The sequence below is a fragment of the Rhinoderma darwinii genome, chromosome 1 (genome assembly GCF_050947455.1).
Source record: "Rhinoderma darwinii isolate aRhiDar2 chromosome 1, aRhiDar2.hap1, whole genome shotgun sequence".
Classification (NCBI taxonomy): Eukaryota; Metazoa; Chordata; class Amphibia; order Anura; family Rhinodermatidae; genus Rhinoderma; species Rhinoderma darwinii.
The window spans coordinates 322,449,349-322,657,659 of record NC_134687.1 but is presented as its reverse complement, the minus strand read 5'-3'; the positions used below and the strand labels follow the sequence as shown (position 1 = coordinate 322,657,659).

Here is a 208,311-nt window from a genome sequence, read left to right as displayed (position 1 = left end):
TCTGTGTTTGTGCCATTCCCGTGTATTCCACCCTGGAAAACTTGAGAATGGTCCAAGATGGGGGGCTGAACAGTTGCACTGTTAGGTATGAATAAAGTATCACTTGTTCACTTTAATCACATGGAGTCCTACCTATTTCTTTAAGAGTTGTTTATTGAAAAGGGTTGCATGGGGGGCGTGGCCTGGACGTGCATGGAGGAAGTCGCACAGTAGCTGAGCTCCCGGTTTGAGAGCCAAAGTCGACTTACCTAAACCCTGTACCTGCTCCCCTTCAAGTGGATCGGATCTCCTGACTGCTCCGGACGGACAGGGTTCCGGTTAGTGCTTATTCCGGGACGTTTGGGGTATGCAGCACTTACCTCATGGCTGGCTGCGTCGGTGCCGGACATCCTCCTGCTGCTCTGCCGGACATCCTCCTGCTCCTCTCGGTCAGCCGAACCCTGGGCTCGGGGAGTGGGAGGTGAGGTCCTGGTGCCTCCTGTGGCTGGCAGCTTCTTGTGGCGTGGTGACCTAGGTGAGGCAAGCGGCTCACAACTTCTGGCGCCATCGCAAACCTCCCTCATCCGGCGGCCATCTTGTGAAGGGGAGCGTTTGTCCAGAGGAGTGCAGCACTGTATACAGCAGCATTAACGGAGCATAGACAACTACAGGACCAGCATTTGAAATTATCCTTGCTAGTGGCCATAGGGGTGGAACGGAGCAGCTATTTTAAAGGTACATGCATATACCTTATCTTTCTCTGTGGAGACCTTACTAACTTTCTTCCATATTGTCAAACTGTGTATCCCCTCTTGCCAAAATGGGAGGTACATCTAAAAGAAATACTAAGTCCAAGCCGGCTAAACTTACTGAGTTTTTCACTAATTCCTCATCTCAACAATCGGTGGTGAACCGACGCATTTCCCTCCCTCCTTCCTCACCCTCTCCGTCTTCCACTACTTCATCTGTGGAAAATGACATGCAGGATGATATGGACTCTCAACCTGTTCCTGAAACCACGATTAAGAGACTTTTTTAAATTCGCTGAGGGATTCGATTCAAGCGGATATACGACAAGTAATAGGTGATTTACAGTCAGATATTCAAGCTATCGCCTCGAGAATTGATCACATGGAACATAAGCTGGAAGAATTTGTAAAATCTCACAACTCGCTCATTGATGCGAACTCAACGTTGGAGGAAGTGGTAACGAAACTTTCGAATAAAGTTTTGTATCTAGAGGATAGATCCCGCAGAAATAATGTCCGCATCAGAGGAATACCGGAGTCGGTCACTCCGGATCTTTTATCTCAATATCTTACGGACTTGATGGCTATTGTTCTTCCGGCTGAAATCTGCCTTGGACCTCACAATTGATAGGATTCACCGAATCCCTAAGCCTAAACCTATTGCGCATCTGCCTAGAGATACGATTGCTCGCATCCAGTTCTTTCATGTGAAAGACGAATTTCTACGAGGATTGAAAACTTCCTCCGATTTACAGATGTTGCTTTGTATCAGGAACTTTCTGCGGCGACCATGCTACGACGTAAGGAATTTGCGGTGCTGACGAAAATTCTACGGGATAAATGCATTTTATACAAGTGGGATTTTCCGGTAAAGCTCATCATCACTAAAAATGACAGTCAGCATGTATGCCTCTCACCAGACTCCGCAAAAGATCTTCTGCACTCTTGGGGTCTCCTAGCATCCCCTCCTCAGAGTCCCCATCGTAGGAATCCTACCCGGCCGGAATTGGTTTCACCTTTGTGGTCAGACACAGTTAATAGACCCAAACGGAGACTTCCTGACTAATTATGGTGCTTCCGCTGTACGATTTATACGTCAAGGCTTTCTCAAGTTTTACCTGGATGCTACTCTTTTTTTGTCTCTGCACTCTTTTCCCTGAAAGAGGGAAGTTGCTGACTGGTAACTATGCTGTATTGCATATCAGTATTAGTTGTTTTTTTTATGTTGTTTTTGTATTATGCTGGTTATATTTTGCTGTGCCACAATCTTAATTATTTTTTTCCTTATGTCATAATGGGTCTCAAACTACTTTCTTTTAATGCTCATGGCTTGAACTCTCCTTTCAAGAGATCTCTGCTTTGGAAAGAAGCTCTCAAGTCTACTTGTGATATCTTATATGTTCAGCAGTCACATTTATCTTCACGAGACTGTATTCTATTTAAACATAAGACATTTCCTCATGTTTATTATACATCTAAAGACGTAAAAAGGCGGGTGTAATTATCGCTGTGAAGGAGACGATTTGCTTTTAAATGTCTGTCTTCTTTTTCTGATCCTCAGGGTAGATTATTTTAGTCTGTGAAATAGATAACCTCACATACACTATAGTTTCTTTATATGCCCCTAATACTAGACAAATTCCCTTTATTAAAAAAGTACTGTCGAAAGCCAAATCTTTTCAGAAAGTGGGTTTAATACTGTGTGGAGACTTTAACGTAGTGGTTAATAAAGATATGGACCGTTCTGTTGGGGGCAATAGATTGTCTCCGGACTTGAACTCATTGGTAGTGGAGGAAGAGTTGCATGACGTTTGGCGATATCAACATTCCTCCGAAAAGGATTACACGTTTTATTCTTCCCGCATAAGATGTATTCGAGGATTGACGACTTTTTGGTGGATAGGGAGGTGTTATTAAATTCTGTTTTCTCTAAAATAGGTTTAATAACCTGGTCAGATCATGCACCAATTGAACGTACGCTATCTGATCAATACATTGCCCCACGTAACTCCTCTTGGAGATTAAATACTTTCCTTTTAAGTTCCCCAGCACTCCAAGCCTCTATAGGACAGGCTTTGAAGGAATTTTTTTTAGCTTAATGGCCCAACGGCCTCCTCTCCTGAACTCCTCTGGTGTACGCATAAAGCTTTTGTTAGAGGTTTGTTTATTCAAGCAGCCGCTAGGGCGAAAGGGATAGGAACAAAGAGTTTGATTTTCTTATTGGTAATATTCAATCCTTGGGAGTCCCAAATAAAAATAAATCCTGCATCTTCTCTGAGAAAAGAATTACGGAATTTTCAGGATAAATTGCGTAAACATCAGCTCTTCTTATATGAGAAGACTTTTAAAAAAAAAAAACTAAAATGGAACTTTTACGTCCAAGGGGACAGACCAAGTAAAATACTGGCTAAAAGAGTAAAGCAACATAAAGCAAAGTCCAAAATTTCCTGGTTGCAAACTTCAGAAGGCTCAAGGGTGTATGACCCTCAGGAGATTACTGATACGTTTGCGATGTATTATAGCTCCCTATATAATCTTAGAGGATAAACAGCTTTCCTGAAGTGTCTAAATCCACGGTAAATTATTTTTTGAAGCGGGTGCATCTTCCAGTTTTATCCGATTTACAACTCGCTCAATTAAATGCCCCTTTTACTGTTGAGGAAATCAAATTGGTGATTCTCAGGTCTAAACAAAATAAATCCCCTGGACCTGACGGTTTACCGAACGAGTATTACAGAACTTTCTTAGACTTACTGCTTCCATGTATGCAAGGTACGTTTATGGGAATTGCGTCTAATCCCACCCCTCCTCCTGAAATGTTACAGGCCGCCATAGTTACACTTCCTAAACTGGGTAAAACCCCAGATTCCCAAGCCAATTTTCGCCCGATATCCCTTTTTAAATTGTGACATAAAATTTTACGCTAAACTTTTAGCGACTAGATTGAACGACTGCTTGCCTTCCTTAATAGTGCTAGACCAAGTAAGGTTTCTCAAAGGTCGTCAAGCCAGCGATGGTACTCGCAGAATTTTAGATCTCATCCAGATAGCTGGAGAATCTAAGAATGCCTCCCTTTTCATTTCCCTAGATGCCGAAAAGGCATTTGACAGGGTTAATTGGGAATACTTGGAGGGTATGCTGGATAAACTTGGTTTTCATTCCTTTATAAAGAAGGCCATACTCTCACTTTATTCCTCTCCGTAGGCAAGGGTTCTTTCTTCTGGTATTCTGTCTAGGCCTATTGCTATTACTAATGGGACTAGACAGGGTTGCCCTTTATTCCCATTAATATTTACTTTGTGTATGGGACCATTTGCGGAAATGATCCGTAGTTCTAATAGCATTTCGGGTATTCAGGTAGGCAGGACAGAACGTAAAATAGGACTATATGCGGATGATCTTATCTTGACCTTCACATAATTAAAATGTTATTACTTCCCAAATACTTGTACTTTTGCAGAACTATTCCTTTGCTGGTACCTATTTCTATTACATCACAAATTCAGAAACTATTCCTCAATTTTATTTGGAACAATAAAGGAGTGAGAGTAGCTAAAACCTTATTATTTCACAAGATTAGCGAGGGAGGTTTGGGAGTCCCAGATGTGATTGACTACAACATAGCAGCCATAATGGATCAGCTGTGTTCATTATGGAACTCTCCATCTACATCTTTATGGTCCCAGTTAGAAAATGATATGTTCCCTCGCTCTTCTTTAAAAATCCTTATGTCTGCGACTTATGTGGGGGCGAGGTTGCCTATAGTGTCATTGCAAACCACTTCTGATTCCTTGAAGAGTTGGAAGCTATATGTTTGTACATTTAGATGGGTTCACCTATCACTTGAACAAATACCGATAAAAGCTTTTCAATCCTTTGTGCCGCACGTAGATTTGTTCACATGTGAGGCGTTCGGCATAACAGTCCTTTCTGACTTGTATGACGGAGGGAATATGCGGTCTTTTAAGAATTAAGTTCAGGGGTATGGCATTCCTCGTAGCATGTTTTATCAATATCTCCAGCTTCGACATTTGCTTCAATCGATATCTGTCTCTGTTAAACCCACTACTCTCTCCTCCTTTCATAAATTTTTATTTAAATGGCAAGGTTACAGTAGGGGAATCCTGACCACTTCTGTAGCGTCTGTGTGAGACTACAGCACAGCAAGATCTCGCTGTAAATGACAGCTTACAGCGTAATCTCGCGAGACTACGCCTGCTATGCTGTAAATCACAGAGAAGTCAGGATTCTGAATACACATCACGTCCTGGCTGGAGGTAATGTATATTCATTGTCAGGACACTGCAGTAATGTTTGTGTATGTGGCTGCACATAGCGATATAGCTATGTGCAGAGTAAATGAATGGGGAGAAGTGTATGACGCTGATTGGTCAGCGTCATACACTTCTCTCCACAACGCCCACTTGGCCAAAAAGTAAAACACAACCAGTTGGTCATTAAGAAACTCATTAGCATAAAGCTAAAATAGGTCATAACTCCGTCAAAAATGATCGTTTTTCTAAATAAAAAACACTGCTGTAATCTACATTACAGCGCCGATCACATCATGTACAATATAGGGCACTTATAATGTGGTGACAGAGCCTCTTTAACATGCATGGTAAAAGTTAAATTGACCTTTGACAAAGACAACTAACTCCTTGTCTGTCTCTTCTCCCAATGTACCTGCAATCGGTCCAGGCTTATAACAATTGTAACAAATTATGTTTTCGGAGTCCCCTGCCCTGTCCCCCTTAATTCTGATTCTGGGGGTAGTAGGGAGCCACTCCTGCTACAGGATTTTTCTTTCTCTGTTGTTTCTAACTTTGTTCTAATCCCTGTGCCACTTTCATGAGGTCTCTTGGGTCTAGGCTCCTCCAATCAGGGCGGGCTACTCCTACAGCTTCTTTTATGGGTTTCTTTAACCCTTCCATAAAGGATAAATCCCTTTTTCTCTTTAACTTACTCATTCCTTTCTTTGTTCCTGTCATCATCCCCATCTCTTACCATCATAACATTCATAATATAACACTCCTCCACATTCGATTACCCCCGCCCTTGCTCTCTGTACTTCCTTGGACACTTTTTTTTCCGAGGCATTCTCTTGCTCCGTAAACTTTTTATCTTTCAACCATCCTCTATGGGTTTTACATACCTCACCCCTTTTATAAATCTCCTCAGGTTTTTGACTGCATCTCTCCCTTCCCTTCGTTTTGCTATATCCACCGGAGAAACTCCGGGTTTCTTCTTCTGGGGTGTCAGTCTCACTAAATTCCCCATCTTGGTCACGCTACGTTCCCAGCATCACTCTGTCTACTGGAATAGGGCAGACTGATAGATACTCACTTACTATCTATTTTCTACAGTCACCCACAAACTACTCTCGCCAGAACTTTAAATTGCGGACCGGGGTCTCTGACGCTCACCCACACCCAGACCAATACAATATAGTAACAAAACTCAAAAAAATACAATCAAAAACAACAATCCTAGCATGAGTGAGGCATGATCAAAAACTCATTCTTTACCTAAAACACATTCACACAACCGTTACAGAAATCAGGCACTTTTCCTGAGGGAGCAAGGCTTCATGGACCGACCAGCATTTAAGTCCCACTTACCTTATGTCTCTCCCTTGTCCCCAAACTTTATAGAAAAACAGCTCCAAATACGGCCGTAAAAAACGCGAGTTCGATTAAAAAATGGCTGAAAATCAGGAGCTGGTTTCCCCTTGTTTAGTAAGCGTGTGAACATACCCTTAGCCTTTTGGTGTGCCCTATAACTTCTGCCAGCTGCAGAATCACACCCAAAATGGCTGCAGGACACTGCTTAGCAATTTGAAGACACCTTTTCCTGGCTTGTAGGAGGGGGGGGTGATATTCCCTCCCACATTTATGGCAGCTGTGAGTCAGGTGGCTTTGCCTTATTCACCTTGCTGTAATTCTGGGAAGTGCTCCCCCTGGTGGCCAACATAGGAAAACATTTCAAATTATTTAATTTTTAATACTTTCCACCATATGGAAGAAAAAAAAATACAACAAAAAACTTACGACACTTAAAAAAAAAAAAAAAAGGTTTCATTCGCTACACATTCCCTTTAACAACATGTCACGTACTGGTACGCGGCAGCCATTAAAGGGAGGTATGGAGCCGGCTCGCTCCATACACAGCGGATGACGGCTGTGTTGCACAGCCGACGCCTCACTGCAGCGGATGCAATCAAAGATTAATTTGATTCTGTCAGTTTAACACCTTAAATGCCGCGGTCAATTGCGACCATGGCATTTAAATTGTTGGAATCAGGAGGGTGCCCCCTCAAACACGCCACCCCGCAGCACGATCGCCCATTTACAGTGGTTGTTATGGCAGCCTCAGAGCATAATAAAGATGTTATGACATGAATAAGAACGAGAGAATCGTTTGAAACGCGTAGGCTCTATGCATCCACCTCTCTGTGCTCGCTGCAATGTTTATAACTTTTCAAGTGGAAAATATTTATTTTTAAACCCAGCGCTGGATCAAGGAATTTTTTCGTACATTTCTGTAAAACTCTGCGTTATCATTTTGGTTATTCCTCCTAGAAATGTATGAATACATTGACAGATGGCTGTTACCATTCCCTTTATCAAAGGGGCGTGTCTCTACAGTCTCACTCTAATTGGACTTTGTCAGTTTGCATAGGGACACACCCCCAACTGGTAACACCCAGTTGTCAATCTTTTCTTAAAATTCTAGGAGGAATAACAGAGGAACACAATGTAGAGAATTATTTCATGGGGAATACAAATATTTAGTAAAACAGACCTATCAGGAGAGGTGACAAGTCTTCTTTAATGTATATCAAGGGCTTTATAGAAATTTGAGATTTTATGTCCTCTGCTTGGTAAAGTGTGGTGTAAACATTGAGCTGTTTAATAACAATTGTGAATCAAGCATGAAAATGAACTTAACCGCTTCCCGACCGCCCACTGTATATTCACGTCGGCACTTGCTGGGCTCTGTGCAGTGCCGACGTGAATTCACGGTGGGTGTTAAAAGCACGATCCGGGTGTCTCAGAGTAGCGCTGACACCCGGATCGTGCTGTTATCACCTGCCTCTGGTCCCGGAGATATGATCGGGACCTGATTGGTTCAGGTCCCGGTCATGTGATCGCAGGGAAAGTGTGTTGTAGTAACGAACTGGAAAGTTTGTTGCTACAACAAACTTTCCCGGGGACCGATTGCGGGTGCTGCAATCGGTTATAAGGCAGAACCGGGGGCCATATAACGGCCCCCGGGTCTGCCATGCAAGGCAGCCTATGAGAACCAGCCGGAGGCCGGTCCTCATAAGCTTCCTGTCAGTGTGACTCTCAGCGTCACACTGACAGTATATAATACGTTACACTACCTAGGTAGTGTAATGTATTATAGCAGCGATCAGTGCTGCCAGTCTTCAAGTAAAAAGTAAAAAATAAAGTAATAAAAGTGTAAAAACAAGTTATAAAAGTTACAAAAACAAAAAATGCTTTTTTTCCTATAATAAGGCTTTTATTATAGGAAAAAAATGAAAATGTTAAAAAAAAGTACACATATTTGGTATCACCGCGTTCATAACGACCCAAACTATAATATTATTTTTCCCGCACGGTGAACACCGCAAAAAAAATAATTAAAAAACAATGTCAGAATCACTATTTTTTGGTCATCAACCCTCCCAAAATATAGAATAAAATGTGATCAAAAAGTCGCATGTACCCCAAAATAATACCAATTAAAACTACAACCCGTCCCGCAAAAAACAAGCCCTTGCACTGCTTTTTTGACGGAAAAATAAAAAATGATGGCTCTCAGAATATGGTGACACAAAAAATAAATAATTTTATTGCGCAATCGCCACAAAACATAAAAAACCTATATACATATGGTATCGCCGTAATCGTACCGACCCGCAGAATAAAGTAAAATGTCATTTATACCGCACGGTGAACACTGTAAAAAAAAAAAAAATACAAAAAACATTGTCAGAATTTGTTTCTTTGTCACTTTGCTTGCCAAAAAAAATCTAATAAAAAGTGATAAAAAAAATCACATGTACCCTAAAATGGTACCGATGAAAACTACAGATTGTCCCGCAACAAATAAGCCCTCACACGGCTCCGTTGGAGAAAAAATAAAAAAGTTCTGGCTCTCAGAATATGGCGATGCAAAATGTGCAGAGTGTTCCAAAAGCTGATGAGATCGGGCGACCATTTATCAGTGCGACACCTGCCACATATCTGCGGATTATTATTTATGTACCCTCTTATGTCCTGATGTTCTCCGCACAGGTTACATATGCCCCCACATCATAACTGAAATACCAGCAAAACCCCAAACAGAACAGTTACCAAGCAAAATCTGCGCTACAAAAGCCAAATGGCGTTCCCTCCCTTCTGAGCCCCACAGCGTGCCCAAACACCAGCTTACGTCCACATATATGATGTTTTATATCCGGGAGAACCCGCTCAACATTGTATGAGGTATTTGTCTTCAGTGGCACAAACTGGGCACAACGTATTGTGCATTAAAATGGCATATCAGTGGAAAATTTTAATTTTCAATTTGCACCATCCGCTGCGCATTAACGCCTTCGCGCACCACGACTTAAAAGCATGTCGTGGTGCGAGGGGTTATATATGGAGCGGGCTCACGCGCTGCGCCCGCTCCATATTCTGCAGGTGTCAGCTGTGTATTACAGCTCACACCCGGGACTAACGGACAGGAACAGCGATCGCGCTGTTACAGGAGCCTGTAAAATGACATTATACTGCAATACATTAGTATTGCAGTATATTGTACCAGCGACCTAATGATCGCTCGGGACTTTTGGGAGGTTTCCACTGTTTTGGTACCTCAGGGGCTTTGCATATGCGACATGACACCCGAAAACCATTCCAGCTAAATTTGAGCTCCAAAAGCCAAATATTGTTCCTTCCCTCCTGAGTCCTGCCTTGGGTCCAAACAGCAGTTTATTACCACATATGGTGCATTGCTGAAATCAGGACAAATTGCTTTACAAATTTTGGGGTGATTTTTCTCCTTTATTCATTGTAAAAATTAAACATTTCTATGTTTTTTCAGAAAAAAGTAGATTTTCATGGCCTAATTCCACTAAATTCAGCAAAAAATGGGGTCAAAATGCTAACTATACCCCTAGAAAAATTCCTTGAGGGGTGTAGTCTTCAAAATGGGGTCAGTTTTGGGGGGATTCCCCTGTTTTGCTCCCTCCAGGGCGTTGCAAACGCGATATGGCACTGAAAACCAATCCAGCAAAATCTGCACTTCAAAATCCAAATGGTGCTCCTTCCCTTCTGAGCTCTGCCGTGGGTCCAAACGGCAGTTTAGTACCACATATGGGGTATTGGCGTAATCGGGAGAAGTAGCTTTACAAGTTTTGGGGTGCTTTTTAATCTTTATTCCTTGCAAATATTATTTTTTTTAATATTTTTTTCAGAAAACAGTAGATTTTCACAGACATACTCCAATAAATATAGCAAAAGACCTGTGGGGTCAAGATGCTAACTATACCCCTAGATAAATTCCTTGAGGTGTGTAGTTTCCAAAACCGTCTCACTTTTGGGGGATTTCCACTGTTTTGGCACCACAAGACCTCTTCAAACCTGACATGGTGCCTAAAATATATTCTAAAAAAAGGAGGCCCCAAAATCCACTAGGTGCTCCTTTGCTTCTGAGGCCGGTGTTTCAGTAAATTAGCGCACTAGGGCCACATGTGGGATATTTCTAAAAACTGCAGAATCTGGGCAATAAATATTGAGTTGCATTTCTCGGGTAAAACCTTCTGTGTTACAGAAAAAAATGTATTACAAATGAATTTCAGCAAAAAAAAGAAAATTTGTAAATTTCACCTGTACTTTGCTTTAATTCCTGTGAAGCGCCTAAAGGGTTAAGAAACTTTCTGAATGCTGTTTTGAAGGGGTGCAGTTTTTAATATGGGGTGATTTATGGGGTCTATCTAGTACATAAGGCCCTCAAAGCCACTTCAGAACTGAACTCGTCCCTGTAAATATAGCCTTTTGAAATTTTCTTGAAAATGTGAGAGATTGCTGCTAAAGTTCTAAGCCGTGTAACGTCCTAGAAAAATAAAATAATGTTCAAAAAACAATGCAAATATATAGTAGACACATGGAATATGTAAAATAGTAACTATTTTCGTGGTATTACTATCTGTTTTACAAGCAGATACATTTAAAATGAGAAAAATCATAATTTTTGCAAATTTTCTCTAAATTTTGGTGTTTTTCACAAATAAGCAATTAATTTATTGATCAAATTTTTCCACTAACATAAAGTACAATATGTCACGAGAAAACAATCTCCGAATCGCTTGGATAGGCAAAAGCACTCCAGAGTTATTAACACATAAATTGACACATGTCCGATTTGAGAAAATGGGGCTGGTCATGAAGGTCAAAATGAGCACGGTCTTGAAAGGGTTAAAATTCCGTTTCATGTACAGTTAATTAAATGTAGTATTTTTACAATCTTTTTTTGCTTTTCTATATAACACATGGCAGAATTGATTCTCTGTTTGGATGACTTTAAAGAGACTCTGTCACCACATTATAGGTGCCCTGTCTCCTACATAAGGAGATCGGCGCTGTAATGTAGGTGACAGTAATGCTTTTTATTTAAAAAAACGATCTTTTTTCACAACGTTAGGAGCGATTTTAGTTTATGCTAATGAGCTTTCTTAATGCCCAAGTGGGCGTACTTTTACTTTCAACCAAGTGGGCGTTGTACAGAGGAGTGCATGACGCTGACCAATCAGCATCATGCACTCCTCTCCATTCATTTACACTGCACTAGCGATGCAGTTATATCACTATGTGCAGCTACATACACAAGCCCTAACATTACTACAGTGTCCTGATAATGAATACACATGACCATCCAGCCTGGACGTCATGTGTACTCAGAATCCTGACACTTCTGAATCTTTTCTGTGAGATTTACAGCAACGGATACGAAATCTCGTTTACCTCGTAATCTCGCGAGATTTCGTATCCGTTGCTGTAAATCTCACAGAAAAGATTCCGAAGTGTCAGGATTCTGAGTACACATGACGTCCAGGCTGGATGGTCATGTGTATTCATTATCAGGACACTGTAGTAATGTTAGGGCTTGTGTATGAGGCTGCACATAGCGATATATCTATATCGCTAGTGCAGTGTAAATGAATGGAGAGGAGTGCATGATGCTGATTGGTCAGCGTCATGCACTCCTCTGTACAACGCCCACTTGGTCGAAAGTAAAAGTACGCCCACTTGGGCATTAAGAAAGCTCATTAGCATAAACTAAAATCGCTCCTAACGTTGTGAAAAAAAGATCGGTTTTTTAAATAAAAAGCATTACTGTCACCTACATTACAGCGCCGATCTCCTTATGTAGGAGACAGGGCACCTATAATGTGGTGACAGAGTCTCTTTAAAGGGTTTATGATAATTGCATGTGAAACCAATTCTTTTCAGGCTCAGATGAAACTGAAGCATGCACAGCAGGAACTGAAAACCAAGCAGACCGAGGTAAAGAAGATGGACAGTGGCTACAAGAAAGACAATGAGACGTTTGAGGTGGTTAAGAAAAACAAGGAGAACCTTGAAACGGAAATGAAGAAACTCGGCTATGAAGGTATGAGATCTTCTTTATTAATTTGACACTGATAGGTCAGTATGATTTTCAATTTTGATCTGTTATTTTTGGATAACTAGATAAGATTTTAAATATGAAAATTATCTCACATTTAGATGGAAAAGAGGAGAAGCTTTTGGAAAATCGTAGGGAGTTATCTAGGAATGTTGGGCGTCTTAGGGAGACCTATGAGTCGCTGATGGCTCGATATTCCAACCTTCGCTTTGAATACAGGTATTCCACAACACTGTAGTCATGGGTAGAAGTGTTTTCAGATCTATTAATCATGTTAAATTATTTTGCCATGATATATCTTTATGCACATTGGCAATTGAGCCTTAGCTCCGTGTACGCAGCTTCATGAATGTTTATGTGAAATAGCACGACCACTGCCTGTAGTTGCTGTCCCATTATATAAACTGTACCAAGTATTGTCAGCTTGTATATTATACTTGCAGTACTCCGTTAAGTTGTGGAATTGTAGTAGTTCACCACCTCTGCATTATCGGATTGATCACTCTCCGTTCTTAAAATAGTGGTATACTAGGGGACTCTTGTATATTCAATCCCCTAATATATAGGTATTGGTTCTCCAAAGGTAAATGCACACTTAACATTTGAAGAAGGTTTTATTAGATATGCACTCTGTTGTCCCCATATATCAGTGGTTTCCAACCTTGAGAACTGTCCAGGGGTGCCACGACACTGCGCTCATCCTCTGCCATAAGTAAAATGCTTTTGCTTGGAGCAGACGTGACGCACGCACGTCTGCTACAATTTCTGCCCCCGACACTTACTACTTCAACCTAAGCTTATAGCAGACGTGAAGCACGCACGTCTGCTACCAGTACCGCTCAGGACTTCCCGCCAGAAGAGCCTGACGGAGGGAGAGAAGCCATTAACACTGCGGTCCTGGGCAGCGTAAGTATTCCAGCAGTAAGAACACTTTTTTTTTTTTTTTGTGCCGTTACAATCCCATCTCTATGATGGGGGTCTGATGGTCACTTTACTGGTGCGGCGCCTGATGGTCACTTTACGGGGTAGGGTGCTGATGGTCTTTGAGCGGTTTTGTACCTCTGACCTCCCAGGGAGGCCGAAAAAAACCTGTGGCGCTCGTTTGGGGTGCTTTTTGCAGTTTTTGCATCCGCTTCAACAGCTTAAAAATATACAGGCAAAAAACACTCCTTACAAGAAACGCTGTGTGAACGTACCCTAAGAGAGTAGTGCTTGTTTAGCCGTTCTTTTTTTTGTCTTTTTGTAAACAATTTTTGGCAGGGGTGCCTCGAGCCTGAAAAGGTTATGTAATAGATCTTTTAGAGTAATGTTCAAGTTGCATTAATATTGTCAAAAGATTGAGTTTAGGCTGAAGTATCTTTTGTATGTTTTGTCTTAAAAGAGACCCAGAAAAGAATTGGGATAAAAACCGTGTAAAGGGTCTTGTAGCCTCACTGATCTCTGTGAAAGACATTTCTACTGCAACAGCCTTAGAAGTGGTGGCTGGAGGTCGGCTGTACAATGTTGTGGTTGATTCAGAGGTAACTCGCTTATACTATAACTTTCATTTTAAGAAGAATAAATAGGTGCATATGAATAACATCCTGTATACTTTAGGTTACAGGTAAAAAATTGCTGGAAAAAGGAGAGTTAAAGCGGAGACTTACTATCATTCCCCTTAATAAAATTTCTGCACGCCGTGTCGGAGACAATACCATTAATGTTGCAAAAAATCTGGTATGTATTTGTTTAAAGAGGCTCTGTTACCACATTATAAGTGTCCTATCTCCTACATAAGGAGATCGGTTCTGTAATGTAGATGACCGCAATGCTTTTTATTTAGAAAAACAATCTATTTTTACCACATATTCCATAGAGCAACATACAACAGAGCAAGCGTAATCTCGCGAGATCTCGCTGTAAATGATAGGTTACAGCGAGATTACGCTTGCTCTGCTGTAACTACCACAGAAACGTTAGCGAAGTGTCGGGATTGTGAATAGACAACCTGTCCTGGCTGGAAGGAATGTCTATTCACGGTCTATTTACTGTCTAAACACTTCAGTATCGTTAATGTGTTAGTATAAGACAGCACATACTGATCTAGCAGAATCCCTATGCGCTGACTAAATGAATGGAGAGAAGTGCATGACGCTGATTGGTCACTGATTGGTCATCGTCATACACTCCTCTGTACAACGCCCACTTGGTCTAAAGTAAAAACACGCCCAGTTGGGCATTAAGAAACTAATTAGCATAAATCTAAAATCGCTCCTAACGTGGTGAAAATAGTTTTTCTAAATAAAAAGCACTGCGGTCACCTACATTATAGCACCGATCTCCTTATGTAGGAGATCGGACACTTATAATGTGGTGACAGAGTCTCTTTAAAGCCAAGGCAGAAATATGTTAAAATAAATTGAGGTTATGTGAAATCTGGTCTAGACAAACAATTTTTATTTTTTTCCTCTGCTCTCTTTTGGTGTAGGTTGGAGCCAACAATGTACACCTTGCTCTTACATTGGTTGGATATGAGTCAGAGCTGCAAAAAGCTATGGAATATGTGTTTGGAACCACATTGGTTTGTGACACCCTGGACAATGCTAAGAAGGTGACCTTTGACAAACGAGTGTTAACCAAAACTGTAACCCTTGGAGGGGATACTTTTGATCCGCAAGGAACACTTAGTGGAGGTAACAATATTCAGTATAATGCTTTTATACTAGAACCTATATATAGGGCATACATATGCATCATTTTACATGATAAATCCTCCCAAGTAACACAACTGTACTCCTACTATATAATATAACACCAAAAACCAGAGCCCACAGAGTCTTTAAAGAGGCTCTGTCACCAGATTCTCAAACCCCTATCTCCTATTGCATGTGATCGGCGCTGCAATGTAGATAACAGTAAAGTTTTTTGTTTTTTTTAAAAAAAACGTTCATTTTTGGCCAAGTTATGAGCTATTTTATATATATATATATATGCAAATGAGCTTTGAAATGGACAACTGGGCGTTTTTTTTCGTTATGTCCAACTGGGCGTGTATTGTGTTTTTAACTGGGCGTGTTTACGTGTATGATGCTGACCAATCAATGACCAGTCAGCGTCATACACTCCTCTCCATTTATTTACACAGCAGCGATGTGCAGCCACGTACACAGAGATTAACGTCAATCAAGTGTCCTGATAATGAATACACATGACCTCCAGCCTGGACGTCGTGTATTCAGAATCCTGACACTTCTGAATCTTTTCTGTGAGATTTCCAGCAAGTGAAACGAAATCTCGTTTACCTCCGTAATCTCGCGAGATTTCGTTTCCCTTGCTAGAAATCTCACAGAAAAGATTCAGAAGTGTCAGGATTCTGAATACACATGACGTCCAGGCTGGATTTCATGTGTATTCATTATCAGGACACTTGATTAACGTTAATCTCTGTGTATGTGGCTGCACATCGCTGCTGTGTAAATCAATGGAGATGAGTGTATGATGCTGACTGGTCACTGATTGGTCAACGTCATACACGTAAACACGCCCAGTTAAAAACACAATACACGCCCAGTTGGACATAACGAAAAAAAAAAACGCCCAATTGTCCGTTTCAAAGCTCATTTGCATAAATATAAAATTGCTCATAACTTGGCCAAAAATGAACGTTTTAAAAAAAATAAAAATAACGTTACTGTTCTCTAAATTGCAGCGCCGATCACATGCAATAGGAGATAGGGATGTGAGAATCTGGTGACAGAGCCTCTTTAAGTTAAATGTCAAAAAACAATCTTTTTATTCCATAAATTACAATAATTACATATACACAATATTAAAAAAGAATCACAGATAACCAGAAGATCGCCAAGGAAAAGTAAGTATTCAGCAGATATTTGGTTATACCAGAACAGATATTTATATAGGCCACAAAAAAGTGCATAGTGCAAAAAAGAAGTCAAGCGGAATATAAGACATGTATTTAGGCCTGTATTATTAACGGTCACTATGAAGAATCCAGTATAGAGCATATGGATCTATTGCCTTTTGATTTACAACTAGCGATCCTAAAGAGCAAAAAGTTTTCAGGGGAAATCTAAAATTGAGAGTGGAGTACTGACCCATGTGGCTGGAACTCAGGATTGGCGACCTGCCCCAACGCGTTTCGGCTTCCGCCTTCGCCAGACAGGCTCTTGTTTTTGGTGTTATAATGCTTTTATACGACGTTGGGGCAAAAAGAGAACTACTGTCATTGTGTGTTTACTTAAATTAAGGAATTTTAACTCTCCTTTCTATAATGAACGGCGATGTGAATTAATTTTCAGTCGTGCTGCATCTGATAAGACTATATTACACAGTAGTTGTGTTTTTTTCCTCTTAGGTGCTCGTTCCCAGGCCCCATCTGTGTTATCCAAAGTACAGGAGATCAAAGATGTCCAGGATGAATTGAAAGCAAAGGAGGCAGAGCTTCAGACAGTGGAAAAACAACTGGCTTCCCTAAAGATTACAGCTGAAAGGTACAGTAAGAAATTCAGCCAAACTTCGATGCCCTAACCTAAGAGTTGGCGGCTCAGTGAGGTCTTTAACCAATCGCTTCCAAGTTGCTTTGCGGTAAATCTAATATGACATGACTCCGTTGTCAGCTGGTGGACGAAGCTGCTAAATTGGGTAGAACCCCTGATATTCCATTGATTAGTATCTATTTTGATACACAGATGAAATACTGGGGTACCACAGTGTGAATTATCTTAAGAAAATAACCATCACACAATTATAAATGTATTTATTATATTTATATTCTAATATGTAGAACATTTTGGTCTTTAAATGGGTTTCCCAGAATTAGAAAAACATGGCGACTGTCATAAAAAATGTGTGGTATTACATTTCCGCTGGTATTGCAGCTTGGCTCCATTGAAACGAAAGCAGACACAACCCATGGGCGGGTGTGGCACGGTTTCTGGAATAAAGCTGCCATGTGTTTCTAATCCTTGACAACTTTTAAGGGTCTGCACACTAAAATAAAACCTGGTAGCAACAGGAAAGTTAGAATCGTCTTTAAAACTATGCAGGAGACTTTGTGGGCAGTAAGGAGCTTGCAATCCCAGTCTTAAGACATTATAATTTGATTGAACATTAATGGGGTTGTCCAACTTATTTTTTTCGTCCCCCTGATTAGGGGTGTCACGATACCAGAATTTGGAGTTCGATATCGATACTTCATGTAGTATTGCGATACTCGATACCAAAACGATACTTTTGCCGGCAATAAAAAAAATACCGACATTTTTGTGTATCTTATGCATTGAGATTTTTTTATTTTATTTAACCCCTTAATGACCAGCCTATTTTGGACCTTATTGACCAAGCTATTTTTTACGTTTTTCAATCATCGCATTCCAAGAGCTATAACCTTTTTATTTTTGCGTCGACATAGCTGTATAAGGTCTTGTTTTTTGCGGGACAAGTTGTATTTTTTAATAGCACCATTTTTAGGTACATATTATTTATTGATTTAACTTTTATTAACTTTTTTTTGAGGGGGAATAGAAAAAAATCTGACATTTCGCCACTCTTTTTTTGCGTCCTAAATCTACGCCGTTTACCGTGTGGTATAAATAACACAATAACTTTATTCAGCGGGTTGTTACGATTGCAACGATACCAAATTTGTATAGTTTTTGTATGTTTTACTACTTTTACACCGCTTTTTTTCAAAATTATTTGTTTTTGTGTCTCCATATTTGAAGAGCCGCAACGTTTTTATTTTTTCGCCGATGCGGTTGTATGAGGGCTTTTTTTTTGCGGGACGACTTGTAGTTTTTATTGGTACCATTTTGGAGTAGATGCGACTTTTTGATCACTTTCTATCACATTTTTTTAAAGTCAGTATTCACAGAAAACAGCAATTTTTCCATCGTTTTTTATTAATTTTTTTACGGCGTTCACCGTGCGGGTTAAATAATGTAATAGATTTATAGTCGGGGTCGTTACGGACGCGGCGATACCAAATATGTGTAACTTTTTAACTTTATTTTGTTTTTTTAATAGTAAACCATTTTCTAAGGGGAAAAGCTGGGTTTTTCATTTTTTTTCAAATTTTTTTTAAGATTTACTTTATTAAACTTTTTTTACACTTTTTTTACTAGTCCCATTAGGGGACTATAATATGCAATTCTGCGATCGCATTTATAATACACTGCAATACTTTTGTATTGCAGTGTATTACTGCCTGTCCGTTTAACACGGACAGGCATCTGCTAGGTCATGCCTGCGGCATGATCTAGCAGGCATTTACTACAGGCAGACCTGGGGGCCTTTATTAGACCCCCGGCTGCCATTAGAGACACAGACGCTCGGCGATCGTATCGCCGGGTGTCGGTGGGAGAGAGAGGGAGCTATTGAGCACCGCATCTGAGGGGTTAGACGTGTGAGATCGATACTAATATCGATCTCACACGGCAGAGCAGGGACACTCCCAGCCCTCCGCTGCCTCTTCCAGCCGAGAGCAGGGAGATTTGACAGCTCCCTGCTCTGTTTACTTATTCCGATGCCGCGACGTAAAAAGTCTATGGCATCGGAATAAGGCCCATTAGTGACCGACGTAGAAACACGATGGGCCGGTCACTAACGGGTTAACACAATTTTTTTTTACTTAGAAACTTTAATGTGCTGGCATATATCTATATGCCAGGACCTTAGCCTGTGTACGGATAGTACACAGGCAGTTGTTAGGACATACCCAAGTATGCCCTCACAGGAAATATGGTTAGACAGCCCCCCTTCAATGGACCCTGGGCTGTCTGCCCATATATGGGAAGTCCCTTGATCGCGTCACAGGGATTCCCTGTGACGCGATCCAAAGGGCAACCCCCTTCTCATTTTCCCCTTGAATGCTGCGGTCAGCTTTGTTCGCAGCATTCAGGGGAATAGCAACGGAGATTAGGTTTCTCTGAGCTTTGCCGTTAGAGCGGAGCTGCGGCTGTGTAATACAACCATTGCCCCGCTCCTGACAATAAGTGTGTGCGTGCGGTCAGCATGAACTGATGCGGCCGCCGCTGCACTAATGAGCGGCGGCGCAGGCATTGAAGACAGAACATGGAGGTGTTTTGCAGTGCGCCAGCCATGTTCTGTTTTCAGTGCCGCCGCTCATTAGTGTAGCGCCGGCTGCATCACATCATGCTGACAGCGCACGCGCTTGTCAGAACTCAAGAGCGAGGCAATGTCTATCTCACAGCCACAGCACAGCTTAGTATCGAAATACATGAAATAACGGTATTGAACCGTTTGAGGGTGCACGGCATCGAAACGGTATCAACGTTTCGATGCATCGTGCAACCCTACCCCTGATAGCAATCAGTAACTTTCATAGGATATTATACAGCAATAATGAGCAGTGTAGCTGTGAATCCAGCACTGGGATGAGACGGAAACGCTTACCAGAAATCTGCAGCATGTCTGTGCGTATCTTTCTCCCTCTACGACTCTACCTCTCTCCATAGACTTGTATGGGCAGCATGTCTATTTCTGTCTCTGCTCCCGTCTCCTGCTTCCCCCTCCCTCTGCATAGACTTGCAAGGACAACTTGTCTGTGCCTGCCTCTCTCTCTCTGCTCCCTCCTCGTCCCCCTCTCTCTCTCTGCTCCCTCCTCGCCCCCTCTCTATAGACTTGTATTGGCAGGCAGCAAAGAGACACACCCTTACCTTGTGCAGTTCGTCTGTAGCTAGGGAAGGATTTTGCTTGACAACGGGGTGGACAGCAGATAACAGGAAGGGAGACCTGGATAAAACAACAAAATATTAACTAAGTAAATCACAAAGCTGAACTAAATCAGATATACTATTAGATTAGTATTAGTGTCCATTGAATGCTAGAAATCAGAAATTTACTGTGCTTGCATAATTCTTGATAAAAAAAAAATGTAAATCTAAATGACTAACTTATTATCATAATGCAAAAGCGGGGTAATTGAAGAAAAGTATTGGTGTTTTGGTGCATATTAGTTTTTATTAAAAGTTATTTTTACTTTTTGCGATACGGCTGCTCTGTATCTTGTATACAGAACAGCAATATCGTTCGATGAATCCTGTACATGTCAGGTCTGCGGGACTGACGGGTTCAGTGTCCTGCGTGTCTCTGACACGGCAGGCTCCACCTGTTATCCATCACATCGGCGTTCATAACTTAAATGTGATAAATAACCACTCGATCCTCTCCGTGTCAGAGACGCGCAGGACCAACTGACACTGAACCAGTCAGTCCTGCGGACCTGACGGGTACAGGATTCAGCGAACTATACAGCTGCGTCTGTATACAGGATACAGAGCAGCTGTATATCAAAAAGTAAAAAGAATCTTTAATAAAAACTAATGTGCACCAAACACTTTCTATTTAAAAAAAATTACTTTCATAGGTTTATATAGCGTTTAAATGTTATGTTGTTCAGCTTATGACATTTGTCTTTTTTACAGGTATCGACAGTTAAAACAACAATGGGAGATGAAGTCTGAGGAAGCTGATCTCCTTCAAACTAAATTACAGCAAAGTTCCTATCACAAACAGCAAGAAGAATTGGAACAGCTTAAACAAACTATTGGTGAGAATTATTATCATTTTTTTTTAAACTAGGAGTGGATTTTAAAGGATTGGCATAAACAAGGACTCTGTTCATTTTTTTTTTTTTTTTTTTTAAATATCCACTCCTTGTTTTGTACATTGGTTTTGTTTCTCTAAGTCCCAGAAACCGGCCAGGGCAATTTCTGGTGCGCCACGCGTGTGTCCCCCCCCCCCCCCCCACCCCCTTTAGGAGAATTGAAGTATTAATATATGGTTGTCTAAGTGGGAGCTCCACTTTGCAGCGCTTCTCTATGGCATCCATATGCCATATTGGGGGAATGATGGGCAGACCCTTTCAGGCCCCAGTGACTTCAAACAATTTACAGATGAGTGTGTCCAGTCAGCAATCTTGGACATGTATAAGTATGCCTTAAAGTGTCACTGCACCTTTGCTCTCTTACCCATCCGGCATGGAGAGAATCTAGGAGGTAGAAAATTCAATCGGACCTGTGCACAAAATGCCTTGGGTGTCTCACGGTTGCTTTGTCAACTGTACTGCCCATTGTGCGCTATCATCTCTTTATGCCCCATGTGAGATCAGGTGGGAGAGCAAAGGTGCAGGGACATTATGCCCCATGTGAGATCAGGTGGCAGAGCAAAGGTGCAGTGACATTATGCCCCATGTGAGATCAGGTGGGAGAGCAAAGTTGCAGTGACGTTTGAAAAAAAAAAATAATCTGATACTAGTCTTCATTTGCAGGACAACATTCTTTCAATTATTTATTTTGAAATGTAAAAATTTAAAGGAATGGCTTTTCCCAATGATAGATGAATGTGAAGAAACACTGAAGAAAACCAAGGAGGTCCAGAAAAAAGCAGAAGAAAAATATAAAGTGCTTGAGCATAAGATGAAAAACGCAGAAGCTGAACGGGAGAAAGAACTGAAGGAAGCTCAACAGAAATTGGATGCATCAAAAAAGAAAGCAGATGCCTCAAATAAGAAAATGAAAGAAAAGCAGCAGGTTGGTGCCACATTCTTAAAATATAGGAAGGAACGTTAACGACCGGCGTATAGCGTTTTTACGGCAGCCGTTCAGGGTAGTTCTTCTGAAGTGCCGCCTTTTCACAGCAGCACTTCAGAATTTTTCCTGCATCGGGCGGGGTGCTCCTGAAGCCCAGACTGTTATCAACATCCTCTGGCTTCACGACAACGATCGTAGACCACTAGCGTCTCCAATCATGTTTAACCCCTCAGATTCGGCGGTCAATAGCGACCGCCGCATCGGAGTGGTTTTAGAAGGAGGGGGCTCCCTATCTCACCCGACTGGCACCACCCGCAATGCAATCCCGTTACAAAATACTTTTATTATGAAAAAAAAGTTTCACATATTTGGTATCGCCGTATCCGTAACGACCCAAACTATAAAACTATTACATTTCTTAACCCGCACGGTGAACGCCGTAAAAAATAAAATAAAAAACAATGCCAGAATTGCTGTTTTCTGTTCATTCTGCCTTCAAAATATGTTTATAAAGTGATCAAAAAGTCACATGTACCAACTGTGCCAATAAAAACTACAAGTCGTCCCGCAAAATAAGAAAAACATACAGCTACATGGGTGGAAAAATGAAAACGTTATGGCTCTTTCCCTCTTTAGCCACTTTTGACCTTCCTGACAGAGCCTCGTTTTTCAAATCTGACATGTTTCACTTTATGTGGTAATAACTTCGTAATGCTTCTACCTATCCAAGCAATACATTCAGTATTTAATTGTGAAAAACACCGAAATTTTGCATAAAATTAGCATTTTTCTAAATTTGAAATGTATCTGCTTGTAAGACAGGCAGTTATACCACACAAAATTGTTGCTAATTAACATCCCCGTATGTCTACTTTAGATTGGTATCGTTTTTTGAACATCCTTTTATTTTTCTATGACCTCACAAGGCTTAGAACTTTAGCAGGAATTTCTCACATTCTCAAGAAAATTTAAAAAGGCCATTTTTACAGGGGCAGTTCAGTTGTGAAGTGTCTTTGAGGGCCATATATGTCAGAAACCCCCTATAAGTCACCCCATTTTAAAAACTTCACCCTTCAAAGTATTCAAAACAGGATATAGAAAGTTTCTTAACCCTTTAGATGTTTCACAGGAATTAAAGCTAATTAGAAGTGAAATTTAGACTTATTTTTTTTAAGACATTCATTTTTAATCCCATTTTTTTTGTAACCCAGTAAGCTTTACCAAAGAAACGCAACTCAATATTTATTGTAGAGTAGAAAAAGTTGATCCAGCGCTGGAGGAGTGTTTTAAAAAGGAACGTATTCCCAATTTTATTCGTATCAAGACATATAAAAATTCGGTAACAGGCAGGCTTGGTGAATGACAGCCATGACTAAGAGCACTTGACGTGCTTGAAACGCGTAGGCTCACTACACCTACCGATTGCTGCCTTGATACCAAGTCTGCCTGTTACCGAATTTTTATATGTCTTGATACGAATAAAATTGGGAATATGTTCCTTTTTAAAACACTCCTCCAGCGCTGGATCAACTTTTTCTACACTATTATCTACCGTGGACCGTTGCGGAGACCCGAGCGAAGCAGGAGTGTCAGGCGTTGGGCTGGTGAGCTGGAGGTTTCCTCCCCTTGTTCTACTCAAAATTTATTGCCCTGGTTCTGCAGATTTAGGAAATATCCCACATATGGCCCTAGTGTGCTTATGGACTGAAGCACCGGCCTCAGAAACAAAGGAGCAGTTAGAGAATTTTGGGGCCTCCTTTTTATTGGAATATATTTTAGGCACCATGTCCGGTTTGAAGGGCTCTTGCGGTGCCGAAACAGTGGAAATCTCACAAAAGTGACCCCATTTGGGAAACTACACCCCTCTAAGTAAAATATTCTAGGTGTATAGTGAGCATTTTTAACCCATAGGTTTTTTCAGAAATTATTGGAAGTAGACTGTGAAAATGAAAATCTAAATTATTTTTTTTTCCAAACAAAATGTAGGTTTATCTAATTTTTTCTAATTCCCACAAGGACTAAAGGGGAAAAAGCAAAATTTGTAAAGCAATTTCTCCCGAGTAAAACTACCCCACATGTGGTAATAACCGGCTGTTTGGACACACGGCAGGGCTTAGAAGGGAAAGAGCGCCATTTGGAGCTCAAATTTAACAGTAATGGTTTGGGGAGGTCATGTCACATGTGCAAAAAACCTGAGGGGCCAAAACCGAGGAATCCTCCCAAAAAATGACCACGTTTTAGAAACTAAACCCCTTGAGGAAATTATCTAGGGGTATAGTGAGTATTTTGACCACATAGGTTTTTTGCAGAAAATATTGGAAGTAGGCACTGAAAATGAAAATCAACATATTTTCAAAGAAAATGTAGGTTTAGCTATTTTTTTCTAATTTCCACAAGAGCTAGAGGAGAAAAAGAACCCCAACATTTGTAAAGCAATTTCTCCCGAGTGAAAAAAATACCCCATAAGTGGTCATAAACGGCTGTTTGGACACACTATAGGGCTCAGAAGCACTATTTGACTTTTGGAGCTAGGATTTAGCTGGATATGTGTGTGGACGCAATGTTGCTTTTGGTATAATAAAGGGGTGAATGAAGGATGAAATTACTAATTTATGGATGTATGAAAATCGCTTTGAAAATAGTGGTAAAGTGGTAAATAGTGTATTTTCTAATTCCCCTTTTGTAACACACTATGCATTTTTTGTGTGACCTTCCCTTCTTTGCAATTTGGGGCACTTCATTGGGGAAATGTTGCCCTGGTACAATACGTGGACCATCGCTACCAGCCGATGTGCTTGGGCCCTCCCCTGCCTGGTTCCCAAATAGAAGTGCCTTGATAACCACCTCTTGAAAATTAAGGAATGACCCTGTCCGGCCTGCACATCGGGATAGCACGCAAGCGTTCTACATTGCCATCTGTACAATGCGCACGTGCGGCCACCTTTTTGTACAACGCCTTTGTTTTCCGCACGGCACTATACGGCTTCAGTACTTGATCAGAGAGATCAACCCCGCCCATGAACTTAATGTAGCCCAGGATGCAATTTGGCTAGTGGGTTACTGTGGTGGTACCTCGTTCAGGGACAGGGGTGCTGCTGCTGCCATCAATTGTGGTCAATATAAGGACATCCCTCTTGTCCTTATGTTTGAGGAACATGATGTTGTCGCTGCATAGTTCCCTGCTCTCACCCCTTCTGAGTCTTTGGCTAAGCAGTGTTTTAGGGAGGCCTCTCTGATTTTTGCGGACAGTACCGCATGCTGCAGTATTTCTGGCAGAAAGACACCTAAATAGTGGGATGCTGGTGTAGAAGTTATCCACGTAAAGGTGATAACCCTTGTACAGCAATGGGTGTATTAAATCCCACACTATTTTCCCACGAACTCCCAGGGCGGGGGCATTTTTGGGGTTCAATAATAGAGTCCTTCCCTTCGTAAACCCTAAGGCCCCATGCCCACTTCAGTTTTTTCCTTCAGGGTGCTAGCAGTTTTTCTGACGGCTAGCACACTGACCCATTCATTTCAATGGGGCCATGCACACTTCAGTTTTTTTTTTTGAAGGGTCCCGTTGCTCTGTTCCGATCCAAAGTAGAGCATGTCCTACTTTGGTCCGGGATTCCGTGACCGTGAGGCCCATGCAAGTCAATAGGGCCGTCAAAAAAACTGTAAGCACACGGAAGGCATCCGTGTGCCGTCCGTGTTTGATGGAGCCGTTGCCTAGCCACGGCCGGGCGGGCAGTAGAACAGAACAGAAATATTACACTAATCGGCAGCCACTTTTCTCTATCAATCACTGATAGAGAAAAGAGGCTGCTGATTAAAAATAAAATATCAGTTCATACTTACCCGGTCGTTGTCTTGGTGACGAGTCACTCTTCTTCCTCCAGTCCGACCTTCCAGAATGACGCGGCAGCCTGTGATTGGCTGCAGAGGCGGTCACGTGGGATGAAGCGTCATCCCTGGAGGCCAGCCTTCTGACGTCATCCTGACGTGCGTGACCGCCACTACAGCCTGTGATTGGCTGCAGCGGCGACATGGATGAAATGTCATCGCTGGAGGCCGGACAGGAGGAAAGTAAGTATGAAATTTTTTCGTTATTTTTTTTTTTTATTACATTAAAATTGTATTTTCCGAGCGCCGAGCATGGTACTGTCCAGGGTGCTGAAAGAGTTACCACCGATCAGTGCAGCCCATTAACTCTTTCAGCACCCTGGACAGTACCATGCTCGGCGCACGGAAACCGTGCACACGGCCGCTAAAACGGCCACACGGATCCGTCAAAAACGGCCGTGAAAACCGTGTCGAAAGTGTGCACGAGGGCTAAACCTGTGTGTTTACCCAGATGTACTCTCACACAGTTTGTACTATTTAATTCTATACCTTGCCCTCTTATTGGGCAGGTATTGGCGGAATTTAAGCCTCCCCTTAAAATGAACAGGGACTCGTCTATGGAAATATATTTATCGGGGGTGTACACTTGTGAAAATTTGGTGCTGAAGTGATCAATGACTGGCCTGATTTTAAATAGACTGTCAATTGTGGGGTCGTCCTGGGGCGGGCACTGTGCATTATTATAATCAAGAATTTTAAAATCGCTTCAAAGCGGTAAATTGGGGTGTTCTACAATATATCCGCACTCCAGTATTGCCTAATCTCTGACTTCCTCACTAGTCCCGTATGCAGCACAAGGCCCCAAAATGTCATCCTCTCCGCTGCATCTACAAGGGTCCATCCACCTAACAAATTATGAAGTGGCGTTTAAAAATTGTTGGGCGTACAGATTCGTCTGGGCTACCATTAAATTAACAAACTCCTCAGAGAAAGAAGACCTTGAAAGTCAATTTCGGTGAGGCCTGCAGTCTCAAAGCGAATTCCTGAGCTACCTATAAAATCCGGAATTTGGAATTTGAGTCTCAGAATTTTCGGGGGGGGGGGGGGGGGGGTAGAGTCGTATGTGCGTGCGTGCGTGTGTTTGTGTGTTTGTTTTTACTGTGTAAAAGTGGTAAAGCATACAAAATGTATACAAATTTGGTATCGTTGCAATCGTAACAACCCGCTGAATAAAGTTATTGTGTTATTTATACCACACGGTAAACGGTGTAGAATTAGGACGCGAAAAAGAGTGGCGAAATTTCAGGTTTTTTTTCTATTCTCCCCCCCCCCCCCAATAAAAGTTAATCAATAAATTATATGTACCCCAAAATGGTGCTATTAAAAAATACAACTTGTCCCGCAAAAAACAAGACCTTATACAGCTATGTCGACGCAAAAAGAAAAAAGTTATAGCTCCTGGAATGCGACGATGGAAAACCGTATAAAATGGCTTGGTCATTAAGGTTTAAAATAGGCTGGTCATTAAGGGGTTAATACCAAAGAAGGGATTGGTTTGGATCAATGATGTTTACAAAACAGATTATTCCATTTTGATGAACCTCACTCTAACAGACCCCTTGTCCTATGATCTGGGGTCTGTGGTGATCACAATGACAAAGGCTAGTGGCAGTGGCTTTTGCTCTTTAGAGTATTTGTCTTCAAAAGATGCGACCGTTTCTCTTCGATAAACACTGTAATACATTTATTGCAGGGCAGCTTCTGATACACCTGTCAATCAGCTGATATTGCTTGTGTTTGAGAATGGGTTGTTCTGCAGGAACAAACCCTTTTAAGTGTTCGGTGTATGTGAAAAAAGTTTTCGTTCACTTGCTACTTAATAACTTACTTTAGTAATCATTGATTTGTGCTCATGTTGTAGGAAGTTGATGCTCTTTTATTGGAGCTTGAGGAACTGAAAAGAGAGCAAACAAGTTACCAGCAACAAATTAAAGCTGTGGATGAAGCCATAAAAAGTTACCAGGAACAAGCAGATAGCATGGCAGCAGAAGTTGATAAAAAGAAGGTAAGTATTGTTAATTGGATACGTGTACGAATTATTATTTTTTTTTAAAATTCTATGTATTTTATTAATATTTTTAATTTTTTTGCAGGAAATAGTGAAGAAAGCACAAGAAGTACTGGCGAAACAGAAGGAAATTATCATGGGTCATGACAAAGAAATTAAGAGCAAATCAACTGAAGCTGGCAAGATGAGGGAAAGCAACAATGAAACCCAGCTCAAAATAAAGGAGCTAGAACATATCATCAGCAAGCACAAGAAAGACAGTGCTGATGCTGCAGCCAGGGTAACCATCATTGCTAAACTGCGCAATCCGTATACCGCAAAATGTGTAATGTGCTCTTTATCCCTTTCATGACCAAGGGTCAATGATGCCCGTGTCCAGGTCAAATTTTCCCTTTCTGATATGCATTTCTTTAAACAATATCTTTACAACCGCTTTGAATATCACAACTATTTTTACTTATGAGGCTTTCATTTTCTAGATTAGTTTAGTCCCATGTTTTAAATTTTTATTATGAGCAGACAAATCACAAAATTTTTTTTTTTATATAAATGTTCTCTATAATATGTGTGTGTGTGTATATATGTATATATGTGTATATGTATATATGTGTGTGTATGTATATATATATATATATATATATATATATATATATACATATACACGCACGCACGCACGCTCTGTTGGAGCTCGGTAACAATTCGTCATCTTTTCTCTCCATCACCCTGGATCGCGGTGAGGGGAGAGTGAAGAAGGCTATAAGGCTGTAGTCACACGACATGAATAAAAGAGCAGTTCGCAACGGATCAACTGTCAGGTTTTCATGGCTGTTTTACATTACAGTGTGTCTTAAAATTTTAATCCATTTCCCGGCCGTCTGACCGTTTTTAACCGCCATTTGCTATCCGTTTTTCATGGCCGTTAAAAATATAAAAAATGTATGAATTTTATTAGTTTGGTGTTTGTCATGTGGCTGGGCATTAAAAAAAACCCTCCGTGCCGCAATACCCCTGTAGATAGTGCCCACTGTGTAGATGGTGCCACAGTTCCCACTGTAGATAATGCCCACATGGTGCCACAGTTCCTACTGTAGATAGTGCCACAATACCCCTGTAGATAGTGGCACATCCCACTGTAGATAGTGCCCACATAGAATACCCTGTCAGAGTGCTCAGGGGCTCCATCTAGGAGCGGAGTCCCCGGTCATTTTTTTGCCAGCACTCTAGCTGGGGATTCCGCTCCTAGAGATTATTCCTGATGTCTCTGTCCATATATGGACAGCGACGTCAGGAATAGAGACATCAGGGACTCTGTCTAGGAGCAAAAGCCAGAGTGATCTGTCTCAGAATTCTGCTAATAGAGGGAGCTTAGGTGGCGCTATCTACAGGGAAGGGGGGTGTATTCCGGGGCTCTCAAAGCCCCAGCAGACATGAGAGTGCAGCGCTGCTTACAATGAAGCAGCACTGCACTCATTAAACCCCTTTCCAGGCTGCCAACGTTTATATATGTGACAACTGCACTGGGCATCGGCAGTTAGAAAGTATATAGTTATATGGCAGTCGTGAAGGGATTATTAGAAGTAATTTGATGTAATTTTTTTTAATACAATAAAAACTACATACAGAAAGTATAGCATTTAGTCTTATGATATAGTTATTACGAATGTTTCTGAGAGTATCTGGAACTTCTTTGTCTTCAATAAGGTTGCAAAAATGCTGAATGACTATGAGTGGATTTCTTCTGAGAAGCATCTTTTTGGCCAAGAAAACACAGCCTATGACTTCAAAACCAACAACCCCAAAGCTGCGGGCCAGAGACTACAAAAACTGCAGGAAATGAAGGAGAAGCTGGGTCGGAATGTCAACATGAGAGCAATGAATATGCTAACACAAGCAGAAGAGAAGGTAAGACCTGTTACGCAATTACGGACCCATTCGGTTCCATTGGCCGCAGACACCTTTCCGTATCGCTATGGAAGGGTGTCCGTGCCGGGAATTATGGAGCATGTCCTACTTTTCAATTTTTACGGGCCATGCTCCCATACTTAGTTAGGGAGCACGGCACGGAAATGTGGCCCGTGGCCGGCTGTGCCTGCATTCGTGGGCCATGATTACGGGCAGGGCCGTGTGCACGAGGGCTTACACTATTGAAGCATATGAACATCGTAGAGGCAGGTCCCTTAATTGACACTCCCCTCCTATAAGGGTATATTCACATGCAGCGGATTTGTTGCAGATGTTTCTACAATTAAAAATCCATTTCATACATCTGAATGGGGTCATTTTTGCAGCATGTGCATGGATTTTTGCAAACCCAATTCAGATGTATTTGTTGCTGCAGAAACTTGAGTGATTGTCCATATGGGACAGTTTCTATTGTTAAATGTATTTACCTTTCGAACACCAATTAAATAGAATTAATATAAGTAACAAATATAAATATATTGTTAACTTCTCTTGTACTAATCTTAAAAGGTACACCCCATGTTATAGTCCAGAGGTATATTCTCAATTCTGCATTCTTAAGAGCTGAAATCTCCCAGCATGCTTTCCTTTCTTAATGTCTGCACAGAGCTTGCTTTGCTGGTTTTACATTCTGGGAACTGGTGGTATTTTACACCAGACACTTTTAGTTTAATCTGGTGTACAGAGATATCTCCCCATGGATTATAGAAACTCAACTAAGCTGTATTGTACCAATAAAACGTCAAAGATTTTGTGGTTTGCGAACAAAACTGAATGGCTGAAGTAGAACTCTTCTTACAGTAGAGGGACATCACTATCCTTGAAGAGACAGTCCCCTCCGAAAAACCCCCTTAAACTACAGTAAAAGGTTCTGAATCTTTCATTTTTATCTTTTTACTTACTTGCATTCCCCCACTGTAAGCCCGCAAAAGGGCCGTGCGCTACATACTAATGCATAGCGATGACTCCGAAGCTCGGTGATAAAATGGGAAAGACTCCTAGGACTTGTCATCAGCATGCAGCGCATTGCCTGTTTGCGGGCTTCCAGTGGGCGACTGCAAGTGAGATGATAAAAATTACTGATTCGGATTAAGCGTCTTTTACGCTATTTACTGATTACTGTAGGGGGTGGTTTCGGGTGTGAGAGACCCTGTTTAATATTCAGTGTGCTCAGATCAGCTTGTCCATAGCTGAGTCAAGCTCTGTTCAGAGTCGAGGTCAGAAACTGACAATTTGAGTTTCACTCTGACATCTGTTAACTAGGAGGCCTCCGAGGTCGCTGAACAAGAGGGAGGTGATCACTTGGTCAGACCTAGTTAGATGTTCCCACATGAAGACACAATTGGGACACATTTTTTTTTTGGGCGAGAGTACTAGAAAAAAACCCGTTTAAATTAAGTGTAATTAAGTCTAAGGCTGCACGATGACTTTGGCGCGACACAGGTTGCATGGCCAAAGATCGTTGTGTTATCACAGGGTCGCATTGGCTGCACTGCAGTAATGCAAGTTAGGTTACCTCGACACGTCAGTCGCAAGAAATATAAACTTTGGGGAGTTCTTGCGACTGTCATGTTGCGGCAAAATGCAGGTCGCAACGAGACCCACATTCACTTTTCATTACTGCGATGCAGTCAGTGCAATACTGTTCTAACACCGTGATCTTTAGCCTTGCAATCTGTGTCGCGGCCAAAGTTGTCATGTCGTCCTAGCCTAAATGTGATCATGGCTAGCTGTTTTTTTAATATATTTTTCTTTTTATCCAGGGTAAGGCTGGGTTCACACAGAGTTTTTTGCATGCCGAAAATCTGCCTCAAAATTCCATTTGGAATTTTGAGGCAGATTTTGCTCTGCCTGCAAGCCGATTTTCGCTGCGTTTTTCGGCCGCGGGCAAAAAACACAGCGAAATACGTTTTCTCTGCCTCTCATTGATGTCAATGGGAGGTGAGAGACGTAAACGCACGAAGACAGGGCATGTCCCTACTTTTTCCCACTAGCAGTTTTTTCGCTCGTGGTAAAAAAAAGCCTCTGCCTCCCATTGAAATAAATGGGAGGCATCTTCGCCGGTTTTTGCTGTGTTTTCCGACGCGGTTTCCGTGTCAAAAAACTCTTCTGTGAACTGACCCTAAAATGGTAATTTGTAGTCCCTTTTACTGATTTGTTTTTCCTAATCTGGATCATGTTTTGTCTTATTTGTAAACAGAAATTATTACAATGAATGTTTCAATTTCTTCAGCATGGAATCAAATATGCAGTTGTTAATGCTGTTTTTTTAAACCAATGCCAAGGATGTATAAAAAAAGAAAGGAGATGTATACCAGTTTCCTTTTAATATTTTCTTACTTTTTGTATCCGTTTCTGGTTTTGGCATAAAAAACTGCTTCAAAACTGAATGTGTGAATCCAGCCTAATATCAAGATTTGCCCTTTCGAAACAGACATAATAATCATAGTTTTATTCCTATAGTACAATGATTTAATGAAAAAGAAAAGGATAGTGGAGAATGACAAGTCAAAGATTTTGGACACTATTGAAGAACTTGATCAGAAGAAAAATGAGGCTTTGAATATTGCATGGCAAAAGGTAACTGGTTATTGGCGATGGACTTGATGTTGTCATACAGTTTTTAGCTGTTGCAGATGTTCTCCATAGTATGCACTCTGTGATACCTCTATTATTTTTCTAGGTGAATAAAGACTTTGGTTCTATCTTTTCTACTCTTTTACCTGGGTCGAATGCTATGCTTGCCCCTCAAGAAGGGAAGGGTGTACTAGATGGACTGGAGTTTAAAGTTGCATTGGGCAGCACGTGGAAAGAAAACTTGACGGAACTAAGTGGGGGACAACGGTAATTATCATACACCTGAATATTATAATACATGATTTTGAAAGATTACAAAGCAAGATACATCACGTTGAAGATACAAGATGTTAAAGAAGACCGTTCACGGGGGACTGCATACAGTTAGATCCAGAATTATTTGGACAGTGACACAAGTTCTGGCGTCTTAGCGGTTTACCAAAACATATTGAATATACAGTTATATAATCAATATGGGCTTAAAGTGCAGACTCTCAGCTTTAATTTGAGGATATTCACATCCTAATTTGAGGAAGGGTTTAGGAATTACAGCTCTTTAATATGTAGCTGCCTCTTTTTCAAGGGACCGAAGGTAATTGGACAATTATCTCAAAAGCTATTTATTAGGCTGCATGGGCTATTCCCTCATTAATCCATCATCAATTAAGCAGGTAAAAGGTCTGGAGTAGATTCCAGGTGTGGTATTTGCATTTGGAAGCTGTTGCTGTGAACCCACAACATGAGGTCAAAGGAACTCTCAATGCAAGTGAAACAGACCATCGTTAGGCTGAAAAAAATGAAGAAATCCATCAGAGAGAGCACAAATGTTAGGAGTGGCCAAATCAACAGTTTGGTACATTCTTGAAAAAAAAAAAAAAGAGCGCACTGGTGATCTCGTGAACTCCAAAAGGCATGGGCGTCCACGGAAGACAACAGTGGTGGATGATCGCAGAAACCATTCCATGGTGAAGAAAAACCCCTTCACAACATCTACCCAAGTGAAGAACACTCTCCTGGAAGTAGGACTATCAGTATCTAAGTCTACCATAAAGAGAAGACTTCATGAGAGCAAATACCGAGGCTTCACCACAAGGTGCAAACCATTAATCAGCCTCAAAAATAGAAGGGCCAGATTAGACTTTGCCAAACAACATGTAAAGAAGCCGCCCAGTTCTGGAACAGCATTCTTTGGACAGATGAAACTAAGATCAACCTGTACCAGAATGATGGGAGGAAGAAAGTATGGAGAAGGCTTGGAACAGCTCATGATCCAAAGCACACCACATCCTCTGTAAAACATGGTGGAGGCAGTGTGATGGCACGGCCATGCATTGCTGCCAAAGGCACTGGGTCACTGGTGTTTATTGATGATGTGACTGAAGACAGAAGCAGCCGGATGATTTCTGAAGTGTTCAGGGATATACTTTCTGCTCAGATTAAACCAAGTGCAGCAAGGTTGATTGGACGTCGCTTCACATTACAGATGGACAATGACTCAAAACATGCTGCAAAAGAAACCCAGGAGTTTTTTAACCCCTTTGCGCACCCAGACGTGTTATGTCCGGGTACGGGGGGTGATGTTTGGAGCGATCTCACGGGCTGAGCGTGCTCCATATTCTGCGGGTGTCGGCTGTATTTTACTATGGGGTTAATATAACACAACAGTCGTGACAACCATATGGAGTGCAGAGCATCTATATGAACAGTACAATCTACCTGCTGAGCTAGTAAAGATGCCAAAATGTTGGTAAAGATACCCTCCAAAAACTATCCTGCCCAAAGTATAGGAGTTTATAAATATAAACATTAATGTAACATGACTGTGTATTCATGGTGCTGCCCCAATGTGCGTTTAGCATGTGCTTAGTCAGGAGACGTGGCTTGAAGTGGGGAAAGGCTCCTTTTTAAGGAAATACAGGATCAATGGAAAACCGTATGGGACTTGCGTGATGTGTGCTACTATCAAATAGCGTCCCGCTTTGTTGGTGCATGCGGAACAGCATACCCGTGCTGACAGTAGTTCCTTCTACATACCCCTCCTGACCGCGCATGTCCGAAGTGGTAACCATGGGGACGCATTCCCCATCGTAAGCGGCATTAGTGCCCAGCCAGGGACTCTCTCTTTGGATGTGCGCCAGGGATACCAGTTATTTTTTTGAATAGTGCCGGACTAAATCGGGTGGAGGGTTTTGGGAGTGGAAAGAACAAATATATTTTTTCCGTTTTTGTTCATAACCTGTATCTAGAAAAATATATTTTTGAAGTAAAACACACATGCTGTTCCTGGTGATTGGTGTTCTTTAAAGTGAAAACTATTCAGTTGAGCTAATCCAATTGGGTGGAAAGGGTTATGTTTGTATACCAAGTATTTTTAACATATTTAATTATTAACAGACTATTTTACATTATAACGCTTGTCTACATATATTGTTTTTCAGCTCGCTTGTGGCATTGTCTCTCATTCTTGCCATGTTGCTTTTTAAACCTGCCCCAATTTATATTTTGGATGAAGTGGATGCTGCCTTGGACCTTTCCCATACCCAAAACATCGGTCAGATGCTTCGTACGCACTTCAGACACTCACAGGTGTGTAAAACAGTAGCAACTCCTATACCACATTCTATTTGCGTCCTAGGGCTAGGTAAAACTGGACACATTTGCCCACATATAAAACACCCTGTGGGAGTGTAACAACGTTTCTACGCCAGTTTTCTGCAGTAAAAATGTTGCAAATGGCCCAAAATTCGCAAACATTGAGACCTTTGGGTTATTTCCCCCGCCACTTTTAAAAAGGGCAGGGATTAATGAAAAGGGGCATGGCCATCTACAGCTGAACGTATTTACTATTATTTACCCGTGGCAAGAGAATATATGATTTGTTGGTTTTATAGTGTGTTTTTTTGTTTTTTCCCCTTTGGAAATGTACTGTTAAAATGTCACATTCTGTCACTCCCTTTTACATGACTTATTCTGAACACTTCTCTTACAGTTCATAGTTGTATCACTGAAAGATGGAATGTTTAACAACGCCAATGTCCTCTTCAAGACCAAATTTGTGGATGGAGTGTCTACAGTAGCACGTTTTACACAGAATCAGAATGAAGGAGCTTCCACAGGCCATCAGAGATCAGGAAAGGGCAAATCGAAAGAGAAAATAAACCACATGCAAGTAGATGCATAAAGGATTCTAACAAAGACTTTAACTTGTACTATAAAATCGGAATGATTGATCTAAATCATCAGTACTTCTTATACCATAACATTTCCTTTCTATTTAACTTCATGTTTGTCCATGTCTTTTCTTGAATTCACGTCTCATGGGATGTGACTGTTCTTTCCTCAATGTATATATTTTCTTTTTAGGAGGTTAAAAATTGTTTAAGGCATCACAACATAAATTGTTATAACATATGAAGGTCAAACTGAAATGTTCTGAACATTTTTATTCCACTTTTAAGATGACTATAAAGCAGTACAGCGATAAGTTTGTGACTGTTATCACTTTGGAAATGCCCTACAGATAAATGTTCTCTCTTTTTGTATGAATAAACTCTTTTGGAAACGTGACCTTGTTCTTCAGGAGTTGAGCTCTGTGTAACTAGTAGGTAAGTTATTTTGTACTGGTTGCTTCCATTTATTGCAAATGTAATGCGCTAGTCACATCTAATCTGACTGTTATATCGGTTTGATGGATTGTTAATTCAAGTTCCACAGTAACCAGCATTTCAATTGTTTGGATTTGCAAAGTGACCTCTTGGTTTCAGCGATGGCATAGGAAGCTCAATATTGCAGAGGATTGTGTCTGCTGATGTGGAAGCTGCATGTCTTAGCAGAATGGCATTATAGCTTTTGACTAAATTATTTGTTTTCCCCTTTTTTCAAGGCATATTACTTTTTTTTTTTATCCTGACGCTCTCATGTCTGTCTTGGTCTACGCCTATGTTTTCCCTTTATAACTTTCCTGTTTTGTTTACACTTGAATCAAATTTTACACACAGCTGACTGGGAACAACCAACATCTTATTCAACACTCTATATTGGATTTCCATTTTTAAGTAGCTTTATAATCCTATAATTGACAACTCTCTTGCCGGGGCCATGTTTGCTTTCAATTATCCAAGTCCAACAGCTGGTTAAAGTCGAAGTGCTCCCTTTTAACTGCAGACTAATTAGCATTTTTAGGGTATGTTCACACGCAGTGTTTACGCCTACAAGCATCTGCCCATTTCTTTCAATGGGTTTTACGGTGTTCTGTTCCCACGAGGTGTTATTTTACGCGTCGCTGTAAAAAAAAAAAAAAAAAAGACGCTCATAAAAAAAGTGCATGTCTCTTCTCGGGACGTTTTTGGAGCCGTTTTTCATTGACTCCATTGAAAAACAGCTCCAATATCGTCCGTAAAATACGCTGCGAGTTGCTACAAAAACGTCTGAAAATCAGAAGCTGTTTTCGCCTGAAAACTGCTCCGTATTTTCAGACGTAGTTTGCTAAACCATGTGAACATACCCTTAGACGTGCCGATTATGTTTTTTTTGGAAATGCAAATAAAAGTCGATTATAATTTTGTTTTGTTTTTTACTTTTACCTGACCTGGAAAAAAAAAAAAAAAGACATTAAAATATTTCAATTAGTGTGCCAATGTGCCAAAAAACTTACACAAAATAAGCCAAATCAAAAGTAGTATAAGGAAGAGAAAATCGTCTAACAGGTCATGCAAGGTGCACCACTGAGAAAAATGTGGTGCATTTTGTGCCTGTCTGGTTTAAGCGTTCTATGTCTTCGTTACCATTTGAAGAGGTTGGGCCAGTGTATCTATTGTTGTACCACTGTATCTCTTTCAGGGAGGCAATGCCGGCCTTAGGAGTGATGACTATGTTTATTATAGCAGTAAAGTGGACCCAATTTACTCCGTATTGTTACGGGCGCGTGATCATCATCATATTTGAGAGAACTGGCAGCAGTCCTACAAGCATTTCAAGAAGTGCTTACCAATACACAAGACAAACTGCAAAAATCTACTTGGCGAATATGCCCATGGGCAAGGTCAGACACTCTAATGCTAACTTAACTCTCCGCTAGAGCTGGGATCTGGTATCTGGAGTCTACAAGTAGTCCATCTGAAAGGAAAATAAAATCTAATAGGAGATTTCTTAAGTCAAAATCCAATAGACAAAGTAGAATGGGGTCTCAATTGTTTCCTCCTATTTGCCTCATCCCCAGAATAATTTACATTTGTACTTTTACTGTAAACACGCCCAGTTGTACTTTTGCAAGCCTCATTTACATAAATACAAAAATGGTCATAACTTGGCCAAAAATGCTCGTTTTTTTTTAAATAAAAACGTTACTGTTCCCTACATTGCAGCGCCGATCTGCTGCAATAGGAGATAGGGGTTGCAAAATCTGGTGACAGAGCCTCTTTAAAGGAACAGTGTCATCACAAATTTTTTTTTGATATGTTAAAGATGTTAGTGCTTTATTAAAAACGTTTATTTATTTGTGTGTTTGTGTTTTACTTTTTTCTTATTTTTACACTTTTTCTTCCCTATGGGGGCTGCCATTTTTTGTTCCATTTCTGTATGTGTCGATTAACGACACATACAGACATGGAATACGGCAGCCACAGTCCCATAGGGACTGCGAACGGCTCCCGTCCCATCCACTTCTGTGTACGCCGTCTGTGTGGGAACTGCGCATGCGCCGCTCCCACACAGTCCAATTTGAAATTGGCGCCGTCCGGCGCCATTTTCCTGTGGACCGGAAGTCGCGGCCGGACAGTAAGATTACTACTTCCGGTCGCGGCTTCCGGACTTGTGCACTTGGACCAGCGGGAGCGGACGGGCCGGAGGGAGCCGCGGCGGCAGGAGCAGGTAAGAGATTTCAATGTATGTTCGTGTTTGTGTACGTTTACTACTGTATGTAAACCTACTACACTGTGTGTTAGCTCAAAAAATGGCGACACACAGTTTAGGAGGATAGACCGTTCAAACCCCTCGTTTATCCTGGCACTAGCCAGTATAAAGGAGGGGGGGATGCTGAGAGCTCACTAGAGCGAGGGCTTTTACCCAATTTTGCAATGCTGCAATTTTGGGAATAGCTCCATCTAGTGACCAGCAATGGGAAATATTATAAATTAGAATCTAATTTATAATATTTCCTGACTCGTGAAAAAAATAAAAAAAATTTGAACAATGTTTAATCACCTACACACAAAATGTTTAATTAAAAAAACAAAAACATGTTTTTCTGGCAACACATTCCCTTTAAGTCCTAACAATCTAAGCCACACGCTACTGATTTTGTTGCAGAAATCCATACGCAGCAGAAACCAGCCTATTCAGATGAAAGGAACAGATTTTTTTGTCGCAAACATTTCTGAAACAAAATCTGCAGCGTGTAGGGGGCCCAAAAGTGCAAGTGGCTGCACGTGACTCTTTCTTTGACTGAACCATTCCATGAGGGATACAGTTCCCATTTCAGCCATCTCAGGACCTCCTTTCGAACCTTTACAGGCGTTGGGTCTTTTAACACAGTGCAGCCAACTTCGGTTTTACCGCACTATGCAAATAAAACACGTGGCAGATTTGTTGCAGATTTTTCTGCAACTGAAAAATCCATTCTGTACATCTGAATGCGGTTGTTTCTGCAACATGTACATGGATTTCTCCAAGCCCCCATTCAGATGAGTGGGATAGTAGCAGAAATTTCTGCAACAAATGTGCCACAGGTAAATTCACCCTAAGGGCCTGTTCACACAGTTTTTTTGGTGCTGATTTTGACGCAGAAACCGCGTCAAACCGCCTCCCATTGATTTCAATGGGAAGTGGAAGCGGTTTTTTCCCCCGGGCAGTTTTTTGTTGCTCACGGGACGAAAAAAAACGGCATGTCTCTTGTTGCCGCGTTTACGCCTCTTACCTCCCATTGAAATCAATGGGAGGCAGAAAAAGTGTGTTTTCGCTGCGTTTTCCCGTGGTGCTCAATGACTGCGGGCCAAATACATGGCAAGAAAGTGCAGGCAGGTTGAAATCTGCCTCAATATTACTGAAGGAATTTTTGGCTGCAAAATACGCAGTGTGAACAGGGCCTAAAGATGGTTTTTTTTGGGTTTTTTTTTGCTAGTTACTTTGGCTAGAAGAGTAAGTAGGTATAAACTGCAAAAAAATATAAATAGCCATGAAGAATCGAATTATAAACAAGTCATGTCTAACCAACCTAGATAAGCTGTCACATGAATTTTAATGTTGAGATATCTAAATGCATCTGGACCGCAATAATAGTATTAATGCATATACATCAAATGGAATAAAACTGGGGATAACAGAACAAGAGGATGACTTTGGTTTTCTAGTTACAAGTAATCTAACAGCAGTACTCGATGTCAAGCAGCAGCAAAAGCAAATAGGATTTTAGGGTGTATAAAAATAGGGACAAAAGCTCTGGAATTCAAATGTAATATTACCAGGTGTGGGATCTGGCCCGTTCTCCCGAACTGGTTGTTAAATTAACAGCCAGTTCACGAAAGCGGACTGAAGTGGAATCCTGACACTGTCCCCCCTGCATGCAATTGTCTCTGCGTCCTTAAGATTTGAATACAGTTGAGCAATCACTAGTGGTGGGGAGGCAAGGAAACAATCCGTTCCCTGCCTCGCCATTCAGCCGTTTATCAGTGATGCAGGTTGCACGATGACCTCTTCGTGCCGCCTGTGTTATTCCACTGGAGCAGGCCTGGTCAGAAGAGACCATACGTACAGCGCTGGAGAATGGCGTGGGAACGGAGGCAGGTAAGTATGTAACTTTTATTTAGTGAGCACTGTGAGTGGCACTATCCAGTGGGCACTGTGTGGTACTTTATACAGGGGGCTCTTTGTGTGACATTATCTACAGATGGCACTTGTGTGGCACTTTATACAGGTGTCACTTTTTACAGGGAACACTGCACATCTGTAGATTTTGGCAGTGTGTGGCACTATTTACAGGGGAACATGATGTGTAGCACTATCTACAGGAGGCACTGTGTGTGGCAGTATATCATGGGGCACAGAATGTGACATGATTGTATTTAGGGGCACAGTGTATGGTGCTATTATATTCAGGGTCATATTGTGTGGCACCATGAGGGTTTTGTCTTCGTTTATAGGTGCGGATGCGTTGGAAAATTGAAGAGACTAAGGCATCTGAGCAGTAAACGCTGCAGAAATTAGTTGTGGCTGGAAGAAGTCTAAATGGAGGTCTGGAGTGGATGGAAGAAAATTACTAGAATCTGAGAAGACATCACCTGTGAGTCACTGAATGTAAATGTTTATTCTGCCTCTAACTGATCAGTACTGGATACACTTTAGGATCTGAAGCGAGATGATGAATGTTATCATTCTTTTTTTTGGGAAACAACAACAGCCAGCATATCATTACCATTGTTCAAGCCATACTGGGAGCGGTACTTTTACGCCGTACAAACTTATATGGCAATGGGCTAACCGAACTGAAAAATGATCGGTCTACTACACTGTATTTGTGCTGGTGCTGTAGTTATGTCCTGAGCTTAGTTCTGGTGCTGTATGTATGTACTGAGCTTGGTTCTGGTGCTGTATGTACGTACTGAGCTTGGTTCTGCCATCTATGCATTAAGCTTGACTGATACTGTATTTGTACACTAAACTTTTGTATTTGGGCGGTTGTGGTAAATAGCCAGGAAATGTGCTGCTGCGTGCTGTGCTCGCCGCACAGCTCTCCATTGTTCTCACACTGCAAAGCCTAACTAAATGGGCTGAGCATGCTTAGGGTACTAAATATAGGTCTTTACATAATGGGTAAGTTTAATATAACAAGTGTGGGTTATATTTACAGTGTGGAAATCCAGTTAAACATTTTGGACAGGGAGCCACACCAGTTCATAGGATATTACTGATACATACAAAAATATTTATTTAGATTTGACATTAATACATAGTGTATTTAGAATATTGTAATTGTCTTATTTACTACAGTCGCAATAATTTTCACACACCATAACTCCCTCTCGGGCATGTATATATTTGTCGGCACATATTAGGGAACTTGTTAAAAGTTTTAATCCCACTCCTGAAAATTACCCCTCTATAAATTCCTTGTAAGGCTACATCTCGAATATGGGATTACGTTTTGCGCTCCACATTGTAAGGCCATGTTTACACTGCATATTTTCAGGTGTATTTCGGAGTGTAAAATGCTCGTATTACGCTCTTAAATAAACTTGAAATACGCCTGCAAACAGCTTCCCATTGATTTTAATGGGAAATATACTGTGTAGTTCATATTAGGCTTATTTTCACACTACTAAATTAAAAAAAGAAAAATATTGCCTTTTGATGCGTTTTACAAGCTGTCTGCTAAGTATGGAGTGTGCTCAGCCTGTGAGCCTGTTTCATACTTTCCCTTGGCGGCTGTTAAATGCATGTACGTGACATGTCGCCAAGGGGTTAAAAGCAGTTTTGATATTGTTATATTTGTAACATTCATTTTTTTCATGTGTTTTTCAAGTCCTGTAATAAAAATAAAAAAAACACAAAAAGACCACAAAAACGCATTCTTTGTAGTGTTTTACATTTCACTGCAGACTCGAATGGAACATCTGGCCTCACACAAAAAAAACAAACGCCATGAAAAACGTAGTGTGTGAAACCAGCCTTCATTACAGCAGATTTTGGCCTGAGGGCCAGTAAATTTGTTCACCCCTCTAAATTGTGGCTGGAATATCTTTTTTACATTATATATATATATATATATATATATATAATCTCAATATTGCAGTGAAGTCTGGTTTACAGGAGCTTTTATGACCTCCCATTCTATATCCAGAAGGCATTAATATGGATTTGATTTATCCCCAGCCCTTGCAGCTAAAACAGCTTCCACTCTTCTGGGAAGACTTTCTACAAGATTTTGGAGTGAGTCTGTGGGAATTATTGTCCATTCATCCAGTAGAGTATTTGTGATGTCAGACACTGATGTTGGACGAGAGGGCCTGGCTCGCAATCTCCATTTTAATAAATCCCAAAGGCGTTTTATAGGCTTGAGGTCAAGGTTCTTTGCAGGCTGTGCTCGTTTGAAAAGTTAGCGTCCATTTAAGGGTATATGTACACGATAGCATTACGTCCGTAATTGACGGACGTATTTCGGCCGGAAGTCCCGGACCGAACCCAGTGCAGGGAGCCGGGCTCCTAGTATCATAGTTATGTACGATTATAGGAGTCCCTGCCTCTCTGCAGGACAACTGTCCCGTACTGTAATCATGGTTTCAGTACGGGACAGTAGCTCCACGGAGAGGCAGGGACTCCTAGCGTCGTACATAACTACGATGCTAGGAGCCCGGCTCCCTGCACTGAGTTCAGTCCGGGACTTCCGGCCGAAATACGTCCGTCCATTACGGACGTTAATGTGCTCGTGTGAACCCAGCCTATATCATTAGATTAGCAGAAGTTGGACGAAACAGTTAGGCTGGGTTCACACGACCATGTTACGTCCGTAATGTACGGAACGTCTTTCGGCCGCTAGTCCCGGACCGAACACACTGCAGGGGGCCGGGCTCCTAGCATCATAGTGATGTACGACGCTAGGGGTCCCTGCCTCGCTGCAGGACAACTGTCCCGTACTGTAATCATGATTACAGTACGGGACAGTAGTTCCACGCAGAGGCAGGGACTCCTAGCGTCGTACATCACTATGATGCTAGGAGCCCGGCCCCCTGCAGTGTGTTCGGTCCGGGTCTTCCGGACGAAATACGTTCCGTACATTACGGACGTAACATGGTCGTGTGAACCCAGCCTAACTGTTTCGTCCAACTTCTGCTAATCTAATGGTATACCTGATATAAATCAACTTTGTAAAAATGTTGTTTTAGATAAAGAGGATCTGTCACTAGTTTAGTAATGCCTAATATCTTAAGTAATCTAATGGGTGCTGCCACACTGATAATTCCAGTGAATATACTGCCCCAAAATATTATTTTAAGTTATGAGCTTATTTCTAAATAGGCAAACGAGGCTATACTAGCCAAAGGGGCGTTAACGCTGCTCTCTCTTTGGGTGGCGTTTGTGTTGTCTGTTTGATGCTGTCCAATTTGTGTTATTCAGCTTCCCTGCACAGTGTGATCTCCACTTCAATTGCAAGATCATGCTGTGTTTACATTTTTGGCCGCAGCTCCTTCAGCGCATCGCCTCAGAGCTCATCCACCGTCTTCCTGGATGAGTGCTGAGGCAAAGTGTACTGATGAGGATTGCAAACAAAGGAAAGTTTTTACCGCTCAACGGCACTGCAAAGTGAGTCCAACGTGTAGTTTATATGAACAAGTGTTCCATTGGGTAGTTATAGACAATCCACGAACCAGTGTAGGTATAGCTGGTACCGATGGTACTAGTAGTTCCACAAGTATGCAGTCAATAAAGCGATGTCTTCCAATCTGGAAAGAACCTATGTCTCCAGTAGGGAAAGAAGGAGAACAATAGTGCAATACCGTACAACACAATGTTCGACACGCAAGTTTTATTGCATACTTACAAAACAGGACAAGTATTCAAGCTCATAAGATAAAAACGTGCGGTATGCCAAACAAACCCACCCGACCCTGGGTTTCGCCCTTCCGGCTTCTTCTGCGGCATGTATGACGTGTCTAATCAGTTCGTTTGTGGTTGTACAGTATTGCACTATTATTCTCCTGCTTTCCCTACTGGAGATATAGGTTCTTTCCAGATTGTAAGATGTCGATTTATCGACTGCATACTTGTGGAACTCCTAGTACCATCTATCCCTACACTGCTTTGTGGATTGGCCATCGCTACCTACTGGAACACTTGTTCATACAAACTATACGTTGGACTCACTGTGCAGTGCCGTTCAGTGGTAAAAAAAGAGAAAAGAGAGAGAAGACGAACACACTACCGTTCAAAGGTTTAGGGTCACTTAGAAATTTCCTTAATTTTTTTTTCTAAGAAAAGCAGTTTTTTTTCAATGAAGATAACATTTCATTAATCAGAAATACACTCTATACATTGCGAATGTGCTAAATGACTATTCTAGCTGCAAACGTCTGGTTTTTAATGCAATATCTACATAGGTGTATAGAGGCCCATTTCCAGCAACCATCACTCCAGTGTTCTAATGGTACATTGTGTTTGCTAACTGTGTTAGAAGGCTAATGGATGATTAGAAAACACTTGAAGACCCTTGTGCAATTATGTTAGCACCGCTGTAAACAGTTTTGCTGTTTAGAGGAGCTATAAAACTGACCTTCCTTTGAGCTAGTTGAGAATCTGGAGCATTACATTTGTGGGTTCGATTAAACTCTCTAAATGGCTAGAAAAAGAGAGCTTTCATGTGAAACTCGACAGTCTATTCTTGTTCTTAGAAATGAAGGCTATTCCATACGAGAAATTGCCAAGAAACTGAAGATTTCCTACAACGGTGTGTACTACTCCCTTCAGAGGACAGCACAAACAGGCTCTAACCAGAGTAGAAAAAGAAGTGGGAGGCCCTGCTGCACAACTGATCAATAAGACAAGTACATTAGTGTCTCTAGTTTGAGAAATAGACACCGCACAGGTCCTCAACTGGCAGCTTCATTAAATAGTACCCGCAAAACACCAGTGTCAACGTCTACAGTGAAGAGGCGACTCCGGGATGCTGGCCTTCAGGGCAGAGTGGCAAAGAAAAAGCCATATCTGAGACTGGCTAATAAAAGGAAAAGATTAATATGGGCAAAAGCACAGAGACATTGGACAGAGGAAGATTGGGAAAAAGTGTTATGGACAGACGAATCGAAGTTTGAGGTGTCTGGATCACACAGAAGAACATTCGTGAGACGCAGAACAACTGAAAAGATGCTGGAAAAGTGCCTGACGGCATCTGTCAAGCATGGTGGAGGTAATGTGATGCTCTGGGGTTGCTTTGGTGCTGGTAAAGTGGGAGATTTGTACAAGGTAAAAGGGATTTTGAATAAGGAAGGCTATCACTCCATTTTGCAACGCCATGCCATACCCTGTGGACAGCGCTGGATTGGAGCCAATTTCATCCTACAACAGGACAATGACCCAAAGCACACCTCCAAATTATGTGAGAACTATTTAGGGAAAAAGCAGGCAGCTGGTATTCTATCTGTAATGGAGTGGCCAGCGCAGTCACCAGATCTCAACCCCATAGAGCTGTTGTGGGAGCAGCTTGACCGTATGGTACGCAAGAAGTGCCCATCAAGCCAATCCAACTTGTGGGAGGGGCTTCTGGAAGCATGGGGTGAAATTTCTCCCGATTACCTCAGCAAATTAACAGCTAGAATGCCAAAGGTCTGCACTGCTGTAATTGCTGCAAATGGAGCATTCTTTGACGAAAGCAAATTTTGAAGGAGAAAATTATTATTTGAAATAAAAATCATTATTTCTAACCTTGCGTGCGTGCGTGCGTGCGTGCGTGCGTGCGTGCGTGTCACACATTGAAAACGTTATTTTTATTTTGTTGCAGATTTTGCTGTACCGATTGGACTACATCTTTGATTCATTGGACTACTGCGTAGATCTACTTTTTCTCAAAAATTTTAATAAAACGGTTAACGAAGGTTTTGTGGGGGATTTCTTATTTCAATAAAAAAAATTGTATTTGTGTTTTATTTAAAACTTTATTAGTGCCTAGATAATGGCAGTTGGCTGATTGACAGCGTCCATTATTAAGGCGGGGCTTAGTGTTATCCGGTGCAGAGGCTAGCACTAACCTTAACCACCCATTATTACCCTGGTACACACCGCCACCAGGGGTGTCGGGAAGAGCTTGGTACAATCCAGTACCCGACCATCTGCTGTGATGGTCGGACACTGGGGTGGCCGCAGCCTGGTATTATGAGGCTGGGAAGGGCCAAAAACAGTGGTTCTTCCCACCCTTGTAATGCCAGGCTGCTGTGGCTGTTGTGTTGTATCTGGCTGGTCATGAAAATGGGGGGAGATACAACACAGCAGCAGCCTGGCATTACACGGGTGGGAAGGGCCACTGATTTTGTCCATGCCCAGGATAGTAACACCAGCCTGCGGCCGCCCCAGTGATCCACCATCACTGGATTGTACCAGGCTCTTCCCGATAACCGTAGTGGAGGTTGATACTGGGGGTAATGGCTGTTTACTGCTAGCCTAATGGACGTCGTCAAAAAACTGTCATTATGCATGCGCTAATAAAGTATAAAAAAAAAAACATAAGATATTCCCCAAAAAATTTATTGAAAGAAATAATCCACCACAGAATCCTCACTAACCATTTTATTTAAACAAAAATCGTAGATAATCGCAGTAGTCCACCGAATATACTACGTAGTACAATAGGTCCAGCGTAACCTGATTAAAATATATAAAATAGGCCTGAAGCATTCTTTTATGAAATGATTCCTTGTACAGCAAAACTTTAAAAATATTTGTATCAAATCTCAGTTTTTTTTAAAAATAATTATTTGATCACTACACTTTCCCTTTAGGAAAAAAAAATAGCGTTACTAAAGTAGTCCTCGAATCCAACTTAGTCAAGCAACCAAAACGTTCTAAAAACACAAAACACACACAAATACAACATTTATAACACATGGGGTAGGCTTACATACAGGGTACATGGGTGACACTCTCTGTTATATCAAGTATCTAAGCCAACAAAAATGTAAGCTTAGATACAGGTGCACAGCAGACACAAATCTTATACTAAATAAGATTAGTGTCTGCTGTCCCCCATTACATAAGGCTACTATGGGGTATGTATGCCCCCCATACAATATAATGCCAAACATAGCTGCCCCATTTTTTTACAGGTTCGGTTGTTAGACTACGTTGGATTCTAGGACTACTTAGAAGACGGCGCTTTCTTCTTGTGTTGGGGGTGCTTTATTTCAATAAAATTTTGTATCTACACCGTGTTCCAAATTATTATGCAAATATTATTTTTAGCTGATTTTCCTAAATAGTTGATGCAAATGACAGTCAGTATAATCTTCAAGCCATCAACCGTTGGAGTATAATGCAAATTTTATTGAACAAATCTAATAACAGATTTTTTTTTAGAAGTAAAAAACTCAAAATGCACTGTTTCAAATTATTATGCATTTGCAGCATCAGGAGGTCATATTTACATAAATCAAAAGCTCTTTCAATAAAAAAAAACTTAACAGGCCAAGTTACATGTTAACATAGGATCCCTTCTTTGATATCACCTTCACAATTCTTGCATCCATTGAATTTGTGAGTATTTGGATAGTTTCTGCTTGAATATCTTTGCAGTATATCAGAATAGCCTCCCAGAGCTTCTGTTTTGATGTGAACTGCCTCCCACCCTCATAGATATTTTGCTTGAGTATGCTCCAAAGGTTCTCAATAGGGTTGAGGTCAGGGAAACATGGGGGCCACACCATGAGTTTCTCTCCTTTTATGCCCATAGCAGCCAATGACACAGAGGTATTCTTTGCAGCATGAGATGGTGCATTGTCATGCAGGAAGATAATTTTGCTACGGAAGGCACGGTTCTTCTTTTTGTACCATGGCAGAAAGTGGTCAGTCATAAACTCTATGTACTTTTCAGAGGTCGTTTTCACACCGTCAGGGACCCTAAAGGGGCCTACCAGCTCTCTCCCCATAATTCCAGCCCAAAACATGACTCCGCCACCTCCTTGCTGACGTTGCAGCCTTGTTGGGACATGGTGGCCATTCACTACTCCATCCATCTGGACCATTCAGGGTTGCACGGCACTCATCAGTAAACAACATGGTTTGAAAATTAGTCTAGATGTATTTCTGAGCCCACTGCAACCGGTTCTGCTTCTGAGCATTGTTTAGGGGTGGCCGAATAATAGCTTTGTGCACACTTGCAAACCTCTGGAGGATCCTACACCTTCAGGTTCGCGGGACTCCAGAGGTGTCTTCAAATACCTGTTTGCTGCTTTGCAATGGCATTTTAGCAGCTGCTCTTCTAATCCTATTAATTTGTCTGTCAGAAACCTTCCTCATTATGCCTTTATCTGAACAAACCCGTCTGTGCTCTGAATCAGCCACAAATCTTTTCACAGTACGATGATCACGCTTAAGTTTTCTTGAAATATCCAATGTTTTCATACCTTGACCAAGGTATTGCACTATTTCACACTTTTCTGCCGCAGAGAGATCCTTTTTCTTTCCCATATTGCTTGAAACCTGTGGCCTGCTTAATAATGTGGAACGTCCTTCTTAAGTAGTTTTCCTTTGATTGGGCACACATGGCAAACTAATTATCACAGGTGTCTGAGATTGATTACAATGATCCAAAGAGCCCCAAGACACAATACCATCCATAAGTTTAATTGAAAAACTAAGAATTAAATGTTTATGACACTTAAATCCAATGTGCATAATAATTTGGAACACTGTGTAAATCTAGTGACTCACAGGTGACGACTTCTCAGATTCTAGTAACTTTTTTCCTCTTCTCTTCTCCACTGAAACTAGCCGCTGCTGCCGCCGCCGCCACCACCCCCTCCTGCACTGTAGGCGAGGGAGGGAGGGAGGAGGAGGTTGTTGTTGTTTTGGGTGGAACCCCACGTCTTTTTTTTTAAAAATATTTCCAAAAATTGTAATAAATAATTTTAAAAAAATGACGTGGGGGGTCCCCCCATTTTTCATAACCAGCCAGCTACAACACAGCAGCAGCCTTGCATTACAAGGGTGGGAAGGACCACTGTTTTTGGCCCTTTCCAGCCTCATGATACCAGCCTGCCGCTGCCCCAGTGCCTGACCATCACAATAGATGGTCGGGTACTGGATCATACCTGGCTCTTCCTGGCACCCCTGGTGGTGGTGGGTACGGGGGTAATAATGGGGGTTAGTGTTAGCCTCTGCACCGGATAACATTAAGCCCTGCCTTAGTAATAGACGCTGTCACTCAGACAGCGGCCATTACTAAAGCGGTAGTAATAAGAGTTTAAAAGAAAAGACAAAAGATATAGATAAAATATTTTATTGAAATAAAGCACCCCCAACACAAGCTTCATTAACCACTTTATTGTAGAAAAAAAGAAGCCGTCATCAAAATAGTCCTCGAAACCGACGTAGTCCAACGACCAAACCTGTAGAAAAACCACAAACAAAATGTAATGACAGGATAGGGAGACAGGCAGGTGAGCCCTAATCTACCCACCACTCAGTCCCTGCCTACTTGCACAGCCCGTCCTAGGCGACGGCGTACAACTGGGCGACAGTCCCTACACTCAAGTGCACGACAGACAAACAAGACAAGGGAACACAAAAGCAAAGGAAACCACTTTCCAACACCGTGAGCAACAGAGTAGTGGGCGAGCCGAGTCAAACCAGGAGAGTACGTGGTAACAAATGCAGAGCAGGAGAATAGTCAATCAAGCCAGGGTCAATATGAAGCAGAAGCCAATAGTAACAGCAGAGCCAGGAAACGGGAGAGTCACAGGCAAAGGACAAGCAGCAAATGAAGGCATAAGTGGACCAAGGGCAGGAGCTAGAACCGTCTGGCCAGGCTGCGATAGGCTCTCCCAGTCCTCAGCCTACCAGCCTGAGTGGTAGCAGATCGAGTCACTCTAGCAGACCTAGGAACAGATGCAGGCTGATTAACAACGGGCGTCAACACAGAAGCTGTGTCAGGCAAATCCTTCACACAAAATAAAAGTTAATAAAACATGTCATAGACTTAAATTCAGGCCCATGTGTGATACGGACTGTTATACCAAGTATAGAAGCCTACCACAAAGTTGGCTTAGATACAGGGCCCCAGCAGACAGTATCATACATCGCGATACACACACACTAGTTAGTCCTTTGTCTATGCTCCCAGGTTTGGTGACATCGCTCCAATAAAAGAGAAAAAAAACCTCACATAAGACGTTCCGACGTACATCTGAACGGTCCCGTCACTTTTCTTCTTACTGCTCCCATTCACAATAAGAAAGCGGTGGGCGCAGATGACGTAATCACGTGATCGTGATATGATTACGTCATCTGCGCCACAACGCATTTTTACTGTGAATGCTAGCGGCGCCAAGTAGCAGTAAGATGGAAAGTGACAGGACCGTTCAGATCTCCGTAGGAAAGTCTTAGGTGAAGTTTGTAAAAATCTTTTCTGTGGTTCGCCGGGTGCTGATGCAGGACCGGTGCGGCGACTAAAGATATTACATGGGGGGGCAGCTTAGCTAGAGGGGGAGAAGTGGCTTACCGCAACGGGTTGAAGAGTGTTGCAGAGAAGGGTTGCGTGCTGTTGAAATTCACGGTGTGTTCGTCTCAACCAGGCTTACCATGCCTGGTTGAGACAAACATTCTCCCGATGCAGCTAGAAATAGAGCAACGTCGGGAGCGCTCACACTGCAGAGCGGCTTGATTGACATCGAGCCGCTCACACCCCTTTTTATAAAAAAGTTATCAAGTGTAAAAAAAAAAAGTAGTTAGGGAATTAATTTTAACATTTTTTTCACAGCAAATGTTTTATTAGTTAATTCCAGCTTAGAATGTCTAAAAATAAATACATTTGACTAACTTGGGAATAATTCTTTAAAAGTTTCTTATAACACACAGCTTCAATATATATTTAGTTTGCATAATAATGTTTATTACTACATGTAAAATACTTACCTTGTATATGGTGAATCGGATATGTCCAGTTTTGCTCACTTATATGTTTTTAGCTGACCGTGTTGCGGCGCCTGAGATATTTTCCTGTCCCGTAACATACTGTTGTCTGAGACAACATGTAATGTGTACATAAATAATATAATTGGCATAACATAATATTTATTCCCACTTAGGCTATGTTCACACGGAGTATTTTGGGGGAGGAATATCTGCCTCAAAATTCCGTTTGGAACTTTGAGGCAGATATTCCTCTCCCTGCACGCCGATTTTCGCGGCAATTATCGCGCCGTTTTTCGCCCGCGGCCATTGAGCGCCGCGGGCATAAAACAGCGAGAAATACGCTTTCTCTGCCTCCCATTGAAGTCAATGGGAGGTCGGAGGCGGAAGCGCCCGAAGATAGGGCATGTCGCTTCTTTTTCCCGCGAGGCAGTTTTACTGCTCGCGGGAAAAAGACGCCGACGCCTCCCATTGAAATCAATGGGAGGCGTTCTCGGGCCGTTTCTGCCGAGTTTTGCGACGCGGTTTCCGCGTCAAAAAACTCGGCAAAATACCCCGTGTGAACATAGCCTAAAACGGGAATTATGTCAGTATGGCTACATATGATAGTTGAGGCTGTTTTTTTTCCTATAAGCAGTTTCCTTTATAACTAGTTTTGCCCTACAACAGACACATGGACAAATTACATCTCAAAGTAAGCATTTACAATAATCTCAAATTTAGTTTCTATATTGTCTAGATAGTTCCTTCCTGTCCTGCTCTACACGTAGTGGTTCTTTCTACATTGATTACGCCCTCGTCTTTATGAACGAGTTGGCGTCATCGTGTGTGATTTTATATTGGCTGTTTCAGTATTATTTCTGAGTGGTGGGAATTTAGATAGCGTTTTTTAAAATTATGGATATTTATATAAAAATAAAATCTAAGGGAACCTGACATTACAAACATTGTAAATAGGTGAACCTTGTGTTTCAGCTTATTTATGTTTCACGTATTAACATAGTGAGGCCTCTGCTGTATGTTTTTAGAGGAAATGTATATGTATTTTTGTACTTTATATAATTATCTTTTTATCAATGTATTTTAGTAATTCTACTAGCGGCTATTTAAACTAAATAATTAGACACGTCATACATACCCCAGAGGTAGCTGGAAGGGCGAAACCCAGGGTCGGGCGAGTTTGTTCGGCATGCCGCACATGTTTTTATCTTATGAGCTTGAATACTTGTCCTGTTTTGTAAGTATGCAATAAAACTTGCGTGACGAACATTGTGTTGTACGGTATCGCACTATTGTTCTCCTTCTTTCCCTACTGGAGATATAGGTTCTTTCCAGATTGGAAGATGTCGATTTATCGACTGCATAGTTGTGGAACATATAGTACCATCGGTACCATCTATACCTACATTGGTTCGTGGATTGTCTATCGCTACCCACTGGAACTCTTGTTCATATAAACTACACGTTGGACTGACTTTGCAGTGACGTTGAGCGGTAAAAACTTTCCTTTGTTTGCAATAATTGTATGGTGTTTCGGATTTCAACAGTTTTTTTTAACCTGCTCGGTCCTGAGGGATATATATTCTGTTGTGAGTTATAGAGCCAGGGTTTTTCTTCTGTTAATGAGGAGGTGGCGGTGGTGTCAACCCCCCTCCCCCGATCGCTAAGATTGATCGGTCTGCAGCCATGGCGGGTGTTTCAAACACCCTGCACCAGCTCTGTCTGACTCATTCCGGTTAGGAACGGAGAGTAGAGCTGGTGTGACCGTCTGGGAGTCTATACTTACCGGTTCTGAGGCCTTTTGGTCCTGCGATCCTGCTGTTTGTTTTTTTAGCAGCAGCTGCACTAGTTCTGTCCCTAAATTTCCCAGCCCGTTCCTGTACACCTTCCACCCCTCCCCTTTGTACGTCCTGCTGCCTCTTAATTTTTGACACAGGATTTTTTTTTTCTGCTTTCTGCACTGTCCCCCTGTGTGCGCCCTACAGCCACTGAGTGCTCATCAGTGACCGCCATCACTGATCAGCATCTGTGGTCATTTTTTTTACGAAGGTTTTTTTTCTTTCCCCTTTTTCTACCTGCACAAATTTACTGTGTGCATCCTACGGCCACTAAGCACTGATCAGCCTCTGTGCTCAAGTTTTAGCACAGGTCTTTTTTTTTCTGTTTTCAGCACCATCTACATTTGTGTGCCCTGCGGACACAGTGCTGAGTCTTATCATTTTAATATAGAACAGAGTAAAAATAAATTATAGTTAGGTGTAGTTTGTACCTGCTTTGGTAGGGCGTTAAGAGTAGCAGATGTTTACTAATGTCCGTTTTGTAAAAAGAATATATAGCAGAAGTTTTAGCTATATATTTTTTTTGTACAGTTTTAGTGTCAATTTACAGCGTTATAGTTAGCGTCAGTTAGTGACGGACATTCAGGATTTTTTTTTTAACTGAGGTTCATCTAAATTTTTGATAGCGTAGCGACACAGTTGTAGCTCAAATTTAGTGTAGTAAATTTTATTTACAGTTTTTTGGGGCCTTGTTCTACATATGGGCCTAGTAAGAAAGCCAGAGATTAGGCAATACTGGAGTACGGACATCGGCAATGACATGGCAAGGACCCGGACACGTTTTGAAATAATTCTGACATTTTTGCATAATAATGATAATGCACAGTGCCCGCCCTGTGATAAACCACCATCTGAGGGACAGCCTTGCTGCGGAAGAGATGTGTAAGGGCTTGTCCAAGGAGAGACTGCTCCTGTCCCATTGATTTAAAATGTCCCACTGTAGTGGCCTGGATCTGAAGTGAGCCCATAGTACGGCTGGGATGCATGATGTCATGAGGCCCAGGACTGACATAGCTTTTCTGAAAGATGTCGTATGGCTCAGGTAGATCTCTGATATCCTGCTTATATCTCGGACTATTTGTATCTGTAGGGTCAAGGTTTGAGATGTTTCTGCAACCAACAGGAAATCGTCCAGATATGGGATCAGGAGAACGTCGTTCATCCTGATGAAAGAGGTCATTTCCGCTATCAGTTTTGAAAATACCCTTGGGGCTTGTGAGATGCCAAAGGGGAGGGCTCTGTATTGTAGGTGAAATACGGACCCGTTGAGTGTCACTGCTACCCTTAGGTATCTTTGATGATGATGACATATGGGTACGTGATAGTAAGCATCCTCTACGTCTATTGAGGCCATCACACAATCTCTGGAGAGGAGATTTATAGTTGATGCGATGCTCTCCATGCAGAATTTTTTGTAGGTCAGATTAAGGTTTAATTTTTTTTTAGATTTATAATGACCCTGTGTTTGCCTCCTGGTTTGTTCACAAGGAAGAGAGGGGAATAAAAGCCCTGACCTGTCTCTATGCTTGGAACTTGGATTAGGACCACTTTTTTTTATGAGTGACAGAACTTCTGTTTCTAGAATCTTTTGTTGGTCTGGGCTCCTTAGGGCCATTGTGGGAAACAATCTGTCTGGGGGAAGAGATCTGAACTCTAGTACATACCCGGTTTTTACAATTCCTAGAATCCAAGGATTTGCTGAAATCTTTTGCCAATCCTTGAGAAACAGGAAAAGACGACCCCCCCACTGTAGGTCCTGTGGCGTCATTGTTGGTCCCTATTTTTAGGGTCCTCCTGGGGCCTGAAGAGAAAGGACTTATTCTTCCTAGAAAATTTTGAAGGTCTAAAAAGTCCTGTCCCCTAAGGTTAGGTCTTTTGTTAATAGGCCCTTTGGAACGAAAGGAATCTCTTGTTGGCCTTGCTTGTGCAGGGAACCCTTTCTTACTATCTGATGCTTTTTCCAGCAGGTCATCAAGTGGGGGCCCAAAAAGGTAATCTCCTGAGCAGGGAATAGCACACAGCTTCCCTTTGGATCCGGTGTCCCCTTTCCAGGTTTTTAGCCAGATAGCTCGTCTAGAGAATTCGACAGGGCCGCTGATCTGGCGGAAAGGCGTACAGCATCTACTGAGGCGTCTGCCAAGAAATCTGCGGCCTTGGAAAGTGTTGGAAGGGAGGCTAAGATCTGATCCCGAGGGGTCTTGTCTTTTAAATGTAAATCCAATTGTGCGAGCCAGATTTTCAGGGATCTAGCCACACAAGTGGCTGCAATGCCTGGTTTAAAGGCCCCCGTAGAGTCTTCCCAGGTCATTTTAAGGTAGAAGTCGACTTTCCTATCCATAGGGTCAGACAAGGAGCCTAGATCTTCAAAGGGAAGGGAGTGTTTCCTTGATATCTTGGCTACTGGAGCGTCAAGTCTAGGGATGTTGTCCCAGTCCTTGCATGCCTCGTCCTCAAAAGGATACTTCCTTTTGAGAAATTTGGGAATACTTGTCTTCCTATCAGGATTTTTCCATTCTTTTTTAATGAGGTTAGATATGTTTCTATGGATAGGAAAGGTTCTATTCTTTTTAGGTCCTAGGCCTTGAAACATTATGTCCTGGACGGACCGAGGTTCTTTAGGATCACCTATATTCATAGTCACCCTGTTTTTAGGAGTAGGTCTATGTCCTCAGTTGGGAACAGATTCCTTTTTCCCTCATCCTCACCTGAGGAATCAAAGGAGCTGTACTCCTCTTCTTCACCTAGTTGGGGATCCTCTTCAGCTGAGGAATCAGAATACATCCGGCTAGAAGAGGTGAACGGAGGATCTCTTTTCCTCTTAAGGGACTTTAGTTCCTAACTTCAGCCCTTACAATATCCTTGATACTTGTGGCTAAGTTTGTAGACTCTTCTGAGATGATGTTGTCTAAACATTTCTGACAGAACCTTTTGTTATAGGATGATGCGAGTTTCTTTTTACATATCGCACATTCCTTGTTATGAGCCTTATCCTGTTTTTTCCTAGGACAATCCCTGGCCTAAACATATGTACAAGAGAAAGGGAACAGTATTAGGTAAGGAAGAGGGTTTTTTATCTTACCCCATATTCCTTGCGTCCTCAAGTACCGGACTGGAGGACTTGGCATCCGAGCGGTCAGTGCGTCCTGGTGCTTCTCCTGGCGTTTCCATAATGGAGGAAGAAGACTGGAGACCGAAGCTCCTGCTGTTTCTGGCCTAAATAGGCCATGGATTGGCTGCGAGGCCCTCGGCTCCGGACGCTGGAGCGCCTCCTCCCCACGTGGGTCACCGGAACACCGCCCCCTGGAGTGTTGGACGCATCACCGCCCGGAAGTGACGCGTCGCGGCGACCGGACGTGCCAGTGAGAGTGCCGGAAAGCCGCCAACGCTGGGCATGGTCTGGCAGAGCCAAACGAGACCCCGGGAATCCGCTCCCCGCCAGAGGAAGGCCCACAGTGTGGACCTTAAACCACCTCCTTTTGCTGCAGCAGGAGGGAGGCGATGGACCGGGAGAGGAGGGAGTACCTGTACTAGACTCAAGGTTGCTCCCTCCAAAGGAGACTTATACCTTTCAGAGCACCCCTAGTGGAATAAGGTGAGACCTTGCTCGGGGGTCTACAACCCTGGGAGAAGTTCTTTTCCTCAGGACAATCCTTCCATCCGGAGGACAGGAAACCTGACTGGGTGTGTGGAGAGGTGTGTCCATTTTTATATCCTTAGGTTTCCTGTCCAGCGGATGGGACGTCTCTCCAAGGGTGCGGTCATAGGTGAATAGGTAAAAATTTGTACGTTTTTAAAGCGGATGAAATACGGATGCAAAATGGCTCACAATTGGCCGTTAAAAACTGAAAAATGGCCCGGAACCTAAACAGAACGGATGCAAAACGGCACAGAAAAACTGACCAAAACGGCAGTTTTTATCGGCTGACACCTGGACTGAATGGTCACACTCGGCAGATTAGCTGCAGATGTTCTGCAACGGATTTAATTGCAGAAAATCCGCAGGGTATTACAGTAGCTGCAACTTGGATGGAATTCGAACAAATCTCATCCACACCCTGTGAAAAAATTTAGCTGAGAAAACACCCATAAAGTGACCTGCGGTGCATGTTTTTTAATATCCGCAGCATGTCAATTTATGCTGTGTAATCGTTGCACTTTTGTTGCAATTTTTCCCGATTGAATTCAGTGGGGAGGTAAAAGCTACAACAAATACTAAATGTTTTTTTGTGGCAGAAAAACTAAGATTACATGGAGAGGGATGGGTAGGTTCAGCAACACCAGTGAACGTAAGTATTGTCTTTTTTTTAAGCAGTTTTCTGCATCAGTGATTCCGGAGGAAAATCTGCACCACAATATGGTGCAGTTTTTCGGCTGGAGTTCCTTGTACGTTCTAGGTGGGATATGCCCTGTACTTTTATGCAGTATTTCAGACCTCTGTGAACACATAACCTAACTGTAATGACCCAGAACCTGTGTCCATCACATGACCAGAACATACTCATCTACCTGAAGTCGAGGCTAACATTGAGAGAAAGCAAGCAGAGATTTTGAAACCTGTGGGTAATTGATACAGAAGGTATATTGGAAAATTGACGCAAGGAACATTTTTGAAAATTAAGAACAACATTACAGTATTCCGTGCTTGGTTTCGTTGAGCCAACATCCCTCTTCTACCTGTGCAGTACAAGCGAACATGCATAGTGATATCAGTTGGACTGGGCTCCATGTGCACGTCCACTTTAAATTGTATCATTAATTTTGTTATCATTGCACACATAGGACATATCCATTCGTAAGGTCTAATTCATTTTATGTTATTTGTGAATCATCCCATAAGAAATATACCTCAGGCCTTATTCACATGAACGTGTCAGTTTTGAACGCGTAAAAAACGCAGCGTTTTTTTCTACGTTGCAGTTCGGTGTGACATCCAAGTACTGCGCGCATTTTTTACGCGCGTATGTCATTCGTATCTCACGCGTTTTTGTACGTCCGGAAAAAAACCTGAAGGCGGTGTATTTCTTTAGCAACTGTTGCGTGAATCACGGGCAGCACATGGATGGGATGTGCGTCCGTGACTTTTACGCACCCATTGACTACAATGGGTGCGTGATGTGCAAAAACGCACAAGAATAGGACATGCAGTGAGTTTCACGCAGCGGACACACGCTGCAGACTCCGTATTTGCACAGAGCTTGCTCTGGTTATTTGCATTCTTGTAACTTTATTCCCTTATTGTCGGACACTGACCAATTAGTGCAGAGCCTAAGACTGAAGAGACGCTACATTCACAAGAGGAATAGCAACACAAAATATTCTTTCTGAATACACACACACACACACACACACACACACACACACACACACACACACACACACACACACACACGTAGATAGACTGAGAAATAGCACAATGAAGAGCTCTGAGAAAAGATGCTCCAGAATTGTTATTTTAGGAGAAATACAAATATTTACTAAAACAGATGTCAGGAGACAGGTCCTCTCTAAGCCAACATACAATTTCATTTCTAATATCAAATACTGTATACTTAAACAGGATGCCAAGTCAAAAAGAATACCAGTCCAGGTTACAGTCATTCTGACTATTACAAAAAGTGTGCCAACCATTCTCACCCAAACCTAAATAATATTTAAAAAAACTGTCCCTACGCATTTCATTCTAAAATAAGCCATTGAGCAGAATTGTTGGCTGCGATGTAAAGCAGCATAACAGTAGTACAGGTGTAATCACTGCTAGCTGTCTGTCTTGTCTAGTGGGGGAGGGGGGGGGGTTGTCTCCACTATATAAGCCTTTAAAACCGAACCAATCTAGTCTATTCACGAGGCGGTTACCATCCCTCCGTGCTATTCACATATGGATTTTGTTTGGGTGGATTTTTCAGGGGGCTATTTTGTTGTATAAAAACGTATTTATAATATGAAATGGTTAGTAAAACACAGAGACCGATAAATAAAAACATAAATATTACCAAGGAAACTAATATAAAGACCATTATTTATAATAACACAATTACACACGTGATTGACGGATTCCAGTGAAGCAGAATATAAAGTTTGTGCTGCTGTAGTACATAGGGCCGCCATAAAATGCTCTAGTAAACCGGCAGCCGTTTAAAACCACATTCATCTATCAATGATCTATAAAAATCCACAAAATGTACAAGAGAACTAACTTCATGGAAATATTTATTTTAGGCGTGGAATGATGCATGCTACAGCGTAAATTTAATCTTGTGTTGAAATCGTCTCAAAATCCACGAAACATGTTTGGGTTGAGTTGCACAGGTATTCATTTTATACATAATAATTTAAGTTCTCCAACTTCTTCTTGAGCAATAATCCTTTATCTCTCAGATCTGGCCTGCTGTCCATTTCCATAGTAGATAAAGATGTAATGAGCAGGTTTCTGTTGTCTAAGGTAAGGCTTTCCCATTGTTCGGAATCTGAAAAATAATGATACGATTAACAAAATAAAACAAAGTATAAAGAACGGCCGATCTTCTCTACTTGTCAATGCTCTCAAGAATGGAGCCAAACCACAATGCATAAATACATCAAATGCAAGTCAAGTATGTATTTCTTAATTTAGCTAAATTATTTCATATTAACCCCTTAATGACCAAGCCCGATTTGTTAAATCTGGTATGTCTGACTTTATCAGAGAATAACTCTGCGAAAGTTTTGAATATCCAAGTAATTCTGACATTGTTTTTTCGTCACATGTTGTACTTTATTTTAGTGGTAAAAGTAGACTGATACGATTTGCGGAAATTAATAAAAAAATAGAAAAATGGAAGAAATTTTGTAAAAATGATAATTTTTCCCTATTTTTAACGGCAATATGTGACATATGTACATACATACTGTACAATTTTTTTATTAAATATATATTTCCATCGCTTTACTCTATTTTGGCAGCACTTTTGAAAAAAAAATTTTTTTTTGGAGCAATTTAGAAGACTTACAAGTTTAGTAATCATTTTGAAGTACATTTTGTTTTCCTGCACCAAGCCAGGTTTTCAGAGGCTCATAGGTGTCAGAATGGTGGAAACCCCCACAAGTGACACCATTTTGAAAACTACACCCCTTAAGGTATTTATTAAGGGGTGTTGCAAGTATTTTGACTCCACAGTTTTTTTGTAAGAATTTATGCAAAGGAGGTGTAAAAAAATATAATTTCACTTTTTTCATAAAAGTATCACTTTGAAGACCGATTTCTTTGTAAAGCGACCATGAGAATGAAGAAACACACCCCAAAATCTATCACCCTGTTTCTCCCGTTTTCAAAAATGCCCTCATTGTGACCCTAATGCGTTGCCTGGACACATGGCAGGGCCCGAAAGGAAGGGAGCAACCGGAGGCATTCAGGTCTCATATTTTGCTTGAAAATGTTTTAGGCCCCACTGTACATTTGGAGAGGTTTTGAACTACCAGAACGAAAGAAACTGCCCTTAAACGACCCCATTTAGAAAACTAGACCCCTTAAGGTATTTATCTAGGGGTGTAGTGAGTATTTTGACCCCACAGTTGTTTGCTAAATTTAATGCATAGCAGGTGAAATAAAAAAAACAAACACTTTTTATATAAAAGTATCACTTTGAAGACCGATTTCTTTGTAAAGCGACCATGAGAATGAAGAAACACACCCCAAAATCTATCACCCTTTTTCTCCTGTTTTCAAAAATGCCCCCATTGTGACCCTAATGCGTTGCCTGGACACACGGCAGGGCCCGAAAGGGAGGGAGCACCCGAAGATTTTCAGGACACACGTTTTGCTTGAAAATGTTTCAGGTCCCATTACACATTTATAGAGGAACTGAGCTGCCAAAAAGATAGAAACTCCCAATAAATGACCCCATTTTGAAAACTAGACCCCTTAAGGTATTCATCTAGGTGTGTACTAAGTATTTTGACCCCACAGTTTTCGCAGGAAGTAATGCAAAGCAGGTGGAAAGAAAATTTTATTTCACTTTTTTTCACAAATGTGTCATTTTAAGGTCAGATTTCTTGTACAGAGGACATGAGAATAAGGAAATGCACCAGAAAATGTATCACCCTGTTTCTCCTTTGTTCAAAAATATCCCCATTGTGGCTCTAATGTTTTTCCTGGACACACGGCAGGACCCAAAAGGAAGGGAGCACCCGGAGGCTTTCAGGACACACATTTTGCTTGAAAATGGGAGGATTCTACTTTTCTAGATTGAGAAATATATGTCCCTAACAGTTTCTACACCCTATGACTATGTCGTGCTAAGAAAGCAGCTGTCCTGAAATCATGTCAGTCCATAGACATTATGTATATCAACCCGCTCTGATATATAGTAAGTTAGAGTGGGAAAATTTATTAAACTGTTGGCGGAAAAAGGCAATATATCCCAAAAAAGAGGAGGAAGAATGTATCCAGCTATGTGGAAAACTAGAGCATGTTCACAGGATGAAAGAAAATTTATAGGGCTGTAATGACTTTATTATTCAAAGTGACTGGTCATACAACGTCTCTTTAGCTCCAGCAATCCCTATATAAGGGACGAATGTGTCAAGTGACGCGGTACACCATAACAAGCCCCTGCCCGGCAAGGTAGGAACCGCCATGTGCACAAAACAACCAATCACCTGTAGAATATATAAAGGGGCAGTGTCCCACACCGTATGTATAGATACAGTAAAGGACCACTACTCCCCAAATTAATGTCGCTATTTCTAGAAGTATTGTCGGGTGTAAGAGGTCCACCAAAAACCCGAACAAAACGGTAATAAAGCCCATAGTGTATTGATAAGGAACAGCTCGCTTATTAGAAATCCTCAGAATAAAAAGAAAAAATTATGCCGTATCCCCAGTCAGTAACAGCTATTTATGGCAGGACATGGTCATAACGGAAAAGGAAATAAAAAGCTTTCAGTGCACAATTTTATCTTGAATGAATTTCAGGGCCTTATTCCACTTTATATAACTGGGTTATATCCCAAAATGACTCAATCTAGAAAAGTATATTTCCCTCCCTCCCTCCCTCCCAAAAAAAGTGCTTAAAAAAAAGAAATCTCTAAAAGAACCCTAAATTTTGGCATCTCCTAAATATACAGCGAAGCTGTTTCCCTAAAAAAAAAAAAAAGAGGTGTACAGAAAAATAAAATCCTAAATAAATCCTGCATTTTAACTTTTATAGCTCACAAAAGAAAATTAGTAATGTGCGACGGTATGATAGATTTCAAAACAGGGACTTATGCATAGACCGGGGTTGGAAGGACAAGCGGAACAATAAAATCTTGACACACTTCGCTGTCCTCGTTTGCTGCAGACCCGACACCGTTTTTGGGGTATTTTTGGTTAGGTGTTGAAGGGATGGGGTGTAAAAAATGTTTTTCAACAAGTCGGCGTACATCCTCTGACTCATGGACTACTCTCTGGTCTGCAGATTGAAATAGGAGATCTTCAATCACTTTCTCCTGAAATTCAAAGAATGTCGCCCTGCCCGCTGATTTTTTGTACAGGACAAATGCATTGTGCATTGCAACCTGGATGAGGTATATTGCTACTTTCTTATACCATGTTCTGGTTTTCCTTTTTACCAGATAAGGTTGTAACATCTGGTCGCACAAATCTACCCCACCCATGAATTTGTTATAGCCGATGACACACACAGGCTTTTGTCTATCTGCAGAGGCCCCACGTTCTCTAACAGTTGCTGATGCACTTGTATGGATAGTGCTGATCATGTAGACGTCCTTGCGGTCACGAAATTTTAAAGCCAGCATCTTCTCAATTTGAAAAGTGCATGACTCCCCCTTTGGTAGTTTTTTATCCACAAGTTGACGTGGGAAACCTTTGCGATTCCTGCGTATTGTGCCACAGGCTCCGGTGTTGGCACAATGAAGGGCGCTAAACAATGGCACACTGGTATAAAAACTGTCCGTGTATACATGATACCCCTTGCGTAGGAAAGGGCCAATTAAATCCCACACAATCTTATCAGTGGTACCAATATTTGGAGGGCACCCTGGTGGATTAAATTCACTGTCTTTACCCTCGTAGATCTTAAATGCACATGTGTAGCCAGTAGTGCTTTCACATAACTTGTAGATCTTTACCCCGTATTTTGCACTTTTTGAGGGTATGAATTGGCGGAATGAGAGACGCCCTTTGAAATTCATTAGCGATTCATCCACTGCTAAATTTTGTTCAGCGGTATATGCTCCTAAAAAGGAGGAATTAAGAAAATTTAGCAAAGGCCTTAATTTATACAGCCGGTCACGACTTCTGTCGCTGCAAGGGGTGCCTGTAGATTGTCACTAAAGTGGAGAAATCGCATAAGTATTTTGTACCTACTGCATGACATAATGCCAGAAAAAAGGGGGGTGGCATGTATAGGGCTTGATGCCCAATATGACCTAATAGAGGTTTTTTTTTTATAATTCCCATGTTAAGGGTGAGGCCCAGAATTTTTTTTATTTCCGTTGCATTTGTGGGATTCCACAACCTGGCATGAGGGGACGAAGGCTTATTGGCAATGTACTGCCTGGCATACAAATTTGTTTCATGAACAAAATGTTCCAAAACTTGGTCCGTAATAAAAATATTAAAATAATTTAGTGGTGAAAAATTACTGACATTGGGACTTATGCCAGGAGTAGCAATAAAGTTATTTATGGTGGGAGAAAATAGATTTAACTTTGAACGGACTTTGTGGCAATTGCCGTCTCCCATATCACTGGTGCTGGGTCTCATATCAATAGAATCCCTTGAAGCGACACTTTCGCTGTCGCTTTCAAGTAAAAGCTCAACTTCAGATGCAGAATCCATATCGGAGCATAGCATAGTGATAGGCTTCCTCAACGCTGTATCTTCTGGCCGCCATAATGATTATACAGTCTAAACCGCAAATAATAAACGTAACTAGCGGTTTCAATTTTTTTATCAACTAATCACACTAAAGGAATTAAACTTTTTTTTTTTTTTTTCAAACCCAAACCCTACGCCTAACACAAACTGTAAACCCAAGCCCAGAACAGCACCCTACGCCGTCTAACAGCGTACACGCCGTCTAACAGCGTACCCTAAAAACAAAGTTGTTTATAGTACGATTCTTAGTATATACAGTAAATATATATACATATATATATATATATATATATATATATATATATATATATATGTATATACTATATACCGTATATGTCGGCGTATAAGACGACTGGGCGTATAAGACGACCCCCAACTTTTACCCTTAAAATATAGAATTTAAGATATACTCACCATTTCGTGCAGGAGCGCTTCACTATGGCCATCGGCGGCAGGACCCAGGACTCTGTCTCTTTGAACTCGCGCATGCGCAGATAGGCGAGGTACATGATGGGGTTAATTACTATTAATGTGAGGAACATGGAGGGTAAATTCATCGCACCTCGCGCCTCACATTAATAAGTGAATGAAAGCCGTGTTTATTTCATTTTTTTACAGCGTACACATCATAAATGATGCAAAAACATTGTTGTCCGCGCCATTACTGAATGTGTGTATTTTATGTATTGAGACTTATTTTAATGTTTATTGTAAAAAAGGTGAAGGTGTATTTTTTTTAAAATGTAACCATACTTTGTTTTTACTTTATTTTTAAACGTTAATGTACTGACATATATCAGATATGTGCCAGTACATTAGCCTGTGGACGGGATAATACACAGGCAGTTGTTAGGACATACTTGGGTATATCCTAACAACAAGAGATATGGTCAGACAGCCCTGGGGTCCGTCAATAGACCCTGGGCTGTCTGCCCATATATGGTATGGCCCTCGATCGCGTCACAGGAATTCCCTGTGACGCGATCCAGGGGCATCCCCCCTTCTCACTTTCCCCTGAATGCTGCAGTCAGCTGTGATCGCAGCATTCACGGGAATAACGGCGGAGATGAGAGGTTCTCTGATCTCCGGCGTTATAGAGCGGGGCTGCGGCTGTGTAATACAGCCATTGCCCCGCTCCTGACAGGAAGTGCGCGCGCGGTCAGCATGAGGAGATGCGGCCGGCGCTGCACTAATGAGCGGCAGTTCAGGCACTGAAGACAACATGGGGGTGCTTTGTAGCGCGCCCGCCATGTTCTGTCTTCAATGCCGCAGATCATTAGTGCAGCGCCGGCCGCATCACATGATGCTGACCCCGCGCGCATATGTCAGGACTCAGGAGCGGGGCTGTGGCTGAATTACACAGCCGCAGCCCCGCTCTCATAGTCATGTGTACTATACTGAGCTGTGCGGCTGCAACGTGCATCCCTAATATCCGACAATATCCGGCATATAAGACGACCCCACACTTTTGACATTTTTTTAAGGGTGTAGAAAGTCGTCTTGTACGCCGATATATACGGTACTATAAAATACTGAAAAAATGTTTGTTTGTTTTTTAAACTGTGTGAGGAACAAGTGATTTTGTGTGGGGACACTGACACTTGTATCTGTTTCTCTCCACAGCTAGAACAGAGTGAGGAGAAACAGATACATGTTTTTACTTTTATTTTACTGTAGTGATCACTATGATTGGATCTCATAGTGAACACAAAAGATCAGGAACCAATACTATTGGCTCCTGATCACTGCTCTAAGAACAGAGCTGGTATCAACAGCTCATTCTTAGAGCAGGAGCTGTCATTTAGACACACCCGGCGGCTCTGTACACAGTAACAGCATGTGACCGCTGTGATTAGCTGTCACAGCGGTCACATGCTGTTACGACGAAATCGGCAGGTCCTGATGGCTGCACTAAGAACCGGACCTGTTACTTACAGCTGGTTTTTAGTGCAGACTTGACCAGGGTGCCGTTAAACCCACTCTACTACAGCGACGCCAAAAGGCGTCGTTGTAGACTGAGTACCTGCACCGCCCGACGTCAAAAGACGGTGGGCGGTCGTTAAGGGGTTAAAAAAGCATATAAATATCTATTGTAGCTAAATATACCAAATATGTTATTGTATTATTAATTAATATTTAGAATGGTTTTTCAATCTTTATTAAAAATTGTGTGCAGATAGTTTACCTGCAGTAATATTAGTCACTTACTAATGTACTGTCTGTAGCTGAAATGCCTCTGTAAGCCAGTCTCGCATGCAGTCATATGACCATGCTCCTGGTGTTTATCTCCTGCTTGCGTGACCTTCCATGCACACAAAACGTGGCTATCTCCCATCTCCCTGTAGTACTGGATGTCATAAATCACATGCGTCTTATCTCCACCTCTCCCCTCCTGTCTCTGGAGGGATCGTGTGTCACATTCAATAAATTCAATATTTGTTTGCAAAAATTTGCATTTTTCTAAATTTAAATGTATCTGCTTGTAAGACAGATAGTAATACCACACACAATAGTTACTAATTAACATTTCCCTCCCATATGTCTACTTTATGTTTGCATCGTTTTTTGAACATCCTTTTAATTTTCTAGGATGATACAAGGCTCAGAACTTTAGCAGCAATTTCTCACATTTTCAAGATAATTTCCAAAACCTATTTTTATAGGTGCCAGTTCATTTCTGAAGTGGCTTTGAGGTCCTTATATATTAGAAACCGCCCATAAGTCACCCAATTTTAAAAACGGCACCCCTCAAAGTATTCAATACAGCATTTAGAAAGTTTCTTAACACTTTAGGGTGTTTCACAGGAATTAAAGCAAAGTAGAGGGGAAATTTACAAATTTATTTTTTTTGTTGGAAAATCCATTTTTTTCTGTAACACAAAAGGTTTTACCAGAGAAACGCAACTCAATATTTATTGCCCAGATACTGCAGTTTTTAGAAATATCCCATATGTGGCCCTAGTGTGGTAATGGACGGAAACACAGACCTCAGAAGCAAAGGAGCACCTATTTGGCCTCCTTTTTATTAGAATATATTTTAGGCACCATGTCAGGTTTGAAGAGGTCTTGTGGGGCCAAAACTGTGGAAGCACCCCCAAAAATACACCATTTGACAAACTACACCCCTCCCTTTAGTGGAATTAGTCCGTAAAAATGAAAATCAACAGAAGCGAAGGAGCGCTATTTAGCTTTTGGAGCTCAAGTTTACTCAATTCGTTTTTGGGTGTCATGTCGCATTTGCAAAGCCCCTGAGGGACAAAAACAATGGACACCCCCCCAGAAGTGACTACAGCCCTAAAAAGATTTTGTCTAGGGGTATAGTGAGCATTTTGATCCCAAAGGTTTTTTGCTGAATTTACTGTAATTAGGCCGTCAAAACTTCTATTGTTTTCTACGGCGTTCACCGTACGCTATATAAATGACGTATTTAATTTATTCTGTGGGTAGATGCAATTACGGCGATACCATATGTATATAGGTTTTTTATGTTTTACGGTGTTTGCACGATAAAAGCACGGTTTTAAAAAAAAAATTTAGTTTTTGTGTCGCCATATTCTAAGAGCCACAACTTTTTTTCTTTTTCTAACCGGAAAGCTGTGTGAGGGCTTGTTTTTTGCGGAACAAACTGTAGTTTTTATTGGTCCGATTTTTGCGTACATGCGACTTTTTGATCCCTATTTATGCAATTTTTTGGGAGCTGAAGTGACTAAAAATAGCGATTCCGGTATAGTTTTTTTTATGGAGGTCACCGTGCGGGATAAATTACATCATATTTTTATAGCTCAGGCCGTTACGGACGCGGCGATACCAATTATGCATAGACTATTTCTTTTTTTCTAATAATAAAGGACTTTATAAGGGAAAAAGGGCGATTTTTAAATGTTATTATTTTGACATTTTACTTTTGTACATTTTTTTAACTTTTTTTTTAGTCCCACTAGGGACTTGAAGATCCAATTGTTGGATCGTAGTTATAATACCCTGCAATACTTATGTATTGTAAGTTATTATACCTGTCAGATTCACACTGACAGGAGGCAAATTAGGTCCTGCCTCTGGGGTAATAGGGGTTAATCAGTTCGGATCACAGCTGTGATCCGACCCGATGTTTTCCCCCAGTACTAAGCCTGTGCTGGGAGATGCCGGGCTGCGAGGAGCGCCTGTGTGCTCTGTTAGGAGCACACGTAGATTAATGGACTGCAGGCACAAGGACCAGCTCTGCAGCCCGTTAATCTACGTGGGGTGGTCGGGAAGGGGGTTAAAGGAAAGGTGTGATGATTTTTTTTTTAAATTAATATATGTGTCTTTAATAAAATATTATATTTACTTTATTTATTTTTTCACAAAAAAGGATTTGTTTTTTTTTAATTAAAGAGGCTCTGTCACCACATTATAAGTGTCCTATCTCCTACATAAGGAGATGGGCGCTATAATGTAGGTGACAGTAATGCTTTTTATTCAGAATCCTGACATGTCTGTAGCGTCTCTGAGATTTACAGCAAGGCAAGCGTAATCTCGCGAAATTACGATGTAACCTGTCATTTCAAACGAGATTACGCTTGCCTTGCTGCAATCTCACAGAAAAGATTCAGAAGTGTCAGGATTCTGAATAAACAACACGTCTAGGCTGGTAGTGATGTATATTTATTATCAGGACAATGTAGTAATGTTAGGGCTTGTGTATGTAGCTGCACATAGTGATATATCTATATCGCTAGTGCAGTGTAAATGAATGGAGAGAAGTGCATGACGCGGATTGGTCAGCGTCATACACTCCTCTGTACAACGCCCACTTGGTCTAAAGTAAAACATGGGCATTAAGAAACTCATTAGCATAAAGCTAAAAATCGCTTATAAAGTGGTTTAAAATAGATCATTTTTCTAAATAAAAAGCATTACTGTCATCTACATTATAGCGCCGATCTCCTTATGTAGGAGACAGGGCACTTATAATGTGGTGACAGAGCCTCTTAACCCCTTCCCCCTGCTGGCATTCTGGGCCCTAACGTCCAAGCCATTTTTTAGATTTTTCCATTGTCACATTCGAAGAGCTGTAACTTTTTTATTTTTGCGTCGGCATAGCTATATAAGGTCTTGTTTTTTGCGGGAAGACTTGCAGTTTTTATTGGTACCATTTGAGAGTAGATGCGACTTTTTGATCACTTTCTATCACATTTTTTTTAAGTCAGGATTAACAGAAAACAGCAATTTTTCCATTGTTTTTAATTTTATTTTTTACGGCGTTCACCGTGCGGGTTAAATAACGTAACAGCTTTATAGTCGGGGTCGTTACGGATGCGGCGATACCAAATATGTGTAACTTTTTTGCTTTATTGTAGTTTTTTTTTAATAGTAAAGCATTTTGTAAGGGGAAAAGCTGGGTTTTTCATTTTTTTTTTTCACTTTTTTTTAAAATTAACTTTATTAAACTTTTTTTACTTTTTTACTAGTCCCACTAGGGGACTTCCCTATCCTCCGATCGCTATTATAATACACTGCAATACTTTTGTATTGCAGTGTATTACTGCCTGTCCGTTTAAAACGGACAGGCATCTGCTAGGTCATGCCTGCGGCATGATCTAGCAGGCATTCGCTGCAGGCAGACCTGGGGGTCTTTATTAGACCCCCGGCTGCCATTAGAGACACAGACACTCGGCGATTTTATCGCCGGGTGTCAGTGAGATGAGAGGGAGCTCCCTCCCTCTCTCCAAAACCATTCAGATGCGGTGCTCGCTATTGTGCACCGCATCTGAAGGGTTAAACGGGTGAGATCGATACTAATATCGATCTCACCCGGCAGAGCAGGGACGCCCCCAGCCCTCAGCTGCTTCTGGCAGCTGAGAGCAGGGAGATTTCACGGCTCCCTGCTCTGTTTACTTTATTCTACAGCAGCGACGTAGTTTGGCGGCGCTCTAGAATAAAGCCCACTAATGACCGCCGTAAAAAGACGTATCGGCGGTCATTAAGGGGTTAAACACTTTTTTACTGTACTGGGGGCTGCCATGTTTTATTTCTTTAGTGTATGTGTCTTTTCACTACACATACACAGATGAAATATGGCAGCTACAGTGCATAGAAGATAGGAACGGCTCCGTTTCTATATCCTATGCTTCTGCCGTCTAACTCTGTACTGTGGATGCGCAGTTCAGAGCGACCCAGCATAGAAGTTGGTTTGTAGGGGGAAAGACGGCGGCATTTTGGTGAAGACCTGTTTGGGGGGCGTTTGTGTGTGGCGCAGTTGTTTGTGCGGCGGGCGCTCGTGCGCCGCTGACCCTTCATAGCCGCCTATCAGCTGTTTCGAAGGAACAGCGGTGAGAACCGCTGCTCTGTCGTTTCTTGCTCCTACTGTGAATCACCGTGCAGTGGCGGTTCACAGTATTACAGCCTTCCACTATTCACTTCCATTCATAAGCGCCAGTGATCCTTCAAAACCGCTGATCGGCAGCTTTGAAGGATCAACAGCGCTCATACGTTGCTGATCCTTTATTCCTTGCTCCTACTATGAATCGCCGTGTAACTACATGGCGATTCACAGTAGGAGCAAGAAATGAAGAAGCAGCGGCATATTACTTTCTTTATTTCTTGTTTTGCAGGTTCAACCGGATTGTTTGGTCTACGTCGTAGATTCGTTGGACTACTTCGATTACCTACTGTTTTTTTTTTCTTTTTTGAAATAAAATGGTGTAAGAGGATTTTGTGGGGGAGTTTTTATTTAAATAAAATTTTCTTAGGTCTCTGTTTAATACTTTATTAGCACCTTAGTAATGGAAGTTGTCTGTTTGACGACATCCATTACTAAGGTGGGGCTTAGGCCTCGTTTACACAAGCGTGATATACGTGTGTGCGACGCGTGTGCTTTTCACGCATGTCGTACGCACCTATATTACTCTATGGGGCAGTGCAGACAGTCCGTGAGTTTTGCTCAGCGTGAGTCCGCTGAAAAAAACTCACGACATGTCCTATCTTTGTGCGCTGTTCGCGCATCACGCACCCATTGAAGTCAATGGGTGCGTTAAAACCACGCATGTCGCACGGAAGCACTTCCGTGCAAACTGCGTGATTCGCGCAACAGCTGTCAAACTCTGAATGTAAACAGAAAAGCACCACGTGCTTTTCTGTTTACAAACATCCAAACAGTGTCATAATGATGGCGGCTGCGCGAAAATCACACAGCCGCGCATCATACGCTGATGACACACGCAGCTGTTAAGTGCCTTTTGCGCACACAAAACGCCACATTTTTTGCGTGCGCAAAACGCACACGCTCGTGTAAATCAGGCCTTAGTGTTAGCCAGTAAAAAAGCTAGTGCTAACCCCCCAATTTTACCCCAGTACCCGCCGCCACCAGGGGTATCGGGAAGAGCCAGGTACAATCCAGTAGCCGACCATCTGTAGTGATGGACGGGCACTGGGGTGCCTGCAAAAAAAAACACTGTGTGAACAGGGCCTAAGGGTGCATTCACACAGTGCAGTTGTGCAGCGTTTTTCCTGCGTGGCCGAAAACCACATAGAAAAACGCATGCGTGTATACCACAATTTTTCCCGATGAGGTTTTTGGCTGCGTGGCGAAAACACGGCAGAAGCGCACTGTGTGAATGCACCCTAAGAAAATATTTTTTTAATTCAAATCCCCCATGTTAACCATTTTATTTTTTTTTTAAAACTTAGATCATTGAAGTAGCTCAGCGTATATTATACTCTCATACTTCGGCCGTGGCCGTACATGCTCGCAATCGCGGGCTATGATTACGGGCACGGCCGTGTGCATGTTCACACGACGCTCGCTCAAAAAAAAAAAAAAAGACGTGTAAAATACACTAGCGTTTTTGGTGAAGCGCCTTTTAAAATAGAGCCGTTTTTGACGTTTTTTTTTTTACGTCTTTTGTGCGTGCTTTTTGCATGTTTTTTTGGCGTGTAATTAGGACTCCCATTGACTATGGGAACATTTTACGTGCCAAAGAATTGACCAGATGCTTATTTTTTCCCGAAACGTGTTTTTGTTAACGCTTGAGTAAAAAAAGCGCGTTGTATGTTCTAACGGCTCGCTTTATGTAGTGTTTTTTGATGCAACTTTCAAGGGGTTTATAACATGTTTTATGCGCGCTTTTTGCACGTTTTTTGGCGAGCAAGTATTACTCCCATTGACTATGGGAACATTTAGAGCGCTTTACGTGCCAAAGAATTGACCAGACGCTTCTTTTTTCCGTAATGAGTTTTTTTAAAACGCCTGCATAAAAAAGCGTGTTGTATGTACTAAAGGCGCGCTTTCCCATTGTAAATGGGAAGCTTAATCAAGTGTTTCTGCGTGTAAAATGTGTCAAATACACGCCGCGTGAACCTGTCAACTTAAGTCATTCACCACAGGGTGTCCCTCTTGACTTTCATCATTCTTAGCCTTTTGGTGTGTCCTAGAGCTCTGCCAGCTGCCATTGTAGAATCACCCCATAATTGGGAGCTGGACATTGCTTGATAATTTGAAGACACCTTTTCCTTGCTTGTAGCCAGAAATAGGGAGGGGGCTGAGTGTGCCTCCCACATTTACAGCAGCTGCCAGGTTACTTTGCCTGATTCACCTTGCTCTAATTCTGGGATGTGCTCCCTCTGGTGGCCAACATAGGAAAACATGTCAAATTATTTAATTTTTAATACTTCCCACCTAGTGGAAGAAAAAAAATAAAAATAAAAATTATATATAATAAATAGTAACTTACTAAAAAAAAATGTTTTCATTTGCGACAAATTCCCTATAAGCAAAAAAAATGTAAATTGCTCATTTTCTTTTGAAAATGTGGACTCCTGATATTTTTTTATGCATTTACAGAGCTTTAGGCAGTAAGAGAGAGGGTATAGCGTCAGATTTGTGAATGAATTACAAATGAAAGCAGACCTGTGACAGCTTACTATAAAGGAATAATTATGGGCAACCTTTCTTCCAATTCAAGTTTCGCTTTTATGCTAAATCTGCTTGAGGCGTGCTGGCAATCAGAATGCAATGGGTGAATACATTTTTTGGGTTTGGGATTCGCTTTTGACATAGTCAAAAGGGTTATCCCACGAATCAGGTTAAAAGTAGTTAATAGACTTTTCGGACTTTTTATATTAAACGGTCTTCTTACACTAAAAATACACGTTTCTCGCTCATGTCATTGGGCGACACAGACGATCATGGGTATAGGCTGCTGCCACTAGAAGGCGACATTAAGCAAATAAAAAAACACCTCCTTGTCTTACAGCGGTTTATATATTTTTTCTTAATCTTTGTTTCCTCCCGTGGGTACTGCTTTAGGACTACCACGGTCCTTTTTGTCCGCAATAACATAAGAAAAGGGGACTCACCGTGAAATCATTTTCTCGTCGAGTTCATTGGTTGGACACCGTTATTCTTTCTGGGATTTTGGGCATCTACAAGCTTAAAAAGTTCCTCTTGTTTTCTGTTCTGCCCCATCAAGGGTTTTGTTCTACGTTAAGTTTTACCATCTGTTGGCTTTTCCTAGCTGCTCCTACTGCTTCTGTGCAAACTGATTAGCTCAGTGTCTGCAGGATGGGTACAGTCTGTGTAGGAGCGAACACTTTTTTTTTTTTGCTTCGTGTCCCCTCCTAGTGGCAGCAGCCTAAACTCACTTTCTTCTGTATCGCCCAATAAAACTCGACGAGAAAAGGATTTTACGTTGAGTATTAAAAAAAAAACCTTTTTTCCCCTATTTTTGTTTCTCTATGCCTCCCTCAGCACTGCAGTTAAAGTGTAGCTAAACGTTTGACAAACTTCTGACATGTCATAGTGACATGTCAGAAGTTTGGATTGGTGGAGGTCCGAGCACTGAGACCCCCACCAATCGCTAGAACGAAGCAGATGAAGAACTCGTGTGAGCGCTCAGCCACTTCGTGTCTGTTCGGCTTTTTCCGGAAATAAATGTATCTGTGTACGGACTCAATAGAAAGTCTATGAGCCAGTACTCCGATACATCGGCTTTCCGGAAAAAGCTGAACAGACACGAAGCGGCTGAGCGCTCACACGAGTTCTTCGTCTGCTTCGTTCTAGCGATTGGTGGGGGTCTCAGTGCTCGGATCCCCACCAATCCAAACTTCTGACATGTCACTATGACATGTCAGAAGCTTGTCAAACGTTTAGCTACACTTTAAACCTTGCTATTGTGGGCAGGCTGCTGGGCAGTGTACGGTAATCCACTTCTCTGCTTTCTGCCTTCAACTCCCAAAACCTCTTGAGCGCTCTGTCTTTTTACCTCCAGTAATTCCCCTCCCCCTCTGGCAACCGTAAATATAATCCCCAGTAGGCTCGCCAGTCTCCTTCCATCTCTGGCAGCTGCAAATATAGTCCCCACTAGGTTCCCCAGTCATTCTCTATCCCCATTTGGCCACTGTAAATATAGTCCCCTGCAAATAGTTAGATAATAATTGTACCGTGAAGACGAAGCAGGGCAGAAAGCAATCTCTACAGGCTGCTGTTCAGTTAAAAGAGGATTACTATGCCGAGAAAAGGAATGAGGATATGGGCAGCTAGGAGAGTGACTGAACACACAAGTCCATCAAACAGCACCCAGCTCATTAGGTGGATGTGCACATTGATATACAGTTTGAACAGAAGGTGGCGCCATACTACGTAAGTAAATGTCATAAGTTTTTACTGGATGTTTTTCAACAGCAATGAAATGGAAAACATTGTTAATTGTTCATGATCTGTACAATGAATATGATACGAACAGGTGTGACAACCCCTTCAGGACACAGCCTGTTTTGGCCTTGTGGACACAGACTATTTTTTTAAATCTGACATGTGTTACTCTATGTGGTAATAACTCCGGAATGCTTTTACCTATCCAAGCGATTCTGAGATTGTTTTCTCGTGACATCTTGTACTTTGTTAGTGAAAAAAAATTGGTCTATAAATTTAATATTTGTGAAAAACACTTGCACTTGTGAAAACTTTGCATTTTTCCAAATTTACATGTATCTGCTTGTAAAACAGATAGTAATACCACACAAAATAGTTACTATTTCACATTTCCTATATGTCTACATTAGATTGACATTGTTTTTTGAACATCCTTTTATTTTTCTAGGACGTTACAAGACAGAACTTTAGCAGCAATTTCTCACATTTTCAAGAAAATTTCCAAAGGCTATTTTTACAGGGGCCAGTTCAGTTCTGAAATGGCTTTAAGGGCCTTATATATTAGAAACTCCCCATAATTCACCCCATTTTAAAAACTAGTACCCCTCAAAGTATTCAAAACAGCATGTAGAAAGTGTTTTAACCCTTTAGGCGTTTCACAGGAAATAAAGCAAAGTAGAGGGGAAATTTACAAATTATTTTTTTTTGGCCGAAATTCATTTGTAATACATATTTTTCTGTTACACAGAAGGTTTTACCCGAGAAATGCAACTCAATATTTATTTCCCAGATTCTGCAGTTTTTATAATTATCCCACATGTGGCCCTAGTGTGATAATGGACTGAAACACCGGCCTCAGAAGCAAAGGATCACCTAGTGGATTATGAGGCCTCCTTTATTTTTTAGACTATATTTTAGGCACCATGTCAGATTTGAAGAGGTCTTGTGGTACCAAAACAGTGGAAACACCCCAAAAGTGACCCCATTTTGGAAACTACACCCCTCAGGGAATTTATCTAGGTGTATAGTTAGCATTTTGACCCCACAGTTTTTTTTGCAAAATTTATTGGAATTAGTCTCTAAAAATGAAAATCTACTTTTGTTCTGAAAATTACAAGGAATAAAGAATAAAATGCACCCTAACATTTGTAAAGCATCTTCTCCCGATTACGGAAATACCCCATATGCAGTGATAAACTGCTGTTTGGACCCACTCCAGGGCTCAGAAGGGAGGGAGCGGCATTTGGATTTTGGTGGATTGGTTTTCAGTGCCATGTCGGGTTTGCAATGCCCTGGGACCAAAACAGTGAAAACCTCCAAAAAGTGACCCCATTTTGAAAACTACACCCCTCAAGGAATTTTTCTAGGGGTATAATTTGCATTTTGACACCAGAGGTTTTTTGCAGAATTTAGTAGAATTAGGCCGTGAAAACGAATATCAACACTTTATCCCTTGTGAAAATAAAAAAATTCAACATTTTAGTGGACAAAGGAGAAACAGCCACGAACACTCGATGATTTGTAAAGAAATTTCTCCAGAGTATGGCAATTCCCCACATGTGGTAATAAATGGTTTTTTCATTAGAAATTAATTAACACTTTCAGGACTAATCGTTTTTTTGCTTCTTCATTTTTGTTCTTCATTCCCGGCCTTCCAACAGCCATAACTTTTTTATGTTTCGGTCCATAGAGTGGTGTGAGGACTTCGTTTTTGCGGGAGGATTTGTAGTTTCTATTGACACCCTAAAATACCATATAACATACTGGGAAACTGAAAATAAAATTATTTGCGGGCTGAAATTGGAAAGAACTGCGAATCCTCCATTGTTTTTTGGCTTTCGTTTTTACCGCTTTCACCGTGCAGTAAAAATGACAACTTAACTTTATTCTGTGGCTCAATACGATTACGGTGATACCAAATTTAGTTTTTTTTTATATTTTACTACTTTTACAAAGAAAAAATATTTATTTAAAAAACTAAAAAATTGTTTTGAATCCATGGATTCTGAGAGCAATAACTTATTTTTTGATCGATTGAGCGGTGTGAAGTCTCAATTTCGGCGGGACGAGCTGTGATTTTTATTCACTTAGGCTTCAACATGAACAAGCACTTCCCTCATTCGTAAAACATCTGATTATTTACTTACCTTCAAGCTTCTTTAGAAGTGTTTCTATTACAGAAATGGCTTCTGTTCTTACAGATGCATAATTCTTATTTTCTGTAATACATAAAAGACACATAAGAATACTGTAGCTGAAAATGGCAATAACATTTTATTGAAGGTGACCAATTGTAACCAAATGTAAATTATTCAAACCTCAAAGTGAACGTCCACCTTTTAATACCATGTCGTTTTTATGCCTAACTTTAAAGCGGTTGGTGCTTTGTTTTTCCTGATACAGAGCTTCAAATCCACTGTATAGAGTTAAAGAGGCTCTGTCACCACATTATAAGTTCCCTATATTGTACATGATGTGATCGGCGCTGTAATGTAGATTACAGCAGTGTTTTTTATTTAGAAAAACGATCATTTTTGACGGAGTTATGATTTATTTGAGCTTTATGCTAATGAGTTTCTTAATGGACAACTGGGCGTGTTTTACTTTTTGGCCAAGTGGGCGTTGTACAGGGGAGTGTATAACGCTGACCAATCAGCGTCATACACTCCTCTCCATTCATTTACACAGCACATAGCGATATAGCTACATCGCTATGTGCAGCCACATATACACACTATAACGCTACTGCAGTGTCCTGACAATGAATATACATTACCTCCAGCCAGGACGTGATGTCTATTCACAATCCTGACACTTCGCTAGCACAATCCCGACACTTCGCTAGCACAATCCCGACACTACAGCACAGCAAGCATAATCTCGAGATTACGCTGTAAACTTATTTAAAACGAGATTACTCTTGCTGTGCTGTAGTGTCGGGATTGTGTTAGCGAAGTGTCAGGATTCTGAATAAACATCACGTCCTGGCTGGAGGTAATGTATATTCATTGTCAACATACGCCCCACAGGTCAAATGACTGGTTAGGTGTAGCCAACAAATGTTGAGACACCTCCAAAATATACATAAAGAGTAGCAAACTCCAATATATCATGTCAAGAAAATGAGAACAAGGAGTCACAACGCCACAAGTAATAGAAAAAGGTATGTACGTGGATCACTCAAAAAAGACGATAGTATAGCCTAGGGCATAATATTATTACACACTAAAGAAGTGTATACAACAGGCAGCAAAACAGATGACTTAATTAATTGTGTACAATTGACTAAGCGTTTATAAGTCTAATATCGCCTATTTAAAATATGACAATAGGTGACACTTAGGTGTCCGAAAAATGTCAGATATAAGAGACACTAGAAAGAGTAATCTGCCCAGAATACCGGACAAAGATCAGGGAAGAGTGCCCTGGAATGACCAGAGATGTAAATCTATGCCCACCTGGTATCACCAGGGGGGCCAGTGTAACAAATCTTACCCATGGAAATGAAGGTAATTAGGTGGACCACACAGTGAGACAACGCCCCTAGATTACGCTTGCTGTGCTTTAGTGTTGGGATTGTGTTAGCGAAGGGTCAGGATCCTGAATACACATCACGTCCTGGCTAGAGGTAATGTATATTCATTGTCAGGACACTGCAGTAACGTTAGTGTGTATGTATGTGGCTGCACATAGTAATATAGCTATATCGCTATGTGCTGTGTAAATGAATGGAGAGAAGTGTATGACGCTGATTGGTCAACATCATACACTTCTCTCCACAACGCCCACTTGGCCAAAAAGTAAAACACGCCCAGTTGTCCATTAAGAAACTCATTAGCATAAAGCTAATATAGGTCATAACTCAGTCAAAAATGATAGTTTTACTAAATAAAAACCACTGCTGTAATCTACATTACAGCGCCGATCACATTATGTACAAGATAGGCCACTTATAATGTGGTGACAGAGCCTCTTTAAATGATAAAATTCAGCCTGCAGCAGCCACTAGGGGAGCTACCTGCTTACAGTTTTACTATGGAGTTTAATGTCTAAACATGCAATAAACTCTTAAGATCCCATTAATCAGCCAGAATTCTATCTGTGTCTATGCAGGACTTCTAGTTTAGAAAAACGGAGCTGCAAAGCATATAAATATATATTATTCTAACAGTACAAAGAGTTTTACAGTACCTAGAGAATGTGCAAGAACTGGACTGGCTTCCGTAAGGATTTCTTTAAGGGCTGTGATGTCTAAATGCTCCTTTTCCAAGATTAGTAACCTAAAAAAGAAGAAATTATTCATGATAGAGGAGATTCAGAGAAACAAAATAGTATTCTCAGTAAATTTCTGAAATACACGACACAAAACCATCACATAGAAGTCTTGTAAAGGTGGTCAACAATAGGTAGATCGTTAATAAAAAATAAATAGAGAAAAGATATTATAAATAATGTTTTAGTATTGTTGTAATGAAAATGTTTTCCTGATAAACATGACATGCAAAATAAAACCAACGTAGGGTTATATGTATTTTAGGCTGTGTTGCAGCTTCTGGTAAAATAGGGGATGTCTACATTATGCGAACTGTGATAGGTTATGTTTTTTGGAGCTTCAGTCCTGTAGGAGCACAGAATTGCAGAAAATAAGAGAAAAAGTTCAATTAATGTAACTATTTGTTAACAACATTATAGATGTAAAGGAATGGGGGCACAACAGCGGTTTTTACTACTATTTTGAAAGTAGAGAATTCGACAAGGTAATTAGGCCTGGAGGAACACTAGCGTAAAATAAAATAAACTTCTATTTGCAGTTATGCTTGAAGGCGTTTTTTTTATTTCATGTAAAAATAGCTTCAAGTGTCGCTAAATGTTTGACAAACTTCTGACATGTCATAGTGACATGTCAGAAGTTTGGATTGGTGGGGGTCCGAGCACCGAGACCGCCAACAATCGCTAGAACGAAGCGGCTGAAGGTCTCGTGTGAGCGCTCGGCCGCTTCGTGTCTGTTCGGCTTTTTCCGGAAATAAATGTATCTGTATACAGACTCAATAGAAAGTCTATGAGCCCGTACTCAGATACATCGGCTTTCTGGAAAAAGCCGAACAGACACGAAGCGGCTGAGCGCTCACACTAGTACTTCAGCTGCTTCGTTCTAGCGTTTGGTGGGGGTCTCAGTGCTCAGACCCCCACCAATCCAAACTTCTGACATGTCACTATGACATGTCAGAAGTTTGTCAAACATTTAGCTACACTTTAAAGTGTAACAAAATTTTCGAAAAACTTCTGACATGTCAGAAGTTTTGATCGGTGGGGGTCTGAGCACCGATCACTAAAACGAAGCGGCAGAAGCGCTCGAGTTGCTTCGTTTCTGATCAGCTTTTTTCAGCCAGCTGAGCAATTGGTGAACGGGATCATAGACTTTCTATTTAGTCTGTGCACCGTTACCTCGGCTCTCCGAGAAAAGTTGATGAGGAACGAAGCGGCTCACACCCCCACCAATCAAAACTCCTGACATGTCACTACGTTTTTTCAAAGTTTAGTTACCTTTTAATTGCTTTATAATGAAAAATGATGTCAAATTTTTCATATACTCTGGCCCACATTAACTAGGACTAGTGTACCAGGCGTAAACTTCTTACGTTTTGCTTTTTAATTGGTTCAGGACCGGGCTATTTTAAACCTTCAGGACCAGGCACAGTTTAACCATTTTTAGAACACACTAAACCACTATAACTTTTTATTTGTTGGGCTAGCAGCGTGATTTTTGCGACTTTTTTAGATAGACAATGCAGGCTTCTTTATTTATCTTTTTTATGCACATACTTTTTGCTATTTGAGAATTTTCAGGCTTATAGTTTGAAAATAATAGTGCAAAAAATTAGCTTTTTTACTTTTCAGCTAGTTTTGTTCTGGTAATATAGTTTTACCCTAACATAGAACTTTTATTTCTAATAGTCATTGTCTACCATAAATTTTTATATTTTACAGGTCTATGTTAGGGTAATTGGGTCCGGGCTAGCATTACGACAATAATTGGTGTGCGGAACTTTTGAATCGGTATTTTATGTGTATTTATTGTTTAATTTAGTTGCACTTTATTTTACTTTTTTGTACATTCTTTATTATGGTCTGTCCCTCAAAGGTCAGAAAAGACCTTTGTGGGACTTTATTTTTCTTTTACACCTTGTCACTCCTGTTATAGTGACTTGTCACTTATAGGACTATGCTGTGTCTAAGTAAGGGCAGCAGTCTCTCACTAACGGCATCCCGGCGATTATGTGACCATCACCGGGACCTGTAGAGGCAGCAGCGCTGCCGCTATTCTATACACAGCGCTCAATAAGCGATGTGTACAAGCGATCAGAGAAAATAGAAGCAGTGAAAACTGCTTCTATCTTCTCTTCAGGTTCCCCGGCAGTCACAGACGTCCGGGCACCCGACGTTCAGCTGCCCGATCGATCGGGCAGCCAGCCAAAAATCCACGTTGTAGACCGTCGTCCATTTATTTATAGCCAGTGATCGGGAACCAGTTAATTCTTCACCATTTCAAGATCTGTTTGCTCGAAGTGAATGAAAACCTTTGATTTACTTGGAGATGGAAAAATAGTACAGACCTAATACATCTGCCAGTTTAGTTTGCTACTTTTTGTAAAGTACAGTAATATATAAGCTAAACAGCCTGGACCCCTGCCTCTTGCAGGTAGTATGTAAACACCTGTAGTTGGAGGCCCTGACGCTGGGGCCCTTCGATTTACACTGATCTCTGTATCAGAGGCTGGTCGGATAAGAAGGTCAAGGCTGTCATTCAGAAGATGCATTCTGCTAAGTGAGTGAACCAGTCAATATCATTAGGTGGACATATTGTAAAAGCACATCCCAGACATTTTGCTTTTTCCTGCCTCATGCTGACCACGACTCAGTTATACACAGATGGAATGCACAGGAAACCATGACGCAAACTTCATCAAAACTTCTATAAGGATATTTTATACACTTTATATTTACAGTTTTCCATGAGCTGTCAAAAGTAAAATACCCTAATTTTTAGACCCTAAGACGCACCCAAGTTTTAAACAACCGATAATAGGGGACAAAAAAAAATAATCATATTTTACTACTTCTACAAAGAAAAAACTATTGGTTAAAAAAAGTCAGAGAGCCATAACTTTTATATTTTTCCATCGTTTGAGCGGTGTGAGGGCTTATTTTTTTGCGGGACGAGCTGTAGTTTCGCATATGCGATATTTTTATCACCTTTTATTTAATTCTTTTTAGCACTATGGTGACCAAAAAACAAAGATTCTGGGGTTTTCATATATTTTTTTACGCCGTTCACCGTGCGAGTCAAATAACGCTATATAGTAATAGTTCGGACTTTTACGGATGAGGCAATACCAATTTTTTTTATTTTTTACATTGTGCTTGGGGAAAAATGGGAAAAGATTTTGTTTTTTTAACTTTTAATATTTTTTTACCTGAAAATGTATCTAACATTTTTTTTTTTTTTTTTTTTTAACACATTCTATTAGTTCCCCTAGGGGACTTGAACCAGCGATCATTAGATCGCTGGTACAATACACTGCAATACATCGCTGACCTACGCGCTTCCCGTAATTCCCATAGTAGTGAATGGCAGTTACAGAGCAGCGTAGCATGCTACACTGTTTCCGTAACTACTATTCAGTTCTATGGGGGTTACGAAAACAGCGTTGCTCAGCGAGTTACGCTGTTTCCGTAACTCGACCATGTACGCTGTTTTTGGAGCTACTGAGCTCAGTGTACTGCGCAGTGCTACACGGTTTCCATAACTCCCATTCACTTCTATGGGAGTTCTGGAAACCGCGTAGCTCAGCGAGCACACGGCTGTTTTCGGAACTCTCGACCACCTAACCAGGAAGTGAAAGGGAGACCGCGGAGCCGAGTGGACCCCATTCTAGAGATTGGTGCGGGTCCCAGACATGGGACCCGAATCTATCTAACATTTATGACATATCCTGTGGATACGTCATAAATGTCTTTCATGGGAAGACCCCTATAAATGCCGCGGTCGCTATTGACTGTGGCATTTAACTAGTTAAACTGCCAGGAACAGCGCCCTCGCTGTTCCTGGCCATTAGAGCAGCGTGTCAGCTGTAAAACACAGCTGACACCTGCAGTGTATGCCACGGGCTCAGCGAGTGAGCCCGCTCCACTCCAACACCCATCCCCGCTCCATGATGTGCCGGCACATCACGGGTCGGGAAGGGGTTAAGTAAGAAGCGGTCAGGGGGCCGGGCGCGGCCGGGTCCCTTGACTGCCGACTATAAGACTCAGGGACTTTTTAGCAAGATTTATTCTTGCTAAAAACTGCGTCTTATAGTCTGAAAAATAAGGTAGTTCACATTAATATTTCATGTAGGTTATTGCTTTAAACAATTGTCTGTAACTTATTATTGAACTAAACTTTTAATAAGGGTAATGGCAAATTTCACATGCTAAGAGGACTAATATTTAGCTTCACAACTAAACTTACCCCTGAAAATATGCGTTCATGGACTGAAGGACAGCATGCTGAACTTTCCATGTGCTTAGCTTCAACCTCTCACACATTAGCTTGCAAACTTCAAAACGGTAGCAACCTGTTATACCATGAAAAACAGCAATGAGGCATATGCACGAAAATATAATAAATTTGTTTAAAGATCTTAACCCCTTCCCGACCAAAACAACTTTCAGATTTTCATTTTCGTTTTTTCCTCTCCACATTCCAGAAGCCATAGCGTCTTTATTTTTCCGTCAATATGGTCCTATGAGGGCTTGATTTTTGCGGGACGAGTTGTAGTTTTTCGTAGCATGATTTATTTTGCTGTATAATGTACTAGGAAACGGGAAAAAATTATTTGTGGGGTAGAAAATGAAAAAAAACAGCGATTCCGCCATGGTTTTTTGCGCGCTGTTTTTACGGAATTCACTGTGCAATTAAAACAACATGTTAACTTTATTCTGCGGGTCAATTACATTACAGCGATAGCAAATATATATTGTTTTTTCTATATTTTACTACTTTTACAATTAAAAACCTAAGTGTAAAAAAGAAAATTTATTTTGCGTCGCCAAATTCCGAGAGCCATAACTTTTTTATTGTCCCGTCGATTAAGTGGTATGAGGGCTTATTTTTTGCGGGATAAGCTGTAGTTTTTAATAATACCATTTTGGTGTACATGCGACGTTTTGATCACTTTTTATTTCATTTTTTGTGGGAGATGAGGTGACCAAAAAAGAGAGATTCTGGTGGTTACAATTTATTTTTTTTTTTACAGCGTTCACCGTGCGGGTTAAATAATGATATATTGTAATAGTTCAGAATTTTACGGACGTGGCGATACAAATTATATATATTTATTTTTTTACTATGCTCTAGGGGGAAAATGGGAAAAGGGGGGTTTTTTGAACTTTTAATTTTTTTTATTTTTTTTTAATTAGGCCCCCAGGCAGCCATAGCAACCAACGCGATTGCGTTGCGGGGGGCGCGATGAGCTGTTAGAGGGGGTCGCCCCCCTTTTTCTCACGATGCCGCTAGTTACTCTGAAGTGTCGGCTGTATCATACAGCCGACACCGGCATCGTATGGAGCGAGCTCAATACTTTCCCTTCCCGGCTATGACGTAACCGTATGTCATATGTCGGGAAGGGGTTAAACTGTAAAAACTTGATAATAAAAGAATTGCACATGATGGGCCTCATGCATGAAAACAAGTCAAAAAGTGGGGGTTTGACTCATAGCAACAAACCAAACTGCCGATATTAATTGTGGAGCAAGTTGAAAGCAGTGATGCAAGTCGATGCTACAAGATAAGGCAAGTTTTCTTACATTGGGCCCTTTTTTCGGACGATCTCACCAGTACAAGTATTGCACATATTGGCCTTTTTGTGTATAACTTACGCTGTGTGTCAGCATTTCTGGGCCAGGCCTTGCCTAGAGTTGAGAAGGCACATAATAAAGACTCTGTGTGCAGTTCCTTTGCTTTTTCATTCTCATCATCTTCTTCTTCCTTTGGTGATCGAGCCCCCATGGTTTCCCTAGAAGCCTGAGTACACAACAATGAATGAAACAAGTTATTTTATAAGACGTTTATTTAAAGAAACCATACAACAAGGAGACCATATCTCTCCTACCAAAGCCCCCTTCTCCCCCATTAACTGAAAAGTCTCCTAGCAGTAAATGTGGAAAATCACTCACTGTAGGGACCTAGATTGAGAATCAGAGAGAAAAGACATGGAGATAAATATTTTTTGTCCAGGTGACTTTTCTCAATTTTAAATTTCTCAGCTTAATAAATCAGTTGTGAAGCAATGAACCGCTCTTGCACCCGGGGTGCACCAAGAAAGTGACCAGAAAAGAATGCCCATCACAACCGATTGATTGGGACCCAGTAGTCACATAATAAAATGCTGTGTATGTGGCCAACCGGCTGTGCTGGGCGATCTGTTTGAATAGAGGGCAAGCTTTTTTGCAGCACCTACATAGAGAGTTCAGGGGATTGCTCAGAAGGTGCGGATGGTGAGATAAAAGAATCAGTCCCTGTGACAGATTCCCTTTAATGAATGCTAGTCCCAGTTAGGTAATGTAAATGCTGCATTGTGTACTTAAAGCGGAAATCAACCCAAAAGTGGTCTTCTGACATCTCACAGATACATACCACAAGAGCTTGGATTAATGTGGATTCCTAAAATAATAGCACATTAAAATCCCTACAGCACCGCTCAAAGGTTTTCTTCTCTGGAACTCTCAGACAACATTCTAAACGAAGGTCCATCCCTCTGTTGTGTCTATGGCATATCACATCGTAATGACTATATTATAAGCGAACATAGATTCAAACTCTTCAAAACACTGATAGTCTCTAATGACATAATTTCATAAAAGGGGATTTTTTTTAAGTGTTCATCATAAAATACTTTAATTTTCCAGTCCATTTGGGAACACAGACTGTGGGTCTATACTGTTGCCACTAGGAGACGTGACACGAAGAATAAAAAAAGATGCTGGTCCCTCCTACAGGCACGGAGCTATTCAGTCTTTACAGAAGCAGTAGAAAAGGCAGAACGCAAAGTAACTATCAATAATATCAGAACAAGGAGAGAACCATGTCTGAAGGACAACCTTATCAACTTTATAACAAAAGGGTGTTAGCTTTGTCCCCAGTGGACTGGACGAGAAAAGGATTTTACAGAGAGTACGCAAAAAATCCCCTTTTCTTGTTCATCTTATGGGGGACACAGACCGAGGTGCAGTCCACTTGGATGGGAACCAAAAGAAAAAAAGGACGTAAGTAACTACTCCACAGATGCTTGCAATACCTAGCGATCACGGGAAGAATTCAAGGATGCAAAAAGAGTGTACCTTGTATAATTTAGTAAACGTGTGCAGAGATTACCTAGTAGACAACTTGCACAGCTGGAATTAGAGTAATCTCCATATTTTGATCTGGACTGAGCTCCTGTTATAGTCATAAATCTTATTTCCAGCAGGTGGGGTACGCATTTTAAAACGTAGCTTTTAATATTTATTATGCTAAAACAGCAAGGTAGATCATACAAAAATTAATTTTTTTTTAATGTGAGGTGACTTGTGGCAACGTCTCATCATTAACCAACTGGGTACGACAATTAAATTTGTCAGGATCGAGGTATAGAATGATCATTTAGTGGTTTGATCTGCTCTATCATTCAGCTTGCCCCTAAAGGTGGTACGTATAGCGGGGCTGCCACTCTGAAAAGAACAACCACTAATACCAATCACGATATTGCATCCTGAAATAACGCCACTCTGATATTCTCCCTGACAAACCGGGCAATCCTGGCAAAATGCGTAGGAAACAAGGCGTTCAATGATAGGGGTCACTTTAAGACGAGGGTTAGGTAACTGGTTGATAGCAGGGGTTGCTCTTTTCAGAGTTATCGCCTTGCCATAAAAACCACTGTTAGGGGCAAGCTGAATGATCAAACCACTGAATGAGCACCCTATACCTCATACTGACAGATGACATTGTCCTACCCAGTCCGGAGTGACCTTCTACACAATTTTTTTTTCCATTTTGTATTGCCTTACTGTTTTAGCAGAATGAATATTAAAACCTAAGTTTTAAAATATATACCCCACCTTCTGAAAATACGACTTGCACAGCTGGAGCGTAGAAGCCGGATGACACACAGACCAGAAAGCATTAACCACCCTAGTGGAATGGACCGTAATCCAGAACGGGGGTCCTTCCCCTTGACCCAGTAGACCTCTCAAATAGCTAACCGCAGCCATCAGACCCTTCAGAACCATGAATAAGGAGTCTGATTTGAGTAAATGTGCGAGGCGGAGACCCGCAAGGTGCCGACAACAACCACATTGTGAAGAGCGCATTCCATAGGATACACGAGAGACTGGCGGATGGACAGCATAACGATATCTTTGTTAAAGAGGCTCTGTCACCAGATTTTGCAACCCCTATCTGCTATTGCAGCAGATAGGCGCTGCAATGTAGATTACAGTAACGTTTTTATTTTTAAAAAACGAGCATTTTTGGCCAAGTTATGACCATTTTTGTAGTTATGCAAATGAGGCTTGCAAAAGTCCAAGTGGGTGTGTTTAAAAGTAAAAGTCCAAGTGGGCGTGTATTATGTGCGTACATCGGGGCGTTTTTAATACTTTTACTAGCTGGGCATTCTGATGAGAAGTATCATCCACTTCTCTTCAGAACGCCCAGCTTCTGCCAGATCACGCTGTGACGTCACTCACATGTCCTGCATCGTGTCAGACGAGCGAGGACACCGGCACCAGAGGCTACAGTTGATTCTGCAGCAGCATCAGCGTTTGCAGGTAAGTAGCTACATCGACTTACCTGCTAACGCCGATGCTGCTGCAGAATCAACTGAAGCCTCTGGTGCCGGTGTCCTCGCTCGTCTGACACGATGCAGGACCTGTGAGTGACGTCACAGCGTGATCTCTGGAGAACACGGCTGTGTCTGCACTGCCAGAAGCTGGGCGTTCTGAAGAGAAGTGGATGATACTTCTCGTCAGAAAGCCCAGCTAGTAAAAGTATTAAAAACGCCCCGATGTACGCACATAATACACACCCACTTGGACTTTTGCAAGCCTCATTTGCATAACTACAAAAATGGTCATAACTTGGCCAAAAATGATCGTTTTTAAAAATAAAAACGTTACTGTAATCTACATTGCAGCGCCTATCTGCTGCAATAGCAGATAGGGGTTGCAAAATCTGGTGACAGAGCCTCTTTAAGGTTTAAGGAGGAGACCACCTGCACCGCCTTATATTGGTGGAGAACTAAATACGGTGGACAACAAAATGGGTCTGTCAGCTCAAGAACCCCCCCGGATTCAGGTCACAGCCACAAAGAACACCACTTTTCAGGTGAGCAGACAGAATTAAATTTCTCGGAGGTTCAAACAGAGCCGACAAAGGCGAGATCCCAAGACGGAGCTGGGGGCCGATAGGGTGAACTGCGTAGGCAACCCCTGTAAGAAAGTCTGGACATAGATTTAGACACCAGAGGTCTGTTGAAGAGAATGGACAATGTGTACACCTGGCCTTTGAGAGCTGAGTGAAAGACCATGAGCCACGCCTTTCTAGAAAATCGCAGATGCCCGGTCAAGGAGAAAACCAGGGGAGGGAAACGCCAATCCTCACACCATTGCAAATATGTTCTCCAAGTGCGGTGATAAATGCGAGCCAAAGAAGGTTTCCGAGTCTTCAACATAGCATGGATATATCGGTGCGAATGGAAATTCGGGTGGAGAATCCCCCTCGACCTTGATTTTCCTGAGGAGCTCGGGAGGATGAGGCAGTGGAGGATAGAGGTAAATCAGACTGAATTGATCCCATAGGAACACAAGAGCGCCTACCACGTACGCCTCAGGGTCCAGAGACCGGGACATGAAGAGGGGAACCGGGCAACTGAGTAGGGATGCCAGCAAATCTAAATCCGGCATTCCTCACCTGAAACAATTTTGGTCGAATAAATTGTGATGAAGAATCCACTGCCACCGACATAATTAACAACCAAATTGTCCACCTCGGTAATGTGGACTGCTTAAAGAGCAGGAACGTAAAGCTCTGCCCGATCCAGGATTTTGAAGGCGTCGTAATTGCCAACGAACTCGGTTTCCAGCCTTGGTGATTGAGGTATGTGACTGCTGCGACAATGTGTGCCTGGAAGAGTCGTCTAGTGACTGAGATAGAGGAAAAATCGTCCTCAGTTTCAGAATGATGATGATGGGAAGGCTGTAATCCTGGTGAGACCAGAGGCCTTGGGCCATGAGATTCCGGAAAACACCACCCCAACCCCGAAGGTTGGCACCCATATAGAGGACCTGCCAGTGGAACAGGAGAAATGAGCCACCATTGGAGAGACCATTGGACAGTCTGGGGAAGTCATATTAGGCGGTCCAGAGAATCCAGGGAACGGATTCACCAGGAGAAAAATGTAACTGGGCAAAAGGTTTGGCCCTGATGGAAGCCACAATTGTGCCCAGAACCTTAATGCAAAAACAAAGAAGTTGGAGTGTTTAGCTGCAGAGTGCGTACCCCGTGTTAGGGGATGGACAGTTTCTCAGGATTAAAAGTGTCCGACAAGAAGTCAGACAGGACAGGTTGACTATCCATCCGAAGTGAGCCAGGGTATCCGGAGTGATTTGTGGACTGGCCAGATTGTCCTCCCAGGATGGGGACTTGATGAAGATATCGTCCAGATAGGGTACAACTGAAATCCCCCTGGAACAAAGAAGTGCAATCTCCACTGATTTGATGAAAACCCAAGGAGCCATAGACAGGCCGAATGGCAATGCCACAAACTGGTAGTCGTGAGGGAGAACTGTAAAGCGCAGGAAGCGCTGGTGGGACAGGCAAATGGGGATGTGTAGGTATTCATCCCTGATATCCACCGAAGAGAGGAAATCACACTATGTTTCATAGAGGTGATGATCAACCAGATGGAATCCGACTGAAAATGACGGATTTAAAAAAAAACAAAAACGTTGAACCACTTGAGGGGCCAGGGTCAGATGAACAGATCCATCCTTTTTGAGGACAACAAAAAGATTGGCGAAAAATCCTATGAATTCTTGGTCAAGAGGAACTTCGACAATGACTCCTTGACTCAAGAGTTAGCCCATTGCCGGAAAAAAAGGCAGCTGGCCTGGCAGTCGATAGACGAGGTGTGGACTAGAAAAACCTGTCGGGTGGAAGGTGCAGAAATTCGATCTTTGTACCCATAGGAGATGACGTCTCGCACCCAGTCATCAAAGATGTGAGCGGTTCAGATGTCCTTGACAAGAAGCCCGAGATCGAGTAGTGTTCTTGGCCAGATGAGGGACCAGAAGGTCCACAGCAGAAGACTTTGCCCATTTGGAGAAAATATCCTCTGAAAAGGATACATAAGTTACACGCAGGAGGTATGGGCAAATTTCTTGTCAGGATTTTTCCACTCCTTCAAATTCTGAGTGATAGGGAAAAGGTTTGTGAGATCTTCTGAGACAAGTGACTGTCTCCATTAGGGTAGACAGGCCAGCATTTGTGTGATGTTAGAGGTCTCTGATCGTGGCGAGCAGACTATCCACCGTAGTGGACAGCTTGGAAGTTTGCTCCATATGCAGTTCTGAATTGGAATCTGAAATTTCTCCCTGAGACAGAGGCTCCCTTATGAAGGCAAAAAATGTCCGATTGCCGTCACCGAGGAGGAGCGGAGACTGACAAACCAGGGGACACAGAGGGCAGAATAAGATCACGCAGATCTGACCCATTTAGGAAGCTTGACGGGCAAGTCCCCAGAAGGCTGGAGTCGGAGGGGACCAATATGTCCATCATGGACTGGGTGACATGAGAGGTCACCGACGACCTTGGAAAGAGAATGAGACCATTGCGGTTCGGCCTGTTCAGCACTAGGAGCGGGCAATGCTGTGGGTGGCTGAGATGGCTGGGCCACAGGGCGGATGTCCACAGATGCTTGGCCTGGAGGGCGGGATGCATTGCTCAGGGGAGTAGGTTGACCACATGAGAATTTTTGGTGTATAACCGGCATAGTGAGAGACTTTAAGGTACCTAACTTAAAGAGGCTCTGTCACCAGATTTTGCAACCCCTATCTCCTATTGCAGCAGATCGGCGCTGCAATGTAGATAAGAGTAACGTTTTTTGTTTTTTTAAAACGAGCATTTTTGGCCAAGTTATGACCATTTTTATATTTATGTAAATGAGGCTTTCTAAAGTACAACTAGGCGTGTATTATGTGCGTACATCGGGGCCTTTTTACTTCTTTTACTAGCTGGGCGTTGTGAATGGGAGTGTATGATGCTGACGAATCAGCATCATCCACTTCTCTTCGTTAACACCCAGCTTCTGGCAGTGCACAGACACAGCGTGTTCTCGAGAGATCACGCTGTGACGTCACTCACTTCCTGCCCCAGGTCCTGCATCGTGTCGGACGAGCGAGGACACATCGGCACCAGAGGCTACAGTTGATTCTGCAGCAGCATCAGCGTTTGCAGGTAAGTAGCTACATCGACTTACCTGCAAACGCCGATGCTGCTGCAGAATCATGATTCGTCAGCATCATACACTCCCATTCCCAACGCCCAGCTAGTAAAAGAAGTAAAAACGCCCCGATGTACGCACATAATACACGCCCAGTTGTACTTTTACTTTAAACACGCCCAGTTGTACTTTAGAAAGCCTCATTTACATAAATATAAAAATGGTCATAACTTGGCCAAAAATGCTCGTTTTTAAAAAAAAACAAAAACGTTACTCTTATCTACATTGCAGCGCCGATCTGCTGCAATAGGAGATTGGGGTTGCAAAATCTGATGACAGAGCCTCTTTAAGAATTCTCCTCTGGTGTTTGACAAAGCAGTATAGGAGTCACCTTGTTCCTGTGTAACAACTGGGAGAAAGACTAGTGACTATCAATCCACTGAAAATACTGCGAGAGCGAGGCTACACAATATTCATTAGATAAGGTGCAATGGCCGCCTGGGTAGCTGAAGATGTTCTAGGTATATGTCCCCCCTACAGTAGTTCACTGGCTCCGTGTCTATGGGTGGAAAGAAGGGGTTGCCAAAGGCAGATCCTTACCAATTACAAAGTGTACAAATTGATCCTAGCGCCTTGCAAGAAATGCAGTGTCCCCAGCTCGTCTATGAGAAGAAAAGGTGCTGCCCCTTCTGCATACAGCTATTGGTTGCTGGTGATGACGTGACAGCCGTGTACCAATCATTGGCTAGAAGCAGAAGTGCTAATTCCGCCCCCCTACAGAGACCTGGAAGATATCGGCCCACTGCTAAAAAATTGACTGTCGTCCTTGTCTTCAGTGTGGCAGGGGGACAACGGTGCATGGGAACACAGAGTGCCCGCCAAAAATTGGGGAAAGTAAGGGGCTGTACTAGCAGAGGTGTCTGCCACCTTCGGACACTAAGGTAAATCTGGCTAGCTCAGTGCCTGTAGGTGTGTATACTATAGGTGGGGCCTATACTTGTTTTATTTTTAGTGTTTAACCTTCTAGTGGCAACAACATATACCCATGCTCTGAGTTCCCATATGAGACGAACAAGAAATATTTATTATTTTGTTAGCATATACAAATTCACTTAAGAATTTTTTTTTTATCTATCAAATTCGGTTGCTATAAATGTACCTTCTTTATCAAGGGAAATAGAATTTCTGCCAATTCTTGAAAGCGATCTTCCTTTGTAGATTCAAGCACATCTGCAGCACACTTCAGTGCTATAATCTTGTACTTGACATTTTCTTTCCGACACTCTTTTAATACTGCCTGAATAATATCTTCTATACTTGGTTGTGCAGGAACAGGTTCCTTCAGCTGTTTGCTGTAAAGATCAAAAATGACAATCACATACGAAGGGAAATTCTAAAAAAACTTTCAGATATAGCATAGAACATATCACACTGTCTGATCAGTGAGGATTTGAATGCTGGGCCCCCCCCATCAATAGTTTCAGGCCCCCAACAATGCCTGAAACCATGCAATTCCCAAACCGGCACTGCATTAATATTGCAACTTAAGGCCCTATTACACAGGCAAACGACCGTTCATATGAACGCTCGTTCCCAATCATTGCCCTGTGTAAAAAGGGCAACAATCAGCCGATGAACGAGCAAACAGATTGTTACACACAGAAGGCTGTGAAAAATACAACCACTGCTCAATGGCCTGGGGAGTGTATTTTGTGTATTCTGTAAATGGGATACAGGTCACAGTGGAAGACAAAGGAGATATATGATCATATGAGGCTATGTTCACACTGCCATCAGAGGCTCTCGGCAATCCCAGCAAATTTGACTGGAAATATAGTGCTGCATGATGAGAAGTTACAAATGTGAACATAGCGTAAAACAAATTTTTATACGGAGTGCAAAGGAAAGTATTCTATATATTTACATCTATGTACATGTGAGTGCAGATATTCCTTCAGAGATAGGTGTGTATCTCTACCCTCCGGGGGAGCGGGGTTGAAGACAGTAGACACATGCGATGCATTCCCACTGCCTGCCCTCCCCCCTCGCCAGTTAATGAGATTCCAACTTTTTCTAACTTGTTTAATTTTTTTCAATTATAACTATATGAACTAAAAATTTGAAATATTATATTGTTAAAGATTTCCTCACTTTAAATACAAATAACGCTCACCTGCAACTAGAAACCACTGTTCCAATAGCTTTCAGAAGCTCTTCCTGCAAAACATATATAAATACAGATATGAATTTCGTTTGTGCAGCCAGTAGGATGCATTTAACAAACAGGTAATTGCATTAAAGGGAGTTGTCCACCTCTGAACACCGTTTCGTTATTTTTAATCTCAATAGGACTCAAATTTTGTGTGAATCAATTTCATAATAATGTGGGACGTAGCTCCGTTTATTTGCTACAGAGCTTCAAATTCACTCGTTTTCTTCACACATGCAAAGTTAAATACTACAATTCTGGATTCGTGCAACTGCCACCAGGGGGAGCTCACTATGTGGATTTACACAGCTCCCATTTAATTGAGTTTTCAACACTTCTAAACATATAGTATTAAATTAACAAGAACAGTATTTCACAGTGCAATGGTGACTATTCATGCAGTGAAAAACTGTAGTATTTTTTTTTCTTCAAATAACGTCTTTTGTAGTTTGTAATGCTTATAAATTAATTTTTAAGATGTAAATGAATAATTTAAATATGACAAAAGCTTGCCACTCACATTTTTTGCACTTACCTGATTGTACAGGAAACATTACAGCATACTACATCTGTATCGCTGTGCTAGTAAGCTCTTAATCGGATAGGGAAACAATTTATACTGATTTACAAAATTTAGGAAGTTCAGTCCGTACCTTTCCAGTCCATCTTCTTCCTGGTAAACCCTGCAAGAGAGTGCTAATCACCATTCCCAAGTGCGGAGGAACCAGTGATCCAGTTTGTTGCTTTGCAATTGAAGCCATGGCAGCAGCACCCTGTGATTTCATCTTCCAGGATGGAGATTGCAGAGCTTTCTGTGAAATGTCTATTAACTCCTTCATGTATAATCGAATGCCCCCACTGATACTTCCTGCAGAAGTTAAAAAATCATTACTACTTTGTAACAACCCTTTAGCTGTAACAAATGTAACAAGTATACTAGGTGTCGAGCCTAAAGAAACACTACAGTCAAAAAAAAATTAAAACTGTAAAAAATGGGAAAATGTAAAACGGTCAGTTGGAAACGATGAGTCATAGAGCCTGACTGACAGAAAACATGAGGAATTTATACATTTATCCTATCCCCATCTTTACTGGTGTCCTATTCGTATCATCATTGTAGAATTATGTAATTCTGTTTGAGTATTTTTCCTATACGGACTCTGAAGTGGTTCAGGACAGCACTGCTCTATCGTTACAGCAGACACAGGCCTCAGCTGCGGCTTCGTATAGGACAGTAGGGGGATCTCTGTAAACCGGATCATTCAGGTAAGGCCCCATGCACACGAACGTATTTATGCGGTCGCAATTCACCCGCAAATCTGCGGGTGAATTGCGGCCCCATTCATTTCAATGGACAAAACCAAACAAAGACAAAACCGTGGTTTTCACAGTCCGTGTATTGGCGGGTAGCCTGGACCGCAAAAAGATAGGACATGTCTTATTACGGCCGTATATTGCGGTCCAGGCTCATAGAAATGAATGCACACGGCCATGTGCATGGCCCACGATTTGCGGACGGCCCGCGGGTGACTCAGCGGCCGTCCGAGCCGCAAATCACGGCTATGCACACCACTACGGTTGTGTGCATGAGGCCTTAATGTAACTGAGGCTTGTGAAGCTCCTTGACTCTGACCAAAAGATGATTGTTTTGTTTTTGACTGTAGTTTCTAGGAGTTACAGAAACAGCCGAGCAAGAAGCTCAACTGTTTCCGTAACTCCCATAAGAATAAATGCAGAGAGCCATGCGGAGAGCCATGCACAGACCAGCTCTCTGTTCATCTCTGCCTGTCTATACGGGATGGATGGCTGACATTGATCTGAATGGGCACTGTGCAATGCTTCATTTTCCCTGTGGCGGTTTAACAGGTTCCCGACCGCTGGCCGTAAATATACGGCCAGCGGTCAGGGTCTCTAAAGTCCGGCGTATAGTATATATACGGCCGCACTTCAGAGACTGTGCACGCGCGATCGCGTGCACACAGCTCTATGCCCTGGCTGTTGCTAACAGCCATGGGCACTGGGCAGAATGTCAGGGGTCAATCTTTTGGCCCCTGAACATGTGATCGCTGTGACAACCAATCACAGCGATCACATGCATTTCTGCTTAGAAAACAGTGTGCACGCGATCGCGTGCACACAGCCCTGTGCCCTCGCTGTTACCAACAGCTCTGGGCACTGGGCAGAGTATCAGGGACCAATCTGATGGTCCCTGAACATGTGGTCGCTGTGACAACCAATCACAGCGATCACATGCATTTCTGCTTATAAAACAGTGTGCACGCAATCGCGTGCACACAGCCCTGTGCCCGCGATCGCGTGCACACAGCCCTGTGCCCTCGCTGTTACCAACAGCTCTGGGCACTGGGCAGAGTATCAGGGACCAATCTGATGGTCCCTGAACATGTGGTCGCTGTGAAAATCACAGCGACCACATTTGTTTTATTTTGAGTTTTCTGGCAGTAAATCTCCTGCCTCTTTTCTTCTCCTCAAATATTGTTTCAGTTTGAGGAGAAAAAGAGACTCGGGAGAATTGCTGCCAGAAGATTACAGTGAAAAAAAAACAAACAGTTACACTATAAAACATTCTCTGTATAGATAGATTTCTATCTATCTATACAATCTATCTATCCATCTATCTTTTTTTCTATCTATCTACCTTTCTTTCTTTTATTCTATTAGAATAGGCAGGTAGGGAGTATATAATTATATATATATCCACATATATATAATATATATAGCAATAGCGGTTTATTTTTTTGTTAGCGGTAGTGTAGATATATATAGCAGTTAGGCCCCATGCACACGACAGCAAAAAACCTCCGTTTTTGCGGACCGCAACTGCGGTCCGCAAAAACTGAGCCATTCACTTTCATTGAACGCTGACACCTTTCAGTAGCACTACGGAAGGGTGTCAGTGCCGTGGAAATGTTCCGGGAATTATGGAACATGTCCGTTCTTTCGCATTTTGCGGGCCGTGCTCCCATACTTTGTATGGGAGCACGGCCCGAAAATGCGGCTGTCAGTCAGCGGCCGGCCGTGCCTGCGATCGCGGACAGCAATTGCGGGCACGGTCGTGTGCATGGGGCCTTAGTTTGTGTGTTTTATAAAAAAAATAAAAAAATAAAATTTGTTTAGTTAGTGTTAGTGTTAGTTACGTTATGGCGAGGAAGTTGTTTAGCGCCGAGGAGGCATACGCCATGCTGTGGTCTGAGTCGGAGACCGCATCAGAGATGGCGTTCGAGATGGAACCTGTTTTAGGTAGTGACGATGACAGCGTCACTTCAGGTTCATCTTCAGGGGACGTTGTCCCTGATGCAGTCGAAACTGCAGAACATGAAAGCGCAGGGCCAAGTAGCGCTGTAGCACGGGACAGCCTGGTCCCTCCAGTCCAGGCTCTTGTATGGGCACCTGCCCCATCTTTTGGGCCTAGAATCCACGGATTTACTGCCACTCCTGGCATAACCGTGGACAATACAAATTTTGTCCAAATGGATTACTTCCATTTATTTATAACGGACGACATCCTAAATCAGATTGTCCACGAAACAAATTTATATGCCACGCAATATATAAGGCAGAAACCTTCATCCACCCATGCCAGAGATTGGACGCCCACCAATTTGCAGGAATTAAAAAAAAATTTGGGGCTCACCCTAAATATGGGTATTGTCAAAAAGCCCTCCATTAGGTCTTACTGGTCAACAAGACCCGCCCAAGCCACCCCAGTATATTCTGCAGTAATGCCCAGGTCTCGTTATGAGACAATAATGAGGTTCCTCCACTTCAATGACAACGCACAGGCCCCCCCAAGTACCGATGCAAACCGGGATCGGTTGTTCAAAATAAGACCGCTAATAAATTCCCTGAATAATTTATTTCTGCAACTCTACACCCCTGAGCAGAATGTAAGTGTGGACGAGCAGATATTTTGGAAGTGTTATAGAAACTCTGTTGAGTTTTGTAAAACCAGCTTTGAAAAAAAGCGATATGTGAAATAATCTTCTTCTATCGTCCGCCCTCCTACATCTCTATGTGATAAATAAGGCCACATATTTGGTATCCCCGTGCACGGGAGAAGTGGCAGAATGTGAACGGAGATTAATTTTGACCGTGGTCTATGCCGTGTGTGAAAAATGCTGGTATAAACTGACGCATTTGCTAAAAAATTGCTAATTTTATTTTGTTCCATCTTATTCAAGAAACTTTCAGAAGAAAACTGGACTGTCTAAAAATATGATAAACCCCTTGAAGAAAACCTTGTGGGGTCTGCTTGCGTGAATGAAGTCATTTATGGGGTGATTCTAATCTTTCAGCAGCATTACACCCCCCAGAAAACAGTATGCGGCTATAAAGTCAAGTGCAGAATTCCTGGACCGAAAAGGCCAAAAAGCCTCCTTTTATGCCAAGCCCTGGCACATGCCCGCACAGTGAATAAGGCACACATATTTGGTATCCCATGCACGGGAGAAGTGGAAGAACGTGAAAGGAGATGAATTTTGGCCGTGGTCCATACCGTGTGTGAAAAATACTGGCATAAACTGACGCATTTGCTAAAAAAGTGCTGATTTTATTTTGTTCCATCTTATTCAAGAAACTTTCAGAAGAAAACTGGACTTGCTAAAAATATGATAAACCCCTTGAAGGAAACCTTGTGGGGTCTACTTGTGTGAACGAAGTCATTTATGGGGTGTTTCCAATGTTTCAGCAGCATTACACCCCCCAGAAAACAGTATGCGGCTATAAAATCAAGTGCAGAATTCCTGGACCGAAAAGGCCAAAAAGCCTCTTTTTATGCCAAGCCCTGGCACATGCCCATGAATAAAGCACACATATTTGGTATCCCCATGCACGGGAGAAGAGGAAGAATGTGAAATGCGATGAATTTTGTCCGTGGTCCATTTTGTGTGTGAAAAAGCTAGCATAAACTGACGCATTTGTTAAAAAAAAAAGCTAATTTTATTTTGTTCCATCTTATTCAAGAAACTTTCAGAAGAAAACTGGACTGTCTAAAAATATGATAAACCCCTTGAAGGAAACCTTGTGGGGTCTACTTGTGCGAATGAAGTCATTTATGGGGTGATTCTAATGTTTCAGCAGCATTAGGCCCCCCAGAAAACAGTATGCGGCTCTAAAATCAAATGCAAAATTCCTGGACCAAAAAGCCTCCTTTTATGCCAAGCCCTGGCACATGCCCGCACAGTAAATAAGGCACACATATTTGGTATCCCCATGCACGGGAGAAGTGGAAGAATGTGAAAGGAGATGAATTTTGACCGTGGTCTATACCGTGTGTGAAAAATGCTAGCCTAAACTGACGCATTTGCTAAAAAAGTGCTGATTTTATTTTGTTCCATCTTATTCAAGAAACTTTCAGAAGAAAACTGGACTGTCTAAAAATATGATAAACCCCTTGAAGGAAACCTTGTGGGGTCTACTTGTGTGAATGAAGTCATTTATGGGGTGTTTCTAATGTTTCAGCAGCATTAGGCCCCCCAGAAAACAGTATACGGCTATAAAATCAAATGCAAAATTCCTGGACCGAAAAGGCCAAAAAGCCTCCTTTTATGCCAAGCCCTGGCACATGCCCGCACAGCGAATAAGGCACACATATTTGGTATCCCCGTGCACGGGAGAAGTGGAAGAATGTGAAAGGAGATTAATTTTGTCCGTGGACTATACCGTGTGTGAAAAATACTAGCCTAAACTGACGCATTTGCTAAAAAAGTGCTGATTTTATTTTGTTCCATCTTATTCAAGAAACTTTCAGAAGAAAACTGGACTTGCTAAAAATATGATAAACCCCTTGAAGGAAACCTTGTGGGGTCTACTTGTGTGAATGAAGTCATTTATGGGGTGTTTCTAATGTTTCAGCAGCATTAGGCCCCCCAGAAAACAGTATACGGCTATAAAATCAAATGCAAAATTCCTGGACCGAAAAGGCCAAAAAGCCTCCTTTTATGCCAAGCCCTGGCACATGCCCGCACAGTGAATAAGGCTCACATATTTGGTATCCCCATGCACGGGAGAAGTGGAAGAATGTGAAAGGAGATTAATTTTGTCCGTGGTCCATACCGTGTGTGAAAAATGCTAGCATAAACCGACGCAATTGTTAAATTCTTGCATTTTTTTCCAATTTTGCCCACTTTAGAGAAAAAAAAAATAATTATATATACTGACAAATGCCACTAAAACAAAGCCCTATCTGTCCTTTAAAAAGAGTGTAAAATTCAAAGATGAACTTTATTCACCTGCTGAGTTATAGTCATCTAAAGAAGCGCATAGCAAAATTGTGAAATTTGCTCTGGTCATTTAGCTGTAAAACAGCCTAGTCCTTAACCGGTTAAAGGATTTTTCCACTTTTAGGTCTTCAAGCAGGGATACCCAATGGTGCATTGCACGAACCTATCTCAGCACATGGTTAATAAAAGGACCATTTCAGCTCTAATATGAGATTTACCCAGCTCCGAATATCCCATCAGGAATTACCATCGAAACCAGAATGTTATTGGCGGGGGCGCAGATACATCACGCAATACCAAGTACGTAATTTTCTGACATGACTAAACAACATCTCAGTAGATTTGAAAAGGGGATCCCTTATAAACTTGTAGTTTTGTACATCAAAATTTGTTCATCAGTTCCCATGTCTAAAGAACACTTACATACCAGGCACATTTTCCTGCCACACTTCTCTCCAAAGGTTTGAGTCTTCTTTTTCTCCTTTCTCCTCTTCTGAAACCTCATGCATTGCGAGGAAGGCCAACGGCAATACCATGCCTGAATGGTTTTTTAGCACATCAGGACTGTAGCGGCTGATGGCATGAACTGTTAAAGTGCATCCCGCTCTGTATGTCAGTTCTATAAAAGTTGACACAAGAGAGTGTCATATATTGCAACGATTACCAGAGAACAGGTTATATGAAACAGGGTTATGTTGAATTTAAACAAGATTGTTTTACTTACAATAACTATAGTGATATCAGGCCACTTATATCATGTGTCAGCCATAATAATATGACTGCAGTTTACTGAAGCAATGTAGAAAGTCACTATTCAAACCTTGGTCAAATAAGGACAGGCAAATCTGTTGATGCGATTAATGTCACTCACCCTCCTTTTCCATGTACCAGCCGCTCAACTTCTGCAGTAGTTTCTCAGTGCTAGTATCTCGGGCAGTCTGTAAATAAATACATTTGAAGGGTATATAGTCAACATACACATAAGATTCAAATTAAGAATATACCGCAACTGAACAAAAGTTCATAAAACTTACCCGGACTAAATGTCCCAAAGCAAAGGCATACGACTTCTGTACTACACTGTTACGATCACATAGTCCGTTTAATAAAGCACTCATAAGTTTACCTGTTTAAGAATAGTTTAGACAAGATTAGAAGAATTTTCTTTTTGTTTTCCTAGTCATTTATTATGGTGAGAAATGCAGACTCTGAGTCACCTTCAAGAAACCGCTAATTTTCTAAAACGGAATCTACATGATAAACACATGCTCGTTTCAATAATGTATATAAAAGTACTAAGCCAGGTTGCATCTTTTAAAGACTAAAAGTTTGCAGGACATTAGTAAATATTACTGCATGTGTAAATCGAATGTCTGTTGTTTTTTTGCTCTTTTTTCTACGTCACTATTTTCTTTGAATGATTGAGATAAAACAAGATATTTATGGCTTCAAATCTGCTTATCATGTGATGACATATCACTAGGATATGCCATGACATTATGATCAGTGGGGTCCGACCCCTAAGACCTTACTATTAGTCTCTGTACAGTGGCACGGCAGAGTTGCCCGGGAACACCACTGTGCAAGGAAAACTAAGAGGGGGCCGCAGCTCTAAATCAATTCTGTGTCCCTTTCATTTTCAGGATCAGTGAGGGTCCCAGAGGTCGGATTAGGAATATGCCATAACTTTAAAAGTTGCGAAAAAACCTTTTAAGTCAATTTATATTAAATTTTCCTTACGAATTCTAGACTTCAGGCAGTGATGTTATGTAACATAATATGTGAACAACACAGGGATTTAAATGTATTTTGATACTGTTACGGAGATGACATCTTACCAGAATAAGGCATCAGATCCCGAGGACACTGTGTTGTTAAAGATACGACAACACTGGCACATCCTCCCTTTAACATAAAGAACACAAGAAACATTTTTTTTTCATGCACAAAAATGTATACTCGTCTAAAGCTAGCTCTATCTAATAGATAGAAAACAGACAAATGCTAGATCGTTTGTATAATATCATATTGCACTGGCCATTACAGTTGTAAATAGGGCCATACATAAACCCACTTTTCAGGCGGAAACTAAATAGTGAATGACTGTTGGTGCTTGGCCGACCATGTAATACAGATACCATTACGGATTACTAATGCTAGATGAAAAAAATCAAAACATGATCCATTTTTAAAGAAAAAAAAATCATATTGCTTGTGCCACTGGGGGCATGATTTTTGTTTTAGGATCCTTCCAATATTTTCATGTCTATTGGGACAGACAGAATTTCTCCCGATGCCTCCCATCAGGCAAAACAGGAATTGTAAAGGTTTAATTTCAACCTGACAAACCCTGTTGCTTTCCCCAAGATAAGTAGCATGAAATGTGTCTGGCAACAGTTTATCTAACTTCTTCCAGCAGTTGGCCAATTGATCGTGATTGTCCGCTCCTACCGGACTGAAAGGGAGCGGGTGACACCCATTATTTGCTTAGGTTAGAAGGTATCCTTTATAGAATGCCAATTTTTCTTGCTCTTACCTTGGTGCCCAGCCCCAGTCCACTCTTGATCAACTCACAAAGTTTTGGAACTAGTTCAGCCAGGACATGGACATCCAGATGCTGAATACACTGTAAGAAGAAAACAAGATCTGAGAAACGAGACCTGACTTTTCCTTGTTCCACTGGTTTAGGCAGAAGAAGGGAAAGCATTATATTTCAAACTAAAATTTTATAGCACAAAACACTAAAACCCTGTTCACACCAAGTTTTTTTTGCAGGCAGAAAAAAAATCTGCCTCAGAATTCCTTCAGGTTTTCACAGAATTTTTCAACGCGGCCATTGAAGCTAATGCAAGGACAGTGGGCAAACGCTGCAAAAAACGCTCGGAAACCAGCGCCGCAGGGTTTTTCTGCCGCTCATTGATTTTAATGAGAGGTCAGAGGCATAAAAAAAAAAAGGAATGCAGCTTTTTTCCCCCGCGACAGCCTATAAGTCGCCCGTGGGGAAAAAACCTGCCTCTGCCTCCCATTGAAATCAGTGGGGGGGGGTGATTTCAGCCATATTTGGCGCAGATTTCAACGCAGTTTCCGGATTAAAATCAGCGCCAAAATACTCTGTCAACAGGGCCTAAGCGTGAGCATGCTTGTATGGAAGTTTATATATAAAATGTGGATCAAAAGAGCTGGGGGTATGATGTGTTGTTGAAGTAAAGGTGTTATTTGGTAATGACAGATGTCACAAACAGCTCTTGGAGTACCAATATGTATCATATTCCTTCTTTGAAACAGTACTATTGATTTACCTTTGATATAATTTTGCATCACTACATACAGAAATATGCAAGCAATAAAGATCTACAATTTTTTTTTATCAATAATCTGATTGTCATCCATTATACATATACTCACCATATTTATGGTTTCCATCATTGGGGAAGACTTAGCAGCATTAAGTCTTGCACTGTCCATTGCAGCCTGCTCAAATCAGAACAAATCAATTCCATAGTTATTACTTTTACGAGCTTATTCACGTGAATATAACTGTTGTCCCCGTCTTGTACCCCATGGTTAATTTTTTTTAAGCACTAGCTCAAAGGGGTTGGCCAGGAAACAAATATTTTCTAAAAAGTTTCCCCCCAGCCTTGGTTTGCCTTCCCTAAAACCCCCTACTAACCTTCTAACCAGTTTCTGTTTGATCTCCATCGTTAAAGAGGCTCTGTCACCAGATTATCAAATCCCTATCTCCTATTGCATGTGATCGGCGCTGCAATGTAGATAACAGTAACTTTTTTTTTTTTTTTTTAAACTATCATTTTTGACCAAGTTATGAGCAATTTTATATTTATGCAAATGAGCCTTTCTAATGGACAACTGAGCGTGTTTTCTCTTATTTCCATTGTGTTGTTAATAGAAGTGTATGATGCTGACAAACACTTCTATTCACAACGCCCAGCTAGTAAAACAAGTAAACACGCCCAGTTGTTACAAACACAATACACGCCCAGTTGGAAATAAGAGAAAACACACTCCCAGTTGTCCATAAGAAAGGCTCATTTGCATAAATATAAAATTGCTCATAACTTGGCCAAAAATGATCGTTTTTAAAAAAAAAACACGTTACTGTTATCTACATTGCAGCACCGATGACATGCAATAGGAGATAGGGATTTGATAATCTGGTGACAGAGCCTCTTTAACCCCTTCCCACGATTGGGCGTGACTGTACGTCCGAAATCAAAGTGATTTCCCGCAACAGGGCGTACAGTTACGCCCAAGCTTCAAACGGTCACCATGTCAACAGACATGGTGACAGCGTCCCGATCGCAACTGTCATAGACAGTTGCCGAGCAGGACTCGCGGGCACAGGACCAAGAAGAGTGGTCCCGTGCCGGCACGAGCTGTGATTGGCCAGTCAGTACTGACAGGCCAATCACAGCGCAGGAGCAGTGGTTTCCCGGCATCTCCGTCTCTGACAAGCTCATTCCTGTCAGAGAGCTTGTCAGAGACGGAGACTAGAAGAAATACAGTCAAAGAGTGAAAAATAGAACCAAAAAAACTCAGCGATCTGCCCCTTTGTGCCCACTAACCAGTGATCACCACCTTTGGTGCCCACTGGTTGTAAAATATATAAATTATATAATTTCAGTCACCCACAGTGTCCTTCTGCCGTGTGATCTGTGCCCAGCGATCACCTGTCGCAGTATCTGGTCGCCATCACCCTGCTGTATCGCTAGATTGCCCACTGCCCGAGTTCCCTGTTAGGTAGCAATGCCACTTCTCATTTAGTTTTCCCCCTGGTAGGTAGGGTACGCTTACTGCTTGAATACAGCAGGGTTGCTGTTCTCATTGCGCAGTTGAGAGTAGCGCTGGGTATATTTTGTAAAAAAAAGTTACAAAAAAAAAGTTACAAAAAAAGTTACAAGAAAAGTTAGTTAGTTCGTAGCTGAACAAAATTATGGCCAAAAGAGTCTACACAGCCGAGGAAGCGTATCAAATGATGTGTTCTGATACGACCAGCGCGAGTGAAGGTGAAGAGCAGTTCGTGCTTCCATCTTCCTCTGAATGCAGTGACTGAGTCTGCACCCCCCAGTCGGCGCAGAAGAGCCGTAGGTCCTGCTCTGCCTGATATGGCATGGGTAGCTGCGGACAATTATACCCCCCCAGGTGCCTGAGTTTACAGCCCCCTCAGGCATTCAAATTGACACTACGAATTTTAGCCCCATTGATTATTTAAAAAAATTTTTTCAGACACCCGTTTACAGTTAATGGTCCAGCAGACCAACATTTATGCGGACCAATTTATCGCCCAGAATCCCGACTCTTTATGGGAGAGGCCAAAATTGGACCCCCGCAAACGCAGTGGAATTGCGGAAGTTTTAGGGCTTATTTTTAAGTTTTGGGCTCATAAAAAAGCCCAGTATAAGAGACTATTGGTCCCTTGATATTTTATATAACACCCCCCTTTACCGCACAGTAATGACAAGGATGCGATTCGAAGCCATCGTAAAATTCCTTCATTACAATGACAATAGTCAGTGCCCACCCCCACAGGACCCAAATTTTGACAGGCTGTACAAAATAAGACCATTGATTGCCCACTACTCCCAAAGTTTTTCCCAAGTTTATACCCCCAAACAAAATATTTAGGTAGACGAATCTCTAGTCAGCTTCAAGGGTAGACTGAACTTCAGGCAGTATCTACCCAATAAAAGAGCCCGGTACAGCATAAAACTGTACAAACTCTGCGAAAGTGCCACCGGTTACACGTACTCTTTTAGGGTCTATAAGGGAAAAGACTCCCAAATAAATCCCCCAGAATGCCCCCCTTTCCTAGGAATTAGTGGAAAGATTGTATGGGATCTTGTCCATCCTTTGCTCAGCAAAGGATATCATTTATTTCTGGAAAACTTTTATAACAGTGTCCCATTGTTAAAAGTTCTCTCGTCCAGATCCACCTTGGCGTGCGGAACAATCCGCAGAAATCAGAAGGGCCTCCCCAAAACTTTGCTGGGTCAGATCCTAAAATTAGGAGAGAGCAGAGCTGTCTGCAGCGACGATATGCTCCTCCTGAAGTATAAGGATAAAAGGGACGTCCTTATACTGACCAGCATACACGACAGCAGAGGCAGTCTTGTCCCTGTACGCGGATCCACCACCCAAGTCCCAAAACCATATTGTGTACATGAGTACAACAAACATATGGGTGGCGTTGACCTGTCTGACCAGGTCATAAAACCATACAGCGCCATGCGCAAGACCAAGGTATGGTATAAGAAGCTGTCTGTGCATCTTACACAGATGGCTTTATATAACGCCTTTGTCCTATGCAGATACGCCGGCAGTGGGGATACATTCCTGCAATTTCAGGAAAAGGTCATAAAGTCCCTGATATTTGGTGACCAGGAAGGAGAGGGCAGTTCATCCGGCTCTTCCGTCAGCAGGATAATTCCCGGCAAGCATATCCCCACAGAAATCCCCCCCACTGAAAAAAAACAGAAGCCCCAAAAAAAATGCCGTGTGCGAGCCAAGCGAGGCATTCGTAAGGACACCACATACCAATGTGAGACGTGTCCCACAAATCCAGGCCTGTGTATGAAACAATGTTTCAAAATATACCACACCTCCTTAGATTTTTAATTTATTTATTCTTCATTCACCTTTTTTGTCTCCCATACTGGCCATGACCAATTATAATTTTTTTTACTGACCAGCTAAAACAAAACTAAAAATTCTCACTATACCAAGGACCCGAGGGAGTGTCTGTCTCATCCAGGTTTCAAATCTGGGTGAGAGGAATAAATCCAGATGAGATTGGTTGTCTCAGCAAATCTTTTTTTGCGGAGGCCTTTGATTTATTTTTTGGGCTGGATTTTATGGAATGGTGGGTAGGTTGGTAGTGGGACCTGCCATTCCCTCTCCCTCCATAGCGGGTTTTCCAGGTTGTCCTCCTTATTTACTAAAATTAAAGTATTTCTTATTATACCCCTAGATGAATACCTAGAGGGTTGTCACTTCACAAATTAAAAATTCTCACTATACCCCTAGATGAATACCTTGAAAGGTGTTACATTACAATCTATATATACCGCTAGATGGATTCTTTGAGGGGTTTAGTTTCCTAAATGGGGTCACTTTTCTGGGTTTCTAATGTTTTGACACGCCAGATCCTGTTTTCATGACACAGGGCAGTAAATGCCATCGTACTAGGCCTCAGATGTTGCATGGTGCTCTTTACCTTCTGAGCCCTGCCATGTGCTCAAACAGCAGTTTATCTCCACAAATGGGGTATTGCCGTATTCAGGAGAAATTGCGTAACAAACTGTGGGTGCTTTTTCTCTTTTAACCCTTTGTGAAAATGATGAATTTGGGGCTAAAGCAACATTTTCTTTGAAAAAAATCTACATTTTTTTTTTTTTTACTGGCCAGTGTATAAAACACCTGTGGGGTCAAATTGCTCACTATACCACTTGAAAAATTCCTTGAGGGGTGTAGTTTCCCAAATGGAGTCAGTTTTGGGGGGTTTCCACTGCACTGGCACCTTTAGAAATGCGACATAGTGCAGAGAAATCAATCCAGCACTCCAAAAGCTAAATGGCGTGCCTTCCCTTCCGAGTCCTGCCGCTTGCCCAAACAGCAGTTTATGACCACATGTTTGGTATTTCCGTACTCTGGAGAAGTTGCTTTACAAATGTTGGGGTGCTTTTCCTCATTTATTTGTTGAAATTTTGAGGTAAAGCTACATGGTGTTGGAAAATAATGTATTTTTTCATTTTCACTGCCCAATTCTAATGAAATCTATGAAACACCTGTGGGGTCAAAATGCTCACTACACCCATAGATGAATTCCTCAAGGGGTGTAGTTTTCAAAATGGTGTATTTTTTGGGGTGTTTCCTTTGTTTCGGCACCACAAGACCCCTTCTAACCTGACATGGTGCCTGAAATATAATCTAAGAAAAGGAAGGCCCTAAAATCCTCTAGGTGCTCCTTTGCTTCTGAGGCCGGTATTTCAGTCCAGTAGCGCACTAGGGCCACATGTGGGATATTTCTAAAAACTGCAGAATTAGGGCAATAAATATTCAGTTGTACTTCTCCGGTAAAAACCTTCAATATTACAGGAAAAATTGATTAAAATGGAATTTCTGCAAAAAAAATGAAATATGTAAATTTCCCCGCTAATTTGCTTTAATTCCTGTGAACCGCCTAAAGGGTTAAAAATCTTTCTGAATGCTGTTTTGAATACTTTGAGGGGTGCAGTTTTTAAAGTGGGGTGATTCGTGGGTGTTTCTAATATATAAGGCCCTCAAAGCCACTTCACAACTGAACTGTTCCCTAAAAAATGGGCTTTTGAAATTTTCTTGAAAATGTGAGAAATTGCTGCTAAAATTATAAGCCTTGTAACGTCCTAGAAAATAAAAGCATGTTCAAAAAATGATGCCAATCTAAAGTAGACATATGGGAAATGTTAGCTAGTAACTATTTTGTGTGGTATAACTATCTGTCTTACAAGCAGATACATTTGAATATAGAAAATGCTAATTTTTTGCACATTTTCTCTAAATTTTGGTGTTTTTCACACAAAAATATTGAATATATCGACCAAATTTTTTCACTAACATAAAGTACAATATGTCACGAGAAAACAATCTCAGAATCGCTTGGATAGGTAAAAGCATTCCCGAGTTATTACCACATAAAGTAACACGTCAGATTTAAAAATGAGGCGCTGTCATTTGGTCCAAAAGTGGCTCAGTCCTGAAGGGGTTAATGCTGCTGTTTGTTTACATCCCTTGCTTTTGTTCCTGTCTGTTTCCAGTCTTGTAATTCACCACACCCATGATCCCCTGCTGCATCTGAGGAGACCGCTTACACTCCCCCTTTCCTCCACAGCATCTCAGCCATCTGCATACAGGTCGTTCCCTGCTCTAATTACAGTCACAGGGTGATGGGGGCTATATACAGGGATGATGGGGACTATATACAGGGATGATGCGGACTATATACAGGGATGATGGGGACTATATACAGGGATGATGGGGACTATATACAGGGATGATGGGGACTATATACAGGGATGATGGGGACTATATACAGGGATGATGGGGGTTATATACAGGGATGATGGGGGTTATATACAGGGATGATGGGGGTTATATACAGGGATGATGGGGGTTATATACAGGGATGATGGGTTATAATTTGTGTGACCTTCTGACATCTAGCCACTATATCTCCATGACCCAAACGAGTCCATTTAGCAGTCGTGGCCCACTCTGGGGATTTTTGTATTTTGCTTTTTGCACATATACATTTTTTATAGTATTGATGGATTGTCTTTTGCACGGTATTTCTAGTATATGTGGTTTTTTTTTACACTTTCTTATATTTATATTTTTTTACTATATTTTTGCACTTTTTCATTCACTTCATTTAATTATTTGCACAATTTTTACATATCATATTTTTTCATTTTTTTCAGGATTGTCACCTTATACACTTTGCATATAGATACATATATATATAGTTATCACTATTTCCTCACTTTGTCTTCATATATATGAACATGTTCCCTATTTTTTGTGCTGTTTATTTATGCTTATTAATGCATGTATATATATATATATATATATATATATATATATATATATACATATACACACATATACACACACACACACTACCGTTCAAAAGTTTGGGGTCACCCGGACAATTTTGTGTTTTCCATGAAAACTCACACTTATATTTATCAAATGAGTTGCAAAATGACTAGAAAATATAGTCAAGACATTGACAAGGTTAGAAATAATGATTTTTATTTGAAATAATAATTTTCTCCTTCAAACTTTGCTTTTGTCAAAGAATGCTCCATTTGCAGCAATTACAGCTTTGCAGACCTTTGGCATTCTAGCTGTTAATTTGCTGAGGTAATCGGGAGAAATTTCACCCCATGCTTCCAGAAGCCCCTCCCACAAGTTGGATTGGCTTGATGGGCACTTCTTGCGTACCATACGGTCAAGCTGCTTCCACAACAGCTCTATGGGGTTGAGATCTGGTGACTGCGCTGGCCACTCCATTACAGATAGAATACCAGCTGCCTGCTTCTTCCCTAAATAGTTCTTGCATAATTTGGAGGTGTGCTTTGGGTCATTGTCCTGTTGTAGGATGAAATTGGCTCCAATCAAGCGCTGTCCACAGGGTATGGCATGGCATTGCAAAATGGAGTGATAGCCTTCCTTATTCAAAATCCCTTTCACCTTGTACAAATCTCCCACTTTACTAGCACCAAAGCAACCCCAGACCATCACATTACCTCCACCATGCTTGACAGATGGCGTCAGGCGCTCTTCCAGCATCTTTTCAGTTGTTCTGCGTCTCACAAATGTTCTTCTGTGAGATCCAAACACCTCAAACTTCGATTCGTCTGTCCATAACACTTTTTTCCAATCTTCCTCTGTCCAATGTCTGTGTGCTTTTGCCCATATTAATCTTTTCCTTTTATTAGCCAGTCTCAGATATGGCTTTTTCTTTGCCACTCTGCCCTGAAGGCCAGCATCCCGGAGTCGCCTCTTCACTGTAGACGTTGACACTGGCGTTTTGCGGGTACTATTTAATGAAGCTGCCAGTTGAGGACCTGTGAGGCGTCTATTTCTCAAACTAGACTCTAATGTACTTGTCTTGTTGCTCAGTTGTGCAGCGGGGCCTCCCACTTCTCTTTCTACTCTGGTTAGAGCCTGTGTATGCTGTCCTCTGAAGGGAGTAGTACTCACCGTTGTAGGAAATCTTCAGTTTCTTGGCAATTTCTCGCACGGAATAGCCTTCGTTTCTAAGAACAAGAATAGACTGTCGAGTTTCACACGAAAGCTCTCTTTTTCTAGCCATTTTGAGAGTTTAATCGAACCCACAAATGTAATGCTCCAGATTTTCAACTAGCTCAAAGGAAGGTCCGTTTTATAGCTCCTCTAAACAGCAAAACTGTTTACAGCGGTGCTAACATAATTGCACAAGGGTTTTCAAGTGTTTTCTAATCATCCATTAGCCTTCTAACACAGTTAGCAAACACAATGTACCGTTAGAACACTGGAGTGATGGTTGCTGGAAATGGGCCTCTATACACCTATGTAGATATTGCATTAAAAACCAGACGTTTGCAGCTAGAATAGTCATTTAGCACATTAACAATGTATAGAGTGTATTTCTGATTAATTTAATGCTATCTTCATTGAAAAAAAACTGCTTTTCTTGCAAAAATAAGGAAATTTCTAAGTGACCCTAAACTTTTGAACGGTAGTGTGTATATATATATATATATATATATATATATATATATATATATATATATATATATATAGTATTTATTTTTCAATTTATTTATTAGTATGAATTATTTACATTTTTGTATTCATACGTATGGTATTTATTTATTTTTATATGTATCATTTGTACATTATATATAATAAAATTATTTTCTTTATGTATTTATTTATTATTTTTTCCATTTATGTTTCATATGTATTTATTATTATATATTATTTTTGACAGATATAACTTTACTTTTGTATTCTAGGTTGTATATTCTTTCTTTTTGAAATTATGTCTGTATGTGGGATTACCATATTTGCTATATCTTATGGCATTGCTGCTATTTTTTATAGCGTCTGTGCACTATTTGCACAGGCGCTGTGGTTGCCGCTTTCCAGAGTGTCTTATTGTGTGTAGACGTTACTATGGTGACGTGCGTCCATCGTAATTTGATGAGGTGCATCGTCACGACATAGACACGTGACGCTTTCCGGTGATGTGGGACTTGCATCATGTGCACTGAGCGCCGCCTGTATGTGCAGTCCACAGGTGCTATCAATCGTTCTTTGCCGCCATCATCACTATTTAAACCCCCGGGATTTAAATTATTGTCAGCCTCCTGACGAAGCCAGTCTTGGGCGAAACGCGCGTCGAGGCGTCTTTTGTGCTGTATCTCTTCACGTCCCCTGCCTTCCCCATATCTATAGGTATGTCTTTTCTACTAATTCTCTGATGTTACATGCCTTAGCTTTTGTGTATATGCGCTGTTATTCCTGGAGCGCATGTCTGCTATATATGTGTTTCACCAGTTGTCATCTATTGGACATATATAGCTATTGTGTATATAATTGCCTTTTTGGCTATTATAATATTTTTGTATACATTTTTGATTTTCATGGTATGCTAGGTATGGGACGTTTTAGACTTTGGTGGTCTCTGTTCTCCTGATGGTATGTTGTCATCTATACCGCATCGTTATTGCTCACCATGTATGACCCGCTTTATCCAATTATATTTATTACTGTGATACCATGTATTGTTATGTATTAATAAAGATTTATATATTTTTTACGATATGTGGCAGTGATTTATCCTTATATTCCATTGGGGTGTTACGTATCCTGCGCTTGTGTGCTTTTTAGGTTGTTTATGATGGGGGTTATATACAGGGATGATGGGGGTTATATACAGGGATGTTGAGGGTAATACATACGGATAATGGGGTTATAAACAGGGAAGATGGGGGGGTTATACACAGGGATGATATACCTCCATTATACCGGTATACAACCTGTATGCAACCCCCATCATCCCTGTGTATTACCTCATCATCCCTGTATATAACCTCGATTATCCGTGTATTACCTCATCATCCATGTATAGAACCCGCCATCATCCATGTATAGAACCCACACCATCCCAGTAAATAACTGCAATCATCCCTGTGTATTACCTCATTATATAACCCCCATCATCCCTGTGTATTACCTCATCATCCCTGTATATAACCGCCATTAACCCTGTGTATTACCCCATTATATAACCGCCATCATCTCTGTGTGTTACCTCATAAACCCTGTGTATAACCCCCATCATCCCTGTGTAATACCCCAGTATATAAACGCAATCATCCCTGTGTATAACCACCATCATCCTGTGTATTACTCCATTATCCCTGTGTATTACCACCAACATCCTATACAGGGATAAAGGCGTTTATACACAGCGATAATGGGGGATAATGACCCCACCATTCCTGTATATAACCCCCATCATCACTGTATTTATATAACCCCCATCATCCCTGGATTTATATAACCCCTGTAATAACTGTATATACCATCGGGTGGGGGCACCGCGGGGGGAGTGGGCGATGAGGGGCAGGCAGTGCAGGTACTGCGAGAGAAAGGAGGAGGGGGTGTGTACTAGCAGAGACGACATCCTGTGTCTTTGCTCAGCCAGGAGAGACGGCACGTCATCAACTAGGTTTACAGGCAGTGGGCCGGGCGGATGTTTCATGAGCTCTTCAGAGCTCCGCCTCTGGTCCCACTGCCTGTAAACCTAGTTGATGACACGCCATGCTTCAGCTCTGCTGGAAGTGCTGGCGGAGCAAAGACACGGAACGTCAGAGGAAGTGAAAAATTTACTCTGGTTGAGGTCACGTGACCGCACATTAGAAGTAAGTAACGCCACAAGAACTAAAGACATTATATTAGGAAGTTAACTGTACATGTCACATTACGTTAAAACAGAAATAAAATGTATTCCTGGACAACCCCTTTACCTTTTTTTAAACATACATTAAGAGAGATAGGGAACTAGAATATATTACTAGTTAACGCTTACCTTTTCCTGATCTGTAGCTCTGAGACTTAGATAATTCAGCACTTGAGGTTCCAAAACACTCAAAGATTCCAGCAAAGCTGGGATGAGCTTTGGGGTATGAGGCTTCAATAATTCTCCAGCACTTTTACTTATTTTAACCAGCGTGTTGATACTAGGAGGAGAGATAAACATGTGACATTCAGTTTAGGCTTTGTTAACATCTGCGGTGAGACTGCGCTCATGTGTTCCTTCGGAGCTTTCGGTCAGGGGTACCCATGAACGGAAACCAAACTAAGAATCACCATCGATTTCAAAGGGGACGAATCCGTTCCAAATGGTTTCCGTTTGTCACCGTCGTATAAGGGTTCCGTCGTTTTGACAGAAGCAATACCGTAGTCGACTGCGCTATTCATTCCATCAAAACGACGGCACCCTTACACAACGGGGAAAAACGGAAACCATTTGCACCGGTTGCGTCATTATTGAAATCAATGGTGATGCAAACGGAAACCTATGGTTTCGGTTTGTTTCAGTTTGGATTCCGTTCATGGGTTACCCTGACGGAAAGCGCCGAAGGAACCCATGAACGGAGCCCCAACGCAGATGTGAACGAAGCCTTATATCAAGGGTAATAAGGCTACGTTAGACAAAACAAACAAAACACAAATATGCCATTATACTGTGCTGAAGTAAAAAAAAATCAAAACAGATGTTCAAAAAGTAAAAATAAATATTCCTGCAGATATGGACCCTGTGAACAGTGCCTCGGGAATAAATGATAACTCGGTATTTATTAGTGTGTTATAGCATGTCTAGTGCTCGGTTATAAGAGCCGGATCCCTGTTTGTTATGTATGGCCAATAAAATAATGCTTATTGTTACATTTTAACCCCTTCACGACACCCATACAGCTATATACGTTCTAACTGCTAATTCCCTGTGCAGTTATGACGTATATAAACATTCGCAGCCTGGAACAGGGTTTAATGTGTGCAGTGCTGCTTCAGTGTAAGCAGCGCTGCACTTTCATGTCTGCCGGGACTTCGAGATGCCCAGAATACATCCCCGCTATAGATAATGCCACCTAAGCTCCCTCTAGGACCAGAACCACCGATCAGAGCGATCTGGTCGGGGATTCCGCTCCTAGAGGGAGCCGTGACGTTGTCTCTGTCCTTATATGGATAGTGATGTCAGGGGCTCCCTCTAGGAGCGGAGTCCGCACCCGTGTTGCCGACGCTATTTATAGGTGGCGCTATCTACAGGGGGGGTGGCACTATATGGGCACTACCTACAGGGGACACTGTGGCGCCATCTACATGGGAACTATGTGTTGCACTATTTGGGAATAATCTACAGTGGGCACTGTGGCACTATCTACATGGGAACTGAGGTTTTTTTTGTCCCAACCCCCTGAAAACAGCAGACGCATAAAATGCATCAATTTTTTTAATGGCCATGAAAAACGGATGGTAAATGGCCAGGAAATGGATTCAAATTTTGATACACCGATACAAAACAGTTGATCAGTTTTAATGGCCTTTTTTTTCATGTTGTGTGAACATAGCCTTATAGCCTTCTCCACTCTCCCCGCTCACAGCGATCCAGGCTGACAGAGAGAGAGAAGACTAATTTTTACAGAGCTGCAACAGTGTATGTGCGTGTGTGTATATATTATATATACATACAAATACACACACACACGTAATAAAGATAAATATATATTTAAAAAAAATTACAAAAGTGCTTATTTCCCATTTTTGTGATTTGTCTGCTCATAATAAAATACACATGGAATTAGTTAAACTAATCTAGAAAATGAAAGCCTCGTGAGTCTTGTAAAAACAACAAAGTAAAAACCCTTGTGATATTCAAAGAGGTTGCAAAGATATTATCGCTTAAAGAAGTGCATATCAGAAATAGAAAATTTGACCTGGACACAGGCATCAATTACCATTGGTCATGATAGGGTTAATAAAAGAAAAAATTAAAAGGTGTTTTCCAGCCAGTAAAAATTGATGTGTCAGGGGCCAACTGCTGGGACCCCCAACGATCAGATGTTTTGAAGGGGGTGCAGCGCTCGTACGAGCACTGCACCCCCTTCATTTCTACTTGATCACTGTGAATCTCCGAAACGCATTAAGCGGCAATTAACAGGTACTGCAGGCTTTTCTCCCATTCACTTCAATGAGAAGCATGCTGATAGTCTAGTACTAGCCTTCTACAAAGAGGGTAAGAATGATTAGCCTGGTGCTGGTAATAGAGGTATAGCCTGCATAGGAGGAGCCAACATTTCCTTTACCTACTGTCTTAGTGACAGGCACTATTCTCAAGGTGCAGTATCTCTAATCATGTGAAATCAGAAAAACGTAGTTTAGTAATTCATCTACAAAAAAAAGTTGAGTTGCTGTACAAATAAATGTAATTTAGCCATTTTCACATCCGCGCTATAAATTTAATTTTTCTGTTCCATCAAAGGACCAGAAACCTGAATTTGATGCTGTGATGCATCGGTCACATGGCCGACACCAATGGCCCTGATTGACTTTAATGCGGTCCGTCATTTAACCCGTAAAATGAGCACAGATTTCCGATCTTTCACGTCCGGAAAGCACTTTTTTTTTTTTGTCGTCCGTGTGCTGTCCGTGATTTTCACGCACCCATAGACTTCAATGGACGACAAGGTGCGCAAAGACGCACCAATATGGGACATGGTAAGTTTCACGCAACAGACACTAGCTGTGTGAATACTCACGCATGTCTGAATAACCCCATTGAAATGAATGGGTCCGTATGGTGTCAGTTATTTCAACGAACAGCACACGGACGAGTATTACGCTCGTCTGAATGAGCCCTAAGTAACAATTTTTTAACAGTTACCAAATGCATTATTGGATTAATTCTATATGTAAAACTCGATTGTGTAGAGGACTTGACATTCACACTACACTCTAGGCCACTTACCTAAGAGCCCGGACTTCAGTGACTGTGCTCATAATTCCCTTGTCCAGAAGGCATGGTAAAAGTACAGAAACGGTTTTCTGACCAGCTGCTCCTTTGCATGGTTCACACATCCTTATGCATACCTTATGGGGCAAAGGAAAATTGACAGAAATAAGTAAGATCTTACTTAGCGATCATTACATGACCACCAATACTTTGGAATTTTCTACCATATTTTGTATTTTTTTTTTTAATAAAAAGGTCTATCTAGTGGTGCAAGTTTCAAAATACTTATTAAAAAATATTTAACTTTTTGAGATACAGCTGCTTTGTATCCTGTATACAGAGCAGCTGTATTGTGCACGAAGACCTGAATCCGCCAAGTCTGCGGGACTGTCTTGACACGCAGGATCCACCTGTTATCAATCACATCTAAGTTATGAACTTAGATGGGATAGACAGCAACCCGCTGACACTGAACCCATCAGTCCCGCGGACCTGACCGATACAGGTTTCAGAGCTAGATACAGCTGCTCTGTATACAAAGCAGCTGTATCTCAAAAACGGAAAATAATTTATAATATAAAGTATATTGAAAGTTGAACCAATCACACTGATAGACATTTTTAATAAATAAAAACCAAAACGATTTCAAAAGGTTTACATAGCCTCATTGTGTGAGTCACGATAGCAACATATATATGCACATAGTATAGATTAAAGGTTTTTTTTCAAAATCATAAATTATCACCTTGCCACAGGATAAATGATACTTCTCTGATGCCTGGGACCCACACCAATCATGAAAACAGGGCTCCCGAACCCCCAGATCCTCCTCACTGCACCCCCAGCTTGAATGGGGAAGCTGTCGAGCATGCGAATGCCGCTCCATTCACTGTCTATGTGAATGACAGAAACAGCCGAGTACAAAAACATTGAATGGAGCAGCAGTGCGCATGCAAAGCATAATCTCGCTGTAACCTGTCATTTACAGCGTGATCTCGCGAGATTACGCTTGCTCTGCTGTAAGTACCACAAAAACATTACCGAAGTGTATGGATTGTGAATAGACATCCTGTCCTGGCTGGAAGAAATGTCTATTCACTGTCTAAACACTTCAGTAACGTTAATGTGTCCGTATAAGACAGCACATACTGATCTAGCAGGATCCCTATGTGCTGAGTAAATGAATAGAGAGAAGTGTATGACGCTGAATGGTCAGCGTCATACACTCCTCTGTACAACGCCCACTTGTTCTAAAGTAAATACACGCCCAGTTGGGCATTAACCGCTTCCCGACCGCCCACAGTAAATTCACATCGGCATTTGCTGGGCTCTGTGCAGCGCCGACGTGAATTCACGGTGGGTGTTAAAAGCGCGATCCGGGTGTCCCAGAGTAGCGCTGAAACCCGGATAGCGCTGTTAACCCCTGCCTCTGGTCCCGGAGACATGACTGGGACCTAATTGATTCAGGTCCCGGTCATGTGATCGCAGGGAAAGTTTGTTGTAGCAACGAACTGGAAAGTTTGTTACTGCAACAAACTGGAAAGTTTGTTGCTACAACAAACTTTCCCGGGGACCGATTGCAGGTGCTGCAATCGGTTATAAGGCAGAACCGGAGGCCATGCACAGCAGCCTATGAGAACCAGCCGGAGGCCGGTCCTCATAAGCTTCCTGTCAGTGTGACTCTCAGCGTCACACTGACAGTGTATAATACGTTACAATACCTAGGTAGTGTAATGTATTATAGCAGCGATCAGTGCTGCCAGTCTTCAAGTAAAACAAGTAAAAAGTAAAAAATAAAATAAAAATGTTTCATAAAAGTGTAAAAACAAGTTATAAAAGTTACAAAAACAAAAAATGCTTTTTTTCCTATAATAAGTCTTTTATTATAGGAAAAAAGTGAAAATGTTAAAAAAAAGGACACATATTTGGTATGATCGCGTTCACAACGACCCAAACTATAATATTATTTTTCCCGCACGAACAACACCGCAAAAAATAATTAAAAAACAATGTCATAATCACTATTTTTTTGGTCATCAACCCTCCAAAAATATAGAATAAAAAGTGATCAAAAAGTCGCATGTACCCTAAAATAGTACCAATAAAAACTACAACCCGCCCCGCAAAAAACAAGCCCTTACACAGCTTTTTTTGACTGAAAAATAAAAAAAGTTATGGCTCTCAGAATATGGCGACACAAAAAATAAATAATTTTATCGAAAAGAGATTTTATTGCGCAAATGCCACAAAACATAAAAAAAAACTATATACATATTGTATCGCCGTAATCGTATCGACCTGCAGAATAAAGTAAAATGTCATTTATAGCGCACGGTGAAAAGTGTAAAAAAAAAAAAAAGACAAAAAAGTCAGAATTTGTTTTTTGGGCACTTTGCTTGCCAAAAAAATCTAATAAAAAGTGATAAAAAAAAAAATCACATGTACCCTAAAATGGTACCAATGAAAACTACAGATTGTCCCGCAACAAATAAGTCCTCGCACGGCTCCGGTGAATAAAAAATAAAAAAAGTTCTGGCTCTCAGAATATAGCGACAGAAATTGTGCAGTGTCCAAAAGCGGATAAGATCGGGCGCCATTTATCAGTGCGACATTGGCCACATATCTGCGGATTATTATTTATTTACCGAATTATTATACCCTCTTATTATGTCATGATGTACTCTGCCCAATTTACACATACCCCCACATCATAAACTGAAATACGAAATAAGCTTACGTCCACATATATGATATTTTATATCCGGGAGAACCCGCTCAACATTGTACGAGGTATTTGTCTTCAGTGGCACAACATATTGTGCATTAAAATGGCATATCAGTGGAAAATTGTAATTTTCACTTTGCACCATCCGCTGCGCATTAACGTCTTCGCGCACCACGACTTAATAGCATGTCGTGGTGCGGGGGGTTATATATGGAGCGGGCTCATGCGCTGCGCCCGCTCCATATTTTGCAGGTGTCCGCTGTGTATTACAGCTGACATCCGGGACTAATGGACAGGAACAGCAATCGCGCTGTTACAGGAGCCTGTAAAAATTATATTATACTGCAATACATTAGTACTGCAGTGTATTGTACCAGGCGACCTAATGATCGCTCGTTCCAGTCCCCTAAAGGTACTTTTGGGAGGTTTCCACTGTTTTGTTACCTCAGGGGCTTTGCAAATGCGACATGACACCCGAAAACCATTCCAGCTAAATTTGAGCTCCAAAAGCCAAATATTGTTCCTTCCCTTCTGAGTCTTGCCGTGGGTCCAAACAGCAGTTTATTACCACATATGGCGTATTGCTGTAATCAGGACAAAATGCTTTATAAATTTTGGGGTGATTTTTCTCCTTTATTCATTGTAAAAATTAAACATTTCTATGTTTTTTCAGAAAAAAGTAGATTTTCATTTTCACGGCCTAATTCCACTAAATTCAGCAAAAAACCTGTGGGGTCAAAATGCTAACTATACCCCTAGAAAAATTCCTTGAGGGGTGTAGTCTACAAAATGGGGTCACTTTTGGGGGGTTTCCACCGTTTTGCTCCCTCCAGGGCGTTGCAAACGCGACACGGCACTGAAAACCAATCCAGCAAAATCTGCACTTCAAAATCCAAATGGCGCTCCTTCCCTTCTGAGCTCTGCCGTGGGTCCAAACAGCAGTTTAGTACCACATATGGGGTATTGATGTAATCGGGAGAAGTAGCTTTACACGTTTTGGGGTGCTTTTTATTCTTTATTCCTTGCAAATATAATTTTTTTTAATATTTTTTCAGAAAAAAAAGTAGATTTTCACTTTCACGGCCTAATTCCACTAAATTCAGCAAAAAACCTGTGGGGTCAAGATGCTAACTATACCCCTAGATATATTCCTTGAGGGGTGCAGTTTCCAAAACCGTGTCACTTTTGGGGGGTTTCCACTGTTTTGGCACTACAAGACCTCTTCAAACCGGACATGGTGCCTAAAATATATTCTAAAAAAAGGAGGCTACAAAATCCACTAGGTGCTCCTTTGCTTCTGAGGCCGGTATTTCAGTCCATTAGCACACTAGGGCCACATGTGGGATATTTCTAAAAACGGCAGAATCTGGGCAATAAATATTGTGTTGCGTTTCTCTGGTAAAACCTTCTGTGTTACAGAAAAAAATGTATTACAAATGAATTTCAGCAAAAAAATAAAATTGGTCAATTTCCCCTCTACATTGTAAAAAATGTTTTACATCAGTTTGATTTTAGTGTTTTATTAAAAACTTTTATATTTATTTGTGTGTTTGTGTTTTACTTTTTTTTATTTTTGAACTTTTTCTTCCCTATGGGGGCTGCCATTTTTTTTTCCATTTCTGTATGTGTCGATTAACGACACATACAGACATGGAATACGGCAGCTACAGTCCCATAGTGAATGCGAACGGGGCCCGTTCCATTCACTATGCTGTACGCCGTCTGTGTGGGAACGGCGCATGCGCCGCTCCCACACAGTCCAAGTTGAACTGTGCGCCGTCCGGCGCCATTTTCCTGTAGATCGGAAGTCGCGGCCGGACAGTAAGATTACTACTTCCGGTCGCGGCTTCCGGACTTGTGCACTTGGAGCGGCGGTAGCAGACGGACCGGAGGGAGCGGCGGCGACTGGAGCAGGTAAGTTATTTCTGTGTATGTAAGTGTTTTACTGTGTGTTTACTACTGTATGTTAACCTACTACACGGTGTGTTAGCTCAAAAAATGGCGACACACAGTGTAGGAGGTTTGACCGTTCAATCCCCTCATTTCTCCCGGCACTAGCCAGGATAAAGGAGGGGGGGGGGATTCTGAGAGCTCAGTAGAGCGAGTGAGTTTTCTCAAATTTTGCAGCATAAAGCAATGTGGTTGCTTTACCACATGCAATGCTGCAATTTTGGGAATTGCTCCATCTAGTGACCAGCACTGGGAAATATTATAAATTAGAATCTAATTTATAATATTTCCTGACTCGTGAAAAAAATTAAAAAAATTAGAACAATGTTTAATCACCTATACACTAATTGTTTAACTAAAAAAAAATAAACATTTTTTTCTAGCGTCACATTCCCTTTAATTCCTGTGAAACGCCTAAAGGGTTAAGAAACTTTCTGAATGCTGTTTTGAATACTTTGAGGGGTGCAGTTTTTAATATGGGGTGATTTATGGGGTCTATCTAGCACATAAGGCCCTCAAAGCCTCTTTAGTACTGAACTGGTCCCTGTAAAAATCGCCTTTTGAAATTTTCTTGAAAATGTGAGAAATTGCTGGTAAAGTACTAAGCCTTGTAACGTCCTAGAAAAATAAAATAATGTTCAAAAAACGATGCAAATATAAAGTAGACATATGGGAAATGTTAATTAGTAACTATTTTGTGTGGTATTACTATCTGTTTTACAAGCAGATACATTTAAAATTAGAAAAATCATAATTTTTGCAAGTTTTCTCTACATTTTGGTGTTTTTCACAAATAAGCAATGAATTTATTGACCAAATTTTTCCACTAATATAAAGTACAATAGGTCACGAGAAAACAATCTCAGAATCGCTTGGATAGGCAAAAGCATTCCAGAGTTATTACCACATAAAGTGACACGTCAGATTTGAAAAAATGGGGCTGGTCCTGAAGGCCAAAATGAGCTCGGTCTTGAAAGGTTTAAGAAACTCATTAGCATAAAGCTAAAATCGCTCATAACGTGGTCAAAATAGATCGTTTTTCTAAATAAAAAGCACTGCTGTCGCCTACATTATAGCGCCCATATCCTTATGTAGGAGATAGGCCACTTATAATGTGGTGACAGAGCCTCTTTAACCCCTTCCCCCTGCTTGCATTCTGGGCCCTAATGTCCAAGCCATTTTTTACATTTTTACATTGTCACATTCGAAGAGCTGTAACTTTTTTATTTTTGCGTCGGCATAGCTGTATAAGGTCTTGTTTTTTGCGGGACGACTTGCAGTTTTTATTGGTACCATTTGAGAGTAGATGCGACTTTTTGATCACTTTTTATCACATTTTTTTTAAGTCAGGATTAACAGAAAACAGCAATTTTTCCATTGTTTTTTATTTTATTTTTTACGCCGTTCACAGTGCGGGTTAAATAATGTAACAGCTTTATAGTCGGGGTCGTTACGGACGCGGCGATACCAAATATGTGTAACTTTTTTGCTTTATTGTAGTTTTTTTTAATAGTAAAGCATTTTGTAAGGGGAAAAGCTGGGTTTTTCATTTTTTTTGTTTCACTTTTTTTTTTTTTATTAACTTTATTAAACTTTTTTACTAGTCCCACTAGGGGACTTCACTATCCTCCGATCGCTATTATAATACACTGCAATACTTTTGTATTGCAGTGTATTACTGCCTGTCCGTTTAAAACGGACAGGCATCTGCTAGGTCATGCCTGCGGCATGATCTAGCAGGCATTCGCTCCAGGCAGACCTGGGGGTCTTTATTAGACCCCCGGCTGCCATTAGAGACACAGACACTCGGCGATTTTATCGCCGGGTGTCAGTGAGATGAGAGGGAGCTCCCTCCCTCTCTCCAAAACCACTCAGATGCGGTGCTCGCTATTGCGCACCGCATCTGAAGGGTTAAACGGGTGAGATCGATACTAATATCGATCTCACCCGGCAGAGCAGGGACGCCCCCAGCCCTCAGCTGCCTCTGGCAGCCGAGAGCAGGGAGATTTCACTGCTCCCTGCTCTGTTTACTTTATTCTACAGCAGCGACGTAGAATAGCGGCGCTCTAGAATAAAGCCCACTAATGACCGCCGTAAAAAGACGTATCGGCGGTCATTAAGGGGTTAACTTGTTTACAGAGGGAGTGAGCTCCCTTTGTCACCCATCGGCAGCCCACAAATGCAATCACGGGCCTTCGATGGGGTGTCATGGCAGCCGGGGGCCTGATAAAAGCCCCCAGGTCTGCCCTGGGCATATGCCTATTAAGACGTACCAGAGGCACATCCTGATAGATTGTCTGTCAGATTTACACTGACAAGCAATAATGCTCTGGTACACGAAGTGGGTTTTTTCTATTCCCCCCCCCCCCCCAAGAATTCCAAGAAAACAAACATCTAAAGTCATAGGGAACAGCTTCTGGAGAATATCAGATAGTGAGAAATTTTGGGTCATTGCCACGTAAGGTGCCAAAAATCGGAATTGACTGCCATACATCTATGACAGTTGGTGGATGGACTATGACACATTCTAAACAGCTGCAATTGGGTGAGACAGCACTGATGTATAATAACAAAAACTTTATTAATTTTTTGCTAGCAGAAAGAGAGAATAGTAAGGGAGACTCCAGCCAATCCTCATCAATAGTGTAACCTGGAATACTTTGCGGTCAATTGTATTTAATTAAAAATTTAGATAGTGAAATCATCTTTATGAGATTTATTCCACCGGCCACACTAAAAGGGAAAGAGATCCACACCATAAATTTTTCCTTTAGGAAAGATAAGAAGGGTGATATAGTTAAGGTTGAAAGATGTGTCACAGTCTCTGATGTGATGAACACACCCAAATATTAATAGCGTGAAACCACCTTTAAAGAGGCTCTGTCGCCAGATTATAAGTGTCCTATCTCCTACGTTATCTGATCGGCGCTGTAATGTAGATAACAGTGGTTTTTATTTCGAAAAACGATCAATTTTGAGCAAGTTGCGTACAATTTTAGATTTCTGCTAATTAGTTTCTTAATGTCCAACTGGGCGTTGTAATTAGAAGTGTATGACGCTGACCAATCAGCGTCATACACTTCTCTCCATGTCCATTTGTATTCACAGCACAGCGTGATCTCGCGAGATTCTGCTGTGCTGTCACACACACCCACATTTACTTTACTAAAGTGTTTTGATAGTGAATAGACATCGCGTCCTAGCTGGAGGCAATGTCTATTCACTCTCAAGACACTTCAGTAAAGTTAATGTGGGTGAATGTGACAGCACAGCGAGATCACGCTGTGCTGAGTACAAATGGACATGAATAGAGAGAAGTGTATGACGCGGATTGGTCAGCGTCATACACCTCTTTACAGCGCCCACTTGGTCAAAAGTTAAAAACCGCCCAGTTGGAAACTAATTAGCATAAATCTAAAATTGCTCATAACTTGCTCAAAAATGATCGTTTTTCAAAATAAAAAACACTTGTTATCTACATTATAGCGTCGATCAGATTATGTAGTTACTTATAATGTGGTGACAGAGCCTCTTTAATTTGTGAAATTCAGTACCCATGATTTAGTCATTATGCTGTATTGGCATAAAGACTGACTTCTGACAATTAACGAACAGACCCGAGAATGGGCCAAATCCGTCTATTAAAGGGGTTTTCCAGTCTCTAAAAATTGATGTCCTATACTCAGGAAAGGCCATCAATAGCTGATGGGTCGGGGTCAGAGTCCCTGGACCCCCGATGATCAGCTGTTTTGAAGGGGGTGCAGCGCTCGTACTGGATAATTCTGCCACTCACGTTTTTTGCCTCTTTTTACCTCTTTCTTCAACAGGCAAAGGAAAAAAATTGTGAGAGTTTTATTTTAAAAAACGCCGCTTTTTTTTAATTTCCCATTGCTTTCAATGGAGTTTTTAAGGCGGAAAACGCTTCAAGATAGGTCATGTCGCTTTTTCCCACAAGCGTTTTTTTCCCGCTCGCGGGAAAAAACCACCTCAGTCTCCCATTGAAATCAATGGAGGCATTTTCGGTCGTAAAAAAAAAAACGCTCCCAAAAGCTCAGTGTGAACAGGGCCTAAAGGAAATGTATTGAATTTTAATTGCATTAATTAGATTTAAGTACTAGTCCTTCTCAATGAATTAGATCAAAAAGTTAATTTATTTCAGTAATTCAATTCAAAAAGTATAACGCATAGGTTATATAGATTCATTACACACAGAGTGATCTATTTCCAGCATTTTTTTCTTTTAATGGTGATGACTATGGCTGAGGCTCTATTCGCACGACAGGGTCAGAGTGTCAGCCGATAAAAACGGCTGCTTTGGTCTGTTTTTCTCAGCCGTTTTGCATTCGTTCCGTGTTTCCCTTTTTAACGGCTGATTTTGACCCGTTTTGCATCCGTTTTTTTCCCTGTCCATTTTAAAAATGGATGAATTTAATTTGTAAATTTTTTGCCACACACTTCCCTCTGTAGATAGTGCCACATACTGCCCTCTGTAGATAGTGCCACACAGCCCCCCCCTTGTGGGTAGTGCCACACAGCTCCCCCTTGTGGGTAGTGCCACACAGCCCCCCCTTGTGGGTAATGCCACACAGCCCCCCTGTAGGTAATGCCACACAGCCCCCCTGTAGGTAATGCCACACAGCCCCCCTGTAGGTAATGCCACACAGCCCCCCTGTAGGTAATGCCACACAGCCCCCCTGTAGGTAATGCCACACAGCCCCCCTGTAGGTAATGCCACACAGCCCCCCTGTAGGTAATGCCACACAGCCCCCCTGTAGGTAATGCCACACAGCCCCCCTGTAGGTAATGCCACACAGCCCCCCTGTAGGTAATGCCACACAGCCCCCCTGTAGGTAATGCCACACAGCCCCCCTGTAGGTAATGCCACACAGCCCCCCTGTAGGTAATGCCACACAGCCCCCCTGTAGGTAATGCCACACAGCCCCCCTGTAGGTAATGCCACACAGCCCCCCTGTAGTTAGTTCTACACAGCTCCGCATTCCATAGATGGCACCTCCCTACCTTCCTGTAGATAGCGCCACTGTAGTGGACCATTCCAGGAGAAGTCCCTGACTTCACTCTCCATATATGGACATTGGAGTCACCGGCCGCTTCAGAAGTCCCTGACATCACTGTGTACATGTATGGACAGTGAAGTCAGGTAGTTCTCCTGGAGAAGAATCCCCCGGCCACAGCTTCGGCAATGCCGTTGCCGTGGATTGGGGATTCCACTCCTACAGGTAGCAAAAAAATTCCACTCCTACAGGGAGCAAAAAAATACTCCTCACATGCACTTCGAGAAGAAGAGAGCGAATGAGCAGCAGAAAGCACGGCCGTCACTCGGATCACAGTTGATTTACGCGGCCCCATAGACTTCTATGGGAGCCGTGCGGCCGGGAGAATGGGCGAAAATAGGGTGTGCCCCATTTTTTTACGGTCCAGTTTACCGGGCCGTCAAAAAATCGGCCGTGTGAATAGCCCCATTTGGGGTCTATTGTTCCTACTGCAGCCGTGTGACTGCAGTTCAAAAAAGGGCCGTCACACAGCTGGGAATCCCTGTTGTGTGAATAGGGCCTAACAGTTAATGAAAACCCAAAATTTAGTCTTTCAGAAAATTGGAATATTGGGTAAAAGTTGAAGATTATAGACTCATGGTGTCACACTCTAACCAGCTAATCAACACAAAAACCTGCAAAGGTTTCCTAAGCCTTTAAAAAGGACTGGTCTGTTGCTCAGTGGTCCAAAGTGTTGTTTTCAGATGAAAGTAGATTTTGCATTTGATTGGGAAATCAAGGTCCCAGAGTCTGGAGGAAGACTGAAGAGGCACTTAATCCAACTTGCTTGTGGTCCAGTGTGAAGTTTCCACAGTCAGTGATGGTTTGGGGGGCCATGTCATCTGCTGGTGTTGGTCCACTGTGTTATATCAAGTCCAGAGTCAACGCAGCCGTCTACCAGGAAATTTTAGAGCACTTCATGCTTCCCTCTGCTGACAAGCTTTATGGAGATGCGGATTTCATTTTCCAGCAGGACTTGCCCTGCCCACACTGCCAAAAGTACCAATACCTGGTTTAATAACCACAGTATCACTGCGCTTGATTGGCCAGCAAACTCGCCTGACCTAAACCCCATAGAGAATCTATAGAGTATTGTCAAGATGAAGATGAGACACCAGACCCAACAATGCAGACGAGCTGAAGGCCGCTATCAAAGAAACCTGGGCTTCCATAACACCTCAGCAGTGCCATGGGCTTATCACCTCTATGCCACGCCGCATTGGTACAGTAATTCATGCAAAAGGAGCCCCGACCAAGTATTGAGGGCATATACTGGACATACTTTTCAGTAGGACAACATTTCCGTATTAAAAATAATTTTTGAAATTGGGCTTATATAATATTCAAATTTTGTGAGACACTACATTTTGGGTTTTCATTAACGGTTAGCCATAATCATCAACATTAAAAGAAAAAAATGCTGGAAATAGATCACTGTGTGTGTAATGAATCTATAGAATAGGAGTTTCACTTTTTGAGTTGAATAAAATAACTTTTTGATATGCTAATTCATTGAGAAGGACAAGTATATAGATGCTATATAATGTGTTTGGTCTTTCTTTTCTTTTTTTTTTTTTAAATGTTGTAGCCATTTATTTTTTATTTGTAAAACCTATGTCTGGTGATGGCCATATTGGAGAGACAAACTTCCTTCCTGTACTTCCTGTGTAGTCAGTACAGCAGGGTGGGTGCGCTTTATGCCAGTTAAAATTATTGGGACTCGATTAACAAAGAAATATCATAGATTTTTATAGTCTCTAGGAAGTGAGAGAGTATAGACTCTCTCGAAGAAAGCATAGAAGATGTGTACAGAGCCTTATCTCTGTGTATAGTGTTGCTATCTTAATTTATCTAGGGTTCCAGTATACAATAGAGCTGTCATTAACTTGCCCACCCTCTAATAATGAGATGATTCTCCTCATCCTGTGCCTGTATATACAGCAAAGCTGACAAGTGAAAGCAGGAAATACAAACTTGCTGTTGTAGTGGCCACTGTGAAAACTGTAATATTTCAAGATATTTGTGTGGATAATCACAAAAAATAAAACTAATGTAAAAGATCTAAAAAATGTATTTATTGTCTGACTACATTTCCTATAAGGTCTCATTCTCACATTTGCGAATGAGTATAATATGTATTTATTTTTTTAACAATTTGTTCCACTTTTGTTTCTGTATTGTATTCGTTTTAGTTCTGTATTATGTCTTGTGTTGTCAGGTTTTTAAATCGTATTTGTTCTTTTAAAAAAATAAAAATAAAGGATTACATTTTTTTTGCTGTTTTTGGAATGTTGCATAACTACGAATTATTAAAAAACTGAACAAATAAGCAAATGTGAACCATGCAAAAAACAGAACATGCATTTTTTAAGTCAATCCTTTGACTTCTATGGGCTAAAAGCTGTACCCATACGGATCGGTTGGAACATTGTGTACTGAAATAAAAAACACCATGCGCATAAAAAACAGACATGTGAATAAAACCATTTAAAATCTATTGGCAACGTTTTTGAAAAAAAAATAGTAAGCAAAATTAAGTAAGCCTAAAGGGTAAAAAAACAAAAAAAACAAAGTGTACCTTGCTTAGAGTTTTCAAAGCCAGTTCTGCTGCTTTTCTTACGGACTCCTGTTGAAAAATAAAAGAAATAAGGAAGAATGCGAATACAAAAAGAAATAATGATTGTACACTTAACAAAAATCACATGCAAATCAAGTATTGTACTTCCACAATAAATTAGCGAGATGATAAGTATTAGGATCAGTTTATAAATAGAAGCTACAATTCTGTACCACATTGTTGGGGTCTGTCAAGGTCTCGTTTGTCTTGACAGCAAATATAGCATGAATGCAGCGCTATTCTTGTCTTTAAAAGAGTCCTAAATGCAGAAGTGAACATAGCCTAAGTAAAAAAAATAGGGACAAATCTACAAAATTAAAAAAAGGAAAGACCCACACAGTAAGGCCTAATTTACACAAACTTTTTTTTTTTTATTATCTCGGTGTAGTATCCTAGTCTAATCCGGTCGCAATACTATCTGTATGATGACTCTATACGCACAAAAAAAAAAAGGTTCTATACACATAAGCGTTTTTAAGGACACAAACATACTCATATGCTCAAAAATAAAAATGCAGCTTACATCACTGGATGCTAAATTCCGGCCGAGAAATCCTCATTGAAGTCAATAAAGATCCAAAATAATCGCATCTGTTACACTGATCTAAAGAAAACCACGTGTATTGTATCCGTCTTCGATACGTATTATGGTTGAGACAATAGATTGTATTTTTGATGATTTCTAAGAATATGTACGTTGGTAAATAATGGATTCAATAAAGATTTAATTTTGACATGCTTAGGCCATGTTCACACGCCTGATTGTTCAAGTGGGAAATTCCAACGTGGCTTTGGCCAAAATCCACCGCAGAAATTCGAGGGTGACCCTCGGATTTCTGCCATGGATTTCCAGTTTCATCTGCCGTGGATCCACACGCAGATTAGCCCCATTCATGCCGCATCAACAAGCAAGACGTCTTTCTTTTCGCAAAGCGGTATTTAAGTGTGTGGAAAATTCTCCTGTGTATGAATAACAGGGCAGTTTCCCTTTCAAATCAATGGGACACTATTTGTAAGCTTTTTTTACGTATATTCCGGCACAAAATATGTGTGAACAACAGCCGTTTGAACATGGCCTCACGGAGCTCTATAGGGATAAAAAATATATACTTTGCTGTTTTGATGTGTAATCAATAAAGATTTGTAATCTTGAAACTTTTACTTATGTGTGTACATTAAAATAAATCCTGTAAAGACAATGTAATAAGCTGATTTCATAGAGCTGCATGCTTGGATGTCACTTGACACAGAACTCTAAATGCATTGGCTACACAACCTCATTGTGCTGTTTTTTTAAACATCTATCCTTAGAAATATTGACAAAATCCACCGACTATGAGGTAGTCCCTATACACGACCATAAAAAAAGAAGGTCCGTATGACATCCAGAAAACAGTTGTAAAGGGGCATAGTTATAAATGTCAGCATCTCGTGACATAAATATAAACTCACATCATAAAAAAGTACATATACACCAGTACTGCTTTCATCGAACAAGCACAGAAAATATCATTGCATAAAATGCTCTTATAATTTAGGTTTTTAGGCCAGAGTCATGTCAAATAATTAAAGACAGACAAACATTGTGACTCAAAAATATTTTGGTTTATCCGTATGTGCTGGATGAAACACTGCCACAGACCGTGATGCTTCGTCAGGGGTCTTTTGTAATGGACGCTGCCCTGGCATATACAGTATGCAATTTACATGCATTATGTCAATATTATTTATTTTATGTCTATTAGACAGGTGATAAAAGTATGATAAATGGAGGTCTGATCAACCCCCACTATTATCAAGAATGAGAGACTCCCAACTCACAATTCACAGCCGGAGAATTTTACAGACACTAGAAGAGAATGGGAGTGTCAGGCTATGTCAACACGCTGTGTTTTCAGCCGTTTTTGCAGGAGTGGGATCCGACGGTTCTGGTGTCGCTGGAGGATCGTGCGGGAAAGAGACAGGTAAGCATATGTTTTGTTTTTTGTTGCAGGGGAGGACTACACAGGGGGCCGCCAACCGCGGGCGAGGACTACACAGGGGGCCGCCAACCGCGGGCGAGGACTACACAGGGGGCCGCCAACCGCGGGCGAGGACTACACAGGGGGCCGCCAACCGCGGGCGAGGACTACACAGGGGGCCGCCAACCGCGGGCGAGGACTACACAGGGGGCCGCCAACCGCGGGCGAGGACTACACAGGGGGCCGCCAACCGCGGGCGAGGACTACACAGGGGGCCGCCAACCGCGGGCGAGGACTACACAGGGGGCCGCCAACCGCGGGCGAGGACTACACAGGGGGCCGCCAACCGCGGGCGAGGACTACACAGGGGGCCGCCAACCGCGGGCGAGGACTACACAGGGGGCCGCCAACCGCGGGCGAGGACTACACAGGGGGCCGCCAACCGCGGGCGAGGACTACACAGGGGGCCGCCAACCGCGGGCGAGGACTACACAGGGGGCCGCCAACCGCGGGCGAAGACTACACAGGGGGCCGCCAACCGCCAGCGAGGACTACACAGGGGGCCGCCAACCGCAGGCGAGGACTACACAGGGGGCCGCCAACCGCGGGCGAGGACTACACAGGGGGCCGCCAACCGCAGGCGAGGACTACACAGGGGGCCGCCAACCGCAGGCGAGGACTACACAGGGGGCCGCCAACCGCAGGCGAGGACTACACAGGGGGCGGCCAACCGCAGGCGAGGACTACACAGGGGGCGGCCAACCGCAGGCGGGGACTACAGGGGGCGGCCAACCGCAGGCGAGGACTACACAGGGGGCCGCCAACCGCAGGCGAGGACTACACAGGGGGCCGCCAACCGCAGGCGAGGACTACACAGGGGGCCGCCAACCGCAGGCGAGGACTACACAGAGGGCCGCCAACCGCAGGCGAGGACTACACAGGGGGCCGCCAACCGCAGGCGAGGACTACACAGGGGGCCGCCAACCGCAGGCGAGGACTACACAGGGGGCCGCCAACCGCAGGCGAGGACTACACAGGGGGCCGCCAACCGCAGGCGAGGACTACACAGGGGGCCGCCAACCGCAGGCGAGGACTACACAGGGGGCCGCCAACCGCAGGCGAGGACTACACAGGGGGCCGCCAACCGCAGGCGAGGACTACACAGGGGGCCGCCAACCGCAGGCGAGGACTACACAGGGGGCCGCCAACCGCAGGCGAGGACTACACAGGGGGCCGCCAACCGCAGGCGAGGACTACACAGGGAGCCGCCAACCGCAGGGGAGGACTACACAGGGGGCCGCCAACCGCAGGGGAGGACAATTTTATTCATGGGCAGTGTGTATGGTACTATTATATTCAGGAGCACAGTGTATAGTACTATTATATATTCAGGAGCGCAGAGTATGGTACTATTATATTCATCGTTGCAGGGTATAGTACTAATATATTCAGGTGTGCAGGGTATAGTACTATTGTATTCAGGGGCAGTGTATAGAATGATTATATTCAGGAGCGCAGTGTATACTACTATTCTATTCAGGAGCACAGCGTATAGAACTATTATATTCAGGGGCACAGTGTATAGTACTATTATATTCAGGGGCACAGTGTATGATACTATTATATTTCGAGTCACAGTGTGTGGCACCATGAGAATTTTATCTTCGTCTATAGGTGCGGAAACATTGGAAGTGAGCTTCCGAAGACACCTGAGCAGCAAACTCTGCTGAAATGGGTTGTGGCCGGGAGAAGTCATCATGGAGGTCTGGACCATATGGAAAAGAAAAGAGAAAAAGAACGACTCCAATCTGAGAAGTCGTCACCGTTGAGTCACTAAATGTAAATGTTTATTCTCCCTGTGACTAATCAGTACTGTAGTCACTGTATGATCTGCAGCGAGATGATGGGTGTATCGTTCTTTTTTGTGAAACGGCAAATAACCGCATATCCTTATCATCATTCTGGCTATACTGGGAGCTGCAGTTTTATGCCGTACAAACATATGGCAGAGGTTACACTGAATTTGCAAATGTTCTCTGTACGGAGCTGTATTTGGGCTTCTGCTGTATATACGTACTGAGCTTGGTTCTGGTGCTGTATATATGTACTGAGCTTGGTTCTGGAGTTATATACATCATAACAACCAAGCTCAATACATATATACAGCATTAAAGAGAAGCGTATTACATATATACAACTCCAGAACAAAGCTCAGCATATAAATACAGCACCAGAACAAAGTTCAGTACATAAATGCAAGCACCACAACGAAGCTTAGTACATATATACAGCACCAGAACAAAGTTCAGTACATATATACATTACCAGAACAAAAGCTCAGAACATATATGCAGCACCACAACAAAGCTTAGTACATATATGCAGCACCACAACAAAGCTTAGTACATATATGCAGCACCGCAACAAAGCTTAGTACATATATACAGTACCACAAAAATGCTTAGTACATAAATACAATGCCAAAACAAAGCTCAGTACACATATACAGCACCAGAACAAAGCTCAGTACATATATACAGCACCAGAACAAAGCTCAGTACATATATACAGCACCAGAACAAAGCTCAGTACATATATACAGCATCAGAAACAACGGTTTTAGATTACAAGAGAATCTTCGCCTGTTTTACAGTAAACAGAAATAAGAAGTTAACCCGTTAGTGACCGGCCCATCGTGTTTCTACGTCGGTCACTAACGGGCCTTATTCCGATGCCATAGACTTTTTACGTCGCGGCATCGGAATAAGTAAACAGAGCAGGGAGCTGTCAAATCTCCCTGCTCTCAGCTGCCAGAGGCAGCTGAGGGCTGGGAGCGTCCCTGCTCTGCCGGGTGAGATCGATATTAGTATCGATCTCACCCGTTTAACCCCTCAGATGCGGTGCTCAATAGCGAGCACCGCATCTGAGTGGTTTTGGAGAGAGGGAGGGAGCTCCCTCTCTCCCCCACCAACACCCGGCGATACGATCGCCGAGTGTCTGTGTCTCCAATGGCAGCCGGGGGTCTAATAAAGGCTCCCAGGTCTGCCTGGAGTGAATGCCTGCTAGATCATGCCGCAGGCATGACCTAGCAGATGCCTGTCCGTGTTAAACGGACAGGCAGTAATACACTGCAATACAAAACTATTGCAGTGTATTATAAATGCGATCGCAGAATCGCATATTATAGTCCCCTAGTGGGACTAGTAAAAAAGTGAAAAAAAAGTTTAATAAAGTAACTTTTAAAAAAAATGTGAAAAAAAATGAAAAACCCAGCTTTTCCCCTTACAAAATGCTTTACTATTAAAAAAACAAAATAAAGTTAAAAAGTTACACATATTTGGTATTGCCGCGTCCGTAACGACCCAGACTATAAATCTATTTAATTATTTAACCCACACGGTGAACGCCGTAAAAAATGTAATAAAAAACTATGGAAAAATTGCTGTTTTCTGTGAATACTGACTTTAAAAAAATGTGATAAAAAGTGATCAAAAAGTCGCATCTACTCCAAAATGGTACCAATAAAAACTACAAGTCTTCCCGCAAAAAAAAAGCCCTCACACAACTGCATCGGCGGAAAAATAAAAACGTTACGGCTCTTCAAATATGGAGACACAAAAACAAATAATTTTGAAAAAAAAGCGTTTTTACTGTGTAAAAGTAGTAAAACATAAAAAAAAGTATACAAATTTGGTATTGTTGCAATCGTAACAACCCGCTGAATAAAGTTATTGTGTTATTTATATCACACGGTAAACGGCGTAGATTTAAGACGCGAAAAAGAGTGGCGAAATTTCAGGTTTTTTTCTATTTCCCCCCGAAAAAAAGTTAATAAAAGTTAATCAATAAATAATATGTCCCCCAAAATGGTGCTATTAAAAAATACAACTTGTCCCGCAAAAAACAAGACCTTATACAGCTATATCGACGCAAAAATTAAAAGGTTATAGCTCTTGGAATGCGACGATGGAAAAACTAAAAAATGGCCTGGTCATTAAGGTGTTAAAGTTAACAATAAAATTGTAATTAAGACATTTTTGTTTTATGATCACGGCTTTTATAGATTGAATAAAAAAAAAAAAACACTACACACATGACCGATTCTCAGTGCTTACTAAAAAAAAAAAAGCATATTTTTTTTTAAAGTACGTACGCAAGAAAGCTTACCTTTATATCATCCTGGACTCTGAAAAGTGTCTCCCATATCTCAGGAAGTTTGTCGACAACATCATCAAGTTGACGACCGCGTAGTAGGTCATTTAATGCTAAGCAACTGCAACAGGGAAAGAAATACAAATTTCACAACGTAAGACCACAAGAGTTCTCAGGTTAAAGTGTACCTTTATGTGTGATCTCCACCCCGACCTGATACCGGATTTAACCCCTTCAGGACTGAGCCTGTTTTGGCCTTGAGGACGAAGCAGATTTTTAAAATCTGACGTGTGTTACTTTATGTGGTAATAACTTGAGAATGCTCTTACCTATCCAAGTGATTCCGAGAATGTTTTCTCCTGACATATGGTACTTTATGTTAATGAAATAATTTGGTTGATAAATTCAATATTACACCCAAATTTTGAAAAAATGTGCAAAAATTATCTTTTCGAAATTTTTATGTTATTTGCTTGTAAAACAGGTAGTAATACCACACAATAGTTACTATTTCACATATGCCATATGTCTACTTTATGTTTGCATCTTTTTTGAACGTCCTTTTATTTTTCTACGACGTTACAAGGCTTAGAACTTTAGCAGCAATTTCTCACATTTGCAAGAAAATTTCAAAAGGCTATTTTTTCAGGGACCAGTTCAGTTCTGAAGTGGCTTTGAGGGCCTTATATATTATAAAGTCCCCATAAATCACCCTATTTTTAAAACGGCACCCCTCAAAGTATTCAAAACGGCATTCAGAATGTGCCTTAACCCATTAGGTGTTTCACAGGAATTAAAAGCAATGTAGAGGTGAAATTTACAAATTTCATTTTTTTTTTTTTACAAAATTAATTTGAAAGGTTTTACCCAAGAAATTCAACTCAATATTTATTGCCCAGATTCTGCAGTTTTTAGAAATATCCCACGTGTCCCTTGTGTGCTAATGGACTTAAGCACAGGCCTCAGAAGCAAAGGAGCACCTAGTGGACTTTGGGGCCTCCTATTTTTTGGAATATATTTTAGGCACCATGTCAGATTTAAAGAGGTCTTGTGGTATCAAAATAGTGGAAACCCCCCAAAAGTTACCCCATTTTGGAAACTACCCCTCAAGGAATTTATCTAGCGGTATAGTTAGCATTTTCACCCCACCGTGTATTTGCTAAATTTATTTGAATTAGTCTGTGACGATGAAAATCTACTTTTTTTCTGAAAAAATTTAGAAATTTTAAATTTTTAGAAAGAATAAAAGGAGAAAAACACCCCATGCGTAAAGCAATTTCTCCCGATGATGGCAATACCCCATATGCGGTAATAAACGGCGGTTTGGACCCACAGCAGGGCTTAGAAGAGAAGGTGCGCTATTTGGCTTTTGGAGCTCAAATTTAGCTGAAATGTTTTCGGGTGTCATGTCGCATTTTCAAAGTCCCTGAGGGACAAAAATAGTGGAAACCCCCCAAAAGTTACCCCATTTGAGAAACTAAACCACTTAAGAAATCTATATAGGGGTATAGTGAGCATTTAGACCTCACAGGTCTTTTGCAGAATTTATTAGAATTAGGCCGTGAAAATGAATATCAACATTATTTCCACTAAAATGTTGAATTTTTTCATTTTCTCAAAGGATAAAGGAGGAAAAAGCTGCCCAACATTTGTAAAGCAATTTCTCCCGAGTACGGCAATACCTCACGTGGTCATAAATGTTTTACTAGAAATTAATTAAAACTTTCCGGACTGATCTATTCCCTCCCCGCTTTTCAAGGGACAGAACTTTTTTAGTTTTCCATCAATAGAGTGGTGTGAGCTTTTTTCTTGCGGGAGGAGTTGTAATTTCTATTGACATGATTTAAGGTGCCATTTAATGTACTGGGAAACTGAAAATAAAATTCTTTGCAGGCTGAAATGGGAAAAAACTGATTCCCCCATTGTTTTTTGGGTTACGTTTTCACGGCTTTCCCCATGCAGTAAAAACGAAAACGTACATTTTTCCTGCGACACAATACAATTATGGTGATACCAAATTTATATCGTTTTTTTTATATTTTATTACTTTTACAAAGCAAAAACTATTTGTTAACATTTTTTTTATTTCGTTTCACCACATTCTGAGAGCCATAACTTTTTTTTTATTTTTTGGTCGATTGAGCGGTGTGAGGGCTTATTTTTTGAGGGACGAACTGTAATTTTTATTGGTAGAATTTTTTGGTACACACAACTTTTTTTTTTTTTAAACTCGTTTTATTAAAAGTAACTGTCAGAGTCAATCCATCACATACATCAGGAGAACATTATACATTCAATAGTGCATATGTCAGAAGATTCAATATATACAAAGGGGTTACTCGCAGGTATCCATCATAATAACCCGTGGTTCGCAGACCACACACACATAATACAGGATTCTCAATGCATTCCACCCCGACTTTTATTACATTACATCATGAGAATAGGAATACTCCCACATTTCAATATTCTATCACCCCGCCCCAATCCTCTTGTACATCATACCCTGGAGCACCTGGACATGTCATCCTCCCTAGTCTTTTACCCTCTCCCACCCCCAGCTTGCGCCAGAGCAGCTGTCAGCCCTTGGACTGTACAATGAGTGAGGCTCGATGAGCACCACCCATCCCAGATCAGATCAAATTTAGCTGGCTTTCCCCGGTGTTTATACACTATTTTCTCAAATGGAAGCATGTCATTGACCATTTTGCGCCATTGCGCTACTGTCGGGGTCCTATCCGCCATCCATCTCATGGCCACCGCCTTTCTTGTCATAAACAGTGTTTCTCTGAGAAAGATCTTCTCATATACTGACCATTGCTCCTCATTTAGCAGTCCCAATAAACACACCTCCGGCCTGCAAGTTATCGTCCTCCCCATCACTGCCGTTAATAATGCAACCACCTCCTCCCAAAAACGAAGAATCCGGTGACAACCCCACATTAGGTGTATAAAGTCTGCTCTCATCTCTCCACACCTATGACATTGTGAGGACTCCAATCTTCCCATACGATGTAACTTTACGGGCGTTAAATAACATTGGTGGATGATGAACAGTTGCACAAGTTTATTATTTGCAGCTGGTGTAACCAGCAGATGAGAGCCCTGCGCCTCCCTCCATTCCTCTGCTGTGAGTTGTGGGATTAATGCACGCCACCTATCCTCCACCCCCAGGGGCTCCATTTGCATTTTAGCCTCCATTAGATAAGAATAAATTTGGGAAATAGCACCCCTTGTAAACGGCGTGCACAGCCTCACCACCAAGTCACAGCTAGAGTATGTCACGGAGTTCAATGGGAATTGTGCTACTAGAGCATGATGAAGCTGTATGCAATATAATTCATCCCCTGGCGGTATATTGAATGCTGCCCGAATCTCGCTCACCGTCATCACCGACCCTTCTTCCGTTAGCAGTTGTGATACAGTAACTACCTCTCTAGATGACCAGTAACGTTTCCCCACCAACCCATGCAAATGAGAAAAGCTCGGGTTATCCCACAGCGGACTCTCCGCCACCACCCCCACACATCCCAGTACATCTTTAGCCTGTTGCCAGACTCGTCTCGCCAGCTTATGTAAGGGTAACAGGGAGCGGTGTCTAAAATCATGCGGCTCCAGTATCGGCCATAGAGTTTTTAAGCCCAGTACTCGGGCTAGATGATTCTCAGCATTAGTCTTTAGGGGGGGGGGGAGACCCAAGAAATCAAGTACCTTAGCTGCCCCGCCAAATAATATAGAAAAACATCCGGTAACGCAGCCCCAGCCTCATCTTTAGGTCTTTGTAGAATCGACAACTTGAGTTTAGATCTCCCCCCCCCCCCCACACAAACGGCGCAAACAACGAGTTTATTATTTTAAAGAACCTTTTAGGCACCAACACATCCATGTGCTCCAGCACATACAAGAACTTTGGCATTACTATCATTTTTAATAGATTGACACGTCCTGCTACTGACAAAGGCAGGCCCTTCCACACCTGTATTTTGTCCCTTAGATACGTGACCAAGGGCGCTACATTTAACCCATACGATCTAGTGCTATCTCTAGCAATATTAATCCCCAGGTACTTGAACTCTGATCTTACCGGCAGTCCGCTAAACTGGGTGCCCCATCCACAATTATCCTGTCTCAACGGCATCAGATACGATTTAGACCAATTAATTAGTAACCCTGAGTATCTTCCAAAATCGTTAATAAGGGAAATAGCTCTGGGGAGGGTGGCATTGGGGTTCGCCATAAACAACGCCATATCGTCCGCATATAATCCTATCCGGTCCTCTCTGTCTCCTATTCTAATTCCCATATATGCAGGATCCTTCCTAATTTTAAGAGCCAGTGGTTCAATGGCTAAAGCGAAGAGAAGTGGCGAAAGAGGGCACCCCTGCCTCGTGCCCCTATGGAGGCCAAAGGAAGGGGACAGGGCCCCATTCACCAACACCTGCGCTCGTGGAGATTTATATAACAAGGAAACCCAATTGATAAATCTCTCCCCAAACCCAAATCTTCGCAGTACTGCCAGCAGATAAGGCCATTCTACCGAGTCAAATGCCTTTGCCGCGTCCAGAGATGCCACTGCCCAGTCCTGCTGCTCCTCCCATCCGATCTGTGTCACCACCTGTACCCGCCTAATATTTTCTGAGGTGGACTTGCCAGGTATAAAGCCACACTGGTCTGAATGGATGATCTCTTTTATCACTCTGCAGAGCCTACTAGCTAACATCTTAGTCAAGATTTTGTAATCCACTGTCAGCAATGAGATCGGTCTATATGAACCACATTCTTCTGGTTTTTTGTCTGGCTTCAGCAACACAATTATGGTGGCTTCACACATGGATTCCGGAAGAGCGGAATTCCGATAGCTGTGTTCAAACAGGGCCAGCAATTGGGGGGCCAGCAGCTCTCCATATTGTAAATATACCTCCAGAGGAATACCATCCGGCCCTGAAGCCTTCCCCTTAGCCAATGACGCCATTCCCTCCAAAACCTCATCTAGCGTAAATGGAGCCTCAAGCGATGCCACCCCCTCCGCTGTCAATGAAGGAAACGATATTCCATCCAAGTAGCTCTCCATCTCCTCCATCCTATAATCAACTTTTGATGCATACAACTGATCATAAAACTGTGTAAATTGCTAGAGAATCTCTCCCGGGGAGGTGTAGATCTCATCTCCAGGCCCCGCTATGCCCATCACCGGGGGGGATCTAGAGCTGTTCCGTACCATTTGTGCCAGAATTTTACCCGATTGGTTGCCCAGTTCAAAATGGGATTGTTTGCTAAAGAATAAGCTACGCGATGTCTTATCCCTCAGGATCTGCAAATACTGTCTACCCAAATCCAGCCATGCATTCCGGTTAGCTGGTGTGGGATCCTGAACAAATGCCCCTTCCGCCTGTGAACATTGATATGCTATGTCCTCCTCCTGCAGGGCGGATGCTCGTTTTACATAGGATATGGAGGATCGGAGACACCCCCTTAAATAGGCCTTGAGGGTATCCCACACCAGTGACCGATTTTCCATCTGAGCATGCGCTTCTATAAAAATTGATAACTGATCCGGTATGCGATCATTCTGTTGGATGAGCTGAAGCCAAAACGGATGTATTTTACCCATCCCCCTTCTGCCTACCTGTGGCCTTTTTAATGTCAATAATATCGGGCTATGATCCGAGATCCCCCTCGGTAAATGATCCACTGATTCTATCTCCTGGAAAACCGCATGTGATCCAAATATATAATCAATTCTGGACAGCGCGTTGTACTGCAAGGTGTGACATGTAAATTCTCTGATCCCTTCATGTGTCACCCTCCACAAGTCTATCCATCCCATTTCCTTTACCAACATGCTCAACTGAGTGGGACTACCAGGGCCTCTACTCCCATTCCCCGGCAGTCTATCCATACCTGGGTCCATAACCAAGTTGAGATCCCCCAACATGATCACTCGAACCCCGGGGTATGCTACCACAAATCGGACGGCTTCCTGAATTACTGCCAATGAGGCTGGTGGAGGATTATACACCCCCATGATCACATATGGGCAATCATCTAGAACCGCGTGTAAAAAAATGTACCGCCCCTCCGGGTCTACACTAGATTGTAGCAATTTCCAACGAAGCTCTGCGTGTACTAAGATGGCCACCCCTCTGGAGTACGAAGTGTGCGAAGCATGTCCCACCCACTGTACCCAGGGCTTATTCAGAATCGACACAGTGTCCGGTGTCATGTGTGTTTCTTGTAGACACGTTATATGTGGACGCTGTCCCCGCACAGTAGCAAATATCATATGCCTCTTTTCAGGAGACCCCATTCCCCGGACATTCCAGGACATTAACCGTAATCCTGCCATTTCATACTGTTAACACACATTGGAGCACCACTGCCCTGAAACCTATCCCCCAGCCCCTGAGTAACAATTATCCCATTCCCATATGCATTGCCCTCCATGACTCGTAGGTATGCAATATCTAAGCCGTGTTCTGCTGTAATGTGAATTGACTCAATATCCTTCATAACAACTTCAAAAACCAACATTGCTCAAGAGGAGCTAACCTTTGTAGCCTATACTCTAGGGGGTAGTTTCTACGGCTAGCGTGCTTCTGCCGTAAATACACTGTCTGTATAAGTGTAGCACACCCCCGAGCCAGCATCCCCAGGCCCTTTTAAAGACATTTTAATACCTGACGTATAATATCGGTCCCCCATACCTTCAATTTAGAACATATAAGGATGTTACTATGGGCCTTAAACTGCCCACCTTATAACATGGGCCTCATGCCCCCCATAACAAGTTGCAGACAATACGGTACATCATCACATCATTATCTTAGAAGGATACTTTAAGCTGGAACGTCCGTGCTATAAGCAATATGGGGTATCCATGAGTTCCATATGTCAGATATAACTTCCATCCTGCATAACCACAGCTCTCATCTTCGGGGAGATTGCCTATGCTTTCTTGTAATCCATTCTTCCGCCTCAGTTGGATTCGTAAAGAATATGGCTCTGTCTCCATCCACAACCCGCAATCTAGCCGGATATGCCATCGAATAAGGAATCTGCAGGTCCCGTAGTCGGCGCTTGATAGGGACATAAGACGCCCTTTGTCTCTGCAAATCAGGAGAAAAATCCGGATATATGGACACAGAAGCATTCCCAAATCGAATCCCTCCGGCCTTCCGAGCTTCCAGCAGAACCGTATCCCGATCTTTGCAGTTCAGCATCCGAGCAAGCAGAGGTCTTGGGGGAGCACCCGGAGGTGGTAATCGTGCTGGAACCCTGTGCGCCCTTTCTACCGCATACGCCAACGAGAATGGCGCATCTGGGAGGGTCTCCTTCAGCCATTTCTCCACAAACTCTCCCGATCTCTGCCCCTCTGCCCTCTCTGGCAGCCCCACAATGCGGAGATTATTACGGCGCGATCTATTTTCCAGATCGTCGGCTTTCTGGCGCCACAAATCCACTTTACGGTGCAGGTCTTGTATAGCCGCAGGCATATTAGCAGTGAGATCTTCCAAGGCCGAAATCCTGCCCTCCGTCTCCGTCACTCTTTCCCGCACATTCTGCAGGTCTTGCCTCAATAGGCCCACGTCCACTCTCACCTCATCTATCTTGGCCGTGAGTGTCGTACGTGTCTCAAGGATGGCTGTCAGCAGCTTATCCGATGCCTCCTGCAACGTGAGTCCCGCATCCTGTTCCGGGGGAGCTGATGTGGATGTCCCTGCCATTGCCGCGGCCTGCCCAGCAGAGCACCCGCCAGCGCCATCTTGGATCACCACGCGGGCATAGGATTTCCGTTTTTCCGCCGCATCCATCGCTTTAGGCGGGCTCATCTTTTTTTTGGGAGATGTCCTTCCCTTCCGACGTAGCTGGTAAGGAATTTTGGCAACTTTCACGGATTACAGTACCGTCAGGAGGATATAATGCAGGATGCCGGCCCGGAGCTATCGCCACACACGTCCTCTCACATCAGTAGCTGGCCACGCCCCCTACACACAACTTTTTGATCACTTTTTATTACATTTCTTTTTAGAGCCAAGGTGACCAGAAATTGGCGATTTTTGCGTGTTAAATTCTTAATTTTTTACGCCGCTCACCGTGCGAGTTAAACAATAGTATATTGTAATGGTTCATACTTTAACGGACGCAGCGATACCAAGTTTATTTTTTTTATTTATTAGATTACTTTAGAGGAGAAATGGGAAAAGGTTTTTTTTTTTAAACATTTTATTAGTCCCACAGGGGACTTGAACCAGCTATCATTAGATTGCTGGTACAATACACTGCAATACTAATGTATTGCAGTAAATTGTCATTTTTACAGGCTTCTGTAACAGCACGATCGCTGTCCCTGTCCGTAAATCCCAGGTGTAAGCTGTAATACACAGCTGACACTCGCAGCGCATGGCGCGGGCTCAGCGTGTGAACCCGCTCCATACATCACCCCCCACCACGTCATGCTATTAAGTCGTGGTGCACGAAGGGGTTAATGCGCAGCGCATGGTGCAAAGTGAAAATTGCAATTTTGTACTGATATGCCATTTTAGTGCACAATGTGTTGTGCCCACTCATAAAATGTTAATCAAGTTCCCCCGGGTATGGCGATGCCATATCTGTGGACGTAAACTCCTGTTTGGGCACGCTATAGGGCACAGAAGAGAGGTAGTACCATTTCACTTTTGGAGCACAGAGTTTGCTTGGTAGTTTTTGTGTTTCGGGTTTTACTGGTATTTCAGTTTATAATGTGGTGGCATATGTAATCTGTGCGGAGCACATCAGGGCATAATAAGAGGGTATAATAATGTGGTAAATAAATAACAATTCAGAAATATGTGGCCAGTGTCGCACTGATAACTGGTGCTCAATCTTATCTGCTTTTGGAACACTCTGCACATTTTGCGTCACCATATTCTGAGACACAGAATTTTTTATTTTTTCTTCACCGGAGCTGTGTGAGGGCTTATTCTTTGCGGGACAATCTGTAGTTTTTATTAGTACCATTTTGGGATACATGCGATTTTTTTCATCTCTTTTTATTCAATTTTTTGGCAAGCAAGGTGACCGAAAACCAGCAATTCTGACAATGTTTTTTATTCTCTTTTTTTTTACGGCGTTCACCCTGCACTATAAATGACCATTATATTTTATTCTGCAGGTCGGTATGTCGTTGCTTCATGTTTTGCAGCGTTTGCGCAATAAAATCACTTTTTCATAAAATAACTTATTTTTTGTGTCACCATGTTCGGAGAGCCATAACTTTTTTATTTTTCAGTCAAAAAAAGCTGGGTAAGGGCTTATTTTTTGTGGGACGGGTTTTTTTTTTTTTTTTTAGTTGGAACTATTTTGGGGTACATTTTGATCACTTTTTATTCTATATTTTGGGAGGGGCGGTGACCAAAAAAATAGTGATTCTGGCATTGTTTTTATTTTTTTTGCAGTCTTCACCGTGCGGGAAAAATAATATTATAGTCTGGGTCGTTACGAACACGGTGATACCAAATATGTGTACTGTATTATGTAACGTGTTAATTTTCTTTCCTATAATAGAGTTATTATAGGGAAAAAAGCATTTTTTGTTTATGTAACCATTTTTAGTAACTTTTTTTTAAGTTTTTTTATTTGTCTCACTAGGGGACTTGAAGACATGCAGCACTGATTTCTGCTAGAATACATACACTACATAGGTAGTGTAATGTATTCTAACTTTTAGTTTGACACGGATGTCATAGGAAGCCTATAAGGACCAACCGGAGCTTCGCTCTACGCCCGATGTCAGGTCAGTTGGTAGATCAACAGTGAAGGTACACATAAAAGTCAAGTTAATATGCAGTTAACTAGTAACGTAGAATTGCAGGTATTTTAGTGAAATTCAGATCTGATATACTGCTTGGTGGTAAGTTAGTGCCTTTATTATCAGGGTGCAGTAATATGTGAATAGGAGATTTATGCTACATGGATGTTATGCTTCGATTTGCTTGTTTTACACAACCACATACCTGGATTCACGGATCCTCCACAGGTTGCTTGTAAGGTTATTTATCAAATCTTGAAGAATTTCTGTCAGATACTTGTCCACCTAGAAAGAATATTAGAACGTTGTCCCAACTATTAACACATGTAACTTTAAATTCATTAGCATTTCAGCAATATACAGTATACGACAGTCTTATATTATAAAAAGAGGTGTATGACATTTCATGATCTAAGTCAATATGCTAGGTTTAGAGCAGTATAATACATTCAAGTTTTCGAAGGGGATCTCAGGATAGGTGGCGGTTCCACCAGTCGTAACAACCAAATCAAAAACTGATGACATACATAGGATCTTGAATTGGCTTTATTAGAATTGGACCCATGCATGATAATCTTCAGGCATCGTACGGTTGTAATGGCAACTGTACCACCCAGCGTGCAGTAGCGCAAGGGATGTCTGGTTTGGAATACCACTTTTACATTGTGAGTTTTTCAATGATAGTCTGATCACAGAGGGTCTTGATCTTTGATCCATATCTATTAAAAAGGGACTTTGCCACCTCCGAAAACCCCCCTTAACTACAATAATAAATGAATAGCTTAAACCATGCGGATTCCAAATCTGTATACTTTATCTTCCTACTCACTTGAATTCCCTTGCTATAAGCCAGCAACTGTGCGTTGCATGCTGACGAAGACTCCTAGGAGTCCTCACCATTATATTGCTGAGATTAGGAGTCCTCTCTATGTAAAAGCATGCAGCACACAACTTTGCAGGTGTACAGCAAGATATGTAAGAAGTATAAAGAAAAAAAAATTCAGATTTGGAATCAGCGTCTTTTGAGCTATATACTCTTTATTTGGTGGGTTTTCGGAAGTGACAGTCTCTTTAAGTGATAATGGTAAAATAAACACTGCTGTTGTGGAATCTGGATAAATTCCATGCACCTACTGAATTCAGTGGCAAGCCATTGCTATACATGGACGTCTGTTTCTCACAGCTCTGGCTAACAGAGTGGTCCCTGAACAGCATCAGTTTAGAATGCCCTATTATGGCAAATAGTAAGTGGACTATACAAAAATTGGATTTGTTACCAGAAAATTCTTTTCTCGACACTAAAAAACCTTGGGTATAGCTGCTGACACTAGGAGGCAGATTATATTAAGTCAAAAAGTGTTATCTCCTCCTACCAGCTATATCCTTTCTGTAGACACTGAACCTAGCCAGTTTTGTACGTAAGCAGAAGAAGAAGAAAATAAAACTGATGCAAACACGGATGAAAACCAACAAGAACCATATGATAGCCTAAGGAAAAAAACGGTCGTAATACCAGAAAAGGGAAACTTGGGTGGGTAATGTGTCCCCAATGATCGGGATGAGAAAAAGATTTTACGATGAGCAACAAAAATCCAATTTTGTCATCTGCGAGATGAACTTTATACATTCAAAAGCAGTTCCTAGGGGGCGATCAGTGGTAGGAGAATGGTGTGATCCAAAGAATCCGTGGTGTAACGTCTATGGCCGCGGACCATCGTTCTGGCTTACCCTCTTATGGCCACGGACGTGCGAGTTCTCGGCGGAATCTCCCTCCTGAGAGACGCCGGCACTCACTTCTTGGTTCAGTGACTGTCTCCCAGAGGGCGCGCATGCCCGCTCGTGCCCGGCCTTAAAGGGTCAGTACGCGTCCAGTTGAAATGAAACTGCAATCAACCCAGAATGCTGCTGGACTATAAAAAGGGCTCTGCCCTCATGATCATTGCCTGAGCGTTGTTGTGTTACCTTAGTTTGTCTTGCAAATGGTCTCCTAGTGTTTTCCAGTGTTACCCGTTCCTGCTGCCTGTACCCTGTGTATCCCATGCTACCGTGCCTCTGTGCCGTCTAGAGTTGAAGTCGAGTTGTGTCTTCCGCTGCATCTACTGTGTTACACCCACCGGGTGTCTGCCTGCTGCCAGAGCCTCATCTTAAGCCGGAATGACCGATACTGTCGACACTGCCACAGGTACCCTTCCTGGACTATAGACATTGTATTGTACCTGGTTGGCCAGCTGCCTTTCCGATACGCGGTATGGCCCAGTGCGTCCACACCCCGCATCGTGACACGTAAAGTTGTTCCAACAAGCCAGCACCGCTCGATTAAAAGGTCGTGTGTGGAGCTGGGAACATAAAATCGCCTCCATGGAGGAAAGCAGTAGTCCCAAGACCTTCATGCAATGACGAATGGAGACCGGATAGTGTTTAAGAAGGGAATGGACATTCTGTTAGAGGAAGTGAAGGTTCTCCGATAGCAGAAGTATCTTGGTCTGAGTGGTGTTGAAACACATGCCCTGAAAGTACTTAAGTAGAGACCGCCTTTCATAAGGTATTGGATTTGTTTGAACCTGGGGGAGAGGTTGCTAGAAGGAACGTGGTTTAAAAGAAGGCTTTTGCTAAGAAGTACACGGGCTTGAAAAGCAGTGAGGAAAATTTTGGGGCAAGTGAGAGCTCTTATCGCCTGTGTCTTCCGAAATGATCTGGTCTAGGCGGCCAGTAATCTTCGTGCATCCAAAGAGGTATCACATATGTACCTTGGGATATTTGTAAAGCGATCTCGGCCATTTGTTCAAGACGCTCGCCAGAAAGTATATCCCTGGCGGAGCCGTTTGACCATTCAGCGGTGGCTCTGCTATTAAAAGAAGAATACTAGCCGTATATCTGAGCCAGCTGCCTTAAAGAAAAAGTTTGCAAAGGATTCCATTTGCCTGTGGAGCGGATCCTGGAATGAGGAAGTATCCGCCGTAGGAAGGCTGGTATGCTGGTCAAACGAGAGGGTCCAAAGCTGGAGAAGAGGACCATCTTTTCACAGCGTTGTCTGGGAAAGGGTACGTGACATTTATGCATTTGGGTTTTGTGACGCACCTAACTGGATTATTCCACTCAGAGTGGGAGAAGAAAAATTTGAGAGAGCATCTGGGCCGCTCGAATGAATACTCTTCTTTAAAGAAGGAAGGTTCTGGATAGTGGACATTTAGAGTACATTTAACATCCGCAATAAGGCGGTCAACCATAGAGGAGAGTTTGGATGGCTGCTCACAGCCCAGGGCTGAATCGAAGTTAGAGACCTCTTCCACAAAGTGATCCTCCTCTTTAGAGTAAATGTCAAAGCATGTCTACCTGGGTGGAGGGAAAGTGGATAAGGTTGGAGAAACTGAGCGTTGATGGACAGAACTAGCTCGTTTACACAGTCTGCCATGTAGTAGGTCTGTGGAGGAGGTCTTGTTGTACAGTGACAACTGGCAGAACATGCGTGCAATAGATTTGGATTCCTTGGAGAAGACAGAAACCGCCACAGAGAGCAAATGCACTCATTCGGTTTCGGTACCCAGTGAGGACACCGTGGGAGACAGGTCACTGACATGCTTTCTCAGTCCCAGGCAATTGGAACATGGGTTCAGACTGGCTACACTGAAATTTTTTATTACAGTGGAAACAGACAAATCGGATAGCTATAGCTGCTCCCTGCCTAGGGACCTCACATCTGGGTTCTGACATGGTGGCCACACACAGAGGAGACAAAAGAAAGAGGAGAAGAAACCTAACATGCTCCTCTGCCAATGAGAACCGTACAAAAGGGCACACTGTTGCTGGCTGAGGGAAAGAAGTCCCTCCTCTCTTCAACGCATGGGCTAACGTGCAAATCCCGCCCCTCAAATATGTGACCTAGCAGTGGCTGATGCCAGTGTGATAAGTCGTGCCCGCCTGCAAGTTCATCTCCCCCCACCCAAAGACACAGATATGAAACAACAATTTTAGGAGCTTACCAGATTATTGACAAATTGACAAATTGACACACTGTGATAAACAATATATTTCCTGTGCAGTAATCCATTGAATGATAGTGGGTAATGGTTTAGAACAATACAATAAAAAAATTAAAAAAAACACATCAGAAAACTAGCAGAAACTCTGCATTGCACCGAAACGATGGACTCACCGTAGTTTTGTCCGTGACTAATGCATCCCAAATACTAGTCATAGCTTGGCGGATTCCAGTGTTTGGGTCAAACTGATAGCGATACAAACGTGGGACCAGCTGTGACATAAAAGGAGCAAGCTGTTCTCCAGCTTTGGTGGCAATCACATTGAAGCCAAACGCTGCACCCTAACAAAAAATAAATAAATCAGAAACAGATTAGCTTTATTTTTCAATGAAAGTTACATGTCCATCAAGTTCAACCAAGGGATGGGAAAAGGGAAGTAAAAAATATCTACACATAGATAATTTCCTAGAACAAAAAAATATAAGCTCCTAACCCTTTTTAAAGCCATCTACTGTCCCTGCTGTGACCAGCTCCTGCGGTAGGCTATTCCATAGATTCACAGTTCTCACAGTAAAGAAGGCTTGTCGCCTAAAGAGGATCTGTTACTAGTTTAGTAATGAGCAACCTCCTAACTAATCTGATAGGCGCTGTCACGTTGATAATTCTAGTGGAAATTGGGTCCCAAAACATTTATTATTTTGAAAGTCATGAGCTTATTTCTAAATATTCAAATGAGGCTGAACTAGCCAAAGGGGTGGTAAAGCTGCTCTCTCTCTCTCAGTGGACAGTGTTTGTGTGGTCTGTTTGACGCTGTCCAATCAGCATCATACAGCTTCTCCCCTTCACTGTACAGCGTGATCTCAGCTTTAATCGTGAGATCACCCTGTGTTTACACTTCTGGCCGAATCTCCTTCAACCCATCGGCTCAGCGCTCATCTAGGGACCGTCTTCCAGGTTGAGCGCTGAAGCAATGTGTTGAAGGAGCTGCAGCCAGAAGTGTAAACACAGTGTGATCTCGCGATTGAAGCGGAGATCACGTTGTGCAGGGGAGGGGTGAAGCTGTATGATGTGGATAGGACAGCGTCATACAGAAAAAAATTACACAGAGAGAGAACAATGTATTCTAAAAGACTACACATAACTCTGATCTTCAAAGATGGACTATCCATTTATGCAGAACTGGCCTCTTTAGATACCAATATCACAACATTTAACTTAAAACATTGTTATACTGCCCCCTCAAAAGCCTGACATTTAATTGTCAATATGTTTTCATATGCCATACATGCATTAAAGCAAAGCATCTATGTGAATATTTTTGAGTTGGCATAAAAGCAGACAGAGACCAGAATAGGACAAAGAAATACAGAGAATTATTGGCTGGGGAGTGCAGTAGGTATTCTAAGACACACAGTCAGGGAGATGTATAGGATAAAAATTAGAAATTGTTGTACTGTAAATACAAATAAAAGATTTTACCTTCCTTGAGTTCCACATAGCATGATGGTTAGCCAAATTCATAAACTTGTATATGAGGTCTGGTTGACTAAGATCACTGGCCAGGGAACACAGCTCCTTGTATGTAGACAGCCCCTGTCTTTGAAAATCATGAAAACGTAATCATGAAAAAAATACTAGACAACAGCGAACTGCTGTCCAAGCACACAATTTAGGACTTCAGAACACGGCCCATACACTAAAAATACTTATACTATAATATTTATAAGATTGATACTTGGGGTCCGGATGACACGGATTTGATCTTAGGAAAATGGCCTTAAGGCCCTTTTACACCGGCCAATCATCAGACAAACGAGCGTACATAGAATGCTCGTGCCCGATAATTGCCCGGTGTAAACGGGGCAACGATCAGCTGATGAACGAGCTGGTTCATCGGTCGATTGTATCGTTTATGCAGCTGAGAATAACGTTCTCAGCAGCAAATCTCCCTGTGTAAACAGGGAGACATGTTGCCGACATGATAGAAATGTATGGGGACGAGCGTTCGTAGTAATGAGTGCTCGTCTCCATCCATAGCTTCTTGTGAAAGGAGCAACTCAAGTAGCTGGCTCGTTGATCGGCACTCGTTTCCAAGTCGGGCCATGTAAGAAGACCCTTAGTGTGTGCATATGATAAGGACATTAGATTGCGAGCCTGATCAGGGACAGGGACAGATGAGTGCATTCTTTATACAAAGCTATCTTGCACTATAAAAATAATTGAAAATCAATAAATTATTTAGTGCTATGTAAATTGTTGCATACACACAATAAATGATAATGCAAGTTGACACTTTATTTCAGACAAAAACTGATGATCTGCATTATATATATATATATATATATATATATATATATATATATATATATATATATATATAGTATATGACCTGCGCTGTATATTTAAAGTGTATGTTTACCTTTGAAGACCATTTTACAGCTTATATGTAAATGTAATATACAGTACATACAAAGTTGAGTAACTTTGTATGTACTGAATACTGGTCCTGTGCTATAGCTTAGAGCTGCGTTTTCAATTCTACTCGTTGCTATTGGAAACGGTCGATAACCTTGTTAGACAAATTCCTAATACCTTAGTTATTCCCACATCAGATTACTGCAAAGTACCATACACTACACTTCCGAGGATGGAAGTCACCAGAGCAAGCTCTGTGCAGACATTGATCCATCTGGGAATGACAGGAGCTTTCAGCGCTTAAGACTGCAGATGTGACAACAAGAAGTGCAGCCATATTGGTTGTCACCTTTAACTTTGCTTCTCAGAAAATATAAGCTAACATAGTAATGAAACTTACCCATCTGGGGCTTTGCCAATGGAGCCTTGAAAAACTTCTGTCTCTCCAGAAACGTCATGCTTTGCCCTACAATAGAGCAGCAGAGGGTAATATTATCTTAATTAAAAAGATTAGGATCATTCTGCACGTCTTGTAGAAGTATTGCCTATTAACCGGTTCCCAGCCGCTGGCTGTGTATTTACGGCCGGCGGTCGGTTCCTTAAAACCCACGCCATAGACTATTTACGGCGCAGGTTTTAGCTTGCTGCCCAAGCGATAGGGCAGCTGAATGTCGGGTCTCCGGCTGTCAGTGACTGCCGGGGACCCTGAGGAGAAGATAGAAGCAGCTTTTGGTGCCTCTATCTTCTCTGATCTCTTGCGCGGTGTATATGAATAGAGGCAGAGCCGCCGCCTCTATTGGTCCCGGTGATCATGTGACTGGTCACATGATCACCGAGATGCCAATAGTGACAGACTGCTGCTGGGTCTTACTAGACCCAGCACAGCCCTATTAGTGACAATAGTCACTATGAGAGGGCTGATTTCCCCTGTAACTGGGGCTGCTGTGCAAACGTGGTGTAAAAGAAGTACAAAAATATATATATAGGTCTTTCTGACCTTTGAGGAACAGACCATAATAATAAAAAAATTAAATGTAAAATGAAGTGCAAAAAATGTAATAATAAACACACATAAAATAACGACCCACCAAAAAAAACGTTCCCCAATCATTGTCGTAACGCTAGTCCTGACCTAATTACCCTAAAATAGACATGTAATTAGGGATGTCACAATACCAGAATTTGGGCTTCGATACCGATACTTTGTGTAGTATTGCGATACTCTATACCTAAACGATACTTTTGCCAACAATAATAATAATTTTAAAAAAGTTCTTCCGTTTTCTAATGTGAGGCGCGTGGTGTGATGAATTTTGAACCTCCACGTGCCTCACATTAATCGTAATTAACCCAATGTTGTCCATTATGACTGAGGAACATGGGGTTAATGTGTGAGGTACATGATGGGGTTAATTACTATTAATGTGAGGAGCATGGAGGTTCAAAATTCATAATACCTCATGCCTTACATTAATAACTGAAAGAAAGCAGTTTTTTATTTTATAACAGTATAAACATAAATGACGCTATAAATTTATTACGGTCGCGACGTTACAGAATGTGTATATTTTATGTATCGAGACGAATATAAATTTTTATTGTAATGTTGTGTGTTTTTTTTTTTATTTAACATTACTTTATTTATTTTTAAACTTTTTTATTTTTAAACTATAATGTATTGGCATATCTACATGCCAGTACATTAGCCTGTGTACTGATAGTACACAGGCAGTTGTTAGGACATACCCAAGTGTGCCCTAACAGGAAATATGGTGAGAAAGCCCTGGGGTCCTTCAATGGACCCTGGGCTGTCTGCCCATATATGGTATGGCCCTCGATCGCGTCACAGGAATTCCCTGTGACGCATCCAAAGGGCATCCCCCCTTCTCATTTTCCCCTGAATGCTGCGGTCAGCTTTGATCGCAGCATTCAGGAGAATAGCGGCGGAGATGAGAGGTTTCTCTGATCTCTGCCGCAGGCACAGGCACTGAATACAGAACATGGGTGTGTTTTGCAGTGCGCCCACTACATTCTGTCTTCAGTGCCGCCGCTCATTAGTGCAGTGCTGGGCGCATCACATCATGCGGACCACGCCCGCACTTCTCAGGAGCGGGGCAATGACTGTATTACACAGCCGAAGCCCCGCTCTCATACATTCATGTGTTACTATACTAAGCTGTGCGGCCGCACAGCATAGTATCGAAATACATGAAATAACAGTATCAAACCGTTTGAGGGTGCACGGTATCGAAACCGTATCGAAGTTTTGATGCATCGTGCATCCCTACATGTAATGTATTAAAATTTACGTTAGACAAGGACGATCACAAACAAAAGGTCTATTTTAGGGTCAAACTATGTTATTACCAGAAAACAAATCGCTAAAATGTAAAAAAGCTCATGTTGTTAGCATTGTTTTCAAACTGTAAGCCTAAAAATTCTAAAATAGCAAAAAGGGTGTGTATAAAAATGATTAAAAAAAAAGAAAGAAACCTGCATGATCTACGGGAAAAAAATAAAATCACGGCGCTAGCCCAACAAATAAAAAAGTTAAAGCCATTTAACTAAAGCGGGATAAAAATGGCTAAACGGTGTCTGGTCCTGAAGGCTCAAAATAGCCCTGTCCTGGACCGCTTAAATCATTATTAGGCCACGTTGAGATTCGGTGGATTTATTGCAGATTTTGCACCAAAAATATTTAACCAAGTACAGTACAATGCATGATTTTCCAATAGGCACAACCCTGTAGCAAGATCTACACTTACAGCAATAACATGCGCAAAATGTAATCCCAAAACTCTTACTAATATGAAAATGTACACACAATGCAGAAAATGAAATATCTATTACACCAGTTTAGTGAAATATCGATCTAGTAGTAGCAATATCAGTTATACCCCCGATTATTGACACACACTTAGTACACGAGGAGTCACCGTACCTTTTCCCAGTCATAAGTGTGTCCACAAGTATGGACACCAGCTCCTGTTGGTCTTGTTCACTGCCCAGTTCATATACCAACCCAAGACCTTTCGATGCAACATCCTGGCTAAGTTCTGCAACAGATTTTGTGCAATTATCAATAGACCCAAAGGGGTTAGGCTGATAAATGGACTGAGACATTAACTGCATAAGCAGACAAAAACATTACCCACATTCCATGCTCCCCAAAATGAGGACAGATAATTGATATTTTTACTGTATGCAACATTGCTGATGATCGCTCCTGTTTTATGAATGATATATGTAAGGACAGGGGGGAGCTAAACACCTCTAATTTATTTCCTCTGTTCTGATGTTAAAAGGAGAATGAATGGACATTACACTCCGTAACATTATAACACTAGGACTCCTGTGGTCGCAGCTACCCTAACTTTTTTTTTGGCCTCTTATCACTAGCATTTCTGTTTCCAAAGAACTGTAAGGGGCATAACTCATAGGACAAGTAGTGACTCCTCGGAAGGGAGTAGGCACAAAAAGGATCTCCCTTAAGATTGTGCACTATGGTGTGACTCAAAGCAGTGCCGTCATAGAGACCTTATGTGGATTCCAAATCATCAAATACAATATCGGCTTCCTACTTGGTTTGAATAGAAGTAAATATACGGCTGTATATGTAGGAACCATGCTGTATCTGGTCATTTGGAATGATTTGCAGTGTAAATGTCTTAGGTCTGTCGTGTGTACCACGTTACACTTTTCTATGCAATAAGGTTTAACCCCTTAGTGACCACTAATACGCCTTTTTACGTCGGTCACTAATGGGCTTTAGGCTAGGCTGACGCCTTTTCACGTCAGCCTAGTCTAAGTCCTGCACGGGTCTCCCGTGCAGGCTGGTGCCGGGGCTCTGCTGTCTGATGACAGCTGAGCTCCTGCTCCAACGCCCGCGATCGAAGTAACCCGTTAAATGCCGCCGTCAATAGCGACCGCGGCATTTAACTTTGTTTACAGAGGGAGTGCGCTCCCTCTGTCACCCATCGGCGGCCCGCGAATGCAATCGCGGGTCTCCGATGGGGTGTCATGGCAGCCGGGGGCCTGATAAAAGCCCCCAGGTCTGCCCTGGACATATGCCTGTTAGGACGCGCCGGAGGCACGTCCTAACAGATTGCCTGTCAGATTTACACTGACAGGCAATAATGCTCTGGTATACGAAGTATACCAGAGCATTATAGCAGCGATCGGAACATCGCACAGTAAAGTCCCCTAGTGGGACTAATAAAATAAGTCATCAAAGTGAAATAAAGATTATTAATAAAAAGTACAGTAAAAAAATAAATAAAACCATTTTTTTCCATAAAGTGGTTTTATTTAGTAAAAGTGTAAAAAAGAAAAAAAAAGTACACATATGTGGTATCGCCGCGACCGTAATGACTCCATTAATAAAGTTAATATGTAATTTAAACCGCAAAGTGAACACCGTAAAAAAAAAACGCAAAAAACCATGGCAAAATTGCAATTTTTTTCCATTGCCCCACAAAAAAGTCATAATAAAAATGAATCAATAAGTCCCATGCACCCCAAAACAGTACCATTCAAAACTACGTCTTGTCCCGCAGAAAATAAACCCAAAAAATCACTACATTGATGGAAAAATAAAAAAATTACGGCTCTTGGAAAGAGACGATGCAAAAGCAAATCATTTTAGTTCAAAAGTGTTTTTATTGTGCAAAAGTCGTAAAACATAAAAAAACCTCTACATATGTGGTATCGCCGTAATCGTACCGACCCATAGAATAAAGGTAACAAGTTATTTACGTCGCATAGTGAACGGCGTCAATTTAAAAACGCATAGAACAATGGCGGAATTTCAGGTTTTTTTTATAATCTCCCCCAAAAAGGTTAATAAAAGTTCATATAAAAATTATATGTACCCAAAAATGGTGCTATTAAAAAGCACAACTAATCCCGCAAAAAACAAGTCCTCATACAGCTATGTAGACGAAAAAAAAAAGAAAAAAAGTTATAGCTCTTTGAATGCGACTATAGAAAAACGAATAAAATAGCTTGGTCATTAGGGCCTAAAATGGGTTGGTCCCTAAGGGGTTAACCTATGAATAAAAAAAATTAAATATATTGCTCTGACAGAAACAAAACCTTTATACGTTTCAAAAATTGCAGGAGGCAATTCAAGGCGGAAGGTACCTACCATCATTATCAGAGAGGATAGATATAAAGGCACTTTGAATTTCTTTAAGTTTAGACTAGAAGAAAGCAGGAAAAAGTCAGTTTTACACACATTTTAGAATGACCAGCATAAACATACGTGTGGTACTCAGATCTAGAACAGTGGAAGCGATACTGCAAGTAAAGGTAGAATTCCACATTATTGGAACGCCTCAAGATATCTTATTTTTGGAATTGTAGTATTTGTAAAGAGGTATAAATTCCAGAATAATAACTGCATGTGACTGAGAGATCAGAATATATTCATGTACAATAGAACGATTGCAATGCCAGTTTGTAGGAGGTTTTGGCCTTATAACCTACCTTTATTTCCTGGTGGTTGTTCAGCTTCTTCACAAGAGAGAGCAGCCATATACAGGATGCATGTCTGACATGTGGATTCACGCTGACAACATGCTTGTTCAGAATCTGATCCAAAACCCATATGACAACATCATTCTCTTTCACATCTAGCATAATGAAGACAAACATTCAAATCATACAGACAGAAGATATTGAGGCAGAAAAAAGTACTTCAAATATGAGCTGAAGATATTGCGCTGCTGCGTCCAAGCAGAGATTCAATGGAGAGGTGGTCGCGTAGGTGTACAGCTCTTCCCATCTATTCCTATGGGAGTAACTCCTATGTTGCCATAACGCCCATCGGTGGTCACCTCTCCATTGTGTTTCCGTCTGGATGTGGTGTCCGCTTGACCAGGCGGGACAGGGGTCAGATGACCCCTGTTCTGGAGATACGTTCTGGAGATACGTGCGGGTCCAGTGGATATGCCATAAATGTCTTAGATGGGTATAACCATTTTAATGGAAGACTGGTGTTACCTGCACATGGTCGATAATCTTCCTCGCCAACAATCCAAACATCCCTGGCTGCTGCGGACTTTGTTCCAACAGCTGCATTTGTGATTGCCTCTCCTATAGTGAACTGTAGCTCTATTTGTTTTGCCTAGAAAGGAAGGAGATAATTAATCTTAACGTCTACATGTTCGAGACCGAGAAGTCAATAAAAGTACAGGAACATTTCAAATAACCCAAAAGGATTTTTTTATTAGGCGTTTAATAACCAATATACAGAGATATTAAGCACGAACCAATTTACACATTAATGGAAGTATATTGCAAAGAGCTAGACATTAGCCTTCATTATTCCATGAATACCAAAACCATTTTCAAATTATGTTGCAAAAGCCACAAAGTAGGAGCGAGCTATATATGTGGATGGAGAATAAAGCAAGGCTATCTAACTGTCAAATGTGAAATGTAGACTAATGGATAGGATCATATTAGATGAGAGAAATTGGCTTAACAATAACCACAGTACTATCGATCATGTTATCATGTGTGGTATGAGATGTTCGGAGACCAAAAATAATCAGTCATAACAGAATGTAGCGGAACCCCATATCAGACAGACTGAATGAAGAGTTTATTATAATATATTGAGAATAAAGCATGAAAGCAAAAAAAAAAATGCTGTGTCCACCAACGAACTTCACGAGAAAAGCATTTTACAGATAAACAACAAAAAAAATTATATTTTCCTGCTCGTTTTATTGGGGGACACGGAAGACTGTGGGGCATCCTAATGCAGTACCCCCAGAGAGTGAACAGAAAAACATCACCCAACCGGTTGAGTAAGCCAAGCAACCTGCAAATACTAGAGAAAGGGAAAAGACATCAGCGTATGCACCTTAGAGAACTGAGTAAGGTGCGGAAAGAGGGACCCGATAGCGATCTTTTAGCGTTCATTTAGAGCAATAACCCATACAGAAAACCATATTGATTCCTGAGGCGATAGAGCTTTAGGATATTGAAAAATCCATCACTTTATCCAGTGAGATTTAGAACCTCCTAATTTATTTCAATACATAAAAAAATTGACATAATAGCACATCCTAGGAATAAATTAATCTTACGTGCTTCAAGCCAACGTAGCGTGGCTGTTATGGAATCACCAGTTGAGCAATTCCCAGGGTGGAAGTTTATGGAATTGCTAGGTGAGCGATTCCCCAAAGGCTGCTGGAGACTGTCAGGAAAGAGCATACAACTAAATCCGCAACCCTAAATACGTCACAACTCTGAACAACAGAATCTAAGGCTACTCTATAGTTTTCGCCAGAGAGTTCAGTGTTGGATAAGAGGTGAAATGCAGGCAATACCAGAGCAGAAAACAAGACAGCCCGAGGGTAAACAGAGTCCAAATCACAAAGCTATTCGACATTAGGGATTGCAGAGGTCAAAACCAGCCGGGAGCAGAAAGTTCAAATCAATAAGCAAATGGTAATCCAGAGACAAGCCGAGGTCCAGTTACAAAAAGTGCAAATAGTCAAAAAGGTACAGGGTATAGTCAGTAGCTTGATCAAACACATGGAAACCAGGAAAATTACAAGCAAAGAAAACAGAACCAACCCAGACTTAAATACTCCACTCTTCAATCTGATAGGAAGAAAGACAGAGAAGTGGAATAGGCTCAACAACCAAAACCAGAACCGCCCAGAAGCTAGTCTAGTAGTCATGGTAATCTTAAAAGGGACGGACGTTTCCTAACAGTGGCTCTTACTCGTAATAAATTTCACTTTGGAGCGCCTGGCAGACGCCATAATAGGACATAGACATCCTTCTCTTATACAGCGATTGTGACAAAGGCCTGGGATGGGCCGAAATGTCTTTTGGAAATCGCCTGTCAAAAAACAACCTAACAAAATTTTGAATTACTTTGAATAAAAAAAAAAAACAATGATTTGAGAAAATCTATTTCTACGTCCATCATTTCTATAGAGTGCTTGGGTTTTTCTATTATACTACATTGTGGGATATCCGTCCCAAACCCTCATAGCACCTGAATATTCCTGTCTAGGAGTGCAGTCCATCATTCTTTCTATATATTAAACCCCCTGACACTGTCCCCATAGTATAATGCCCCTATAATTCCTCCCCATATTTTATAATGGCCCCACGAAGGATAATGCCCTATAGCTGCCCTCCATACCCAGTATAACGCCACCATAGCTGCCCTCCACACAGTATATTGCACCATAGCTGCCCCCACATAGTATATTGCCCATATAGCTATCCCCACGCAGTATAGTGCCCCAAAGTTCCCCCACTCAGTATAATGCCCCATAGCTGCCCTCTACACCCAGTATAATGCCCAAATAGCTGCCCCAAAACAGTATAATGCCCCCATAGCTGCCCCCACGCAGTATAATGCCCCCATAGCTGCCCCCACGCAGTATAATGCCCCCATAGCTGCCCCCACGCAGTATAATGCCCCCATAGCTGCCCCCACGCAGTATAATGCCCCCATAGCTGCCCCCACGCAGTATAATGCCCCCATAGCTGCCCCCACGCAGTATAATGCCCCCATAGCTGCCCCCACGCAGTATAATGCCCACATAGCTGCCCCCACGCAGTATAATGCCCCCATAGCTGCCCCCACGCAGTATAATGCCCCCATGCAGTATAATGCCCCCATAGCTGCCCCATGCAGTATAATGCCCCCATAGCTGCCCCCATGCAGTATAATGCCCCCATAGCTGCCCCCATGCAGTATAATGCCCCCATAGCTGCCCCCATGCAGTATAATGTCCCCATAGCTGCTTCTACGCAGTATAATGCCCCCATAGTGGCCCCCACACAGTATATATAATGCCCCATAGCTGCTCCTACACAATATAATGCCCCCATAGAGGCTCCTACACAGTTTAATGCACCCATAGTAACCGCCCACACAGTATAATGCCCCCACACACCCCCAATAGTGCCTAATAGACATGCCCCAATAGTGCATAATAAAAAAAATACTCCCCTATCCCCACAAGTGGAGGAGATCCTCCGGTCTAAGCGACTCAGCGCAGACAGGTGCAAAAACGTCACTGCACCGCGCCAGTCTGTCTGTGCTAAGCCACTCACAGAAGACAGGCGCGATGTAGTGATGTCATCACGCCTGTCTGTACCGAACAGTGAGCAACCGGCGTTACATAGTGAGTGGTGGAGCAGAGGCTGAAAGCTCCCTGTTCCACTATTTAATTCAACTGTATCTGCGTCCTGAGGACGCAGATACAGTTGAAACCGGGAAAAAAAAACAACCAAAAAAACTGAAACGCACAAGATGACGTTGGTATTCTGCGCTGAATTTCGGTTTCTTTTAATTTTATTTCGAACAATTGCCAAGTCCTACCCTTAACCCATCACGGCGTAACTGTACATCATGATGGGTGAGAAGACCTATGCAGCGGGATCACGGGCTGAGCTTGCTCCATGCACTGCGAGCGTCATCTGTTTACTACAGCTAACCCCCTCGCCTAACTCTGACCCTGGCTGTTTAATCACTTAAAAATTGCGGTTAATAGTAACCGTGACATCTAAGCCGTTCGAATAAAGGGGGTTCCCCCTCTGTCATCCCATCGCTCCCCCCTGCGATGTAATCACGGTTTGCCTGTGTTTGGCATGCCTAATGAAGGCCCCCAGGTCTGCCATGTTTCTCCTCCTATAATAGGAGACTGTTGAAAATCTAATGCACTATGGTACCAAATGATCTCATTCTATAAAAGTCCAAACTATCAGAATAGAATTTATTTGATTCATCACACATAAATAACCGCCATAAAAATAAAAACTGCCAGAATTGCTGTTTTTGGTCACCTCACCTACCGAATGGAAAATGATCAAAAAGTTGTATGTACCCCAAAACCGAATAAAAACTGAAGCTCGCCCCACAAAAAAACAACACCGCTCCATTGACAAAAAAAAATAAAATAAAAAAGTCACGGGTCTCAGAATATCGCAACACAAAACAATTATTTTTTAAAACAAACTAAAAAACCAAAAAAACATAAATTTGGTAACACAATAATGGACCAGCAAAACAAAGCTAGCATGCGGTAAACAATAAACAATGGAGAACTTAATTTAGTTTCTCAGTACATTTTATAGTACATTAAAAAACAAAACTTGTTTTGCAAAAAACAAGCCCTTATACAGGTATATCGACAGAAGAATAAAAAAATAAAAAAAAGTTATGGCTCTTGGAAGGTGGGGAGAGAAAAACTAAAACGAAAATAGACTTGGTACTTAAAAAGCTAAAAAAAAAAAAACAAAAAAAAAAATAAAACGAACCACTCCATAATTGCTGTATTCTGTTCGTCCCACCTCAAAAAGTGCTCAAAAAGTTAAATCTACCCCAAAATTATACCAAAGAAACAGCTCACACCGCTCCGTCAACAAAAATGTATAATGTTATGGGTCTTTGAATGCGGCAACACAAAAGCAATTTGAGTGTTTCTATTGTGCAGCAGTAAAACTATATAACAGTCAGCACTGATTGGACATGGTCAGTCTGTTTATGAACACTGGTAACAGCCAGTTGTCAATTATTTACTGAAACAGACACGTCAGGAAAGGTGACAAGACCTTTTAATGGATACACCTTGTTAAGCTGGATTCACACATCGCATATTTGTTGCAGATTTTGTTGCCGATTTTTAGCCAAAGCGAGAAGTGGATCCAGGAGAAAGAAGAAATTCTTCCTTTATATTTCCTATTCCTTTTGAAACCACTTCTGGCTTTGGCTCAAATATCCGTATCAAAATCTGCAATAAAAACGCAATGTGTGAATACTGCTTCAGACTGGACAGTGCTTGTTGCAATATTCAAAATAGCTCCAAAGAGAATGGGTAACGTACTTCTACTGATTCCATTAATCCTTGCAGAAGAATCTTTTGATGGGAAAAGCTACCATCCCCAACAGGAAAATATCCCAGTGTTCTAATGGCTCGTTCTTTTGCCTAAAAAGAAAAAAAAGAAAAAAACAACCAGCGGATAAGCGGCAAAACTAGTTATTCAGACTTAAAAAAACAAAAACATATTGTACAAGAACAAAAAAGTTTCTTTAATAAAGTCTAGGAACTGGAATTTTTAACACATCAGAAGACTGGGACAAGCTACATTGGAAAGGGAAAGACTGTTCCACCAAGACCCTTCCATGCTCACATTCTCATGACACTAATTGTAATTTTTATACATTTTCTAATCCATTATATTTTAAAACACAAATAGTTAATAAAATAACGGTATATTTTACCTTGTTTGTCTCTTTACCAGAAGGTATTCTAGCCAAAAGCTTTTCTACCAGCTGCTTTTTGGTGAACCCAGATCCCTCATCTGGTATTGGCAGAGCCCCATTTCGTCCAATCTCCCCCAAGGCAGTAATTGAAGCAATTGACAAGGGAGAGCCGTTATCCAATAACGTACCTAGATAAAGAATAAAACACACCACTACATAGCTATATGTAATTACTGGAAAGGAGAGACCAGAGATGGGAAGTGAGTGGACCCTCTGTGTGGCAAAAAACAGAAACCCAAAAGAGCTGATATGACTAATAGTGGTATCTATGAGACTATGTCCCGTCCCAGAAACTGAGGGTAGAAGATTTCTAGAGCAGAAACAAATGCGTTTTCAAGACAAAGTTGCTGTATACATGGATTCAGGATTCACCGGTTTCATTTTTAGCTGGAGATACTCTTTAAATATTCTAGCTGGTGACAATTTTTGGTAGACCGTTTTAGATGTAAAATATAAATGAATGTAGAATCATGTTCTTCTGTACAAAATGTCAGATTGCAAACAGAAATGTATATGCCTATGTAACAAACTTACCAATGGTTTCCACACAAGCTTGGATGGTTTCATCCTGTTGAGGAATAGGCAATGGTTCAGACTGCTCCATATCCTGTAGGTCTTCCTTAGTTTTGGTGCTGTCCAAGTATCTTCCAATTAGATATCCCAAGGCCAATAGAGATCCATGTTGAGCCTCTGGGTTCTGTAAGCAAATATTAAAACCATTTCCTACCAACCTCTTACCAAGTACCTCTTCCCCTCGCTCTACTCAGTGACATTGCTTTTCCCACTACTGAAAGCTATTTTTTTTTCAAAGGAACCCTGAAGTACAGTATGTTAACATTTATACCCATGTACCAAGCTCCCTATAAGATGTAAATGCCCATAACCACTATACATAACACAATCAGATATCCAACATCTAAAACATTAAAAAAAACATCCCCATACTTACATGTTGCTCCTTAGCAGTCTTGATCAGGCCATGAATTTTAGACTTTAGCTCAGGACCAGGTAATGTAACTACAACTACAGCAAACAGCTGAGCTGCCAGCTCCCGCATTTCTTCCTTGTTAGCAGTCATCAGGCTCTGAGAATACACACATACAAAAGTGACAATTACTGATAGCATTAAGTGTTATTACATTTTTTTTTGCACATTTCAAATATAAAAGTGAGGAAGTGAAAGCGGGAAAAAAAAGAAAAGTTACGGTACATACCTTTATCCAGTCTATTTTATCGACTAAAGCAGCAGCCAGTTTCTGCGGATATACAGATACGATCTCAAGGAGGCAATACATAACTTGTAAACCTGCAATTAAAAAGGAGTGCGTCAAGAACAATAGTGAATTTTAATAATAAATCACTTACCCAAGTAAAAACGAATTAAGTGGATAGCAGCATTAAATATTACTGGTTCAGTGTCTGACAGCAACCACAGTAATATTTTACTCCAGTCTTTCCCTGACCGGACCCCACAGACATGCAGTCATGGATTCATTGGTGGATGGCATGGTCTCCCCCAATGCATCAATGTCAGCAGTTCTGCCAACGTCAGTGGCGGATCTCCTGCCACCCAGCACACAAGGTCATGACGCTGGCCAGCATCAGGACGTTGGGTGCTGCAGCGCCTTAAAGATAAGACAAGTAGTGCGTATATAATCATTATTGGAGTACTCATTGAAAAATCATTTTCTCGTCCAGTCTATAGGGGTACACAGACAGTAGGAGGTCCTAAAGCAGCCTCCAAGTGTTTGAAGAGAAGAGAAAAAAGGACGTAGTCCCCCTACTTCAAAGACGCCTGCAACACCTCGTGCACCCTGTGAAACATGTGCAAAGAAGATCAGGTAAGCCGCCTTGCACACCTGAAGAGAAGAAACTTGATGGCGCACAGCCCAGGAGGCTCCAACCGGCCTGGTAGAATAGGCTGTAGAATTTCCTTGGCCCAGTAGGAGTCGCAATTAGATAACCAAATGCGGAAAGTAGTCTAAGAGGTTGCAAAATCCTTCTTTAGACCTTCTGGAACAAACAACAAAGCATCAAACCTGCGGAAGGGGAAGTGTGGGATAAGTAGACCTGTAAGGCACGGGCAACATCTTTGTTGGAAAGAGAGCATTCCCTGGGATGACAATGTCCTCGTTAAGGTGGAAGGAGGCCACCTTGGGGAAAAAGGAAGGCACTGTACATAGTGCTGCATTATCCTGATGCAGAGAATAGAATGGGAAATTTAAGACAGGACTGTCAGTTCCGTAGCCATCCGGATAGGGTCCACTGCCATGAGGAAACTTCCAAATGAGGAGACGTAAGGAGATCTCTCACAGAGGTTAAAAGGGAGCGGATTGCAAAGCATCGAGAACCAAGGTCATCCCATGAAGGACTGGGGGACCGTTAGGGGGGGAACCATGTGAGCAACCCCTTGCAAGAAAGTCCTAGCACCAGACTTGGAAGCCAGTGGCCTGTTGAAGAGCACAGACAATGAGAACATCTGCCCTCTAAGGGAATTCAGGGCAAGACCACGGTCAATCACATCTTGCAGAAATAATATAATCCTAGACAGAGAGAAAACAAAGGATGGAAGACTCCAATCCTTACACCAGTGTAGGTAAGTCTTCCAAGTGCAGTATTAAATACGGGCCAAGAAATAGCTTTCAAGCCTTTAACATGGTGTGAATCACCTGCTTCGACAAGTCCTGTGTTCTCAAAACTGCAGCTTCATCAGCCACAACATTAAACAAGGCGACTATAAACTTGGGTGGAAGAGAGGTCCCTGAGAGAGCAAATCGGGCGGGGGGGGGGGGGGGCATAGCCAAGTAACGTAGGCCTGCAGAGCCACCATATCAACAATGACACGGCCACAAGGATGGTGCTAACCCCCTTAGCCTTGATCCTCCTGAGAAGCCTAGGAAGAAGAGGTAGAAGGTATAGAGATAAATCAGGCAGAATTGGTCACTTTGAGCAACTAGAGCCTCGAACGCACATGCTTTGGGAGCTTGAGATACAAATTGGGGAACCTTAAGGTTGAACCTGGATGCCATCAAGCCACATCTGGCCTGCCAGATCTGGTAGAAAACCTCATAATAGAGAGACCACTGCCTTGGGTCGACTCGTTGGTGGCCGTGGAAAACCGCAACCCAATTGTTGACCCTGGGATGTGCGCTGCGAAGTGCCAGGAGCATGAAACTCCGTCCACTACAGGATCCTCACAGTTTCTGCTATTGCTACTTAATTCCTTGTTCCTCCCTGCTGAACCAGAATAGCTACTGCCGTGACACTGTTTGGACTCGGAAAAGGCAATCAGCCAGAAGGGTTGTCCAATGAATTTGGAGGCTCTGCTTACTCAAGAAGTACAAAAAAATTGATCTCAAGACCAAGTCAGTAGCTTCAAAAGAGGACCTAGATAAGAACTCTATTCAGGACTCTCAGAATCGGTCCAAAGGATCGCAGAACGAGGCTGTGTCCGCCATGGGAATAGTAGTAGTCTTGGTTAGACGAGAGACCGGAGTGTCTATTGCTAGCTATTTTGCCCATTTTGAGGAGATCTTTTTCAGAAAGGGATACATAAGATCCAACCGAGCGGTATGAGAGTTATTTGGAGGACCGGGCTTACCCTACTAACCAGCAGAGACAACCCCTCCATGTGACATTCTCTGACAAGGTGGGACACTGGTGGGGAGTAGTAAGGAGGGATGACCCTTGAGGTGGGTGACAGAGGGGCTTGCGTTTTTGTCTTCATAGGTAGGGGAACGAAGGTTCGGAGAGATTGACACAATGCACCCGCCTTTAGGGGGGAAAGCTGGGGGACAGCCTCGTCCCGGTTTCCGAGTTAAATAGAGAAAAAAACAAACTACACATGACATGACTTGACAATCTGCAGTACAAGCAGGGGCGTCTGCCTCCTACAGACCCTAAGCGAAGACTGAAGTAGCTCAGTCTCTGTAGGGGAGGTATATCCTGTGGCAGGGACCAACACTTTAATTGTTAGTGTCAAGCTTAGTAGCAACACTCACGGTCTGTGTCTCACAATGAAACGAACAAGAAATTTATATTTATTTTTGTCTGGCCTAGGATTTGAATGGAAATAGTGGTCTGGGGTCTGACTTAATGCAGGGGGTCTGGTCTGGGGTCAAAAATAATTTAGGGTACTAGTCTGGGGTCAGAGTTAATTAAGGGGTCCGGCCTGGGATCTGAATTAAATTTAGGAGTTTGAATAAAATTTACGGGTCTGAATAAATTTCGAACACTGAATTATATTTATGGGTCCGGTTGATTTCATATTCTGCTTAAAAGTAAAAAAAAATAAATCTTGTTTTGGTACATTGTTTTATTAGTACTTCTCTTTTGAAAGAAAATGAAATGGTAAGGATTTCCCTCAGAAGAATTTTTTTCAGGAGTTTCCCAATGCTAAAAAAGGTTGGGAATGACTTTGTTACTCAATCACTTATTTGGTAAAAATTAAAATGAGGTTACCTCCAGCTGCAGACAACAGTTGTTGAATTAGGCTTATGTACATCTCCACAGGGTTTAGGTCTCCGTTTTTGGAAGAGTCTGGCGCAGTGATGCCATTAGACATTAGCCCTCTGACATAGCATCCCAGAGCGGGTGCCTGGTCTTGCATATCTGCTAAAGACTGGCAGGTTGGGTCTACACCAGCACCATGAGCCAGACACATTCTCAAATATAGGATTATCTAGGTGAAAAAAAAACAACTAGTATAAAAATTAGGGACTTATACATTCGGTAAAAACAACAATGTGTGACCTCAATAGCAATGAAAACTATACCTCTAGAAATGCAGCTGGGTTAAATGGGAGAACAGATGTGGCTGTTACAAATTTAACAGGAGTTTTCATTCTGCTGGATGCCTACAAAAGGACAAGAGAATAGATTATTTCTACATTCTACCTGAATGACTTTGTATACAGGTCGAGTGGTTTACCACTCTGTGTGGGCGAGTCTGACTCCATATAGAGAATTATATATCCCCAAGCTCAGAAAAACCTCCTCGTCTTTAGATAGGGGAGATCTGATCTGACTTCATTTGTGCCAGCCAAGATACACCCATCAAGTGTAAGCAACAGATGTCCCACTCATACAGTGCCAGACACAGATGCCCGTCATACAATACTAGCTACTGGCACCTGCCATCATACTACTCAACTCTCCTCTGTATTTACATGAGTGGTCTCACATTAGATGGACCTTCTAGACAGCAGAAGAAACATCGGAGAGGAGTGGTAACTACAGTATGTAGAGCAGCTCATCTTTGTATAATTTAGGATTATACAAATATTATTTACCTAGCATAAATGGAAAAAACGCCAGAAACTTTTATTATAAAAAAAAAAAAAAGAAATATTATTTCTCTGTAAAGAAAAATTGCGTTTTACCTTATCCATGACATGGCTGACCATTACTGGGAAAGAAGGAAGTTTCAAAGAAGTGGCTTTGTTTTTACTGCGGGCCGAAAATGTTCTCAGGGCTCTTTGTGCTTCCCCATAAACCTCCTCTTTCCTACACAGAAACATAATTAATAACATTCATTTCTTCACCTAAAAGTCAAATACAAAGTTTCCCTATCATCTGTACTGGGAGGTAAAATAATTTCATATCAGTTAAGAGCAGAATTAATTTTGTGTATTTTTTTTAGTGTTTATTCTATATACATTAAGAACCAAAATAAAAGGGTTAGAAATATGTAGTCTCCAAAGGATAATGTATAATGAATGCAGGATGTTTGAGCTCGAACATCTGCAGATTTGTTTATATTTAAAAACAATCTACATATAGATAGGTAAATGCTGGGGTGACACCGGTGGTCTCATTTGAACATCCCTTCTAGCCTCCTTTGCCTTAGGGTATGTTCACACGGCCTATTTACGGACGTAATTCGGGCATTTTTGCCCCGAATTACGTCTGAAAATAGCGCCTCAATAGCGCTGACAAACATCTGCCCATTGAAAGCAATGGGCAGACGTTTGTCTGTTCACACGAGGCGTATATTTACGCGCCGCTGTCAAATGACGGCGCGTAAATAGACGCCCGCGTCAAAGAAGTGACCTGTCACTTCTTTGGCCGTAATTGGAGCCGTTATTCATTGACTCCAATGAATAGCAGCGCTAATTACGGCCGTAATGGACGCGGCGTTCAAGCGCCTGCACATGCTGGTACGGCTGAAATTACGGGGATGTTTTCAGGCTGAAACATCCCCGTAATTTCAGCCGTAACGGATGCCCTCGTGTGAACATACCCTTAGGAAACTATAATAACCGTCCGAAAGTAGAAGTTTCCACATACAGAAAAACAGTGCTATGTTCTGCATTATTTATGACAGAGAAATGATTATGTCAAGGAAGGGAGTCAGAAAAGATGACTTTAATTTATGGCATCTAAGGGCCTGTTCACATGACATTTTTTACTTCCGTCGGAGATGAACATCGGAACCTCCGAGAGTACGGCACCGACGTTCCCCAATGTTTAGGCATACAGTGGAATACGTCACCGGAACTTCCTGAGTTCAGTGCTTGAAGTAGGGGGAAGCCCCTGAGGAGTTCTGGCGCTCTGGCCAGGAACTCCTATCTTGGGAAAGCCCTTCACGTCACTGTCCATTTATGGACAGTGACGTTAGGGGCTTTGCAATGCAAGAATCCACAGTCAGAGCATCGGCAATGATCTGGCAAGGGATTCTGCTCCTAGAGGGGGCTTTAATCTACGAAGTCCCCAACCTGAGCATCGGATGCGCTCTGGCCAGGGACTCCGGGACTGGAGTCCCTGGCCAGAGAACATAGTTGAAAGCCCTTGCCATCACTGGCCATACATGAACAGTAACGTCAGGGGCTTCCCCAGTGTCGAGCACTACCCGATGCTCCTCCTGGGGAATCTATCCCTGGGAAAGCTTCCTAATGCATATGTTTAAAGTATACCTGCGACGGATGCCATACAGTGGCATCTGTCACACATAGGCTCCCATGTAAAAAAAGACAAACGTATACCGCACTGTATTCTTTTTTTTTTTATGCTAGATCCCTCAGGATGGAATAGTATAGTACACTACATTATTCCATCCTCCAAAAAAACAACAACAGACAGACAGAGACAGAGGCCAAAAGGACACATATTTGGACTCTGTCGGGCTAATCAAGCTCTATGGACACGTTTAGCGTGTATGTAGGGAGTTTTCCCAACGAGCATGGTAAACCTAGGGCCAAAATGTGATGTGAACAGGGCCTAACAAAGACAAGTCAGCGTGTTCTCCTGATCTAAGATTAAGGAGTGATCAAGGGAACAGACGTTTTCCTAAACTTACGGTCAGTCATCCCATTGATGAACACAACAGTCATTCTTTACCCAGTCTGAAATGGCAGCTAAGAGAGAACACTAGACAACATTCAACAGCAAACCTAAATAAGATAGTGGGGCACTAAGCCTAAAATCTAACAAAGTGAAATACATAGATATCCTTTGGCATACAAAATATTGCATTATAGAACTCTTACGGATCTCCGGCTGACAGCAATAGCAAATATCTCGAAGGTATATGGTCTGGTGAAAAAACGTTGCTTGCAAATTTCACAGCGACTTGCCGAACCTGGACTTCAGGCTAAATGAAAAACACGACAAAAAACTAGCATCAAACTCCGCTGATATTAAGCGGGCAATCAATAGGAAAAGTAAGCACAAAGATAAAATACAAATCCATTTTATCCTGAAATTAGTAACAGCAAAATAAAAGACAGTACATCTAAACATACCCTAATGCTCTGACAACTGTGGTCTAATAAAAATGATGGGAATATTCCAAGTACTGCTCACCCACATGACAAGACACTGACTGTATAATTAAAGTGGTTTCAATCTATTTCCCAACCTAGGTTCCTTGAAGTCAACAGCAGCAGTACCATCATGGCAAAAATTGTTTAAGCCTGCTTGAAGACACATGTCATGGGGGGAGGGGGAGGCAGGCATTGCACTCAACAAATCTCACCCAGAAAATAGAATTATAGAATGTTTTTCCTACCCCTTAAACAACTTTCTCTTTTTTTTTTTTTTTTTTTTTAAGGTGACAATAAAAGTCAAGGCTACCTCAATGTTTTTTTTAGGCGTTCCCCAATGGTAATAGTATTTTGTATGATGAGAGAGATCAGACTTTGTGCAGTCACATCCTTGAACATGATTCTCAGGACAGATCTTTTCATATTGGCTTCTATGTAAAACGTCTTAACAAATGCGCGCCAATGTTTTAGGTGATTTGTTTTAGGAAAATTAATTTTTTTACCTTTACCAAGTATGATCCAACAAGAGCTTCCATGAGGGTCAGTTGAGCGCCTTCCAGGTTTGTGTAAGCCCCAACCATCATTGACAAAGCTTCTTGGATAGAAAGCCTGACATCCATATCCTCCTGCAGGTAAGACGCAAAGTATAATATTAAAGTGATTGTTTTGTCTGTAAAAGTTACATAGTAGCAAAAGAAGCAAAAATGGTTTAAAAGGGATACCCCAGTAATAGTAAATAAATGAGAACTAAAGATAAATAGGTCTGTCAGAGGCAATGTTCGGAGCCCCTATTGGAAGACCCCGCAAATTTGATGGGAATAGGGCTTGAATGCTAAACAAAAAAAAGAAACAAAGTTTCATCAATTTGCAAAACAGCTAACGATTCACAGTTCATTTGGAAGCAATGGGCAAATCGGTTTTCCAGGTTTGAGATTTGCTTTTGGCAAAATTTAAGAAAATGGAAGGCAAATTGGATCTCCCATTTTATCATATAGACTGGGAAATCTGCAAACAATTAGTTTTTCTTGAATTCTGACCTATGCTATAGTGGTGGAGTATAAATTCTCAGACAGTTAGGCTGAGTTCACACGTTGCGGATTTGTAGCAGATTTTGTTGCGGTTTTGACACAGATCTTACCCTTTTGCATTGCAAAGTGTAAAATCTGCACTGAAAATCTGCGTCAAATCCGCGACGTGTGAACACAGCCTTAGTCCAAGCAAGATTAGGTAGTGTCCTCACGTCAGTGGTCTGCAATATGTGGCATTGCAACTGTGGTGAAACTACAATTCCCTGCAGAGCCTGCGGCTGTATATATTGCAGGTGCAAACCTATCTTGTGCCAAGGTGTTGTATTATAACTACTTTAAATTAAAAAGACAAGTAGGACATCATTGCTAGTGTGGGGAGCTCGTGTGGGCCACAGAATTTTAACATAAGGATGCCAGTGTGCAGATATGGCATCAGTCTCAGAAGTACAGATGATGATGATGATGAGTAATGGGAATTTTAATGTATATAATAACTTAAAACCACATCCACAGCACATTTGACAAACATACATACTCCAATAATAGTAATACATTGGATACACAATTTTGCATATCCACTTGCAGAAACACTGGATATTGGGAGGAAAATACACACATACTACAATAATAAAACGAACAAAGCACTTTATAGAATTAAATGTATTGACAGTCATTTTCCAATTGCACTAACAAGCTGGCCTGACTGGGAAGAAAACTTGTGATCGTGGATTATGCCCCATTTACAAGATGAAAAGTAGGACTGGTCAATTTTGCGTGGCATAACAATATTTCATGCGGTTATGATAGGGTATTTACATGCTGACCGATATGAATTTCACAGGAAGACAACTGATGTTTAGTTCTCAGCCATGCATATTTTATTAGGCATTTAAAGTTTCTTATTTTATGTCCGTTAACATTATTCAGAGTTATGAAATTTCTAATACCTTGTGTATCAATTCCTCGCCATGTTCAAGATCTCGGTTCACTGTCCCTACCAGGATTGGCCAAGTTAGGCCCTGTTCACACGGAGTTTTTTGACACGTTTTTTGACGCGGAAAACGCGTCGGAAAACGCGCCAAAAACGACCCAAAATGACTCCCATTGATTTCAATGGGAGACGGAGGCGTTTTTTTACCGCGAGTAAAAAAAACGCCTCGCGGCAAAAAGAAGGGACATGACCCTTCTTGATGCGGTTTCCGCGTCCAAAACCGCATTGAAAGCAATGGGGACACGTCAAAAAACACCTCGAACTAGTGAGGTGTTTTCTGACGAGTATATTGCCGAGTGTTTTGGAGGAGTTTCTTGCAGGAGTCGTCTCCTGCTGCTAGTCCAGCCCAGCAAGGGGCTGTCATTTCCTGTCTGCTCGTGGAGGCTGAAAAACATCGTGGACAGAACTCAGGGATACAGAAAACCGAAGTCCAGCATCCAAATACAAGTAAGTGCACTTGCTCCTATGTTCCATACATGCTATACATGTATGGAGCTGTGCATTTTTTTTTTTAGAATTGTTTTTTAAAAAAATTTTTCTGATTTTTTTTTTCAATTTTTTTTTTTAATTTTTTTTTTCAATTTTTTTATTTTTAATTTTTTAATTTTGTTATGCAGTTGTTCATGTAGGTCATCTCTTTTTTATTTTTTTTTAACATTTCAGGAACAGAAATGACGACAGCAGAGGTGTACCACCGAATGGACATTGATGTTGGGAAATTGATTCAAGAAGCAAGTATACTTTTTTTTTTTTAATGTGGGCCTGTTCACATCAGCGTGGTTTCCGCTGAGGGGTTCCGTCGGTGCTTTCAGTCAGGGGAACCCCTCAACGGAAAGGCAAGTGTGAAGTGGTGACAGATCCGTTGCTAATTGTTTCTGTTTGTCCCCGTTGTGCAAAGGGTTCTGTCGTTTCGACTGAACCAATACCGCAGTGTAGGGAATCCCATTAGCAACGGATCCATCAGCATTGAAGTCAATGATGATGCAAACAGAAAACAATGTTTTTTTTAATGTGGGCCTGTTCACATCAGCGTGGTTTCTGCTGAGGGGTTCCGTCGGTGCTTTCAGTCAGGGGAACCCCTCAACGGAAAGGCAAGTGTGAAGTAAGTTCCGTTTGCATCACCATTCATTTCAATGGTGACAGATCCGTTGACAGAAGGATGTCAGGCTGGGTTCACACGACCATGTTACGTCCGTAATGGACGGAACGTATTTCAGCCGGAAGACCCGGACCGAAGACAGTGCAGGGAGCCGGGCTCCTAGCATCATAGTGATGTACGACGCTAGGAGTCCCTGCCTCGCTGCAGGACAACTGTCCCGTACTGTAATCATGATTACAGTACGGGACAGTAGTTCCACGCAGAGGCAGGGATCACGGGGCCCCATTCTAGATATAGGTGTGGGTCCCGCATCTATTGGACATTTATACCCGTGGATATGCCCCAAATGTCGGCGATAGGAATACCCCTTTAAGCTTTACAGACAAAACCAAAAAACCTGCAGGGCTCCAAAAACACACAATAACAGGAATCGTCAACTCCCACACTTGTGGAATTCATAAGAATTGATAACTAGAAAACAACCAATTTTAAAGTTGATTTTTGTCTACTATGAGTTACTGCAAGACTAGATCTCAGGATATTCATTTCCAGATGTGGGCAAATCACAATACACTGCCTAAACATGGATTAAACGACGGTGTTGTCAAGCTATTAAGGCATTCATAGTCATCATGCAGATCGTCTCAAACAATCAACCAACCAAATTCCCTTCCACACAAATCCAACCCATGCAAATAGCTACCATGGATGTAGAAAAGTGAACGCTACCATCCAGAATCTAGAGAACAAATATTATTTGTACTTTATTTTTTAAACAACATTTCTAAAACCTCCTTAGTCATGAAGTGTCTCAGCAAATGGACCTAAAATATATAGATGCAAGACAAAGTAAGTGAACCCTTTGGCATAACTAATAAAATGTTGTCGGATTGTTATCGAAGTCACAATTAGGCTAGGTTTCCTCAGGGCATTTTCATCACGCTTTTTTTGCAGTTTTTATGTGCTTCTCTGCTTTGAAAAACCGAATGCATTTTACAACGATTTGCCACGAATTTGCGTAGCTATTACAAGTGAAGCACATTGAAAGTATAAGTTTCACCTGTAAAAGCCGCCCGGCCGAAAAACCGCATAGCAAAATAGACTTAAAACGCATTCACTTTTTAAAATGGGTTTTTCAAAACAATTAAGAAACACATAAAAACTCAAATAAAAATGGTGAAAAACCATGAGAAAAACGCCCTGTGGAAGCCTAGCCTTATAGACAAACACAATATAAATCAGAAACCAAACTAATAACACACCAATCGATGTGCTGTTCATGTTTTTTACTGTGCACAATGAGTAAACATCCACAGTGCAGGAAGTGAACCTCTGTGTTACTGACTTATCCAAGAGCTGGTTGGCAAAAGCGGTTTAAATGCAGGAGGGGAGATTGGAAGTGTGTGTGGGGGGGGGGGGTTCACCTGGTTAGGCTTGGTTCACATTGAAACCACAAAAAAAACAAAAACACACAGACGCTAGCAGAAGAAGCACATCTGAAAAACGCATGCGTTTTTAAGCGTTTTAGCTGCAATCAGGTCTTGTATTTCATGGTTATAGGCTTACAGCTAAAGCAATTTGTAAAATTGCGTTTCAAAACGCAACAAAAACATGCACGGTGCACCTAGTCTTTCTTGCTGACAAAAAACCTGATTCTTCTCCAAAAAGATTGGTTAGAGTGAACCATGCCTCGAGGCAAACAATTTCCAGAAGGCATGTTTATAAAGACGCATGGAGCCGATTTCTAAAGACCGGGGTGTACATCAATCCACGGTTAGGGTATGTGCACACGATAAGTGTCTTTTACGTCTGAAAAGACAGACTGTTTTCAGGAGAAAACAGCTGCCTCGTTTCACACGTAAATGCTGCTCCTCGTATTATGCGAGGCGTCTTTGACGCTCGTAAATCTTGAGCTGCTCTTCATTGACTTCAATGAAGAACGGCTCAAATTACGTTGCAAAGAAGTGCCCTGCACTTCTTTGCCGAGCCAGTCAATTTACGCGTCGTCGTTTGACAGCTGTCAAACGACGACGCATAAATGACAGGTCGTCTGCACAGTACGTCGGCAAACCCATTCAAATGAATGGGCAGATGTTTGCCGACGTATTGTAGCCCTATTTTCAGGCGTAAATCGAGGCATAATACGCCTAGTTTACGCCTGAAAATAGGTAGTGTGAACCCAGCCTTAGACAAATGGTCTACAAATGGATAAAATCCAGGACTGTTGCTACTCTCCCTAGGGCCTTATTCACACAGCTATCGTCGGTCCACGATATATGGACCGTATGGCGGCCGCATTTACCGGATTGAACACAGTTCAGGCAGTCCAACTCCTAGCATCATAGTCATCCATGACGCTGAGTCACTGCCTCCCTGCGGTACTACTGGCCCGTATTGAAAACATTACACGCATAACTATGATGCTAGGAGTAAACCTCTCTGAACGGCGTTTGGTCCGGGGAATGCGGCCGACATACGATCCGTATCTTACAGACGGAACACGGACGTGTAAATAAGGCCTAGGAGTGGGCGTCCTGTTAGGATCACTACAAGACCACAACGGGCAAATCCCCATAGTGGGAAGAATGGATCCAAGCTTAACAGCAAAAGACCTACAAACTAAAAAAAAACCTCTGTTCATGTGTCCACTATTAGAAAAACACCAACAAGAATAGTGTTCACGGAAGGACATTATGAAAGAAGCCACTGACGTCCAAAAAAACATTGCAGCCCATCTCAAGTTTGCCATAGACCACCTAAATGTTCTACAAGGCCTCTGGGAAAATATACTATGGACAGAAGTGGAACTTTTTTGCACAACGCTATGTTTGGAGGAAAAAAAACACTGCACACCAATACATCATGCCAACTGTGAAGAATGGCGGAGGGAGTATCATGGTTTGCGGCTGCTTTGCTGCCTCATGGCCTGGACGCCTTGCGATCATTGAGGGAAAAATGGATTCAAAGATTTATCAAAACATTTTACAGGAGAATAAAGGGGAGTAGTCCAGGACCTCAAGCTGAAGACACGTTCAGTGATGTAACAAGACGATGACCCAAAGCACACAAGTAAGGGGGCGCATGCGCGCAGCTGAACATGGTGGACGCGTTCTAACCAGGCTCCGCACCTCGTGAAGGCATCCCAGCATATATATCGCTAACAGCAGACATCGAGACCATAAAAGAAAGGAGAAGTACCTTAGAGGCTCGGGCATCCACCTATGGCCAGAGGGAGTGGAAGAAGGGGTAAGCAAACCCAGGCTCAGAGGTCCGTGGCAGACATGCTGATGGCGGCGCCGAACATGGCGGAGCAAGGCCTGCTGCAGCAGCAGCAGGTGACACAGATAGAGTCCAGCACATCGGTGTTATCACAGGATTATCCTGTGCTCCTGCGGGAAAATGGCAGTACATCACTATCGCAGGCACAGGAGGATTTACAAGGAGAGGGCCCGATCCCAGACCTGGGACTGCCGCAATCAGCGCCCGTTCACGTGTCACAGCACTCGCCCATGCCGCCGGCCATTACTTCCGGATTGACAGAGGACGCCATCTTTTCCTGCATATCAAGAGCCATGCAAGCTCAGATGGGGGAAATAAGCTCCAAGATAGCCGCTGTACACCAAGATTCACACAAAGTGGGGGCTCATATGCAGGCTATTGAGACCAAAATGACCTACATCACTGCAAGAGTTAATCAGAATACTAGATTTATGGAGGATCTGCAGGAGCAATTGGAGGAGGCGAACACCAGAATTGAGGACCTGGAAAACCGATCCCGACGCTATAACTTCAGGATCAGAGGGGTCCCGGAATCTCAGACGGAGGTACCGGCGGTGGTTCGTATGCTACTCACTACCTTGATACCTGATATATCGGAATCACATATGGAAATTGACCGGGCCCATAGAGCATTGACGGCCATGAGGAGGGATGGACTTCCCAGAGATATTATAGTGAAACTCCACTATTATTCGATTAAGGAGAAAGTGATGGAAAGAGCTAGGAAGCTTCCGGTGATCACCATTTGTAATACAGTGGTACAGATATTTGCTGATTTGGCTCCCCAAACCATTCAAAAAAGGCGGATGCTTCGTCCTATCCTGCAGACCCTCAAACACCATGCTATCCCATACCGGTGGGCATTCCCATTTCGTCTCCTTTTCATGCGCAATAATAGGCAATATGGCTTCTCTACGCTACAGGAGGGAGAGGATCTGCTGAGGGACTTACATAATCTACCACCCCAGGATAAGTCTAGCTCCTCCCGACTCCCCATACAGGATCCCCCGTTGTCACCAATATGGCGCACCCAAGGAGGCCGTCCAGAGCTACCTCGGGAACAGAGGGTGGAATCTCGTCGGCAACAATTGAATCCGACATGACGGAAAGGAGGTCGAATATAGAAGCAGATAGTTTCTTTTTCTTTCTTTTTCTTTATTCTTCATATCGGCCGGAGATGTCTTCAAGCAACACTGATGCTGAGTTTCAGCCGGATACCGCCAGTTGCAGTTCTCAGCGGACTGGGAGCCGGGGATCCATACGTTGGGGTGGATGAGGGGATTTCTTTTGTTTCTCTGGACTCCCACTTATAGTAATGAAAATTTGTTTATAAGCTGACCCGAAAAAGGCGAGGAAGGTTCTTGATGGGTCAAGGTCGCAGTGAGTTGGTACTCTGGCTATAGATATGTTTGTTTAAAAATATGAAAGTTTGCTTTACCTTATATTTAACATGTGAATGCCTATTATGCTCAGGGTTGATATAGGTTAAGGGGTTGAATGTCTGGGTATATATTTTCGGAAATGCTGTGCCTTCACGACGGTCTGCTGTCCCCCTGTTCGCAGTCTTTTCTTGACTGCCTAGTCGGTAGACTATGTTCGGTACTATTGATACTTTGTGTCTGTCCTATTTTTGTTCTGTCTTTTACCCTCTTCCCTTCTTTCCTATTTCTGACCTTTGTCTCTATGGCTGGATCCCAATAAGCACATGGTTCTACCTCCTGCTCTATGATGGCGGCCATGGAATCTGCTAAAACCTTTAGCTTACTCACACATAATGTGCAGGGCCTTAATTCCCCGATCAAGCGTCGAAAAGCTTTCTTGTATTATAAATCCTCTCATGTTGATATACTATTTTTACAGGAAACGCATTTTTCTACCTCCTCTGCTCCATCGTACTTTCATAGACATTACTCACAAAAATTTTTGGCTAGTGCCTCTACTAAGCACAGGGGAGTGGGCATATGGTTGTCTCGGTCGGTCCCGTTTACACCTCACAACACTATCTCTGATCCGGATGGCAGGTACATCCTGGTCTCGGGTCTGTTACACGAATCTCCAATAACCTTTATTAACTACTATGCCCCGAACTCCAATCAAACGGCGTTCTTCCAAGGCATGTGGCGCAAGCTCCACTCATCGATAGAGGGCCCGATAATTATGGGTGGGGATTCTAATATCGCCTTGGACACGTCCATGGATAAATCCCACGCATCCAGGGTGCGACTTATTCCTCCTACGTCAACCAGCCTACAAGTAGCACGTTTCTTTCATTCAGTGGATGTCATAGATGTCTGGCGGGATTTTAACCCCACAGCAAGGGATTATACTTATTTCTCCTCAGCCCATAATATTCACACCCGTATTGATCATGTTATGATGTCAACTAGCTTACTCCCTAAGGTCACGGATGCTAGGATTTTGGCTACACCCTGGTCTGATCATGACCCGATTGTGGTTCGGCTGTCAGATTTATGTGGGAGACCGCCTATCTCCTCTTGGAGATTGAATGAGTCACTACTATCGGATCAGGAGATAGTTAAAGAAATCCAAAGGGATTTGGACACATATTTTCTACTTAATAAGGCACCAGACACCTCAATTATGTCCAATTGGGCGGCTCATAAAGCAGTGATTAGGGGGAAATTCATCCAGATAGCCTCGCGTAATAAGAAACGGTTGAAGGAGGTTCTGGCGTTAAAGGAGAGGAAGTTTGCGGATCTGTCTAAGCAATTTAAAATAGACCCCTCAGCAGATATTAAAGCAAAATTAGCGGAAGCTAGAACAGAATTAAATTTATGTCTGACAAGCTGGGCGGAAAAAAGTCTGCGATGGTCACAACATAAGTTTTTTTCACAAGGGGATAAACCTGGAACATTACTCTCTAGACGCCTCACGCCCCGATTTAACACCTCAACACCACCGAAATTGCGATTGGCGGATGGATCTTTATCACAGAATCCCACAAAAGTTTTAAAGGCCTTTCAGGATTTTTATTCAGCTTTGTACTCAGCACCACCTCAGTTTGATAAAAATAAGGCTAAGGTCTTGCTGGAAAAAACATTCCCTACTAAACTTTCCCAAGGGGATAGAGAAACACTGGATGCTGAATTTAGTTTGGAGGAGGTATTGGATGTTATTAAAAATCTGAAGGCTCACAAAGCCCCGGGGCCAGATGGGTTTTCCTCAGGTTATTACAAACACTTTAGGGAGGTCTTGGCCCCGCACATGGTTGAACTGTTCAATGCTTATCGGGAGGGTAATAATTTGCCTCCTTTTTCGAATTTAGCTTACATACATCTTATTCCCAAGCCTCATAAGGATCATACAGATCAGGCCAACTATCGCCCGATATCCCTTCTCGATGTGGATCTTAAGATTATGACAAAAATTCTGGCGGTTAGATTGAATTCCTTCCTCGCCACATATATACATAAGGACCAGGCGGGATTTATACCCCTCCGCCAGGCGGAGGACCAGACGAGACGGGCTGTGGACATTATCTCAGCTGTTCGTTCGGGGTGGGATGGTACTTTCGGACGTCAAAGTATGTTATTAAGCCTTGACCTTCAGAAAGCCTTTGACTCGCTATCCTGGGACTATTTGTTTTATGTCCTTGAGAGAATGGGCTTCGGTTCAGGCTTTTTGTCTATTCTTAAGATCTTATATTGTCTTCCTACAGCAAAAATAAATTCTAGGGGATTTATGTCGGGAGCCTTTCCAATATGCAGAGGAACGCGACAGGGGTGCCCACTATCGCCTTCCCTGTTTGCGCTGGCTATTGAGCCGTTGGCCAATCTCATACGAAATTCTCCCGACATTAGGGGGGTGAAGGTGGGAGGAGTAGAACATAAATGTGCCTTGTTTGCGGATGACATTCTGCTTTTCATATCGACACCTCTCACATCCTTGCCGAATCTCTTTCATATTCTTGATCAGTTTGGCAAGCTGTCTGGGCTTAAGGTCAACCACTCCAAGTCGGTGGCAATGAATCTTACATTGCCAATCGGGGTAGTGAAGCTCCTAAAACTTAACTTTGATTTTCATTGGGATGCACGTAGATTGACGTATTTAGGTATTAAATTGACGCCCACCATAGAGTCCCTCTACGAGGACAACTTCCCTCCACTTTTTCAACAAATAGCTACAGATCTCACTAGATGGTCCCCTCTTAATCTCTCATGGTTTGGTCGCATTGCCTCCATCAAAATGACGATCTTGCCCAGATTGCTATATTATTTTCGCACGCTCCCTATTGTGGTCCCTCAGAAGGCGCTTAGACAAATCCAAGGGCTCATCATGTCGTTTATTTGGGGTTCTAAAAGACCGAGAATACAGAGACAAACTTTATTTACCCCTAAAACTGCGGGGGGTCTGGGGGTTCCCAATATCCAACATTACTATCATGCAGCACGTCTGGCGCAATTTACAGATATGTATGCGAGACCATACTGCCCCCAGTGGACGCAAATTGAAACGGCCGCATGTACCAGTTTCCCGCTGGAAACGTTACTATGGATGGAGTCCTCGGACAGGCCTCCGGTTCTCTCCCCTGTGCTCTCTCAGATGTTACAGCTGTGGGACTCGCTTAGAAAGAGATTTCATATTAAATCACCCCATAATCCGCTCATGACCATCACGGGTAATTCTGCCTTTCCTCCGGGTCTGCGTAGAATGGAATTCCGGTGGTGGCTCAATAAGGGGTTTTACAGGATTAAGGACTTCTTTATAGTGGGGGACATCAGAACTTTGGATTACTTTAAGGACTCACACTCGATGCCCCCATTGGAGCATTTTAGATACATCCAGATACACCATTTCTTGTTGGACTGGAAATCCAGGAGGGGGGACATCAGTACATTGACCACTTTTGAACGGCTGTGCTGGCTTTCTGGCCTACGACGTAAAATATCCACGATATATTCCGATCTGGTTACTCCGGAAGGTAAACTCCCTTACATGACTCGATGGGAACACGATTTAGGTACGGGAGTGGAATTGGAGCAGTGGCGGGAGATGGCATGTACGACCTCGAAACTATCTATCAATACATCCTTGGTGGAAGCGGGTTATAAGGTATTAATGAGATGGTATATGGTCCCTACTCGTATAGCTCGATTTAACCCATCGGTGGATAAGCACTGCTTTAGACAATGTGGTGCGGAGGGTACACTAATGCATATTCTATGGGAGTGTCCAATGGTTGCCACCTTTTGGAACCAGGTATACCAGCTTATTAACACAGTGATCCAAGTCAAACCCCCCAGGGATGTGATTACGGCACTGCTATGCGGTCCTATTCCGGAGGTTCGGGCCCCCGCACGTAAATTTCTCCGATATGTGTTTCTGGCAGCTAAAACAACTATTGCTAGGGCTTGGCGAACACCCACGTTGTCTATGGATATGTTGATCGCTAAGATCTCATGGATAATGGTTAATGACCGCCTAACACATCTGCTGGCGGGTACATTAGACAAATTTGATGCCATTTGGGACCCATGGAGGAATCACACATTTTCGTGAATACATAGAGATGGTTAGGAAACCCTTCTACCCTACACCTTTCCTTCCCCCCCTCCTTATCCTCCTTTTGATTATTGTGTGTGTTTTGTTTTTTTTGTTTTTTCTTTTTCTCTCTCTTATCTTTCTTCCATAGAGGCCATGTTAAGGTACTCTATAAAGCAATGTGATGTCAAGGATAGTTACCTATGTTAGCAATGAATACATTTATATACTATATATTTGGCAGGAGTGTTGACATCATGACAGATATATAATGTGAGATTTATTGGAGGCCATGTTGGTCTAATACTTTGTTTAATTGTATTACTGAAATGCAAAAGTTGAGACTCTGCGAGTCTGTGTTATTACAATATTATTATTTTACAAAACTGTTTAATAAAAAACTATTGAAACACAAAGCACACAAGTAAATCAACCAAGGAAAGGTTGAAAAAGAAGAGGATGTGTGTTTTGGAATGGCCTTAACCCTACCGATATGCTGGGGCATGACCTGGAGAGGGCTGTGGATTAATGGGATCCCAAATATATTGATGAACTGAAATACATTTGTAGGGAATAATGATCCAAAACTCCTCCTCGTGCACGTCTTTTTTGCAGCTACAGGAAACATTTGGTGGAGGCGATTGCTGCTAAAAGGGAATCTATATGATATTAAATTCAAGGGTTCACTTACTTTTGCTCCTTGTATTTTGGAGGCTTATATGACTATTCACGCTTTTAAAGGCAATACTTTCGAAAAAGTTATACCATTGTTAAAACACATCGTAAAGTCAATTGACTTTTCCACTTCACACGATAGCACCCAATGTAATATCACTGGGGTGTTACCTCAAAGCTAGCACAACAGGCAAAAATAATCATGCTCAGATTGATATGATCATCATTACGGCGATTTTTAGGGAGCAGTCACACGTGGCATATTTGCCTTTTATTTCCGCAGCGTATTAAACTTTACAATTACGCCTATGGAAAAAATATTACGCACCGCAAGAAATTGTGAAATCTGTCTGAGTTGCGGAATATTTTTTCAAATGGACATTGTACCATTTTCTGCAGCATAAAAATACTCAATCCAAGGCAAATACGCCAAGTGCAACTGCACCCTTAGCTTGCCCACATGTAGCAGATTTGTCAGAAAATCTGCAGCAGATTACAGTACCAGCCATGTGGGTGAGATACGAACAAATCTCATCCACAAGCCGCTGAGCATTTTCTGCATGGAAATCACAGCATGATGTGGATTTTCAAATACACATCATGCAGATTCTGATCTGAATGTTACGTGCATGAAAGAGGGTGAAATCCACAGCAAAATGCGCACATAACACATGCAGATATTGCGGCAGAGACACAGCGGCAAACTCAGCCTTGAAATGAAGCTCCCTCTCTGATTAACTTTTTCTATATAACATGTAAAATCTAGCTTCTTTATAATAGATCTTGACTTAAAACAAACCCATTACAGACTAGGTCAGGATTTGCTTACCTTCCTCATGGCTTCAAAAAACTGCTGAACTAAAGCAATGTCCTTTGTAAAAAGCTGTGGCATCCGGCTAGACCGAAAAAGAAAAAAACCAGTCAAAACAGATTTTCACTTTTAGGAATGTTTAACATCAGTGAAAATCACCTTGCACGTTTGTCCTACTGAACATACCCCGAAAGTTTGCCAACAGCTGAATATGCCAGGGAAAGCAACTTCGGATCCTTTATGGGAATAGCAATAAAAAAAGGTTACTATATTATACATATTTTTACTTTACACATTATCTAATATTCCAGGCATTCAACAACAAGAGCGAGTCAAAGAATGAAAGGACATCACCAGATACAGTAAAAGCTGAAATCAATATTTCAAAATGGAAATTTGCATACATTATACCTTTTTTCAGTTTATGATTGGAAATCAAATATCTTCCTATAATCATAATTTCAGTGTTTTTCAAATAGTGAGTGGAATTGGTTTCTCTGTTGATTTCATTGGGGTATGCCATTACTCTACATTAGCCAACACATACATACATATATACACACATACATACATACATACATACGTGAAAAGTACGATTAATCTTTTTCTAAAAGAATGGAACACTAAACACCAAGTAATTTAAAAGCAATGAAAGCACCAGCATGGTAATAAATGACATATACAATTATTTACACACAAGATTATGCTTTCACTTTAAAGGGAACCTGTCACATTGACCATACTGTCCAATCGACAGGTATTCTGCTGTAGAGCTGAACAGATTGATATATAGTTTTGCTAGAAAAGATTCAAGATAACCTGTAACTTATTGATATTATTGTAGGCTAAAAAGAGGCCAGTGGGCAGTCCATGCATTAGTGTGCATATGGAAATTGCTGCCGGTCACGGAGTAGGACAGCCCACTGGACTCTAGCCCACAGTGAGCAGGAATTTAAATGAATAAATTACAGGTTATCCCAAAACTTTTCCTACAAAACTATATAAATCAATCTACTCCGCTTCTCCTGCTCGAACCTGCTGCCCGTAAATAGGAGAGCATTTTAAAATGACAGGTTTCCTTCAACGCCAATGAGTTTTTTATATGTTATGTATGTGTTTGTGCATGCTAAACATTTTTCTAATTTAGTTTTATTAAATATATTATAAATGTTTTTGCACTGCAGCTTTTATGTATCCACTATACATAGAAGTTGCATAACTCTGATGTAAGCCATATTAGTCAGTCAGCTGGACTGACGGCTCGGCTGATAGCAGCTCCTGCGCGCCTCTGACACACACTATCGCTAAGGGTATGTTCACACGCAGTTTTCATGCGTATTTTGGGGCGTAAATGCCCCGAAATACGCCTGAAAGAAAAGGTAGCTGAACGCCTACAAACATCTGCCCATTGAATTCAATGGGAAAAACGGTGTTTCGTTCAGACGGGGCATTTTTTTACGCCGCCGTTTTAAAAAACGGCGAGTAAAAAGAAGGAGCATGTCACTTTTTGAGCTGTTTTACATTGTCAATAGAAAAACAGCTCCAAAAGACATCTAGAAAAAACGTCTCAAAAAACATTTTCAGCTTCAAAAACGGCTGAAAATATGAGGCTGTTTTCTCTGAAAACAGCTCCATAATTTTCAGCCGTTTTTGACTCAGCGTGTGAACATACCCTAATGCTGATCAAACTTCGGCACAAGAGCCAACTGACTGTGACGTTATGCAGCTTTTATGTATAGTGATTTCATAGAAGCTGCAACTTGACATTTTAGGAATTGTAAGCTATAATCTCTATTCATAGCCATGGCTGTTTTCAAAATGTTACACTTGTAAACCAACATCACTTTATGTCCACTCTATTGTAAGATGTGATCTAACAGCTCAGTGTTAGCCCTAATGCACACGACCGTGTGTGCCGCCCGAGTCCCGTCCGTGACCCACGGAAAGATAGGACATGTCCTATCTTTGCACGGATTAGAGAGTCGGTCCGTTTTCACGGACCGGATTAACCCACTGAAGTGAATGGGTCCGTGAAAAGTACTGGATGCCACGAGAAACGGCCCGAGTGACACTTGGTCGTGTGCAAGAGGGCTAGCAGTCACCTGAACTCCCACAATGCACTGCTCTTTGGTAGCCGGAAAGAAGCAGATTTCTTTAGATATAAATGGAGAAAAAGACATCATGATGGTAAAATCTATACAAGATTAAAGCAAACAATTGACTCATTTTATGTAGGTTTAACAGAAGAATGTTGTGAATTGTGGAGTCTAGGCAAACAAATATTTTACACAGTCATAATATTTGGTCATATCAAAGACTAAAAATTTTTTTTAATTCTTACCTCTTTATATTCATTAATGAGCTTTGTAAGTCCATTCAGTAGCATGGGACCTAGAGGTTTTAGTTTAGCATCAGGACAACTGTTATAAAGCAAAATAAATATGTTATGACTTTAGCTACTAAGGTATTGGTGCTTCTCAAACTGTGAGGTTCCCCCCAGTAATTGATGAGGTGGAGCCAGATTGGATAGAAGTGATCATAGGCTGCACAGTACTTTCTCTGGCTTAGTAACATAACGGACTCCATTTCTGCCTATTTCATGTTTTCGTGAGTTCAGGAGACACCTTTTAACCCCTTAACGACCGCCCACTGCCTTTTGGCGGCAGGCGGTGCCGGTCCTTCGTCTACAGTGACGTATTTTGCCGTCGCTGTAGAAGAGGCTGATCAGCGCTGATCTAAGAGAAGCCTGTTACTTTCTTGACCCCGCAGCACTCCGTGTTTCAAGGGTGCGTGAGTAGGCTTCCACGCCAACGTATAAAAAATGGGAACTCAGCACTCCAAGATATTAGTGATATTTTATTTCACATATCGCGAAAAGTAGTAATCCAAAAATAGGTTTAACATTTCGGTCTATACATTCGACCTTCTTCAGACACAGATTACGTCCGTGGATATGCGGCGCTTGCGACCTCAGTCGCTGTTAGGTAATGGCACCACTTTTCGCTATATGTGAAATAAAATATCACTTATTGCATAATATCTTGGAGTGCGGAGTTCCCATTTTCTAACAGAAGCCTGTGTCATAGTGACACAGTGTAATGTATTAGCATACATCTAAAAACAAGACCAAAGCAGAAAATTGGAAAAATAGAAGTTCACGATGTGCAGCGTTTATACATGTGCCTTAATGGAGATATCTTCACAAAATCACCAGAATTGAAGAGACCAAAAACTTGCGTATGAAAACAGATCAAATTCTGAAATGCAATATGGATCAGTCTTCTTTTTTTTTTTTTTTTACAACTCCGTTTCATTTTTGTTTCTGTATTGTATTTGTTCCGTAATTTAGGAGTTTTCCGGGTTTAATCTGTATTTGTTCCCTTTGTTTTGTTAAAGGATGAACTATTTTCTTTCATATATTTGTAATGTTGCTGAAATACTGATGTTAAAAAAACTGAACAAATACACACGTGAACTAAGCAAAAATGGAACATGCGTATTTAAAATCCGCATATTGGCTAAAACTGTACCAATACAGATCCGTTGGATCATGCGGTGTATTAGAAAAAAATGGATTAGCACATAAAACGCGCATATAAAAAAAATGGGAATAAAACCATTTTAAAAGTGTCAATTCCCTTTTTTTTCAATATAATTTGAAGATCTTGGGTGACTTTGTTAAGTACAATTTCAAGATTGATGGCCAATACTTAGGATAGGCCTTCAATATTAGATCGGTGGGGTCTGACTCTCCGCACTCTTGCTGATCAGTTGTTTGAAGGGGATGCGATGCTCGTACAAGCACTGCAGCCTTTCCATGGTTTACAGAGTTTACCTTCCTGTTGGTACATTCACAAAGCGCTACTTTTGTAGCGGCTGCACGTGGTATTGCAGAACGGTCCAATTCACTTGAATGGAACAAAGCTGCAATACCACGCACAGCCGTTTCAAAAGTAACGGCGTGTGCAAGCACGAACAGCCTGAAACCTATGTTAACAATGAAGAGGCGGCAGCGCTCGTTCAAATGCCACAGCCCCTTCAACTGATTGGCGGGGGTGCCGTGAGTCGGATCCCCACTGATCTAATAAGGGCTGCTGCGACTATTGGCTATGAATTATACAGGCTCGCTTTAAAGTAGATCTGTCACCATACTTTGCTGCTCTGTTTAATGGCAGCATAGTATGAGGATAGGTCCGCTCTAAAATTAGCCAAAGTGCACAAAAGAAAATTGTATAGCAGCTATGAAAAAAAACAAAAAACAGTACACTCCTACTTATAGTTCCTTCCTCCCTTCGCGGCAGTGATTGATATCCACCACGTATACATGCAGATACACGGCAGCAGTCAGTCACTGGTGAGAGGTGTGGGATGGATAAACAATTTTTTGTACCGTTTGGGCTATAAGTAGAGCGGAGCGGTCTCCATACTTAAACAGGGCAGCATAGTATGATGACAGATCCTCTTTAAGCAATTGACTTGTTCTGCTTAACATTTTAAAATATCCAAGTTACTTACATTCCACATATATGGTGTACAAATTGCAGAGATAGCAACCTTAATTTGGCATTTGTGTTTCCACCAAAAAGCCCATCATAAACAACCTGCAGTAATGTAAAACATACAAAACATATATGATTAACACACGGACACTTTCTATCACACTCTAGTACTGGGATCTTGACAGAATACAGAAAAAAATAAAAACACCTTGGGAACTCTACATTTTATTTATCATCAGATATAACATAAGCTGGGACCCCCCCAGACTCCTAAACTAAAAAGAAAGTGATATTTTGTAAAGTCTTCAAAGCCCTCTCATTCCTAATAAATAAGGATTAAAAAAATAAAATAAAAAATTAGCAAATGAATTTAAATGGTTTATCTCCCCCTTCTCCATTAAATACAGATATCCTGGATTACTCAGATGTTCTGGCCCCCCTCCAAATCCAAAGCTGCTGGATCACACACCAGACCCAACCCCAAAATTAATTCAGACCCCAAAATTTATTTAGATGTAGATCACCGTACTAGGAGCGGACACTGCCCAGCAGCAGGACTTTATGCTCGCCAATGGATGGCATCTGGACCTAGTGAGAAATCACCTGGGGGAGAAACGGACTGATAAATGATGGCGGCCATTAACTATTGGATTTGATTTGCATCAAATAGGGCAAATCACATCCAATAGATAATGGCTAGCACTGGGCCCCCTTGGTAACAGTGACGACTCCCGCCCCACTGGCCATCTGGCATTTGCTAGTACTGACACACACTATACACACCTCTACAGTGCCCTAGGCACTAGACCTCTAGTGTCTAGTGTTAAAACAGTCCAGATAAATTTGTGTACACTTTAAAGTTTTCCCTTTTTGGGGTATCCGAAGAACTAAAAAGGAAAATAAAAAAACTCTTCACAAGCAGTTACACTAATTTTCTTGGGTGGAATCCACAAAAATACCTGTATATTAGCAGGAAATAACTCAGCCGCCAACCTTGACCTCAGTAGGTGAGGCACAATTTTTAGTTTAACACGGGTGCTGACCGGATCTCTTTTTAGTTCTGGCTTTTGTAAATTTCCCTTAAAAAAATAAAAACAATAAAAAAAGAAATATTTTTTTTAATATCATTGAAATTAAACAAATGTAAAGAAGGTCAAAAAATAACATTATTTTGGGTGCTTGACATATTATCGCTATGAACGATTTCTTACCTCCTTTGTTTTAAGGGGTATATCTCCCAAATACACTTTGTACATCTTGCTAACAATGGTTGGATCGTTCCAATCAATTAAGCTTAAAAAAAAGAAATACGATTATATTAACGAAGTAATCAAAACATGTTAATACGCACACAAAGCATAGGTTCACATTTGGTGAACCTGCACATCGGGGTACTGAATTCACAACACAAATGAAACTAGTGTTGGTTTATCAAAGGCGTTCTGTAATAGGGGAAACGTGACTGTTGCCTCTCACCTCTGCTTACTCTTCAGCTCCAGATCTGCTGCAGTAGCCACGCTATGCCTGGTGTCACTAGAGGCAATTACCAGATGAATTACAGCTTCCAGCTCAGGAACCTGTTCTGCCTCTACAAACTTCACTATCCCCAGTTTACACTGCAGGAAAACACAACAGAAGCTTACACATAGGAAGATCCACTCAATATACATCCATTTAGCTGTATTAGTTTATCCTTGGTTTATAGGGGTAACAAAACTGTTCCGAAGGGAAACATGCAAAGGAATGGAAGGGAGACCCTGTGATCCCTTCTATAATCTTACAAATGAGACGTGTTATAAATTGATAGAGATATCCATACATGCATTTATAGATCAATAATGATAACATTTCATACGAAGGGATCTCCCAAGATAGCCAGGAAAATCAGTAGAGTCAGGAATTTAAGAGACCACAAGGACGAAAACTTTCCTCCTCCACCCATTGCATCTCGCTTGGATAGTAGACATAAATAATGTTTGTTGACTTCCCGGAACAAAGAATTTTGGCAGATTTAAAAAACTAAGATATGCCAACGCACACCGGTCAGACGTATGGATAGCGTTGCCCCTGCGTACACTGAACGTAGGGCAAGAAAAACGAAATATGGACAGAGCCTCCCATTTGGTGTTAAAATATGCTGCCTTTACCTGTTCTAGTTGCTCCGCTGTCCATGGATTGTCTCCAACAACTCGCTTTGCTGCATAAAAGCTTAAACCTGGTGGAGGCTGGGGGATTCCTACCGCACCTGTCCCCCCTGCTGAGGAACCTTGGCCAGATGGTGTACTCTGGCGATTTTGGGGTTCATTCAACACAAATCTAGGAAAAGCAAGAAGTTAGTGTGGCTATGCTTACAATGAAATGACAGATAACAGATGCATATCTAATACGTAAAGGAGAATCAACAAATCCAATGGAGAACACGTTTAACCCCAACAATGGGCAAATTGAAACTGTATTTTACCCGTAAGGCATCAGGAGAACATCCAACATGAAGTCCAAAAGCAGCTGAACAGTCTTTGGTTTTTCCGCAAGGTTAAATATTGTCGTGGACTTGGAGGATTCGCTGGAATATTTCATGTGATAAAGGGCTGGTATCAGGAGGTGAATTAAACTAAAGAGGATCAAGTAAATTAAAGTCAATCAAAAATGTTATACAAAAAAGGTCAGGAACAATTAAAACCTAAATGTTATCATAAAATGCCAGCTTTACATAATGTATTGTGACATGTATTTCTTCAAGAGTGTACAGTTTTGTGGGCACTGAGGTCACTTCATAGGAGACTATATATGCCACTTCCATGACAATATGATGTATATGATGACCAATTCATTTACTTTTGAAGAGGACCCTTCATGGTTTACTCTCCGTAGATCTGGTCATGTGATTGACAGACAGAGCTGGTTACAAGACACAGCTCTGATAACCGTACTGTAAGCCCAAGTTCAGATATAGCGTTATTTAGTGCAGATTCTGCTCTTAAAATTTGCAACAACTTACAATTTTGAATAGGGTTTTTAAAAGCCCATCCACATGTAGCGAAAAAAATCCACACGAAATTAAAGGAATGCTGCAGATTTTCGAATCGATAGCAAGTCAATTCAGCCACAGATTTTCACCAAGAATTTCACTATTTGCAGGGCTTATGTTGAAATTCACACCAAAATCTGTGACAAAATCCACATTTGGAACATATGTCGAATTTGTTGCAATTTTCTGCAATGTCCGCAGCGTCCTTTACAGTAACATGACCATGCGCTATAGGGCGTAATAGTACGTCCGGTAGATAGGTAGGCCAGGGATCTGTGCCTGCACCATCAGTAGCGGGTGTTGGCTGTAATATTTATTGTGAAGTCCCTTAGTGGGATGAAAAAACATTTATGAAAAGTTAAATAAAGTGTATTAAAAAAGTCTTAAAAGTAAAAAAGACCTTTTTATTTAAAAGATTTTATTGTGCAAAAGTGTTATAAAAAAAAAAAAAAAAAAATCTCCTATGCATATTTGGCATCACCACAATCATAACAACCCGTATAATGTAGTCAACACATTATTTATACCGCACAATAACCCCAAAAATTGCGAAAATCATTTGTACCATTTTTTTCCACATAGGCCATACATTTCTGATAGATGCTGCTCCCAGCTCTAGGACCCACACTAACAGTATCTCCAGAACGAGGGTCACCTAACAGCACCCCGTCTGGTGAAGCGGCCGCCAGCTGCAGTATTAAGGTGGAGACTGAATGGAGAGGTATCCGCGCATCCGACCACCATCCCGCCTGTTGCGGCAGCCGCAAGATGCCTTATCTGGGCGAAAAATTAACGGAGGTCAAGGCTCTTCCTAGTGATGGGAATTGAAGTTATGGAAAAAGCCGAGCTGCTTACTTGGCTGTTTCCAGTACTCCTATAGGACTCTATGGAGAAAGCTACACACACTCGCTGCCAACTCTCCATTCATTCTCTGATCGTATACGGCAGCTGCCAGAACAGGCAGGACGGGTCAGGTGATGCTTGTTCTGGAGATCGTTGTGGGTCCCAGATTTATCAGACATTTCTGGGATATCCGTGAATAGGTCATCAATATCAAAGCCCCAGAAAACCCCACTAAGGACCTTACGGTTAGGCTATGTTCACACGGGGTATTTTGCCGAGTTTTTTGACGCGGAAACCGCGTCGCAAAACTCGGCAGAAACGGCCCGAGAACGCCTCCCATTGATTTCAATGGGAGGCGTCGGCGTCTTTTTCCCGCGAGCAGTAAAACTGCCTCGCGGGAAAAAGCAGCGACATGCCCTATCTTCGGGCGCTTCCGCCTCCGACCTCCCATTGACTTCAATGGGAGGCAGGAGAAAGCGTATATCTCGCTGTTTTCTGCCCGCGGCGCTCAATGGCCGCGGGCCAAAAACGGCGCGATAATTGCCGCGAAAATCGGCGTGCAGGGAGAGGAATATCTGCCTCAAAGTTCCAAACGGAATTTTGAGGCAGATATTCCTCCCCCAAAATACTCCGTGTGAACATAGCCTAAATATGTCACACATTCAGGGCTGAAACATAGCTTACCTGTCTTGTTGAGGCTGAGGTTTGCCCTCCATAGCGGTTAGCAGACTTGGAGCTAGCTCACACTGCTTTTCCAGTGGCAAGCGAGGGTATCCAATTTTTATGTAGATTATTGTAAAATTCTAAAAGGAAATATGTGCAAACAAATGATATTAGCCATTCAATTTACATCCCTTTTTTTTTTTTTTTCCATGAGATTCAGCACACGGATTTCTTCAAGAAAAGAAATAAAATGTCATAGCCCCACAACTATTACTAGCATTACCCTTTTCACTGCCAAGGACGAATGGAATACATGAAGACTTTAAACGTCGGCTGTGGCTAGAACATAAAGACTAGAGTTCAGATCTTGGTATCATATTAAAGCCCAGAATCTTCGCTTTCAAACACCAGGCTCAATATTTTGGGTGCATTATTCAGGGAGCAGCATGAAAAGTTTTACTACCTGGTTTTGTGTCTGGGTAAGGGGAGGTGGGAGGCTGCAAGTGACATCATAACAGGCTGTGATCTTTTTTTCCTGGTCATCTCTCCCCTGTACAGCATTCACAGGGAGGATACAGGAACTTTTCTGCATGTTATCCCCCTCATCACCAATGAGAGAGTGTATATGTGCGCTCTGTCACATTTAGAGGGGTTCTTTCCCCCCCCCCTTCTTACAGGGGTGACAATATGATAGGTTACATATCTAATCAGCCCCCGCAACTAATCAGACCATTTACTGACTCCATGATTTTTACCAGCATCAGTATTGCAGAGATTTTTAATGATTTTGCAGAGATCTTTGCATTTAAGACATAGGTATAAGTGCCATGTGTGAACTTTGCACATCTTGAACTTCTGTTTTTAGGTTGTGTCTCAGGCTTGCATGTTTAAAAAAAAAAATAATTATGCAAAATTGCATGAAGGCGGTCATGATTAAAAACTGCTGGGTGGAATTTTTACAATGTGCTAGGAGTCTACTTTCAGAAAACATATGAGTATGGGGGTATAATATTTTATGTGTGAAAATTTACCTGGCACGAAAGGGTTGCCCATCGAGGAATATATAGTGTGCCAGTGTTATAGTTCATGCTAAATGAGCCAGTCTACTAGCTGGAACCTGTGCAAGCACAAGTATGAAGTACAGCGAGTACAGTAGTATGGCATGGAGGAGGGCAGGAGAATTCAGTAGAGAAATATTTGGACTTCGTAATCGTGATTTGCAACAGAAAAGATATTAAAAGACTACAATAGTATTTAGAGTTTTAAGACAGGACATGATAAATAGGCTAGTCACTAGCAGAAGAGCGGGTTTGGGTGAGATTTAAGAGGGTGAAAAAATTGTGAATAGCTTCTGACCTGTATTTTGGATTGGAGCAAAAAAAAAAAAATAATCAGTTTTGCAATTAAAGAAGTCATTCTTCCTGGCAATGGGGCATGTCCCTACACAGTCTGAAGTTGTCCTATCAGTGCGGACAGTGACACACCCTATTGACGAAGGGAAGGGTAACACCCAGTTGTCAATTTATTCATACATTTCCATGAGGAATAACAGAGTAACTGTCGAATGTAAGATGCTCTAGAATTATTATTTCACGGGAACATGTCATTAGATTAAATCTCATTCAGAAGATTCATTTTGTTGTTTGCTGTCCGTTTTCAAAACCATACCATACCCGATCACATTTTTCCCCATGGACTTAAAAACTCATATTAAAACTACAACAGACAAGTCAGGAGAGCTGACAATTCCTTGATGACATATAGACAGTAGGCTTATGGTTTATGTGCAAGGGTACTCCGTTATTGCTGTGATAAGAAAAAAATTTTTTTTTTTTTAATTAGAAACGGTTCTCTCCTGTTGAAGGCCGGAGTCTGGTATTGCACCTCAGGCCCATTTACTTGAATGGGAATGAGCAACAATACCGGAAACTACCCATGAACACCTTTTTATATTCTCATAAAAGCGCTTTAAATCCCACAACAACAAAAAAATATATAAATAAACCCTTTGTAAATTAAGTACACACCGTAACAAAAGATACAGCAGCGGGATCTTGGTACTGGACTAAAAGGGTCTCCACAGGCAACTGTACTTTGGAACGACTTTTTATCCTTTTGTTCAAGTGAACAAGTAACTCCATAACCTAGAAATACGAAGAAACAGAAAGATCTTTTACCTAAGCCAAGGATAATGCATTTCAAACAAAAGAAAGAAATAAACTAATAAACTCCGCTCCAAAACAAGGCTTACCTTCTTGCGTACTCCTTCCTGAGCGCTCGACAGTTTGAGAAGAACTGGAGGTAAGAACTTGGAAATGATACTCTGCAGTTGCTCATCTGTTTCAGCATGGCCAAGGCGTAAAAACACACGTTCAAGCTGATCTGTTAACAAAATAAACATTAAATCAATTAAAAAGGAAAAATTGCCTTCATGTATAAATTCTACTTATAGATACCAATTGCACTACAGCGCCTATTATTAGAAGGCAAGTTGGCAATTAGAAGTAGTGATCTCATTAGTGGCTCTCTCTCTTTTTGGCTGCACAAATTTTTAGATGTAAACCCTTGAGTATCTTAACCCCTTAATGACCGGGCCATTTTGCGCGTTAATGACCAAGGATTATTTTTTGTTTTTTCATGGTCGCATTCCAAGAGTCGTAACTCTTTTTATTCCGTCGACATAGCCGTATAAGGGCTTTATTTTTTGCGGGACGAGTTGTATTTTGTAATTGTACCATTTTTAGATGCTTATAACATATTGATTAACTTTTATTAACTTTATTTTAGGAGAGAATTGAAAATAAGCAGCTATTCCAGCATTGATTTTCACGTTATAAATTTACGCCGTTTACTATGCAGCGTAAATAACATGTTAACTTTATTCTATGGGTCGGCACGATTACGGGGATACCAAATATGTAAAGGTTTTATATGTTTTTTCTACGTTTGCACAATAAAAACCCTTTTAGAAAAAAATTACTTGTTTTTGCATCGCCGCGTTCCAAGAGGCGTAACGTTTTTATTTTTCCGTCGATGTGGCCGTACGTGGGCTTGATTTTTGCGGGACAATGTGTAGTTTTTATTAGTACTATTTTGGGGTACATAGGACTTATAGATTAACTTTTATTTTATTTTTTATGGGGGGAATGGGAGAAAAGAGAGAATTTTGACGTTGTTTTTTGCGTTTTCTTTGGACGCCGTTCATCCGGCGGTTTAATTAATATGTTCATTTTATTGGTCAAGATGTTACGATCGCGGGGATACCATATATGTGTATGTGTGATTTGTTTTGACCGTTTTACTAAATAAAACCACTTTTTGGCCCAAAAAAGTAGTTTTATTTGACTTTGACTGTAATTATTTATTTATTTTTTTCACAAACTTTATTTAACTGTTTTACATTTTTTTTTTTAGTCCCACCAGGGGACTTCACTATGCGATGTGCCGATCGCATATATAATGCTTTGGTATACTTCGTATACCAAAGCATTATTGCCTGTCAGTGTAAAACTGACAGGCAACCTGTTAGGTCATGCCTCAGGCATCGCCTAACAGGCAGATGCTGAAGGCAGACCTGGGGGTCTTTGTTAGACCCCCGGCTGTCATGGAAACCCGACGGCGACCCGCGATTTGTTTGCGGGGGCGCCGATCGGGTGACAGAGGGAGCTCCCCCCTCTGTCAAACACATTAAATGCCGCTGTCACTATTGACAGCGGCATTTAATGGGTTAAACTGCCGGAATCGGCGCGCGCTTAGATTCCGGCAGTTGCAGCAGGAGCCAGGCTGAGTATAACAGCCGTGCTCCTGCCGCTGATCGCGTGGGTACAGTCTCAGTACCCGCGCCATCACAGGACGGATATATCCGTCCTCCTGCGCAAACTAGCAGCTGCTGAGGACGGATATATCCGTCCTTCGGCGTTAAGGAGTTAAAAAGACACGCTATAAAAAGGTTTGTCAACAGTGGAAACAAAACTCTTTCACTTATTGGCAGTCAGTGTGTCTACAGGTCCCCTGTGACGATCACAAAGCTTTACTCAAGCGAACTTGACTCCAAGCAACGCTACATACTTCACAATATGGAGTTCTTTTCTTACAAGCTTTTGGGACAGAGAACACAAGAAAGATACAATTCTAACAAAACATGAGGATACTTTAGGATCTAAAATCCGGGCCTGTTCACATCAGCTTTGTCATTCCGTTGAGGGGTTCCGTCGGGGGATTTCCATCTGGGGAACCCCTTAACGGAAAGTCAAACAGAAACCTTAGCTTCCGTTTGCATCACCATTGATCTCAATGGTGACGGATACTTTGCGAATGTTTCCGTTTGTCACCGTTGTGAAAGGGTTCCGTTTTTTTGACAGAATCAATAGCGCAGTCGACACACGGAGGAACTTTGGCTCCCTAATATGGAGCAGTAGGCACACATGCCATCGATGGTGCTTTGTACAGCACAGTATTATGGACATATTGTTCACTGGAAGCAATGCACTAAGGGGGTTAATGGCGGCGTAATGTGGCATCCAAAGTAGCATGTCACTATTTTATTTGTAGCTCAAATGGACAGAAGCCATCCAGCAATCTATGATCTTTTATTTGTCTAGGTTATAAATCAGGTATTTTCGCACATGAAAAAGTATTTCCCCAAGTCTCATGGTGAAGAGGGGTTATATAGGAAGTGGTGGAAATGAGTACCCCTTTATATTTTACACGTTGCACCAAAGATCATACCATAATCAGGTGTATTAGGTTAGGTGAAGTTCACACTAGTGTTAATATACGTTTACCTCTCTTCCGTCAGAGGGAGAGAGGATCGAAACATTAAACGGAAAGCAACAGTTCCGTTAGAATTACCATCGATTTCCAAAAACGCCCCAAATCCCCCCACTGATTTGAATGGGAGGTAGATATGTTACTCCCAGGCGGTATTTGACCGAGTGCGGGTTTTTGACTGATCTTGTAGCGGTTTCCACCTCTAAACCCCCATTAAAGTCAATGACAGGCAGAAAAAATACGTTCCGTTCGTTCATCAAAAAACCATGTTAAAAAAATAAAAATTAAAAAACACTTGCATTTCAAAATATGCCTCAAAAATCCTTAAGTATTTTAAAGAGACTCTGTCACCAGATTATAAATGCTCTATCTCCTACATAATGTGCTCAGCGCTGTAATAACAGTGGTTTTTATTTTGAAAAACGATAATTTTTGAGCAATTTTAGATTTATGCTAATTAGTTTCTTAATAGACAGCTGGGCGTGTTTTTACTTTTTACGAACTGGGTGTTGTACAGAGGAGTGTATGACGCTGACCAATCAGTGACCAATCAGTGTCCTGCACTTCTCATTGTTCCAGCCCAGCCTCTTTCACGGCGCACACAGCGAGATCAATCTGTGCTATGAGTAAGGGTATGTTCACACGGCCTATTTTCAGAGGTAATTCGGGCGTTTTACGCCTCAAATTACGCCTGAAAAGACGGCTCCATTACGCCTGCAAACATCTGTCCATTGCTTGCATTGGGTTTTACGATGTTCTGTTCCTACGAGGTGTAATTTTATGCGTCGCTGTCAAAAGACGGTATCTACATTACAGCGCCGATCACATTATGTAGGAGATATCTGGTGACCGAGCCTCTTTAGGGCAGATTTATTCTGCTTGACAAAAAAAATTCCATGTGAACTGGGCATTAAAGACAGCAAGAAGTCTCAATTATATTTTAACATGGATAACACGGGTTTAATATCCAAGAAACTTTTATTTAAGTTTGAAAATACTGTAAAATTGGTTTATTATGTTTTACACACAAACATTTTGTCCGATATGAACAAGCACGGTCTCCCCTTGACATATTGTTTTGTACAAAATACACTTGTGACCGGCATGTTCTCAATACTATAGAAATTCCACTGTATTTGCTTGCTGGAATTCAGTAAAGAGCCTCCATCACAGATTGCATTATTTTTGCTAGACAACGTGATGGAAACTCATTAAAATCAATGGGTTCTGTTGTGTGCCATTGGTATCAGTCATGCGAAGGATCCGGCAGCTTGGTTTTTTCGTTAACGGTGAAGAACAATGGAAAGCCCTAATGCAGAGGTGAACGCAGCCTAACTTAGAAAACCGTGTTCAAACTTCTCGTAGAGTCACCAACCTTCACTGAGGCCCCATGCACACAACCATCGTCTTTATTTGCAATTACAGATCCATAATTGCGGATAAAACGCTGACACTAATTTCGATTGGCCACGGACGCCTTCCCGTATATTTAAGTGTGTGTCTCCGGGCCGTCTAAATGAGCCGCAAAAAATAGGACATGTCCTATTCGCATAAACGGACTGTGCTTCTATACTTATTACTGTGAGTACAGTCCGCAAATGCGGGTGACACTCCGCAGCCGGCCCGTGCAGTATTTACTGACTGTAAGCACTGCACGGTTGTGTGCATGCATGGGGCCTGACTCTTGTAGTACAATATTTGTAACAAAGATCGGTTGACATAGCAGGGATAGACACATTATTCTAGACTTTAGAGGCCAGTGAGATTTCTGTAATGACATTTTGAAGTACAATATATAGAAATCTTTGGTGTTCTAAGTTTGGTAAACTTGAACTCGTTGGGCAAGCGTCAGGACACTGGTGGGGCCATAATACGTTTTACGGCCATCTGAGATTGGCCTTACGAAATAAACATATATGCTTGGGGAATGTGAGCGCGCACCTTTATAGCGGTCAGCTACATTTTCAGTTTTGAAACGGTTACATTGCAGCCAGCCTTTAAGAAACATGCAGGCTCGTGGGAGCGCTCAGCCGCTTCGTTTCTATTTGGTTTTTTTCTGGAAATCGATGTGGCGGTGTACAGACTCAATAGAAAGTCTATGAGCCTTTCTGGAAAAAGCCGAACAGAAACGAAGCGGCTCAGTGCTCACCCGAGCGCTTCTGCCGCTTTGTTTTAGCGATTGGTGGGGGTCTCAGTGCTCGGCCCCCACCAATAAAACTAATGACATGTCAGAAGTTTGTTGAATGTTTAGTTACCCTTTAACAAAATATGGTAAAGATCAATGTATCAAACTTACAAGGTATAAGAGATTTTATGGAATGAATAGAAGAGGCTTGTGTTATGGCAATTTAATTCTCCCACATTGGCAAAGATGGATCCAATGACAGCACTTGGAGTAGAAAGACTTCCCACTGATGGCTGCCATGACAGCTCTTGTACAGGTGGTCACCCAGCTTTTCCAGCTGCAGTTACACAATGACACATCTTACTACCATACATTATTGGATGCCCCTTCACGTCACTTGAGAATCCTGGTTCAAACTAGTGGGTTTTTTTTCTCCCTTTTTAAATGGCTACATTAACAGATCAATGGGGCTTCCGTTATGGCCAAGTGTTCGTTTGCCTGTCTTCCAAGTTTCAGTCAGGATCCATTTTTTTTTTTAACAGGGCAGACAAACTGAGACATTTATTTTTTTAGCTGAAGAAAGGAAAATTGAGAAAGGTCCTGCTGGACTGAAACGTTGCATTTGTGGGTAAATTAAACTATTTTTGGATGTGCTGCCTTGTTCCTTGAAAATTGTTTTTATTTTTTAGGCTACGTTCACACCTGCATCGGGTCTTTCTGCTCAGAGGTGCAGCGCAAGAGAATACTGGTAGCGATGGTTCTGTTGCACCACGGACACCACCAGCAGCTGACGGAAGCCGTTGACTTTGGGGTGTCCGTAGTTTCACCGCAACCAATAGCGCAGCATGTTGCATAATTTTTTACGGTAAGCTCGTCCGGTTCTGCTACGGAGGCCCCTAACAGGGCCTCCAATGCAGACGTGAACGAGGCCTTATCCTGTTAAAAACCTCAATCCTGACTGATCTTTTTTTCTGTACAATGCAAGTCCATGGCTACAGGATAGGCACTCTCATTTAATATCTTTTTTCTTTTTTTAAATAATGTAAAAAAACAAAACAAAAAAAAAGGGGGGTTTGAAAAGATTGATAACATGTGATGTGAACCTAGCCTTACAAGGCAGACTAGTTATTCAGAAACCTAGGAAAGGTGGGGTTCACATCCGTTTTATTGCTTTCCGTGGTCTGCTCCGTCATCAGTACAAGCGGAGGCCTGATCCGCCGCATGACAGCAGCGGCGCCTGGCACCTGTATGCCATACCCCCAGTTAAAGTATGAGCAAAACACAAAAAAAACAAAACTTTATTCTTACCCGTAATCATGGCGACATGTCCCCCTGGTGTCCTAAAGCCCGGCATCCTGCAATGACATTTCATACCATGTGACCTCTGCAGCCTGTGATTGGCTGTCACTTTGGGTCAAACATCATCCCAGGATGCCGGCCTGGCCAGAGAAGCAAAGAGATCCGGGTAAGTAAGGCGGGATTCACACGACCGGGTCGCGTCCGAGCCCGAGTGCCGGCCGGTAAAATCGGCCATTCTGCCCGGCCGGTTTGCATAAAAAGTTATGCATCCGTGCCGGGCCGGGCAGGGCAGATCCGGACAGCGACAACAGCGGCAACTCCTGAAGGGGAATCCCCATGTGTTCGGGGATTCCGCTTCAGGAGTTTCCCCTGATGTCACTGCCCAGATATGGACAGAGACATCAAACGGGGATTCCGCTCCTTCAAGGAGCTAAAGTGCGGCTAGCACATAACAGAGCAGGGAGATACCTCCCTGCTCTGCTATAGTGGCGTCGCTACAGTAGTAGCAGCAGCAGCTGCTGCAGCTGCTAGCGGCGCCATCAAAGGTGTCGCCGGGCCAGGGCGCTTTTAAAACAAGCAGGAGAAGGGAGCCAGCGCAGCGCTCCCTTCCACCTGCTGTACACCCCGGCCCTGCCACACAGTGTACAGCGATGCCATTCGTCAGAATGGCATCAACTCCTCCTCCTCACATGCACTCTGCGCTGTGAGGAGGAGATAGAGCGCAAGAGCCGGAAAACCCGGCCGTCACTCGGGACAAATCCCGGTGATGGCCGGGTATTACCCGGCCCCATAGACTTCTATGGGAGCTGGGCGGCCGGGTACCCGGGCGAAAATAGAGCATGTCCTATTTTTTGACGGGCGGTTTTCCCGGCCGTCAAAAAAATCGGTCGTGTGAATAGCCCCATTAGGGGTCTATTATTCCTAATGCAGCCGGGTGCCGGCCGATTTATGAACGGCCGGCATCCGGCCGGGAAACCCTGCCGTGTGAATGAGGCCTTACCCTTTTTTCCCACTGAGTTGCGAGTTTTTTACAGCGGAAAAGCCATCATAGCTTTTCCGCCACAATAATCGCAACACCTGCTATTTGTTGCGGGTTTTACCTCCCCATTGAATTCAAAGGGGAAAACCCGCAACTGGAAACCAGCGTTTCCGCAGCATAAACGGAAATGCTGCGGGTTAAACCAAGCGCACCGCAGCTCATTTTATGAACGGTTTCGGCAGCGGATTTTTTTACACAGCGTGTGGATGAGATTTGTTCAAACCTCATTCACTCCACGGCTACCAGACATCTGCAGTATTTACGCTACGCGTGGACATCCCCTCATAGTAGGTTTTTCCACAATCAGAAATCAGACAAGTCATGAAAGTCAGGGTTCCATCTGCCCATTGATGTCAAGAACGACCGGCTCCTGGAATACTGTCGTATTCTGGTTACAGGTGGCCACACATACACAGTACATCTCCACAGACATCAATGGCAGCCATAGGAACCTTGGGGTGCTCGGACGGACATGTGCACCCACTTTTCCAATGGGACGGTGACCCATTTCTTCTCCACAGAAACCAGAGAACCCCTTTCTTAGATCACACAGGTCAGCAGAGGAGATCACACATATCCTAGTGCTATGGAGACTGTGACTAGCTCCAGATTTTGCTTTCACTTCCAGCCTATGACTATGCAAGTACTGCAGAGGCCTGAACCATGGCCGGGCACAGGCCTTATTACTATTGTCTGGCCACCACATACATCGCTGTCCTCCACATGTATAGGGCCAGTTAGAAGAGCAGTGCCAGGGGTGTGCGCCCCCCTCCTTGTCACAACACACACATAGGAGGCTGCAGTAGATTCCCCCATAGCTCCTTCTCTTCCTTATACACCACACGACGGACAAATACACAAACTGCTAGAGCTTTACACGAATACCCGGTCACGGCGGTGCCCCCTCCTCCCACAGCGCCCCTCACCACATGAGAATGCGAGCTAACTTACTGAGCTCATCCTGAGCCGCAGCAGAAGGCACAGCAGCAGCCATGTTCACCGGTAGTGCTACCAGAGGGCGGGGCTAGCGGGCGAGTAGTGCTACTAGAGGGCGGGGCCAGTGGGCGGGTAGTGCTACTAGAGGGCGGGGTCAGTGGGCGGGGCCAGCGGCCAGTTCCTGTACATGGTTCTATTAGGAGATGGCATGGGGAGCGGCTGTCAGTCCTTGTGCTCGGTTATATGCCAATACTGTGGTTGCAATATGGGCAGCCTGAAGCAGTGTATTCCTACACCAGCGCTATACTGTGGCAGAGGGGCCGCTACCAGGACTGCTCTCTGATATGCTTGTTTTATGTGCTAGCAGTTATATATAGAGAAAGTAACAGCTGATCTATCGTCTCAGCGCCACTCCTGGGGCGTATCTATTCGGGAGTGACGAGCACTATATATATTATTTTTTTGTGATTATATATATATATATATATATATATATATATATATATATATATATATGCTTTAGCCTGTATGCTGAGCAGGTGTATCCAGCGCTGAAACCTGTATCAGTCAGGTCAGCGGCACTGGCGGTTCAGTGACAGCGGGTCCTGACACGCAGGATCGATCTGTTACCAATCACATCTGCCTGTTCATATCACCATTCGCTTTCCGTTCCGTCTTGTTTCCGGTTTCCTGACGGAATCAATAGCGTAGTCGACTACGCTATTGATTCCGTCGGAAAACCGGAAACCAGCCGGAATGGTGACAAACGGAAAGCATTAGCGATGTTTCCGTCACCATTGAGATCAATGGTGACTGAAACCGAAGCTGTGCTGTCAGTTTCACTTTCCGTTGCGGAGTTCACCCGACGGAACCCTCCGACGGAAAGCCGGAACGGAAATGAACGGTGATGTGAACAGGCCCTTAGATGTGATCGATAACAGGTGGATCCACGCAGGATCCGCTGTCACTGAACCCGTCAGTGCTGCTGACCTTACAGATACTGAGACTGCATAAGGGCATGGCCAGACGTGGCGGAATTGCTCTGGAATTCCGCTGCGGACAGTCCGCTGCGGTAATCCGCAGCGAACATTTTCTCCATTGGTTTCCACACCTTTTCAGTTAGGTTCGTGCTGACGTGGCGGAAAACTCCGCTGCGGACCATAGGCTGCGGTGCGGAACTTGGTGTCCGCAGCATACACTGGCTGTTGCGGACTCATTGCGGAATTTCTCCATTGACTTCAATGGAGATTCAAAATTCCGCAATGAAATCCGCAGATGTTAAGTGTCTTGCATTGCGTATTGGTTTTTTCTAACAGGATATTACTTCAAGAGGCTCTGTCACCAGATTTTGCAACCCCTATCTGCTATTGCAGCAGATCGGCGCTGCAATGTAGATTACAGTAACGTTTTTATTTTTTAAAAACGAGCATTTTTGGCCAAGTTATGACCATTTTTGTATTTATGCAAATGAGGCTTGCAAAAGTCCAACTGGGCGTGTTTAAAGTACAAGTCCAAGTGGGCGTGTATTATGTGCGTACATCGGGGAGTTTTTACTACTTTTACTAGCTGGGCGTTCTGACGAGAAGTATCATCCACTTCTCTTCAGAACGCTCAGCTTCTGGCAGTGCAGACACACAGCGTGTTCTCGAGAGATCACGCTGTGACGTCACTCACTTCCTGCCCCAGGTCCTGCATCGTGTCGGCACCAGAGGCTACAGTTGATTCTGCAGCAGCATCAGCATTTGCAGGTAAGTAGCTACATCGACTTACCTGCAAACGCCGATGCTGCTGCAGAATCAACTGTAGCCTCTGGTGCCGATGTGTCCTCGCTCGTCCGACACGATGCAGGACCTGTGAGTGACGTCACAGCGTGATCTCTCGAGAACACGCTGTGTGTCTGCACTGCCAGAAGCTGGGCGTTCTGAAGAGAAGTGGATGATACTTCTCGTCAGAACGCCCAGCTAGTAAAAGTAGTAAAAACGCCCCGATGTAACACACATAATACACGCCCAGTTGGACTTTTACTTTTAAACACGCCCACTTGGACTTTTGCAAGCCTCATTTGCATAAATACAAAAATGGTCATAACTTGGCCAAAAATGCTCGTTTTTTAAAAATAAAAACGTTACTGTAATCTACATTGCAGCGCCTATCTGCTGCAATAGCAGATAGGGGTTGCAAAATCTGGTGACAGAGCCTCTTTCATTCTGGCTGGACCTATGTATTTCTAGGTCTACAGCCAGACTGAGGCCCCATTCACACGAACGTAAAAACGCCCGTAATCACCGGCCGTAATTACGGCACGGGCAGGCCGAAAGAAGTCTATGGGGCTCCCGTAATTACGGCAGCGTTGCTAGGTGATGTCAGGAGATAGTCACTGTCCAGGGTGCTGAAAGAGTTAAACGATCGGCAGTAACTGTTTCAGCACCCTGGACAGTGACTACCGATCACAATATAGATCAACATGTAAAAAAAATAGACGTTCCTACTTACCAAGAACTCCCATCTTCTTCCTCCAGTCCGGCCTCCTGGGATGACGTTTCAGTCCAAGTGACGGCTGCGGCCAATCACAGGCTGCAGCGGTCACATGGACTGCCACGTCCTCCAGGGAGGTCGAGCTGGATGTCGAAAGAGGAACGCGTCACCAAGACAAAGGCCGATAAGTATGAATTTCTTTTACTTTTACTAGGGAAAGGGCTGTCCCTTCTCTCTATCCTGCACTGATAGAGAGAAGGGAAGTACTCTAATACCGCCATACAGTGGCCCATAACATACTGAGACTGAATATTACCACCATACAGTTACCGTTATCATACTAAGACTGAATATTACCACCACACAGTGACCCATAACATGCTGAGACTGAACAATACCACCATACAGTGACACATAACATACTAAGACTGAATAATACCACCACACAGTGACCCATAACATGCTGAGACTGAATAATACCACCACACAGTGACCCTGTAAAGGATTTGCCAGACACAGCTTCTGTGCCGACGCCCGTGGGCAATCAGTCTACACCTGCTCCTCTGTCTGTGAGACTGACTCCATCTTCCACCACTCAGGATGGCAGGATTAGGAGTGGGAGAGCCTATCACAGCCTGGCCAGACGGAGCTAGCTCCCGCCCACTGTCTATTTATACCTGCCTTTCCTGTTCCTCCTTTGCCTGTGATTCTTCTATGCTTGTTTCCTGGCTTGCTGCTGCTGCTGCTTGTACTACTCATCCTCTGCTTGTTATTGACCTTGGCTTTCTGACCACTCTCCTGCTCAGCGTTTTGTACCTCGTTCTCTCCTGGTTTGACTCGACTCGTTCACTACTCTGGTTGCTCACGGTGTCTCCGTGGGCAGCTGCCCCGTTTCCCTAGCTTCTGTGTACCCTTGTCTGTTTGTCTGTATTGCACTTTCTGAGCGTAGGGACCGTCGCCAAGTTGTACCCCGTCGCTTAGGACGGGTCGTTGCAAGTAGGCAGGGACTGAGTGGCGGGTAGATTAGGGCTCACCTGTCTGTCTCCCTACCCTGTCATTACAGACCCATAACATACTAAGACTGAATATTACCACCATACAGTGACCCATAACATACTAAGACTGAATATTACCACCATACAGTGACCCATGACATACTAAGACTGAATATTACCACCACACAGTCACCCAAAACATGCTGAGACTGAATACTACCACCATACAGTGACCTATAACATACTAAAACTGAATATTACCACCACACAGTGATCCATAACATACTGAGACTGAATAATACCATCACACAGTGACCCATAACATGCTGAGACTGAATAATACCACCATACAGTGACCTATAACATACTAAGACTGAATATTACCACCATACAGAGACCCATAACATACTGAGACTGAATAATACCACCATACAGTGACCTATAACATACTAAGACTGAATATTACCACCATACCGTGACCCATAACATACTGAGACTGAATAATACCACCATACAGTGACCCATAACATGCTGAGACTGAATATCACCACCATACAGTGACCCATAACATGCTGAGACTGAATAATACCACCATACAGTGACCCATAACATACTAAGACTGAATAGGATCTGCCAGACACAGCTTCTGTGTCGACGCCCGTGGTTAATCAGTCTGCACCTGCTCCTAAGTCTGATAGAGTGACTCGATCTGCTACCACTCAGGCTGGGAGGCTGAGAAGTGGGAGAGCCTATTACAGCCTGGCCAGACGGAGCTAGCTCCCGCCCTCGGTCTATTTATACCTTAATTTCCTGCTCCTCCTTTGCCTGTGATTCTATCCTGTTTCCTGGCTCTGCTGCTCCTGCTATTATCTATCCTGTTTCCCGCTCTGCTGCTCCTGCTATTATTATTGACCTTGCTTCATTTTGACCCTGTCTTTACTGACTACGCTCCTGCTCTGCGTTTGGTACCTCGTACACTCCTGGTCTGACTCGGCTCGTTCACTACGCCTGTTGCTCACGGTGTTGCCGTGGGCAACTGCCCCATTTCCCTTAGCTTCTGTGTACCCTTGTCTGTTTGTCTGTCATGCACATATTGAGCGTAGGGACCGTCGCCCAGTTGTACGCCGTCGCCTAGGACGGAACGTGCAAGTAGGCAGGGACTGAGTGGTGGGTAGATTAGGGCTCACCTGTTTGTCTTCCTACCCCGTCATTACATAATCACAGGCCCATATACCTTTTCTACCCTGGTCCCTGACACAACTATGGACCCCCTTGAGACCCTGGCTCAGCAAATGCAGGGCCTCTCCCTACAGGTCCAAGCCCTGGCTCAGAGCGGCAACCAGCATGATGCTACCCTGGTAGTGCCCCCCACCTCACCTCTTGAACCCGACCTCAAGTTGCCTGACCGGTTCTCAGGGGACCGGAAGACTTTTTTTCTCCTATTGGGAGAGTTGTAGGCTCTATTTCCGTCTAAGGCCCCACTCCTCAGGTTCTGAGAGCCAGCGAGTGGGTATAGTTATGTCCCGGCTCCAGGACGGGCCCCAAGAATGGGCCTTCTCCTTGGCTCCTGACGCCCCTGAACTTTCCTCTGTTGATTTTTTTTTTCTGCTCCCGGGCTCATATATGACGAGACTGACAAGACTGCCTTTGCCGAGAGTCAGCTGGTGACCTTACGTCAGGGTAAGAGACCCGTTGAGGAGTACTGTTCTGACTTTAGGAAGGGGTGTGTAGCTTCTCGGTGGAATGACCCTGCCTTGAGGTGCCAGTTTAGATTGGGTCTGTCGAACGCCCTGAAACACCTGTTAGTTAGCTATCCCTCTTCAGACTCTCTAGATCAGGTTATGGCTTTAGCGGTACGTCTTGACCGACGTCTCAGGGAACGACGACTTGAACGTTTTTGTGCTTTCTCCTCTGGCTCCCCCATGATGGCTCCCGAGGTTCCGTTGCTTCGTTCTTCCACGGAAAACTCGGATTAACCAATGCAACTCGGGGCCTCCGTGTCTCCCCAACAACGTAGAGAGCTCCGCAGGAAGAATGGTCTCTGCTTCTACTGTGGGGATGGCAAGCATCAAGTGAACAACTGTCCTAGGCGTAAGAATAAGCAGCCGGAAGAGCTTCCGCGCCTAAGTTACCATCGGGGAGGTCGCTTGGGCGCACAGGTATTTCCCGTAAATATGAAACCTAGTAAGATCTTGCTTCCCTTTCAGGTCTCTTTTGAGGGTAGGTCTGCTACCGGAAATGCCTTCGTGGATTCAGGGTCTTCTGCTAATATTATGTCTGTGGAATTTGCTATGTCTCTAGCTATGCCATTGATTGATTTGCCTAAACCTGTCCCGGTAGTGGGTATCGACTCCACTACACTTGCTAATGGTTATTTTACGCAGCATACCCCTGTTTTTGAACTCCTTGTTGGCTCCATGCATTTGGAGCAGTGTTCTGTACTGGTGATGCAGGGATTATCGTCCGATTTGATTTTAGGCCTTCCCTGGTTGCAGATGCATAATCCCACGTTTAACTGGAATACTGGGGATTTTACCAAATGGGGTAATGACTGCATGACGTCATGTTTTTCTGTTAATTTTATTTCTCTCCCTGAGGAGGTGAACACTCTACCTGAGTTTATTCAGGACTTCGCTGATGTTTTTTCTAAAAAGGCCTCCGAAGTGTTACCTCCTCATAGAGAATACGATT

The 208,311-nt window shown here is 42.2% G+C and overlaps 2 protein-coding genes across 3 annotated transcripts in view; one reads left to right on the top strand and one right to left on the bottom strand.

Annotated features, from left to right (window-relative positions):
- SMC2 (structural maintenance of chromosomes 2) overlaps positions 1-35,963 on the top strand; it is a 52,049-nt gene extending 16,086 nt beyond the window's left edge. For both annotated transcript variants that reach the window (XM_075825616.1, XM_075825615.1), the window contains 15 exons: positions 12,236-12,395; positions 12,512-12,629; positions 13,792-13,930; positions 14,007-14,126; positions 14,878-15,082; positions 16,765-16,900; positions 20,855-20,979; positions 21,768-21,961; positions 27,711-27,854; positions 27,943-28,137; positions 29,559-29,759; positions 32,283-32,399; positions 32,503-32,663; positions 34,835-34,982; positions 35,386-35,963. In XM_075825616.1, the coding sequence (XP_075681731.1) occupies positions 12,236-12,395; positions 12,512-12,629; positions 13,792-13,930; positions 14,007-14,126; positions 14,878-15,082; positions 16,765-16,900; positions 20,855-20,979; positions 21,768-21,961; positions 27,711-27,854; positions 27,943-28,137; positions 29,559-29,759; positions 32,283-32,399; positions 32,503-32,663; positions 34,835-34,982; positions 35,386-35,577 (2,355 nt within the window). In that variant the 3' untranslated portion in view covers positions 35,578-35,963. The remainder of the gene's footprint in view (positions 1-12,235; positions 12,396-12,511; positions 12,630-13,791; positions 13,931-14,006; positions 14,127-14,877; positions 15,083-16,764; positions 16,901-20,854; positions 20,980-21,767; positions 21,962-27,710; positions 27,855-27,942; positions 28,138-29,558; positions 29,760-32,282; positions 32,400-32,502; positions 32,664-34,834; positions 34,983-35,385) is intronic.
- Positions 35,964-59,027: 23,064 nt separating this feature from the next.
- On the bottom strand, positions 59,028-202,235 carry ECPAS (Ecm29 proteasome adaptor and scaffold). Its single transcript, XM_075825614.1, has 49 exons — positions 202,166-202,235; positions 194,233-194,363; positions 194,009-194,125; positions 192,003-192,121; positions 189,909-190,058; positions 189,595-189,763; positions 188,924-189,063; positions 188,659-188,740; positions 188,407-188,526; positions 187,464-187,549; positions 185,290-185,368; positions 183,135-183,184; positions 182,967-183,033; positions 170,067-170,189; positions 169,288-169,391; positions 167,182-167,305; positions 166,576-166,656; positions 166,262-166,481; positions 163,015-163,106; positions 162,750-162,884; positions 162,335-162,497; positions 161,759-161,928; positions 161,361-161,462; positions 156,499-156,622; positions 155,983-156,128; positions 155,642-155,696; positions 153,437-153,551; positions 150,896-150,961; positions 149,560-149,677; positions 148,254-148,421; positions 144,306-144,385; positions 134,329-134,434; positions 128,162-128,209; positions 115,873-115,994; positions 112,933-113,083; positions 102,699-102,764; positions 101,830-101,919; positions 101,132-101,198; positions 100,328-100,419; positions 100,165-100,231; positions 99,721-99,912; positions 93,708-93,922; positions 93,019-93,062; positions 92,005-92,197; positions 84,247-84,391; positions 82,838-82,943; positions 78,517-78,605; positions 76,473-76,544; positions 59,028-59,301 (listed from the first exon to the last, which is right to left on the bottom strand). The coding sequence occupies exons 1-49, from the start codon at positions 202,206-202,208 to the stop codon at positions 59,153-59,155; spliced, it is 5,553 nt and encodes a 1,850-aa protein (XP_075681729.1). The 5' UTR covers positions 202,209-202,235; the 3' UTR covers positions 59,028-59,152.
- Between the last annotated feature and the right edge of the window lie 6,076 nt (positions 202,236-208,311).

Excerpts from the sequence above, each read along its gene's own strand:
- ECPAS (XM_075825614.1), bottom strand. The coding sequence starts at position 202,208 with ATGGCTGCTGCTGTGCCTTCTGCTGCGGCTCAGGATGAGCTCA. Across the intron at positions 192,122-194,008 it reads CTGCTGTATCTTTTGTTACG|AATTTTACAATAATCTACAT; the intron begins GTGTGTACTTAA and ends ATTTCCTTTTAG. Across the intron at positions 183,185-185,289 it reads TCATTAATGAATATAAAGAG|GATCCGAAGTTGCTTTCCCT; the intron begins GTAAGAATTAAA and ends ATTCCCATAAAG.